The 288,358-nt window shown below is 38.8% G+C and overlaps 7 protein-coding genes across 14 annotated transcripts; 4 read left to right on the forward strand and 3 right to left on the reverse strand.

Annotated features, from left to right (window-relative positions):
* Window positions 1-232: 232 nt before the first annotated feature.
* Window positions 233-31,673, forward strand: washc2c (WASH complex subunit 2C). 4 transcript variants are annotated; one of them, XM_062996085.1, is made up of 31 exons: window positions 233-333; window positions 2,363-2,503; window positions 2,591-2,755; window positions 2,896-2,964; window positions 4,220-4,393; window positions 5,124-5,217; window positions 5,305-5,360; window positions 5,526-5,582; window positions 7,031-7,126; window positions 8,597-8,684; window positions 8,810-8,875; window positions 10,733-10,848; window positions 12,565-12,634; window positions 12,766-12,816; window positions 12,893-13,066; window positions 13,210-13,382; window positions 13,868-13,966; window positions 14,955-15,056; window positions 15,163-15,264; window positions 15,398-15,570; window positions 16,317-16,428; window positions 18,269-18,499; window positions 18,624-18,815; window positions 18,939-19,067; window positions 21,682-21,783; window positions 24,003-24,083; window positions 25,500-25,556; window positions 28,438-28,635; window positions 28,712-29,275; window positions 30,528-30,699; window positions 30,801-31,673. In XM_062996085.1, exons 2-31 carry the CDS (start codon window positions 2,375-2,377, stop codon window positions 30,944-30,946), a joined length of 4,038 nt encoding a protein of 1,345 aa, XP_062852155.1. In that variant the 5' UTR covers window positions 233-333; window positions 2,363-2,374; the 3' UTR covers window positions 30,947-31,673. The 4 variants fall into 4 exon arrangements, with proteins under 4 accessions (XP_062852155.1, XP_062852157.1, XP_062852156.1 ...); XM_062996087.1 differs by having other exon boundaries at window positions 5,529-5,582; XM_062996086.1 differs by having other exon boundaries at window positions 2,366-2,503.
* A 3,078-nt stretch (window positions 31,674-34,751) lies between these two features.
* On the forward strand, window positions 34,752-60,817 carry zfand4 (zinc finger, AN1-type domain 4). 2 transcript variants are annotated; one of them, XM_062996091.1, is made up of 11 exons: window positions 34,752-34,916; window positions 38,470-38,543; window positions 38,673-38,771; window positions 44,470-44,545; window positions 44,963-45,030; window positions 45,310-45,496; window positions 47,515-47,659; window positions 49,115-50,137; window positions 51,088-51,142; window positions 55,264-55,381; window positions 60,621-60,817. In XM_062996091.1, exons 2-11 carry the CDS (start codon window positions 38,483-38,485, stop codon window positions 60,754-60,756), a joined length of 1,968 nt encoding a protein of 655 aa, XP_062852161.1. In that variant the 5' UTR covers window positions 34,752-34,916; window positions 38,470-38,482; the 3' UTR covers window positions 60,757-60,817. The 2 variants fall into 2 exon arrangements, with proteins under 2 accessions (XP_062852161.1, XP_062852160.1); XM_062996090.1 differs by lacking the exon at window positions 34,752-34,916 and having other exon boundaries at window positions 38,486-38,771.
* An 11,199-nt stretch (window positions 60,818-72,016) lies between these two features.
* On the forward strand, window positions 72,017-233,165 carry marchf8 (membrane-associated ring finger (C3HC4) 8). Of its 2 annotated transcripts, XM_062995125.1 has the most exons (10): window positions 72,017-72,091; window positions 113,640-113,830; window positions 190,798-190,848; window positions 208,627-208,706; window positions 209,052-209,816; window positions 221,251-221,431; window positions 224,697-224,832; window positions 225,185-225,199; window positions 228,925-228,972; window positions 231,546-233,165. In XM_062995125.1, exons 2-10 carry the CDS (start codon window positions 113,726-113,728, stop codon window positions 231,848-231,850), a joined length of 1,686 nt encoding a protein of 561 aa, XP_062851195.1. In that variant the 5' UTR covers window positions 72,017-72,091; window positions 113,640-113,725; the 3' UTR covers window positions 231,851-233,165. The 2 variants fall into 2 exon arrangements, with proteins under 2 accessions (XP_062851195.1, XP_062851196.1); XM_062995126.1 differs by lacking the exons at window positions 209,052-209,816; window positions 225,185-225,199; window positions 228,925-228,972.
* A 6,468-nt stretch (window positions 233,166-239,633) lies between these two features.
* Window positions 239,634-252,750, forward strand: vdac2 (voltage-dependent anion channel 2). Its single transcript, XM_062996092.1, has 9 exons — window positions 239,634-239,758; window positions 242,635-242,706; window positions 242,793-242,842; window positions 244,819-244,971; window positions 245,077-245,129; window positions 246,557-246,784; window positions 250,929-251,079; window positions 251,297-251,354; window positions 251,896-252,750. Exons 2-9 carry the CDS (start codon window positions 242,640-242,642, stop codon window positions 251,985-251,987), a joined length of 852 nt encoding a protein of 283 aa, XP_062852162.1. The 5' UTR covers window positions 239,634-239,758; window positions 242,635-242,639; the 3' UTR covers window positions 251,988-252,750.
* A 5,653-nt stretch (window positions 252,751-258,403) lies between these two features.
* On the reverse strand, window positions 258,404-264,259 carry LOC134314516 (neurofilament medium polypeptide). The gene is made up of 3 exons (XM_062995127.1): window positions 263,321-264,259; window positions 261,387-261,511; window positions 258,404-261,281 (listed from the first exon to the last, which is right to left on the reverse strand). The coding sequence occupies exons 1-3, from the start codon at window positions 264,257-264,259 to the stop codon at window positions 258,899-258,901; spliced, it is 3,447 nt and encodes a 1,148-aa protein (XP_062851197.1). The 3' UTR covers window positions 258,404-258,898.
* A 5,480-nt stretch (window positions 264,260-269,739) lies between these two features.
* Window positions 269,740-271,020, reverse strand: ifit8 (interferon-induced protein with tetratricopeptide repeats 8). The gene has a single exon (XM_062996366.1). It carries the CDS (start codon window positions 271,018-271,020, stop codon window positions 269,740-269,742), a length of 1,281 nt encoding a protein of 426 aa, XP_062852436.1.
* Window positions 271,021-276,873: 5,853 nt separating this feature from the next.
* comtd1 (catechol-O-methyltransferase domain containing 1) lies at window positions 276,874-281,757 on the reverse strand. Of its 3 annotated transcripts, none has more exons than XM_062996094.1 (7): window positions 281,580-281,750; window positions 280,655-280,761; window positions 280,312-280,417; window positions 278,908-279,026; window positions 277,466-277,520; window positions 277,235-277,368; window positions 276,874-277,146 (listed from the first exon to the last, which is right to left on the reverse strand). In XM_062996094.1, the coding sequence occupies exons 1-7, from the start codon at window positions 281,644-281,646 to the stop codon at window positions 276,994-276,996; spliced, it is 741 nt and encodes a 246-aa protein (XP_062852164.1). In that variant the 5' UTR covers window positions 281,647-281,750; the 3' UTR covers window positions 276,874-276,993. The 3 variants fall into 3 exon arrangements, with proteins under 3 accessions (XP_062852164.1, XP_062852163.1, XP_062852165.1); XM_062996093.1 differs by having other exon boundaries at window positions 280,655-280,764; XM_062996095.1 differs by having other exon boundaries at window positions 276,917-277,162; window positions 280,655-280,764; window positions 281,580-281,757.
* Between the last annotated feature and the right edge of the window lie 6,601 nt (window positions 281,758-288,358).

Genomic DNA, 288,358 nt, shown 5'->3' on the forward strand with positions numbered 1-288,358 from the left:
TCGACAGTCGAATTTTGTACACTATGCTGCATAGTACTACGAACAATAGTATGTTGATTAATTGACGTTATTTCAAAGTTATTTACTGCAATGCGCAGTAAATAATGCTAAAACGTTTACAGCTTTAAGCACTGACTGGATTTGTCGGAATACGGGTAGGAAAAGAGGATTTTCACACAAGTCATGTGATAGAGTCAGCTGATTCTGTTCAGGCAGACAGGCATGGCCGATCAGATTGAATACTGATGAGGATACAGCTCACCACAGTCCGCCCTTTAGCCTCGTCTGGATCTGGATCTTCTACCGGAACAGCAACCTGGACTAAATACCAAGGTACAGATCCTTAATCTAGAATTTAGATGCTGTTGGATCAGATACAGCGTAGTCGGAAGCAGAAGAGTTTGGTAGCTAGCAATAGCTTAGCATTCAGGAAGGAGAACAGAAAATAATGGCTCTGGTTAGCTAACAGCAAGTAAAGGATTAAAGTGAGTCTTAGATTTTAAAGTCATGAAGGTTAGAAAAACATCGGTTTTAGGAGATCATCAGGCAAACAACAGGCGTACCTGCTAACTTGTTTTTGCAGAAGCTCACAAGTGGCCTTGATTTTTGTTTATTTATTTATTAGGACTTTAACGTCATGTTAACGACACGTTGGTTACATTTATGACAGTAGAAACAGTAGTTACTCGTTGCACATTTACATTTTCGGCATTTAGCAGACGCCTTTATCCAAAGCTAATTACAGTATAGCAACTGAGGGTTAAGGGCCTTGCTCAAGGACCCAACCGTGGTAACCTGGCAGTGGTGGGGTTTGAACCAGCAACCTTCTGCTTACTAGTCCAGTTCCTTAACCACAAGGCTACAACTTCCTTTGCACAAGTTTAATCAGTTCACAAGTTTTAATGTCAAACAGTCATGGACAATTTAGTGTCTCCAATTTACCTCACTTGCATGTCTTTGGACTGTGGGAAGAAACCAGAGCACCTGGAGGAAACCCACACAGACACAGGGAGAACATGCAAATTCACACAGAAATGACCTGGACCACCAGTAAAGATTATGGTGGAATAAAAAGGCTCTTGATATGTTAGTAGCATAGCAGGCAGGATCAATGTAAACAAACCAGCCCGACTGTGTGTTTTTCAGATGCTGTTTTTCGGCTGCTCTTGTATTTAAGGGACATGGCACAGTTTTTACGTCGGTACCCTTCCTGACACAACCCTTATTGTTTTATCCAGATCTGGGACCAGCATCTAGAGAATACTGCTAAATGCACCCTTAATGGCTAGGTTACTCATAAATTCTATTTATTCAAATTATCCTCCAGGCCACACAAGAAGGATGGGGGTCCCTGCTGAGTCTGGTTCCTCTCAAGGTTTCTTCCTGTATGTTTAGGCGGCACGGTGGCTAAATCGGTAGCACTGTCGCCTCACAGCAAGAAGGTCCTGGGTTTGATCCCCAGGTGGTGCGGTCCGGGTCCTTTCTGTGTGGAGTTCGCATGTTCTCCTTGTGTCCACGTGGGTTTCCTCCGGGTTTCCTCCGGGTGCTCCAAGTGAGGTGAATTGGAGATACAAAATTGTCCATGACTGTGTTTGATATAACCTTGTGAATTGATGAACCTTGTGTAAGGAGTAACTACCATTTCTGTCATGAATGTAACCAAAGTGTGTAAAACTTGATGTTAAAATCCTAATAAACAAACAATCCTTGCCAGTCGTGCTCGGCTTGCTCAACAAGGGTTTTTGTTTTGTTGGTCCTGGATTTTGTGAAGTTGCTTTGAGACAATGTCCACTGTAAAAAATGCTATACAAATAAATTTGACTTGACTTGATTTAGCTTCCCCACCCACTGCATTTGGACATTAGCCATTTTTTTCCCACCTCCATTCACATCTTGATTGCCTTGGCTTGTATGTGGCTTAATTCATTCATTCTTATTAGAGACAGATCTGCCTAATAACAGCCTCGTTGAACACCCAAGGTCATCAATGATCCTCCACATATATTGGTGTTGTGTCACTCTTTAGGTCTTTGTCAAATGGTCTAATGTGTAATGCCCAAATGTCACACACACAAAACCATACTCCAGTAATCTACAGTCCAATCCCTATGGTTTATTTGCAAACCTCAGCCTGGCTTTTCTTTGTTTCTTACTGATAAAGGGATTTTTTAAAATTTTTACACAACTTCATTTCCACCAATATGATTCTGTTTTAAAATGTGCTTTATGTATATAAATAAGGCTTTATAGTATAGAATCAATTAGAATAAAAAAATCAGCAGTTCTGAGATATAACTCTGATAAACTGCGGAGATTGATGATGTTATTCCAATTCACATTTACCTTAGAGCTTTTCTTGCAGCAGGTAAGCAGCATGGCTGAACCTGTGGAGAACGGCCCGAGTAATTACAACAACACGGCCGAGCACGTATGGGAGAGACCGTGGACACTGGATGAGATGCGAAACAACTGCTCCAACTGGTCTCTAGCTGCAGATTCTGGGGTAAGCTACAAACAGGAATGTTTAGAGAAAGAAGGTTACTTGTAATGATGACTGACTAGAAACATCTATGTTCTTTCTTCTTTGCAGCTTTATCTCTATCTGCAAGACTTCTCCCAATGGATGTTGTCAAAGACACAGGAGATTGAAAAGCAGTTGGATGGTCTTATTCGGGACACTAAAGCAACGGACAGCTGCCTACATACTGTCTTTAATGACTTTCTCATGCTTTCAAACATACAGTTCATAGAAAATGTATGTCTGGGGAATATATCTAGTTTTACTTACAGTGTGTGAATTATTCAACATGAATAGATTATAAATTTTACATTCTAAATGCTTTTCTAAAATACATTTAAGCAAATTTGACCTTTTAATTTCTTTATTTCATTTAGCGGGTGTATGATGAAGAAGTTGAGGAGTCCGTACCAAAGCCTGAAGCCCAGGAGAAACGCCCTGAACAGGTCTGTTTACTTCTTATTTATTCGTTAGAAGCTAAATATTTTATAAAACATGACTAACATTTCAGTTTAATGCTATTTTGGGGTGGCATGGTGGCTCAGTGGGTAGCACTGTTGCCTCATCAGCAAAAAGGTCCTTGGTTTGATCCCCAGGTGAAGCTGTCCAGGTCATTCCTGTGTGGAGTTTTTATGTGTTTTCCCCACGTCTGTGTGGATTTCCTCCGGGTGCTCTGGTTTCCTCCCACAGTCCAAAGACATGCAAGTGAGGTGAATTAGAGATACAAAATTGTCCATGACTGTGTTTGACATTAAAGACTTGAATTGATGAATCGTGCGTAACCAGTAATTACCTGTCCTTTCATAAATGTAACCAAAGTGTAAAACATGACATTTAAATCCTAATAAATAAATAATGCTGCTTTGTTTTCTGGCATGTTGAGTGCTTATGAAATGGAGTGGTGAGCTGTAAGCTGTAAAGCTATCATCCACATATTTCTTAGTCCACAATGATACAATAGCTGGGTAGATCTAATTGCTCTGAAAGAGCACAATCAACTATGCTGTCTTGGCAGAAGGGATGAGATTCGTGTCTACCCTATCGATCAGTTCTCACTAGCCATTATTAGAAGACAGTGAGCTCATGTATGCTGAATGACACAGTTAGCATCTTCATTTAAGCAAGGCGGCACAGTGGTTAAGTGGGTAGCAGTCACCTTACAGCAAGAAGGTCCTGGGTTCAATCCCCAGGTGGGGCAGTCTGGGTCCTTTCTGTGTGGAGTTTGCATGTTCTCCCCGTGTCCACGTGGGTTTCCTCCGGGTGCTCTGGTTTCCTCCCACAGTCCAAAGACATGCAAGTGAGGTGAATTGGAGACACTAAATTGTCTATGACTGTGTTTGATATTAAACTTGTAAACTGATGAACCTTGTGTAATGAGTAACTACCGTTCCTGTCATGAATGTAACCAAAGTGTAAAACATGACGTTAAAATCCTAATAAACAAACAAAAATAATCTGCTAAACCAGTTAACATGTTTAAAAAGTGGAGGAAGCATGTGCTAGCCCTCCCCCTTCCAGACTAGTAGCTGTCATGTGATGTGCAGCATGGTGGGGTTAATTGGCACAATTAAATCATGTACTGTATGTTGCTACTGGGCGGCAGAAGGAAAATTGCACGTCTACCAATACTCCACAACCTTTCCTCAGATCCAGCTGAATTATTAGTCATACTATGTCTTACTGACATTTCTTATTTCTCAGGAAAAGACAAAAGAACAGAAAGAATCTGAACTGATACCTAAAGTTCAGGAGGCAGTGAATTATGGACTGAAGGTTCTGGAATCTGCCTTTGAACAACTGGATGTTAAAGTAGGGAACTCTGACTCTGAAGATGAGGAGGCAGCTGATCGAGTGGAACCTATTCTAGAACCCAAGGTGAGGTTTTTTTTTTGGTTTTTTTTTAATTGAAAAAAGTAAATGAAATTTATGTAATTTATAATAAGAAGATGTGTTAGGTTTGGTTAATGTCAGTCATTAAGTGATTTTAACTTGGCACAGTTTTTAAGACGGAAGCCCTTCCTAACCCCCAAAATAGCCAGTTACGTCTGTCTAGACATCTGACCGACCAATAGCCACACTAAGATTCAAACCTAGGATTTCAGTGGTAGTGGGCTAGCCTCATTTAACACTGCTTCACTGAGTGCCCTTTCTGTATGTACACTTGATTCAGAAAGTATTCAGAACCCTTGATTTTTTTGCAAACGACAGGTGTAGAATAATTGTTAAAAATGGCAAGTTCAAATAAAATCTACAACATAAGAATCATTCAGATGAAGTGTAAACATCTGGGGTCTTTTTTTTTACCTCCTTTTTTTGTACCCTTCTGCCCAAATGCCCAATTTGGCTGGACGTCCAACTTTAGCAAGGTTCAAGATTGTCCAAGTTTTTTTTCTATTTCAAAATGATTGAGGCCACAGTGGTGCTCGGAACACCCAAAGCACTGGCACGACTGATCTATCTCGTGCCACAATTTGATCATGAACATCCACTGAGAGTTCTTGGACTTAAGTCATTATATTGTGCATTTACTGTGCATTAAAAATTGACAGTCCTTATTATTGATGGTTGCCCTTGTTTTAACTTGGTGTCCTCACTTTGTTTATAGGATCTGTATGTAGACAGGCCGTTGCCCTACTTGATCGGATCTCAAGCCTTTATGGAACAAGATGATGTTGGCCTGGGGGATTTGTCTAGTGACGGTACTATACTCTCAATATGTTTTGAATGAAACATTGTTCAGTTTTCTCTTCAATACCATTAAGCACATGTGTGTTTCTCTCCTACAGAAATGTCTATTGACAGCGATAGGGACATTGAAAGTGAAGAAGGAAAAGATGAGGAGGTAAAACTGAAACTAATTCTTATGAAGTACTCTTTTGTGTTAAATGTAGCTAAATTATAATGTTAAGGTTTTTTTTAGTTATTTATTGAAGATGAATAACGTAAAGAAGAAATATTTATGTACTAGTGCAAAAAAAGAATCATTTATATATTTGGTTTATATTAGCAGGACTCTGATGAAGAGTTTGAGCGGGAAGAGGAGGACCAGGCAAGCTTAAAGAAAGTAAGAAATGTCATAAGTAGGGCTGTCAAACGATTAAAATTTTTAATCGCGATTAATCTCAGAATTTCATATAGTTAATCGCGATTAATCGCATTAAAAAAAATCTGTGTAAATGTTATAGAAAACAAGGATTTTTATGTGAAATGTTACAATTAAAATGGTGAACACATTTTATGCTAAATGTACTGATGTTAAAAACTGCTGGGACAAGAGAAAACTGTAAGGGAGTTTTATTCACTCACATACTAGGCAGTAAATGTCAGATTGTAGTTTAGAATTTCTCCATCAGCAAACATTGTAGATCAGCGGTGCTTTAGGTGGGATAAGGCGTAGTTATTGTAACAGACTTTTCTGTGGTTGTATCGTGACAATGGTTTGATGGCCGTTTCTACACGAAGTGAGTGTGTTTTGACCCTTTGGGGCTTCCATAGTTCATGGACTAACGTGCTTGACTCAGCTTTCCGGTATTTGGTACCTTAACAGAATAAGTTAATAAAAGTGTTCTGCTCCCTACAACTTGTGAATATAGCGTGTATTTATTTCTTTATAAGTGCATCACTACAACGCTTGGTTACATTATGCTAACAAACCGCAAATGAAAAACGGTGGCAAGTCCGACATTAAAACGTTTGTTTTAACATAATGTTAACATAATGTAACCGAGCGTTGTAGTTCTACCAGTCAAGTCTCAACATTAACTAGAATTTGCGTTAACGGCACTATTATTTTTAATCGCGTTAAATTGAAATCGCGTTAATGCGTTATTATCGCGTTAACTTCGACAGCCCTAGTCATAAGTAAACACAAGTCTGCTGAAATCATGTTGGAAACAAAATATAGGTAGAATAAGAAATTTTGTTTGTTTGTTTCTTTTATTAGTCGCTTTAACCTGGTCAGTGTCCCTGCAGGTCCAGTTTCACTTTTCACAAAGCAGGAATACCCTGGACAGGGCTTCCGCTATCCTTTCTCCTCAGACGTAGCCAATCATGTCTGTGTAAACGTTTGGCCGATTTTACTGCTGAGATTTGAACCCAGATCTCAGCAGTGGTGGACTAGCATAACTGACTGCTGCACCACTCAAGTGCCTGACGTTAGGAATACAGTGCCAGTTCGTGTAATCTCCTATGTTCTAGAATGGAGAAGATCCTTGACGTCTGTCTTCCTTGAGTTGTTCGGGGTAAATTAAGATGAATCTTGTGGCTGAATGGGTACAAAGTATAGCATGAGGTTTGACAAGTGCTTTAAGTGTTTAGTGTTTTTGGCTTTCATAATGAGATAATCTGCCAGCTCACATGTGAGCTGAACAGTTACAATCACATCATTGTGTCTGGATAAGAACTAGTTTCTTGTTTCTACTTTGTAATAGGACTGTTTTCTAGTAAATATGCATATAGAAATGTATTTTGACTGTGGCTAATGCATATAAATGTTATTGATGTATCTTGCAGAAGTTGTCTGTAGTCAGTTATAATAATGATGAGGAAGAAAATGAAGATTCAGATTTATTTGGAGAATCCGACAAGGATGAAGATGATATCAGAGAGGTAAGCATTCATCATTGTTCTGTTATTTTAATATCAGTATTGACTTTACAATGTAAACTGTGTAAAATTGTGGCTTGGAAAACCAGTACGTTCATCTATCAGCCCCAAGTCATACACAACAACAGCGGTCCCCAACCTTTTTTGCAATACAGACTGGTTTCATATGAGATATAATTTCATGGACCGCCGGGGGCGGGAGGATTTAAAATAAAATTATATGATGAGCATAACAAAATACACAAAGTGCATAACAATACTACTCACCAGTGATGGAAAATCAGTGGAAACCCTGAGCTTTTTTCTGCTAACGAGATGCTCCCACCTAGGGGTGATAGGAGACGATAACACCCGAAGTGTGTTCCTTATGTCCAGTCTACGCTGTACTTTGTTTTGGTTGCCATCACTGCAGAAAATCTCGCTTCTTAAAGATAGGATGTTGGAAATGAAAGCAGTGTTTTCATTGCTTTTGTGGCGATCTCTATTTACTTATTTATTCTGTGCGGCCCGGTAATAAATGACTTGTGGTCTGGTCCATGGCCCGGTGGTTGGGGACCACTGCACTACAAGGCCAAAAGCAGCCATATGTGCTTGTGGACCACATCATTCCAGACCTAAGGGCATTAATATTTATCCACCCTTGTCTGCTATACATTTCTCCATGCTTATGGAAATAATTTAAAGAAAGACTGTAGATATGTAGATTCCCTACATCAAGTTACATGAACATTAGTGAGTTGGACCAGTTGGATACTAATAGAACTCCTTTATTTGTCATATATACATATATAGGTGTAGAGAACAATGAAATTCTTTCTTCGCATATCCCAGCTTGTTTGGAATCTGGAGTCAGAGTGCAGGGTCAACCATTGTACTGCGCCCCTGGAGCCGAGAGGGTTAAGGGCTTTGCTCAAGGGCCCAACAGTGGCTGCATTGCAGAGTTGGGATGCAAACTCTCAACCTTTCTGATAGTCAAAACTCTACTCACTAGGCTACCACTGTCCCAAATGTTAAACTATAAAGCCTGGCTCATAGTCAGTGTTTCAATTTAGCCAATTATTAGTAGAGTCTTTTAATAAAATCAGTACATAGATCTTGACTAGGGGTGTGTAAAGTTTTTGCATGTACAGATGCTAATTTATGGAAACCTAATTCATTAAGCTTCAAACCAACAGTCCTTGAGGAAATGTTGCTTTTAGAGGCACTCCAGTAAATTAAAAATAACAGATTATTTTTAGCACTTGGCAGCAGACTTGTGTTGCTACATGATGTTCTCACTTCATTACTTCAGACTATATGGCAGTATTTTTCATTTTATTTAAGTATTAGCAATGGCCACATAAAATAGCCAACACCACTAGAAACAGAAAGTGTTTTTACTTAGTATTACCCATGTAGTGTAGATATAATATATAATGCCATCATCAACAAATGTCTGAGCTGCCTCTTGGGCTCTGTTTGTTTTTATTTTAGGATGATGTGGGCCCAACATCATTTGCCGATGAGCTGGCTGCCAGAATCAAAGGAGATACACCAAGCAAACCAGACGCAGATCGTGCATGTAGGTCTATGGATTCTGAACCATTATTCCTCTACATACAGAGGTTTTCTCTTCATCATTTAACGTCATGGTTTATTTTGTTTCATTTTTATATATTTTTACATTTTTATGTTTGTATTTTAAAGCATTGGCATCAGGTCTGTCTGTTAGCAAGAAGAAGAGCAAAGGAAAGAAATTACCAAAGACACAGGGTACGAGTAACTGCATTCACATTCATCTAAGATTCTGGTCTACTTGATCAAAACATGCTTATGAAGTCAAAGCCTGAGAAAACCAATGATATTGTGTCTATATCAGACAGGGGGAAAACACCCTTATGTTACCTGCCTTTTCAGTGACAAATTGCTGTCATTATTTATGGAAGTTAGGTTTGTCCCTAACTGACACAAGCCCTCTCCGACATGTGCAGTACCGATTAGGGATGTCTCGATCCGATCTCAAAGATCGGGATCGGGGCCGATCAAGGCATTTTTTAATTGATCGGAATCGGCTTTACTAAACCCGATCTTAATCCCGATCTTTTGTGTTACGTCAGCATGTCCGCTGTGTGGAAATACTTTAAATTGAAAAGTAAAACAAGTCCAACAGTGAAGTGTAACGTCTGCAGTGTGAGCGTTTCACGAGGCGGTGGGAGCAGAGCTGCGTTCATGTGTGAGAGTGTGTGTGAGTTAAGGATCACACCGGTTTACAAAACAACGTAGTGATGCACTCGTTTAATAAAGAAATAAATACACAGTATATTCACATATTGTCGGGAGCAGAACACTTTATTAACTTCTTCTGTTACGGTACCGAATAGCCGACAGTTGAGTCAAGCACGCTATTTCATGTTCTATGGAAGGCCTAAAGGGTCAAAACACACTCACTTCGTGTACAAACGTCCATCAAACCACTGTCACAATACAAGCACTTTAAGAACTGGCTTTCCTTCATAACAAAAGAGCCTTTCCATTTTATTTTGGTATTCAGGTTTTACTGTAATGCTTTTAAGTAACTTTTTTTCTTATATTCAAGTTAAGCTGCTACACAGATTTCTGTTCATTTTAGTGTATCACTGCATTAAACAAATTTTTAATTTGAATGTAAAGTTTAAAGTAAAACTAATTATCTCACTCATTTTGATTGATTTTGTAAAAATACAAAAACATTAAGCAATAGTTTGGATGCAGCATTTTTCCCTTCAGCACTGCAGAGCTATTTAGTTGTTAAACATATACACTGGATTAATTTGAATAATTGTAATGTACTTGAAGTGTGCACTGTGTGAACAGTATTATCTAGTTCTTATCTAGACAATATCTAGAAAATACAAGTATCGGTTTGAGAATCGGTATCGGATCGGGATCAAAATTAATAATCGGGATCGGTATTGGGAACAAAAAAACCTGATCAGGACATCCCTAGTACCGATTGCATCTTTTTCACCGGCACGAGGCAAGTTCATATGCAGATCAGCCTTGTGCACAGAGAGCCATAACCCTGATTAGCATTATTTCTCAACAATCAGCCAGCAGAGGTCCTAGCTGCATCAGTTATGAGGAACCCTGGTCTGGCTTATCCCACCCTGTGAACAACAGCCAATCGTTGTTCATGTAGGCGCCCAGCCCAGCTGGATGGCAGAGCTGAGATTCAATACGATGTATTTGAAATCCCAGCTCTGTTGTGCTAGTAAGTTTTAACGCTGCGCCACCTGAACGCCAATTAGACCAATTTTAGTTAATCTTCAGTGCTAAAATATTATTACAAAACGTGTGTAAGGATTTTTATGTAAAAAGCCCTTCCCTGCATTTGTTTTATAGATGGTTTATTTACTTGATAGAGCAATGCATCTAATAGGACTTTTTGTTACATGACTTTTCTTTGTATTTTGTTTTTCATTTTCTGCCATATTTTTTACAAAGAAAAAAGTTACATATATTTTCTTTATTGTATTTGCCTTTTTTAACTTAATCCAATGAAATGCAAAGAAAACAGGTTAAACCGAAATAAGAATTAGGAATTACATTTAGTTTTTATGGCACAGATAATTCATATATGTTTTGTTACAGTGGAAGACGATGATGAAATGTTTAAGCCTCCTGAAATGGATGAGGATGAATTTTCTCCATTTGGAGGAAAGAAAGGCCTTTTCAGTGGTGGTACAAACCTGTTTGATGATGATGAGGTAAGTAAATATAAGCTGTGTTATTGGTTACAGTTAGGCTTGTTACGGTGTAAAAATAACTCAATCACAGTGTACAAGGGTTTTTTAAAAAGTTTCCGCACTTTTATATTTTGGTTGGAAATGGTGAGGGTGGGAGGAGTAGTAATTGGTTGTGTCTAAGAGACAGAGAGAGCTTTTAGTCCAGATTTAGCGCCATCTGATTTCCACCCTTTTGGACACTCGAAGAAGCTTTAAGGGGAAGAAGATTTTCATGTGATGATGATGTGATAGCTGTGGTGCATCAGTGGCTGCGTGCTCAACCAAAAACAATTTTTGCTGATGGCATTAGAAAGTTGGTACGATGCTGGGAAAAATGCATCGGAAGGTGACTATGTAGAAAAGTGAGGTAATTTGCTTTAGAAATTTTTAATAATTAGAGTTAAAAAAAAAAGTGTGAAAACTTGAAGAACTCGTAATTATTGCGACAGTTACCACATTGTTCAGATCTTTACATTTTATTCTACTACCATTAATCCATTCATCGTATTCATCGTTACTTCTCTTAACCCAGCATTTAGCAGACTCTTTTTATCCAAAGCGACTTACAGTACTGTGACAGTATATTGTCTAAGCAATTGAGGGTTAAGGGTCTTGCTTAAGGCCCCAACAGTAGCAACCTAGCAGTGATGGGGCTTGAACCAGTGACTAGTCCAGTACTTTAACCACTCGGCTACAACTGCCCTATATTACATAACAACATAAGTAATAAGAAGTGCTGTATTTTATTCTGAGAAAGAGAAAAGGCAAATTTTTTTTCATATTTAAATGATACCGTTACATTGCCACTGTACCTCAAATTACAGTAATTCAGTTGCAGACTGTTATGTTGTGAATACCAAACCCAAAATGTAAATACTGGACACAAAAAGCATTCACTTCAAGTTTTATTCAAAAACAAAATGGGTAATCTATAATAGCATGACATTCTTACCTTACTAGACTTGGAAAAGACTGGCTAACTGCTAACATGTCTGCATACCCCTACAAAACAGATCAGCTCTTACAGATCAGTATAAAATATAAAGGATCTACTTTCATGCCAAGTTTAATTAATCTTAAGCTATTTACTCCTTTTAAGCACCATATTAAGTGCTTAGTGCTTGTTTAAGCCAGCATTTCTTGATATATTTTTATAAATAATTAGCAAGTTCTTTAAATGTAACTCATCTCTGCATTGTTACTCGTCATTAAGCTCAGAAATATCACTATGCTTTTGTTTTAAATAGACTTTGCAATGATTAAAAAACAAACTTTCAAAAGAAAAAAGAGATTTTGAACTATTGTATTGTATTGAGATTTTGTGACATTGTAATGATGAAGACGATGATCAACGGTAATCATTGTGGTTTTGGAGACACAGAGTGTGTGTGCTCGACTGGCCTGCCTGCAGTCCAGATCTGTCCCCTATTTAAATGTATCGTGCAGCATGAAGAAAAGAATCAGACAAGGCAACTACGAACTCTTCAGCAGCTGTAGTCTTGTCTTAAGCAAGAATGGACAAAAAGTTCACTTGCGAAACTGCAACAATACTCAATACTAGTGTTCTCAGTTCCCAAACCATTAAAAAAAGTCTTATTAATAGGAAAGATGATGGAACACAGGGGTAAACACTCCTCTGTCCCAACCTATATATGTATATAAAGCCTTGAGTGTCCGTTTGGTGTTTTGTTTCTGCAGGGTGATCTATTCTCTGAGGCACCCAAAAAAGAAAAGACTGAAAAGGAGCAAACAGTGTATGAAACAACAGGTACCTTATCACAGGTCTATTAAAGATTAGTGTATTTTATTCATTCTGTTGACTAGTAAAACGTGTGTAAAAGTTTATTGTAACTCTTACTTTGCCTTGTGAATTAGTAGCCATTTTTTGTTCTTCTGCAGAGAGGGCCAAAACTAAGAAAATACCCGCTGGTGCCGTTTCCATTTTCCCAGGTAAATGCATTTCTAGTTTGTGTGCAAATTTGGTTACTTGTCATTGAAATAAATGTATATTTCTGTTTTCCTTCAGACAACAGTCTGTTTGGCTCACAAAATGGGCCTGCTTCTTTGGAGAGCAAAGAGAACGGAACCGCTGTTAAACCCAAAGTGCAGGCAGCTTCAGAACGGGCAGCACTAGGGGGCGGTCTCTTCGATGACAATGATGACTTTTTTAGTGGGACGACTCCTAAAAAGTCTTCTACTGGTGAGTCTGGAGAACTGAGAATGTTGAATCTGTATCTATACCCAACATTCTCACTGTAATTCACAAACTTTAAGTCTGTCTGTGCTTGTGAAAAACAGTAGATGATATTAGATGTAGTAAAATATGCACTTTTTTTTTATCAGCTGCACAGGAGAAACCCAAACCTAAAAAAACTGCAGACCTGTTTGGAGGTGATGAAAATGATGATGAGGATGGAGATATTTTTAATGCAAGTTCTCGTTCTGCTGCTGCTGCTGCTCAGCCCAGCAAGAAAGCTGTGGGGATGGAAAATGCAGTACATGCTTCTGAGAAAAAGGTAGAGATCATTTTTGAAGTCAACTTTAAGATAATTGGTGGTTGTTTCTTTTAAAAATACAGATGTTAGCAAAAGTTTGTGCACCTGGTCAAATAACAGTAATTTTCTTTATCTTTGCAGTGCAAATAAGTGATCATTTAATTAATAATACACTATATATAAATGTTGTACAATATGGCATGTACAAATGTAAAGTCTCTGAATTAAATGAAGGTGCTTACAGGTAGTAATGGACTCATTGGCAATTATTAGGAGTGGTCAGCTAATGATGATGATTTCAAAGCATAATAAATCAACTCTTCAAACCACTGAGAATCTAAAAAGGAAGCTAATTGATGGCACTGTACAAAATGCATGACTAGATAAAGGAATAATTTCCACTGTTATTATTATTGTTGTTATTTCTGTTGTATCATTATTTTTTGAATTTATTTGTATTTTAAATCTCTCTCTCTTTAATTTAAACACATTTTTATTGTTTTTAGAGTGTTCCATCTCCTGAAGTGGTCAAACCTTTTTCCGTCTCTAAAACAGCAGAAAAAGCCCAGAGCACGGGTCTTTTTTCTGATGATGAAGACTCACAAGTATGTTTACATCACATTTGTATTACAGGCTCTTAGCAGATCAAGCAGCAAAAAGGCCACATGCATAACAAAAGCAAAGTACCACATCCCACCAATGGACATCAAACCTATAATAAACTCATATATCAGGGACAAATGGCAAACCAAAATGGAAGACACAAATGGAGGGCAGTTGTAGCCTATTGGTTAAGATACTGTTAAGGTACAGGACAAGTAATCACTACTGGGCCCTTGAGCAAGGCCCTTAACCCTCAATTGCTTAGATAATATACTGTCACAGTACTGTAAGTTGCTTTGGATAAAAAGTCTGCTAAATGCTGAAAATGTAAACACACACAGTGTAATAAATTATACAAGGCAAATCCCATTATTCGGGGAAAAACCCCATCTAAAAAATGCTGGGATATACACAAGATGCCGCATTGGACTCACCAGATTAACGCACATGTATCTGATAAACAATGAAGCTGCCTCATACTGTGCAGCATGCCAAATTTAGCTTACAACAAAACATTTATTGCTAGAATGTGTCATTTATGACTGCAGAGACAACAGACCCTAACAGCAAAGACCTTAAAAGAACTGTTTAACACAAAAGCAGAGACATTCCTAAAATTGCTGCTAATAACAAAACTAAAGCAACGCATACTAAACATGCATAGACAACAAGCATAATTTTTACTTAATACAGACATCACAACCTTTCCTACCATGAACATGGCCCAGAAGCACACATGGCCTTAAAAACTAAACACTAAGTAACTATTACAAGCTGTTTGATTCTCAGTCCAGGAGACCCACTACCCTGAGTTTTATAGTGTCCTTGCCCCAAGCACACCTGATTTAGCTCCTGAGCTTATTATTGAACCCTTTAAAGGATAGATAAGATGAACCAGGCCTTCTGGATTGTATTGTTCATTAAAACATTATGCGGTGTTTTTAAGTAAAACAACATTTATGGGGTTTTTTTTCTTCCTTTTTGTTGAAGATATTCCCTGCTATGCCAAAAAGTCAGTCAAAGCCTGAAGGCCAAACTCAGATCAAACAAAGCAAGTCAGCACACTCTATATTTGATGACGATGATGAGGAGGTAAGTTTAAGCTTATTTGCAAAAATACCTGTGAAACAAGTGTGTGGAAAATTATCAGAGTTTTGCAGAAGGCTTTTTACTGTTAGTCTATCTGTGTGTCTTACAGGATCTGTTTTCTTCTGTGCCAAAATCTGAATCAAGTCGGATCAAACCAGCAGCAGTTCAACCCAAAAAAACTTTGTCAAGTTCTCTCTTTAGTGATGATGAGGTATAAAGCCTTAATAATGATTTTAAAGATGCCTGTTATGTGTTGGAATAACACAGTGTATAACCAGGTTGTCATAATTAGATTGGATATATATTTGTACTTAATTGTGTTAAATTACTCTATATAATTATAGGACCAGTGGATAAGCTCTCAGCCCAGTACAGTAAAGCCAGAGGTGAAGAGTGGTGGAATGAAGACCAGCACCAGTGCCCCCTCTAGGCTACCCGGTGCCAAAGCACCACAAAAGAATAGTCTGTTTAATGATGAGGATGAAGATGATTTGTTTGCAGCCACACAAGAGTCAAGGTTTCTGTTGAATCTATTTTTACACCAGAACCTTAAAACCAAAAGCTTTTTTTTTTAATCATATTTACTAGTTATTAGTCTTTTAAATAGTGTCCTTCTCCTAGCAGAGCCTATTTTGAAACTAGCCAAATGTTGCTGTTCATGAATACTACAGACTCAGATTTTACCCAAGGAATAGATGCTATCAGTATAATAACTGGGGTATTTTTAAATTTCTTTAGTGGCTAGTAGACACATCAAAACAGAAAGCCATACATCAGTTTTACGCAATGAACTTTCCTGGGCCGCAGCTCATCTCAGATGGACCGAAAGACAGTGGAAACGAGTATTGTGGTCAGATGAGTCCAAACATTTTTAGCCTGTTTAGCAGCCTGTTTACAGGAAAAATGGCTGAGTTTACCGTGCCAAAAGGTGCAAAAGCCAATGTTGGAAGGCTACTACTTCGACTATTTGCTGACACAGAGTGTGTGTGCTTGCCTGGCGTGTCTGTAGTCCAGATCTGTCTTTTATTGAAAATGTATGCCACATCATAAAGAGGAATTTTAGACAACATACCACAGGCTGCTGGGCAGCTCAAGTCTTGCATCAAGCAAGAATGGGCAAAAATTCCTCTTGCCAAACGGCAACAATTAATATCCTCAGTTCCCAAATGATTAAAATGTCTCATTAATAAGAAAGGTGATGTAACACAGTGATAAACATGACTCTGTCCCAACTACCTGTACTAACACTGTCTGTCTTTTCAGTCAGAAAAAGCCTCAGCGAATCGCCCTCTTATTTGAGGATGAAGATGATGCTGAAAAAGGGTCTCTGTTTGGTTTTAAACCACCTGCAGACAAAGGAAATCCTGAAGTCAAAGTAAGCTACAATACACAGCACAGCCTACATTAGTGGTTGAATGTAAACCTAGGCAAGGCTCCGTCTCAAATATGAAAATACTCATCCGTTTTCACACGCTCCCCTCTGCGTCCACAGAATTGGTTGGGAGTTTTCACACCTGAGATACCCGGGTCGTGTTTTTAGCTGCTTTACACTTCAACATCTTGGACATTTTGACTAACCGATTGCAAACTGAATTGCCGTTGGATTGTTTGTACCGCCTCATAGTGCAAATTAACTACTAAACGTGAGGCCCTTGAATGCAACGCTAATGAAAAATATTAAATTGCTAAACACAAACTCTATATTTTGAATTTCACAGCGAATTGCATATTACACAGGAAACGCCCTGTTTCATGGTCTGTGGCGCGATTTTGAATTAGGTACGGCCTTATGTAGGATTATATTCATAATGAGGTTTTCCTGTGCATTAACCTACTCTAAACGGTCTAAAGTATGTAAACACCCTTTCCAGCACAAGGGTCAGCTAGGTCAGCCAGACCTATTGCTACCAGCTGAATAAAATAAAGTATGCAGTCTCCATTGACAAACGTTGCCAACAGACTTAGTGACATTGTTATATTGTGGTATTGTAATTGTTATATGATTCCACCTGCCCAACAAATCAGTTTATCACATTTCTGCCTTGTTTGAGCTGCACTAGTCATGTTGACAGGCTTTCTTTTTGACAGTTCCAATGTGCAGAAGCATGATGTGTCACCTGAGTTCCAAACTACCCTGGATAATTAGAAACCAAAGCTCCCTACCAAACAGTTTTGGTACCCACCTCCAGCTGGTGTATCAGCAAGGACTGTGTTGGTAAACTTTAAACCTGAGGAAACATGTTCTCTCTACTATACTCATTCTGGTCTGTCAAATAAAACTGGGTTTTGCAAATAACATGAACAAATCTTGCCCAAAAGCAAACTGCCAGTTTTAAAATTTGGTAGTAATGCTTGTGTTGCCTTTAATGGTTTGGGCTGTCTCCAGTAAGTTCCAGTAAGAAGAAGTTTATGGTACAGCACACAGTGATGTAAATAATCATCTGGTGACAGTTTTTGGTGTCAGTGTCTTATCTGAAAAAACTAAGAACATAAAGCTAAAAACTCATGATTTGAAAGATGACAGATGATTTGAAAAATTAGCTAGGCGTAGGCCGCTCAGGTGGCGCAGCTGTTAAAACACACGCTAGCACACCGGAGCTGGGATCTGGAATACATCGTATCAAATCTCAGCTCTGCCATCCGGCTGGGCTGAGCGGCCACGTGACCAATGATTGGCCTGTTGTTCATATAGGGGCGGGACAATAAGCCGGATAGGGACTCTCTCATAACTGATGCAACTACGACCTCTGCTGGCTGGTTGATGGCGCCAGCACAGAGGTGGGGATAAGAGTGCGGATCAGGGTGTGTCTCTCCGTACACAGAGCTGATCCGCAGCTGATTTCGTCTAGTGTAGGTGAAAAGATGCATACGGCTGCTGCCCACGTGTCGGAGGGGACGTGGGTTAGCTTCGTTCTCCCCAAATCAGAGCCGGGGCCGGCATTAGTGGAGAGGAAGCATTACTCAATCGGGCAATTGGACACATCAAAAGTCAGGAGAAAAAGGGGAGAGAATGCGTAAACAAAAATAGCTAGTCCTCACTGCCTAACAAGTAAAGCTTCATTTTCTTGTGACTGAATGAAAATGAATCTTCAGTCACATTCCAAAGAGGAGTGGAGGCTGTTAGAGCAGTAAAAGGAGAACATGAGATAACACTAAATGTTCATCCAACTGATTAGCTGAGGAGAAATGTTAAATATAAGCATGTGTGTTTCTAGGTGCCTGCTGCTTCATCCCAGGCTCCCTCCTTGTTCGGTTCAGAGGAGAAGCAAGAAGTGACTTCTGCTCCAGTGCAGAAAAAGGTTACAGAGGAAAAGCCTTCGGGTAAGGAGACAGAGCCAACCACAACATCCCCTAACGAGAGCAACCTAAACAAGAAGAAGCCTGCTGGAGCTGTCAGCCTGTTTGGAGGGATTAATGTGCTTGGAGATGCTGCCAAAACCACCAAGGTGAGAATAGAAGCTACTCTGCCTGTTTTATAACAGAAGTTTCAGGTAGCAAACCATATCATGGTAAAATTATAACATTTAAGTAGTTCCTCAAATGGTGCACTGTTGCCTTTGTGTTCCACAGAACCAGGATCCACTGGATGACAGTGATGATCTCAACTGGAATAAGGAAGCCCCACCACCCATAGATAGCAAGAAGCCAAAGGCCAAGAAAAACACATTTAGCCTGTTTGATGATGATGAAGATAAGGAGGAACCTGATAATATAGCTCCTGTTTCTATATCAGCCAAACCAACAGAGAAAACCACATTAAAGGTTTGCTTTTCATCTAAAGCTACTGAAAATAGCTGCCGCTTTTTATAAAAGCAGTGTGTATAGAAGTGTGTATAGAAGTGTGTACAGACATGTGCATTGGTGTTAACATTGGTCGTGTTTCAGTCTCAGGAGCAGAAAACACACACAAAGAGCACAGGTGTGTTTCAGGACGAAGAGCTGCTGTTCAGCCAGACGCAGCTAAGAGATAATGACCCAGAGGTGGACCTCTTTTCCACCTCAGCTAAACCCTCAGTGAGTGTAAGCTACTGTAAATTATCTGTATATTTCCTTACCCTTGTACAGATGTGTTATGTATGGTGTGTGTAGGTAATACAGGAACCTCGATTTAACGGACCACCATTTAACAGATTTTGGATTGAACAGACAAAATCTGGACAAAACCAAATGTCCGGTCTGATTGTTTAAAATTCTTACGAGTAGCATACCAAGACCAATAGTCTCTCTGTTTACAGTAGTGTTCAAAAAAATAGCAGTGATTTAAAAAAAGTGAATAAAGCACAAAATCATTATAATAACTTTTATTTCCATAAATGCAAATGCACTGAAAATACTACACTTTCAATTCTAAATGAAAACATTAACAAAATTTAGCCAGTTTGTGTTAATCCTTTACAGAAAGTTAAGAAAAATGAATATTAGGCTGTTCAAAATAATAGCAGTGCCAGCATTTTCTTTAAAAACTTAAAAAATGTATGTATAAACTGAAAAAAATGTTTGAGGTTCCACTTTACTTTAAATTACTGAACTAATATTTAGTGGCAGAACAATTGTTTCCGAGATCTGTGTTGCATGGAGTCAACCAACTTCTGGCACCTCTGAACAGGTATTCCAGTCCAGGATGATTACACTACATTCCACAGTTCTTCTGCAATTTTGGGTTTTGCCTCAAAAGAACGCATTTCAGATGTCAGCCCACAAGTTCTCTATAGGATTGAAGTCAGGAGATTGGGCTGGCCACTCTATTACTCCAGTCTTGTTTGTCTGTAACCAAGATCTTTTGGGTCACTGTCATGTTGAAACACCCATTTTAAGGACATTTCTTCTTCGACATAGGGCAACATGATCTCCTTAAGTATTCTGATATATTTAAACTGATCCATGATCCCTCGTATGTGATTAATAGGTGTAACACCATGGTATGATACTGTCTATGGCCACTAGACCCAAAAAGAACAATTTTGCTTTCACCAGTCCACAAAATGTTGAGCCATTTCTCTTTGGACGAGTCAATGTGTTCCTTGGGAAATTGTAACCCATTCAGGACGTGTCTTTTTCTTAACAACGGGACTTTGCAAGGAGTTCCTGCTGGTAAATTGGCTTCACTTAATCATCTTCTGTACTCACTGGTAACTTCAGATGTTCCTTGATCTTTCTGAAGGTGATCATTGGCTAAGCCTTTGCCATTTTGGCTTTTCTTCGATCCTTTCGAACAGTAGTTCCACGCTTCCTTCCGTGTCTTTCAGGTTTTGGTTTTCACTTCAAAGCGTCTGAGATCATTTTAGCTGAGCAGGCTATAATTTGCTGCACTTCTCTGTATGTTTTTCCCTCTACAATCAACTTTTTAATCAAAGTACGCTGTTCATCAGAACAATGTCTGGAACAACCCATTTTACCCAGTATTTCAGAAGGAAATGTGCTTTGACCAACTTGTGCAACATTTGCCCCCCTCCTACCTAAGGGCCAAAATTGACACCCGTTCTTCTGCAGAATGAATGACTTCACCAATTGAACTCCTCACTGCTATTATTTTGAACAACCCCCTTTCAATTAATGCTCCGATTACTCAGAATGAGCGGCATGCATGTCCTAATTGTTGGGTTTGTTTTGTTTTCACTACTCTACTACACTTTCAAGTAAATTTTTTGCTATGTAGAAACAGCATTTCTACTAAAAACAGTGATTTATCAGGTTAATGGTGTTGTACTGCTATTTTTTTGAACACCACTGTACATGAGTGATTGGCTTTATTTTGTCGGGAGGCTTGCTTTGTTCTCGCTAAATTTTGCCAATTCTAGTGCTTAGTTGTGCACCAGCACTGCTCCAGTAGCCACCAGCAGTGCTTCAGACTCAGAAAAATAGATACTCTGGCCGCTCAGGTGGTGCAGCGTTAAAAACACAAGCTGGAACCAGAGCTGGGATCTCGAATACATCATATTGAGTCTCAGCTCTGCCTGCTGACTGGGCTGAGCAGCCACATGAACAACAATTGGCCTGTTGTTCAGATGGGTGGCATATTAAAAAAGCCGGATAGGGACTCTCTCATAACTAATGCAATTACATTCTCTGCTGGCTGATTGATGGCGCCTGCATTAAGATGGGAAAAGCGTGCTGTCAGGGTGTGTCTCTCCGTACACAGTGCTGATCCGCACTGCACTCGTGAAAGTGTAGGTGACAAGATGCATACGGCTGCTGCCCATGTGTCGGAGGAGGCGTGGGTTAGCTTCGTTCTCCTCAAGCAGAGCGGGGATCCCCACTATACGACCACGGCAAAAAAATATCTCCTCCACCACACAAGGTAAATAAAATTTCTCCACAGTAGTACAGTACAGCAATTCCAACATTAATTTGCAGATTTTACATTACATATTTACATATCTACGTATTTACATTGTTCATTTTACTGTTTATCATATGTGTATGTTTAGCACTTTTGTGGACCTTAGTGCTGTGTTTTTGTGTATTTTTGCACATCCTGGGAAAAAAACTCGCTGTTTGGGACAGTCGCATTTTACGGACCAGTGCTCTCGCATTTTAGTCAGTTTAAATCCAGGTTCCACTGTATATCCATACATAACTAATAGAATTTTAATAATTAGCTGGTGTCTGGTGTTTGATATGATTGCAGGCTCCTCAGCCAAGCTCAGTCAAGCCTTCTACCGCTCCTGCATTGTTTGCGGAGGATGACGATGATGACCTGTTCAGCTCTGCGAAACCAAAAGCTCCTCCGGTAATGTACTAGGATGTTGAGACTACTACATACTGTCTACTGCTTCAGTATACACCGATTAGGCATAACATTGTGACCACCTTTCTAATATTGTGTTGGTCCCGCTTTTGCTGCCAAAATAGCCCTGACCCATCGAGGCATGGACTCCACTAGACCACTGAAGGTGTGCTGTGGTATCTGGCACCAGGATGTTAACAGCAGATCCTTTAACTCCTGTGAGTTGTGAGGTGGGGCCTCCATGGATCGGACTTGTTTGTCCAGCACATCACACAGATGCTCGATTGGATTGAGATCTGGGGGAATTGGAGGCCAAGTCAACACCTCAAACTCGTTGTTGTGCTCCTCAAACCATTCCTGAACCATTTTTGCTTTGTGCCAGGGCGCATTATCCTGCTGAAAGAGGCCACAACCATCATGGAATATCGTTTCCATTAAAGAACCAGCGTTAACTTCTTCAGCAATTTGAGTTACCGTAGCTCGTCTGTTGGATCGGACCACACCGGCCAGCCTTCGCTCCCCACGTGTATCAGTGAGCCTTGGCCGCCCATGTTCTATCATCGGACCGCTTTTGATAGACACTGACCACTACAGACCGGGAACACCCCACAAGAGCTGTAGTTTTGGAGATGCTCTGACCCAGTCATCTAGCCATCACAATTTGGCCCTTGTAAAACTTTTCTCAAATCCTTACGCTTGCTCATTTTTCCTGCTTCTAACACATCAAATTTGAGGATAAAATGTTAACTTGCTGCCTAATATATCCCACTAACAGGTGCCGTGATGAAGAGATAATCAGTGTTATTCACTTCACCTGTCAGTGATCATAATGTTATGCCTCGTCAGTGTATACTACATAGTGCATCCATTTAGGTGTTTGAGTATATGTACTTTCTCAGTTAAAACAGATATTTTCTAACAAGAAAAAAATACAAAGTGATCAAAAAGTACATTAGGTAGTCTTTATCAAAAAAAGCTAAATGTACAGTATATTTTTGTGAAATTACTATATTTCCAGTTTGTTTTAATTAATTTTTAGCACATTGTTTAGTTTTTTTATTATTATTATTTTTGTAGAATAGTTTTAATTAGGGATGTCCCGATCACGTTTTTTTGTTCCCGAACTTTAATTTTGATCCCGATCCGATACCGATTCTCAAACCGATACTTGTATTTTCTAGATATTGTCTAGATAAGAACTAGATAATACTGTTCACATAGTGCACACTTCAAGTACATTACAGTTATTCAAATTAATCCAATGTACATGTTTAACAACTGAATAGCTCTGCAGTGCTGTCAAAAAAAATTGCCTGCATCCAAGCTATTGCTTAATGTTCTTTTACAAAATAAAAGTAAACAAACCTAGTGCAGCATTGTAGTAAAAATGAAGTGAGATAATTACAGTTTCACTTTGAACTTTACATTCAAAGAACATAATTCTGTTTAATGCAGTGATACACTATAAATGAACAAAAATCTCCACTCACAAGTGGTGTAGCAGCTTAACTTGAATATAAAAAAACAAATAAGTTACTTAACAGCATTACAGTAAAACCTGAATACCAAAATAAAATGGAAAGTCACTCTTGTTATGAAGGAAAGCCAGTTCTTAAAGTGCTTGTATTGTGACAATGGTTTGATGGACGGATCTACGCAAAGTGAGTGTGTTGATGGTTTGATTAGTGAATATACCCTGTATTTTATTTCTTTATTAAGCAAGTGCATCACTACGACGCTTGGTTACATAACTAAGCCAATCAGAGTGCTTGATACTGAGATGTCGTTCAGTCTTGTAACACGTAAACTCGTAAAAGCTGTATGTTATGGTCCTGAAGTTTTCATACTTGGATTAAAAGTTATTGTTTTGTAAACCGGAGTGATCCTCGACTCACACACCATATAAACAGTAAAATTCTACAGTAATGAACGCAGCTCTGCTCCCACAGCCTCGTGAAACGCTCGCATTGCAGACATTACACTTCGCTGTTGGACTCGTTTCACTTTCCAATTTAAAGTATTTCCACACAGCGGACATGCTGACGTAAAACAAAAGATCGGGTTATGATCGGCATTAGTAAAGCCGATTTCCGATCAGTTAAAAATGCCTTGATCGGCCCCGATCCCGATCTGTGAGATCGGATCGGGACATCCCTAGTTTTAATGTTATGAATTCTGATGAGATGTGTGAATAATTCATACAATTTATTTCTCATGTTCAGAAAGTACCAGTCAAGCCCAGTAAGCCTAAAAACGATGTTGCTGAAAAGGTTTTAAGTACAGCGCAGTCACCTGAGAATGAGGTATGTGACGTTTTTCACGTTAATTTATTAATCACTACATAAAAAAAAATATGTAAACAGATTTATCTGTACATGATATTATTCAGATATTTACTGGTAAAAGAAAAATAAATAGCTCTGGAAAAACTGAGAGACCACTGCAAAAGTATTGTTTTTCTGGTTTTGCTATTTATTTGTGTGTGTGTGTGTGTGTGTGTGTGTGTGTGTGTGTGTGTGTGTGTGTGTGTGTGTGTGTGTGTGTGTGTGTGTGTGTAAAATGAACATTTTATCCAAATTTATTTGCAGAAAATGACCAAGATGCAGGGTTTTCAGATCTGGAATAATGCTCACATTCATTTCAAAGAACACAATCCTAATGTTTCAGTATTTGGTTGAATAACCCCGATGCATTTATGCATGTTGGCATGCTTTCCACCAGTCTTTCACATGCTATTGGGTGACAAACAGCTCGCCATTGTTTGATAGCTTGTGACCATCCATCCTCCCCTTCATCACATTTCAGAGGTTCTCAAATAGGTTTAGATCTGGAGACTTGGCTGCCATGAGAGTGTCTTGACCACATCATTACTGATCCTCTGTCAAGTTTCACAGTGTAGACACTGTGGTTTTTACACCTCTTCAGGTCTCCGTGAGACCATGAGACAATCAGGTTTTTTGCAAACTTCAGCCTGGTTTGTCTTTGCTTCTTATTGAGGATTTGAAATGTTACCTCAGCTTCTATTTGTTATTTATTTTGTAGCCCACTTGATATCATCCTACGGACATTGAGTGACATTTGTTCTGGTCAGTGGAGGGTCATTGTTGCCCTCTTGTTAGTCTCTAGGTTTATTGTCTCCAATGTCTGCTGCCTAACCTTGTTATGAGCCATCGTCTTATAACAAATTTTAAGGATGGAAGCAGCCTGTTTTATTGTATTCCTCTGCAATAAAGTCTGAAAGTAAGGTCAATGTTGAACCATTATTTGTCTTTCTTATAATTTTTTTCCCCCACTTTTTTGGAATGGCAGTTTTTGTTATTTTCAGTTACTTTTTAGTTACTAGCACCATTTTTGCCACCCACTTGGCCCTACTGCCAGGAGTGATGACCACAGAAGTGGTTTTTATGCTGTTTATTATTAAATTACATTTAATTCAGATGATCATTTGTCAGTAGCCCATTAATTAGAAGTCTGCATGTGTTGGAATTTACACTGGGATGGAATGTCTGCCCTACATGTAGAAAATCTGATTTAAGAAAAAAATTGAGTGGTCTCAATGTTTTTCCAGAGCCATATATAGTTGTAATGTTATTGTTATTTTATATCATCCTGGACTTTAAAACACAAAAAAGTAGAATCTGTAGAAAAATCATAGCTTATGTTACTGATAAATAATGTGTTGAGTTATGAAGTTTGAGTTAATGTCATTAATTGCACAGAAGCCTGCGAGCACTGTAAAACCTAAAGAAACCACCTCCAGGATCGGAAAACTCCAAGTAATGTTTTATTAAGAATTCCCTCTTTCTGTTACTCTGTAAAAATTCCTTTCACTTTTTCCATGATGGCTTCGCTGCATAAAGTTGATTCAAACTCTCGAGTTTGAATCTTAGCTCTGCTATCGGCAGGCAGGGCTCCTATACGGACAATGATTGGCTCATTCGAAGGCTGGGAATATCTCATACTGGTTGCAATTACAAACTATGATGACTAATTGATGCCACCTGCATAGAGACGGGGGATAATGGAGATCAGTGTGTGACTCTCCGTGCAGGGTACGGATGTCCATATGAACTCGCCTAATGCAGGTGAAAAGAAGCGGTCAGCTGCTGCACACATGTCACTCGGTCAGGAGTGGAGGTCTGCAGCAGTAAAGGCAATAAAGGAAAAAATATGATTGGGTAATTGGGTACAACTAGATTGGGAGGACAATAAAAAAAAAAAAAAAAAAACATTAAAATAGCTTTTTATATTTGGGCTTGGGTTAACTTTACATGAAGCTACAATGCCACGCTCTTGATACCTGCTCACAATGATCACGTTCTTTAAACCTGCTCACAATGAGGACTAAATTCTGCATGCATCTTTACCTCACACGCCTTTGCTAACAGCTTCATTCCTCTTCATTTGATTTCTCAGTTAATAAAGCATGTATTAAAATATAATAAAAATCTAAAACTAAGCTGATTTGCTCTGTAGTTGACAGTCAGTAGAGCATTTGGATTTATCAAGTTCTTTTATTTCAGACATATTTTAAAGAATGAACTGTAAGTTGATGCTGCTGCAGAAGGAACGTTGGGATTTCGGTGCCAGATATTCAGTCATTAAACATTATTAATCTAATCAGTGTCACAGTGGGTCCATAGCCTAGAGCAGCACCACCAGCCAGAGTTGACTATATAAATTGACATGGTGTTTTATCGCTTGGGTGACATTTGTAGGAAAATCGCAATGGAATCGCATGGTCCCTCATGAACTTAAACTTGCAATCTTGTGGTTTAACCACAAGGCAATAGTGCACACAAATTTAAAACATGGGAAAGGCAGGCAAAGCAGACAGAACAGTGTGGGAAAAGAGATCAGGCTTTTTTATTTTCAATGTAATTAAAATGATTAATTTAGTTTATTTATTTATTTTTGGTTGTGGGTTGTTTTCTCTGTGAAATTCCAAATGCTCTATAGAATATTGATGTATTTTTCTTCACTATCACTGAAAGTCCCTGATATGTACAGTCAGCTCCAAATTAAGTGTCCCCCATGTTAACAGTGGGTTGAAAATAAAAAAAAAAACATCTAGTGGGTAATCGACCCAATCTTTTACTAAAGTAGCAGAGAAATCATACATTTAATACAGCTAAATATAAATTACTTATTTGCATTAACAACTTTATCTTGATAAGAGTTGAGGTAGTTCCTCTGCCACCCAGAAACACCCAGAAACAGAGTATCTTGACCTGGATTAGATGGATTAGCTGTCCGTAGCTCTGTCCAGGGTGCATTCCAGGTCCATTTTCTGCATTTTTGTGAAATGGAAAGGAATCAGAGTGATAGGCCTGCCTACAGTGAACAGTGACTGAAGGAAAGGACTGGACCTGGATCCTCAAGGCCCACTAAAAAGCTCCCTTTTAATAAGTTTATAACACAACCCCATTTGTCACAATAATTGGCACCCCTGCATTTAGTACTTAGGCCAAAATTCATGTAATAATTTTAGGAGTCTTGTGCTATAATACTATAATACAAGGAAATTAAAGAATTTATTCATTCATGTCCCTTGATTCTTTAGATCAAGGTTTTTCAAACCCTGGATTGCGATCCTCGGGTGGGCTACGAACCAAAAAATGGGTTGCAGAGAAAAATAATAATTATTAAATAAAGGAATTTTAAGAGGCGCATAAACACAAAATAAACTTGTAAACTACAGTGGAACCAGATTGCCACCATTTTTATTAATGAAGTATATTTTGTTTTGGGCTTAATTTTGAAGCATCGTTTGTGTTGCCTGGGTCGCGGTAAGAATCATGGACAAAATATGGGTCACTTGCTTTAGTTATCCGACATCTAGGTCCTCTTTTATTTCAGCCCATTTAATAGGCTTTAGGTTAGGGAAGTGTGAAGGCCATAGTCATAGATTGATTGTCAGCTCAATTTTCGAGTGGATTGGACATGCATTTTGGATCATTGTTCTGCTAGAGGATCCAGTTTCTGTTGTTCTTCTGGTGCTTTTGTATATGGTTAGATGTAGATAAATAGATGAAGACAGTTTTTTGGCATTAAAATGATTTAATTGTAGATTTGGAGACTCTAAAATACTACCCATGATGTGTCGGGATACACCTTCCTAGGCAGTTCTATTACAACTCTAATTGGTTAAAGTTGTGTATCACCCTGACAAAGAATATGGGCAGTTTTGGGCATCGCTATTTTGGCTATTTGTGAATTCTCTATGTTGATAAACAGCTAGGGGAATTTGGCCTCTGTGTTGGCTCATTTATTTCCCAGTTAATCAAAGTCATACGTCACTATTTATTAGTTCCTTAACATTAAAATTTTAAAAGTAAACAGGCTTCAGTTTATAGGAATTGCCAGATTGTTAGAAGGAGTACCAATAACTGTCACACATGGTTTTGTTAAAAATCTATATATTAGATTTTTTTAATTTTTAGATTAAATGTATTTTCATTATGGCTTTGATTTCTCTTACTTTCATTGTGAGATTCAGCTAATTGACAACTAACTTTTCCTGTGCTCTTTTTTCCTTCCCAACCTTTACTAGGGCTTCAAATAATTTTGGAGCTGACTTTAGCTTAGCGTTTGTGTGCACTTCATTTCATATAATTCCATATCCGAGTTTTAAGGCTTCTACTGCTGCTCTTTCAGGCTACTTTGTCTATCAACCCTGCCAGCCTGATGCCAGGAGCAGGGCCACGGATTCCAGGAGCTGTCAGCGTAATCCCCGGCCTGGCACACGCCCCTTCAATTGGAGCTGCAGGATCCATAGAGCCCCAGACTGCTCTGGGTGAAGGGGTGAGCTTTGACACGCCAGCTCAGGCCTCCACACTACAAAGTGCCAATAAGGTGAGTCTGGTGGTTTTGTGGCATGACGCAACTCCATGTGGTCTATATTTAACCCAGTGATGTTTTTACCGCGCAGGATCGTGTTAAGGGCTCAATGCGACGGCGGCCTCAGACACGAGCAGCGAGAGTCTTGGCGGCCCAGCGATCTGAAGATGCATATTCAGGCAGCCAGGAGGAGAACTCTAATCAGGCTGGTTCTGGAGCCAGCTTTAATCCTCCTTCTAGTTCAGTCAGGCCCTCCGCTCTTACCTTACCCATAAGCACCGGCAACACCTCAGCACCTGCTCTGACCCCTTCTGATGAGACAGTCAGACCCAAGATTCCCCCACCTGCTCAGGAAGATTTGTTTTCCTCAAAGGATCTATTTGCACCAGTCTCAGCCCCTAAACACACTCCTTCTCCACAACCTAAAACGACACCCTCCGACACGATTTCCAATAGTGCCTCCAAGGAAAAGGAGTCAGCGCCACCCATCTTGGATGATGACGAGGATCTTTTTGCCACAGTCAAGCCGAAGTCAGTTAAGAAAGCAAGTGCCATGCCTTTCCTTAATGATGATGACAATGATGACATATTTGGATCAGAGAAGAAGAAGGACTCGAAGACACTGGGCATTTCTAGTAAATCAGACATTTTCCAGGTGATTTATGTTCAGTACTTTTTTAGTACCTTTATTTAACCTAACTCTGATGTCTAGTTAAATTAATACCCTCCATACAGATGTACCCCCTCACAGAAAAGCAGCAATTCTAACTTAAATTGGGAAAACTTGTATACATTAATAGTGTGCATTAAAATCTGAAACAGAAAAACTATTAAACTTTTAAATCATATAAACAGTAAACAGGAAACAAACAAATTTAAATCCTCAGGTGCTTTAATGCATTTACACACCACTGTGGAAGGGGTTTCTTACTGCTGCCACTTTGATATTTACATTTTCAGCATTTAGCAGACGCTGTTATCCAAAGCAACTTACAGTACTGTGACAGTATACAATCTAAGCAATTGAGGGTTAAGGGCCTTGCTCAAGGGCCCAACAGCAACCTGGCAGTGGTGAGGTTTGAACCAGCAATGTTCTGATTACTGGACCAGAACCTTAACCACTAGGCTACAGCCCCCCTATGTAATCCCCATGACATGTATGGGTGCCTGTGAGAGTCGGGGGGGTGTGTGTGCCATATGGAGCTTAGCATGGCTCTCTTAACCCTTTCCACAGGTTCTGTTGCGCAAATTTAATTTTGAACCACCAAAATAATTTCCACCAAAAAATAAATAGGTTCTGAACCAGAAATGTTTGTTCCCAGCTGGAACCAAAGAAAGGTAGGGTTTTCAGCACAAACCATAAAGACATCAATAGGTGTAAAGTTGTAGACAAAAAAGAAGAGTCTTCTTATTACCAATAGTTGATCCATGTTTGCCTTTTGGATAAAAACAAGCTTCTGTAACAAATTTTCACAGGTAATCTATTCACTCTGCCAGCTTGTTACTACGGTTTACTTGCATTGTGCATTGTGCAGCGCCCTTTGTTGATAATGCATCCCTAGTTTTAATAAAAACTGGTTTTATTAAGCAGCTGGATTGTTCTCTAAATAGCACCAAGCTTTCAGTAAATCTGAATGAAACCCGTTTAGGATCCAGTTATTTTGGTCGAAAAGGGCTAGCAATCAGAGAGGGTGTGTTGCGATCCAGCTCTCCTTGATTAGATTGGGGTTTATGCAAGCGGTAGCAGATTCACATTAGCGAATTGGAAGTGACTAGGTTGGGAGATGAAGGGAAAATCTAGAAAAATGGAACCCGTTTAAGATCTAGTTATTTTGGTCAAAAAGGGATAGCAAAACTAGTCATTTCCAATATCCACTGCTGAGTGTCTATCTGAAATATTTTCACAGGATGAAAAAGAAACACAGTCCAAAGTTGTTAAATCTAAAGAAGCATCCTTGGATGTGAGTCTGTTTGATGATGATGTGGACATTTTTGCTGATTTGACCTCCACAACGAAGCCCAAGGAAAAGAAAGTAAAGAAAAAAGTGGAAACTAAATCAATATTTGATGATGACATGGGTGAGTTACTGGTGTTAGTAGTTACCGACACGTAAACCACATCTACATATGTGCAACCTCATACTTCATATGTCTTTACTGCTATTTCTGCTTTTTCACAGATGATATTTTTTCATCTGGAATCACAAAACCAGTAGTGGCCTCATCTTTAAAGAAACCTAAGAAGCCCACACAGGAAAGCAGCTCAGCAGAGGAATCGGGGATCAGTATTTTTGATGATCCCCTTAATGTGTTTGGTGGAAATTAAGTATCGGAGAAATGTTAGTGTTGTAATTGTGTAGAGATGTTTATTGAACGGACAGAGACTAAATTTTACTAAATTAATACTGTTAATAGAGACTTTATACATTTTGAAAAATCTGAAAACTTATAATGGCATCTAGCAACTCATTCTTAATCAGTAGCTTATAGCTTCATAAACTAGATTAATAGTAAACTCAAGTAACTTCTAACAGCATCTAGACTCATTTCTGATCAGTGGGATAAAGCTGAAGTGCTATTCAGAATAACTGTTGGTTTTATTTGTACTTTAAAGCACTTTTGAGATGAATGTATCATTTACATTTACATTTTCAGCATTTAGCAGACGCTTTTATCCAAAGCGACTTACACAGTGAGCGGAACACGGTGAGCAATTGAGGGTTAAGGGCCTTGCTCAGGGACCCAACAGTGGCAACTTGGTGGTGGCGGGGCTTGAACCGGCAACCTTCTGTTTACTAGTCCAGTACCTTAACCACTGAGCTATCACTGGCCCCACTGGTATCACTTGTAAATGCATTGTAAAATCAGATTGATTTGATTGTAACTGTGTACATTCCTCTCACACGTTATGGTTCATTTTTCTCTTGCATCAGTTTTTGGTGTATTAACTGTTAGGTCAGCATTAATTCTTGTTTAATGCTGTTTTTTAATGTTTTTGTGTTGCATGTTAAATCATTTTGTAAACTAAAGAAAATATATTTTATGAAAATTAAGTGGTGTTTTTGTATTAAATAGTTATTTATGCATATTTAGGGCAACAGTTTGGGAAAGGTCCTTTGCTCTTCTAGAATGACCCTTGTGTGCCCCTGTGTATAAAGATCCATAAAGACATGGGGCATGGTAGAACTCCAGTGGTGTTGGGGTGGGATGAATACAGTGTATGTAAACTATGGTGAGGTGCCAGAGAATGACTGGCAATGTGGCCAAAAACAGATATTACAAATGGGGTTTGTTACAGTAAAAAAGGAACTTGGGTGCTCAGGTGGGGCAGCGGTAAAACACGCTAGCACACCAGAGCTGACATTTCAAACTCGTCGGTTTGAAACTCACCTCTGCCATCCGGCAGGCTGGGTGCCTACATAAACAATGATTGGCTGTTGTTCAAGGGCAAGGGTGCCAGAAGGGATTCCTCATACCTGATGCAATTATGACCTCTACTAGCTGATTGATGGCGCCTGCACAGAGACGAGGGATAATGTGGACAGGGTGTGTCTCTCTGTACACAAAGCTGATCCACATATTAACTTGCCTCATGCAGATGAAAAGATGCACTCGGCTACTGCACACGTGTTGGAGGGGGCGTGTGTCACTCTCGGCTCTCCTCAACCAGGTTGATGAACATCAGTAGAGTGGAAGCGTAATGCAATACGATGATCAAATATGACTAGAATGGGGGAAAATGCAAAAAAAAAAAAAAGGAACTTTAATACTTCCATCACTTGTAAAGACTATGAGGTACCTGAACTCCTCCACTAGGAGCAGGTTTTGGCCCCTCACCTGGAAAGAATACCCCTCTCTTTTCCAAGGAAAAGCTTTTGCTGTTGTAAAAAAAGCGGGAATCATTGTATCGGTTTGTGGTGGTGATGCAGGAACTTAGTCATGGTCTGCAAAGAACTTACAAAGTATCAAAGAAATCTCATTGTTAAAAGATATCAGTAATAAAAAAGTTACAAAACATTTCCAGAGCATTACATATAACATGAAACACAGTGAAGACGTTCATAGATAGTTTAAAAAAATGGCACAGGAGTGACATTGGACATTCCTTCACAATTGATAAAAAGACAAGAAGAAAACTGGTCTGGGAGACTGCCAAGTGGCCTAATGCAACATTAAAGGAGCTGCAGGAATGTCTGGCAAGTACTGGTTGCATATTACATGGGACGACAATCTCCTGTATCATCCTGTATCATTTGTCTGGGCTGTGGGGTAAAGTGGCAAGATGGAAGCCTGTTTCTGCAAACATCCAAACTACATCAATTCTGCCAAATGCAGACATCCGAAGTCTCCCGGAAGTTCCGGGAGTCTCCCGCATATACATAGCGGCTCCCTGATGCTCGCAAGTCAGATAAAATCTCCCGGAATCTAGAACGAGCGGCCAAGAGCGACACAAACGCGCACGCAGGCGACACAGACTTTTTTCCCTATCGCGCTGTGGTAGCCTACCTTGTGGTAACGCGCTCCCCTCGTGTGCATATTCATGAAGCGCATGTAAAACAGGGAGGGTTCTGGTTGGGGTCCGGGGGTACCTCCCTGAAATGAGTTTTTGCAACTTGGGATGTCTGACAGTATAATGACGAGGTCAAACAATATGGGGCACTGCATTTGCCAAAAATGCTGGATACAGTACATGCATCACCATGCAGAAGAGCAGGGTGCAAAGCAAAAACATTTGTCAGATACACTAAATGTAACATGTTTTTGTGTATTTCAAAGACAAAAAACTGTTTCCTGTTATACCATGCGTGATGCTGTAAATGCTGTGTGATGTGATTTTTAGGTGACTATTTAAGTGAATGCAGTTTAAAGAAAAAAAGTTAGTGTTTTAGTGTTCAGATGATTTTCCTTTATTAAGGGGTGACACGGTGGCTTAGTGGGTAGCACTGTCGCCGCACTGCAAGAAGGTCCTGGGTTCGATCCCCAGGTGGGGCGGTCCGGGTCCTTTCTGTGGAGTTTGCATGTTCTCCTCGTGCCTGTGTGGGTTTCCTCCGGGTGCTCCTGTTTCCTCCCACAGTCCAAAAACCAGCAGGCTAATCGGAATCACTGAATTGTCCTATAGATACCTAGCAGCTAGATGCACAAATAGGGTCGCCACATTCATAGTCACAAAAAGGAGGACGTCATACCAGGAACAGGGGGACATGATACGGCAACACACAGAATGAAACCATTACCCATATAACAGAGTTTTTGACCAAGCTTTTTTTTAAGCTGAGATGTTCCTGAGCATGAGAGCTGACTAATTGACTCAAGTAGAGGTGTATGCAGAACAGAGCGAAATTCAACCACCCAATCACAATTTAGAGGGCGGACCTTCTGCGAATCGTGGCTCGCCCACCACTGGCCAATCGCTACTATAGGTCAATCTATAAGCAGTCAAAGGAGGCTGAAATACAAAAGCATTTGTTTTGACATGTACCTGAGCCAATGACAGATAATATTGATCAAAAATGTAACCAGTTCGCTCCAAAAGGAGGATTTTTAAGTGTCCGTCCTAGCGTTGCATGGGCGGAGGACTGGCAGCTGAAAAACCGGACTGTCCGACCTAAAGCCGGACGGCTGGCCACCCTATGCACAAACCAGTGCATTGTAGTGCCGGCCCCAAGCCCGGATGAATAGGGAGGGTTGTGTCAGGATGGGCATCCGGCGTTAAACTGTGCCAAATCCAGCCGGCGACCCCTAACGGGAAGAAGCCGGAAATGCCGACCGCGTAACCGAAAAACGGGACAAGGGCTGAGGAACAAGAAGAAGATGTGTTTCCTTTATCAAAATAAAAAATAAATCGTTACATTGCACCATCAGATTTTTTTTGATCAAACAAGACCTGATGTCCACTACAAGGGACAGATGATTAAAAAAAAAAAAAAAATTTTAATAAATAAATTACATTGTTGAAAAATTATGTTTTGTACTATGTTTCTTTTAACCACAATACTTAAATTATCAATAAAAAATCCTAAATATCAAAACCTTTTTTCTTCTGGGTCTCAGGAGGATATACGGTGCGATTTAATGTCACGTGTGTGTACGTTACTGTTACCGTAGAAACCATAGCTCCATTCCGGGGAGTCGGGAAAGAAAACCGCACAGTTGAGAACGGAATAGTCCCGCCTCTGCGTTGTTCTCATTGGACCGCAAACAGAGTTTCATAAACACTGCTTGATATTATTGGGTATTTGGGTTGTCAGTTAGACGTGTGAGAGCGGCAGGCTGCAAGATGCGCTTCTGCACTGATGGTATTTACTACCGTTTATTCTTATTTCTTTATAAACCGCGTTGTTTAACGTGCTAGCGAGTAAGCTAACACAGATAGCGTTAACTCTGCTTGTTATATTAACTACTGTAGCTGTTAGCTTGAAAAAACACAAGGTTTCATACAAACGATTAGCTAGCTAACCGCGCTAGTGCTTTGTGTTCCCTCTTACATTTCTTTGTTTGCTAAATAATTAGCATTAGGTGGATAATTTCCTGTACTTTAAAATGCACCGTTGCTGGTTAATTGTTAGCTAGCAACCGTTTTCTGATGCTAACCAGCTAGCTTCAGGGTTAGATGCATACCTGCACACAGAGTGATCCAATTAAAGGAATCTAACAGATCTGCTTCCATGTTTGATCTGGTCATCGTGACTCTTTGTGAAGCTCTGTGTGTATATGATTCCCAGGCTTGTTTATTATCATAATGCAATAATACCAATTCTTCTACACAATAAACAAATGAAGTCAAAAGTTTACATACACTTGTAAATGGCTGGTTTGTCAACTGTACAGTTCTGTGACTGAATGATTGAAACACGTCCAAAAAAGCAAACAAAAACCTCTAGTATGCGACACTGTCCACAGTCAAGCAGGCTTTGCATTGCCCTGAACTGAAGGCTGTCCTGCAACAAAGAGACTCTTTCTTTTTTATTCTTTCTTGACTGTAGACAGTGTTAACTGTGATCCAGTAGCTTTTTATTTAGCTTAGATTTGATTAGATTCAACTTTATTGTCATTGTGCAGAGCAAACAAGTACAAAGCCAACGAAATGCAGTAGCATCTAACCAGAAGTGCAAGATAGAGATGATTTACATATATTACAGTTAAAGTGCAGAAGTGACCGGATAGTGAAATGAGGAGACATATAAGAATATTAAACAGATAATGTTGATATTAAACAGATAATAATGATTGTACAGTAGGGCGGCACGGTGGCTTAGTGGGTAGCACTGTCGCCTCACAGCAAGAAGGTCCTGGGTTCGATCCCCAGGTGTGCGGAGTTTGCATGTTCTCCCCGTGTCCGTGTGGGTTTCCTCCGGGTGCTCCGGTTTCCTCCCACAGTCCAAAGACATGCCACCAGGCTAATTGGAAACACTGAATTGTCCTATAGATACCTAGCCGCTAGATGCACAGGCCAGTGCGTTGTAGTGCCGGTCCCAAGCCCGGATAAAATAGGGAGGGTTGTGTCAGGAAGGGCATCCGGCGTAAAAATTGTGCCAAATCAATGCGGATCATGATCTGCCGAGAGCCGACCCCGCAACCGAACGGGACAAAGGCAGAGGAAGAAGAAGAAGAATGATGATTGTACAGTGTATAGACTAATATGTATTTACAGAGTAATGAAAGGTGACTAAAGTGGCCAAATGAATGGGTAATGACTGATAATAGATAAAGTAAAGTATGTACGTATAGCAGATATGTACAGTAAATACATTACTGTTGTGCTGGTGTAAGTAGTGCAATAGGGCCATGTGCAAATTTGCTAAATACTGATGGTATATACAGGTGAGATGATACATTTGTAAAAAGTACAGAGTTTAATGTGGTACAAAGTGCAGTGATATTTTTACATTGGTGTGGTAGAGTTTAGCAGGGTTACAGCCTCAGGAAAAAAAACTCTTCCTGAGTCTGCTGGTACGAGAGCGGAGGCTCCAGTAACGCCTGCCAGATGGAAGCAAAGTAAAAAGTCCACGATTAGGATGAGAAACATCCTTGATAATGTTCCTCGCTCTGCCCACGCACCTTTTATGGTAAATGTCCTGTATGGTGGGTAGCTGGGTGCCAGTGATGCGTTGGGAGGTTTTAACCACCCGCTGAAGAGCTTTTGCGGTCAGCTGCGGAGCCGTACCACACACGGATGCAGTTTGTAAGAATGCTCTCAATGGTACAGCGGTAAAAGTCCACAAGTATTCTGGGACACAAGTAGGCTTTCTTGAGTCTCCTTAAGAAAGTAAAGGGCACATTTGGTCATTCAGCATTTTTGTGAGCATCCACACTTGACCATATGGACACTGTTTTGGTGATGTTCTTGATCTTGGCAAATGTTTTATCGTTTCATGTACTTTGTACTTACAGACGTTTGTTTGTACAGATGATCTTGAGACCTGCGATTGGTTAAAAATGGCTTCAGCTAACCAGCTTGTTACATTTATTGTGAGAGCTTTGACACATTTGACTAAATTTCATGACTTTCAGCTTTTTTCACCTGATCAGTTACTTTTGATGGTCTTTAATTAACTTGAGGCACAGCTCTTGTTGGATCTTTGACCACTTCACTTGTCAGAATTGGCCCAGTTTGTTGGTTTTCTGACACATACCTGACTTTTACAGGCCATCTGGACACATTTCTGTTTAGCATAATGGAGCAGTTTTTGTAATGTTCTTGATCTTTAAAGTACTTCATTTGACATTTGTTTGTACAGATGATCTTGAGGACGGAAGTCGCTTAGGAATGGCTTCAGCTAACCAGCTAAATTTCAATTTGTTGTAACACTTTGACTAATGACTTTTAGCTCTTTTAACCTAATCAGTCACAACAAGCTTAAGGCACAGCTTTTGTTGGATCTTTGACTTCACTTGTCAGAATTGGCCCAGTTTGTTGGTTTTCTGACACATAACTGACTTTTTTGTACAATTTGGATATTCTTCATAGGGCTAAGGTCAGGTCTTTGGGAAGGTTGAATGTGTTTTAGCTTGATTTAGTCATGTTCAGTCCTTTTGAAATCCCTAACTGCCTCTTAGATTGTTTAAGGTTGTGCTTTATGGCAGACCTGTTTTTGGTGGTTTTATTTAACAACAGTCCACCTAGACATCTTTTTCATGCATAGGGGCTTTTGAGTTGGCTTCCTGATCATCACAGAGACCACTGTTCCATGTACTTTATGCAGAGTAACTAACACATTTAAGGTTTATGGAGCTTCTTTAAACGAAGTCTTTTTTTTCCATATGTTTTTTGCACACAGGCTCATGCTACAACAGGGAAGGGCCTTTCTAAATTGTTAATAATAATAATAATATTAATAATAATAGTAATAATGTTATGATGATTTTCTACACCTGTTGGCAATTGTTGGGGCTGAAACACATGCATTCAGTAATTAGAATGGGTGTTCCAATACTTGTGTCCATATATTGTACTTTGTAAAGTGGATTTCTGATGTTGGTGCACTAACCTTAGTCAAGGCTGGAGAATTCTGCATTTTCCCTGTAAAGCCATTGGGAAATGTGTAGATTCCGAGGTGTGGTGACTAATTGTGGTTTGTTGGAGTCCTTGACTGCAGTAATTGTATCAGCTTTTGGATGCCCTGCTAAGGATGTGTGCTCTGTCCAGGGTGGATTCCTGCATTGTGCTTGTGTCACAGGCAAAACTGTTTAGGTATCCCAGAGCAGACCCTTGTGAGACCTAAAATGTAAATGTTATTACTGGATCTATTTCTGCTTGCATATCCATTTGTTTAGGGAAATTTAGTTATCACATGATGCATGGACAGTTTTCTGAAGCTGAAGTTTTTCTGTTGTTTCTCCACTCTACAGCATAGTTTTATCCATGATGCCTGTACACAGGGACGGTTGGAAGATCACTACCTTCACTCAACCAACTCGAGCAGGTACATTCTCTGCCCCCGTCTGAGCAGCTTGTCTTCACACAAACATGGCCGACAAGAGGGAGCCACCGTTTTTTAATGATTATAACTTGGGAAGTGTTCAATACAAGCTGCCCTTTTATGACACCATAGAGCTGCACATAGAGACTCTGACAGGGACTTGCTTTCAGCTGCGGGTCTCCACATTTGAGACGGTCCTTTCAGTCAAAGCCAAGATTCAGAGACTAGAAGGTACGTGTACTCTTATTGCTCACTTGGGAATGAAAAGATTGGGAGATAAAGGGGGAAAATTCAGAAAAAAAAGATTTCATGGGTGGAGATTGTCTTTGCAAGATTTGTCTATGAAATCTCTTTTAATGCGCTGGTGTTCTTTTTGCATTCATGAGTGACAGCACACTGCTGAGATTGAATACAAATCTTGGTGTTCATATTTTCTTGACAAAGATTGTCTGTTTCTTTATTTTATATTATATTCTGTTATCTGAACCAGGCCTTTTTATCCAACACTTTACCAGGCTTAAAGTGTAACGGATGCAAAGGGGGAGGCATCTCCATAATGATGCCTATTGTTATGAAATGGGATGTATAACAAGCACCAGATCAGATGTCTACAAACTTTTGGCCATGTAGTTAGTGTATGAAAATTAGGAATTTTTTTGAAGTTGAACACTTAGTGGTCTTCCATGAAATGGGATCCAAATAGTACATAGTTTGTAAGTAAATAGTAAGTAGGTTGAAACCACCTTAGAGAGAAATTCATTGAAAAAAAACTAAGGGAGCCAATATTTGCTTGCAGACACACACACACTCTCCATAGAATAAAAATACAGTGTAATATTTGCAGCATTTAGCAGACAATTTTATGAAAAGTGGCTTACAGTTATGACTAATGCAGTTTGAGCAATTGAGGTTTAAGGGCCTTGTTTTGGGGCCCAGCAGTGGCGACTCGGCAGTGGAGGGCCTTGAACTGGCAACCTTCTGATTACTAGTCCAGTACCTTAATCGCTAAGGTCATTAATAAACTGCATAATTATTATTATTATATATTTGTATATTCTGAAGATGAAAGTGTAGAGCTATTTGAGGCCGTGGGTAGAACTGTCGCCTCACAACAGGAAGGTCCTGGGTTCGATTCCTAGTTGGAGTGGTCCGGGTCCTTTCTTTGAGATACAAAATTGTCCATGACTGTGTTTGACATTAAACTTTAACTGATGAATCTTGTGTAACCAGTAATTACCGTTCCTGTCATGAATGTAACCAAAGTGTGTAAAACATGATGTTAAAATCCTAATAAATAAATAAATGTTTATTCCGAGGATGAAAGTGTAAAGCTGTTTCAGGTCATGACATTGTATTTTTGGCCATTTAAAATATTCTACATAGATTATTTTAATGGTTTGAATGTATCTGGGTACCTTAAAACCATACACATCATGCCCCACAATGCGAATCCTGCCAATTACCCATCACGATTAAACACATACTAACTAAGTGCCCTAAATACCAAAGAGAAAGACAAAAATTCTCCATAGCTGGAACATTGAAAGATATTTTTAACCTTGGAAAAACAGAAAAAACTTTTGAACTTCATTACAATCACTAAATTAGGAATACACATATAATATCAGACACTACCTAACGGATACAAAGCACCCACATCAACCTTTCCTGCCGTGAATGTACCTCACAAGAGTAAACACGGCATTAAAAGATAGATAGATAGACCATTTACATTTACATTTTCAGCATTTAGCAGACGCTTTTATCCAAAGCGACTTACACAATGAGCTGAACACAATGAGCAATTGAGGGTTAAGGGCCTCGCTCAGGGACCCAACAGTGGCAACTTGGTGGTGGCGGGTCTTGAACCGGCAACCTTGTGTTTACTAGTCCAGTACCTTAACCACTGAGCTATCACTGGACCATACACACAACTAATGAATACGAAAAAGACAAACAGTGCATGGGTTTGCGAATCATGGAGTAATGTGGTGGTTTCAAATATCACGCAGATCTACAAACAGGCCAGACCGTGTGTCCGTATGTCTTTGAATGGTGATTAGTTTTTAGGTCTGAGACAGAACAATGACTTACCTCCCATAGTGCTGCTAAGCTCCTTACACCAATTTGTCTGCTGTTCTGTGCTGTGCATGTTAGAACAGAATTACACCTGTGATCTAAAGAAAGCTTAGTTAGTTAATCGATTGCTTGAAATGAGTTAATTCAAGTCAAAATTAAACTCAACATCGGTGAAGATCTGTACTTAAATATGAGCTGTAATTGTATTATTATGCTTCATAAGTCTGTATGCAGTAGCTGAAGGAAATGATTAGACGTGTTTTAGAATATTAAGTGGACCAAAGCTCTGCACACTGTGCATCTTCTATAATATAAGCAGTGTGTCCGTCCAACACGCATTGTTTTTCACTTCATTAACTTTACAAAACATTATGTAAAGCTTTCTAAGAATTAATTAATGGACTGCAGTACTTTTAACAGGGGGCTCGGAACCATTAATTTACACCACCACAGTAGCGGCATGGTGGCTAAGCGGGTACCACTGTCGCCTCACAGCAAGAAGGTCCTGGGTTCAATCCCCAGGTGGGGCGGTCCGGGTCCTTTCTGTGTGGAGTTTGCATGTTCTCCTCGTGTCTGCATGGGTTTCCTCCTACAGTCCAAAGACATGCAAGTGAAGTGAATTGGAGACACTAAATTGTCCAAGGCTGTGTTTGATATAAACTTGTGAACTGATGAACATTGTGTAATGAGTAACTACCATTCCTGTCATAAATGTAACCAAGGTGTAAAACATGATGTTAAAATCCTAATAAACAAACAAACACCACCACAGTTATGTAGCATGTTTTCTTCTCATTAATTAAGTTTTTATTTCATTTTTATTAGCTTCATTATCATGGTCATTGTTGCAGCAATTCTGGTTCCACCGGGAAACACTGGACAAAAGGCAGGAATACACTGGACAGGGCAACAATTCATTGAAGGGCTTTCATTACCCTCCCGTCCCAACCAGACATAGCCAGTTATGTCTAAGATTTGAACCCCTGAGAGATCTCAGCAGTGGTGGGCTGGATTTTTGCACCACCTGAGAGCCCATTTATTTGTTATTTTTTATTGTTAATATATCTAAATAATGGTATTGTTTCTCACTAGGAAAAGCGTACCGTTATTCTTTTTCCCTCAGAATTGACTTTTGCCTGTATGAATGTCATACGTGTAATGAGCCATACCTGTCTTCAGTGTGAACAGACCGCTGCCCTAAAATGCCTCACATGCACAGATTTTTAACCACTAACACAGAGGTTGAATGGCTAACCATCAATCAATGCAGTAGCATTAATGTGACCTTCTTGTAGTATAAGCCCTTTTAAAAAGTATTTGCGCCAAAGTGAAAGCATGGCAGCACAGATGGAGGAGTGGGTGCTGCACAGCAACATAGGCCCTGGGGACCTGCATTTGATCATAATGTGTTTTGGCCTTTTCATTACCCTTTGTCATTTTCTACATCCTTATACACTTACAACCTCCAGTGCTCGACACCCACGCTGACAGAGAAGGCCTGTAGGCTAGCACGTGCATCCTCTGTTTCTTTTTCATCATTCTTGTTGCTTTACCACTAAAAAATTTGGCATCACTGTTACATTGGCATGGAGGGTAATTACAATCCAACCGTCCCTCATTTAGACACAGTTGTATCTGTAGAGATCCTGACCTTGCCAGTGGCACAGCTGATACTCTTGGCTGGCGCATTTGACCACTTTGCCGCTCAAGCCCCAGTTACTGTACAGTACATCAGAATTGAAACATACTCTTTTCTTTGAATAAAAAATGGGTACTTTGCTTCATAAAACAGAGCTCAAAACACTGATTAAATCAACTTGGCATACTATGTATTAAATTGTGTTTAGATTAGTACACTACCAATGATATTACAAACTGTTAATGTTATGCCATTTAGAACATAATCTTTTCTGACTGATAACATTTATGTTGTTACCATAGATTAAAAGCAGCAAGGCTAAAGAGTTGACACTAAATACCATAAAGCATTTAGCTGTTAAAACGTACAGAGAGTACTGTAGCTGTGAAAGACATCTCTGGACAGGTGGTAAAAGTAAATGATGAAAAAAGCTTTGGCTACATAATTTCCCTCAGGAAAAATAAAGTGTCTATCTATCCATCCATCCATCGTTGGAGTAAGTTTTGATCAGCTGACTTTAAAGCAGACAGTACTGTAGCTTTGAAAGAAATCTCTAGACAGGTGGTGAAAGTAAATGATGAATTATTAAATGAATTTGTGCACCAAACACACCACAAAAAAACTGTCCATCCATCCACAGTTGGAGTTGGTTTTGATTAGGGATGTAGATGTTGCCAGTTTATGTTAACTAATACCTAGCCGTCATTAGTCGAGGGTTAACCGATAACTGAAAGCTTATAGTGTCTTATCAAAACATAAAACAGATCGGCAAGTTTCATGTTAACAAGTCACACATGCTTTATTGATTTTAATACTGAAACAGTGAACATTGCAGTAATGTAGAACAGTATAATAAACATGCAGCAGAAGCAGTTTAACAGTCAGAATGAGGATTTTAAACATAGTCAGTACCAAACTAAACAAGTCCATTAAAAAGAGATGTAGTCAGTATATTAAATCTTTCTGAAACTTTATTATTATGCAAAATATCCACATTTTTGTTTTAAAAAATCCTCAGGGGTGCTAAGATCTTCACTGTTTGTGATTTTATTGCTCTGTATTTCTGTAGTTCATAATTTAATTATTTATGAATGCATAAAAAGGTCATGTTTGAGTTTGAAACTCCACATAGGGCTGTACACAGAGCAGACACATGCACAATGGTAGTGGGTCGGGCTGTGTTTCAAATCATTGTTCTTACTGGGTACAGACTGGAGCACCTCTGTCCATTGGAATCAAGCATCAGCTTTTGGAAATGAATTTAAATAATATTTGACATCCGTAGTTTTGACTGTATTGGTGGCAGTCTAGAGGGTAGAGCTGTGGGTTGCCAACTAGAAGGTGGTGGGTTCAAATTCTGGCTCTACCATGCAGTCACTGGGCCATTGACCTCTGGCTCTTAACTCTCTTGGCTACACAGGTGCCAGACAATGAATGACCCTGCACTCTGATATGGCAATAAAGAATTGTACTGCACACCTGTATATTATATGTACAGTACATATGACAAATAGGCATTCGATTTGGCATAGATTATCCTATATCTCTTTGCAGGTGAACAGTTTTCAGGGTGGGGGGAGGGAAAGTCTGGAGGCAAAAGGCTTTCGTTTATTTCGTTTGTTTCGTTTACCACAAACGTTTGAAAGAATGTTCTCCAGACAGCTTGCTTTTCTGTAAACAGATTATTTCTGTTGATCTAGGCTCTAAGATGTATGTTTACTGAACTAATTCTACAGAACCATTTTAATGCATGTGTTATAATAGCTGCATGCAAAACCCCAGGGTTTTATGTAATCCTGTTCACTCTGGTTTCTGCTCAGCCAGCACACTGATAAATTCTGAGTGTGCTGAGCTCTGTACAGAATTGGATTTGATAAATGCTTACAGCAGTGCATTTTTGGCTGGAAACGAAATGTTCTACATTGGAGGGCAGCACTGAGCCGTGTTTGTGCTTCAAGCATGTATAACACTAGGAATGTAATGAAAATGTGGACTTGTTGCAAATGTAATTACATTTTCAAAGAAATTTAGGAATTGCTGCTTGTGCATTGCTTTGTGCACTTAAAACAGAGAATACAATAGTGTTATGATTTTCTTTTTTGCTTACCTTTTAAAAGGCATGGGCACAAGGTAAAGAATCAAGCGTTTACTGTATTTCCATGACTGATTTAGCTTACCACATGCTCATTGTTAACGTTTTGTTTATTTAAGGCATTCCTGTCGCTCAGCAGCACTTGATCTGGAACAGTTTGGAACTTGACAATGAGTACTGCTTACATGACTACAGGTAATTATTTTCCCATCTACCCTGCCTAGCCTTTCAGTGAGAACTGGGTGGCACAGTGGCTCAGTGGGTAGTGCTCTCGCCTCACAGCAAGAAGGTCCTGGGTTTGTTCCCCAGGTGGGGTGGTCCAGGACCTTTCTGTGTGGAGTTTGCATGTTCTCCCCGTGTATGCATGGGTTTCCTCCGGGAGCTCCGGTTTTCTCCCACAGACCAATCTTGTGTAATGAGTAACTACCATTTCTGTCATTAATGTAACCAAAGAGTGTAAAACATGTACATTTTAGTGAGAACTTTATGCCCTGGAGTTTCTTCAGGTGAAATGAATGTTTCATACACTAATGGGGGCTTTTTTTGAATGAATGTTTAATTTCAAATAAAGTGTAATTGATAGACTTAAGCTGCTGCTGTTTGTCGTTTTAGCATCACGGAAGGCTGCACTCTCAAGCTGGTCCTTGCCATGAGGGGTGGGCCAATCAACACTAGACGAGGTATCTGATCAATACTAATACATCTTTTATTAGTGTTGCCTTTATTAGTGTATTGATACTGGAGGTGTCTAATCAAGTTTACCAGCATTAAGGTCAGTATTACATTACCAGCATAAACTAACCACATCAGCATAAAACAATATAAATAATCAGAAATTGATTAGGCTTAAGGCAACTATGCCTCATTATTCATTGTTTTTGGACTACGTAAGCAAGTTTTGTACTAAGTAAAAAATAAAATGAATATATCTAATATCTATTGTTTTTTCCCTTCCTTAGTGACCATGTGTGACTCAATAAAGGAAGCACCTGACAGTTTGGACTCAAAGAAGGATGAGCTGTGGGAAAAGTCTCTTACTAATAAAGAAGCCACGTTTCTTTTATACCAAAAGGGCGACCAGCTTAACATTTTCCGGGTGGTGGACCGTGGAGATGGAACCCTAACACCGGTGTCTAAGACACGGAGGTCTGTATAGAAGTTTGAAGCTATAAAAGCCACCGAACTTGGAGCATGTCTTCAGGGATTTACTTTTTTTTACTTACAAGTGAATTGTTGTGGTGGATCATTGATTGTTTGATCTCTAGTCACTGTCAAATGTGTTGGTGGGACTAAGATTAAGGCTCTGTGCAGGCCAGTCAGGTTCTACCATACCAAATTTCTCTGTATATATTAACCTGAAGGCACTGTCGTAACAGAGAACAGGTCTTTCCCAAAATGGTGTTGGGGAAAATCTACCAATATACCAGTTTTTCCTATTGGAATTAGAACTAATAGGCCAAACTATAGACAAATTCCCAGCCAATTATTCCTCCTTCACCAGACTTTACAGTTGGTACTGTGCATTTGGGCAGGAGCCATTCACTCAGTTTCATCTGCCAGACTGCTAGACTTTATTCATTATAATGTAGAAGAGTTAACAGACTGCTCCATTGAGAAATGGCAGTGTGCTTTATACCATGACAGTCAATGCATTGTTTAATGCTTTAATCCACCGCCTACCTTTGCACATAATAGTGCTATTGATTGGCTACCCATGTAAACCAATGTAAAAAAAATCCAATTTAAAACTATAAAGATTATTTGTTTTATCTTGTTAGATGAAAATGACATGACACAGCATGTAGCACTAAAATCAGCTTGTTATTTTATACAGTACTTGTTCCATTCGAACAGCTTTGTTTTTTATTGTTGGGAAGATTGTGAAATTTGGTCCTAATGTCTTATGCAAGGGAAATTAAATCATAAAACGTGTGCTTGCATGTTCTCTTTGCTAAGAAAGATAAACAAAGTGAGGACTGAAAGTGCTTCATTGACTTCCTGTTACAGTGTTGTAAAAAAAAAAAGTATTTACATCTTCTGAGTTCCTTTTTATTCTCATACAAACTGTTATATAACAATGCTTTTAAATGATCATCTTATTTATTGCAGGTAAAATGCTATGCTACCTTTATATCTCCATGTACGAAAGTAATTGCCACTTAACTAAATACCTGGTTGTACCACCTTTAACTACAACTGCAACCAGAGGCTTTCAGTTACTGAAGTTTACAGGAATTTTGGCTCACTCTTCTTTGCAGAAATACTTTAATCCACCCACAGTGGAGTTCCATTTGTGACTCATCAGTTTACTGGATATTACCTCAAAATGGCGTGGGGTCATCTAGGTGTTTTTCTTTTTTGGCAAACATAGAATGCCTTTATTTGTCATATATACATATACAGGTGACAAGTACAACAAAATTATTTTTCTGTGTATCCCAGCTTGTTTGGAAGCTGGGGTCAGAGCGTGGAGTAAGCCATTGTACAGTCCCCCCTGGAGCAGACACGGTTAAGGGCCTTGCTTCACGGTTCAACAGTGGCTGCATGGCAGAGCTGGGATTGAAACCCTCAACCTTTCAACTGCTAGCCCAAAGCTCTACCCACTAGACTACAACCTTTATGTTCTTCTTGAGTAGCAAAGCTCATGCCTTGCAACTGCAAGGTCTTTAAACTGCTTAGTCTTTTTCCAGTAGTGGAATTATAAACGCTGACCCTATCTTGGGTAAACAAGGCCTATGGTTTGTCTGGGTTTTAATGACTTTTTGATGATGCACTTTTGAAGGGCTGTCGGTCGGGTGGCCTTAGAAATGGTTTTGTGTAGAAATTCTCACAGACATTCCAAAATCTTGTAGAATTACTAAAGCTTTAATCACATTGCTGAAAAGGTTTTAGGTAATGATGTTATGCTTCAACAGTACTGGATGGCGTGTGTAGTTCGAACTCTGTCCAGTTCTAAATTAAAATCTCTTAATTTATTGACTAAGCATTATCCAGTACATCAACAGATCATTTAAAATCTGTGTATTGTGTTTATTTGGGTCTTCTTTGTCTTATATTTTGTTGGGGGAACTAAAATGCTTTGCTGTGTAAATGTCAAATACAGAAGCCTTTAGGTTGAGTCAAATACTTTTTTTACATCATTGTATGTTTATGTGCTTTGACAGTGGTTTTATTCACAACGTGTACACTGAGGAAGAAGAGGAAAGTGTTGTCATTTCCTCTGGTCAGCTGGCATTGGAGAATTCAATCACCATGAACAAGATGAAGCTGCTCAAAGCCAAGATGGAGAATATGAACCTCAGCAAAAAGGTACCAAAGAAATGATATTTTGAATCCGTACTAGGTTGTTTAAGTTCATACTGTCTTAAATCAGCACTGCAATGCTAAAAAGAGCCTAGTAGTGATCTGTGCAGTATCTGTCTAAACGTGTTGCATATGAATCAAAGCTTTGAATAAATCTGTGGTTTCAGCTGAATGCAGGAGTGTTTCCCAGTTCACCATTAGTAAAGCTTTTTCAGATCAATAACCACATGTTCAGCAGAGGAACTCAATTAACTCCCAGCTCTGCACAGTTGTTAGAAACATATTACCCAAAGCAATATGTACTCAATGCAACACTGACGAAGAAACAAAGCTATCCAAAGCTGATGTTGGAGTCAATAACAAAAATGGTATTCATGTGAGGATAGCAAAAGCAAAACCACAGTTAATCAAGAGAACTGTTAGTCCTTGTCTGAATAGGTTCAGGAATCATCCAGATGCTGTTTTTGGCAGATATTTTTGGCAGATATACATTTGGATAAGGATTTCAATATGTCTTGTGAAAAGCAAATACATAATTTTAGAGTAAGAACGGTGTGATTGGTAGTGTGTGGGTGCTCTTTTGTATCAGAATATTCATAAGGAAAATGTTAGGTTTTTTTGTCCATATGCTGGGTTATGAAACAGGCCAAGGAACCAAACACAAAAGCAAGTGCTAGCCTGAACTTAAGACAGAGTTTTCCTCTTTGCAGAACTTTTGTGAAAGGGTCTCAACAGCCATCCAAACTACTAATACAGTGGTACCTTGAAAGTCGACGTCAGTAAATTCTGGGAGTGGCATTGAGTTTACAAAAAATGTTGCGTTTCAAGGTATTTTTCCCCATAAGGATGTATGGGAAACCTGTTAATGCATTCAATGGTCCTGTGGAACTGCAGGTATTTAAGGCTTATGTAAAATAATGGGGTTGTTTTTGACACTTAAACACTGAAAATAACACAAATACAGTGTAAAAAAAAAAAACACAAATACAATTGCAAATCAGTTAAAAATCAATATACAATACAATAAAACCTGCACTTTACCTTTACTTCTTTAAATGCTTGGACGCTTTCGGAGTGAATTTGACGGTTATTTCACACAAATGCAGATTTCTCTCATAGTTGCATCTTGATGATGTTTTACCCCACCGCTCAAGCCAAGCGCTAAACAAAACGCGAAACGTCGTGTTTAAGGGAAATGTCAAATTTAAGGGTACGATTTCTCAACAAAGGGCGTCAAGTTTCAAAGATTTTGAGTTTAGGGGACATCGAGTTACAAGGTACCACGGTATCTAGTTGTAAAACTGTTTAGTTGCAGTCCTTATGGTTTACGAGGTGTGTTGTGTTCTTACTCAAGTTCTCTGTGTAAGATATTTTAATTAATGAACTAGACTTACTTTTTTACCACATTGTGAATGTAAATTAATGTGAATCAGTGTGACCAATTTTCTTTTCGTCTTCCAGCCCAAGAAGCCCGGCAAGTTGAAAGTCAGACCCCCAGTTGCCCCACGGCCCTGCAGTGGCTCACTCAGTTCTGCCCGGCACCACCGTACGTTTCGGGTCCTTCCTCAGATCAGCCATACCTCTGCGAACGCTTCAAAGCAGCAGCAGCCTGCTCCATCATCCTCAGTTACTGTCCCTCTTACGTCCTGCCTGAGTCCCATCTCTTGCACAGCTGTTCCCTCAGGGACAGCCTCTGGCATGTCCATGCTTCAGAAGGAGAAGCCATGCAGTAATCCCACTTCTAGGAATACAAAGTTGCCATTTGAAGTATCAAGAGTGGAAATGGATGGGTCTAAACTGAAAAGAGACTCTTTGTACTCATCGATCTCCGTTCTATCTGGATTAGGAACTGAAGACAAGGTGGAATTACAGAATGATCAAGTAGCAATGCTGGAGGATAAAGTTGTGATGGATTCCCCCAAACCCTTTCCGTTTAACAGCCTGCTTCCAGAGCCGCTTAGTCTGGATGTTTCTGCTCAGCAGGAGGCCAGCCTGGACACTTTAGGAGCTGTGGCCGAGCCCATGACTGTAGTTCCACTGCTGTCCCAAGCTGTCAGTTCAGACTCTATCAACACATGGTCTATAAGCACTAAAATACCCCAGCCTGACCTACAAACTCCTACACATGTGCCTCAGCCTTTCTCAGAGTTCACCGAAAAAATCTCTTGCCTTTTCCGCTCTAGGGAAGGACCTCCCATTCGTCCCCGCTCGCCCCTTCAGACACCCCCTTTCTTTGGCATCAGCGTAGACTCTTTAGGCAGGCAGCCAGGCGTCTCCAGGTGTGAGGCACAGGATGTTACCATGCCAGTCCGCAAGGCTTCCGATGAGCTATTGGGCTCCATGAGTAATACTGATACGTTGGCATCGCTAGCTGCTTCTGGAGGTCGGGAGAGACTGACTGGTCCATGCGGGTTGGGCAGTAATGCATCCAACATCCATCTACTGCAAAAATTAACTCCCCTGCAGAGAGCAGCTGTGTACACGGTGAGTGTGCAGCATCTGGACTACATATTTGCATTTTTAAAGAACTAACCCAAACGATAGAAAATTTCAGAATTTGAACACTTAAAATTGAATGTTCATTCTGATAACCAATAATATCATCAGGAAACAATTTAAGTAGTCAAAAATGAAACTGACACCCATAGGTATTTTTACCCAATCTACAGTAGTTGTCTCCAATTGCAACCTTGCTCACCCTTTCTGCTGCTCCAACATCTGACTAAGGAGGGCAGAAGGCTTACACTCACCCCCTCTGACACGCACTGCGACCAACTGCTTCTTTTCACCTTCAAGCGCCTCAATTAGCCAGCAAGAATTGCAGACGCTATGATAAACCCCTGCTCCCCCCACAGACACACAGATAATTGTGTATCTGTGAAGGCTGGACAATAGCACAGTTGAGATTGGAGCTCAGATCTCAGCGGTAGTGGGTCAGTACTGTGCACATTACACCGCTGTGTCCAGAGTCCACTAGTTTTAACCAGACAAAACTTTACTCATATGATTTCTAATTTTCCAAACCTAAATGGACAGTAACTCAGAGAAAACTGTGCACATATTATAGCATACTGTTAAATAACTTTGTAAAACTCTAAAAAGGACTTAACAGTTCTATCACTCATGCAATCTCTCTGTGGAAAAACTCTCGCATTCACGTGTCAAAGTGACATCTGTCTCGTACAGAATAAAGCAATTAGCACTTTAACATGTATTCAGCTGGTGCTAGCTTGCTGCACATTTTATGATGGAAGCACATGTTCGCCCTCAGTCTCACATAATTAGTCGATGTTTGTGATTGAGTCCACTAGCAACTGAATTTGTCTTAACTGTCATTACTTTATTATTATTTATTATTAAAGCTATTTTTGCAGCCCTGGCCATATCTGGAATTTTTTTTTACAAATGAACTAAATTGTGGTTTTTTTCTGCAGCCATCAGGGATCCTGGATTCATCGAGTGGACCTTCCAGTTCATTAAAGAGACTATGTGAGTCTAAATACTACACAACACACACACATACAGATTAAATGACAACATGCCTTAGGACAGAATACAGAAAGCATAACAAGATTCTCTGTACGTGACGGGGCTCTGTAAGAATCCACCAAAAATTATTGTTAAAAAAAAAAAAGGGTGTGGTGTGGCCAGCGAGGGTGTGCTACAAGTGACACGTTTCGCCATAGTGCATTAGAAAATGTATTCAAATTAGAGACAATGAAATTATTTAAGAAGACATCATTTAAAAGAAATCAGTTTACAGGTCCATCAGTGGTCTTGGGCTTTCCAGGCGAATTTGAAGTTGGAGTGCATTGTTGTTTTGCTTTAAAAGTTGCTTCAAATTTAAATCTCAGCCATGGTCACGTTGGCTTTGTTTTCCCCAGAATTACTGGGTACAAGGCAGTAACATTTACATTTTCAGCATTTAGCAGACATTTTTATCCAAGGCGACCTGCAGTACTATGACAGTATAAAGTCTAAGCAATTGTTGGTTAAGGGCCTTGCTCTAAGGCCCAACAGTGACAACCTGTCAGTAGTGGGGCTTAAACCAGCAGCCTTTTGATTACTAGTCCAGTATCTTAACCGTTAGGATACAACTGCCCCCCAACACACCCCAGGCAGGATGTCAGTCCATCCTGGGACCTTGGCCATTTCCCCTCCCCTTTTAAGTTTGCCAACTTTTATAGCATAGGTGGGGTGGCACGGTGGCTCAGTGGGTAGCACTCGCATCAAAAAGGTCCTGGGTTCGATTCCCAGGTGGAGCGGTCTGGGTCATTTCTGTGTGGAGTTTGCATGTTCTCCCCTTGTCTACATGGGATTCCTCCAGGAGCTCCGGTTTCCTCTCAAATGCCAAAGATATGCAAGTGAGGTAAATTGGAGATACAAAATTGTCCATGACTGTGTTTGACATAAAAAAAAAAACCCTGTAGTATAGATGAGTCGTCAGTATATTAAATAAAAGCCATGAAACGAAAGTTCTTTATCATTTTAATGATTTTATCTTTGTATGTGAAGTCATGCTTCATTTGTCCTTCTACTATTGTCATTCTATAGTCTGTCCCTTCCACACTGCTTCTTCTCTGTATCCTAGATAAATATTTAATAGCACAGTGCACATGTTGAGAGGAAAACCTTATCTCTTTGAGGGAGGCTGGGAGGCTGCATCTTAGACTATGGACAGACTAGACCTTGAAATGTTTTTTTAATCAGTGTGCTAGCTGTCTATTTTCTTTTGCTAGAATGTATTAAGTCTCTCATCCAACCTAGAAATTCTTTCACCCGAAAAATGCTTTGGAATTCATGTGGCAGTAAATAAGCTGTATGTACATGTTTTTTTAAAGGTTCAGTAAGATAGTAAGACTGTAGCCATGACCACGGGACAGAAAAGCGAGACTGCCCAGCTTCAAAACAGCTGATATGCATCTTGTATGACGTTATAGGCAATCAGTTATTAACCAGCACACCCAAAACATCTACTGTTGATGGTATCCAAGCAACAGGAAACACAAACCATAACCAACCCACACTCTTCCTATTTACAGATTCACTTACATGTTCAGGATCACATTAATGCATACTCTATAGCCACTAGACAACATTATAAGAGGCCCTAGCTGCTGCACTAATGCTTTAAAGATGCAAAAATATGAATGTCTTGAGGGATATGGGTGGGGGTGTGAAGGGAAAGCATTCTCTGGCAGCTGGTGTTAGTGATATTTCTGGGAAGACTTCAGAATATCACAGTCAGTGTCTGTGCACCATCCAACACACTGTTTGCTCTGAAATTGTGACTGCAGTGTTGTTTGAGATCCTGAATGCTACTTTAGATCTAAACTTGCCTTAGTGCGTGTAACATTGTTACTGTATCATATTCTGTAATTTCCTTGCTTCATATCTTCTTGACTTGTTGGCGTCAGCAATGAAAACATGTTCGTAGGTCTCAGTGGCCTGTCTGATTATAAAAAGTGGTGGATTTTTTTATACACATACAGGGGAGTGGATAAAGTATTGGAAAAACCACAGGGCTCAGTGGTTAAGGTACAGGACTAGTAATCATAAGGTTGCTGGTTCAAGCGACCATCATCTGCCAGCTTGCAGCTGTTCAGCCTTTAAGAAAGTCCCTTAACCCTCAATTGCTTGCAATGTATACAGCCTTAGTTGTAAGTCGCTTTGGATAAAGGCGTCTGCTAAATGCTGTAATGTAAATGTAACAATAGGGATTAGGTAACGCCCAACAAACTGTAAGACTGTAATAAGAAAACTATGGACATGGTGGAGATGACGTGCAGTGCACAGTGAAGTGTTGACTCAGTCGAACCTATTATCTCCTTATAACAGGATACTTGGGTGATTTCTTTCCCAGTTTGTCAGCATTTCAGTAGTTATTTAAGATGTTTCCTCTCTCATATAAAAATATACAGCTTTTATACAGAGGTTGCTATGGTTACATTTTTTAACACCAATATCGCTACTGCATTTCAGCTCTCTGTAGCAATAATATGTATTTTTATGTGGGAGGCATAGTGGGTAGCACTGTCCCCTCACAGCAAGAAGGTCCAGGGTTCCATTCCCTAGTGGAGCAGTCCGTGTCTTTTCTGTGTGGAGTTTGCATGTTCTCCCCGTGTCTGAGTAGGTTTCCTCCGGGAGCTCTGGTTTCCTCCCACAGTCCAAATACATGCAAGTGAGGTGAGCTAGTGATACAAAATTGTCCATGACTGTGTTTGACATTAAAAGTTGAACTGATGAACCTTGTGTAACCTTTAATTACTTGTTCTGTCATGAATGTAATGAAAGTGTGTAAAATATGATGTTAAAATCCTAATAAATAAATAAATGTATTTTTATGTGGAATTAATAATGTTCATTTGAACACACATTGTGTTATTACACTTATGGCAGACAGTTTAAGGCAAAATGTTGGACACTCCTGGTCACATCCAATGTTCTGTTGCAATTCCTATTAAATATACGTTACAGCCTTCTTTTCAGGTAGTAAACTTAAATATGCCATTTTAGTGCACAACTTCTATTTATTTGCTGGATTACATTTACATTTTCGGCGTTTAGCAGACGCTTTTATCTAAAGCGACGTACAGTACCATGACGGCATATTTTCTAGGCAATTGAGGGTTAAGGGTCTTGCTCAAGGGCCCAACAGTGGCAACCTGGCAGTGGAAGGCTTGAACCAGAGACCTTTTGATTACTAGTCCGGTACCTTAACCACTAGGCTACAGCTGCACTAAACATTTGGAACATTCATATTTATTTCCATTACGTTAAATTCAGCACATAAAGAGTAACCTTGCATTCAGATATGTAGAATCTGTTTGATCCCTGTGGGGGATGTTTTTTTTATTGTATGAGAAGTCTCATCCATGCTACATTACTAGATAGAAACGTTGTAGATTTTATGTTCTTGGTTAAAAGACTTAGGAAATGAAAATGAAAATTGTTTTTTAGGCCTAAAAATCCAATCAGTATGGGTGCTCGGGTGGCACAGTGGTAAAATATGCTTTAGCGCACCAAACTCGTCAGTTCAAAACCCAGCTCTGCCATATGGCTGTGCTGGCCGCCTACATGAACAATGATTGGCTGTTGTTCATATAGGATTAGAGCCAAATAGGGACCTCATAACTGATGCATTTACGACCTCTGCGGGATGTTTCATGGCGCCTGCACAGTCGTGAAACAATGCATTGATCAGGGTGTGGCTGTCTGTACACAAAACTGATCCGCATATGAACGCGCCCTGTGCAGGTGAAAAAGATGCAGTCAGTTACTGCACTTGTGTCAGTCTCGTTCTCCTCTATCAGGGTGGGGATTGGCATCAGTGGAAAGGAAGAATAATGCAATTGGGTAATTGGATGTGCTAAAAGTCGGGAGAAAAAGGGAAGAAAATGCATATACAAAAATATTTTTAAAAAATCCAACCAATACATAATAATGATGGCTGTAGGACATGTAACATTATGATTGTTTACTGTTTTGTGTTTTTTTTTTTTTTTTTTTTTTATTGGTATATTAATGCATCTTTATTGTACCTCAAGCATTGTTGTTGTTGTTGTTATATAAGATTTGTAATTATTTGCTGTGCTGTCTAAAATGTTTAGGCTCTCCAGCGTATCACCTCCCTCCTGTAAAGGCCCCTCTCTGCTCAAAGAAGAAGACTTCAAAGCACTGCTTCCTATGTGGAAAGAAGACCGGGCTAGCCACCAGCTACCAATGCAGGTATTTTCTTATTAACAGGTGGTTCTTTTTCCAAACAAAAACTTGTGTTGCTGGTGGCAGTGCTGATTATGGAACCGTCCAGAATTTACCACGTTTCCTTCTCACTTTCTTACTGACTTCTTTAATTTAGCCATTTTTTCCTATGTTCTTGAGGGTGTACTACTGGCTGTATCTGGGTTTACTTTCACACCAGTATCCTCAAAACAAAATAAGAGGGGAGCACTTTGTACAGCTATAAAATTTTTAGTAGTAACCAATTTGGCTCTACGTTTGTAAACTTTTGAGATTAAATCTCGACCTGGCCAGGCGTCCACACAGTTAAATATGTTTGAGGGTGTAAGGTCTGACAGTGTCTCTTCCTACTGCCTCAGCGATATGCGATCTCTGGTATTGATCCGAGCACTTGTCGGCTATTCCCTTTAATCACAACAATTTTAAAAGCCACTTCTGAGTAAATTCTCTACTATTATTTTTTTTATCTTAGTATGCATACACTATATCTCTGGGGGGTGGGGTCACATGAAACCTTGTGTGGCTGTTAGTACGCAATACAGCTCTGTGTCGGAAACCCAACACTGACAGCTGATAAGAAGTGGCTACAGACTGGACACATGTCAGAGGGGGGTTTGGTAATCCTGCTCTCCTTGATCAGATAGGGGTTTGTGCAAGCAACAGCGGATTCACAATCAAGACTGGATTGGGAGATAAATGGGGGGGAAACCCATAAACATGTGTCTCATTCTTCCCTTACCATGTTACTGCCAGAGAGCAACCATTTGCTGCTGTTTGTTAGTACCATCTCATAACTGGCGACAGCTGTGACTTCTTACATGGCCACAAATACACCCCTATGATTTTTTTTATAGATCTGCTCTTGTAAAAACGCTGGGTTTGTGTGAACCTTTACTGTTTATGTGAACTTGTTAGGGCAAACAGATGTGCTCTGACATATCCAACATACCTCTGTGTTTTGGTATTGTCAGGTAAATGTGGCTCGCCCCATTAGCTTTTCCACTCTCCATTACCGGTGCCCCAGATAGGAGAACCATGGGATTTAACTCTGGCCTGTTATTTTGAGAAGCATACTTTCACTGTATTCACTGCCAGAAGCATGTGGATACAAATAATTCCTTTAGGTCTATATGCATAATTAAGATGATTAAAAAGTACAAAATACAAGAGTTATTGGAACGCTTCATCTTTGATTACATAATACAGTACATGGCCAAAAGTTAGTGCATGTCTGAACATTTTTTATTGTGAGTGCTCCTGTATTTAGGGGTTGCTACATCAGATCTGGTTCACATACCAGACTTGGAACAGTTTTATCATGAATGCCCTTTTTTAATGCAACCCTCCTATTTGACAAGTTCACCTCCCAATGGCTAGACTGTTTCAACCCCCCGCTCCTGAATATTCACTGGAGCCCTGACTGGCCGATAGCACTGCAAATAGCACCCCAAATTCTTGGATCTTAGCGGTAGTGGGATAGCATACTGTACTGCTGCGCCACCTGAACATATAATCCCAAAACAATAGCCATGTAGTGTTAAAACCCTCTTTTCTTTTATACAACCTCCACTTGTTGGGAAGACGTTTTACTAGATTTGAACATTACTGGGGACTTGCTTACATTTATCTTTTATCAATAACATAGTCATCCATCATTCATGAGGTCTTATGAGGTCAGAGGGCAGTGGTTGTAGGGTAAAAAGCCTGTAATATTTTAGTGAATTCTGCATTGCATTGTGCATTTAGATTTGATGCATGTTAGGGCAGCTGTAGCCTAGCAGTTAAGGTACTGGACCAGTAATCAATAAATATACTTTTATTTTTAGGGCCCTACCTAATTTATGACTGTGAAAATCGCACCACGAACTGTGAAATGAGCCTTTTACCGTGTAATTTGCTATTTGTTGTGAAATTCAAAATGTAAGATTTTTGTTAAATCCTTAAAAGTTTTTCATTCACATATTCAAGTGGTAATTTGCAATATGAGGCGGTCCTTGCAATCCTAGGCAATTAAGTTAGCAATCGGTTAGTCAAAATGTTAGTGTAAAGCAGCTAAGAACACGACTTGGGTAACTGAGTTTGGGAAAACTCCCAACCAATTCTGTGGATGGGGGCGTGTCAAAATAAGGACAAGAATTTTCGTATTTGAGACGGAGCCTCGTACCGTTGCTGAATGTTCTAGGTTTATATTCAACTATTGAGGTGGGCTGTGCTGTGTATTGTAGCTTGCATTTATTCTATTATTCAGTTCATGAGTGTTATTTAATGATTTGACTGCCGTGAAATGTGGCACTTTACTTTAAAAATTCATGAAACCGAAGGCCGCTCAGGTGGTGCAGGGGTAAAACACACGCTAGCACACCGGAGCTGGGATCTCGAATACATCATATTGAATCTCAGCTCTGCCATCCGGCTGGGCTGAGCTGCCACATGAACAACGATTGGCCTGTTGTTCATATAGGGGTGGGGTAGTAGTAAGCCGGATAGGGTCTTCTCATAACAGATCTAACGACCTCTGCTAGCTGATTGATGGCACCTGCACAGGGGTGGGGAAGGAGTGTGTTGATCAGGGTGTGTCTCTCCTTACACAGGACTGATCCGCATTTGCACCCGCCAAGTGCAGGTGAAAAAATGCATACGGCTGCTGCCCATGTGTCGGAGGGGGCGTGGGTTAGCTTCATTCTCCTCAAATCAGGGCAGGGATCAGCATTAGTGGAGAGGAAGCATGATGTACTGGGCAATTGGACGTGCTAAAAGTCGGGAGAAAAAGGGGAGAAAATGCATAAACAAAATACAAAAAAAAAATTCGTGAAATCTGTCATTTAAAAAAAAATAAGGTCAGTGAAATTGAGCACTTTTCCCATGAATTTAGTCTGGGAATATTATTTTACATTCAGATAATCAGTTCGGATTATTTAACACGACTGTGTGTGTGTGTGTATGTGTGTGTGTATATATACAGTTAGGCCCAGAAATATTTGGACAGTGACACAATCTTCATGATTTGGGCTCTGCATGCCACCACATTGGATTTGAAATGAAACAACTGAGATGAAATTGAAGTGTAGCCTTTCAGGTTTAATTCAAGGGGTTGAACAAAAATATCCTATGAAACGTTTAGGAATTGCAACCGTTCTTCTACAAAGCCTCCTCATTTCAGGGGCTCAAAAGTAATTGGACAAATTATCTTTACCATAAATAAAATGTTCATTTTTAATACTTTGTTAAGAATCCTTTGCAGGCAATGACTGCCTGAAGTCTGGAACCCATGGACATCACCAAACGCTGGGTTTCCTCCTTGGTGATGCTTTGCCAGGCCTTTACTGCAGCTGTCTTCAGTTGTTGCTTGTTTGTCGGTCTTTCTGCCTTAAGTTTTGTCTTAAGCAAGTGAAATGCATGCTCGATCAGGTTGAGATCTGGTGATTGACTCAGCCATTGCAGAATATTCCACTTTTTTGCCTTTGAAAACTCCTGGGTTGCTTTCGCAGTATGCTTTGGGTCATTGTCCATCTGTACTGTGAAGCGCTGTCCAATCAACCTTGCTGCCTTTGGTTGAATCTGAGCAGAAAGTATATCCCTGTACACTTCAGAATTCATCCGACTGCTTCTGTCTTCTATCACATCATCAATAAACACTAGTGACCCAGTGCCATTGGAAGCCATGCATGCCCATGCCATCACACTGCCTCCACCATGTTTTACAGAGGATGTGGTGTGCTTTGGATCATGAGCCGTTCCAAGCCTTCTCCATACTTTATTCTTCCCATCATTCTGGTACAGGTTAATCTTAGTTTCATCTGTCTAAAGAATGCTGTTCCAGAACTGGGCTGGCTTCTTCAGATGTTTTTTAGCAAAGTCTAATCTGGCCTTTCTATTTTTGAGGCTGATTAATAGTTTGCACCTTGTGGTGAACCCTCTGTATTTGCTCTCATGAAGTCTTCTCTTTATGGTAGACTTAGATACTGATACACCTACCTCCTGGAGAGTGTTCTTCACTTGGGTGGATGTTGTAAAGGGGTTTTTCTTCACCATGGAAAGGATTCTGCGATCATCCACCACTGTTGTCTTCTGTGGACATCCAGGCCTTTTTGAATTCCTGAGCTCACCAGTGCGCTCTTTTTTCCCCAGAATGTACCAAACTGTTGATTTGGCCACTCCTAACATTTCCGCTATCTCTCTGATAAATTTCTTCTTTTTTTTCAGCCTAATGATGGTCTGTTTCACTTCCATTGAGAGCTCCTTTGACCGCATGTTGTGGGCTCACAGCAACGGCTTCCAAATGCAAATGCCACACCTGGAATCATTTCCAGACCTTTTACCTGCTTAATTGATGATGGATTAATGAGGGAATAGCCCATGCAGCCAATGAAATAGCTTTTGAGATAATTGTCCAATTACTTTTGGTCCCTTGAAATAGAGGCAGCTACATATTGAAGAGCTGTAATTCCTAAATCCCTCCTCCAATAGGATGTGAATACCCTCAAATTAAAGCTGAGAGTCTGCACTTCAAGCCCATATTGTTTATATAACTGTATCTTAAATATGTTTTGGTAAACAGCTAAAATGCCAAAACTTGTGTCACTGTCCAAATATTTCTGGGCCTAACTGTATATATATATATATATATATATATATATATATATATATATATATATACGGTATATGTATATGTATGTATGTACAGTATATATTTATGTATATACTAATATTTGTATATAGTTTATGCATTTTCTCCCCTTTTTCTCCCTTTTTAGCGCGTCCAATTGCCCGATTGCGTCACGCTTCCTCTCCACTAATGCTGATCCCTGCTCTGATTGAGGAGAGCGAAGCTAACCCATGTCCCCTCCGACACGTGGGCAGCATGCCGTATGCATCTGTTCACCTACACTTTTGACGAGTGCAGTGCTGTGTTGTGTACTGAGAGACACACCCTGAGAGCACTCTCTTCTCATCTCTGTGCAGGCGCCATCAATCAGCCAGCAGAAGTTGTAATTGCACCAGTCATGGAAGAGAGACCCTATCCGGCTTAGTCCCGCCCATATCTGAACAACAGGCCAATCGTTGTTCATGTGGCCGCTCAGCCTTAGCCAGCAGGCAGAGCTGAGATTCGATACGATGTGTGTTTTTACCGCTGCACCACCCGAGTGGCTTAACATGACTATTTTAACATGAATTTGCCTTTTTTCCTTATTCTCACATTTTCATTACGTTTATGTGTTTTCCTAAGGTGTGGCAACAACTTCTGCTCCATGCACCGCTATGCAGAGACCCACGACTGCACTTACGACTACAAAAGCGTAGGCCGCCGTTTCCTACAGAAGTCTAATCCCATCATCGGAGCACCAAAACTGCCCAAAATCTGAAGGCACTGTGTGGTCAGGACGAAATGAGAATAAAAGAGAAAATAAAAGAGCAAGTACTTGATCGGCAGTATGTGCTTTATCACAGCGTTCGTTAATTGTAAATACTCGTGTGTTTTGTTGAGAAAGGGAAAAATAACACATGCTTTTATTTTGCTGTGTCATTTTGCACAATGTGAATGGCAGGAAAAAAACAAATGACTGGTGTCTAACACTACAAAATTAATTATCTTTTAACATATATGTGTATACAGTATATATTTGTTTCTTTCTTTCTTTCTTTCTTTCTTTCTTTCTTTCTAATGATAGACAAGACTTTGAGAGATGCACTTTAGCAATAATGAATATTTTATTAGGAGACGGGGATCACCACATCTGAACTATGTCATGCCCTTGTGATTGTTGAGTTTGAGTCACCCAGTATTCCTGCGGTTGAGCTTTTTTACTGCACTGGTCCATTTATTGCCGACAGCTATTTACAGAAGACATCATAGCAGGTAATACAGGACAATATGTATCTAATATTAACTTTTACTTTTCATTTTCACTTAATTTGTAAGCTATAAACAGCACTATCCACCACAGCCACGTAGCATTTTGAGAACCTTTGGACAGGCTTGGTATGCTGAGATATGTAACCTGTGTGAGTTGCTGTCATAAAATTTTTCTGTCTGTTACTTTAATCATTTTACACCACCGTCAGCAGCTGTAAGTTTTTTTATTTATTTAATTGCTCAGTTAAATAAAATATTAAATAATTATCATCATTAGTTTAGTGTTTCTTCATGTATTCAGCTACTAAAAAGTTTTCATCAATTTTTGTCACAATTTTCCCCCCAATTTTCTCCCCTAATCTAGTCGTATCCAATTACTCTGATTGCGTAACGCTTCACCTCTACCGATACAACCCGCCACTGCTGACTGAGGAGCTTCGCAACTGACGCGTGTGTGCAGTACCGACTGCACCTTTTCACCTGCACGAGGCGAGTTCATATGCCGACCAGCCTTGTGCACGCAGAGCCACACCCTGATCAGCATTATTCCCCATCAATCAGCCAGCAGAGGTCATAATTGCACCAGTTATGAGGAACACTGGTCCGGCTTGTCCCACCCTGTGAACAACAGCCAATCGTTGTTCATGTAGTCGCCCCCAGCCGGAAGGCAGAGCTGAGAAATTATTGTCACTTTTAAATGTTTCTGATCTTCCAGCTAAATTTAATATGAGATGACGACAACACACGAAAGCACAAAATATTGCTTTTAAATGCCCATTCCATTTAGTATAGATTTATTCAAAATCTAAATCACTCATGTGTAATCACTCACTAAACCTAATAGCTGGTTCTTCCACCTATTTTTTTTATTTACATTTTTAGCAGACATTTTTATGCAAAGTGACAGTATACAGTCTAAGCAATTAAGGGGTAAGGGCCTTGCTCAAGGTAGTGCTAGGTTGTCCAACACCCAACAGTAGTAACCTAGCAGTGGTGGGGCTTGAACCACTAACCTTTCGATGACTAGTCCTGTACCTTAATTTCTAGGCCACAATTTCTGTGCAATAATTTTGGCCCACTCCTCCTAACAGTATTGTTTTAACTCTGCTACATTGGAGGGTTTTTGAGCAGAAACTGCCAAAGGTCTTGGCTCAGTGGGGTTCAAGTCAGGATTTTGACTCCAAAACCAAAAAGTATTAATGCACTGGTCCATGCACTGGTCCATTTATTGCCGACAGCTATTTACAGAAGACGTCAAAGCAGGTAATACACGACATTATGTAACTAATATTAACTTTTACTTTCATTTTCACTTTATTTGTAAGCTATAAACAGCGCACTACACCACAGCCACGTAGCATTTTGGAAACCTTTGGACAGGCTTTGTAATTATTATTAGATGACGACAACACAAGTAAGCACAAAATAAAGCTTTTAAATGACCATTCCATTAAGTATAGATTTATTCAAAACCTAAATCACTCATGTGCAATCGCCCGTTAAACCTAATAACTTGCAGTACTGTAACAGTATATTGTCTAAGCAATTGAGGGTTAGGTTGCTCAACACCCAACAGTAGCAACCTAGCAGTGGTAGGGATTGAACCAGTGACCTTTCAATTACTAGTCCTGTACCTTAACCTCTAGGCTACAACCTCTGTGCAATACTTTTGGCCCACTTCTCCTAACAGTATTGTTTTAACTCTGCTACATTGGAGGGTTTTTGAGCAGGAACTGCTGAAGGTCTTGGCACAGTATCTCCGTGGGATTCAAGTCAGGATTTTGACTCCAAAACCTTAACTTACTTTTTTCTGAGTCATTCAGAGGTGGAATTGCTTGTGTTTCGAATCATTGCCCTGCTTGATAACCCAACTCTGCTTGAGCTTTAGGTCAAGAACTGACAGGCAGACATTCTTCTTCAGGATTTTCTAATATAGAGCCATATACGTAGTCATGCAGGTCCATGCAGCTATTCATTTATTTATTTTTACCCAACACTGAGTCTGAAATCACCCTGAGATAAATATTTTAACAGTGGCCACAACCACTATGTTTTAAAAAACAAACATTTTAGAAGTCGAGTGTCTTCATTTATTGATTTTCTTACTTTCATTCAGGAACCATAAAGTATCTGTTTGTCTACCTATCAGCTATTCCCTTTACTCACAACAATTTTAAAAGCCAAGGTTGAGTAAATTATCTTTTACTTTCTTATCCTAGCATGCACCCTGTATATATGACAGATACTAAAGTCTGCCCAAAAGCAGTATGTAGTATGTGGTTTTTCAACAACATGGACATTTCCTAGATGCCAAATAACAAAATCAGATAATGTACTATTGTGGCCTAGTTTTTCAGTACACAGAGTATTCATTTTTACCATGATCTGGGTCTGGCTGACACCACTAGGAAACCAGGTGTGAATTGGATTTTATTTATTTACTCGCTCCTCTACACCAACCTTATTAAAGAAGGTCTTTTTGGACTTTATTTTGTGTACAGGAGAAGCCTTTGTGGGACAGGAAAGGTGCTTTGTTTGTACTTTGTTTTAGATCTTATTTTATTTATTTATTTATTTTATTGCCTACAGAAAAGCATCATACCCTGAGAAATTCCTTGCCTTTTGTCACATTATACCATTCAAATAAAAAATGGTGCCGCAGCGGTAAAATACGCTAGCACACCAGAGCTGGGATTTTGAATACCTCGTATTGAATCTTAGCACTGCCATCCGGCTGGGCTGGATGCCTACATGAACAACCATTGACTGTTGTTCACATGGTTGGTAACCCGGACCAGGGTCCCTCATAACTGGTGCAATTACGACCTCTGCTGGCTAATTAATGGTGCCTATGCAGAGTTGGGGAATAATGCCGATCAGGGTGTCGCCAAGACTGGTCGGCATATGAACTCGCCTCGTGCAGGTGAAAAGAGGCCGTCGGTACTGCGCACGTGTTGGAGGGGGTGTGTGTCAGTTGCAAAGCTCCTCAGTCAGAAGTGGATGGTTGTATTGGTAGAGGTGAAGTGTAACGCAAACAGGGTAATTGGATATGACTAGATTAGGGGAGAAAATTGGGGGAAAATTCGGAGAAAAAGAGGAAAAATAAAATAAAAAAGTGTAAATACAATTTATCACCCTCATCATGAAAGTAAACGAATGAAGTTACAAATCTGATAAATTATTATAATTAGTAAAATACCTGGGTTGGGTATGCCTTAGTAACCAGCCTTTTAGAGCTTCTCTTCAGCAACAACTGTTGATCAGGATTTAGGGGAAATTGATGCTGCCAAGTACATCTATATTCCGGAGGAAAACATGTTGCACTGTGCTAGACAGATGAAGGTGGGTAGGAGGTTCACCTCCCAGCATGAGAATGACCCTAAACACACCAGCAGAAAAGCAAGGCTGTGGCTTATGGATAGGAAGGTAAATGTCATTCAGTGGCCAGTGCAGAGTTCTGACCTAAATCCGATCTGTGAGTGGACTTGAAAAGAGTGGTGCATTGGCAGTCAACATGACATTTTACTGAACTTAAATAATTCTGCAAGGAAGAATTCTGGTCAGGACAAATACAGTACACTGATGACTGGAATCAAAGCAAAAGGTGACTCTACAAAGTAATACATCAGGGGACTAATCACTTTCTCATTGATTTTGAAATCGATTTCCTTTTTCCTAATTACATGAATGTTGTAAGCTGAAATGTGTCAATATGTTTGTTTATTAGAATTTTAATGTCATGTTTTACACTTTGGTTACATCCATAACAGGAACGGTAATTATTCATTACACAAGATTCATCAGTTCACACAAGGTTGTATCAAACAGTATCTCCAATTTACCTCACCTGCATGTCTTTGGACTGTGGGAGGAAACAGGAGCACCCAGAGAACATGCAAACTCCACACAGAAAGGACCCAGACCGCCCCACCTGGGTATCGAGCCAGAACCTTCTTGCTGTAAAGCGACAGTGCTACCCACCCTTTATTTCACACTGTGAGACTATAGGAACTGTTCATGTACAAATTACTGCTGTGGAGTGCTTACGTTACCTAAATAATTCAAAAATGTTATAAAGAAGTAAAGAACACATGGCTAACACACAGCCAATAACAGGATTCTTGTTACAGCAAAGACACAAGAAACTATGAGCTTGTTTTTTTCTCTCTCCCTCTCATCATAAAAATACAGACCAAAATACAAAACCTTGCTTGGTGGGGGGAAGGAAAACTGACGTTTTGAAATATTTCTTTTGCTCTCTCTAACAGATGTTATGCAGTGTGATTCACTGCGTTCTGGTCCAGGCTGCAGTAATATTTAAAGGTGGTAGACAGAGGCTTTAGTGAGATCTTGCAGTGCATAATTGGGTTTATTTTATGCAGAAACATTGCTGTATGAAATACGTTAAACCATAATCATTTACTAACACTAATAAGATATGAAACTCAAAGAAAGAAGTTCAGTTGTTCACTTTTTACCAGGACTCTTGTGCAACTTCTGAATCCTCAGTTACTGTTTTTTTTACATCAGATCTTTCTATATTTAAATTATAGTTTTGTCTCCATTGCTTATTTATAAGATAAGATAAGATTCCTTTATTATTCCACACTGCAAATGCCAGTTCATACCTAGTAAATACAGTATGTCTACAGAATCAATAGAACAAGAATAGCATGTTAATCCTTAAATGTGCAAACACTAATCATTCTGTGATCTCTGGCTGTGTTTACCATGTGAATCAAATTTCATCCATTTGCCATTCATGAACTACCAGTTTCCGACAAATGTTGTTTAATAATGAACCAACTCCTATGTCTTTCAAACCTCAGTGATATAACAAGCTTAATTGCATGACACACAATGCACTGAAGAGATTTTCTTTAGTAAAAATTTCTAATTATTTGAAGTGTTAGCTTGAAAGCTATTTTTTTTTTCCATTTATTATTTTCATTTACTAGAAGCTAATGTTTGCCTTTGTACATGCATGGGAGTCAGCCATGCTAGTGTTTGTACGCAGTAAATATGGTGGTGGTTTTAAAGGTTCCTAGGGAAATAACTTCATCTTTACTGGAAAAAGGATAGCAAACAAGCCAGCCCAGCCCTGTATTTTTTTCATTTGTGTTTGTAAGCATATGATAAAATTATATTGATCACATAGTGTCAACTAATATTTCACTGTAGTTTCTAAATTGTTCCTTTGAAAAATATAAACAACAGCAAAAAAGGTGTTACAATTGTTGAAGATGGGGTGAAACTATTCAGACCATTAGATCAGTGGTTCTCAACCAGGGGCTGAGGCCACCTATGGGACCATAGTGAGCCTAGAGGGGGCCCCTGTTGCATTTAATTAAAGGCAAAATAAGAGTAAAATAGAGTAATTACACATGATGGGACGGGAAACTAAATAGGCTTTTGTCATATGTGAGATTTCTTGTGATGTCATATTGCTCTATTTTAAGCTACCTATAGCTTACTCTGGGTCTTTGAGAACTGACACATTTAATTTGTCCATCACAAAAGTGCAACGGTCTAAGGATGGCGACTACGAAAATTCAGATTCAGTTGTGGATGCAGATCCCACTGAAGTAGGCCAAGGTGAGGCAACTCGCACCATCAGTTCACTAGAAGTAAACCTACTACATCGACCAAAATCAGAAAGTACCAAGATCATGGTTTATACCTTCATCATGGATCCACTACAGTTTCCATAAGCAAGAACACAATACCTTTTGTTATCCTTGCTGAAATCGTAAGAATAATATCATAACCCGAGTCAAGGGGGCCCCAGAATTTTTTTTAACACAGGTAGGGTCTAAGAAAAAAGGTTGAATTAGATGATCTGGTCGTCCACCGAGATGGTGGCACAGTAGCATGCAATGTTCAACAGTTTGGTGTGAATTGTTGTTGAAGCCCTACTTATTTCTCACATTTGCACTTAATTGCATATAGTATTAAATAGTTTTGTGTTGTTTCATGATGCATCATATTTTGGTTTCACCGTGTACTTGAATTTTGAACTTGAAGTTTTATTTGTCACATACAGGTCATACATGGTATAAATAGCAGTAAAATGCTTTACAACTGCCCGGACACAATTTAAGAAATAAAAACTTTAAGTAGAAATAAATTTAAAATTAAAGATGCAATGTAAGCCTTAACTCTTAAAGTGAATACAGTGTCCCTAAAGTGCAAACCAGTGTTGTATATATACACTGATCAGTCATAATATTAAAACCACCTCCTTGTTTCTACACTCACTGTCCATTTTATCAGCTCCACTTACCATATAGGAGCACTTTGTAGTTCTACAATTACTGACTGTAGTCCATCTGTTTTTCTGCATGCTTTGTTAGCCCCCTTTCATGCTGTTCTTCAATGGTCAGGACTCTCCCAGGACCACTACAGAGTAGGTATTATTTGGGTGGTGGATCATTCTCAGCACTGCAGTGACATTGACATGGTGGTGCTGTGTTAGTGTGTGTTGTGCTGGTATGAGTGGATAAGACACAGCAATGCTGATGGAGTTTTTAAACACCTCACTGTCATTACTGGACTGAGATTAGTCCACCAACCAAAAATATCCAGCCAACAGCGCCCTGTGGGCAGCATCCTGTGACCACTGATGAAGGTCTAGAAGATGACCAACTCAAACAGCAGCAATAGATGAACGATCTATTTTCTTTTGGAAAATAGATCGTTATTTTTTTGGAATAATGGCTGCTACTGGTGTCTATTCTGCCTTCGCAAACTTTTCCTGTATTGCCTATTCTACTGCTGAGTTGCGTCTCCTCCGCTTATCCTACCCTTTGGACACTTCTGTCTCCACCCTGTGCTACAACTATGGCATTCTACGACGTCATTATTTACATCGTGGTCGCAAAAAGGTTGCATCTTCTTCTCCAGCTTTGAACATTTCTATACCTACAATCTGGACACCTGTTCGCCGACCCAGACAATTCTTGAAGGCTCGCCGTGGTATAGACTCTTCTGTGCTTCGTGAAATTCCTCGTTCCAATTCATTACCCACTTCAAATCCTGCTCATCGTCATGCATCTACACTGGCCCTGTTTAACTGTCGTTCATTATCTGACAAGGCAGTCCTGATCAATGACTTAATTTTTCAACATCAGATTGACATACTCTGCTTGACTGAAACATGGCAACCCCCGGGCGATCATTTTTATTTAAATGCTGCCACCCCAACTGGCTTTAATTACCTTTCTCGCCCCAGGCTTACTGGTCGTGGGGGGGGTCTGGCTGTTTTCTTCAGTAATAACTTAAAAGTGTCTGAACTTGGTTTTAGTAATGCTGCTACTTTTGAATATATGGTGCTAAAAGTTCACTCAGACTGTCTGTTTATCATCCTGTTAGTTTATCGACCACCAAAGCATTCCATTCCAGATTTTCTTACTGAGTTCTCTGAAATACTCACATCTGTCAGTTCAATTTCATCTTTATTAATTGTTCTTGGTGATTTCAATATTCACATTGACACTCCATCTACCTCAACTGCTGATTTTCTCGCACTATTAAACTGTTTTGACTTGCTTCAGCATGTCACTTTTCCCACCCATAATCGTGGTCACACTTTGGATTTAATCTGTTCTACTCCCAATCTCATTAGTAATACCTTCACACCTTCTCTCACACCTATCTCTGATCATAAGCTCATTATCTCATCTCTTTCTCTTCCGGTCCCTAAGCCTATGTCTAAAACTTGCTTAACTTATCGCCGAACCTCATCTATTGACCCATCGTCTTTCTCTGCTTCCCTAGAAACATCTCTGCCTAGTCTGCTTGAGCTCCGTTCCCTTGATGAAATAGTTACTTCTTACCATAAAACTGTGTCTGTTACTCTTGACTCCTTTGCACCTATTATAAATGTAGTAGTCCCCTCTACCCATTCCTCTCCTTGGTTTACCCCTGAACTTCGTTCTTTAAAGACTGTTGGGAGGCGTCTTGAACGCCTCTATAGGAAAACGAGATTACATGTTCATTTTCTAGCTTATTCTGACCACATTTCTAAATACAAAGCCGCTCTTAACACTGCTCGTACTTATTACTTTTCCTCTCGCATTCAAGCCTCTGGTCAAAATCATCGTCAGCTTTTTAACACTGTAAACAAGCTCTTGCGTCCCCCCTCTAAACAGACCTCTGACTCTTCTGAACTCTGTGATTCTTTTCTTCAATTTTTCATGGACAAAGTGTCCACAATCTATCATGAACTTTCTCATTCTTCTACTTCCTCCACCACACTGCCATCTCCATCCATGCCTAAGACTCTCCCCACCTGTTGCTTCTCTACTTTTTCTGCTGTCAATGTCAAATACATTGCTAAAATTATTTCTGGTCTTTCATCATCTACCTCTTCTCTCGATCCTGCACCTTCCTCCCTCGTTAAGTCATGTGCTCCGGTCCTCTCTCCTGTTATTTGCCATGTTGTTAATATTTCTCTGTCTTCTGGTTATGTACCCCCTGCCCTAAAGCTTGCCTCTGTGACGCCTGTCCTCAAAAAACATGATCTTGACAATACTATTCTTAGTAATTTCCGCCCCATCTCCAATCTGCCATTTTTTTCCAAGATTCTTGAACGTGTCGTGGCCTCTCAGCTACTTGACTATCTTAATTTAAACAAGCTCTTAGAATCTTTCCAATCTGGTTTTCGCTCACAGCATAGCACTGAAACTGCACTTCTCTATGTTCTAAATGATCTTCTCACTGCTTCTGACCAGGGTCTTGCCTCTGCGCTTATTCTTCTTGATCTTTCTTCTGCTTTTGATACCATCAATCACAACGTTTTAATAACTCGTCTCTCTGAAATAGGTCTTTCTGGTTTAGTCTTAGCCTGGTTTAAATCATACTTAACTGATAGATTGCACTTTGTACGTATTGGTAAATCAACATCTGCCACTGCTAAAATTGAACATGGTGTCCCTCAGGGCTCTGTTCTTGGTCCACTCCTCTTTATCCTGTATATCTTACCACTTGGTTCTATCATACAACACTATGGACTCAGTTTTCATTTCTATGCTGATGACACTCAACTCTACCTAAATTACAAACCTTCCTCTTCTTTCCCCCCTGCTTCTCTTACTAGCTGTCTTCACCATATCAATTCTTGGCTGCATTCTAACTTTCTAAAGCTAAATCCCCACAAAACGGAATTCCTGCTCCTTGGCACTAAATCTGTGGTTTCCTCTCTTTCTCCCTCCTCTCTCTCTATTGCTGGTGTTTCTATTTCCCCATCCCTCACTGTGCGTAACCTTGGTGTGCTGTTTGATCCTTTATTGTCCTTTCTTCCCCAAATAAGATCAATCTCTAAGTCTGCCTTCTTTCACCTACGAAACATTGCTCGTCTGCGTCCCTTTCTTTCCTCTGTGGCTGCTGAAACCCTTGTTCATGCTTTTATTTCCTCCAGACTTGATTACTGTAACTCTCTGCTCTTTGGTCTTCCTGCTAAATCTATCCACCTTCTTCAATGTGTTCAAAATTCTGCTGCTAGGATGCTCACTCGCTCCAAAAAAACGGATCTCATTACACCTGTCCTTGCCCAACTTCACTGGTTACCCATCTCCAAACGTATTCAATACAAAGTCCTCATACTTACTTTCAAAGCACTTTATGGTCTTGGTCCAATATACTTACAAAACCTGATACATCGGTACACCCCCTCACGCTCTTTACGGTCTACTGATGCTGGTCTCCTGATTGTCCCCAGCTTCAGGCTCTCTACCATGGGTGGAAGATCCTTTTCTGTCTCTGCTCCCCTACTTTGGAATTCTCTCCCTCTTTCCCTGCGTTCTACTTCTTCTTTTACAGAATTCAAATCCCTACTCAAAACTCATCTATTTACCAAACATTTCTCTACTGTTTCATAAGCTTCATTAACTTATGTAAATCTACATTTATTATATTATTATTGTGTCCTATCATTTATGTATTCATGCGTCTCTCATGTGTCTGTCTCTAATATTGTATCTTGATGTATTTTTCTATTTTGTAAAGCGTCCTTGGGTATTGTGAAAGGCGCTATATAAGTCCAACTTATTATTATTATTATTATTATTATCTCTGACTTTACATCTACAAGGTGAACCAACTAGGTAGGAGTGTCTAATAGTGTGGACAGTGAGTGGACACGGTATTTAAAAATCCATCAGCATTGCTGTGTCTATCCACTCATACGAGCACAACACACACTAACACACCACCACCATGTCAGTGTCACTGCAGTGCTGAGAATCATCCACCACCTAAAAAATACCTGCTCTGTGGTGGTCCTGACCATTGAAGAACAGGATGAAAGCAGGCTAAAAAGGTGTCCTCTCTGACTTGTTGAATCAACAAAATGCAGATGTACTATGAACCTGAGAAAAAAGCATCTGAACATAAACACAAAGCCAGTGTTGACTAGTTTACTTCCTTCCTTCTAGTCACTTTCAGACATTCCCAAGAGCCCTTTACTTCAATACAGTCATTGCTCACAAACACAAAGTCTCAGACTCCCGTGCTAAATAGCAAGTGTCTTATAAAATGGGTTGCAGACAAAAACAGTGCCTGCTGCAGTTCCCTTTAAACTTTAAACTTCAGTGTGGTTAAATGTTTACTGTGTGCTGCTTTAATGCAGTTCTTTCAGTTTCTTGATGAGACATGTGAGGGCACCGCAACCACAAAATATGTAGCAGTGCTGCTGGGTGACTGCCTGCGTGTGTTGTGCGCATGCGCGGGTTCGGCTGCGTCTGGCTGCGCTTCTTGCAGTGAGGCGGAAGTCTCGGAACATGACGCATGTAGTCAGATGGAGTCTCACAAATAAACAAACAGCGCGCTTGTAGCTGGAGCAAGAGGTGAGTAACGAGCATTTATTAACAACTAAATATGCATTCAAGTCTGGTTTGTTCTATACATGTGGTCAAAATTGTCATGCAACATTTGCGGCGGTTAAATGCGGACAGCGGTTTCTAGTTTCAGAGCGTTTCATTGTGAATTGTGTAGCTTGGATCAGTTTTGTTATAATAAACCCTTATTCGCTTTTTATTCTTCTTTTTATCTTTTGTTTATTATTAATAGCCTCTGTGTGGTTGTTTTAACTAGACTCGAGCTTTGCAAGTCCTGCCACATCGCGTTAAACTAATGTTTCACGTATTTGTCACAATTACTCGTTTTTCGCACTACGAAAGTCGAACAGCAGCCGCCTGAATCGATTCATCTCTGCGCTCGACGACATTCCTGCCAGTCTTTTCATTTCATAACGTTGATATCATCCAGTTTGTTGTTTTGTAGCGTCAGAAAACATTAATTCTCTTTTTTACACCTTATTATAGCTAAGTACGACTGTCTATTGTATGTGCTGTTTAAAAATCCCACCAAACATGACTAACTAACCGAGCGACACATAGGAGTCGAATCAGTACAGCTGCAGAATCTTCACGCTTGTGTATTCCTCGCTTTGTACTGGGAGTAGACGAAGATAGACTTAATAAAACACCTAGCAATATTACATGTTCTCAAAGAAAAACTTCAACTTCTTAAACTTAGAAAAAAGTTAGATAAATATTACATTATATAGGCAGTTGTAGTCTAGTAGTCAAGGTACTGGACTAGTAATCAAAAGGTTGCTGGTTCAAGCCACACCACTGCCAGGTTGTCACTTTTGGGCCCCTAAGCAAGGCCCTTAACCCTTAATTGCTTAGAAAATATGCTGTCACAGTACTGTAAGTCGCTTTGGATTGAAGTGTCTGCTAAATACTCCCTATAACAGCACACACAACATACCTGCTCACACTTACGGACTTTCTAAACACATTTATTTATTAAGATTTAAAAACTGACATCATGCTGCTACTCTTCTATTATATTCTGTGCATTAACTCAAGTGTTTAACACCAAGCATTTTATTTATTTATTACACCGGTATCTCACCACTGCAAATTATGTGCAATATTTCTTACTTAATGTGTATATATATTTTTACTTTACTTAACATGTATTTTATGTCTGTCTACAATGTCTGTGCAGTATTTTTACTTAATGTATATCTTTTTTAAAACCTAATGTATATTTTGTCTTGTATATGCTCTTTTTTTCATATTCTGCACATTGGAGCTTGAGAAACGCAATCTCGTTCAGCTGTGCACTCCTAGCTGCATAGTCTGAATGACAATAAAGTTCACTCTGACTTGACTTTGATGTAAATGTGAACCATCTACTCTCAAGCACTCCCTATAAATGGTTAATATGGTGTATAAATCTGGTGCTTGGGAAGCCATGGAATCTTCTCGTCTTGATGTAAACCAAACCACTCTTGAATGATTTTAGCAGGAAATATAGAGGCATTGTCGTTCTAGAACTTTAGCGTATCCAATTTCTACCCGTCAATCATCTTCTCACTAATGCTGGTCCCTGCTCCTGATTGGGGAGGACCGCAGTGCTCCACGCCCCCTCCGAAACGTGCACAGCAATCGAACATCTTATCACCTACACTTGACGAGTGCAGTGCAGTACAGCGCTGTGTACGGAGAGCCACACCCTCTACTGCACTCCTTTCCCGTCTCCGTGCAGGCGCCACCAACCAGCCAGCAGAGGTCGTAATCGCACCAGTCTGAGAGAGAGTCTCCATCCGGCTTAACCCGCCCCTATCTGAACAGCAGGCCAATCGTTGTTCATGTGGTCGCTCAGCCTCAGCCGGTAGGCAGAGCCGAGATTTTTTTTTTTTTTTATCGCTGCGCCACCTGAGCGGCCTATGCCGACTATTATTGACATTGTGGTTCAAAGGCATACTTTGGCTTTCTTCAATTATAAATTGAATGATGTAAGATGTAAGAAATATGATGAAGGTTTGTACTATTGAAGGTTAATACACATCTTTTTCAATGGCAACCCTGTCATGAAGTCCTTGTTGGTGGTGCTTGTCTTGTTATGGTGTGTTGAAGCATGGTTCAAATTATGAGGGGGGGTTGTTCTGACTCTAATATATAAGATTGACCCCCCCCCCCCCCCATTTTTTGCCTTTTTTGTGGATGGTGTTCTAGAGCATTTTGCTAATTTACTCTTTCCCCTATCAGTAAGATTTGACTTGTGACCACTGTTCCACTTTGCTGATGCTGTTTGTCCATGCTATAAATACACTGCTGTGACTAATAAAATATTAAATAATGATCATTCAGTTTGGACTTGCACTACTCTGGCTGCATAGAACTCTTTTAATTTGCCTTATGTTGCTTTGAACTTTCAAATATCAAAGTGCAAATTAGCAATCAGCCTAATAAATCACACATGTCCTGCTGTGCTTGTTATTGTTTCAGGTACTTTAAAGTCAAGCTCTTTTTTCATGTGATGTTTTTATTATTGTGTTCACAATTTGCTGATTGAAGTGCACCTACATCTGGGTGCTGACACGTATCAGGTATAATTAATGTTCATGCTCATCTTGATGCAATAGATTTTTTTAAATAACATGTAATTAAAGCTTTTGAAGTAAAGCTTTTTCTGGCATAAAATATTCAGTTTAAAAACAAGGGCATACAACAAGTCACCCTAAAAAGTCTTAAAATATCAAGCTACATACACTATATGGACAAAAGTATTGGGACACCTACACATTACATCTACTGGAATTTTTATGACAGCCAATTTTAAATCCATAGGTATTAATTAGGGCTGGCTCGATACCACTGTTTTATGTCCGATACCGATACTGCAAATTGAGTATCTGCCGATACCGATACCAATCCGATACCGTCATTTCTCCTCTCAAACAACTAAGCAGTAATAATACATGTCTCAATGCACCATGGTTAAACTAGCTATCTAAATAACAATGCTCAGACTGTGAAACAAGTATTCTAAAGGAATAAATACAGAACCTACAACATCACACTTATGCAAAACTGCATTTGAACTTTTACACACAGAACATTAAGCAACATTTTTGGTTTTACTTATGTTTGAGCTGTTGTTCACGTGACACATCTCGCTTCATGGCGTCTCGTCCAAAGTGTCTACAACTGGAAGATGTGGATGTCAATCAAACGCGATGGACCAATTAAAATTGATGCAGTTTTTGGTTGAGATTTTCCGCTTAAGTTAGATGATTGAAAACCAAAGTGCGCTTATTAAAAAACCTTGCTGGATTTTGAAGAGGACATCTGTGGCTAAACGGGAAACAGTGTAGTTTGTTTTATTTCATAACACTAATGGATTAATCGTTGAGGATGTGAGCCGGGACAGGATAGGTTTTCTTTATCTCAGGTGAGCGATTTATCATTTATAAATCAATTTTTTTGTGTTTAAACAGTGTTTTCAGATGTGGCTGTAGTAGATGATTTTTTTAAATGCTGAAAGTTTAAGTAGATCAATGTGTTTTAATTTCTGAATGGCCTTATTTACATTAAGTGTTATTTACATTAAGCAACAGTAAGGATCGGATTACACGTTTTTTTCCTTCCGATGTCCGATCCAGTGATTTGGGCCAATATCGAACCGATACTAATACAGATTATCGGATCAGTGCACCCCTAGCATTAATATAGAGTTTATCCCCCTTTACAGTAACATGTTCCACTCTTCTGGGAAAGCTTTCTACAGGATTTTGGATTGTGTCTGTGGCAGTGGCGATTTCTCTAAGACTGCAAGGGAAGCTCAGCTTCCCCTAAAATGTCAAAAATTTAATGGTCAAATATGTACAGATGTGTTAACATTTCATTGACTACAAATGCATTAGAACACATTCATCTTGAAGACGAGTTCGTTCAGAATCAGCTACTTATCACAAATCGACTGACTCGATTTTGTTAACTTCTCATACATTCCCGGAGGGTCAATGCATTTGCCCGTAGAAGCTGAGCGTCTATTCACTTCTATGGAACTGCATGGAACGTTTTTTTTCATTGCTTCGAAACTCGCCGGTCATTGGATAAATGCCACGATTTTGTCCCGCCCCCAGACGCTGAGCGTCTCTGTGGGTGAAAGGAGCTGTGGGCGGGTCTGGACGCTGAGCTTCTGCAAGATGATTGGAGGATCAGTCGAAAGGCTGAATCCCGTTTTGATTGACAGCTATTTTGAGATCTACACCATCACTTAGAGCTTCAGTCCCATCGCGGATTTTGCGAGTGAAGTCGAAAGACAAACTGTAACCCATTTCAGGCCATTTTCTTGAAAAGGAACAGAGGGCAGAATTTATATATAAATAAATTGACAAATTTTATGATGTAAGCCGACAATGAGCTTCCCCTCTTTGAAAGACCAGCAGCCGCCACTGGTCTGTGGGAATATTTACCCAATCATTCAGGTGAACAACTGATGTTGGACCAAAGGACCTGGCTTGCAATATCTGTTGTTCATCACAAAGGTGTTAGATGGGGTTGAGATCAGGGCTCTGTGGGGGGGCAGTCAAGTTCTTCCACACCAAACTTACCCAACTTTGCCTTTATGGATCTGAATTGGGCTTTTCTCCTTCTGTTTTTACAAAGTTTGAGGTACACAATTTTCCGAAATGTCTTGGTATGCTGAAGAATTTTCCGTTACTGGTTTAGACCAATACCTGATAAACAACCCCATAGCATTTATTCCTCCTTAAATATAATTAACCTTGTAATAGTACCAAGTTTTGCTGGTTTGCGGGTAGATTTTTTCTCTATTCTATCTTGATACGAGACTGCTCAACAGTCTGTGGACACCGTTGTTTATTCTACTCCTCATGATGTCCCATACATCTTTAAAAGGATACAGAGCTGGACTCCAGACAGGCCACTAAAGCACACGCGTCCGGTGCTTATAAAGCCACACTGTTGTAGTGACTGCAGAATGAGGCCTGGTATTGTCTTGCTGAAATAATTATGGAGTTCCCTGAAAAAGACGTTGCCTTGATGGCAGCATGTGTCTCTCTAAAATTCTAATATGCACCACTGCGCTCTGTGTCAGTGTGGGCAATGATGCACCCCCGTACCATGACAGATGTTCACTGTTGCATCTTTTGCTGCTGACAGTTTGAATGGTCCTCATCTTTGGCACAGAAGACTTGATGTTCATTTTTTTTCATCCTGAAAATAAGCTAAAATGTGGACTTATCCGACCACAACACACATTTCCACTGCCTTTTGATCCATCTGAGATGAGAGTAAGCCTAGAGAACCTGGCAGCGTTTTTATATAGAATTGATGTATGCTTTCTCTTTGTGTAATAGTGTGCAGTGGCAGACTGTGTTAAGTGACAAGTGTTATCTGAAGTCCTTTAAGCCTATTTGGCTATATTTATTACAATAGGATGACATTTTCTTATGCAGTACCATCTAAGGGCTTAAAGATCATGCCTGTTCAACAGTAATTTCTGGCCTTGAATTTCATATACTGAGATCTCTCCAGATTTTGTGAATTATTTTACAATATTATGTACAGTAGATGGTTAAAGACTGAATTGTTATCTTACACTGGGAAATGTTCTTGATTGATTTTCTTTGACCCATGGTTGCTTGCAGAGACTTTGGTTGACCTTACTTTTTTTTTCTATTTTATTTATGCATTTCTCCCATTTTCTCTCAATTTAGTGTAGTCAGTTTGTCTTCTGCTGCTGGGGGATCCCTGATTGCAGTCGAGGTGGATATATTGCTGCTCACGCCTCCTCCGACCCACGCACAGCCCTTAGCAGAACCCTTTTTCACCTATGCACTCTGCACAGGCGCCTCTCTATCTGCTAATCAGGGTCCCACATAGTCCGGTCATCCTGCCCTAGCAGGACCGTGTCTGCTGCAGGCACTGCCAATTATGCCCGCTAGATGGCGCCCAGCCGACCGGTGACAACATCGAGTTTCGAACTGAGGAGTTCATAATCTCGGCGCTGGTGTGCTAGCCACCTGGGCGCCTTTTGAGCCTATTTGGCTGTATTTATTACAGAAGGATGACGTTTTCTTATTCAGTACCAGTGATTTCTGACTTTTGCATTACATGTACTGAGATCCCTCCAGATTTTGTGAATTCTTTCACAATGTTATGTACGGTAGATGGTGAAGGACATTATTTGAATCTCCTTTTTGGAGTGTGTTGCAGGCATCAACGTCTAAATGTGTTTATATTTCCAAAATGTAAAAAACTTAATCAGTGAAAACTATGGAAATCTTTTTACTTTTGTTAGTGAAATAAAGATTCAAGAAAATGAACAAAGCACAGATTCTCCATTTTGCATTTTACAAAATGTCTCACGTTTTTGAAAATGTAGTTTGTATTTGTAGCCCATCCTTTTTGTAAAAGACTGTTCCTTTTACTTTCATTTTATGATGCTTTGTGCTGTACTGCAGGTGTCTCTCAGTTTCAGAGTGTGTAATGCTGAAGGGCTTATTAGAAAAATGTCATTGTCATTTACAAGATGTCCTTGTCTTTATGCCGTGTTCTTATTATTTAACAGTGTTCATTTCCTTTATGTGATGTCCTGTTGCTCTCTCTTACTGATAAATGTGCTTAAATACATTTGCCAAATGTGTAGAGAAGAATTTAAGGCGGTATGAAATTGGATTTGGAAACCGTGTGGAATCTTGTGTAGATTCTTCAGCACTTTGTTTACTTGAAATAAATGAGTGATTGTGCTGAGATGATGTAAGCAAGCTTGTGTGTTAGTTCAAATTGAGGACACGTTCCAAACACTGGTCAAAACACTAAAGCACTGTTAGATTATGCACACATTTCTGATTATTTGCTAATGGCATTGATACCGTTGTGAAGCTAATGGGCAGATTTAGATGAAGCAGAATTGTAATATCTAGGAAATGACAGGAAGCTGCAGGAGTTTTCGTTATGAAATTTTGCCAGAAGGGAAACAGCATTACAAGGAAGAGGGTTGAAGTATTGCATTAGGTTGTAATTACCCAATACCGTAAAATCCTGGACACATTATTATCAGCACTTCCTTGTTTAAGATCAGAATGGGGAGTTCTGGGCTCTGCAGGGAGCATGCAGAGGTTATATTTTGCTGTGTTAGCATGGTCATGTCTGGCAGTGATCAGCAGTGCTGTCCTAAATACGTGTTTGCTTTTGACACTGAGGTTCTAGCTGTTGTAAACCAGTGCTCTACAGTTTTGTTAACTGGGCTGCATCAGTAAAGAAAAGCTGGTCATAGAAACATACACCAATCAGCCATTACATTAAAACCACCTCCTTGTTTCTACACTCACTGTCCATTTTATCAGCTCCACTTACCATATAGAAGCACTTTGTAGTTCTACAATTACTGACTGTAGTCCATCTGTTTCTCTGCATGCTTTGTTAGCCCCCTTTCATGCTGTTCTTCAATGGTCAGGACCCCCACAGGACCACCACAGAGCAGGTATTATTTAGGTGGTGGATGATTCTCAGCACTGCAGTGACACTGACATGGTGGTGGCGTGTTAGTATGTGTTGTGCTCGTATGAGTGGATTAGACACAGCAGTGCTGCTGGAGCTTTTAAATACCGTGTCCACTCACTGTCCACTCTATTAGACACTCCTACCTAGTTGGTCCACCTTGTAGATGTAAAGTCAGAGACGGTCACTCATCTATTGCTGCTGTTTGAGTTGGTCATCTTCAAGACCTTGATCAGTGGTCACAGGACGCTGCTCACACGGCGCTGTTGGCTGGATATTTTTTTTAGGTGGTGGACTATTCTCAGTCTAGTAGTGACAGTAAGGTGTTTAAAAACTCCAGCAGCGCTGCTGTGTCTTATCCACTCATACCAGCACAACACACACTAACACACCACCACCATGTCAATGTCACTGCAGTGCTGAGAATGACCCACCACCCAAATAATACCTGCTCTGTAGTGGTCCTGTGGGGGTCCTGACCATTGAAGGAGAGCATGAAAGGGGGCTAACAAAGCATGCAGAGAAACAGATGGACTACAGTCAGTAATTGTAGAACTACATAGTGCTTCTATATGGTAAGTGGAGCTGATAAAATGGATAGTGAGTGTGAAAACAAGGAGGTGGTTTTAATGTTATGGCTGATCGGTATAATTTATTTAATTTACTTAAGTTTTTTTTTTTAAATTCTTTTCATTTGTTTCCAATCTAGTAATCTTCAATTCCCTCATTTTGAAATCATTTCACAAGCTAACGCAAACTCCCAGTTGCCCCCCAGATGGCACCCCGTTGATTGATAGCTGGTTAAATTCCAGCGGTGGTGGCCAGCGGATCTGACCACTGCGCCACTTGAGCGCATTTCTTCCCTCTTTTTAACAGAAGATTGATTTAGTTTGTAACTGTGCCAGTGGCTGTTTTTTTCTGGTCATGTTTCTGGTCATTTTAGAGAACAGGTCAGTTGTGCCTGTTTGGATGCCCAAGTCAATCCCAAGTCAGTAGCACCACCTGAAATATACTTGCCAATTTAATATTTTATTGCCAGTAAACACACACACACACACACACACACACACACACACACACACACACACACACACACACACACACACACACAGCATTATAATTTATTTTAATTTCACACTACATTAAGCATACACCAGAATTTGATTACTTTTGTTTTTGTTATTTAATGTACTTAATCTTAATGTCTTTTTACTTATAAACAAAACTTATGTACTTAAAAGCATGCACATAAATATGATTAAAAACAGCTCATTAAAAGGTTAATTATCTGGAAAAGGATTTAGTCTCTAAATGATGTGAATGTATAATTGTGAAGATTACATAAAAATAAATGAAAATAAACTTTTTATTGCTTTAAGTAGTTTATTGTAGCAGCACTTGAGAACAGGAGGATGAACATAAACACTGAGCAAAACTAGTTCAGCGTTCAAAATGTACATTTGTTCCAAGGTCAGTAACTAATATTTCATTGCATGCACTAACTAAACATGTTAATCAATAAATAAAGATGCAGTCTGTATATTAAAGCTTTTTCTAACACATTAGTGTAGTTATTATTAGATGATAAGCAAAGTTCTAGCTTTATCCTGGGACTTGATGCAAAAACATATGACACATATTTACATGTGCAGAGATCACCATGCAATGAGAATCCATAGTAATGCAAACTGGCTTTATAGATGTTTTATAGTGATTTTGATGCGTAATAGTTTTATCATTTATTACTTAAACAGGGTGACACGGTGGCTCAGTGGGTAGCACTGTCGCCTCACAGCAAGAAGGTCCTGGGTTTGATCCCCAAGTGGGGCGGTCCATGTCCTTTCTGTGTGGAGTTTGCATGTTCTCCTCGTGTCTGCATGGGTTTCCTCCGAAAGCTCCGGTTTCCTCCCACAATCCAAAGACATGCAGTTAGGTTAATTGGAGTTTGTTTGTTTATTAGGATTTTAACGTTATGTTTTCCACTTTGGTTACATTCATGACACAAGCTTCATCAGTTCACATGGTTATATCAAACACAGTCATGGACAATTTTGTATCTCCAATTCACCTCACTTGTATGCCTTTGGACTGTGGGAGGAAACCGGAGCACCCGGAGTAAACCCACGCGGACACGGGGAGAACATCCATCCATCCATCCATCCATCCATCCATCATGCAAACTCCACACAGAAAGGACCTGGACCGCCCCACCTGGGGAGCGAACCCGGACCTTCTTGCTGTGAGGCAACAGTGCTGCCCCAGGTTAATTGGAGATACTAAATTGTCCTTGTTTTTGATATTGATATTGAACTTGTGAACTGATGAATCTTGTGTAACAAGTAACTACTGTTTCTTTCATAAATGTAACCAAAGTGTGTAAAACATGACATTAAAATTCTAATAAATAAATAAATATATAAATATTACAATCAATATTTTTTATTAAAAGACTTCATAGCTCACAATTAATTGATGGATAGGTGTGCTTAATGTGCACACCATTAGGATACACGTGATTATGTGTCCTGAATTTTAATATAAAGATTTTTTTAATATAAAATAAGTGTGTGTGAGTGAGAATTCCCTTATTGGTGCATCAGAGGGTCCCTCATAACCATGTAATCATATTCAGTAGATAAACAAGTGGACACATTTTATCTTTCGGGCGGCCCGGTGGCTAAGTGTGTAGCACTGTCGCCTCACAGCAAGAAGGTCCTGGGTTCGATCCCCAGGTGGGCCGGTCCGGGTCCTTTCTGTGTGGAGTTTGCATGTTCTCCCCGTGTCTGTGTGGGTTTACTCTGGGTGCTCCGGTTTCCTCCCACAGTCCAAAGACATGCAGGTGAGGTGGATTGGAGATACAAAATTGTCCATGACTGTGTTTGAAATAACCTTGTGTGAACTGATGAACCTTGTGTAATGAGTAACTACCGTTCCTGTCATGAATGTAACCAAAGTGTCAAACATGACGTTAAAATCCTAATAAACAAACAAACATTGTCAATCTTCCACACTGCAGGCACAGCAACCCAGTCATGCCTAACCATTAATCTCCTCCACAATACAATAACTGCGTCATCACATACCAGCTTTAATTAGCAGCCAAACCCATGATGATCCAATGCTGATAATTACATTTTCATTGATCAGTAGATGATACAGATATTATTCCAATATTATTATGCATTTTTACTTTTGTTTCTTTTTTATAAAATAGTCAAATAGGTTGCAGTTTGTGTTTACATTCGAAGTGGATATTTGTTCTTAAAAATATTAGAACAATACTGGTTATTAATGCCATCGAATGCCCGATTAGCCAATGTCCACAGTACTCTTACATGTTTTAAAATTAGTGTCTTGATTTAGATATACACAGTGGATTCTGAAAGTATGTAGACCCTTGAACTTTTACGCACAGGATTTCCTTTTGTTGTGATTTGATTTTCTGTTGGCATTTATTATCATCAATCTACGTCATCCATAGTAAGATTTTTATGATTTTTATTATCTGCAATGGTGGTATAGTGGTGATCATAGCTGTCTTCCAAGGGTTCGATTCCCAGCCAACACAAATCCTTTCAATAATTTCCCTCAGGATAAATAAAGTATCTGTCCGTCCGTCCGTCCGTCCATCCATCTCAAATTGTGTACAGGTGTGTCTAGTTTGCATTGAAACATGCCTTGAACTTTCGATTGGACTTAAATTGATTCAACACACACTCATGGGTCTATAAATGGCTACAATTGGCAGTTTGCATTTTGAGGACAAAAAACAAGCAATAAAGTCCAAAGAACTGTCTGTGGATTCCTGCAATCCAAGTGTGGCAAGACCTAGGTCAGGACAAGGATATAAAACAATATCTGAAGCTTTTAAGTGTTTCCAGGTCCACAGTGGCCTCAATATTTTTCCATTTTTAAATAGAAGAAGCTTTTGCACAGCCTTGAATCTGAGTTGGGCATCCAACATCACCTAACATTTACTGTAAAAAAGCTCCAGTAGTGCTGTGCAGGGATTGGAGTACCTGATGGATGGACCATTCTCTATAAATCTGGCCTTAATGCAGAATGGTAAGACAGAAAACTGTTGAGTGGAAGACAAATGCCTGGGGTTTTCTAAACAGCATGTAAAGGCCCCTTATAACATAATGGAAAATATTCCCTGGTCTAAGGATTCTAAGGATAAAATTACAAGTATATAAGATGTAAACCAGGTACTGCACATCTCCTGGCTAATACTACCTCTATACTCTAAAACGTTTTTACTTCATGATGGGTGATTAAATCTAGATTGAGAATACCTTTCTTTTATTTTATTAAATTTTATTAGAATTTTTATGTCATGTTTTACACACTTTGGTTACATTCATGACAGGACAGGTAATTACTGGTTACACAAGTTCAAGTTTTTTTGTCACAGTCATGGACAATTTTACATTTTCGACATTTGGCAGACGCTTTTATCCAAAGCGACTTACAATCTAAGCAATTGAGAGTTAAGGTTCCAACAATGGCAACCTGGAATTGGTGGGGCTTGAACCGGCAACCTTCTGATTACTGGTCCAGTAACTTAACCACTAGGCTACAACTGCCCATTTTTGTATCTCCAATTCACCTCACCTGCAAGTCTTTGGACTGTGGTAGGAAACCGGAGCTCCTGGAGGAAACCCATACAGACACGAGGAGAACATGCAAACTTCACACAGAAAGGACCCAGACCGCTCCACCTGGGAATCGAACCCAGGACCTTTTTGTTGTGAGGTGACAGTGCTACCCACCGAGCCACCATGCCAGGAATGACAATCTAAAACAATACCAAAGACCATAACAAAAATCTTTAACTAAGCCAATATAAAAACATTTTTCTTAAGAAAAAAAGAGCATTTAAAGAACAACACACACCGATGAGGCAGAACATTATAACCACCTTCTTAATATTGTGTTGGTCCCCCTTCTGCTGCCAAAACAGCCCTGCAACTGTATATTCTGACTCCTTTCTATCAGAACCAGCATTAACTTCTTCAGTAATTTGAGCTACAGTAGCTCGTCTGTTGAATCGGACCACACGGGCCGGCCTTCGCTCCCCACATCAGTGAGCCTTGGTCGCCCATGACCCTGTCGCCGGTTTACCACTGTTCATTCCTTGGACAACTTTTTATAGCTATTGACCACTGCAGACCGGAAACACCCCACAGTAGCTGCAGTTTTGGAGATGCTCTGACCCAGTTGTCTAGCCATCACAATTTGGCCCTTGTCAAACTCGCTCAAATCCTTACGCTTGCCCATTTTTCCTGCTTCTAACACATCAACTTTGAGGATAAAATGTTCACTTGCTGCCTAATATATCCCACCTACTAACAGGTGCCGTGATGAAGAGATAATCAGTGTTATTCACTACACCTGTCAGTGGTCATAATGTTATGCCTGGTTGGTGTATTAGAACAGCACTTGACAAGGATAATAGACTGATATGAGAATTATCTACCCTTACTGCCGTGAATATAACCATGGTGTAAGGTTGACGTAAAACAACTAAATAAATAATAAGTCTAGGTTGATGTGTGTGTGATTTCTTTGCTATTAAACGTGTTTTCTTTTGTAGTCTTCAGTATATTTAGCTTCTCTATTGTTAAACATCACCATTTCTTGGATGCCATGAACAGAGTACAGTGATTAGGATGTTCAGACACAGCTTGTGTTAATAGTTCCAGTCATATTCAACTGAATAATAAGGCAGACACATTAAGAGTGGAGTATGACCACATTACGTCTTGCTTTGCACGGCGCCATTTCATCTTTAGACATCCAGCCCAGAGTTTAAACGCTTACTGTATTTTCCCAGTGAAACCATTTAAAGCAATGAAAGTACTATAACTGGCTTTCGTTCTGCCCGAAAGCTTAAGCTCATCTCTTTTGCTGTTCATGGACAGACTGCAGACTGGATGCATTATCATTGCTTAAAAATATTCCAGCTTGTCATAGTCAAGTGTAAGCTGTGCAGATCTTCCAAATTGACAGGTTGCTTGATGGCAGTTATAATTTAACAATGGCAGATCAAAAGAAAAAAATATTGAATTCAACTCCACACGAGGAGTGAAATTGAAATGGAAACAATAGACCAGTCAAAGCTTTTGATTGCTGTTGCCCCATATAATTTAGCTGTAAAAGGATTGAAGGCTGCCAGAAAACCAAACGCAAGCTGTGCTTCTGTTGGTAAAATTGCTAATCATTACTTACACTTGTTGACATGCATTTTATGGAGCACTTATTGTCGAAAGAATTTTAAAGCATTTAAATGAATTCTTTTTATCCTACCTATTTAGACTGTTCTGACACCCATACGTTACTGAATCTACATATAGTTTCCTCTTTTATCTTGTAGGACTTTAACTGGCAATTAAAATGTATTCTCTTTGAGAAAGTTAGCTGTCAGAGTGGCAGAATAATGGATATGTAGTCCATCTGATTTATTTGGAGATGTGGCATTATGTCTGTGAGTTCAGAATTGTCTGTGTGTCAAGAAATCTGATGTTTATAACTTATCTCTTGGCGTTGTTTCTCTTACACTGCTAAATTCAGACAAGTATAAACAATTAAGTAGGTTTATTTATTCTTATGCAAAGTACTATTTAGTTAGGTAATGTTAATAATGTCTGAAATGACTGTGTGTAGATGGAATAAGAGATCTACATTAAGCCAGGCATTCACTGTTAACCCCTTTTGACCAGCATGGAATGGGCTCTGTTCTGGTTCGCGGACGTAATTTTAAACTGTTTTTTTTTTTAAACCGGCATGTTTCCACCAAAAAAAGGTTCAGAACTGGAAATGCTTGTTTGCAGCTGGAACCAAAGAATACTAGAGTTTTTTAGCATATACCTTAGCCTCATCTGTGGGCATGTCAAGTTGTAGAGGATAAAGAAAGCATCAATGGCTGTAAAGTTTACAATATAAAATATATATAGTTTTAAAATACACTGATCAGCCATAACATTAAAACCACCTCCTTGTTTCTACACTCACTGTCCATTTTATCAGCTCCACTTACCATATAGAAGCACTTTGTAGTTCTACAATTACTGACTGTAGTCCATCTATTTCTCTACATACTTTTTAGCCTGCTTTCACCCTGTTCTTCAATGGTCAGGACCACCACAGAGCAGGTATTATTTATTACTAATACTTAAAAACATATATATATTTTTCTTCTTTTTAAGATGTAAAGTGTAATCTCTCTTGTAACCCACTCTGTCACTTATGTTTATGTTTAATATGTATATATAAATATATATATTTTTTTTTAAATAGAGGTTTTAGCACTGCTGTTAGCACAGTTCATTTTATTAATGGCAATGTGCTTAATCATTTATACCTTTTTATATGAAATCCCTTAAAAGTATTTGACCAGTCAAATAAAAAGGTAAACATAATTATAACAAATAATTTATACAGTAGATTTTTAAATATTTTAATTACTAATTCTAATCACAGAATGATTATTGATGACATGGTAAGCAAGTTGTCTTAAATGTTTTGGTATAAAAATAGTTTATCTGTAGTATTTAATCTATTCCAAACAGAATCCACATCCTCACTATTCAGCAGTGTAAAATATTTGTCTCTGTTTGTTTGTTAAGTTGGTTATTTAGAAATGGCAGATGACTTTGCAGCTTACAGTGGGGTCAAAAAGTATTTAGTCAGCCACTGATTGTGCAGGTTCTCCTACTTAAAAAGATGAGAGAGGTCTGTAATTTTCATCATAGGTACACTTCAACTATGAGAGACAAAATGAGAAAAAAAAATCCAGGAAATCACATTGTAGGATTTTTAAAGAATTTATTTGTAAATTATGGTGGAAAATAAGTATTTGGTCAATAACAAAAGTTCAACTCAATACTTTGTAACATAACCTTTGTTGGCAATGACAATGAGGTGAAACGTTTCCTGTAAGTCTTCACCAGGTTTGCACACACTGTAGCTGGTATTTTGGCCCATTCCTCCATGCAGATCTCCTCTAGAGCAGTGATGTTTTGGGGCAACACGGACTCCACAAATTTTCTATGGGGTTGAGGTCTGGAGACTGGCTAGGCCACTCCAGGACCTTGAAATGCTTTTTACAGAGCCACTCCTTCGTTGCCCGAGCGGTGTGTTTGGGATCATTGTCATGCTGGAAGACCCAGCCACGTTCCATCTTCAATGCTCTCACTGATGGAAGGAGGTTTTGGCTTAAAATCTCACGATACATGGCCACGTTCATTCTTCCCTTAACACGGATCAGTCGTCCTGTCCCCTTTGCAGAAAAACAGCCCCAAAGCATGATGTTTCCACCCCCATGCTTCACAGTAGGTATGGTGTTCTTGGGTTCTTCTTCTTCCTCCAAACACGATGAGTTGAGTTTTTACCAAAAAGTTCCATTTTGGTTTCATCTGACCACATGATATTCTCCCAATCCTCTTCTGGATCATCCATATGCTCTCTGGCAAACATCAGACAGGCCTGGACATGTACTGGCTTAAGCAGGGGGACACGCCTGGCACTGCAGGATTTGAGTCCCTCTCGGCGTAGTGTGTTACTGATGGTAGCCTTTGTTACTTTGGTCCCAGCTCTCTGCAGGTCATTCATCAGGTCCCTCCGTGTAGTTCTGGCATTTTTGCTCACCGTTCTCATGATCATTTTGACCCCACGGGATCGAGGGAGATTATCAATGGTCTTGTATGTCTTCCATTTTCTTACAATTGCTCCCACAGTTGATTTATTCACACCAACCTGCTAGCCTATTGTAGATTCACTCTTCCCAGCCTGGAGCAGGTCAACAGTTTTCTTCCTGGTGTCCTTCGACAGCTCTTTGGTCTTGGCCATGGTTAACTGTTTGAGGCTGTGGACAGGTGTCTTTTATACAGATAACGAGGTCAAACAGGTGCCATTAATACAGGTAACGAGTGGAGGACAGAAGAGCTTTTTAAAGAAGAAGTTACAGGTCTGTGAGAGCCAGAAATCTTGCTTGTTTGTTATTGACCAAATACTTATTTTCCACCATAATTTACAAATAAATTCTTTAAAAATCCTACAATGTGATTTCCTGGATTTTTTCCCCCCTCATTTTGTCTCTCATAGTTGAAGTGTACCTATGATGAAAATTACAGACCTTTCTCATCTTTCTAAGTAGGAGAACTTGCACAATCAGTGGCTGACTAAATACTTTTTGCCCCCACTGTGTTTAATTTAATTTATTCTTCATTTATTCTGGTTAAAAAGGAGTAATAGTAAAAGCAGACCAAATGTGTATTTGGGAGAGATTTATCATTTAAAATATGTAAAAGAATATTGAAGACCCACTAACGATATATCATGTACCTCTGTGTGGGTTGGTAAAGAATACGTAATGTGTACTGTGTATGAATATGTAATGTGTAGCTGATGTGTCTGTGTATGCGAGTTCCTGCATAGCCACACTAAATTTGACCCTTGTGGTACAGGGGTGGCTTAGTGGGTAGCACTGTCGCCTCACAGCTAGAAGGTCCTGGGTTTGATTCCTAGGTGGAGCGATCTGGGTCCTTTCTGTGTGGAGTTCGCATGTTCTCATGTGGGTTTCCTCCAGGAACTCCGGTTTTCTCCTACAGTCCGAAGACATGGAGTCAGGTTAATTGGAGCTACAAAATTGCCCTAGAAGTGTTTGTGTTCGTGAGCGTGTTTGCCCTGTGATGGGCTGGCGTGTCCAGGGTTTTTTCTACCTTTCTCCCAGTGAATTGCACCAACAGTGACCCTGACCAGGATAAAGCGGTGGTAAAACAGACAATGAATGAACTTAAAAGTGGGCATTGTCTTGCACACCAGCACCGAGTTTCTGAACTCCCCGTTTAGAAATTCGGTGTTGCCACCTTTCGGCTGGGCATCTAGTGGGCATAATTGGCAGTGCCTGCATCAGATACTAATTGGCCACCGTATCTGCAGGGTGGGGCCGGTCTATGTGTGTGTGGGTGGTTCTTCATGTGCTGTGTAAGGTCCCTGATTGGCAGAAGAGACATCTGTCCAGATTGCATGGGGGAGAAGAGGAGGACTGTACACGTGCCGAAAGAGGCGTGTACAGCGACGTTCTCTCCTCGGATGCAATCTGGCATCTCTCAGCAGCGAAGACAAAATTGAGTGCGCTAAATCGGGAGGTAAATGAGGAGAAAATGCATTAAAAAAAGTGGGCATTGTCTTAAATTTCATATTTTAGTAGTAGGTAACAATGATAATCTCTTTTTAGACATGACAATGCAGAGTCTATAGTAACTCTTGACATACCATAACCAATCAGGACTAAACATTAAATACTCTTTTCCATATAAAACAAATTCTCTCTGAAGAGGTTTAAGACAGAGATGAATTTGTTTTTGTTCTTTGCTTTGTCATATAGGGGAAAACACAGATGCGCTACAGATCAGCTCGAATGGTTGCTCTTACCATAAAACTCGCTTTAGATTCATTCCTACAGCTTCCTGTTCATAATTTAATCTGTTTAAATAATCCTTTGTTTGGATGACTGTTATTAATTGCTCAAGGGATTCTGATCTTCCACATGACACTAGACATTTTCTGTGTCATAAAGAAAGTTCCCATGTTGTGGGAGGCACTCAACCCCTTAATGATGCTAAATGATGGAAAGCAGGTAAACCAGCTGCTGTGTTCTCCAGGTAACAAACAGTGAGAGTGTGCTGCTTTCATTCATTCATTCATTCATTGTCTGTTTTACTTTTTACCATAAAAGTGTGCTGTTTTTATTCATTCATTTATTCATTGTCTGTTTTACCACCTCTTTATTATATTCAGGGTCGCTGGTGGTACGATTCACTGGGTGAATGATAGGAAACACCCTAGACAGGTTAAAGTTCTAAATCTAGCTAGATTGGGATTGGGTTTAATATTTTCTAAATCCTGCTATTAAAATACGCTATAAACAAAGAAGACGATTTACCCTAAATTCCATTATCCTGATGCTTGTGATGTTTTGCGTAACTTGGCTACAGAAGCTGTCAGTAAGTGGGGTTGGTTACATGTAGAATGTCCGTATCGGGTATCCGCTTATGTTCAGGAGCTTTGGTATCATGTTCAACGTGAATATTAGCATCCAGACTTCAGACTCACATGACTGTTTATCATCATGATCAGTATTCACCGTTTTTTACACGTTGGTTATATTTGGGTGCCCAATTTAACATTTCTCCCACATTTTATTTATTACTTCATTCTGTGGAAGCAAACATTGTCAAGTATTTTGGAGTGATGGCACTTTGAAATATCTGGAGAATTTCACAAGTGAAGAGTGTCATTGTGTCAAAGTCAAGTTCCATATTCAGATGCTCAATAAATATGCTCATGGTATTTTATAAAGATACAGTCTGTATATTAAAGCTCTTCCTGACAACTTGTGTTTTTATAATAAAGTAGTAAGCAGAATCTGCAAAGCAGACGTGATGCTAAATAAATGCAGTTCATGCAAAATCCAAATCATTTCTGTAAAAAAATAATGTTACACAGAAACCACATGCAGTTTAAAACATCTTAGTTATTACCTGGATGAGTTACTGCTCTTGTAGACATTTCAGCAGGAAAGACACCTCTAGGTAGATTCACTACAAGTTCTTCAAATTTGGAGATAATAGCTCACATTCAGCTCGCAGTTTATTTTTAACTATTGCAAGTTTGGAAAAAGACCGCTCCCCGCTGGCATTTGTGACTGGCAGAGTGGAGTATAACGCGCTAGCTCTAACGTTCACGTTGCTTAACTAAAACCATCGATCAGAACTACAGAAGCTCGTTAGAGTTCATCTGCCCAATCAACAGTCAGAAATATGAATAATGTGTAAATGATTTACAAAATCATTGGTTTGTAAGCTTCCCCATTCCTATTAACCAAAATAACTAACAAAATAAATAAAACAGCCAATCCGGGCCCTCAATTATTCGGGGCCCCTGGGCTGAAGCCCAGGTAAGCCCATGCATTAAATTGCCCCTGCTTATAAGATCCACAAAGTTGAATCAGTTCATCTGGACGCAAAGTTTGGTGTCTAGATGCACTGATTCAACTTTGTGGATTTGTGTACCTGAGCATGCATCAAGATGTTTTAACTACGATCACAGAGATTCTTTCAAATGTCTGTAGTGGCAGACTGAATTGCTAGGTGCTTGATTTTATATACCAGCGTCAATGGCACTCAATAAAACACCTGAATTCAATGATTAAGAGGTGTGTCTCAATATTTTTGTGCAGGAAACAAAAGATAGGGAACATTAGGGCTGGATCCAAAATTGCATACTTAAACAGTACGTACTAACTTGGAGGCAGTGTGCACTGCTCGGCCGGTAAAGCAGTACACTCTTTCAGTACACAAGTGTATTCACTCAACCTCAGACGTACTACGTCCGCCGTCTTACCAACGTCGCGTGACGCATGACGTCACATCGCCACGGTTATAACAATTTTAAAATCAGACTAAACTAATTCTGTTGTTCTCCACAAAGCTGCAGGGTTGTACTTAGGGTGGCCAGATTCATACTAACAAAAAGGAGGACATTACACCCCAAAATGCCGGACATTACACCCAAAAGACGGACCTCATATTAGGAACAGGGGGACATGATACTGCAACACACAGAATGAATCCAGAACCCATATAACAGAGTTTTTGACCAAATTAAGCAAGAATTCTATAACAAATTATTGTTTTACTCACTAAATGTTGTGTCTACTTTTCATATTTAAGTCCGTTCCTCGCTGCCTCTAAAAGTTTACTTTTTGGCATTTTCACAGCGTTCCTGAGCATGAGAGCTGAGTGATTGACTCAGGTAGCGGTGTATACAGACCAGAGCGAGCGGGCGAAATTCAACCACCCAATCACAGACTAGCATTTAGAGGGCGGACCTTCTGCGATTGGCCAGTGGTAGCACTGGTGAAAGGAGGCTGTTAAACCAATGAAATACAAAGCATTTGTTCTGACATGTACCTGAGCCAATGACAGATAATATTAATAAAAAATGAAACCAGTTTACTCCAAAAGGAGGATTTTTAAGTGTCCGTCCTAGCGTTGCGTGAATGGAGGACTGGCAGCTGAAAAGCCGGACTAAAACCGGACGTCTGGCCACCCTAGTTGTACTTAATCATATAATTTTTAATGTTTGTCTTACTCCGCTTTACACCATCTTTCTTCTTCTCTACGGATGCCTTTGCAGCTCCAGTTGAATTAAGTGTGCATTGCAGTCCATGCAGTCCATGCAGTCGGTCATCCGGGTACTTTTCGCGTGCTGTTTAATGAATACTACGTATTCGGACACACTACCTCCTCTTGCAAACTGCTTTCGTGTACTGTTCAGTATGGAATTATGCGATTTCGGACACAGTCTATGAGTCGGGGAGGATGAAACGGCGTACCCATGCCATCGAACAGCATAGCTCGCACCCAGCGTGGTTTTGTAATGTGGGACCTGCTCCTTAAAAGGGATGTCATGCCGCCTGTGGGTCAGCTCGCTCATCGAAAGCCAATTCCATCATGACACTCACAAAATGCCACGACACCAGCTGAGTTTTCTGAAAATAGATAGAAAGCTGGACCAGGCTGAGGCCAGCATTACGGTTTCAGTGAAATGCAGGTTTGCCGTATACGTAAATACAAATTCATGCTAATGAGCCACAGATGGCCGTCAATTGTAAGGACCTGATACACCTTTCATCTGCACCTCAGTGCTCTCCCCGCTGGCCAGAAATGGCAATGAAGCAGCTGAGCCGTGTTGCATATACATTTATGGCACAGTGATGAATATAGCTAATGTTATCTTCACAGCCTGCATAATGGAAAATGACTTTGCAGGACTGTTAAACACAGCACTTTATAGCTAATGCTTATTGATCGTGTCTTATCTGGGGTGATGTCATACTTTGTGTCTTAGTAATTATAAGAAAACATGGCCTTGCTGATGCAGTGGATATGAGAACTTGAGGGGATTTGACCAATTAGCATTAAGCTAACTAACACTGTGCTGTCAGCAGTGTTATTGACCTGGTTAGAGAGAATGAATTATTTGTTATATTATTTATTTTTTTATTATTCAGCTTTATTCTGGTCAGGGTCAAAATGAGTCCATAGCTTGTCCTGGAAACACTAGGGTTAACAATACAAAAGTATTAATCTTTACTCTCTCCATTTGAATATCTGGTAATTGGTGTGGGGGGGGGGGTGGTTCTGGGTTCTTGCCATTTTAAAACATTCCTGCCATTTTAAAACATTCCTGCCATACAAAGAGTTGATGGGAAAACTGACAGATCCTAACATTACCAAAAGCTAGTGAGTGGAGTATTGTTATTTAGAATTTTTTCCCATCATTTTATGGTTTTAATCAGCCATAACATTAAAACCACCTCCTTGTTTCTACAGTCACTGTCTATTTTATCAGCTCCACTTACCATATAGAAGCACTTTGTAGTTCTACAATTACTGACTGTAGTCCACCAGTTTCTCTGCATGCTTTGTTAGCCCCCTTTCATGCTGTTCTTCAATGGTCAGGACTCTCCCATGACCCCCACAGAGCAGGTATTATTTAGGTGATGGATGATTCTCAGTACTGCAGTGACAATGACATGGTGGTGGTGTGTTAGTGTGTGTTGTGCTGGTATGAGTGGATCAGACACAGCAGCGCTGCTGGAGTTTTTAAATACCGTGTCCACTCACTGTCCACTCTATTAGACACTCCTACCTAGTTGGTTCACCTTGTAGATGTAAAGTCAAGAGACGATCGCTCATCTATTGCTGCTGTTTGAGTTGGTCATCTTCTAGACCATAGGTCACTAACAGGCGGACCGCGGTCCGGGTCCGGACCCAGAAGCTGTCCCATACGGACCCGGACCTACAGCCAAAACAGAAAGTTATGATTTGAAACCTGACGGAGCGCTTCTATTTTAACCGGCGCAGCTTCTGTACCATTTACGGTAGCGGTTTAGTGGATGAGAAAACGCACAGACACCAGAGATCACGTGACACCACTCAGCCAATCAAGTCTGTGCATTCCAGCCGGTAAACACTGCGACTCTACAGTGCAGACAGATGAGAGAGTAAGAGGCGAGTTACATGTGGAAAGACGGTGGAAAGAAAAAGAAAGATAGCGAACGTAGAAAAAACGAAGGGAGAGATACAGACGACCGTGCCGGAGAAAGTTGAGAAAAAGACGAGTGAGACAGGAGACAAATGACGCTCTCCAAAAAAGAAACGTGTACAGCGAAATTACAGCATTTAATCCGTGATGGAGAGACTCATTTCTGTTCTTACTTCCCACTGGAGCACAATTTATTTTTATTTTCTCCTAATTTGATAAGAGAAAGGTTTGATAAGGTGGGGTGGTCCGGGTCCTCTCTGTGTGGAGTTTGCATGTTCTCCCCGTGTCTGCATGGGTTTACTTCGGTGCTCCGGTTTCCTCCCACAGTACAAAGACGTGCAAGTGAGGTGAATTGGAGACACTAAATTGTCCATGACTGTGTTGGATATAAACTTGTGACCTGATGAGTCTTGTGTAATGAATAACTACCGTTCCTGTCATGAATGTAACCAAAGTGTAAAACATGACGTTATAATCCTAATAAATAAACAGACATTTGATTTGACTGTCAGTTATTGATTACATGCAGATGTTGATACAAACATACTAGGCTACTTATATATAATATATATCAATATATATATTATATGTTATGCAGTGATAGCTCAGTGGTTAAGGTACTGGACTAATAAACAGAAGGTTGCCACTGTTGGGTCCCTGAGTAAGGCCCTTAACCCTCAGTTGCTCATTGTGTAAGTCGCTTTGGATAAAAGTGTCCGCTAAATGCTATATATACACTGTATATATATATATATATATATATATATATATATACACTGTATATATAGTTAAACATTCCGGACCTTTGCTTCAAGAAATTTTCTCTAACTGGACCTCTTCAAATTTTAGTTGAATACCCCTGTTCTAGACCCTCATCAGTGGTCACAGGACTCTGCCCACGGGGCGCTGTCGGCTACATATTTTTGGTTGGTGGACTTTTCTCAGTCCTGCAGTGACAGTGAGGTGTTTAAATACCTCAGCAGCGCTGCTGTGTCTTATCCACTCATACCAGCACAACACACACTAACACACCACCACCATGTCAGTGTCACTGCAGTGCTGAGAATTATCCACCACCTAAATAATACCTGCTCTGTAGTGGTCCTGTGGGGGTTCTGACCATTGAAGAAGAGCATGAAAGGGGGCTAACAAAGCATGCAGAGAAACAGATGGACTACAGTCAGTAATTGTAGAACTACAAAGTGCTTCTATATGGTAAGTGGAGCTGATAAAATGGACAGTGAGTGTGAAAACAAGGAGGTGGTTTTAATGTTATGGCTGATCGGTGTATATTGTGATTACAGCCTTGATGCAAATACTTCCATCTCACATATACATCCCTAAAGAGGGAAAACACAAAAATGCTTTACATTTCTACACTGTCACTCATTTTTATTGTGCTGCTATTCATGAGTAGCTGAGTGTTTGTATCCATTGCTGATGTCAAATAGAAATAGTTCTATATTTCGTGCTGGATGCCAGATTTAGCTTTCAGGTTTGACACTTTTTGCAGTTTTCGCTCTATGAATATGGACCCGAGGCGTAGCTGAATGATGCTCGCTTCCCTTTCCTGACAGAACTCACATATTTTTTACCCAGTGCCATCCAGCCAGCTACCTTTCAGCAGTATTTCCTAGAAACTGAGACACTCTGTTTCACTGTGAAGGATATATGAGGACATTCCAGCTTAACTGGCTCTGCATGTCCTTGTCTGTGCTGCTGACTATAGCAGATTATTCTCTCTACATAGTCTAGCAGATATTAAATTCACCTAATCATTATATTTTTAAGTTGATGTCCTGGAGATACAGTTTCAAGTTCACATTTAACGAGGTTTATAAGCAGAATGCAAGACAAGGGTTATATCTCAAACCTTTAATGCTGGGAGTGGACAAAATAACAGAAACCTGTAACACTGTATTAAGATCAGCATTATAATTAAAATCATTTGGATATTAAAATAATGTAATTTTTACAAACCATTAGTCCTTAAATTCTGATTTTCTTAATTGCCATGTAGCATAATTGAATTGAATGCTTTGAGAAAAATGTGTCAATGTTATTAACTCCAACAACAGATGTGGGGCAGTGGCAGAACTCTCAACTATTTTACATTAATATCTATTAAAATGGTTTTGTCTTAGTCAGGGTTGGGTTTGTTTAGTTTACATTGTAATATGGGATGATTTAACCAATAAACCAACAAAGAACTAATAATTTATTGATAATCAATGCCGTCAATTACAAAAAAAAGTTAAATGAATTTCCAACAGTTTACAGCTGCTATTTAAATAAAGAGAAAATGTTCAAAGATCACACACAGGTATAAGATGGTTAAACACGCTAGCACAACAAAGCTGAAATTTCGAACTCGTCAGTTTGAAACTCAGCTCTGCCATCCGGAAGGCTGGGCACCTACATGGACAATGATTGGCTGTTGTTTATACAGGGTGGAAGCCAGACTGGAATTCCTCATAGCTGATGCAATTACGCCCTCTGCTGGCTGATTGATGCCGCCTGCACAGAGTCGATGGATAATGCGTTCACAATGCTGATCCGCATATGAACTCGCCTCATACAGGTGAAAAGATGCAGTCGGTTACTGCACACGTGTCAGAGGGGGTGTGTGTCAGTTTCGGCTCTCCTCAACCAGGGCGGGGATCAGCATCAGTAGAGAGGAAGCATAATTCAATTGGGTAAATGGATACGCTAAAAAGGCGGGAGAAAATGCATTAACAAAAATATCTAAAAAGAAAAATAATAAAAGATGTTTCAGTGCTATATAGAGAAAACCAGTGTTGTGCTAAAATCAGACTCGTTTTGACTCCCTGACTCACAGCATGTAAAATGTTATGGCAAATTCTGCAACCCTACCTTCAGAACAGAAGTGTGATATTCCAAAAGTGGAGGCAAATGGGGAAAATACTTGACATTTTAATTACCTTCTCAAACCCCATTTCCGAAAAATAAATATTCTATTTAAATATTACTCTTTTGTTGTTCTATTTTTCTATTTTTAAAGTAGAAAATATAAAAAATTTTGATGTTTAGAAAATAGTCAAGTTGGTGAGTGAAAACATCAAAAGTCTTTGCACTTTTTTCAGTTAAATAAACGTTTAACAGAATGAACAAATCACAGATTGTTGTTTTTATTGCATTTTATAAAATGCCTCAATTTTTTTGAAATGAGGTCTGTAAATCATAATCAAATCAAACTAAGACACTTAAAAGCAAATTTAAATAATAAACATAAATATCAGTCTATTTATGACATTATTGGCTCGGTGGGTAGCACTGTTGCCTCACAGCAAGAAGGTCCTGGGTTCGATCCCCAGGTGGGGAGGTCTGGGTTCTTTCTGTGTGGAGTTTGCATGTTCTCCCCGTGTCTGTGTGGGTGTTTCCTCCCACAGTCCAAAGACATGCAAGTGAGATGAATTGGAGATACTAAATTGTCCATGACTGTGTTTGATATTAAACTTGTGAACTGATGAATCTTGTGTAACGAGTAACTACCATTTCTGTCACGAATGTAACCAAAGTGTGTAAAACATCACGTGAAAATCCCAATAAATAAATAAATAAATACATTTATGACATTATTAATAAACAGTTAATTATGCATCAGTATGGAATAGTAGTCGGACATCGTGTTGTATATTAAACCCTTCAGATGTTATTCCTCAATTAACCACTTCACTGAACAAGTATTAAATATTGTTTTTAGGTGTAGCTTTATCTCATTTAGCGTATCTATTTTATTTAATTAACATATTAAGTCTTAAAATAGGATGCTAGCTGCAATTAAATTTAATAAACCATTAAATTTACATTTTTATTTTTCATTCAATAGTAATTATTTAGTTATTAATTTTTACTAAATGCCTGATCCTGATCCCGATCCAGCATTTTTGCTTAATAGTTTGGCAAAGTTTGCATCTCTAGTATAAGTACAGACTGATATGATGCTATGCTGTACATAGTGCCAGTGTATAAAGACCTTGAGAAGCACAACGTGTCTCGTTGCTGTGGTAGAATAATGACCCATGGTTATTACGCTGTTCACATTTTCATGATTTAGCTTGTGTTTTATGCCTTTCCACATCCTCCACCCCACAGTGTTACACTGCTGATGAATACTTTAGATTTATAAACAGGAAAATGTACTGCCTGTTAAATGCCAAACAGCTCTATGACTGACTGCTGAACACTGCTTCTCATAAATTAGCCTGTAGCATAGCGACCAGGAGCTTTATATAAGGGTGAGAAACTGGCCGCCATGGCAAGATCAATTTTAATTATCTGGATTATTATAGAGTTATATAATAACTGGATTATTATATACACTTGTAAGGGATGTGTATGTCATTGGACTGAATGATTGGCTTGTGGGTTATGATTAGATTGTGGGCAGCACGGTGGCTTGGTGGGTAGCACTGGTGCCCCTCAGCAAGAAGGTCCTGGGTTTTATTCCCAGGTGGGGTGGTCCGGGTCCTTTCTGTGTGGTGTTTGCATGCTCTCCCTGATTGTTGTGGTCTAGAGCTCTGTATTGTCATTTAACATTGTGGCATGGCTTTCAAATTTGTAACTGCTGATGATGCTGGGCTTGGGACCGGCACTAAGAGCGCATTGCCAAGTGCATGTCCTAATGCCCCTCCCCAAGAACATTAGCCAATCATGTCCCAAATGCATTGCTTGAAGTACTGCCCAGCTACAGGTGCTCAATCAGACATCATAGGAGATGGCCCAACCCAGACAATTCAGCCTATAACCTGGCAGAGCATATTCATGCTGTATGGACAGTGGTAGCTCACTGGTTAAAGTACTGGACTAGTAATCAGAAAGTTGCTGGTTCAAGCCCCACCACTGCCAGGTTGCCACTGTTGGGCCCCTGAGCAAGGCCCTTAACCCTCAATTGCTCAGAATCGTGTTGTCATAACTGTAAGGTGCTTTGGATAAAAGTGTCTGCTAAATTTACATTTTACATTTACAATGCAAGCAATTGAGGGTTAAGGGTCTTGCTCAAGAACCCAACAAGGATGTGGGGCTTGAACTAGCGACCTTACGATTACTAGTCCTGTACCTTAACTGTTGAGCTACCACTATCAAAGTGACTTACAATTATGACTGAATACAATTGGAGCAACTAAGGGTTAAGAGCCTCGCTCAGGGGCCCAACAGTGGCAACCTGGTGATTTTGGGGTTTGAACCGGCAACCTTCTGTATACTAGTCCAATACCTTAACCGCTGCCCTACCACTGATGTGTGATACATTTTCAATAGGAGACAGATCTGGACTGTAGGCAGGCCAGTCAAGCACATGCACTCCATGTCTACAAATTCATGCTGTTGGAACTCAGGCAGGTATAACATGCAACAGCCATAAATAATGTTTGTTTTGTGTACAAATAGAGAAGTGTAACCATCTCTATTGCTTCCTTTTTTTTACTTGAACAGTCAATGTCTCTGCTATTAGATTTCAAGAAGTATTTTACTCTTCAATCACAAAATGTAATCAGCAACTGTGGATTGTTTTTCTCGCACTGTGAGTGAAGTATTGTGTGCAGATAAGGTATGACAGTCACGAGCTGATGAGACAAGTAGGTACAGCATTCCCAGACAAAACGGAACTTAATTTAGGAAGATGTGTACATTTGTCCTCGGGTGATGGAAGTGTGCTGTTTACTGGTTTTATCTCTTCAAGCCATTTACATTTTCGGCATTTGGCAGACACATTTATCCAGAGTGAATTACAGAAGTGCTTCCACAGTAAACATTTCCCTACTCTAGTTTAAGCAAACAACAGCCCAAGGACAAAAATGTACTGAAACCCTGTTAGAACAATTTATTTTTTATTTTTTAGGGAATAAGAAATGAATAAGAGTGTTAGTAAGTACATGTCAGTTCTCAGCTTAAGTGCTTAGTAAAGAGGTGGGTTTTTAATCGTCTTTTGAAGACATTGAGAGACTCGGATGTTTGGACAGGCAGAGGAAGTTTGTTCCACCACTTGGGTGCCAGTACAGAGAAGACCCTTGATGCCTGTCTTCCCCAAGTTCTGGGTGGAGGACTAGTGGCTTGGAGCCTGTGGAGAATCAGAATCTTTCTTTATTAAAAGCACTGCAACAGCTGCACTGTATGGTCAAAATCCTATGGCATTCCACCTACAGGGCCTTCCAAATCCACAGTCAGTAATATACAGCTTCAACTCTTCTGGGAAAGCTTTCTACAAGATTTTGGAGCATATATGTGGGAAGGTTTGCCCATTTTCCAGAAGTGCATTTGTGATATCAGTCATTGATGTTGTACACGAGGGCCTTGACTTGCGATCTCAGTTCTAGTTCATCCCAAAAATGTGTATTGGGGTTGAAGTCAGTGCTCTGTGCAGGCCAATCAAGTTCTTCTACACCAAACTCAACCAACCTCACATTTATAGACCTTGCTTTGTGCACTGGTGTGAGTGAAGTCATTCCTTTGTAGAAAGGGCCTTCCCCAGATTGCTCCCTTACCATTAGAAGCATACAACTGTCCAAAATGTCTTGCTATGCTAAAGCATTATTTCCCTTCAATGAAAAAAGTCAAGGCCAACCCCTGAAAAACAACCCCATAGCAATATCCCTCCACCAAACTTTACAGCTGGCACAATGCAGTTAGTCAGGTGATGCTCCATACCCAGACTCATCTATTGAACTGGCAGACTAGGCACCAACTTGCCTCCTCTGTGGAGGAAGAACCTTTATTAACACATTTTCTGCATATGCCAAAAGATTACTAGAATTAACTAGAACAAAATTTTACAGTACAAACAACTACTACCCCCCCCCCCCCCCCCCCACGCTTAAATTCTTAGAAGCAATAGGACTTAAAAATGCCATGTAAGATATGACAAAAAATCTATTAAACCAAACCTTCTCACAGTTACTCAAACAACACTCTAATCCATATAAGGTATTTCTATAAATTCCTATAATGGAATGCCTTTATTTCTTTCTTCGTTCATCGCTTGTTTGGAAGCTGGGGTCAGAGCCCAGGGTCAGACGTTGGACAGCGCCCCTAGAGCAGAGTGGGTTAAGGGCCTTGCTCAAGGACCCAACAGTGGCAGCATGGCTGAGCCAGGATTCGAACTCTCAACTTTTCGACTGATAGCCCAATGCTCTACCCACTAGGCTACCACTGTCCCTAATTATATAGAAACATATCAACCCCCACTTTGATTTTTAAAGATAGAACCTTTTATTCAGCCATGATAATAGCCACAGCAGCTGACATGGTGTTAAACAAACAATTTGTCAGACAGAGAAGAATGATTAGCACATTTCTACTGCTCCAGAGTCCAGTGGCAGCGTGCTTTACACCACTCCTTCTGACGCTTGGTGGCATTGGGTTTGGTGATGTAGGGCTTGCATGGAAGTCAGCAGAGAGTGTGTCTCAGTGCCCCGCATTGTACATTTTCATTATCTTTAACTTCACAGATGAGTTGTATCAGTTCCTAAACACTTCCACTTTTTTGATAAAAAGTGTGTACGTGTGTGTTGGAGAGGATGCGATTGGGAGGAAAATAGAATGTCCAACAAGCACACATGGATATGCAGTTTGGGCTTCCACATCATTGTAAACACTCCCATTATTTTTATAAAGTAAATGTTATTTAGTTTGTGATTTGATTTACAAGCGTGGAACAGAACTAATTGACATATGTGATGGAAGTGCCCGCTTCTGCCAGTGCTGCAGAACGCAGGGTCATTTAGAATAAATTTAAAAGTACAATGTGTTCACAAACCATCGTAATAGTGGAAATTTATTCTCATCCTCTTCCTTTTTTCAAAATGTAAAACTAATTTAACAGCGTGGCTCAGCATTGGTGTGCACATATTGACTAGAGTCTGGGCAGAATGATAAATAAATGGCTTTTAGATATGGGTGAATGTAGCCATTTAACTACAGTCAAATAAGCAGAGAGTAATTTATACTGTATTATAATACTAAGCTCGTTTAAAACACATTATTCATTATGTGTAAATATCAAATATGCCTATGCAAGTATGTCTGATTTGAATAATAGTGTTTACAAAAATGTAGTCCTTGTGTTTTATGATAATTTTTAGGGCAGCACAGTTGCTCAGTGGGTAGCACTGTTGCCTCACAGAAAGAAGGTCCTGGGTTCGATTCCCAGGTGGAGCGGCCCAGGTCTTTTCTGTGTGGAGTTTGCATGTTCTCCCGTGTCTGTATGGGTTTCCTCCAGGGGCTCCGGTTTCTTTCCACAGTCCAAAGACATGCAAGTGAGGTGAATTGGAGATACAAAATTGTCCATGACTGTGTTTGACATTAAAAACTTGATGAATGTGTGAATTGAAAAATATTCCTGTCCTGTCATGAATGTAACCAAATTGAGTAAAACATGACGTTAAAATCCTAATAAATAAATAAATACTATGCTAATTTTACTCTTTTAAATATGAATAAAAATTTGCAGCGCTGTCTGTTATTAGACTGTTTAAAGTTTTAGTTTTCGCTCTGTAGTCTAGACACAGCAGCTCTGCTGGAGTTTTTTTTAATACCATATCCACTCACTGTCCACCCTATTAGACACTCCTACCTAGTTGGTCCACCTGGTAGATGTAAAGTCAGAGACGATCGCTCATCTATTGCTGCTTTTTGAGTTGGTCATCTTTTAGACCCTAATCAGTGCGTAAAATGCGGTCTATGTAGAGAGATCACTAGGTTTTTGAACACACCCATGGATATGCAATTTGGGCAAAAAAGAAATTGTTTGGCTTTGCCGATGTCTAATTGGCTAGATATTCGAGCCAGAAAAATGAACTGGTTTCATTGGCTTTTGCCATCAGGGGTCATTGGTTGTTGCCAGTTATTTGAGAAATGATATTAGAGAAAAAGTCATAGGCTAATGGGATCATGTCAGTGAATCGTGCTTGCTTTAGTTACAAAGGTAATTTATAATAACACACAGCAGATAACAGTTCATATCTGAACCTAGAGCAGAGCTGTAAATATCACCTTAGCACCAAAACGTGTGTGTGCATTATTTTCAGTGTTTTCAGACATGCGATTACGAATACCAAACTGCTAGTTCGCTCTTGGCTATAATACCTCTCATGTTGCTCATTTTGGTTTTGAAAATACAGCAAAGCATGCACCTCTCTTTCTGTCTCTCTCTCTCTCTCTCTCTCTCTCTCTCTCTCTCTCTCTCTCTCTCTCTCTGTCTGTCTGTCTGTCTGTCTCTCTCTCTCTCTGTCTGTCTGTCTCTCTCTATTTTTCTCTCTATAGTTTTCAACTCTCAGTTCTCATAAGTGTAAAAAACCCGAAACCCATCACCCGCATTGTTTTTTTCTAAATTGAACCTACAGCTCTCGCCTGGCATGTGTTGCACACACACACACACACACACACACACTCTACAGCACTGCAGTATGGTATGTGCTTTTATTCTAAGGTCAGTGCTTAGAGATGTGGGCATTAGAATGTGTGGATGTGGCGTATAACTAGGACCCTACCTAATTCACTGGAAAATGTGTTTCATTTTACGGACCTGGTTTTTCAAAAATCACCGATTTCACAGATCTTTAAAGAAAAGTGCCACATTTCACGACAGTCATTAAGTTTGTTCGTTTATTAGGATTTTAACGTCATGTTTTTACACTTTTGGTTCCATTCATACAGGAAACGGTAGTTACTCATTACACAAGATTCATCAGCCCACGAGGTTACATCGAACACTGTCATGGACAATTTAGTATCTTCAATTCACCTCACTTGCATGTCTTTGGACTGTGGGAGGAAACCGGAGCACCCGGAGTAAACCCACGCAGACACGGGGAGAACATGTAAACTGTACACAGAAAGGACCCGGACCGCCCCACTTAGGGATCGAACCCAGGACCTTTTTGTTGTGAGGCGACAGTGCTACCCACTTAGCCACCGTGCGGCCCAGTCATTAAATAACACTCATAAATTGAATGATGGAATCAGTAGAAGGTACAATACACAGCACAGCCTACCTTAATAGCTCCCTCTTAAAGACCAAAATACTAGTCCATGTTTTGACATCCCCCCCTCCCTGTGTCCACATAATTGTTTGGGAGTTTTGCTAACTCAGTTACATGAGTAATGTGTTTAGCTGCTTTAGACTTCGACATCTTGGACATTTTGTCTAATCGATTGTTAATGTAACTGAGCGTCTTTAGAGTTTGCTGAGTTTATAAAGAAATAAATAAACTATACATAGACAAATTATCGGGAGCGTAATACTTTACTGGATACAGAGAGATGATCACGTGTGTAGAGAAGCACACTTTTACATTGATCATGGAATGCACTCAATACGTAAACACATACATCAAACATTGTCAGCACACTACACCACAGAAAAGTCTGTTAAAGCGGCACGGTGGCTAAGTGGGTAGCACTGTCGCCTCACTGCAAGAAGTTTCTGGGTTTGATCCCCAGGTGGGGCGGTCCGGGTCCTTTCTGTGTGGAGTTTGCATGTTCTCCCCCCCCCCGTGTCTGCGTGGGTTTACTCCGGGAGCTCCGGTTTCCTTCCACAGTCCAAAGACATGCAAGTGAGGTGAATTGGAGATACAAAATTGTCCATGACTGTGTTCAATATAACCTTGTGAACTGATGAATCTTGTGTAATGAGTAACTACTGTTCCTGTCATGAATGTAACAAAAGTGTAAAACATGACGTTAAAATCCTAATAAACAAACAAACAGAAAAGTCTGTTACACTAACTTAATTATGATGCTGTATGATTGCTAGGATCACCTTATATTGCATATTGCACCTCATCTCTTATACACTAAGCGAATGAAAAATGTTAAATCACTAAACATAAACCTTACATTTTGAATTATACAGCAAATTGCATATTTCATGGGAGATAGATTTTTCATGGTCCATGACGCGATTTTCACAGCCATGAATTAGGTAGGGCCTTATGTATAATACTATAATAAAAATTTGAGCAAATTGTACTGGACAGATGAGAGATCAGCTTATCAGAGACTCTGAAAGTAAAGGCAGGGGTTTAAGAACCATAGTAGGGTGTCCAAACTTTTGCACATGCTATAATAACTATAGGTTTCTGCTATTTTTAAGTGCATTACATGTAAAGTAGATGTACATTTATGGTTGTTTGAAGGCTGTGTTTAATTCTTTCCACTATGAAATGTATCACTTGGTCAGGGATGCTCAAACGTCTGCGTATGACTGGATGTCAAGTTTGACTCATTAATGATTCATAGGGTCAAGTGAAAACTTGTCCTAGTACTAATAAAAGACTTTCCAAAAGATTTTGCCGTGGGTCTTTGGAAATGTGTGTCCATTTAGTCAGGAGGACATTTGTAAAATTGACACTGATGTTGGATGAGAAGGTCTGGCATTTAAATGGCATTCTAACAAATCCTAAATATGTTGAGTGAGGTTAAAGTGTGAAATGTGTTAAGGCCACTAAAGTTTCTTCACATCAAACTAATTGACCCATGTTAGAGCTGGGCAGTAAGACAGTACATCTCTCGTATGGTATGGATTTTTCATATACCACCATACCGTAGCACAGTTAATACAACAGCTGTAGCTTCAATAGGCAGCAGATCATGTAATATTGTTTGCCGCTAAAAGCGCTATGGAGCGCCGTGCAGATTAGATACAGCTCACTTGTTAACCAGTTCTTTACATAGACAGCATTTTACGTCATCCTACGCTGTTCAAATTCTTAGATGCCTTAACATGCTGCCTAGTGAGGTACCTTAAATTTTAATGGTATTTCGACTGAATAACGAGGCAGCGTCCGATGCTTCCCTAGCGGTGAAGGTAATCCCAGCATTTAGTGCGGCACAAGTTTTCTCACAAAAAATTACAAATTCAAACGGAGTTCTTTTGAAATTTTTTTTAAACGTGTAAAAGTGTCACTTATTCGCAAATTTAGGCTTGTCAGTGACAATTTAACCGTTTTTAGTACACAGAGGGAGATGGTAGTTGACATGCTAGCGTGCTGTGCAACCTCATGCCATTGGTTTGAATGGCCTGAAGCTAGCTTAGTAATACCTAGTTCACACTACACGATTTTTGCTCTGATTTTCGCTCAGAGACTGGTCGGTGCTAGATTTGCCGGCTCGGGAGCAACTCTGCGTTCGCTCGGCGATCAAAACTCGGCTCTCAATCGCTGTGTGTGAACTACTCAACAACTTGATCCGAGCGGCATGCTAGAAATATATCTAGCATTTCAAATATCTAGATCTGAGTTGCCCGACTGGCAATGAGTGCTATGTCGAACAGCCAATGAGGACGCAAGATACGGTGTGAGGGGAAACGCAGGGGAGGAGTGTAAAAAGGTGGGACAGGGGCATAATATAGTTTATATCAGAATACACCGGCACACACTCAAGTCTTACAGTATTTCTGACCTTATTGACCTTATACACTGACGTTGCATTGCAAAAAATATTTATTAACCTCCAACTCACTATAGAACAATTCATGCTGATCGCGTAGCCAAATCCACTCAGATTCATTATTTTTTTTCTGCTTGATTTTACTCTGCACATCAGCGCACAAACTTTGATGCTCGCTGCTTGTTGATGTGCATTTTTGGACGCCTCGTCACTTCTCACGTTTGTTTTCCTGACAAAACGTAGTTTGGGAGACCAGAGAAGCTCGCCTGCGATTCCAGTTGATGATAGATCATGTAGTGTGAAAGCCACACCGACTTACAAGACTTTCGATTACAAGAGATCCAGTCGTGTAGTGTGAACTGTACAGTGACCTGACGACTTGAAAAGTTGTGTAGTGTGAACTTTGCATAAGCGAATACTGATGTAATCACTGTAATTGCTAAGTAGCACATCCGAATAATGTGACTTATAAGTCGATTACTTATTACAATCCAATCTACTTAGGCAGCTGCCCTCACTGTTTCCATGAAAATATAAAAGTGCGGACTCTTTTTGAAGATCCCTCGTAGTTTTGTGCACAGATGCACAGTCATGCTGGTGTAAAACAGAGTTTGCCACGAAGTTAGAATCATATTTATTTAATATAGGTAATGTACGTAGGAGTGGCAAATAACCCCCAATAAATAGCAGAGGGCTAGAGCGGAAGTGTTGATATATTCTTACACTTTGCACCCTTTCATGCTCCCTTAATGCATTATACTCCCTTACACTAATACCTGGTATTTTAGCAGTGCCATTTGTCTTCGTCATACAGCTGGTCTTCATTTGTGTTTTAGTTCTTTCTGACTAAAATCACACACTAAGTTTCTTTTGGGCCTGTGCAGACCAACCAGATGTTATATTTTTACAGCACCACTTGATGAGCTTCAGCTTAGAAAGTGTTTCAGTGGGCTGATCTCATGCCAGATGCTGCATGGTTTGATGTGGAGGAAGCAGTGCGAGTTTTTGGAAGGGATGTGTCTGTACTGTGATGAAAAACCTCCAGCGAAAGCCGTGCCTGTCTGAACTGACCAGCTGTTCCACTGAAGAATGATTAACTGAATCATTTTCCTTTGCTGTTGCAGATGGAACAGAATTCATTGTTCAACTTGTTTATCCACTTTTTTGGTATGCAGATTGACTTAAATGCAAATTCAATTGCAACAGGCAGTGTTTACATGCACACTAACAATGTGACTAGAATCAGATTGTGGTTGTCGTGTGAATTAGTGATAATGTGAACGGGATACTTCTGATAATTAGACTAAAGAGTAAATCTAATAAAACCATCAGAATTTCAGCCCAGTAACTGGGTTATTAAGCCAGTTGACTCAGTGGGTAGCACTGTCGCTTCACTGCAAGAAGATCCTGAGTTTAATTCCCAGGTGGTGCAGTCCAGGTCCCTTCAGTGTGGAGTTGTGCATGTTCTCCACGTGTCTGTGTGGGTTTCCTCCGGGAGCGCCGGTTTCCTCCCAGTCCAAAGACATGCAAGTGAGGTGAATTGGAGATACAAAATTGTCCATGACTGTGTTTGACTTAAACTGCTGAATCTTGTGTAACCAGTAACTACCTGTCCTGTCATGAATGTAACCAAAGTGTGTAAAACATGACGTTAAGATCCTAATAAATGCCGCTCAGGTGGTGCTGCGGTAAAACACGCTAGCACACCAGAGCTGAGATTTCGAACACATCATTTAGAACCTCAGCTCTTCCATTCGGCTGGACTGGGCTACATGAACAATGATTGGCTGTTGTTCATACAGGGTGGGAAATCCGGACCAGGGTTCCTCATAACTAATGCAGCTATGAGCTCAGTTAACTGATTGATGGCGCCTGCACAGAGTCGAGGAATAATGTGGAGCAGGGTGTGGCTCTCCATACACAAAGCTGGTTTGCATATGAACTCATCTTGTGCAGGTGAAAAGATGCAGTCGGTACTGCACATGTGTGTCAGTTGCGGCGCTCCTCAGTCAGCAGTGGAGGGTTGTATCGGTACAGAGGGCTTAATGCAATCAGGGTAATTGGATACGACTAGATTAGGAAAAAACATTGGGGGAAAAATTGCAAAAAAAAAAAAATCCTAATAACTAAATAAATTAAATAATTTAAGCCAGTATCTTTTTGCTGTGATCAGTCTTACCATGGTGTTTTACCTGTGACATTAAACACATTCCACAACCTCACCTTTGTAACAGTGTTTGGCTGTTCCTCACCCAGTTTTAAGCCTCGCACACAGCTGTTCCTGTTTCGGTTATTTACATATGAACATTATAATTATCACCTGTTTGCTATGATTGGTCAATCACACACCTGACTATAATCCTACAAAATCCCAGACTTTGTCCAAGTGTACCTAGATGAATTGATGATGTTTTGAAGGCAAAGGGTGGTTCTATTTTGTTCGTTCATTTTGCATTTAGTGACTATTAACACTTCCATTTTTGAAAGCATTTTCACTTTGTAGCATTGATTTTTCCCACACCTACTTGCACTTTCCAATAAAGATCGGCCAAAGATTGGCTAGTCAAGATGTGCCATGCTGATAGACTCCTACCAAGAAGATCGAACACTGTCATTAATTCATAAGGGATGGAAAGGGACAGTGGTCGCCTAGTGGAGAAAGCTTTGGGCTATCAACCGGAAGATTGGGGGTTCAAATATGCAGCCACTGTTGGGTCCTTGAGCAAGGCCCTTAACCCTGTCTGCTCCAGGGGCGCTGTACGATGGCTGACCCTGCGCTATGACCCCAGCTTCCAAACAAGCTGGGATATGCGAAGAAGGAATTGCATTGTACTGTACAACTGTATATGTATATATGACAAATAAAGTATATCTTCTTCTTCTTCTATAATGCTTTAACAAAGTATTTTATAATTCTCTTTACCGTTTAACAGGTAAACGTAAAAGATGTTTGACCACATGAGACTGGCCATTGTCCTGCACCTGTTGGAACCCAGGGCTCACTTCACCAGCGTAAGGTCTGACAATGGCTTGTCAGGGTCAGCAGTCAGGGTTATGTTGGCTATCATGTGGAGGTTTGTGTGAACCTTCGAAGACACACCTCCCCACCATCAAACTGGTCATGCTCGATGATGTTGAAGGCAGCATATCATTCTCCACAACATCACCAGACTCTTTCACGTCTGTCACATGCTCAGTGTGAACCTGCTCTCTGTAAAGACAACGGGGCACCAATGGCGGACTTGCCAATTTTGGTGTCCTCAGGCGAATGCCTATTAAGCTGCATGGTGCTTGGTGCTGGGCTGTGAGCGCAGGTCTTACTAGAGGATGTAGGGCTGTCATGCCACCCTTATGAAGTCTGTTTCTGACAGTTTGGTCAGGAACATGCACACCAGTAGCCTGCTGGAGGTCCCTCTGTAGAGCTTTGGAAGTGCTCCACCTGTTCCTCTCACGATTGAGTAGATACCGGTCCTGCTTCTGGGTTGATGTCCTTCTACGGCCCTGTCTGCAAACCCTCTTGTGAGGGCACATATGGAGGACCTAGATTACCTGTGCAGCCTGAATGGGCTGCAGGTGCCACCTCATGCTACGGGTAGTGACAAGGACACTAGCAATACACAAATCTAGAGAAAAATGAGTGAGGAAGGATGAGGAGAGAGTAATTGTGGTCACCTCCTGTAAAATAATTCCCTTGCTGTTGTTTCTCCACTACTTTCATTTGTTTTAAAGCAGGTGAAACTGATGTATAGTTGCTTATGGACAGATTGCTATCACACACATGCACACACATATAAACATACTGTATGTTCATAAGCTTAACAGCTATGGTGGTTTTAAAATAGATGGGCAGGACAGGTAGTTCATTTTAAAAAGTAGCTAATAGCTAACTACAGGAAACTTCACGTCTTGACTTACACAAACCTAATAGTTTCTAATTATTCCATTACCAGGTATTACATTTTACAGATGACTGGCAAAGTGCACACTGATGTAATGCTCAGAAATTACCACCTTCTCCTTAGTGCGAGTACACTGAGAGGAAAGATGTATTTGGTAAGGTAATTTGCACTTACAGTGAGGGTAGGTACAGTAAGAGCTTTTTTACTGTGTGACTGATCATAACGGTTACATTTGGTCTCCAGTAAACATAGCTAGCTCTACACCACTCTGCTGTTCTGTATGCTGTTATCTAACAGGTCGAGAGCTTTGGCAGCTTTGGCCATGCAGTGAAAGCATATGGTTGGCACAGCCACTAAAGGAAAAATCTTTAATTGCTGTTAAAGGAGCAACAGATGCTCACAAATGAGAGGAAAGATGCTGACTGTTAATTAGCGATCATATATGATTTCCCAGAACAGGAAAATCACATACTTTTTCGACTAGGCATAACATTGTGACCACTGACTGGTGAAGTGAATAACACTGATTATCTCTTCATCACGGCACCTGTTAGTAGGTGGGATATATTAGCCAGCAAGTGAACATTTTATCCTCAAAGTTGATGTGTTAGAAGCAGGAAAAATGAGCAAGCGTAAGGATTTGAGCGAGTTTGACCAGGGCCAAATTGTGATGGCTAGATGTGATGGCTAGATCAGAGCATCTCCAAAACTGCAGCTCTTGTGGGGTGTTCCTGGTTCGGTGGTCAGTATCTATCAAAAGTGGTCCAAGGAAGGAACAGTGGTAAACCGGTGACAGGGTCATGGGTGGCCTGACAGACGAGCTACTGTAGCTCAAATTGCTGAAGAAGTTAATGCTGGTTCTGATAGAAAGGTGTCAGAATACACAGTGCATCGCAGTTTGTTGCCAGTGAGGGTGCCCATGCTGACCCCTGTCCACCACCGAAAGCGCCAACAATGGACATGTGAGCATCGTTATTGGACTATGGAGCAATGGAAGAAGGTGGCCTGGTCTAATGAATCACGCTTTCTTTTACATCACGTGGATGGCCGGGTGCGCGTGCGTACACATGGCACCAGGATGCACTGTGGGAAGAAGGCAAGCCGGCGAAGGCAGTGTGATGCTCTAGGCAATATTCTGCTGGGAAACCTTGGGTCCTGCCATCCATGTGGATGTTACTTTGACATGTACCACCTACCTAAGCATGGTTGCAGACCATGTACACCCTTTCATGGAAATGGTATTCCCTGATGGCTGTGGCCTCTTTCAGCAGGATAATGCACCCTAAGGGGGACCAACACAATATTAGGAAGGTGGTCATAATGTTATGCCTGATCGGGGTATATGTATATGTAATACACACGCACACATATGTGTGTATATATAATATCACATTTTCGGTATTTACCAGATGCTCTTATCCAGAGTGACTTACAGAAGTGCTTCCACAGTAAACGTTTTTTACTCTAGTACAAATCTGCTGAAACTTATAAATAAGATGCTATAGAAGATTACGTAAATGCATGTTGGTTCTCAGACTAGGTGCTTAGTAAAGAGATGGGTCTTTAATCGTCTTTTGAAACTAGTGAGAGGCTCATATGTCTGAACGGACAGGGGAAGTTTGCTCCCAGACTTGAGTGCTAGTACAGATTAGAACCTTGATGCATGTTTTCCTTGAGTTCTGGGTGGAGGATCAAGACAAGCAAGACTCGTGGCTAGGGGTTGTGTGGTACAGTGCGGGGTTTTATGAGTTCTGTATATATAAAATGTATTATATTTATATTCCAGTTTATTTTCAATTGGTTGTTTCCAATTGCCCGCATAGTAGAACCGGTTACACTTGCACCACCACCGTTCTGGCCCAGTAGAGCCGCAGACCACATACACGTCGTCACAGGCTCCCTCTTATAACCCGACAGTAAAGTGGTCCACACAAAGCTGTACTGCCCCTCAATTGCACAGGCACCCAAACCAGCCCACATATCACAGCGTCATTGCTGAATCCCTTGTGTTAGTTGGAAGCCCGGCCAAGTTGCTGCTCAGTAGTTGGTGTTATTAATTTATTTAAATGCTTTCAAATTGTGGTACTGATTCAACTTTGTAAAATTATTACTTTAGCAAAACATCATTATTAATTATTAACGTACCTAAATGACAAGGTGATACTTTTTACATCCTCATTCCTTTATTTTTGTAATACAAGGATAGTGTGTGTGTGTGTGTGTGTGTGTGTGTGTGTGTGCAGGTGATTTCCACCATAATAATAAAAGATTAGATAAGATAAGCTTTTATTGATCCCCTTAGGGAAATGAACTAATAAAAATAAAGGTTAATTTTACCCTGTGGGGATAGGATAGTTTGCTGGTAAATAATTTTATTAATTTTACACAAGTCAAAAGACTTGAAAGTATTGTGTTAGATCACAATAGTCTTGTGTTCTATGGGTTTGGTGTGAAGTTTTGGTTATTTACTGTAATACAGAAGTCAGTGGAGTTGCATTGAAAAAAAAAAGTGACACAGTGTCTTATCGACTGTGACGGCTTTTAAAACGTGTTTTTTCAAGGTTTTTTTCTTTCTTCGTATTTCTGACCTGTATTACGCCCTATTTCATCTCTCTCTTCTCTTTCTGACCCTCCCCCTTCCCCAGGTCGTGATTAATGGTTCTCTCCATCATGCTGGTGCTGGAGGGCTGGTTTCAGTTTACATGTATGTGAGCTCCACTGGCCTGCTGGGATGAACATGCCACTGCATCAGATCTCTGTCATCCCCCGGGATGTCACTTCTTCCAGGGGGTGTGGCAGCAGTGGGAAGGCCAAGGACAAGGACCGCGACAAACAGGTAAGTCTTAAATGTACTTTTAAGTATTATCCTACTGTTCCACTTTCTTGTCATGTTTGTCCACCGCTGGTTCCTGTGATGGTCAGTGCGGTTAGAATCTAGCTTCTGCAGGTCATAATCATTGTTGTTTGCTGGTGTGTATTGCATTGTTGCTGATTGTTTTGGGTTTTCATGTTTAGGTGCTGGTGGAATTGTGGTCGACTCGCTTCATTAGGGTCTCTATTTTGTGATCTCTATTTTGTGACTTCCTTTAGCTCATATACTTCCCTTAATCTGAATAAAGAGGTGCAAACACACAGCTGTCTTCCAGTAAGAGAAGTGAAGCAGCATGACTGAGCAAAAACACTCTATGTAAGGGAAGTAAAAATGAAAGTAGCCATTCCAGTACAGTGCTCGTCCAGTAATTTGAGATATAATTGTTGTTCAGAGGCACACTAAAGCAAAAGCCGGAGACACTTTTTTCTACCAACGTGCCTTTGTTGTTTTGGTAAACTAGCAAATTCTTTCATAAACTGTTTCTTATTTCTTTTTTTTTCTATATATATTTATGCATTTTCTCCCTTTTTCTCGTCATTTAGTGTAGTCAGTTTGTCTTCTGCTGTTGTTCATCCCTGATTGCATTCAGGGAGTATATATTGCTGCTCACATGCCCTCCACCGAGTCGAGTCATTTCCCCACCCAGCAGACACGGTGGCCAATTTGTGTCTGCTGCAATTTCTGCACGTTAGATGGCACCCAGCCGACCGGTAGCAGAACCGATATTCGAACCGGGGTGTTTAGAATCCCGGCGCTAGTGTGCTAGCGGAATATCCCGCTGCGCCACCTGGGAATTTTCTCCCTTTTTCTTCCGATTTAGCATAGCCAATTAGTCCTCCGCTGGTGGGAATCTCGATCTTCTTTTGCGCCCGTGCCTCAGTGGATTTGCACACAAGTCTCCTCCTGCACAGGTGCCTCAGTCTGCTAACCAGGGTCCTTGCACAGTGTTTGAAGACCCCACCCACCTAGTCCGGTTTGGACTTGATGGCCAATTTTGTCTCCTGCAGGCACTGCCAGTTGTGCCTGCTAGATGATGCCCAGCCGTGTTTAGAATCTCATCGCTGGTGTGCTAGAGCAGCAGTCCTCAACCTTTTTTGCACCATGGACCGGTTTCATATAAGATATAATTTCACGGACCGGCGGGGGCGGCAGGATTTAAAATAAAATTATACAATAAGCATAATAAAAAACACAAAGTGCATAACAATACTACTCACCAGTGATGGAAAACCAGTGGGAACCCTGAGCTTTTTTTGCTGCAACGGGACGCTCCCACCTAGGGGTGATAGGAGACGATAACACCCAAAGTGTGTTCCTTATGTCCAGTCTACTCCGTCACTGCAGAAAATCTAGCTTCACAAAGATAGGATGTTGGAAATAAAAGCAGTTTTCATTGCTTTTGTAGCGATATCTAATTATTTATTCTTTCTGTAAGTACCTTGCTCAAGGGCCCAACAGCAGGAACCTGGCAGAGGTGTGGCTTGAACCAGCGACCTTCTGATTACTAGTCCAGTACCTTAACCTTAAGCTATGCTACAGCTACTCATTCAGTCTGACCTACTGTAACCATTCGATCTACTGGCTTATCTGGTAGGAAACCAGAGTACTCAGTGGAAACCAATGCATATGTAAAGAGGACATGCAAAACTTTATAGAAACAGTAACTGGTTCAACAATAATAAGCAACTTTACCTCTTTTAGCTTTTTTGGAGTGTGTTGCAGGAATCAAATCTTAAATGTGAATTTACAAACTACAAGTTTTTTTTTTCCTTCTACATTTGTCAGTTCAGTAAAGCTTTAAAAGAATTAACAAATCTAAGATTCTTCTTATTATGTTTTACAAAACGTCCCAACTTTTCTGGAAATGGGGTTTGTCATTTTAAAAAAAATATAAAAGTTTTATTTTTCAAAGTGGGCAATACCAGAACTGATCAACAAATTGTGAGTTAACACTATTAATAATATACAATAATAACACATTAGTCAAAATAAAAAGAACGCACACAGTGGTTTCTGTCTTTGCTGATTCAGATCGTGCATCTGTAATGTTATGCACCATATTTTTAACCAACCCCAAGACCTTGTCAGATGGAGGAGGCCATGAGAACCTCAATGCAGGCACCCGAATCGTCCTTCTGCTGTTTGAGTTGTCATGTGGAATTTTTCAGGTTTTGTTTGTCTCCACAGTGCAGGTTTCATTTTATTTTACTGTCTCTGTTACCTCACACAGTTCTCCCTTTGTGTATTTGGGCTTAATATTTACCCTTTTCTACTTCCTGATGTTGGAAAGGCTAAAATCCCCTGGCTCTGCCTCTGTACTCAATCCACAGATTGAGGAAGGTGACTGGAAGATGACACCAATAAATGTGTTGTCGGAAGCCAGCTCGAGCTGCCAGCACTTGTCATGCGCTGAGTAGCAGATGGGGCTTTTCTTTTTTTTACCTCTCTCTTTTTTTTTAAACAGACCTCAGTAGCTGTGCTTCATTTTCAGTCAGTGTTGCTGGAACTTTTCCAGTGCTCTATACATCACAGAATTGAATAAACATTAGATTAAGAAGCAAAATGTTCAGCAGATTATTTTGTTGGAATTTGGCTTCATAAAAAAACTATTTATATGCATTTATCATTTGCTGTGGCCACAGTGTTGATATAAATGACTTTTTAAATATTGGCTTGGCTTGTTAGTGATATTAGCCAGCTGTGGTACAGACAGCATGGTCATTTGGAATACAGGTGGAAAATGACAACAGAACATCTCAACAGAAAGGATATACAGTATTTAACAATACATTGTGACAATACATCATTGAGCTAAAATGTAATAAAATGCATTGTGGAGGTTATGAATATCATTTATAGCTACATATACATTAGTGCTTCTAGTGAAATGTACTTGTTGTACTGTGTTAATACCAAACCACTTTCAAAATCAAACATCTACCTGAGCACTAGTATTAAACACTGCATAAGGTCTGTGTTACTGTATTCACTTCTTCTGTGCAAAGCTTCAGTTACATAATCAGTGCTTTTATTTACTAATCTTGGGTTTGATTCCCAGGTCGAGCGTTCTGGGTCATTTCTGTGTGGAGTTGCAAGTGAGGTGAATTGGAGATACAAAATTGTCCATGACTGTGTTTGACATTAAAAAGACTTGAACTGATGAAACCTGTGTAACCAGTAACTACCGTTTCCTGTCATGAATGTAACCAAAGTGTGTAAAACATGACGTTAAAATCCAAATAAATAAATAAATACATTTACTAATTTTGACACTTGCTTTATCTTAATCAGAAAGGCAAGAATACACCCTGCACAGGCAGGCATCATTTATACACTCTTTTACTTACTCTTTGACTTACTTTTTGACACCTAGGGGCAGTTTAGAGCAGCCAGTCTACCTTCAGTGAACTAGTTAAACATGTGAATTTGTGACAAAGCCTGGTTACCAGGACTCATGTTGCTGTATGGCACCCACTGGGTTTGCTTTAGTATTATATTATGAAATAAAATAAAATAGAAATAATGATTTTGTTGTACATTAAACTGATTTTTTTGCACTTTATATAATATATAATGAAATTGATTTAAATTAACATACTATATTTTGTATTGTTAAAATGCATAATGTTGTTTATGCTTCACAAATAACCTTTTTTTTTTTTTTTTTTTTAACCTCAGTTCATTTTTCATATCATGAGAAAGTCAAATACAAACCATGAGTGTATTGTTACTTCCCTAAAACACAGGGATACACAGATTTTCTAACTGTGATTACAAAAATAAGATCACCAGACAAGAATAAGACAGCCTTTGTATTTAAGGCCACCGATACTACGGTTCATTTAATCTCGGATGATTTAACGTGTGCTACATTGACCACATTGTGTTGCTTTTGTTTGAGATAATGCTCTCTCTGCGACTTTCATAAGCTGTTGTCCAAGTGGTCAAACACAAAAGACATGCTAAGACAATGTGCTGCCCAGGCAGTGCCACTCGTACTTACATACAATAGAACTGTAGCCTGAATTACTGCAGGCTAATCAGACCAGGTGCTTCTGAGTGGTCTGTCACATTAGCAGCGTGATGAATCAGCTCTGATAGAACTGTAGTTTAAGTTTACACGGTTCTGTCAGTTCTGACTCATTACATTTGCCTTTTTTGGCTTCAAGGCAGTTACAGCGAGGGTGGAATTTACTCCTGATAGTAATCTATCAGGAGTGGTTGCAGGTTGGGATTTTGTGTTTGGGCATAATCTATCAAATCTTAGAAAACCATTTAAAATGAAAACTTGATTCTTTAGCTTTACATTGCTCAGTCTGTGATTAACTGTTTATTTTTGTTACTGCAACTATGAAAAACGAGTATCAGACACGTATTATGATTACATTATTTTAATTTATAATATTATCATTTTAACCAATTAGTTTAATCATGAATATTTAATAAGGTTTGTGGTGGAAAAACCCTTAATAAAATACCTCAAAGACTGGAGTGTGAGTATCAAAGTTTTATTCTTCTGCAGAGAAGGATCACACTAACCGAGTCTCACATAGAGGCTCTGTGGATGTGATAACTATAATAATAACATCTTTTTATACTTGTTGGTGACCTTGTAGGACAGTGGAAGATTTCACTGTTAAAAGAGATGTCTTAGCTAGAACATAAGAACTGGTCTAAACCAGCTAGAACAGGGTTTTGGAGGTCATACAAAGCAATTGACGCACTTTTTTTTTTATCACATACACCATGTTAACATTCTGTTGTAGCAGTATTATTGGAATATGGCTACTGGCAAAAATGCCCTAAGCATATCTACATTTTCTAAGTAGTAATTGATTATGTATTAATACTTCTAGTGTAAATTAACATTTTGTCTGTAACAGGTATTTTTTACATGGACTTAAATATCTGCCTAGAGTTTGACCAGATTGGGTATGAAGCTTTTACATCCAGTCTGCATAGACCTCCCAGCATACCTTGCACTTGTTCTATGTAATGCTTTACATTAACCATATTGTTGTAATGCTTACACAATAAGTTATCTGTAGTTAGAAATATTCATTATTCTAGAACAATCAGAATATGCAGGAAGGTTAGGCAGTGCCACTTTGATTTGTAGAGTAGATAGATATCTACATCTGTCTTACCCAGAGAACGGGGTTTTTAATGCAGTTTTTGACTTATGAGACAGAAAGATACTGGAAATATAAAATACTGAAAAAAATAGCAATTTTTGCAAATCATTTCCTCAGTCAAATGTGGAGCCCAAATGCTTGTGTTCTAAATAGTAGTAAAGCTGTTACTAGCTTTATGTACCATCATTTTAATCAACTTTATCATCATTATTATCAGCACTTTTATTTATAAGGTACCTCCCCCATGCTCGGGGCGGCACGGTGGCTCGGTGGGTAGCACTGTCGCCTCACAGCAAGAAGGTCCTGGGTTCGATCCCCAGGTGGGGTGGTCCGGGTCCTTTCTGTGTGGAGTTTGCATGTTCTCCCCGTGTCTGCGTGGGTTTACTCTGGGTGCTCCGGTTTCCTCCCACAGTCCAAAGACATGCAAGTGAGGTGAATTGGAGATACAAATTGTCCAAGACTGTGTTCAATATAACCTTGTGAACTGAAGAACCTTGAGTAACTACCGTTCCTGTCATGAATGTTACCAAAGTGTAAAACATGATGTTAAAATCCCAATCAACAAACGAACAAACAAACCTCCCCCATGCTCAAGATGCTTTACAACTAAAAAACATAAGTAAAATTAAATAAAAATACAACAAAGGACATTACAGGTATGACATTCAGATACAATCGAAACCATAAAAACAAAGAAAACAAATAAATTTTTAACAGAGATTTAAAGAAAGAGGGGCATCATAGACTTAAAGACTATTACACAGTTTGGGAGCTACCACACTAAACAATCAACCACCCATAGTGATGCAGAAGCTCAACATAGTGAGGAGTCAGACTGTGCAGAGCCTTGTATGTAACAAGAAGAGCCTTGTACTGAATATAAAATGTAATAGTTAACCAGTGAAGACTCTGTAAAGGACGGGAATGGTGTGGTCAGTCTTCTTAGAGTAAGTGAGAATCTCAGCAGTGGCATTTTATACATACTGTAACCTACTGGGTGCTTTACCAGGGAGGCCAGACAGAGGGATACTGGTTCTAGACAGGAACTGTAATGTCACCAATAAGGTTGCAGAAGTGTTTCTATATCCGCCAGGCTGAGAAAGGACCAAAGTCGAACAATATTACTGTCCTAACTGTGGAATTGATTACAGATTTTGGGAGAACATATTAACAAAATCCCATCAATATTGATGCCAAGGACACATGAACAAGATATCAGTTCTTCTGAACAAATTAAAGCAACTCACTATAGTGTTCAGTTTTAAAAAGTTCTTATTTATCTGTGACTGTATATTAGATAATTATTAGATAAAGCAAGTGGTGGCAATTTTTGAGCAGGGCTGATGCTGACATAGATCTGAGTGTTGTATGTACTGTATAACAGTGAAAGTTTAAACCATGATGGTGTATTATGTGACCAAGAGGCAACATATTTAGGGTGAAGAGTAGTGGACTTCAACCTAAACCTTGAGGATCACCCTTAGTAACTCAATACAGGATTTCTGGTTCAGAATAGCTACATACTGCTGTATACCTTTAAGATCAGTACTACTCACACTAAGAACTCCTGAATTAGCTGCACATAAGAGATCATACTAACTGGTAACTGGGGTGTGGTCTGTGTACAATGCGAGAGGTGAAATCCAGATTTAAAATCCCTTGTAAATGGGATATTAGAGATTGGCCGGTAGCTATTTAATTAATTAGAGTCAACACCTGGCTTTTTAAGAACTGGATAAAGACAGAAATATAGCAGGTTGCAAAATATCTGTTAATAAGGTGTAAGATAGGCATCACTATATCTGTCACAGTCCTTAATAAGCAAGGTAGGAGAGGGATCTAACTGGCAATATGTTCAGTCAGTGAAGGAGTGAGGAATGTAAGTGACTAGGCGATGTCGGAAGTAAATGATGGAGGATAGAAAATTGAGTTTGTTTATGCAGAAAAAGCAAAGTCATGGCATAATTTAACTGAACGATAAGAAGCTATTACTGGTGACTGGATTTGTTAATAGTGTCAAATACACAAAGGAAAGACAACAAGTACACATGACTAAAACCAGAAAGTAAATTCTTACACAAGACAACACAAATACAGTTTTAACATTAAGGGCAAGTCGTAGCCTAGTGGTTAGGGTACTGGACTAGTAATCAAAATGTCACTGGTTCAAGCCTCACCACTGCCAGGTTGCTGCTTTTGGGCCCTTGAGCAAGGCCCATAACCCTCAATTGCATTGTAAATCACTTTGGATAAAGGCGTCTGCTAAATGCTAAAAAAGTAAATGTAAATGTAACTTATGTTGCCGCCATGAAAAAAATGAAAATATAAAATGGACCCATACTCAAACATAATATCGTGCCATAAAATAACACAAATGGTGTTAAAATCCAAACAAACAAACCAACTGCTGGCTTGTCTCTGTGTGCAATACACATCTTTATATGAACTCTCCTTGTGTAGCTGAAGAGCAGCAGTCGGCTACCGCACACGTGTTGGAGAGGGCATGTGTTAGTCATGGCTCTCTCGGACAGGAGTGGAGGTCAGCAGCAGAGAGAGCAGAACAGAGAAATGCATTAAAAAAAGAAAACTAGTGTGCCTAGGAGGATGGTAAGCTAGCATAGCAAATAATTGAATATTCAACATTTTTTTAAGATTTAGGTCGGTTGGTAAAACCAGGTGAAGCAAATGAGTTCAGGTGCAAAAATACTTTGGGTATCTGACATGTTTCAGTAAGAAATAACACGTCTAGGTTATTCTCCAGCATTTTTTTCTGACGGAGAGGCAAATTGCCTGATAGTGAGCGGCAGTTTAGTAAGGCCATGCAACTTATATCCTCGTGATTTGTTCCCATTTCCTGACTGTGGTCGACTTTGCACAATGTTTATAGAACTGTCGGATGTGTGGGGTCATGGCGTCTATGCTGTGTAATGTGTATGAATATATCGACAGGATGGCCGATGCTGCTGGAGCGTTGAAGTGGATTGTCTGGTTGATGCTTCCAGATTACATAATCAAGGGTACCTAGCTATTAATTGTAAATCTCCAGTTTGAGGCGTTGTTAATAACGATCTCTGGAATTTAGCCTGAATGTCATGCTATTAAGGGTTGTGTCTGCTATCTACCTTTGTAAGCCCTAAACTACACAGTGCCATAATAAGATGCCAGATCAGTTGTCGTTGAGGACGCTTTTTAAATCCAGATAGGGACAGCTTAAAGATGGATGGGACTGTCTGTAATCAAAATCGACCTTCTGTCTGAAAAAAAACCCAAACCCTTCTTTCTGCTTTAGATTTACCTTCATCACCACCGAGCACTCTGATAACCAGTGTCCCAAATGACATACACTGGGGGAATGCTCCATTTATTCTGTTGCTTTTTGACTGGATTGTAGTTTATATCCTGTGAAGAAAAGGCTGAAACAGTCAAGACAGGCTTTTTTGTCTTTATTTAACAGTGCATGGTAGGACTTATATAAAATGGTTTCTGAAATTATTATTGACAGTGTTTATTGTAGATTGGACTATGTGGCGCTTAGCTGGAACTGAACAGAATTCCCCAGGTGGGTGCAAAAAGCATGGTGTGTTCCAGTTCAGCAAGGCAGTTCTAGAAAATCCAGTTTTAGTTGTTGGTATCCAGAGCCAGCACACACCCTCATGCTTGGATAAAGATCAGAGTTCAGATCACATGTATAATGAGATCTCCACCCTCGAATAAAGTAGAAAATAGAACATCGTGTCCCTAGAGCTTTACTCTGTACTGTGTGTCTAATGGAGGCATTTTAATTTTGCCTGTACATATATGAGGTTCTAGATGTAATGTATTTCAATTTAACACCTGGTGATTCACCTAATCAGAGCTAATCAAAGCTCCTTTATACATGTGATTCACCCATTATTAACCAGCAGGTCAGAGCCAGAATTCATGGTAAACCAACATTTGCCAGGTCACAACCTTGTACAATTGCCTGGCAAATACCACATCACCTGGTTTAAACAATAGTTGATACATAAGGTGAATTATTTGAAAATCACTATGTTTATGGAACCTCAAATAATTATAAGCCTAAATAATTATGATTAATCTTACAAAATAATTTGTAAAAAATGAAATTGGCATGTTGAATGCGCCTGCACAATGAGACAGAGGATGATGGAGATCAGGTGTAAGTCTGTGTGCAATACAGATGATGCTAGGGAAGCGTTGTAGTGCTTAATCCTTCCAGAGCAATGTACGTAGCAATGGACCTAGATGTTCCAAGCAGTAATCGTTAATCTCCAGTTTGAGCCGTTGTGGATAATGGTTTGTCAAATTTAGCCTGAATATCATGTTATTAAGGGTTGTGTCTGTAATCTACTCTTTTACCAGCATGCCCAGATCGAGAAGAAAAACGTGCCTCAGTAAGCCCAGATCAGAACAGCCTAAAGATGGACAGGTTTGTCTGTAATAAAAATTGACCTAATCAGAAAAAAATCTGAAGTCTTATATCTTCATGTGCTGCAAATGTCGTTAAGACAACTTTTGTATCAAGAAAACATACTTGTGTAAATAGGGTTTTGCTGGATACTTAGAAGCGTAGGTGCAGGGTATCTTGTGAGGAAGGGTATTAAACACAATGCAGAAAGCCCGAATGGTGTCAAAGTGGCACATCTGGTAGAGTGGGTAACAGCACCACAGTACACACTATCTGTGATAATTTTGCTCATGTCTCCACTAGGGCTGGACGGTATATAGAAAAATATCGATATATTCGATATTACTTTTTACACAGTGTTGAAAATGACCATATCGTTATATCGAGTATGCCTATGATACACAGGTTACCATGCTCTCTTTCGCGCATGAGCGGGTGGGCGCTTGCCCACCTCTGCTAAACATGAAGAGTGTATGTGGGCCCAATAAACTTTCCTATTATAAGGATATGATGTATGATACCATGACATAAAGTACTGTTTACCATATTCGTTTTTTAATTAATTATAATTTATGAAATAATTTTTTTTGCATTTATTCCCCCAGTTTTCCTCCCAATCTAGTCATATCCAATCACACTATGGCATTACGCTTCCTCTCTACTGATGCTGATTTCCACCCTGGTTGAGGAGAGCCGTGACTAACACCCCCCCCCCCTCTGACACGTGTGCAGTAGCCAACTGTATCTTTTCACCTGCACTAGGCAAGTTCATATGTGGATTAGCTTTGTGTACACAGAGACACACCCTGATCCTCATTATCCCTCGTCTCTGTGCGGGCTCCACAAATCAGCCGGTAGAGGTCGGAATTGCATCAGTTATGAGGAATCCTCTTCGGCACCCTTATTGAACAACAGCTAATTGTTGTTCACGTAGGCGCTCAGGCTGCCGGGTGGCATAGCTAAGTTTCGAACCGACAAGTTCGAAATGTCAGCTCTGGTGTGCCAGCGTGTTTTACCGCTGCGCCACCTGAGCGCCTTAATAATTATTTTTATTAAAGACAGTTCTTAATTAACCTTGCTTATAGCATGGTCACTTGCCAAATTTTAATATTATTTTGTTTCTCTTATGTTTTTGTTCTAGCCTGTATGGTTATATTCATGCTGGTTTTTAATGCAGGGCCATATGATGGATCCAAGATCACAGTCATATAATGCACAGAGATTTCACCAGATTCTCTGAATCTTTTAATAATGATATGGACTGTAGATAGAAAAGTGTGCAGGACTACTTACTTGCACAGTTTTATCCAAAGTTGATCACTTTAACCCATTCCTGCATGTAAACAAGTGAGCCAGCCTTTTGTTTATGCCTCTTTAATACCCCATCATGACAACATCACATCAAAATGTGTTGCAGGCATCAATTCGGAATTCTTGTGTATTTATGAAAATGGAAATTGATGAGGTAAAATAATAAGTACCTGAGAGTAAAAAGTACCTCTATAAGACTGTTGTCTGTTTCTTTTTGCATTTGTGCGCATTTACATGAGAAGCGGCAAAACCGTGAGCTTCCGTGCGAATCCACCGCTTTGCTCAGCGTTTGGCTTGAGCGGTGTAGTAAAACATCATCGTGCACCACAACATGAATCTGCATTTGTTTGAAATTACTGTCAAATCCACTCTTTAAGCATCCATATACATCTATGTTTAGCTGTATTTTTCTCACTGTTTCACTTTTAAACTTGTATTATAACTGAAGATGCTGAGAAATTGTAAGAATCAGCTTTTCCAAGAGAGTTTAAAACACTTATTGTTAAAAAAAGCTTAATGTGGTTTAATGTATTAAAAGAACGACATAGGGACCAAATTTTCTTAATTATTACAGCTCATAAGTTCTCTCCACTAATAAAATTCATTGCTTATCAAACAGTTTGTCTAATTGGAGGAGCTTTAAAAAGGTCAGTGGCAAACTGGGTCAAAGCTCAATATGGTGAACTTTGAGTGGCGCAGCCAGCGCAAAAAATCGTGGCAAAATAACGTGGTGTGTGTCACTTGAAGAAGCACAGCGGCAAGCTAAACGTTTTGCCGCTTCTCATGTAAATGCGTCCTTACTGCTTTTTGGAACTGGGTTTGTATAATGGCAGGAAAAACGTGGTCCTAATTTCTCTTCATTGTTAAATGAATAAAATCTGACAGACCAGTGCATCCCTACTGTGAAAGTTAGTGTTGTACTGTCCAAATCTCTTCTCTACATATTGTGTCTTGGTTTTAAAACTCCTAAATGTGTTGCTATGCATAGATAACAATAAAGCTCATCAGCCCTGCAACTCGATAAAAGTGTGTGTAAAGCTTGGTGATGTTTATAATGCAGTGACAGGGATTTAACGTCTGAGCTACTTTCTACTGGCACTTTCAAGCTTCAGCAACAATCTAATTGCTCGGAGAGAAGCAAAGGTTCCGTTTTATTTTTGGCATTCCGTTTAAGCCACTGCAGCTTAGTCACTATTTACCAGCCAGGGTATTTATAAGTAAATAATACAGTTGTGAGAGTGTTATTTGTGTACGTAGCTGACATGATGGCAGCTGTATTTGGTTTGAATGAAGACACCTGGGCTGAACATTTTTAGACTGGTTTGTCAGAATTGTAAGTTAAGTTTGCAACGTTTGACCAAATGATCAGAATCTTCAAGCTAAATGTAGCTTTGGAAACCTGCAGGTGTTCTGGCTGTCTGACTCAGTGGCTTGATTGAGCAGAAAAAGTCGGCTTTTCCAGAAGTAATAAAATGTCATTTGTTACACGCATGAATCTGCACTGCCAAGATTTAAGTCAGGCTATTTTTCTGGGGCATTTCAATTCACAATGGACACTTAAATCATAAAAAACGCTTTTTTACCCAGAGCCAAAACACTCTTTACTACTCTCAAGGTAAATTTCAAAATTTCAAAATTTGCAAGTTCGAGTCTCAGCTCTGCTACCGACAGGGTTCCTACATGATCAATGATCGGCTTGTCTGTAAAGGAATGCCAGAGGAGATTCTTCATAATTGCTGCAATTACAACCTCTGCTGGCCTGTCAAATGCACCTGCAGAATGAGACAGGGGATAATGGAGATCAGTGTATAAGTGTGTGTAATATAAATGGCGCTGGGGAAGTGTTGTAATGTTTAATCCTTCCAGAGCGATGTATGAAGTAAAGGGGCTTAGGCAATTTAAGTCAGACTGTTTTTCAGGGACATTTTAATTCACAATGGACACTTAAACTATAAAAGTCAGCTTTTTTACCCACAGCCTAAACACACCTTACTACTCAAGATTTGGATCTCTCCCCACTTAGCTTGACATCAGTGTCTTGCCATTTACAAGATATTTTTTATCAATGAACAGACTGACTGCTTTTTATATTCACCCACTACTAGTTTAATAATAATAATAATTACTGCTAAATTGCTAAATTTGCAAGTTTGAATCTCAGCTCTGCTACTGATATGTCAGGCTCCTATACTATCAATGATCGGCTCGTCTGTAAAAGAATTTCAGACGGGATTTTTCAAAATCGCTGCAATTACAACTTCTGCTGGCCTGTCAAATGCACCTGCAGAATGAGACGGGGGATAATGGAGATCAGTGTGTATGTCTGTGTGCAATATGGATGGTGCTGGGGAAGTTTTGTAGTGGTTAATCCTTCCAGAGCAATGTATGTAGCAAAGGGGCTTAGGCAATTTAAGTCAGACTGTTTTTCAGGGGCATTTCAATTCACAATGGACACTTAAACTATAAAAGTCAGCTTTTTTACCCACAGCCAAAACAGTCTTTACTACTCCCAAGGTTGGGATCTCTCCCCACTTAACTTGACATCAGTGTCTTGCCATCTACAAGATATTTTTTATCAATGAACAGACTGACTGCTTTTTTTTTATTCGCCCACTGCTAGTTTTATACTAATAATTATTGCTAAATTGCAAAATTTCTTAACTTGCGAGCTTGAATCTCAGCTCTGCTACTAATGGGTCAGGAGCCTGCACGATCAATGATCGGCTCGTCTGTAAAAGAATTCCAGACGGGATTTTTAAGAATTGCTGCAATTACAACCTCTGCTGGCCTGTCAAATGCACCTGCAGAATGAGACGGGGGATAATGGAGATCAGTGTATAAGTGTGTGTAATATAAATGGCGCTGGGGAAGTGTTGTAGTGGTTAATCCTTCCAGAGCGATGTATGAAGTAAAGGGGCTTAGGCAATTTAAGTCAGACTGTTTTTCAGGAACATTGTAATTCACAATGGACACTTAAACTACAGTATAAAAGTTTACTACTCTCAAGGATTGGATCTCTCCCTGCTTAGCTTGACAGTGGCATCTACAATAGGGCTGGGCGATATATCGCAAATACTTTTTGAACAATACTGAACATGACCATATTTGTTATATCGGGTATGCCTAGGTTACACAGGTTACCATTTGAGAACGTTTAAAACGGAGCACAAAAGTGCTGTGCTGCACGCTTTCTTTCGTGCATGAATGATAAAAACAAGTCAGAGAACGACTCTTTACAAACGAATTATTCAATTATACATCAGGGAGCTGTGCTCTTATCTATGGTAAAGATTAATTCATTTTGCTCACTCGTTTTCATTATGGTGTCGTGCGTGAATCGGTGCGTGAATCGGTGCGTGAATCGGTGCGTGAATCGGTGCGTGAATCAATGTGCGTGAAACTCCATGAATCAGTGCGCATGTGTTTCAGTGAATTAGTCATTGTTCAGGCCTTGAAAAACAGCTGTTATACCAGCTTTTGAATTCAGATTTTGGGTGAAATTTCAGTTGTTTCCCTATTCCAAAGCAATATATGCTATTATTTTTTTTGCATTCCTCCAATGTGCGTCATTTGGGTGAGCTGGCAACAAAAAAACTCTCTTTTTATTAGTTGTAGAGGTATAAGTGTCAGTTTAGTGAACAAATTACCAGTTTCAGCTTTTTACCGCAAAAGCCGAGAGAATAAATTATCCATTGGATATGGATATATATTCTGGAAATATTCTGGAAACATAAAGGAAAACATTTACAAATAATATATTAATATATTCTTAATGGAACAACACACGGGTATAGATTTGTCTCAATTTGAAGAAGTGAAGCTCAGGTAAGCAGCGGTTATGATTTTATACCGCTGAGTGGTTGATCTGGGTCGCGGTGCTGCTGTCAGGATTTTTTTCACAGAGACAAGTGGCCTGCCATTGTACTTTAAGTTTACATTAAATCGTATTGTATATCGCTATTTCTCAAAAGCATATCGAGATAGGAGTTTTTTAGTCATATCGGCCAGCACAAATCTACAATATATTTTTTTTATCAATGAACATACTGACTGTTTTTTTTATATTCGTCCACTACTAGTGTTATAATAATTATTATTCCTAAATTGACAATACCTGATCTACACTTTCCTTCTTTTGTTTATGCAGGATGTCTGTTTTCAGGTTGCCAGCATAGACAGTTACTGAACCTCTGCACTGTAATATTTAAACAGGCATTATTCACAGTGCTGCAGGGCTTCCTCAGGGCTTATGCCAAGCCTTGAGCATATCTTTACTGTATTTATTTGAAATGCTGACACTGTAACCTGGAGGGACAACTCTGCACTGCACAGCCATGACAGTGTTAGATTTTATTTCACACTGCATTCTCAAAATTTGTGGTTTAAAACTTCGACATTCAAATTTGTAATCCTTAAGTATCTTTTACTGCTTGACTACACAGGCAGTGGGAGTAGTCTCTCTGTAATGTTGATTTACAGCTTCTAAAGAGCTGGTTGATGGACTTACCTGTTTTGTAGGAAGGACATACTGGACATACCTGTCTAAACCGATTGTGGCTATGTGAAATAGTTGACTCTGGGGATTGGCAGTGTCTAAATTGAGCACAATATACACTGTGTGCACATTTATTAGGCAAGTTGTATTTTTGAGGATTAATTTTATTATTAAACAACTACAGTGCTTTGGGTCAATCCAAAATGTTAATAAACCTCAAACCTGAATATTTATTTATTCATTTTCTTTAATGCATTTTCTCCCCATTTTCCTCCCGCACTCAATTTTGTCTTCCGCTGCTACCAGAGATACCAGATTGCATCCGAGGAGAGCACTTCGCTGTACACGTGCACAGCCCTCCTCTTCTCGCCCCTGCATTCTGCACATGGCGTCTTTTCCGCCAATCAGGGTCCTTACACAGCGTATGAAGACCCACCCACCCACACATAGTCCGGCCCCCACCCTGCAGATACGGTGGCCAATTAGCATCTGCTTCAGACACTGCCAATTATGCCCGCTAGATGGCGCCCAGCCGACCAGAGGCAACACCGAGTTTCGAACCTAGGAGTTCAGAAACTCGGTGCTAGTGTGCAAGCGGAATATCCCGCTGCACCACCTGGGCGCCTGAACCTGAATATTTAATAAAGTGAAAGTAAGGTTTTGACTTTTCTAGAAGAATATCTTTGTGTGCATAATTATTGGGCAACTATTAGTGTGCAAAATTATTATGCAACTAAATAAAAAATTTAATTTTGCCATCTCAGTTGTTGATTTTCATCTGTTAACGTGAGAATAATAAACAAACAACTCAAAATTTACAAATAAACATTTCTGACATTTCAAAAAAAAAAAAACAATCAGTGACCAATGTACCCACCCTTCTTTTCAATAACAGTCATAAGCCTTCCATTCATTGAGTCTGTCAGTTCTTGATCTGTTGACGATCACCTTTTTGTGCAGCAGAAACCACAGCCTCCCAGATACTGTTCAGAGAAGTGTACTGTTTTCCTTCACCGGTAATCTCCCATTTAAGAATGGCCCACAAGTTCTCAATAGGGTTTAGATCAGGTGAGGAAGGGGGCCATGTCATTATTCTTTCATCTTTAAGGCCTTTACTGGCTAGCCACACAGTGGAGTGCTTCAAAACATGCAATGGAGCATTGTCCTGCATAAAAATCATGGTCCTCTTAAAAAAATGCCACTGTACCACTGCTTGAAGAAGGTGTCTTATAAAAACTGGCACTAGGTTTGGGAGTTGATTTTAAGTCCATCTTCAACCCGAAAAGCTCCAACTAGCTCATCTTTAATAATACCAGCCCATAGCAGTACCCCACCTTCACCTTGCTGGCATCTGAGTCGAAGTGGAGCTATGTGCCCGTTACTGATCCAGCCATGGGCCAATCCATCTGGTCTGTCAAGTGTCACTCTCATCTCATCAGTCCATAAAACCTTCAGATCTTCAGATACTTCTTGGCCCAGTTTTGACGTTTCAACTTATGTGTCTTGTTCAGTGGTGGTCGAATTTCAGCCTTCCTTACCTTGGCCATGTCTCTGAGCACTGAGCACTGTACTTCTGGGCACTTCAGGTAGGTTGCAGTTCTGGAATATGACAGCACTGGAGGATAATATGTTCCTGGTAGCTTCATGTTTAATTCTTCTCAAATCTTTGGCAGTTTTTTTCTCAACACGTTTCTTTTTACCCTGTTGACTATATGCAACAAAACATTTGATGGTTCTGTGATCACGCCCCAATATCTTAGCAATTTCAAGTGTGCTGCATCCCTCTGAAATACATTTTACAATTTTTGTCTTTTCAGAGTCACTTAAATCTCTTTTTTGGCCCATTTTGCCTGAGGAAAAGAAGCTGCCTAATAATTATGCACACCTTGATAAAGGGTGTTGATCTCCTTAGACCACACCCTCCCTCATTACACAAATACACATCACCTGATATGCTTAAATCCACCAAGCATTCAAGTTTATACAGCTTGGAGTTGGAAAATTTGCATAACAATTATGATATGGTCAAAATACTCACTTGCCTAATAATTGTGCACACAGTGTAGAGTCTTAATATTATTGTGTGCAACATTTAGTTCTAACCTCCTCTGGAGGCAGTGTGAGCTCAAGAACTGTTTACTGTTGGACTAATTGGCAGTTCAAATGCTTTTTCTGAAGTAATGATTTACTATCTGGGTTTGACAGTTTCAAGAAGTTCCTGCCCAAAACTATAAAGATGTGTATAGAAGGAATAATGTTCTGGGTTTGTTTTTAGTAATTTGGATGTTTGAATATTGCTTGTAGTATATTAAAATGAAAACACAGAAAAATGCTATGTTTTTAATTATATAAAAGATTTTATAAATAAATCAGGATAGAAATGCAGCAAGCTGTGCTCTATGTCTGGATTTGCCCCCCTCACTATAACATATGCCATATGTAGCATTAGATGATAACTGTCCTCACACAGCTTATCTCTGCTTTAGATCTGTTTAAAATTCCAGGTTATTATTTAAAGCCAGATGACCAGAGTAAATGTTTCTCGAAGCTCCCGGTAGATCAGACATGACCACTCGTGAGCTGTTCTGAAAAACGTGATTGCATTTGGAGTTGAGGACACGATGCTCCAGGTTGTACAACCGAGCTGAAAAACTCATTTTAAATGCATGTTTTTGCATAAAAAATGTATCAGGCCGGCCTTGTGGTTCTACTTTTACTTCATGTTAAATAGGTGAAAATGTGTAGTGCTTTAAATCAAAGACTTTTAATGAGAAAGAAGTAAAAATGGGTCAAAAGTTCATTGTCTGCATATACATCTTTTTGAATTTTATAGTGACCCCTGTTCACTTTTGCCATTACACAGTTATCCAGTCATTGTGAAAAGGACTGCATTAAATCATACATGCATTGGTTAAGTGGTCAAGAGCTTGAATTAATTTTTAAATCAAATGTGTAATTAAAATGTCAAACATAAAAATGGCCACAGTGGGTCGATTTGACGGAAAGTCTACAGGATCGCACTTAACTGCTTTTCACAGTCCTAGATTGTACAACCCTGACATGAATAGAGCTCATCGGCAGAAAACTACACAGGGTTCCACTCATATCACTAAAAAAACAGAAACAGCAAGCACAGACTCATTAACACTGGACAGTTTAAGATTGGAAGAATATTGAACGCCATGTTAAATGTTCATTTCTGCTGTGACATGTAAAAAGTATGGTCAGAATTTACCATAAACAGCATTAATTGGTGGAAACAGTTCAGGCTGGGGTTTTATGGTGGTGTAATGGTGTATGGAATGTTTTTGGCACACATTTGGCCCTCTAATATCAGTTGAACATAGTAGCTTTTATGAGTATTGTTTCTGACCATGGGCATCCCCTAATGACCACAATTTAACCATTACAACATCTCAAATTGTTTCCATGAATATGACGGTGGTCCTAAATGTCCTTCACATTTAGCTAATTCGAACCCAATAGAGCACCTTTGACGTTCCAAAGTAACAGATGTGCCTGGTGTTTTTTAATAATTTAAATGTATTTGTGAACTAAAATTCAGAGTGACTTAGATTTCAGCTGAGATCAGTGGTCCTCAACCCCCGGGCCACGGACTGGTACCGGCCCGTGGGTCGTTTATTACCGGGCCGCACAGGAAAAATAAATAATTAGAGATCGCTATAAGAGCAATTAAATTTCCAATACTCTTCGGGTGTTTTGGTCCCCAGTCACCACTAGGTCGGAGCAGAGTCTTGTTGTAGTGAAAAAAGCTCAGGATTCACACTGATTTTCCATTCTATTGTTATTCTATTTTAAATCCCCCTTCCCCCGGTCCGTAAAATTATAGCTTATATGAAACCAATCCGTGGTGCAAAGAAGGTTGGGGACCGCTGTCCTAGATGTTCAGTTAGTCGGTCAATACAAAGATGCTGAAAACTCATATAATCAATCATACTCTATTTACAGGATTAGGCATGCTATAAAAAGCATGCTGTGAAAAAAGCATTGTTGCCAGTATCAATCACACACGTTCATCAGTCCATATGTACAGCTACATTGCATTTCTCTCTTCTCTCTCTCTCTCTCTCTCTCTCTCTCTCTCTCTCTCTCTCTCTCTCTCAATTCAAATCAATAAGCTTTATTAGCATAACCATATTCAATTACAAAGCCTTATTAACAATGAATACACATGAAAATAGAACAAAATACAGTGGTACCTTGAAACTCGACATCAGTTGGTTCTGGGAGGGGTGTCGAGTTTAAAAGGTGTTGAGTTTCAAGTTATTTTTTCCCATTAGGATGTATGGGGAAAGCTGGTAATGCATTCCATGGTCCCGTGGAACTGCATGTATTTTAGGCTTATGTAAAATGAGGTTGTTTTTGACATTTATACACTGAAAATAACACAAATATAATGTACAAAAAACAGTTAAATACAATAAAACCTGCTCTTAACCTTTACTTCTTTAATGTTTCCTTATGCTTCTTAATCATGGAGATGCTTGATCTTGGAATACCGTATTCCTTAGTGAGTTCAGTAGAGGCACATTCACATAAGAAGTGGCACAATCGCTTTTACGCTGGCTGTGCTGTTATTTCCTATGGAGTGTGCTGGTGCACAAAGCTTAATGTGACTTATTGTACTAAAACAATGAGCGAGGAATTTTATTAATGGAGAGAATTTAAGAGCAGTAATAATTAAGAGAGGTTTTTAGTGTTTCTATGTCTTTTTTTAATACATTAAGTCACATTAAGGTTTTTTTTTTATGATAAGCGTTTTAGACTCTCACGGAAAAGCTGATTCTTACAATTTCTCAGCACCCCGAGCTATAACACAAGTTTAAAAGTGAAACAGGAGGAAAATCCAACTGAACACAGATACATGTGGAGCTTTCAGAGTGAATTTGATGGTTATTCCACACATATGCAAATTCGTCTTTGCACTTTGATGATGTTTTACTGCACCACTCAAGCCAAGCGCTGAACAAAGTGGCAACTGCACACACGTTAAGTTTGAAGGAACAAATTTCTTGATGAAGGGCATCGAGTTTTAAAGATTTCAAGTTTAGGGGACATCAAGTTACAAGGTACCATTCAAGAACATTCTAGTAAAAACATTTACATACAAGGCATTTTTTCCTCAGAAGAGTTACGCTAGAGTGTACGTTTTTAGGGCTAGATAGCAGCGTGTTTTGCTTTGTGCTTGTGTCTGAATGTTCCATTGGCTGATGTAGTATTGTTTTTGAAGTGTTATCCTTTGGTCTGGTCTGATTGTTTGTATTGCAGACTGGTCCTGACATCTAATTGTGTTAGTGTGTGTTAGTGAATTCAGTGTCACAACCAGCTGTGTCAGGGACCTCTTCTCCTTGCTCAGCTTTTGGAATCGTAAGGCTTTGTAGTTATAGGAGTGGGGGTCACTGTATTTTACATGCAGTCGATATTTAATTGTTCTCTTTTGAATTTTGAGTAGGAGTGGGAACTGGCCTAATTCAGCTCTGTGGGTGTTATTTGTTGTTTTTCTGTGAACTTTCAGAATACTTTTATGAAATCTGTGTGCATAATTTTTGTTAGGTGTCTGTCCCATTAGTTGGAATTTTGATTTGTAAATGTCTGCCATAGCTTATTGCCATACAGAAGAACCGATTCTGTAACTGGCACACTGATTGTAATCGGAGGCTGAGATGGAACCATGGTAAATCTCCACACATACTTCACTCTGCACTGCTAAGCCTGCTTGCAGTATAGTGACACACTAATAAAGCAACCTGCTATTGGCAAAAATATATTTTACTTTGCTCTGGGCCGGCCGGCCAGCCTACCATTAACTTGTGACGAATGAGAGTTGGAACCATTGCCAGCAGTGCTGCCTCCCTTGCCCTGGCAGAGCTGAGGGTTGGAGATAAGCCTCAGCCGCCTCTTCTTCTCTGGAAGAGCTACAGAAGATCTCGGGCTGGGCTCCAGCATGGCTTTGAGATGGGTTTCTTTTCCATTCTGAGCCTCGCTGCTTTCACGGATGTCTCCGAGCGGCGTCTAATTAATGGTGACTTGTTGATTGTGGTTCTTAGACACCCACAGCCCAGATGATTCATTCGGCTGGAAATCCACTGCTGTGCTCCAAAATCGGTGAAGACTGTGAAGCTTTCAGCACTGTGGTGCTTCTCCTTGATCTTGAAACACTTGTGTGGAAACCAAGTGAGCATTCGCTAAATTCTCTGGTCCGTTATGTTCTCTGTGTATAGCTGCCATGAGCCTGTCTAAGTGAGATTAGATTTTTTAAGGAACCTCAAGTAGTAAATGTTCCAGCTAGTAATGACAGGTTCTTCTGGATACTTAGCCTGTTGTCACAGAAGGACAGTTTTCTAGTTAAGCTACATACTGTGTAAAGTAACAGCTAAAGAATGTGAACTGACATTTCCTTCTTTCTGGAATAAATTACCATACATGCTAACATTGTGTATTATATCTGCCATTTAGAAGGCAATGCTTAGCATTTGACTGAACCATTCTGTTTATTGCTGCCCACTCACGTTTCAGCAATGGTGGCCAATGGCTGTACAGCCATGAACAGAAACAAGTGATTTGCTGAAACGTGAGTGGGCAGCGATAAACAGAATTGTTCAGTCGAATGCTAATCACAGACACAATGAAGCTTGTCCAGATCAGTGTTAATTTCGTTGATGAATGATTTTCATCATAGTTTTCGTCAACGAACCTTTTTTTCATGACGAAAACGAGACGATAACTAAATAAAAACTACAAAAAAGGATAAAAACTATGACTAAATGAATCGACACTTTCGTCAACGAATAAAAACGAGACGAAAATGTTTGGCAGGGACGACATCCAATCAGAACTGATTTAGTTTTGTGGAAGGTAGGGACAAGTTAGAAAGAGATCCAATCAGAACTACTTTAGCGTATGTGGAGGGGCGGGACAAGCCGGGTAGCCATCCAATCAGTACTAATCTTTTGCAGTACCGCAAAGTCAAAAGACTATGACTAAAACTAAATCAAAATTTGCTGTCAAAATTAACACGGGTCCAGATTCAGTAAGCTGTGGGCCATATTTTGAGATCTAAGTTTACTGAACTTCTGATATTGAAATCCTGCCAGGGAACAACATATGGAAGTTCTAAAGAACAATCAAAATCAGCTTCTTATTTTTGATGTCAGCCCTCAGGAGTTTCTTTTTTTTACCTCAGGCTACATTATTATGGATCTTTACAAAGTGTGGTTTTTATAATTAAATTAAAAAGGTCATTAAGTCAGAAGAGCGCTAATTAAATTTACTACTGAGACTTTTAAATTGACTGAGTTGCAGAAGTGAATACGATAAATGTGATGTGAATATATTAACCATTTGCAAAAGGCTAAACCAAAAAGATTTTTAATAAAGCATAAAAATGCCATTGCTGATTGCAAAAGCATGACATGACTTGGAAGACTAATAAAGTATCAATAAGTCTTGCAGTCTCGACAGTGGAACATTTTGGCCTATTTTGTCTTTAAATGTCATTCATGGCATAAATTACCACAATCAGCCAGGTAACAAAACTGTATCTGTAAAATATGACAGTGATAACATTATATTTTTAGCAATAGGTCAGTACTATTTATATACACGGATCAGGCAACATTATGACCACCTTCCTAATATTGTGTTGGTCCCCCTTTTGCTGCCAAAACAGCCCTGACCCATTGAGGCATGGACACCACTAGACCCCTGAAGGTGTGCTGTGGTATGTGGCACCAAGATGTTAGCAACAGATCCTCTCCCCACGTGCATCAACGAGCCTTGGCTGCCCTTGACCCTGTCGCCGGATTACCACTGTTTCTTCCTTGGACCACTTTTGATAAATACTGACCACTGCAGACCGGGAACACCCCACAAGAGCTGCAGTTATTGTGATGCTCTGACCCCAGTCGTCTAGCCATCACAATTTGGCCCTTGTCAAACTGGCTCAAATACTTACGCTTCCCCATTTTTCTAGCTTCTAACACATCAACTTTGAGAATAAAATGTTTACTTGCTGTCTAATATATCCCACCCACTAACAGGTGCCGTGATGAAGAGATAATCAGTGTTATTGACTTCACCTATCAGTGATCATAATGTTATGCAATATAACATAATGTTATCTGTTTTTAGCAGGTCTTTCAGATCAACACTAGAATGAACATTTGGACCTTAAATATTGCTGCGGTACCTAGTGGATCCACTTTAAACCTGAAAAAAGCATTGTAAGCATGTAAATCTGTAGACAAGGTAGCCAGATAAAAAACTACTTATTAGAAACAGAGATGATTTATTTTAAAGATGAAATGCTACTATTTGGATTATTTGCTTTAAAAAACAAAACAAAAAACAGTTTATTAACATACTGTAGTTGCTTTGGTCAAATTAAATTTTTTTTTTTTTTGCATTTATTACTACGAGTTTGCCTGCCACCTGAGCGCCTGTTTTTTTTAATTATTTTTTTTTATTTTATTTTTTGTATTTTTGGGTAAATTTTTAACAGTATGAACTACTCTATAAGTCTACAAGTTAATAGACACCTCACTATGAGCTTGTTGGGCATTACATTTTAAAACCATGGGTATTAACATGGAGTTATGTATCATTATTATTATTTTTTTTTTTTTTTTGTGACCAATTGCTCGATTGTGTCATGCTCCCTCTCCACCAATGCCAATCCCCGCTCTGATTGAGGAGAACGAAGCTAACCCATGCCCCCTCCGACATGTAGGCAGCAGCCGTATGCATTTTGTCACCTACACAGGCACCATCAATCAGCCAGCAGAGGTCGTAATTGCATTAGTTATGAGAGAATCCCTATTCTGCTTTTAATATCCCACCCCTATCTGAACAACAGGCCAATCATTGATCACGTGGTAGCTCAGCCCAGCCGGCAGGCAGAGCCAAGACTCGATACTGGTTCCAGTGTGTGTTTTTACCACTGCGCCACCTTAGCGGCCTGTTATATATCATTATTAAACTAACAACCCAGCCTGTAGATTTAAAGCCGTACTAACAGAGAAAATGCAATTTTATGTCTTCAGACCTAGGAGATGTGCCTGATTGTTGCTGGGGTAACCATTTCCCAACAGATAACAGTTTGGTCTAACTAAGGGGTTGAATTAAGGGGTTGAAATTCCTGACTATGTTATTGTAGTGTTCAGTCACCTTGTTTAAACCGCAGTGCTAAGGATTCATATTTCTAGCTTCAGTGTTCAGCTGTAAGTAAGGTGATGGAGTGCATAGCATTAGGTTTCCACAGGAATGCTCTTATGCACTTCTGTTGCTCTCTGATAGACTTTGCAAGTATAAAAGCGAGATTGCAGAGTTTGTTTTTTGCTTTTTAAATGAAAATGCAGTAAATAAGAATCCCCATGATCATGAGAGTCTCTTAAAGGACTGGTTCAAGTAAATTGGGCAGCTCATGAGTCCTTGCCTTTGTGTGCATCGCGTCTCAAGGTCTCCTTGGAGAAAATAGCATCAGTCTGTGGTATAGTCAAAAGGATTTATATACTCCATTTTTTTAAATGTAGTGGTCTATGCCTCTTTTTGTATGTCTGCACTAACACAGTAATGGCACGATTTGCTACACTAAGATATGCAGCGCCATCTACAATTTTATCTAGAAATGTCTGTGATTATCTTTTGCTCTGGAGCTGGTAGATGAGGTGCATGGATTATGGATGTTAATGATATACTGGGCAACCAATAACTGACACAGAAGTCATTGTTCTTCCATACGGTCAGTTAAAATGTTCTTTAAATTTATTTCCAGCAGTGGATGTTTGATGTGAACTGAGAGCTACAGACTGCTGATTCAAGATGTGCCATATTTGTGTAAACTCATTTATAAATTAATTAATAATTAATTAATTAATCTTTTATATTATTTACTATTTATAATATACAACAACACTTTAACATATTAAAATTACAAAGAGAAAAGTTGTTTTGCATTACGATGGAGTCTGACTGCATTTTAAACTCTGCACATGTGGAGGTCTGAGTAATGTTACAGTTTTTTTTAAATAATTTGCATATTTTGCTTCATGTCCTGCTATAAAGGTTAAAAAAAAAAACACTTATGGGCCTAAAATAACTACAGTATTGTTGTCAGGAAAAGCTTTAATATACATTCAGCATCTCTGTTAATTAGAATTAGCATGTTTAGTTAGCAAGATGCTTGGGTGGCTCAGTAAGTCTGTCACGCTAGCACACTACTGCTTAGATCCTGGTTTGAATCACAGTGATGCTATCGACTGTCGAGCATCTAAACAGACATGATTGATTATGTGTAAAAGGCTTGGGGTGGCTTTAGCCCCGTGATGGATTAGCACCCTGTCCAGGGTATTTTCTACCTTGTGTCCAGTGTTTTCCTGTCGAACTGGAACTGCTGTGAACCCTGACCAGTATAAAGAAGTTGATAAAAAAAATAAAATGGAAAAAAATTGTGAATAGCTGTTTGGGTCTGACTGCTGTTTAAGATCTGCATTCTGATTGCTGAACTAGTTCTGCTTAGTCTGCTCATGTTCTTCTTACTGTTCTACATCACTGTCACATTTACTGTTATGCTGCTTTTCATCAAATGAACCATACTTGCTGATATGGAACTTGATGTGGTTTATATTTTAATGGGACACTATATGCTTGCTGACTAATGAAGGTGGGTTATAGATTAAAAGAAATGGGCAAAATTTGCATCCCTTGCAAGGGTAGCAGGAATAGTAATGAATAAAGTTGTCTAAATCATCCATCTAAGACAGATTCGTACATAACTGCTTATGCAGCAGCTTAGTCAGGTGCATGTTTAGGTCAATAGCTTTGCTTTGTACATGCTTTTTTAAAGACCTCTACCATCGTGTTATCAGGAAATGTTAATTTTTTAAAGCTGTGCAACATTTAGTTCTAAGTCAGACACCTTTTAAAAAATAGACTGCATCCCAAACTACATGCTATGTGCTGAATATTAAGCTATGCTAGGTATGTCTTAGCAGAAAAAGGCTTCTGCACCCAGCACACTTTTATTGGCCGGTCATTGTCGTAATGGGCGGTGATTTTGAGCAGTGATTTTGAGAGTGGTAGCTCAGGTACAAGAGTATTTGACTATTGATCGGAAGGTCACTGGTGTAGCCCAAACACCATCAAGTTGCCACTGTTGGGCCCCTGAGCAAGACCCTTAATCTTAATTGTTTGCATTGTATTCATGTCTACAAATGTATTCTACGATCAACTTTGTCCCACCCTTCCAAAGCACCCATCTGCCCATTCTACGGCTTTGTAAGTATGTACATATAGAAGCATAAACCTGGACTGACCCAAAGCCAATTGCACAGCACAGATTACCTGCATGTTCATTCTGTGCGGCACGGTGGCTTGGTGGGTAGCACTGTCGCCTCACAGCAAAAAGGTCCTTGGTTCAAATCTCGGTTTGGGTCCTATCTGTGTGGAGTTCTCCCCGTGTCTGTGTGGGTTTCCTCCGGTAGCTCCGGTTTCCTCCCACAGTCCAAAGACATGCAAGTGAGGTGAATTGGAGATACTAAAATGTATTGACTGTTTGACATTAAATACTTGAACTGATACATTTTGTTTAACAAATAACTATGTCATGTCATGAATGTAACTAAAGTGTGTAAACATGACATTAAAATAATAATATAATAAAGTAAATACATATCTCCTAAGAGAGAGCATTTATTGCAACATGGGCAGAATTAATTAGATCTGGAAAACAGCCAGTTGTTAAAAATAACCTTATGATGCCTACCTGTTTATGCTGAGTGTAAGGGTATGTGACACATATGGGAAAATCTGCCATTCTGTATGGCTGGCATAGCACCAAACAGGAATGACCTAAGAGTCATTACGCAGGTCAGTTATTTCCTGCTAAACTGTAGCTAGGGTTAGACTCAAGCAGATGATGAGCATGATGCTCTCTCTTTATTAATGGCTCCAGTTCAGAACACAATTCCAAGAAAATGGCACTAACAATTGTAAGCCAACTTTCATCATCCAATTTAAATCCTCCTTCGAGTACAACTTTATTAAATGCTTTAAATAATAAATAGGAAAACTAGATATTCATTTCTTGTGTTTTTCATTATTATGTACACCAATTAGGCATAACATTATGACCACCTCCTTGTTTCTACACTCACTGTCCATTTTATCAGCTCCACTTACCATATAGAAGCACTTTTGTAGTTCTACAATTACTGACTGTAGTCCATCTGTTTCTCTACAGTGTGTGTAGAAAGCAGGAGGTGGTTTTAATGTTATGGCTGATTGGTGTATATGTATAACATGTTTAACAGTACTGTATAACATGCATATGTAATTTTCACCATCATATAAATAGAAACCACCTACATGCTGTGCTTGGTCTGTGGGGGAAAGGAAATGCTCCTCTAGTGTGACACAACATTGCTCTTTTTTTTTTTTAACTATTTAAAACTAAAAACATGTTTTCATTTCATCATTATGGATGATTATGTGTAGATTGATGGGTAAAGTGACAATTACATTCACAATCAATGGTTCTAAACAATTTCTCACAGTTTAGAGTAGCAACTTAGTCTTCCGCTGCTGGGGACCCCAGTCACGCCCAATGAGGGTTTATTTGCCTTTATTGAGTTCTTAGTTATGTATGGGACTAAACATATTTTTAATCATGTACTAAATTTAGATTCCGTCTTTAATTCCACTTGTAGGGCGGCAGGTAGCTCAGTGGGTAGCACTGTTATCTCACAGCAAGAAGGTCCTGGGTTCGATCACCAGGTGGGGCGGTCTGGGTCCTTTCTGCGTGGAGTTTGCATGTTCTCCCCGTGTCTGTGTGGGTTTCCTCCAGGAGCTCTGGTTTCCTCCCACTATCCAAAGACATGCACGTGAGGTGAATTGGAGATACTAAATTGTCCATGACTGTGTTTGACATTAAACTTGTGAACTGATGAATCTTGTGTGATGAGTAACTACTGTTTTTGTCATGAATGTAACCAAAGTGTAAAACATGACGTTAAAATCCTAATAAATAAACAAATAAATAAATTCCACTTGTGTTTAATGCTCAGTAACAGATTTCTAAGCATATACACACTTGCTATATGAATCTTACTGCATTTTTGTCTGTCTGATCTAATCAGCTTGACATGTTGCAGCAAACCAAGCTGCCATATTTCTGAGTAAAATAAAAGTAGGTTTCTGATTCAGAGCTATTTTTCTGTGTATAGGATCATAGAGTACCAGCTCCTTTGTTTCCCAAATCTTGCTCCATTTAACACACTTAGATCTGCTCAAATAGATTTCACTCTGTTCTCTTGTTAAAATGAAATCTTATCTAACAGCATAAAAAGCTCAGAGAACGTTTAGACACAGTGGACTGGCAGAGTTGTCATGTTATGGCTTTCAGGTTTTGTGCAGAAGCTTCTTTGGAAGCTGACACACTGGTTTTATGATTGCTATAGTTAATAGACATGGAATTGCCAGAGGTGCTGGAGCAGTGGAAAGGCCGCAAACTGACATTTAGCTTTTAACATGTTTGTTTTTTAATGACTAGTTTTTGAGCCTTGATTTGTAGTTGTTGTTAAGCTCTTTTTTCATTTCTCATTTTTCCTTGGCAGTATATAAATTTACAGTTCATGTCAATGAGAAGCTGGCATGTAATGCCAGTTAAGTAACTTTGTTGTCTTGTTCTTTTATAACATTATTGAAGACTTTGTTTTAAGATTTGACTTGTCAACTGTCAACTGTCACCGTTGTCTAGATTATTTATGTTTGAGTTTTGTGAGGTGCTAATTTCATCTGGTCAAGGTACTGGTCGGGGCAGCTGTAGCCTAGTGATTAAGGTACTGGACTAGTATTCGAAAGGTCAATAGTTCAAACCCCACCACTACCTGGATGCTACTGTTGGGCCCTTGTGCAAGGCACTTAACCCTCAATTGCTTAGACAGTATACTGTCACAGTACTGTAAGTCGCTTTGGATAAAATGTAAATGTCTGGTCGAGGTACTAGGTTTAAATTATTCCTACTTAGTGTTTGTTATTATGTAGTCAAACATTTATATGACATCTTTGCTGTAGTTTCTGTAGTTAGCTGTAATTATTATTTTTTGTTGCTTATTGGCTGTTTGGCATTATATAAAATGTTTTAAGTATTATGTGAAATATTCTGTATTAAGTGAAGTTATGTTATTCTGTATATATTAGTATATATAATGTATTATATAATACAGTAGTGATAAATAATGCTGTGGACAGACAGCCACTTGCAACCAGTGTTTCCAAGGAGCACTAGACTCTCTGTAACCATGACCAGGCTAAAGTGGGAGCACTAGATTACTAAAAATTTTCCTGTTTTCTGCAGACAGTGAGCTTTCTGTGTCTCTTATGAATCACGTCAGAGACAGCAATGCCTTTTGAATCAGACAAACCAGGACAGCTGTTTGAAAATGGCAACCAGACACCAATCTGTCAACAGTGAGTGAGTGAGTGAGTGAGTGAGTGAGTGAGTGAGTGAGTGAGTGAGTGAGTGAGTGAGTGAGTGAGTGAGTGAGTGTGTGTGTGTGTGTGTGTGTGTGTGTGTGTGTGTGTGTGTGTGTGTGTGTGTGTGTGTGTGTGTGTGTGTGTGTGTGTGTGTGTGTGTGAGAGAGAGAGAGAGAGAGAGAGAGAGAGAGAGAGAGAGAGAGAGAGAGAGAGAGAGAGAGAGAGAGAGAGAGAGAGAGAGAGAGAGAGATAGATAGATAGATAGATAGATAGATAGATAGATAGATAGATAGATAGATAGATAGATAGATAGATAGATAGATAGATAGATAGATAGATAGATAGATAGATAGATAGAGAAAGAAAGAAAGAGAGAGGTTCAGATATAAAGTCAGTGGGGGTCTTTTGAACCCTCTACTTAGTCAGAACCTTATGGTCATTTATCAAAGCTTTTGAACCTAAAGAATAAACAGACCTGGTTTGATTTAAGCACATAACTAAACATTCATTAGATGTATAATCTGTGAATAAGAAGTAGTTTTGCTTCATAAAAAAAAAAGAAAACGTAATGCAGTGGGTTTCTTTGAGTGGTAATCAGACTTTTTTCAGTTTTAAGGAAGTTAAATGGTAAATCTGTTGCCTGTTGAATGTTCAGTTACTGCATTGTTTTCATTTCCTCTGTTTATATGCATATTTGTAACACCAAATGGTTTGAGACTTTTAATATAAAATGTAATGTAGTGGTACCTTGAAACTCAACGTCAGTTGGTTCTGGGAGTGGTGTTGAGTTTGAAAGGCGTTGAGTTTCAAGGTATTTTTTCCCATAAGGATGTATGGAAACCTTGTTGGCATGTTCTATGGTCCTGTGGAACTGCATAAATTTTAGGCTTATGTAAAATAATGGGGTTCTTTTTAACACTTATACACTGAAAATAACACAAATATAATACACGTCGAGTGTAAGGTAAAAGTTAAGTTTAAGGGTACAAATTTCTCAACGAAAGGCATCAAGTTTAGGGGTTGTTGAGTTACAAGATACAATTCAAATATGATTAGCCTATTCAAATACATTTATCATCTCTAGTGCAAACAAAATATGCCAACTAGTAGGTCTGGCAAAAGGATGAGATGTTCTGTCTGATGGTTGAGAAGTGTCTCCAGGTAGACTGGCTGACTTACTTACTATGCAGTAGCAATCTAAAATATTCAGGCTATTTGAAAAATGTTATCTAAAATTGACCAGAAAGACTACCTTATACACTGTGCAGAGATAAGAAAGCATGACAGACTGGACCAAGGCTTCATAATCAGAGCTTTTCCAACAACCTGTTAACAATGTACAAGACTAGGACTCAAAATATCTTTGATGATTCACCAAAGAGCTTTTCTATGCCTAGTCAAAGATGCCTCACACCGTGCCTGATTCATCAGCGTTGGATATTAACATGTAAATACAGTATATATTTTAATTAGCATTTTAACATCATGTTTTACACTTTGGTTAAATTCATGACAGGACAGGTAGTTACTGATTACACAAGATTCATCAATTCAAGTTTAATGTCAAACACATTCACGGACAATTTTGTATCTCCAGTTCATCTCACTTGCATGTCTTTGGACTGTGGGAGGAAACCGGAGGAAACCCACACAGACACGGGGAGAACATGCAAATTCCACACAAAAATGAACCGGGCTGCTCCATCTGGGACTCAAACCCCGGAGCCACCGTGCCGCCCAGTATTAACATGTAGTAGTGGGTAATATATGTGGGCGATGTTACTAGAGTAATATATTAAATCATGTTATTAGCTATTAAGGTAAAGTTATATAAATCATTTTATGTATAAATTATCGTTTGGTGCCCCGGGAGCCAAGAAGGTTAAGGCCTTTGCTCAAAGGTCCAGCAGTGGCTGCATGGCAGAGCTGGGATTCTACCCATTATGCTACCACAGTTAATTTAATTAAGGCTATATCACCAATCCAAATCCACTAAACCCCTCCCCTCCAAGATACTGACATATTTTAGTTTGGCGGCAAACACAGCTATAAGGGTTTGTTTTGTCTGTGTGGTTTTTAGGTTAGATTTTTAATCTAAAGCTATTGCACTTAGTCCTAAAAGTAGAACAAATGCTTATCAGCAACCAGTGCTCAGGACTGTACAATAGTTATATATACACATTAATCACTTGACAGGTTTTTCTTTACTCCTGCTTTTATCTAATTTAAAAATGTGATTTCAAAATCTGAACATCTGGAAACATCATTAAAAAGTCATTAATTGTACCGTCTCTCCTTTGGGGTAAGCTATTAGAGGAGCAGACTAGAGAGATGAGCATTGTCACTGGAATTATGCAAAGTAGCATTAAAATCTTTTGTCATAACTCCTGAAGCCCAGACTTGCTTTGTACATCAAAACCTTCCAGAAATGTTTGCTGATTAATCATAACCTTCAGCATTGGAAGCAAAATACTGGAACACATTAATGTAAATTACACAAAGCAGTGCTGTGTACTACCTGCTTTACAATTTTGAAGTACTTAATGGTGGAGGTACTAGTGTGTGAATACATGTGCAGTCTGCATTTACAGTGTATCACAAAAGTGAGTACACCCCTCACATTTCTGCAGATATTTAAGTATATCTTTTCATGGGACAACACTGACAAAATGACACTTTGACACAATGAAAAGTAGTCTGTGTGCAGCTTATATAACAGTGTAACTTTATTCTTCCCTCAAAATAACTCAATATACAGCCATTAATGTCTAAACCACCGGCAACAAAAGTGAGTACACCCCTTAGTGAAAGTTCCTGAAGTGTCAATATTTTGTGTGGCCACCATTATTTCCCAGAACTGCCTTAACTCTCCTGGGCATGGAGTTTACCAGAGCTTCACAGGTTGCCACTGGAATGCTTTTCCACTCCTCCATGACGACATCACGGAGCTGGCGGATATTCGAGACTTTACGCTCCTCCACCTTCCGCTTGAGGATGCCCCAAAGATGTTCTATTGGGTTTAGGTCTGGAGACATGCTTGGCCAGTCCATCACCTTTACCCTCAGCCTCTTCAATAAAGCAGTGGTCGTCTTAGAGGTGTGTTTGGGGTCATTATCATGCTGGAACACTGCCCTGCGACCCAGTTTCCGGAGGGAGGGGATCATGCTCTGCTTCAGTATTTCACAGTACATATTGGAGTTCATGTGTCTTTCAATGAAATGTAACTCCCCAACACCTGCTGCACTCATGCAGCCCCAGACCATGGCATTCCCACCACCATGCTTGACTGTAGGCATGACACACTTATCTTTGTACTCCTCACCTGATTGCCGCCACACATGCTTGAGACCATCTGAACCAAACAAATTAATCTTGGTCTCATCAGACCATAGGACATGGTTCCAGTAATCCATGTCCTTTGTTGACATGTCTTCAGCAAACTGTTTGCGGGCTTTCTTGTGTAGAGACTTCAGAAGAGGCTTCCTTCTGGGGTGACAGCCATGCAGACCAATTTGATGTAGTGTGCGGCGTATGGTCTGAGCACTGACAGGCTGACCCCCCACCTTTTCAATCTCTGCAGCAATGCTGACAGCACTCCTGCACCTATCTTTCAAAGACAACAGTTGGATGTGACGCTGAGCACGTGCACTCAGCTTCTTTGGACGACCAACGCGAGGTCTGTTCTGAGTGGACCCTGCTCTTTTAAAACGCTGGATGATCTTGGCCACTGTGCTGCAGCTCAGTTTCAGGGTGTTGGCAATCTTCTTGTAGCCTTGGCCATCTTCATGTAGCGCAACAATTCGTCTTTTAAGATCCTCAGAGAGTTCTTTGCCATGAGGTGCCATGTTGGAACTTTCAGTGACCAGTATGAGAGAGTGTGAGAGCTGTACTACTAAATTGAACACACCTGCTCCCTATGCACACCTGAGACCTAGTAACACTAACAAATCACATGACATTTTGGAGGGAAAATGGCAAGCAGTGCTCAATTTGAACATTTCGGGGTGTAGTCTCTTAGGGGTGTACTCACTTTTGTTGCCGGTGGTTTAGACATTAATGGCTGTATATTGAGTTATTTTGAGGGAAGAATAAATTTACACTGTTATATAAGCTGCACACAGACTACTTTTCATTGTGTCAAAGTGTCATTTTGTCAGTGTTGTCCCATGAAAAGATATACTTAAATATCTGCAGAAATGTGAGGGGTGTACTCACTTTTGTGATACACTGTATATGATGAAGTCTTACACCCCTGTGTGTTAATCCATGTGACTGCTGCAATTTGTTGTGGTCCAGCTGATAAAAAATGGAGAACTATTGATGACTGTTCAATTTTGTGAAAAAAAATCAAACATAAAAAAGAGCTTTCTGGATAATCAGCACAAAGACAGAGTGCACTGCTTCATCCATTTAAATACAGTGGTACCTTGAAACTTAACGTCAGTTGGCTCTGGGAGTAGTGATGAGTTTAAAAGCTGCTGAGTTAAAGGTTATTTTTCTCATAAGGATGTATGGGAAACTTGTTAATGCGTTCTATGTTCCTGTGGAACTGCATATATTTTAGGCTCATGTAAAATAATGGGGTTGTTTTGACACTTATACACTGCAAATAACACACATATAATATAAAACACTGAGATACAACTGGAAACAGTTTAAAAAAATAATAAAAATACTATAAAACCTGCACTTTTACCTTTACTTCTTTATTGTTTCCTTACGCTTGTTAATCGTGGAGATGCTAAATCTTGGAATACCACATTCTGTTCAGTAAAGTGACATTTACATGAGAAGTGACAAAATAGTTTTTGCACTGGCTGTTCTGTTATTTTCTATATGTATTTCCTGTGTTCTGGTGTACAAAGCTTAACGTGACTTATTGTACTAAAACAACGAGCGAGGAATTTCATTAGTGGAGAGAACTTATAAGCAGTATTAACTTAAGAATAAGAAGTTTAGTGTTCCTGTGTCGTTCTTTTAATACATTAGGTCACATTAAGCTTTTTTTATGATTAGCATTTTAGATTCTTGGAAAAGCTGATTCTTACTATTTCTCAGAACTCCGAGCTATAACACGAGTTCAAAAGTGAAACAGGAGAAAAATACAGCTAAACACAGATACATGTAGAGCTTTCAGAGTGGATTTGACAGTTATTCCACACAAATGGAGATTCGTCTCATGTTCGCACTTTGATAATGTTTTACCGCACCGCTCAAGCCAAGCTCTGAACAAAGCGGCAGTCGCACACACGTCGAGTTTAAGGGGAACGTTGAGTTTAAGGGTACAAATTTCTTGATGAAGGGCGAAGGGAGTTTCAAAGATTTTGAGTTTAGGGGAGGCTGAGTTACAATGTACCACTGTACATGGTTTTTGTCCCTCATACTTGATTTAGCTTTGTGAGTGTTTTGTTGTCCTGTAGCTGACCACAGTGAACCCCACCCTGTCCCTTAATAATCAGCAACAACAACACGGTCAAGTTATTTTGTCTGTTGTTACCAGACAGTAAATTAAGGTGAAAAACATTTACTTTAATTGTACATTCATCCTATGGTTTTACTAACAACTGAATTTACCCATGTTTAGCGGTAAATACGGCCAAACCTGATGCCCAAACGGTTGCTGTGTTTGTCCTGCATGATCAAATTAAATAGCTAATATTAGCTAGCCTGTTTACACAAATATGGTTCTTTGTTCAGACTTTTGTCTGCACAAATTCAGCAATTAAATTCAGCTGTTTAACTCTGAAAGAACATAAAGCATTTAGCACTGTTCCAACTGTGGGACCAAAACTGTGATGCTAATGGCTAGTGACAGCTTTGACAACTATATCATTGTAGCTTTTGTTTTAAGTAAAGGCTATTTCTTCTTGTATGATTTAAATGCATATAATTTGATAGTAATTCTGCTTTGAATAATCTTCCTACTTCCTACTGAACTTTCTACCTTGCAACATTAAAATGCTAATAGATGCACTTTCTGTTTAGCAGCAGGCTTTGAAATGAATGGCTTTAAAATGCAAATGTATGTGCTCTCCTCCTGATAATATATTTCTGGCAAAGTAAATGAGAAATGACATATTCATTACCACACTGCTAATTTATAGAAGCTGGTGGTGAGCTGGGCAGCCTGAGATTCTAGTCTGGTCCAGGTGTGCTTGCCCTGCTCTCATTAGCTCACCCTGACACTGGTGCCAAGCTGCTTCAGTCAGCAGCACACACCAATTCTGCAAATAATATACTGTGAACTCAGATTTAATGTGGCCAGAGAAGTCCTGTGCTACAGTCTGATGGGCAAAACATTTCCTACACGGTCACAATTTAATCTTTCTGAAGGTGTCCAATGTGCAGCTTTAATTAGCTGAAGTAAACATTGATAATTAGAATTGAAAAATACTATCCAGCCTTTGACACCAGTACAGACACAAATAAAAATAATAGTAATAATAATGTTTGTTCTGTTGAAGATGGAAGTGGTTATTTTATGGCTTTTAAAAGTGGAAATGATAAACTGAATTACCTTGTGTTTTCTGTTTCTGGAAAAGTTTATGCTGCAGAGTTTAACTAAAAGATAAATGTTAACATCAAATTTATAGCTATACTTTCAATTATCACAAATGCAGCTTTTTCTAATCTTATATCTTATAATCTTATATTTATTTATTGATATATCACATAATACTATTTTGTTTTGTAGTGTGGATAATAAAGTGATTCTGAAAGAAGCTTCCATTAAAAATATATATATACTTATCATGCAGGCTAGTATGCACATAATCTACATTAGGGGTGCCCACACTTTTGTGGCTTGAGGTGTACTTTTTCAGTCGACAGGTCATCGCGATCTACTTTTTAAAAAGGCTCGCCTTATCATTTTTCAACAAAGCTTTGTAGTTTTTTTTTTTTTTTAATGCGCTTCAGTTGCCTATATTGATATTCAGCAGTACAGGGCAAGCGACTGAAAATCACACTAATCTTATTCTGATGATTTGCACTGAATGCTGTCAGCCAGGTTTATGTAGACAATAGCTGCCAATGCCAATTCTCAAGCAGGCTTTCAAGTGTTCATCAATAAGAGTGGACCGTATGAACGAAACAGCCGTCTTTGCAGTTGTCTTGCCCGAATAGAAATGTTTTTGGTTTCTTTGTGCTTGGTTGCGCACTTATCGTCACAAAGTGTAGGTTACAAAAGGAAAAATGCAAAAATGAGACCGACTGATTTGCAGTGCTTTGGGCGGGTTGAGGTGTAGCTATGGTAACAAACCGCAAATTAAAGAAACAGTGGCCACATTTTATGTCAATCTCGTAGACCTGTTTAAATGAGGCGCGATCTACCAGTGTGCACTGTGCGATCAACTGGTCGAATGCGATTGACGTGTTGGGCACCCCTGATTTACATCCACAGTTTCGATAAATGATGTTTAACCTTTGCTGTTACTTGTTGCTGCATTATAAGTTTGGAACATTTGAACAATACTGTCAATGATGTCTTTAAAAATCTTCTTCTACTGCTTCTTCTACCATTTGCTTTTTGCTTATCTCTTTTCTCAAATTTTGTAACAGCTCCATAGTTTTTGCCATGATTAACTCACTTGAGCACTTCTCTGGATGGTGTTTGTATCACTTAGTTGAAAGAAATTAGGGATTGTTATTATTATTATTCCAATGCTTTAATCATGTTGTAACCCAACTTTAGATCATACAGACTAGCAGTAGGTTTTAAGATCAGCAGTATTATTTAGGGTTGAATAATTGTGACATGACAGTATTAACAAAATATTTTGCTACTCTACGTCCTACTAAATCATTATTTTTTCTGTATTTGCTGCATCATTCAAAAAGACTTGAAATGTTGCTCAGCAGAAAAGCTTACAGTTAAAAATTCTTATTTCCGATAGCAACTGTATATGTTAAGCTTTGAACCACTTCATTTATTGAAGGTAAAAATTGATTTAAAATATGTTTGTATAGTCACATTCAGTGGCGACACATTTATCCTTGAACACGGGTTTGTGCACTGTGTATTGCTTAGCAGCTCAGTTTTTTTCTCACATGCCATTAAGCAACGTTTAAAATCATTAGCCACACTCTTGTAATGTGCACTAATTAATAACTAACAATTATAAATTCAACAAATATAAATTACTAATGATGGAGCAAGAAAATTTACAGCCAGTTTATAAAAAAATCATAAAAAGAATAAGGAGCGCATCACAGGGTCTATGTAGTGTTTTAGCAAGGAACATTTAGGTATGTCCAAAACTTTGATCTGATACAGCAAGGTTAAGACTTTATACCCAAATACTTTATCACGGTTATTCAGTTATTTGTACACCCTGTAAAATGTATTTATACTGACAGTTTTTATTAGCGGGCGGCTCAGTGGGTAGCACTGTTGCCTCACAGCAAGAAGGTCCTGGGTGTTCAATCCCTAGGCGGGGCGGTCCAGGTCCTTTCTGTGCGGAGTTTGCATGTTCTTCCTATGTCTGCATGGGTTTCCTCCAGGATCTCCGGTTTCCTCCCACAGTCCAAAAACATTCAGTCAGGTTAATTGGAGATGCTGAATTGCCCTAAAGGAGAATGTGTGTGTGTATGTGTGTCTGCCCAGTGATGGACCGTCCAGGGTGTTACTGTATTCCTTGCGCCCATTGAAAAAAGCTGGGATAGGCTGGGATAGGGTCCAGCACCCCCCCCCCCCCCCCCCCCCCCCCCACGACCCTAATTGGATAAGCGGTTAAGAAAGTGATTTCATGAGCAGTCTGCCCTGCTCTCTGCATTACATATTTTGCACAGTTTAAAAGGTACATAAGGAGTTTGTACATTGATTTTGAGGGATTTTGTTTTAAATCACATAATGTGCACTACGCTTATCTGACGCTCTTTACAGATATTTGTATTTGCATGTTGTATTTTGCTTACCTGTGGTAAGAAAGTGCAGAAATGTAGCTCCACACTTTGCCTTAACTTCATTAAATGCTGCATTAAATTCCTGCCACAAATAGTAAACTACTTATGCCAATTCTGACCCTAATTAAATACAGCATATTATTTAAATCTAGTGCATATAAAATATCAAATTACTTTTCTAATGGACCATGGAATTTTTTTAAATCTTAAAATACTATTTAAAAGTCCATAGGTCTCTGGGTCACAGTAATAAAACGCACCGGTTGCTTATCTGAACAATATTTTTTCTGGTGTGTACATGCAGAGAACTTCAATTTAATGGAACCAGGTTTTTAAAAGACTTTTAGTATCACATCTGTGTGCTAAGAGTGAAAACGGCTGTATTCCAGGAACTAGCTACTGCTTTTAACTTGAAGGTCAGAGTGATAATGAAATCGTATTACGGTCAGTTTTACTCAGAACATTTCCCTGCAGTTGATTATAACTATAGCAAGTATTTTAATTTAATATTTCTTTAGGAGAAATATGGCTTTATGGATTTTCCAGTTTTTTAATTATCTGTTAACAACATTATCTTTATATATATGTATTTCATTTTCAGCTTGCAGCTCTAGGATAATGGACCTCTTTATAGGATAATAAACTTATAATAGCTTTAACAGAAAACAAAACTGTTTAGTCTTTTTTATGCATTTTCTCCCCCTTTCTCCCGATTTTTAGCAAATCCAATTTTTTACCCAATTGCGTTATGCTTCCTCTCCACTGGTGCTGACCCCTGCCCCTATTAAGCAGAGCGAGGCATGCCCCCTCCGACACGTGTGCAGTACCGACTGCATCTTTTCACCTGCACGAGGCGAGTTCATATGTGGATCAGCTTTGTGTATGCGAAGACACACTGATCACACATTATCCCTCAACTCTGTGCAAACGTCATCAATCCGCCTGCAGAAGTCGTAATTGCATCAGTTATGAAGTCCCTATCCGGCTTTTCCCACCCTGTATGAACAACAAGCCAAGCAGAGGTCGTAATTCGCTCAGTTATTAGGTCCCTATCCAACTTTCCACCCTGTATGAACAACAAGCCAATCGTTGTTCATGTAGCCACCCAGTCAGCCGGATGGCAGAGCTGAGTATTGAACCGACATGTTTGAAATGTCAGCTCTGGTGTGCTATCGTGTTTTACCGCTGCGCCACCTGAGCGGCAACTGTTTAGTTTTTGCAGATCTTTTGTTTTTATTGACAATAGCATGTAGCTTACCACTCTGTTTATTTTGTATCACATGATACATGGATCCACCTTACCATAAAAACATATTGCGCTCAATACTTCCAAAAAACGATGGGAACAAATTATGCCGCATAGGATGCACCAAATTCACCCATACCTACCCACTCTGAGGATCAAGAACCCCAAAAAACTGCTTAAATTCTTGGAAGCACTAGCACTTAATAAGTTGTAAAAAAAAAACAAAAAAAAAAACAACTATACTCTACACCCTCACAATCATACAAACACTAACCACTAATCAATGCTACATGAGTAATTTCATTAGCAAATAGAAATTATTTGTTTACATTTTTATGTAGTATATATTATAAGTAAGTCGACTCTTGGCTGTAAGCTTGTTGTATGTCCTATTCCTAAACCATATGAATTAATATGAACCCCCATTTTCTCATCATTATAAAACTAGACTAAAAACTGTACGGAGGGCAAACAGGTCTCTGTTTCTCATTATTTTAAGTGTTGAAACCAAAATAGTGTGAAGGAGTTACTTTACTATACTATCAAATGATGTTAGAAACTTTTTTTTCAAGTGTGTCCATGTTTGACCACAGCCAAAGTCAGATAAGCGTCACTACTGCACTGAACTTTTAATTCCTTTGCATTTGTGTTTCATATTTTTTGTTCTTTTATAAATCCACTGAAAGCACTTTGTCTGGACTATTGTTAATGGTGATGGTGTGAGCTATTTTCCTTCTAGCAGTATTACACCAGACAAATACACTTTTTTTCCTAAACCATAGTCAACAGCAACTAATACCAGTCAGTGTAATTCTATCCTGAGCAGAGATGAGAAAACACAGGCTCTCTCTTAAACGTCACTGGGAATATTTTACTGTGGCAGTAATACTGCAGACACAATAACCTCTTTGTTTTTGAGACGCATTGCTTTTGCTGTATGGAAGAACTATTTGAGATGTGTGTAATTGTGGCTTAAAGGGATTGTTTAAACAGCTCATTTTAACAGTAATCATTTTAATTTCCTGGTAACAAGAGAAGCAAATTGAAATCCTGTGGGCTTTTGTTTCTCTTTAACCTTGTGGAAGGCAAAAAGATGGAAACTTGGAGTAAAACATTTGATACCCAGGGCCATTTGTAATATTTTAATTGCAGTTTGATTGAACAGTAGCTAGTGCTTTTAGTTCATGACATGACTAGCATGCAAAAGCTTCATTAGAAGTTGGATTAGAACATTTTGGAAGATGCGGTGGTGAAAAACACACTGATCATGTGACTGTGATAAACTGTTAAATTTTGACAATATTGTGAAGCGATCTTACCCATTGTAAATAACAGTATTGTTCTCTGAACGTCCTTTTCGTTTTTTTTTGCTCTGTATCCTGTGTGAACTAAGCCAGTGAATCTACTGTTATATTTGTCATAGAGAATGGGTTCACTTGGTGAAGCAGCCCTTTTGCTACAGGCCTGCTGAATAAATTATTCACAATGACTCACAAAGATTATAAAGGGGTTTCAGATGACAGCATGGTAAAAATTCTTTTTCATGTTTCACTGTGGGTCATTCATTGTCACTCTCAAGCGTTAATATCTGTGCAGCTAATTTTGGACCAGCATTGGTGAATAGCTCATATTGTTCTGTAGACCGTGTTCGTTTGGAGCACTGGGCGGCTTTTACATGATGAGCGTTTTGTGCTTCGTTCACCACGATGCTGGGCGCATATCATTGCTTACAGCTCTGTTTATTCCAGACTTATTATTTTCCAAACTCAGTTACTGAGTAATGTTTTTAACTGCTTTAGACTTTGTCAATAATCAATTGCAAGTGTAACCGAGCGTCTTTAGAGTTTGCTGAGTTTATAATGTAAGAAATAAACTGTACGGCGCCCAGGTGGCCTAGCGGGATATTCCGCTTGCACACCAGTACCAGCACGGTGTTGCCTCCGGTCGGCTGGGCGCCATCTAGACGGCATAATTGGCAGTGCCTGCAGCAGATACTAATTGGCCACTGTATCTGCAGGGTGGGGCCGGACTATGTGTGGGTGGGTGGGTGGGTGGGTCTTCATACGCTGTGTAAGGACCCTGATTGGCAGTAGAGACGCCTGTGCAGAAAGCAGGGGCAAGAAGAGGAGGGCTGTGGACGTGTCGGAAGAGGCGTGTACAGCAACATGCTCTCCTCGGATGCAATCTGGTTTCTCTGGTAGCAGCGGAAGACAAAATTGAGTGCGCTAAATCGGGAGGAAAATAGGGAGAAAATGCATGAAAAAATAAACTGTACATAGACAAACTATTGGGAGGAAAATACTTTACTGGCTTGTTCTTTTGAGGCGCAGCACAGATTGCAGAGAAATGATCACATGTGTAGAGAAGCACACATTTCACTCGATTATGGAATCCCCAAAGGGACAAAATGCACTCAGTACATAAACACATACATCAAACATTTTCAGCACTACACCACACCACACTACATCTGTTAGACTAACTTAATTGCCGTATGATTGCTAGGACCGCCTCATATTGCATATTGCGCCTCATATTTAATACGCTACACAGATTAAAAATGTTAAATCGTTAAACACAAACCTTATATTTTGAATTTCACAGCAAATTGCATATTTCATGGGAAACGGCTCATTCCATGATTAGTGTTGCGATTTTCACAGCTGTAAATTGGGTAAGGCCTTACACATGATACATAGCAAAACCGCTTTGCTTGGCTAAAGTCTAGTATCACTATTCTGATTAAGATATACTTACACTGTAGTTATGGAAGTACTGCAGGAAACACAACAGGCTTTACAGTCTTGGAATTTTACATTTTCAGCATTTAGCAGACGCTTTCATTCAAAGCAACTTACAGTACTGTGGCAGTATACTGTCTAAGCAATTGAGGGTTATGGGCCTTGCTGTAGGGCCCAACAGTGGCAACCTGTCAGTCTTGGGGCTTGAACCAGTGACCTTTCAATTACTAGTCCAGTATATTACCTGCTAGGCTACAACCGAATTGTGTGTTTTCTTATGATGACATGAATATGCACAATCTAAGGAAACTTTTCCACCACTAAATGCTCTAGTTTAGAAAAGAAACTCTGTGTTGTGGTGGTGGGGATGAGCAAGCACTTTAAACTCATTTCTGTGCATGTTGATGAATTAGGGCATTTAATCAGGACTGTGTATGGCTGGCAGTTTGCTGCTTTTAAAAGATAGTAACTTTTTAAATGGTTTAAAATGCCAAGCAGTGGGAATAGAAATGAGAGCGGATGTTATAAATGTACTGCACTCACAGACAGGTACTTAGAAGTCCCCTCACTCCTACAGATGGGGAATGTTAAATAGACGCAGGAGTGCTGAAGGACTGAAATAAGAATAAAACTGTACAGTGTTTATACTGATGTATTTGCATTGCATCCCCCGGCTCTGTCTTCAGTACAGTCCTAATGGTGAGAAAGAGAGACAGAGAAAGAGAGAGAGTTCTCTAGAGAACACAGTGCCTCTGGTTCCTATCACTATGTATGATTTAAGTGTAGGATTTTCGAATGAGGGTCAAATTAATTACTACAGCAACGTGTCATACCCTGGGGGTTGTATAATGTCTTTATTAGCAAATCTAGCACAGCACTGCTGCCTGCTGCTTCTATCTTCTTTGCTTTTCTTACTTATGATTCTTGTCATTTTTCTCTCTGTGTTGCTTCAAATTACTTTCATTCCCAGTGAGAAAACGACTCTTAGTTAAAGTTATGCGAGAAGATTTTTTTTTCTTCCTTATTTTATCTGTGTGTTTTCTCCCTTTTCTCCCAATTTAGCGCAGTCAATTAGTCTTCTGCTGCTGGGGACCTCAATCGTATCTGAGAAGGGTATATTTGCCTGACATACGCTCCCTCCGATGCATGCACAGTCCAGTGACCCCTTCTTATTTGCCCAAACTTTGATGAATTTATGCGTGAGGCCAGTTTCATGCATGGAGAATCACGCTCTGAGAGTCCTTACACAGCAAGGAAGACCCCACCCCCGTTTTAGTCCTGTCTTTTCCCACCCAGCAGACCAATTTTGTCTGCTGCAGTTATCGTCTGTTGTGCCTTCTGTGGGGTGCCCAGCCGACAGAGCTGAGATTCTAACACGGAGAGTTAAAAATCCCAGCGCTGGTGTGCTAGTGGAATAAATTTTCGATTGCCTCCATTATAGCTGTTATTTGTCAAACTGACAGGTTTCAGATCATTAAACATAAAGCGTAATACACAAAGGAATGAGTTTACAACCCATTTTACAGTGCATTTTATTTAGGGAACATGACTTTAAAAAACCCCCACATAATTACATGGTTACAGTATTTATGAGTTTACCAAATTAGGCACAGTCATAATAAATTACACTTATCTTTAACTTTACCTTCAAAATCAAGCAGTTACATTAAGTGTCTACAGGAACATTATGATACGATCAGAGCTGAGAAAAAGTATGTGAAATATGCCAGGAAATGGTTACCAAGTCATTTCTAAGGCTCTGAATTAAAGCTTAAAATGAAGGAAACACTGTGAATCGGTGGGGGAAAATCTGCAAGACAACTTATCCAGGAAGTCACAAATGATGCCAGGGGAAAAACATCGAAACAACTGCAGATGTTTGTAGCTTCAACCAAGGTCTGTGATTAATATGATATAATGGAAAAACAGGATTCATTGGAGGAATACAAGGACAAAAACGTGTGGTTGTCCAACGCATGCAGACAGGCACTTAAATAATCTCCACATGTTTTGAGATAATGTTCTGTAAACACAAATGAAGTGCGGTTAAAAGCAAATACAGTAAATGTCATTATACCTATATCAGCAGTCAAACATGATGATGGTTATAGTGTGATGTTTTGGGGGTGATTTGCTGCATCAGGATCTGGACAACATACCTTATTAAGGAATAGAAGAAGCTGAGGTGTAATTGTGTTATCTGGATAATAGAAAAAGAATACATTAATTTATTATATATATTTATTATTTTTTATATTACAATTTCATTTTATTAGGATTTTAATGTCATGTTTGGTTACATTCATAGTTACTGGTTTCACAAGATTCATCAGTTCAAATCTTTAATGCCAAACACAGTCATGGACAATTTTATATCTCCAATTCACCGCACTTGCGTATCTTTGTACTGTGGGAGGAAACCGGATCTTCTGGAGGAAACCCACAGAGACACAGGGAGAACATGCAAACTCCACACAGAAAGGACCCAGACAGCTCCACCTGGGAATCGAACTCAGGACCTCCTTGCTGTGAGGCAACAGTGCTACCCAATGAGCCACCGTGTCGCCCATTTGTCATATATACAGTGTATCACAAAAGTGAGTACACCCCTCACATTTCTGCAAATATTTCATTATATCTTTTCATGGGACAACACTATAGACATGAAACTTGGATATAACTTAGAGTAGTCAGTGTACAACTTGTATAGCAGTGTAGATTTACTGTCTTCTGAAAATAACTCAACACACAGCCATTAATGTCTAAATGGCTGGCAACATAAGTGAGTACACCCCACAGTGAACATGTCCAAATTGTGCCCAAAGTGTCAATATTTTGTGTGAACACCATTATTATCACTGCCTTAACCCTCCTGGGCATGGAATTCACCAGAGCTGCACAGGTTGCTACTGGAATCCTCTTCCACTCCTCCATGATGACATCACGGAGCTGGTGGATGTTAGACACCTTGAACTCCTCCACCTTCCACTTGAGGATGCGCCACAGGTGCTCAATTGGGTTTAGTCCATCACCTTTACCTTCAGCTTCCTCAGCAAGGCAGTTGTCATCTTGGAGGTTGTGTTTGGGGTCGTTATCCTGTTGGAAAACTGCCATGAGGCCCAGTTTTCGAAGGGAGGGGATCATGCTCTGTTTCAGAATGTCACAGTACATGTTGGAATTCATGTTTCCCTCAATGAACTGCAGCTCCCCAGTGCCAGCAACACTCATGCAGCCCAAGACCATGATGCTACCACCACCATGCTTGACTGTAGGCAAGATACAGTTATCTTGGTACTTTTCACCAGGGCGCCGCCACACATGCTGGACACCATCTGAGCCAAACAAGTTTATCTTGGTCTCGTCAGACCACAGGGCATTCCAGTAATCCATGTTCTTGGACTGCTTGTCTTCAGCAAACTGTTTGCGGGCTTTCTTGTGCGTCAGCTTCCTTCTGGGATGACGACCATGCAGACCGAGTTGATGCAGTGTGCGGCGTATGGTCTGAGCACTGACAGGCTGACCTCCCACGTCTTCAACCTCTGCAGCAATGCTGGCAGCACTCATGTGTCTATTTTTTAAAGCCAACCTCTGGATATGACGCCGAACACGTGGACTCAACTTCTTTGGTCGACCCTGGCGAAGCCTGTTCCGAGTGGAACCTGTCCTGGAAAACCGCTGTATGACCTTGGCCACCATGCTGTAGCTCAGTTTCAGGGTGTTAGCAATCTTCTTATAGCCCAGGCCATCTTTGTGGAGAGCAACAATTCTATTTCTCACATCCTCAGAGAGTTCTTTGCCATGAGGTGCCATGTTGAATATCCAGTGGCCAGTATGAGAGAATTGTACCCAAAACACCAAATTTAACAGCCCTGCTCCCCATTTACACCTGGGACCTTGACACATGACACCAGGGAGGGACAACGACACATTTGGGCACAATTTGGACATGTTCACTGTGGGGTGTACTCACTTATGTTGCCAGCTATTTAGACATTAATGGCTGTGTGTTGAGTTATTTTCAGAAGACAGTAAATCTACACTGCTATACAAGCTGTACACTGACTACTCTAAGTTATATCCAAGTTTTATTTCTATAGTGTTGTCCCATGAAAAGATATAATGAAATATTTGCAGAAATGTGAGGGGTGTACTCACTTTTGTGATACACTGTACATATACACATGTACAGTACAGTGAAATCTTTTTCCACAAATCCCAGCTGGGGTCAGAGCGCATGGTCAGCAAAGTTAAGGGCCTTGCTCAAGGGCCCAACAGTGGCAGCATAGCAGGGCCTGGATGTATTATTTTTGTTTATGCATTTTCTCCTGACTTTATTGTATCCAATTACCCAATTGCATTATGCTTCCTCTCTACTAATGTTGATCTCCACCTTGGTATAAACAACAGGCAATCGTTGTTCATGTAGGCACCCAGGCTGCCAGATAGCAGAGCTGAGATTCAAAACGACGAGTTCGAAATGTCATGTCTGGTGTGCTGGCATATTTTACTGCTGTGCCACCTGAGGGCCCCCAGAGCCTGATTTAAACCCACAATCTTCCTATTGATAGCCCAAAGCTCTACCCACCAGGCTACACTGTCCCATATATCAAGTTTTCAGATCAGATAATATTTTAAATCACAAAAACAGAAATTAAGGTTTGGAGTGGCCTTTAAAAGCCTGATATAAACCCAACATAGATGCTTCAGAGCAGTTCAAACTCAAGAACTAATCAGAGTGTCTGAATTAAAGCACTTCTGCAAAATGAATGTAAGGAACTTTTTAATTAGTGATCTGAAACTATTTAGTGTGACAAATATGTAACAACCAAAGCAGGAAGGGGGCGTTACTTTGATAAGCGGTTGTATTAAAGACATGGGAAATGGATTGTGGTTAAATAAATGTTTTAATCACAAATTTCACTCTTGGTTATTAAATTCAATTTACAAAACAAGAAATGGAATTTAAAGCCTTGAAATTGTCACCAATTGTTTTATTTAATAATGGTGGTTTCTCTTTTGTTTTAGTTAATTGCTTATTCTCACACTTTTAATACATGAGAATGAAGAAATGTTGTTATAACTTGAAGCTTCTTGGACTCCTTTTCCACTTCTTGTGGAAAGTTGTGCTACAACCAGCATGGGCAGCATGGAAAATGCAAATAATAAAAAAACACAGAGTTTCTTACATTTACTTTGACTTTTATTTGATTGCAGACAGTATAAACCTGAGATATTTCATGTTTTGTCTGCTTAACTTTATTTCATTTATTAATAAACATCCATTCCAGCATTTCAGGCCTGCAACACATTCCTAAAAAAGTTGGGACAGTAAAGCATGTAGCACTTTGTAATGTTGCCATTTCTTTTCACCACACCTAAAATACGTTTTGGCACTGAGGATACCAAGTGATTTAGTGTTTCAGCTTCAGGGTCGTCGTTGCGTTTTTCCTTTCAAAATTCTCTACTGGGGACAGGTCAGGAATGCAGGCAGGCCAGTCCAGTACCCGTACCCTCTTCTTACGCAACCATGCCTTTGTAATGTGTGCCTTGTTGAGAAATGCATGAACGTCCCTGGAAAAGATGACGTCTTGAAGGCAGCATACTTTTCTGCATTAATGCTGCCATCACAGAAGTGTAAATTACCTTTGCCAAGGGCACTGACTCAGCCCCATACCATGACAGACCCTGGCTTTTGGAATTGTTGCTGATAACAGTCTGGATGGTCCTTTTCGTCTTTGATCCAGCGCACACGGTGTCCATTTTTTCCAAAAAAAGACCTAGAATGCTGATTTAACTGACCACATTACACGTTTCCACTGTGTGATGGCTCACCAGCGATTGCATTTATTACGCCGATTGAGGAGGGCCCATCTCAGTCCACCCATCCTCACTACTTTCTACAGAGGCACAATAGAGAGTGTTTTAACCAGCAGCATCTCCCTCTGGTATGAGAGTTGTAACATCTCAGAAAAAAAGGCCCTCAGGAGAGTGGTTAGGACAGCAGAAAAGACCATAGGGGCCAGACTTCCACCTATTGAGGATCTGGCTCAAAAGCACCTCTTGTCAAAAGCCAGGAGCATCATTAGTGACTCCACTCACCCCTGTCACAGACTGTTCACCCTTCTGCCCTCGGGTAAAAGGTACAGTAGTCTACGCTGCAACACGACTTCTGAACAGAACAAATTAACCCAAATCTGATAAATATTTTCATCTATAGATATAACATGTGCAATATCCTTAAATCTTAACAAGCAGTAACAAAATGTGCAATAACAAAATGTGCAATAATTATCATTATATATAACCACTGTGAATTTTTCTGCATGTGAAATACTTTAACTACAATGTGCAATTTTCGTAATGTCAGTATTATTATTAGTAGTATTATTTAATTTTACTATTCTATTACTATTCTATATATATTTCTTATTTTTTAAACCTGTGGTGTTTTTAACGTGAACCAATGCACGTAATCTCGTTTTTTCTGTACACTTTGGTGTACAGTAAAATGACAATAAAGTAAATCTTGAATCTTGAATCTTGAATCCTAGATTCCTCCGAGCCCAGAGAAGTCGACGCTGCTTCTGGACATAGTTAACATAAGGCTTCTGTTTTGCAAAGTTTTAAGTAGTATTTGTGCATATAACTCTGTATTGTAGTGCTTGACAAAGGTTTGCCAAGGTAATCTTTTGCCCATGTGGTTATATCAGCTATTGTTGAGTGGCGGTTCTTGATGCAGTGCCGTCTGAGGGATCGAAGATCACGGGCGTTCAGCTTAAGCTTGCGCCCTTGGATGTGAAGAGAAGTGTGAACATAAGGAACACTGTAATTTTATTTTTTTTGCATTTTCCATACTGTCCCAACCTTTTCTGATTTGGAGTTGTATTTGTGAATTTTAAAAAATGCATAAATAAGCATCTATTGTGTAATTCTGTGGTGTTGATTACAGAGAACCGTTGCTACATTTCTTTCAGGCTAATGCTCATGTTTACTGAGCCAAGTCCATTAGGGAAGCTTCTAATAGCGATGAGAGACGCACACAGTGAGTGTTTGGTTCATTACTCTGCATTATGGCTTTTAAGCTGCAGTGTTCTTAAATAATAACACACAGGTACAGCCATATCAGCCTCCCGCTACACACACACACACACACACTCACTTTTTACAGTGCACAGAAGAGCATCTCTTCTACATAAGTCGACACCTAACAGAATGCCAGTGTATCGAGGGCAACACACACTCACAAACACTCACTTACTGATTTACACCTGAGGGCAATTTAAAGCAGCCAGTTCACAGTCTGTGAGAGGAACCCTGAGTACCCAAAGGAAACCCACTCAGACATGGAAAAACATGGAATAGTAATTAGAGGTCAGGATCAAACCCAGAGCCTCTGGACCCAGGTTGCTGTGCAGCACCCAATCGTATATGCTTCACCATAGTGCTGCCCCAAAAAAAAAAAAAAAAAAAACCACAACAGAGTTTAATTACTCTAGCCCACTACCGCTGGGATCCAGGGTTTGAATCCTCACCGGTGCTAATGGTCAGTCAGGCGTCGACATAAAGACATGATTGGCTATGTCTCTGCATTGGCGGCCTTGCATTAAATTGATGTCTCGTCCAGGGTGTGTTAATGCAATGTGTCCAGTGATTCTAGGGCAGCAGGACCCACATTTACTACGAGCAGGATAAAGCAGTGGTAGAATGTTAAACATTATGTAAAGTTTAATGTTTAAATATATATAATTGTTTGTCTGTCATGTTTGACTGTTGTTAATATGTAGTTTGCTAAGTTTCTCTTAATTTATTTTTTTATTCTTTATTAAATGTATTAAATTCATACTAGCACTGATTGTAACAGTGGTAGCCTAGTGGGTAGCTTTGGGCTGTCTATTGCTGCCATTCAGCCACTGTTGGGCCCTTAAGCAAGGCCCTTAACCCTCTCTGCCCCAGGGCCACTGTACTATGGCTGACTCCTGTACTCTGACCTCAGCTTTCAAACCAGCTGGGATGTGCAGAAAAAGAATTACGTTGTTCTGTTTCTTCTTCTATTCTATTTTTTATTGGTTTTTGCTGCTCTACCAGAGAGATTTTCGCCTAGAGTCTTTCACACTGTGAAGTCATGAACACCAGCCTGAGCTGAGACCTGAGACGTCTGCAGTTTTTAAGATATTTATCTTAGGCTCTCTTGTGACACACTAGATGAGTTCGACTGGCCCTTGAGGAAATTTTAGGAAGTCGGCCACTCCTGAGTGGATCCACTTAGTCTAAGATCGTTAGAAACCTTTCCACATTGGTTTTACATATTTTCTGAGTCCTTTTAAATGTTTATCTTGGTTTGTGGTATTATGTTCCTGTAGAAACTTTAGGGATTACTTTTAGATAAGTGAGATCTACATTCTACATGGCTGCCTAAAGCAAGCCTGGTTTTATATGATTAGCTAAACTGACTTACTGTTTATGTTTGGTAACTTTGTTTACAAATTTAAAAAGAGGGCATTTTTGCACATTATAACTTTAAATGATAATTGTGCATTAAACAATTAAAATTATGTTTAAATAATGTGCTGTGCATTAAATGCAATAAACATTAAATATGAAGTAAACTCTGGTTTATTATTTAGTTTTGTGTTTGTATATAACTGAAATTATTTCATTTAACATTTATACAATAACAAAGGCAATAAAAACGTGCCAAATTTTTCACAGCACTGTAGATATGATTGCTTTTTTCCTGTGTAACTGTGAGTGATGAATTCCCTCTAGCCACCTTTAGTGCTTTCGGCAGTTAATATAAGACATTACATTTATTTATGTGGCGTTTTATAGAACACTTAAAGCGCTATATTTTTGCACTTTATCAACTTGATTCCAACCAATATGTGATACCATTAACTCTTGTAATTGCCAGATCATTGCAATAAATGAAGAAGCACATGTTTGTTATCTGATTAGTGAGCACTGTGGCCTTAAGACCAATCCTGGTTTTATGCCAAATGCAGACGGTACAGATCTGTTAAGGAAGCGGATTTGTGTGCTGAGTGGACTTAAATGTGTGGTTCACGTCCAACCCTGTCTTATATACAGTTCACTATCAAATGTGATAGCATTAAACCTGTCATTCAGACTTGCTTGCAACATTGCTGTACATCTTACGTCAGTTTAAAGACGCACAGCAGTTTAAAGCATGTTTAAATACTGCCCAATAATCTGTTAATAATGCGACTGATATACAATGAACAAGAGGGGCAACTGTAGTCTTGTCTGGAGTCTCTGCATGTGTGTGTCTCAGGCTCGTAGTGAAGGGACTGTGATTTAAACCACACCTACTAATAGCTTTCTTATTTATATGAGTTTATTTACTTTAGCTCAGCTAAGGTTAATAAATCTGAACCCACGTTTGCTGAAGGTTTTGCACACGTACCAAACAGTTTATTATTTAGCATCCTGTAATGTTTTACTGTGACATATGTATAGCACATTTATTTATTTATTTTATTTATTAGGATTTTGATATAATGTTTTACACACCTTAGTTACACTCATGACAGAACAGGAAATTACAGGTTACACAAGATTCATCAGTTCAAGTTTTTTATGCATTTTCTCCCCATTTTCCTCCCGATTTAGTGCACTAAATTTGTTTTCCACTGCTGAGGGATACCGATTGCATCCGAGGAGAGCATGTCGCTGTACACGCCTCTTCTGACACGTGCACAGCCCTCCTCTTCTCGCCCCTGCATTCTGCAAAGGCGTCTCTTTCGCCAATCAGGGTCCTTACCCACCCACACATAGTCCAGCCCCCACCCTGCAGATACGGTGGCCAGTTAGTATCTGCACAGACCACAGGCCAGTTAGTATCTTCTGCAGGCACTGCCACTTATGCCTGCCAGATGCCGAGTTTTGAACCGAGGAGTTCAGAATCTTGGTGCTCGCCGCCACCACTTGGGCAGTTCAAGTTTTTAATGTCAAACACATACATGGAGAATTTTGTATCTTCAAATCACTGCACTTGCACGTCTTTAAACTGTGAGAGGAAACACGCAGACAAAGGGAGAACATGCAAATTCCACACAGAAAGGACCCGGACCGCTCCACCTGGGGAATCGAACCCAGGACCTTCATGCTGTGAGGCGACAGTGGTACCCACCGAGCCACCATGCCACCCTGTGTAGCACATAACAGTCACAAAAAGTATATCATACTTATAGACTATATAGTAAAACGCAGAAATTTAAAGTGCATGTATAGTTATTATTTATTTATTTATTAGTATTATTATGGTGTTAATGAATTGCCAAAAACCAACCAAAGGAAATCATTGATTGTTATTGATTGATAGTGCTGTATCAATACTTCATTTCACTTAATTTTAAACAGCTGACGATCTCACAGAAATAAACAATACAGAGTGGGAGTGCAGAGTGAGCGGTGCTGAAATCTGACTCCCAATTCTTTTCACTACCTCCGTCTCATGCAGTGTGGTGCAGTTCTTACTTAAACAGGCAGTCTTTTATGTGTTTGTATATGTTAGAATTTAATCTGCGGGACTATTGCACATTAAAATTATAAAGGCAACACTAGTAATTACTTTCATCATTTGAACCATAAACAATGAAGCTGTTTTGTGTCAGTATAGAGTCTGACTGCTTGTTAAACTCTACATTTAAATTGCTGAACTACTTCTGTGTATGGGGTTTGTTTCTGTTCTGTATTACCGTTTTGTTCGCTACATAGGCTGTTTTTGTTCCGAGAAGCAAAAAGACTTGTTCAGTGGGTGTGAAATGGGTAGGAAACACTATTGTGGCAGCTTGCCTTGCATGTACAGTTTTACTTATTACTTATAATTTTTAATAGGCAATAATAATTAAAATAGATTTAAATACATTTGTCATACTGTGTGTGGGTTAGACTGGTGGAAAGTGGTTTGCTCTTTGTTTAGCAGTAGTGCTCAGTGGCTCGATTAATGCTGTGTAAATATAGGCAAGAGCAGAGTAGCCTTCGTTTCAGCCATGGTAATTTTTCTAACAAATTAGATTCGTCCCCGATGCGCTCTCTCTTATCTCCTCACTGATTTTCCTATATTCTCTCTCTCTCTCTCTCTCTTTTATTTTTCTTTCTTCCTGTCTTCACAGTCACTGCATTGTATTGTGTTGATGCCTCTTTTTGTTTGTGACTGCCATGTTATAGCTACAGCGCTCTTTAGCTTCTCTCTGTCAGAACCAGACACGCTCGTCTTTATTTGGAAGCCTGAAAGTGCATTAAGGACTCTGTTAGCTAGATAGAGTGAAGAGCGGCCCTTTATATTTTTTCCTGCTCAGCATCAAACATTGAAGACAGAGGCGGTCTCTGGGTGGAGAGGATGATTTCCCTGCTCCACCTGCTCATGAATAATTCATCAGATGGTCTCTGGTGATTGGACTCAGCTGGAGAGAGCAGTTTGTAGGTGGGCCTGAGAAATTGTACATGCCCTGACAAGTACTGGCCAGGGGAAGTATATACTGTGAATGTACAAGGGGAAGGTGAATGTAGGCCAGCCGGCTGCTGTGGCTGGGTGTAAATTTGAGTGTTCCTTTATTGGGGCCTGTGTTTGGCTTCTGCTGTGCCACTTCTGCCTTCCGATGCGCCTCATCCCCCACTGGATTTACACAGGGGACATGTAACCTTTCCAACAAGGCTTTGTGTGTGCCTGACAGAGAGATACAGGAAAGAAAAGGGAGGTAACAGCCTCCCTGAGACAGGATCTGCAGATGCATTCCTGTTGGAAAATGAAGCTTCAGGTAAACGTAAAATTATTCCTGGTCTGGTTTATATTTATATAACGGTGCTTTGTGTATTTCGGTGAAAATGTGTGTTGGTGTAGTCAGAAGCCGGCAGTGAGGATGCAGCTAGGCTTAAGTGTTAAGAGCACTGTTTCTATGGTTGTCTCTATGGTAGGGCCTGTTTTAGTAAGATGAAGCTCTTTGTGTTATAGAGGACATTTAGTGCAGTTAACTCATGTTTATGCATATTAGGTTTCCTCTTTGATATTGTGATAAAATAGTCACAGTTGTTTTAGTCTCTCTGGGTTTGCTCATTACAAGCACACCACACTTCCCCAGTTTTCATCACAGCAGGGATCCACAACATGTCTAATAAAATAATCTTGACTATTTTACTCAGTGTTGAAATCACACTTGTTTACCAGTATAATTCAGAGCATTTAGAAACACAATCATTTCATTACTTTTTTGTGGCTGTTGGGTCCAGCTTACTTTATTAAGTTTATCTTCTGGTTTATAAAGTGGTTACTTTTTTATTAAATCATTTAAGCTGGCATGCAAGTGAAACCAAATCAAATTGGCTGTAGTGTTATTAGTTTGCCTGTCATTTACATTTACATTTACATTTTCAGCATTTACATTTCATAATTAATACATTCTGCCATGTTAACTTTATGCCACTTGTATGTTTTATTACTGTATTATACCACACATGCATTTCAACAACAAACATTTACAAACAGTTTATATTGTAAATTACATGTCAGACTATTATAATTAAAATATGATGCCACAGTGATTTGATTACATTCAATGAATGATTATGAACCATTTGCTTGTGCATAAATTGTAGCATTGTAGGACCAAACAATTAATTGCTGACACACTTTACAATTCCTTCATCATAATCACAACTTGTGCAGATTATTGATACGCCTTCTAATAATAATTATTAACAATATGTTGGTGCATGTATGTAACACGTTTGTTGATGATTAACAAGACAGACTGGTTAAACACTAGCACAAGACCAATTTAAACTTCATAATCAAACCAAGACAAATGTCATGATGACTGTTGATCATTGTTATTGTAACCTTAAACCCGAATGTGCTGATTTACTGATTTATCCTCATGAGAAATGTCACCAGTTGTTGGTAACTTGTGGAGATTTAGATAGTTGGTTTCTGTTTGACTAAGAACCTGTCTAAAACCTGATTTTAAGGAACACATTCTATTAATTGCATTTTTTGGCCTCCTGGAGTTTGTGAAGCATATGTTTTAGCTAATTTAACTACAAACCTTAAAATAAAGCATGCCCTAGTCATGTCATTCGTCTTATTGTTGCTTTTTTTAACACTGAGCACCAGTATGATGAAATCAGGATTGTGAATTTTGGGGATCTGGATGATCTGGCACAGATACTTGCTAATATTATTCGGGTGAAATAATGGGCTTTGTGTTAAAATAGCTACATCATTGCTTTGCCGTCAAAAATGTGAATGATTCATAAAGACTAGACAGTTTTAAAAAGTGCCTTTGTCTAGACTGTCAGTGTCTTTGCTAAGGAGAGAATGGATAATTTCCAAATCTGAGCTGTAATTGATCAGATGTATTAAGCATGAATGAACAGGAAGTGTGTAATTTAATCACCAGAGTCAATTAAAACAATACCAGCTTTTTAACTTTTTTACCTAACAGTATTACAGTCCATTTTCTAACCTGTTAAAGCCAGAAACGTATATCATGCTTAAAATAGATTGGAAGATCCCCATGTCAAGGTTTTTCTAAGTGTTATACATCCTTTTAAATGATCAGTGATTGCCATTTTTAGTGTCCTTTTGGAAGTAAATTTATATTTTTTTAATTCTAGACAGAACATTCTTTGATAGGTAGTGTAAACCAAACGGAGACTAGTTTTTGTCTTTGTGTAAGCCTAAGCTGGCAGCTGTTAGAAATTCCATGGGTCATGTTTCAGCTCCTCTATCCTAATAACAATAATGTCTCAGATTCATCATAGTGTAGAACTTCATGGGGACTTTAACATAATGTGTATTTAAAGAAATCTGAAAAGTTGATGGTTGCTGTTGGAGAGCACTACTACTTACTAGGGATGTAACGATGCACCACAAGGCAGTTAATAACCGATTCAAAAATTCCACAATTCAAATCAATTTGACATGTAAAATGAATCGATATTCACTTTAAACAGCAGATGGCACTGGTGCTATTCACCTCGCCTGGCTGACGTCACTGGCGCTATACACCTGGTTGCCAGATTTGAAGGTTTTCTGCCTAATTGGGCTTAATTCAAAATTGTTTTGCATAGTTTTAACCTACCTCAGAAATAAAAGGGCATTCATTATTTAGATAAATAAAAGATAATTGCAAATACAGTAGTTTATTTTCTTTTTTAAGAGAAATAATTAAAGGAAACTTTGTCATAATTTGTCTTCAATTTCAGTTTAAAAAATCAGGGAAAAATCATATCGTGAACACAGTATCGTGAATTGCATCGCATCGTGGGTAGAGTGTATCGTTACATCCCCACTACTTACTACTGTCTCTTACTTTAATTTTACCATCTCTGATCTAGTAGTAAATCAGTCTTATTTGATTTTATTTTGGCCAAACTTTACATTTTCTATGTCTATAATTATTGTCATTTTTACTTTAAACTTACTGTCCATCTTTATTTTGTATCTGGTTGGTTCAGGGGAATCGGTCATGCTATGCCAGTGGGTGTAATTGTAAATCCTGGATTAAGATGAAGCTCTATGTCTTATAACTCTATATGTGGTTTATAACACAGATGTGTGTGTGTTTATCTCTAATGTTCTGAGATGTGTTATCATCCTGAGCCATCACTGCTGCTTTTGATATTTCTGCATTTATTAATCAAACATACAAGCTCCTCACAAAATGCTGTTTACTTTCATTCTGACTGATTAACAGACATTCCAATATGTCAACATGAAGCACTTCTCACTGTTAGCCACTAGCCTGACATTCACTTTAATTCTGCTGCACTGTTCTGTTAAAAGTTCCCTCTGAATTAAAGTTCTAGACTCTCGATGACAAGCTGATCCGATATTTTCCTGGATCTTTAGCGATTAGCAAATCTCATCACTGATGGCATACCAAATAGGAGGCTTTGTGTGAAAATCCCTTGGCAGTAGCTGGGATGAGGGGGAGGGGAAGGGAAAGATTAGTGGTCACATGAGCATTTGGAGTTAATACAGCAGGATGGAGAGAGACAGACAGGACAAGGAACATTAACAGCTATCCTTTACCACGGTGTTCAGTGCTTAACTCTGTACATAGCACTGGCGTTTAATTACACTTAAGGACTTCAACTAATAATTATTTTAGTTATTGATATATCATGTTTTTCTTTTATTAATAAATTAATATTGTTGTTTAAATATTATCAGATGTAAAATATATTAAATGCCAATCCACTAATACAAAATTCTACTAAAGTTTGCATGGAATTACCATAAATAGCTCAGCTCAGTGGTGGTAGAACTTCATACATTTCTTGTGTCATTACATTTGATATAAATGAAAAATGATTTTGAATGTAAAGGAGGCATTAAACACACACACACACACACACACACACACACACACACACACACACACACACACACACACACAATCTACGATTTACACAAATTAGGGTACAGTAGTCACATGCTTCCCAAAACTGGACAGATGAACATCCAAAAGCAATTAAATACATCATGACTTTTGTACATCCAGTGTTTCCAGGCTGGGCTGGACTCACCGTGACCCTGATCAGCACAAAGCAATTATATACTATATGGAAAACACTACTATAAATAATGATCATGGTCATGTTTGAATATCCACCAGTGCCGGGATTCTGAACTCCTTGGTTTGAAACTCGGTGTTGCCACCAGTCGACTGGCAGCCGTCTAGCGGGCATAATTGGCAGTGCCTGCAGCAGAATCGTTTCTGCTAGGGCGGGATGACATGCTTCCCAAAACTGGACAGATGAACATCCAAAGGCAGTAAAATATATCATGACTTTTGCACATCCAGTGTTTCCAGGCTGGGTTGAACCCACCGTGACCCTGACCAGCACAAAGCAATTAGTGAAAATTAATGAATGAATAAAAAGCTTGTTAATAAGGGAAGCTTTTGTCATTGTTGTAGCTTTTCCACATAAACATCTGTTTTTTTTTCTTCTGTTTTTGATTGTGTACCACAGTTAAATCGTTCAATCATCAGTAAACACTATTGCTCAGGTTTTGTTGGGAACAGGTTCATTTGGTAGTAGAACTAGAATTTTTGGTTTTGGACCAGGTGACTAATCTCAAAAGCACAGCTCCAGTGTCAATGACTAAATGTCCCAGCACAGTTTTTGTAGGACAGAAAAGCACACAATAAGATAATTTGATGACGCAGAGCAACGAGAAACCTTTATCATTCTAAATATAAACATACTGATATCAGAACCTTGCTATGACTAATGCAGAGTCCTTGAGTTATTATCAGTGTATTTATATGATCGATAAGAGCTAAATACGGTACAGCTGCTTCTTCTGCTTTCTGTAGAAGTGAAGGACTGCCCCTCTGCCAGAAATACAAAGCTCCCAGTGTGAAAGTTCTAATTAGAATTCATAGGTCTAAGCTAGTTAGAAGAAGATCGGGATCAACTTGTTATAAATGGAACAAGAGCTGCACTGATCCTTATGCTAGTATTTTGGAAAATTGGTGTTGGAGTAAAATGCTTTCTGGATGCTACATGCTGGAAATTTGTGGTGGTTATACTTTTAAGTAAATTAAAAAGATAGTACTCAACTCACCTCCCACCACACACACTTACAGACGCTTAAACACACACACGTGTGTTCACTGACAGTAGAGAATTCTTCACTCTCTGTCTACCACATCTTTAGTGTGGGTGTGAATGCCATAAACAATCATTTCTTTATATTTCACTTTATCTACAAAGGAAAAAGCTAGAAATTTGGTGTTTATTTTAACTGATATGTGATTGTTATTAGTTGACAATCTTTCTGACAATATTAGTGTAGGTATTATGAAACGATAAGCAGAGTTCTATGTTTATACTGACTCTAAATATCCACATCATTTTTGTCAAAACAGAACGACACACACAGATCCACATGTGACCAATTTACCATGAAGTCTAAATCCATAATAACACCAAACAGCTTCTGTTTGTTATTGTAATGAGTAAAGGTTCCGTCAATCATGATCTAAATAATGCTGTGGTGTCGGTGAACGTTTCTGCTTTTTTACTGTGTGCAGTTGCTCTCGTGTGAATTACAAGGGCATGAAAAAGAGACCAGATCTGATATACAGCAGATGCCTCCCACTATGCTTGAACAAGCAAACAGAACAGAATGATCACTAAACACAATTAGCGAAAATGGTAACATAAAATTTACTATGCACAACATTATGTTAAACACATCTCAATGAGCATAAATGCTTCTATAACATTTTGACTATTCGGCTGTGGGCGCACTGCGTTGTGGGATATCGTGCTCCCACGGCAGGGGGGGGGCGTCCCTTGCTCCTCTATGATGGAAGGCGGCTGCTTGCCACAATACATACAAACAAGCTTGTAAAATCAAAGCTTTTTTAGGTTTGGGTCAGAACTACAGCACTCGCTCACTGGCAACTGGTCTCCAAAACTGTTGACACATGGCTGAATGTCCAAACCTGTCCACCTGACCAAACAGTACATGATTAAGGCTGCTCTATTAAGGTGCACAGAGGACTATGTAGTGTTTGCGATCAAAGATGTAAAACTTCTCTTCTTTAAAACTATCACTCCCCTTTTTTGTCAATATGGTTGTTTTCAGTTGTTTGTTTGTTTATTAGGATTTTAACGTCATGTTTTACACTTATGACAGTGTTACATCATGACAGGAACGGTAGTTACTCGTTACACAAGGTTCATCAGTTTATAAGGTTATATCAAACACAGTCATGGACAATTTTCCAGTTCACCACACTTGCATGTCTTTGGACTGTGGGTGGAAACCGGTGCACCCGGAGGAAACCCACATGGACACGGGGAGAACATGCAAACTCCACACAGAAAGGACCCGCACCGCCCCACCTGGGGATCGAACCCAGGACCTTCTTGCTGTGAGGCGACAGTGCTACCCATTTAGCCACCATGCCTCCCCTGTTTTCAGGTTTCTGTTGTAATTTCTCTGCCGTTTGCACTACCCCTGATATGCCCTCCACATATGTGTAGTTGTCGGCCGCTTCTTTTCACCAGTCAGCAGTGGGTTAATACACTGAGCTGTATAATGTATGAAGAATGCTTTTTGTGAACATTGATTTCACACCTATCGCAGTGTTTAGCTGGTGGCACTGAGTACCTGGGTTTTGTTCTTTCCTTCAGTAAATATCTTGACATGTTGTCTACATGTCTGTGGGCTTTTACTTCAAGTAGTTTCTTCAACCCTTCAAAACATGCAGTATGTAGATTGGCTACTTTTTGCCCCTACAGTAAGTTAGCGATCTTTTCACCAGTCAGCAGTGGGTTAATACATTGAGCTCTATCACATATGGAGAGTCAGAATATGCTTTGAGATCTCGAATACATCGTATCGAATCTCGAATCTTGGCTCTGCCTGCCGACTGAGGCTGAGCGGCCACATGAACAACGATTGGCCTGTTGTTCAGATAGGGATGGGATTAAGCCGGATGGGGACTCTCTCTCAGACTAGTGCGATTACGATCTCTGCTGGCTGGTTGGTGGCGCCTGCACGGAGATGGGAAAGGAGTGCAGTAGAGGGTGTGGCTCTCCGTACACAGTGCTGTACTGCACTGCACTCGTCAAGTGTAGGTGATAAGATGTTCGATTGCTGTGCATGTGTCGGAGGGGGCGTGGAGCAGCCTCGTCCTCCCCAAACAGGAACAGGACCAGCATTAGTGAGAGGATGATTGACAGGCAGAAATTGGATGCGCTAAAGTGGGAGAAAAAAAAAAAGAATATGCTCTACTGCCCCCCTTAATCAGTCTCAGGGAATGCATATTGTAGTGGCAGCAAAGAAAAACCCCATTCAAACCTTCCTCCCTTAGACACAGTCAATCCAATTGTGCTTGTGGAATGCCCAGCCAGGTTGATAGCACTGCTGCGATTCAAATTTGCAAGCTTGAAAACTTTGCACTGGTCTAGCTTAATAGATATCTGTGCCACTTGGGCACCCTGCTTTAATTTGTATTTATTGCACATTTGTCTTTCCATACAGCAAATTGTGAATTATATACAATACAATACAATAAAATTGCATTATTAACGTTACTACTGTAGATAGGCTGAAAAGCATTGTGGTATTTCTGTGCCAATGTCTTTTAAGATGAAATACATGGAATTCCCCCAAACCGAAACTCACAGATATCTTATTACATTATGGCCTAAGTGAGCGGCTGATAAGGGTTCAGTTTGGCTACCCTGCAGGACTGAAAGAGTGCATATGACTAGAGCAGCTCATGGCCCATGGGAACCTGCTGTTCTCCTCTGCTTCCTGCTCTCACACTGTTCTTACGTCAGGGTTGTGGAAGACAAAGGTGAGGATAGAATCAGTGTTTTTGCTGTTGGAATGAGATCCATTTCCTGATGCTCAGTGTAAAGGAAAGTTCTGTTGTGGAAAGCAGACCTGTAGTTAGTTGAGGAATAGTAATCATACTGTTCACACCACGCTGGCTTCCTGGCTGTGGAGTTCCTTTTACATGGAATTATGTTTAAATCACAGTAATGCCACTGACATCTCTTTAGAAGTATGAATTGGGCCCAAATAGGGTGCTGTTTTTGTAATTTGAAGCAAATCTGAGTGTGGAACAGGAAAGAACATAGACATTTTTCCTGTTTAATAAATGTGCATTCCAGCAACCATCTGTTTGTTTAGCCTTTTTCACAGACTAAACACTGATCGTATGACCTGCTTGCATTGTAAGCACCAATAATAATAAAGACAGTGGGCTTGTATGGTTCCTGACATTGTGTAGGTCTCTGAATTCAACAGTAGTTCACCTTAGGAGTGCTAGTAAGTATTGTACTCTGAATGGCCCTGAGGTGTGGTCTTACAAACTGTAAATGCACTGACATAAATGCCGTTTTGTTAACATTGAATTCACAATGACCTATTACAGTATTTAGCTGGTGGCACTGAGGACCTGGATTTTAATCTTTCCTTTAGTAACTATCTTGGCATGTTGTCTACATGTCTGTGGACTTTTACTTTAAGTATTTTCCTTAACCCCTTAAAACATGCATTGCCCCTACAGTAAGTTAGTGATAGGGATGTCAATGATTGACCAGGTAGCTGATAAAGAAGTCATTGTTGATTGATGCTGTTGGTATTTACTTGTGGCCTGTAAAAAACTTACTGGGATGCTTAACTAATCTCATACTCCAAAATACATGGTTAGTAAAGATCAGTAAAATAATATTTATTAATTCAGAAATGAATTATTTAATGATATTTTAATTGAAACAAATCTACCATCTCTGTACAGGTCTAAAATGTACCTGAAGTAAGACTACTACTACTACTCTTTAGTCTGTATTGGGGTGGCACAGTGGCTTGGTGGGTAGCACTGTTGCCTCACAGCAAGAAGGTCCTTGGTTCGATCCCCAGGTGGGGCGGTCCAGGTCCTTTCTGTGTGGAGTTTGCATGTTCTCCCCGTGTCTGTGTGGGTTTTGTCCGGGAGCTCCGGTTTCCTCCCACAGTCCAAAAACATGCAAGTGAGGTGAATTGGAGATACAAAATTGTCCATGGCTGTGTTTTACATTAAACTTGAACTGATGAATCTTGTGTAATGAGTAACTACCGCTTCTGTCATGAATGTAACGATCGTGTGTAAAACATGACGTTAAAATCCTAATAAATAAATAAATTCTTTAGTAAAAACCTTACTCAAGATTGATTTTACAAATAAATGAAAAAAGCTTTTTTTTCATCAAACCTGCTTAAACAATTACAGTTTATTTAAAAATAGTGCCTTAGTAATTGTAGTAAATGTGGGGTGCTGCTGCCCACCACATGGAAAAAAATATTTTAGTTTGAATATTTTTGACATTGTTTTCAGTTCTGTATCCATGTATTTATTAGGATTTTAATGTCATGTTTTACACACTTTGGTTACATTTATGACAGAACAGGTAGGTGGTTACACAAGATTCATCAGTTCGTAAGTTTAATGTCAATGGACACAGTCATGGACAATTTTGTATCTCCAATTCACCTGACTTGCATGTCTTTGGACTGTGGGAGGAAACCAGAGCTCCTGGAGGAAACCCACACAGACACGGGGAGAACATGCTGTGAGGCGACAGTGCTACCCACTGAGCTGTTAAAGCTGCTCATTGTAAACCTTTAGATTGTATTTAAACCAGTATGAATTATTAAATACTTAAATAATTTTTGGATAACACAGCGAATGTTTAATGGCAGAAATACTTTTTATTTGTAATATAAGCGTGTGCACAGTTATGACAATCAGACTTAAACAAGTAAATTAAATGACATTGTTAAATCTCCAATATTAAAGTATCTGCCAGCAAACAAAGACTTTTACAGTGACACTTTGACAGAGTTATGGTTCAGTGCTTTTAGGATGGTTTCACTCTTGATCAGACTTGAATCTGCACTCTGTATTGATTTTGGACTCATGTAGAGGAAAGCATAATCATAGCAGGTTTGTTTTAACACACACAAATGCCTTCTGTGCTCTGGATCAAATGTGCAGTGCAGTGAGCCTGTCCGTCTGTGCACAGTTTTGACAAACCACATTCTCTGTTTGGCAGTCTCAGATATATCCACGCTTGCTAATCTGGGAATTTAGAAGTGGCAGATTACTTCATTCACATTTAAGCATTAACAAATATAAAGGACACATTACCTGGGCTTTCTGGACCCCACTTTGAGAACCACTTGTCAGTAAGCTTCTGTCAAATATAGTGATCAATAAACAATCATCATTAATAAACACTTGAATGAAAAAGCTACATATTAAATACCTTAAACAGCTTTTATCAGTAGACTTGGCAAGTGGAAGGTCAGTGGAACCACATGTTGGTCCCGGAGAGGTGTACCATGTGCTCTCAGATTAATGACAGCGATGGCATCAAAGAAACAGCTTTCACTCAAAAAGAAGCTAAAACATCTGAAACAGCAGCTACAACAGTTATGCAGTAATGAACTTGGTCAGGAACAACAGTTCATATTCAAAAGTTGTGTATTGTAGGTTAATATTTGATGCATTCACAGAACAAACCGTGTAAGTGATTTAAAAATGAAAATATGTTAATTTAGCCTGTTTTTTTTTATTTTTTTTTTTATAAATTCTTAATACAACACAATGCAATCAAGCTTTTGCTAATTGTACCAATAATTCATCTGTCTTTGTTTCATTAAAAAAGCCTAACTTGTCATCACTATTAAAATATGATTGATTATACAGCCTTAATTAGACTGCTGATTTGTGGTACTAGCAGAATTTGCATCTCAAATTAGTGTTGTCATTTTATTGACTGGAACTGTATAATGTGCAGCTCTGAAAACCTACTCTGCTGTATAAAAGGATGGTTTGGTTGTGCTAGTTAAGTGTCTGAAATGAAATAATAACACTCAGTACTATGGCAGTCTGAGAGCCTTTCAGACAGCACTTTAAACACGCTGCCTAAACACACTCTCAGCCACACAAACAGTCCTTTTCATGTTTGTATGCCAAAACGTCTTGAAATGAGATAATTATTTCTGGCATAATATCAATGATTAAACTGCAGTTATACCAAGAATTTTTAAGACCATGTTCGTGAGCAACACTGAAATTCTAGAAAGGTATACCTCTTGGTGCTGTTACTGTGGGTTTTGAGGTGCAGTAGGATGAATAGGTATCAGATGTACCTTCAGTGTTTGAAGACTTAAGGTTTTTAATAAAACCGAATAGGATTTTATTATTTGTTAGCTACATAAGTCTTGTAGCTAATGTACACGATCTCAGTTTGAGATAAATGTGGTATATATGTTTTCAGGCATGTTTGAAAGTTGTTTGTTAGTAAACGTCTTTTCTATTATTGACCTGGTTGATGTCATCTACGTATTTCTGTATTGCCAATCAAATCACTATCGTCAATTCAAATGAACAGACATTTTTTTCAACTCTCCAAGAATTGGAGGTCATTTATTTAACAAAAAAAATTCTATTATATTTTATGCATTTTCTACCATTTTCTCTCAATTTAGCGTAGTCCATTTGTCTTCCACTGCTGGGGGATCCCTGATTGCAGTTGAGGTGGGTATATTGCTGCTCACGCCTCCTCTGACCTGCGCACGCAGCCCTTAAAGGAACCCTTTTTCACTCATGCATTCTTCACAGGCACATCTTTATCTGCTAATCAGGGTCCTTACTCAGCGTTTGAAGACCCCACCCACATAGTCCGGTCATCCCACCCTGCAGGCACTGCCAATTACGCCTGCTAGATGGCACATAGCCGACCGGTGGCAACGCCGAGTTTCGAACCGAGGAGTTCAGAATCTCAGCGCTGGTGTGCTAGCAGGATATCCCACTGCTGGTGGTCATTTATTTAACAGTAACTGCGATATTTTTTGACATTGCATAATTTGTTCTTGGCTGTCAGCATACTATTAATGTTTCTGTATTCAGTTTATTAAAAGCTTTCGTATTGCCATTTGGCAGGCTCGGCGCCTACACAAACAACTATTAGCTGTTGTTCAAAAGGGGTCCCGGAGGGAATTCCTCATAACTGATGCAATTGCGACCTCTGCTGGCTGTTTGATGGTGCCTGCACGGGGACAAGGGATAATGGGATCAAGGTGTGTCTCTTTGTACACAAAGCTGGTCCACATATAAACTCACCTCATGCAGGTGAAAAGATGCAATGGGCTTCTGCACACGTGTCAGAGGGGGCGTGTGTCAGTCTCGGCTATCCTCAACCAGGGTGGAGATCAACATCAGTAGAGTGGAAGCGTAATGCAATCGGGTAATTGGATACAACTAAATTGGGAAGAAAATTGGGGAAAAGCTTTTGTATTATATGGTCCCTGTGCTCTGAAAGCATGCTCTGCTTCAGCATATTTTTCTTTAACTACCCAACCCTATTTGCTGTTATGACTTCAACTCTGCCAGTGCAAAACCAAGATAACCAAGGTGTCTGAACATGGGTTTTTTCCTGTCTGGCACAAGACGGCTCTTTCCACCTTTCCTCTTTTGTTCACTTTTATCAGAAAGCTTTGAATTGAGCTGTGATTTTGTTTGTGCATGCAAATTATGGTGAAGTGAAAGAGAAATGCTTATAGCAGTGCAGTCTGCAGGGTTCAGGCCTTCCAGCTGGTAACTGAAAAATGGCACAATAATTGAGCAAGCTAGACAGTGGACTAGAAGGCAAATGATTTGCTCTTATACAATCCAAGTTCTTCAGTCATGACCGTTCAGGTTTTATATAAGGCACTGACAACACAATTTTTCTCTGGCTAGATGCCCTACATAAAACAGAAAGGAAACCTTAGAGGTCTGCTGACTATATTCTAAAATGTAGAATATAAACTGGCTGCATTATGAAATGCTTTAATATGTTTGTAATTTTTAAATAGATGTTGTAATCACACAAAAAAAAAAATCAGCCATTTTTTTAAAACATACTATTTACTTTAACCTACTGTTCTAAAATGTTCTATTCTTTAATCAGCCAGTCGTGTTTGGCACCTCCTGATTTTAAATTAGTAAGTACAATACCTTCCATAACTGTGCAAAATCACTGAATGTTTACAGCTACCTCATAAAGCATTACTGTAGCTTCAAACTGTTTTTTTATTTTTTAACTATTTATTAAGAATTTCAAAAACAAATTACATCACTTTTCTACATGGTCACCTTCCAATTCATTTTCCCAACGTCGTACCAACTTTTTAATGCCATCAGCAAAACATTTTTTAGGTGGCGCAGTGGAATAACATGCTAGCAAACCAGAGCTGGGATTTCGAATACATCATATCGAATCTCAGCTCTGCCATCCGGCTGGGCTGGGCAGCTGCATGAACAATGATTGACTGTTGTTCCTAGGGTAGGATGAGCCGGACCGGGGTTCCTCGTAACTGAGTGAATTATGACCTCTGCTGGCTGGTTGATGGCGTCAGCACAGAGTGGAGGAATAATGCTGATCAGGGTGTGGCTCTTCGTGCACAGAGCTGATCGGCATATAAACTTGCTTCGTGCAGGTGAAAAAATGCAATCGGCAGTCTCGCTCCGCTCAATCTGGGCAGGGGTCAGCGCCAGTAGAGAGAAAGCATAACGCAATTGGGTAAAAATTGGACACGCTAAAATTCGTGAGAAAAAGGGAATAAATGCATTTAATAATAATAATGCATTGTTTTTGGGTGAGCGCGTAGCCACTGATGCAGCGCTGCTTTCATATCATCATCACATGAAAATCTTCTTCCCCTTAAAGCTTCTTTAAGCGTCCAAAAAGGTGGAAATCAAATGGCGCTAAATCCGGACTATAAGCTCTTTCAGTCTCTCAGACACAACCAGTTACTACTCCTCCTACCCTAACCTTTTATATATATACATATATATACATATATAATAAATGAATCCCACAGACTCTATGTAGCTTTTAGGTTACACAGCTGTTTCTACACTCGCTACACTGGTTTCCTACTCTCTAACAACTAGATAGGGTGCAACATAATAGCTTTTACATCTTAGTCAGTATGAACTCATTCAGGATGGTGGGTGGGTTTGTTGAACTATGTAGAACTAATTAGATACAGTCAAGATGTAAATTATGTGTATATTAGTCAGCATGCTTAGTTTAAATACTCTTAAATACTTTTTATATTGCGAGGATCTACATCTGCTTATTACACTCATTACTAATACTTCAATTGAGGGCTTGTATATACTGCTATACCATCTGTGTTTATACAACAAAACCTCATTTCTTTCATTACTAGAGATAATTCTCTGCAGGCTTCTGTTACCAAGCTGCCTGTAAAAGGTTTGCTTTTAGACCTCTGTTTACTTTGATGATGCTTTTAATTAGCATACAGTTGAATAAACTGTTCGTGGCTTATGTCAGTCTGACTGAAGAAAATAACATCTAGCACAATATTAGCAGTCCAGGCTGATATCACACCTAGTTTTAATTATGTAATAGTAGCACAAATACAATAATGATTTGTACTATGTTCGACTTGTTGCTTCCTGAGAGAGTGCCAACACATGCACTCTGTGTCACACTTGAAGTCAGCCAAATACCTTTTTTCAATTTGCAATCATACACACATCATACACACGATGAGAACACTAGGTGAGTGCTTGTAGTTGCCATCTCTGCCACCTATAAAGCAAAGCCAATAATATTCCCCTGGCTAAAGCATGACTCGTGATTACCTGATGGTTGTATTAATATTAAAGAGATTTTATCCTTGCACATGCATTTGGTTAGGAAAAGAATTTGAATGGCACAGGGTACTTCCGATGTTGTTCTGCTCCTCTTTGTTCTGCACTTCTCTAATCATCCCTTGCTGATTATATTTAAGGACTGCCGATGCGTTTGCTCTCTCATTATACTGGCCGAGCACTCATGGCAACCTTGAAGCTCTTCTTGTTACTCTGTTTTGGGCTACTGTTTAGCAGGACACAAAGAGTAGTTCAGCCTTTTAATAATATTTAACCACATTATCAATACTCCTGTAACATTTAACATGGACACTATTTAGGTACAGAGGGGTAACAAAAAACGTAGTTGTCTTATTATGGTGGTGGAACAACCAAGACACTAAAAAAGCTTTTGTTCACAGGCATAGGAGAAGCTTATTATTTTAAAATACACTAAAACTGATTTATTGATTTACAGTGACACTGACCTCTAAGGTCGGAAATAGATTTAAATTATGCTAAATCACATGTGTCAAACTCAAGGCCCTCGGGCCAAGTCCGGCCTGCCACGTCATTTTATGTGGCCCGCGAGAGCTTAAAAGACGTATGATTGTCTTAAATACACTGTTAAATCGTACATAAACTGCATCTCCTACAATGCATGCCGATTTTGTGACCCGCAAAGTGACCACATCCTGCCACTAGATGGCAGTGTTTCCAAATCAGCGTTTAACTGAAACTATTTTCCAACAAGTGATGTTGAGAAATATTTACAAATAATCCCAAAATATACAAGAAGAGAAAATTGAAGCAGAAGGAAGGAAATGTAATGAAAGATGAATACAAGTTTGTGCTTCAAAATGAAAAACTGGTATGTCTCTTGTGTTATGAGGCCGTGTCTGTGGTAAAGGAGTACAATATAAATGTAGATATACATTATAAATATACAGTATATATTTGGCATTTTGACACCAAACACAGAATTTAGCCTCCAAGAAAAACTAAAAAATTTCCAAGACTTAAAAGGCAGACTGCAATCACAGTCAGCCTTTTGAGGGCCACCATAATGCAGATGTGGCCCTTGGTGAAAATGAGTTTGACACCCCTGTGCTAAATGTTCCACACAGCATCTGCACTTAGTTTCGCCATTCGTTTATTCAGGTTTTTCTGTTAATTTGGTGCCCATCTGTACCACGATGAGAAAATATTTTTTGGTAAACATAGACAATTTCTTTGCAGCTATAACTGTAATGCAGCTGAGCTTGATGTACAACTCAAATCAGAAAACAGCGGGACATGAGGTTAATGCAAATAAAAAGAAAATGCAGTGTTTATTACATTTACTTTGACTTTGACGTCATTGCAGACAGTTTGAACCCAAATATTTCATGTTAATATTCATCTATTCATGCATTTCAGGCAGGAATAAAAAAAAATTAAATAAAACATTTCAGACCAAATATAGTACATTTACATTTTCGGCATTTAGCAGACACTTTTATTCAAAGCGACCTTCAGTTATGGCAGTATACAGTATAAGGAATTGAGGGTTAAGGGCCTTGCTCAAGGGCCCAACAGTGACGAGGCTTGAACTGGCAACCTTCTGATTACTGGACCAGTACCTTAACCACTAGGCTACAGCTGCCCTACAAAAATAGTAGATATTTAAAGTGTTGTTATGCAAGGCATGTCCACATTTTTAGGTTTAAGATAAGTTTGGATGCCAGTTATAGCTAGTACTGATAAAAAATAATCTTTAAGACAAATGTAGCTGGTGTATCTTGGCATGCAAGTTTGGGTAACATTATTTATGCTGTATAATACTGCCAGTTGACCTTTAGTGTGCAGTCATCATTTGGCTAGACATTTTCTACAGTTGTACATTGCATACTAAGTTAAAGCTAAAAATCACCAGCCATTATGTCACATGTTGGAATAAAATAATAACGAAACATATGTTTTCAGACTTTATTTGTTTTAAACTGTTGAAAAAAGTAATGAACAATAATGTATGTAAGATTAAAAGCTTTTTTGATTATACAAATTAATATACACTGATCAGCCATAACATTAAAACCACCTTCTTATTTCTACAATTACTGTCCATTTTATCTGCTCCACGTACCATATAGAAGCACTTTGTAGTTCTACAATTACTGACTGTAGTCCATCTTTTTATGAGTCAGATTTTTCCACACCAGAATTCATTGGAAAGTTGTGCTAAAGTTTTTACCTCACTATTGGCTGCTTTTAAGGTCAGTTCAATGAATATTCTTCATGCCTTTAGAATACTGTGGACATGAAACGACAGACCGAACCCAGTGGCTCTGCTTGCCTACTCTCACTTCCTCTTATCACCGTGCAGTGTGGACTGAAAGCAACATGCTGTTTCTGTATCCAAGCTGATATAGCTCTTCTGCTCACACACACACACACACACACACACAGACTCCAAAAGCATGTTAGAGCTAATGGAAGAAAAAGATGTGGAGGAATTGGAAAAAGTTTTTCCTATTTTTTCCCTAATGTTGCCATTGCTAAAGCTAAAGTTATTATTTTGAAAGAGCAGGGTTAGCATTGAGAGCAGCTGCTTTGGTACATCATTAATTCAGTTACCTTTGTATAATTCTTGGTTTCAGGAAGAATGCAGAAGCTCTTAACTGCAGTGTAGTGTGTAGCACACTTCTTAATTCAGCTTGTTTTGTGTCTGTTGCACAACATTGTTAGAATAGATGTACTGTGTTAAAGCTCATTACACCAAGGATGTCCTTCTGTTTTTTTATGATTGCAAAACAAGAGCTCCTGGGCATGGTTCGAATTACAGGGGAGGGTTTGTTGGTTAGCTAAACTGTAACTTCAGGCAAAACTTAGAAACTAGCTGATGTTAGCATTTTAATTATACTTTTTAATCATTTGGGAATTGAGGCTACTAATTATTAGAGTTTTGCAAATGGAATTGTTGCCTATTCCTGCTGTATACAAGCCACTCAACAGTCCAAGATCGCTGTTGTCTGAGTCTCCTCTTCATGATGCGCCATACATTTCCAATAGGAGACAGATCTGGAATGCAGGCAGGCCAAAGCAGCACGTGCACTCTGTGTGTACAAAGCCACGCTGTTGTAACTTGTGCAGAATGTGGCCTGGTATTGTCCTGCTGAAATAGAGAGTTTCTTGGAAAACATGTCTTCATGACGGCATCATATGTCTCCCCAAAATACCAATTTGTTATTTTTGTACAACCTTTTCCACTAATTTACTTCTTAAGGTACTTTTTATAGCAATTAGAAAATAGTCATTACACTTATTCACAACATGTTAAAGCAAAATAAAGTGACTGATACTCATTATCAATAGGATAATGGAGTTATCACACCCCTACTGTGTAGTAAAGGGAACAGGAAGAGCAACACAATTAGAAGCTAAAGGATCATAAAGACAAGTGAAACTTGTAAATGCGCAGACTAATGGGTTAACAGGATTGCTTATTTCTTTGTGTTTAACACATTTAACACTTGAATGAGTTTACAGAAGTGAGATTAGAGCACATCATGAGGATGTCAGAGAGTCAATGTGTGTGTAGTCTTGCTGTCTGCTGTGGCTAAAATTATTCTTTATGCTGAACACAGACCAGCAATGATTTAACATCCAGTCCTCCATCACTGGCATCACCATGGTAACATGTAAGGGCAGGAGCTGCGAGTAAGATGACGGAGTAATTAACAATAAAGAATGTGTTCTTCTCTTTCCACACTGCACCACCGTACAGCCTGTATTACTTAACAGACCTCAGCACTGTCTCTAACTAATGCAGTTTTATACAATATACAAATCAGCTCTGGTATTCACAACACTTGTGAAAGTAAGTAAGTAATTAAGTGTGTGTGTGCGTGCGTGCGTGTGTGCGTGCGTGTGTGCTTGTGTGCGTCTGTGTGTCTGTGTGTGTTGTTTTTGAGTCACTGTTCACTCAGGCCCTGATGGGTGTGAAATTAGATTTTCTATTAGACAAAACTGCTCAGTGTGTCATATGTTAATCACAATCAGGACACTGACCTCTACAATATGATAATTGTAAAAGGCTGTAATTAGCACACTGCATGTAATAGTACACCTGGTGCAGCCAAATCAAGCAGCACAAATTCTGATTGCACTGTGAACAAATGGGCACTCAAAAAAAAATGCTTTCCATATGCTGTGGGAATACAGACCACAAACTTAAAACGTTCAAGCTTGTTTGTGTAGCATTACTGTTATCTAACCATATGCAGATAGGATTATCTGTACATTTTGGTACTTTTGCTTGTTGTTACTTTACTTTTATGTTTAAATGTTACTAAACAATTAACGATTTTTAGTATTTAGTTTTAAGGTAGTTGTTAATGTGAATGCAGGATCAGAATAAGCACGTTTATATTATTATTTTGGCTGCTTTGTATGATTGCTTAAGTCAGGGTTTTTCAAACCCTGGGTTACGACCCTTGGGTGGGTTTCAAGCCAAAAAAGGGTGGAAAGACAAATAATAAAAATTAAATAAATTAAATTTAACAGGCACATAAAGACAAACTGAACTTGTACATGAACACTCCTTGTTGGTGCTTTACGTTATATCTTGTATACCACAGTGGGACCAGATTGCCATATTTTCTTTTTGTTGTTTATGCATTTTCTCCCTTTTTCTCCCGATTCGTCAGTTTGTCTTCCGCTGCTGAGGATCCCTGATTGCGTTCGAGGAGGGTATATTGCTGCAACGTGCCCTCCGACGTGTGCGCAGTCCTAGTGGACCCCTTCTTTACGCCCATGTTTCTGCATAGGCGCATAGGTTAACCAGGTTCCTTGCACAGTGTTTGAAGACCCCACCCATCTGGTTCGGTCATTTCATCACTCAGCAGACACGGTGGCCAATTTGTGTCTGCTGCAGGCACTGCCAATTGTGCCCACTAGATGGCGTCCAGCCGACCGGTAGCAGAGCCGAGATTTGATTTGCTATTGGAGAAAAATAAAGAAAAATAAAAAATTCAGCCATTTGGTCAAAAGAGGTCAGGCACAAATATTATGCTAGAAATATGTTCACTGCGGTTGAGGTCAGGCTTTTTAGACGTTTGTGAAAAGTGGCACAGCCATATTTCAGCAGATTAGAGCATTTGGTTGCCACAAAATTAAAAACATGTATTTTATTTCATATAACTGATTGCAGCACAGTGTGGCTGAAACACAAGAACAGAATCACGTGTGTTCACACACTTTTGGCTAAATAGTGTATTTCTAACCTGGGATTGTTGTTGTGTGTAGTCACATGTTTTAATGTGTTTTATTTAATACACAGTTTGATTTTATGATTTATTTACATTAAAACTGGCAGCACAGTAGTACAACAGGTAGTCTGGGTGCTACAAGATGACAGGATTTAGAGACCTAGTTACCTAGGGCAGGGTTTTTCAGCCAACTTTCAATGACCAACATTTTGTTTATGATTTTTACCACAACCCTGGAGGCACTGTGGTTCAGTGGGTAGCACTGTAGCCTCACAGCAGAAAGGTCCTGGGTTCGATCCCCAGGTGGAGCGGGCTGGGTCCTTTCTGTGTGGAGTTTGCATGTTCTCCCTGTGTCTGTGTGGGTTTCCTCCAGAAGCGCCGGTTTCCTCCCACAGTCCAAAGACAATGCAAGATACTAAACTGTCCATGATTGTGTTTGACATTACACTTGTGAACTGATGAATCTTGTGTAACGAGTAACTACGGTTTCTGTCATGAATTTAAACAAAATGTGTAAAACATGACATTAAAATCCTAATAAATAAATTAATTACCTCGACCCAGGCAACACCAACAATGCATCAAAACGAACACAATATGAAATATTCGTATTGTGCTCCCACAGTAGTTTACAAAATGTAACATAAGCCTCCACAAGGGGCGTTCCTGTTCAAGTTGATTTTGTGTTTCTGTGCTATTAAAATCCATTTTTTAAATTATTTTTTTCTCTGTGACCCTTTTTTGGCTTGCGACCCACCCAGGGGTCAGGACTAGGGATGTCCCGATCACATTTTTTTGTTCCCGATCATTAATTCTTGATCCCGATCCGATACCGAGTCTCAAACCGATACTTGTATTTTCTAGATAAGAACTAGATAATACTGTTCACACAGTGCACACTTCAAGTACATTACAGTTATTCAAATTAATTCAATGTATATGTTTAACAACTAAATAGCTCTGCAGTGCTGTAGGAAAAAAATTGCCTGCATCCAAGCTATTGCTTAATGTTCTTTTATTTTGACAAAATAAAAGTAAACAAACTTAGTGCAGCTTTGTAGTAGTAAAACTCGAACACTCCTCTTTTCATCATATAATAATAAACTCGCTGTATACGACTGAGTGTTTATTTTTTAGGTGGCGTATCAAATTGGTAGTAATTGTAGATCATTGGGTTAAATGATATCTGGTTTGTTTCTTATGAGCCACCGTACCTGTAGGCGTGTTGTAACTGTAACAAACTTTTCTGTGGTTGTATTGTGACAATGGTTTGATGGACGTTTCTGTGCGAAGTGAGTGTGTTTTGACCCTTTGGGGCTTCCATAGTGCATGGAATAGCATGCTTGGCTAACACAATGACTCTAGTTTTCCGCTATTCGGTACAGTAACAGAAGAAGTTAATAAAGTGTTTTGCTCTCGACAATTTGTGAATATACCGTGTATTTATTTCTTTATTAAGCAAGCGCATCACTACGTTGTTTTGTAAACCGGAGTGATCCTTGACTCACACACCATATAAATAGTAAAATTCTACAGTAATGAACGCAGCTCTGCTCCTACCGCCTCGTGAAATGCTCGCATTGCAGACATTACACTTCGCTGTTGGACTTGTTTTACTTTCCAATTTAAAGTATTTCCACACAGCGGACATGCTGACGTAACACAAAGGATCGGCTTAGGATCGGCTTTAGTAAAGCAGATAAAAAATGCCTTGTTAAAAAATGCCTTGTTAAAAAATGCCTTGATCGGCCCCGATTTCGATCTTTGAGATCAGATCGGGACATCCCTAGTCAGGACCCAGGGTACTGGTACTAAAACCTTTGGCACTTGGCTGATGGATAATGGAAAAGGCAAAGTTCTGGTTTAGTACTACGTAGTAAAAAAAAGTCTTTGGGTATCTATTTTAATAGCTTCTTTTACGTCCAAGCTTATTATTCCTTAAAATTTTCCTTGTTTTATTAAATGATGATTTCCATAATGACTGAACTGTTAGGCTTATTTTTCTTATAAGCACTTTGTTATTGTTTATGTTGCATTTTAAGATTGACCTTTTAGTCAAGGACAATACACAGTTTAAAAGTAGTATAATTATGACTGAAATCTGGCAGATGTTAAAAAAAATGAAGATGCAGACAGCACATTAGGGAGGTTTGACTGAAAAGGTTATCTTTCCATAAATTGCTCCTCAGTGCCACTGAGACAGGGCAGGAAAAACATTCAGAAGAAATTTTGCTCGAGAGGTTTTTGCCACCCGCTGATGGATGCTCGGTTTTAATGACAATGTTTCTTCCTGGGGATTTAGTTCAGGCAGCTGAAAGTGATTTCAGCCCAAACCACAGACATTCAGCTGTTAGTTTGCTAGCTAATGAGGGTCACAAATCCCTGCTGCAAATCAATCCCCTCTCTCAGTCTGTCTTCACACCCATCTATTTCCACACTTTAAATAGATTAGTTAAACCTGTTCGCCCTTCTATTTATTTTTGACACAATGATGAATAAACATGAGTCTTTCGTTGCTCTAACGCTGAATCGAGCAGTTGCCGAATATTGATAAGTTAAACAATCATGCTACAATTAGCAGCTTGCAATCTTTTCTTAAAAGTATCGACCGCATGAAATGAACTATTTTAAAATGTTTAATAAAAGAAATTCATCAAACAAAATTGAAGTTCTAATGAGGTTGTCAATTCCTGAGCATTCTGTCTGCATAAAAAAAAAATTATTTTAGTGCTAACATGGTGTCTTTCCTATTCTCTACAGAATGAGAAGCCACTTGGTCATTCTGCAAGCAGGTCCAGCAACATTTCAAAGGTATGTTAATATGTTTCTCTATTCCACACCCACAAAGTGTTTGTTTGTGTGTGTGTGTGTGTGTGTGTGTGTGTGTGTGTGTGTGTTTTTGTGTGTTTGTGTAACAGATGAGCATTCCAATGGGTCTGCACCTGCAAATCCCACTCTCATGTTCTACTTCATTTCTTATTTCTACTCTGAGCAGCGCTGAGATGCTTTAAACCAAATGTTTATTTAAGATGCCAGGCTTAAGAGATTTAGAGCCTGAGAAGTCTGTGTAATTCAAATACTGGGAAATAAAAAGATCGACCTTATGCTTATGCAGACACATAACATGCATTTATCTTACGTCCAATTAATATTAAATGCATCACAAAAGCATTGCGTTGCTTAGAAATTAAAAATCTATCCAGACCAGACACTGATGTTTTGTATTCAATACTTAAAATGCGCACAATGAAGAACCAAAACCTTTGTCTACAGTGTTGATGCTAATTTGGAATGGTTGGTCCAGTTTTAATAATTAATCTAATAAAAGATTTACATTTGTTTCCCTGTCTTTAGGTAATACAACTACAATTCCATACAAATACAGATTTTGTTTTTAAATAATGATCAGTAAATGTTTAGTTGTATAATTTAAATGGATTTCGAATCCTACCTACGGCCATGGCTCTGTCCTTCTATGTACACCGATCAGCCATAACATTATAACCACCTCCTTGTTTCTAGAGTCACTGTCCATTTTATCAGCTCTACTTACCATATAGAAGCACTTTGTAGTTCTACAATTACTGACTGTAGTCCATCTGTTTCTCTGCATGCTTTGTTCTTTCATGCTCTTCTTCAATGGTCAGGACTCTCCCTGGACCACTAAAGAGCAGGTATTACTTAGGTGGTGGATCATTCTCAGCACTGCAGTGACACTGACATGGTGGTGGTGTGTTAGTGTGTGTTGGTTTGGTATGAGTGTATCAGACACAGCAGTGCCGAAAGAGTTTTTAAACACCTCACTGTCACTGCTGGACTGAGAATAGTCCACCAACCAAAAATATTCAGCCAACAGCATTGAAGATGACCAACTCAAACAGCAGCAATAGATGAGCGATCGTCTCTGACTTTACATCAACAAGGTGGACCAACCAGGTAGGACTGTCTTATAGAGTGGACAGTGAGTGGACACGGTATTTAAAAACTCTGCTGTGTCTGATCCACTTATACCAGCACAACACACACTAACATACCACCACCATGTCAGTGTCACTGCAGTGTTGAGAATGATCCACCACCTAAATAATACCTACTTTGTGATAGTCCTGTGGTGGTCCTGACCATTGAAGAACAAGGTGAAAGCAGGCTAAAAAGTTATGTAGAGAAACAGATGGACTACAGTCAGTAATTGTAGAACTACTGTATGCGCATTTTTTGACAAAGTAAAGTCACCAGCAGCCACATCTCTATGCAGCCCAGCAGCAGATTTTCACAAAGATCCTCAGCACACATGAAGGACCAAACTACTCATTTAATATTACTTAGCTGCTCGTGCAAGTGCCTCGACCAGACAGTAGGAGTAGCTTTTGAAGTGGCAGATCAGTGCTTTAGGTTATTTTTATGCATTAATGATCAGAAGGTTGCTGGTTTAAGCCCCAACACTGCCAAGCTGCCACTGTTGGGTCCCTAACCAAGGTCATTAACCCTCAATTGCTTGCATTGCGTGTGGTTACTTTGCACTGGTCCGGCATCCCCTTCCTTTAACATGATCATTTGTGTCTGTTGAGTTCTCAGTCAGACTATTTGTGGCATATTGGAATATTTGTGCTTTTAGCCCTTTTTTATAAACATTTGCTTAAAACCAAATACGGCAAATTACACATGTGCATCGAAGGCATAAAGTTATCATTATCTAGTCCGAATCCCCAATGTTTTTTTCATTGTGTACTTTGCCCTACATGACGTACAGTAAAAATGTCGTTTACACACTGTTCTGCACTAAAGTGATTAAATCAAGTCATTCAAGATACATCCTGCCTATCAGTATTGCAAACAAGTTCCAAAGAAGCTCCTGCATAACCACACTACTTCCATTTCCTTTATTTTTAATGTCTACATCATGCAGCAGCTTGAATAAGTTTATTTACTCAGAAAGAATCTTGTGTGCCATAACAGCCTTAATTTAATTAATATCTATTAAACAGACGATAGCCGCCACTCAGGTGGCACAGCGGTAAAATACGCTAGCACACCAGAGCTGGGATTTTGAATACATTGTATCGAATCTCAGCAGGGCTGGGCGGCTATATGTTTGGCTGTTGTTCATACAGGGTGAGGGAGCCGGATCGGGACCTCATAACTGATGCAATTACGACCAGCATTATTACGAGAGTAATAATGCTGATCAGGGTGTGGCTTTCTGTGCACAGGGCTGATTCACAAATGAACTCGGCTGGTGCAGTTGAAAAAATGCAGTCGACTACTGCTTGCGTATCGGAGGGGACATGTGTCAGTTCGTTCTCCTCAATCAGGGGCGGGGGTCAGCACCAGTAAAGAGGAAGCATAACGCAATTGGGTAGAAACTTGACGTGCTAAAAATCGGGAGAAAAAGGGAGAAAATGCATTAAAAAAAAAAAAAAAAAACCCAGACGATAGCCAAAATCGAATTGAAATTGAATGTATCTATGTCTTAAAGCTGGCTGTGTTTTTGTTATTCTTTTCTCGTGGGATTTAGCTGCTGTTTATTAAAAAAAAAAAACACCCTTGTGATTGCTTTGAGCCAAGAAATTGTTCTCACACGTGTTTTTTTATTCATGCTGTACAAATAGGCTCTCAGACATATGGTCACTCATTTCACCATTTACATGCACCAGAGCACAGCCACACAGCCGTTACAGCTAATATATGAGCGGTGGGATTATCAGTATCAGACCTGGCATCCGATTTTACATTTACATGTTATTTTCTCTTAGTGCTTAATTGCTATTCCATGTGGTAATAGATTGGTAGGTTGGTTCATTTGTGTGGTGTGGTGTGGTGACTGCTGGGTCTAACTTCTGTAAATCCAACACCTCTCATCTAACAAGACTAGCATGTTTAGGACTTACTGAGTGATGCTAGCACATGTTAGACTGACACTGCAACACCCACGTCTCCCATTTGGTTGCCATTTGTCAGGCTGTTTCTTGCATATATGTTTAGCTTTTCTGCACAGTACATTGCTATTTAATAGTTTAAATGCAGTCAGTGTTAGACCTCTGTAGGATATCATTCCAGAGCAGGTTTATCAGCATTAATATAACATTTACATTTTCGGCATTTAGCAGACGCCTTTATCCAAAGTGGCCTACATTACAGTTACAGTATACAGTCTGAGTCTATACTTATTTGCTAAGTTTAACATACTGAAAAAACATAAATTGACATTATGCTGTCAATTCTTCTTAAATAATTGCTTTGAGCAGTCAACGTTAGTCTTCCATTATGCTTGCTATCAGTTTAGACATTAACTGCCAGAAACAAATCCACCTCATCACAAGCAAACCTCCAATACTGTTCACACGTATGCACTGCACTAACATATGCTGTCTGCTAAAAGCAGCATTGTGCTATTTATTTCTGTCAGCTGTGATATGGCATTGTACTTTCTTTTCCTCCCATTATTTCATTTGTAGTTTACTATTGATTGCTGTCAGTTCAGCTCTTGTACTCAACCATCAGTTTAGTTTGAGAAGAATTGTTCACACTGTCAGCCTACTGTCAAGTGCTGTTTTTCAGCATGTTAAACTTAACAAATGAGTAGAAATAGCTAATCAACATGTGCAGAAAAATAATGTAAATGTAAAGTTTGTACCCTGTACTCTAGATGACAGTTAATTTTCCGGTCATTTTCAGGCATAGTTAGTACTTGGAATAAACAGTTGGCACCAATCAGTAGTTGACAGAATGCTTCCTTCTCCACTCCCTTCCTCCTTTTTTGCTCATGCAAGTCTTTAACATTTTACAATTATTAACCTTCCGGAGAAAAACTCCAATTAAACCCTGAGAGGTAGATCACTGGCAATGGGATTAATGTGACCGTGTGAGCAGTTAAGTATGTCTGTAGGATATATAAATCAGTAAGCACCCAGCAGGGGGTCATCACCGTAGATGGAAATATGACCATTAATGAATGCGGTGTTTAGTATTTCATTTTGCTAAAGGCTGCTGGCAGCTGTCCACTGCTAGGTTTCAGTTAGAGTTTCTATTATCCTGTGTCCAATTTAGGGTGCATACTGGGTCATGCTGTTAATAGTGGTTTTGTGAAACAGATAATCCTGGTCCAGACTAATGCTAATGTTTTATGTAAGTATATGAGGGGAAAGGCAGCTGTTCATGATTTACTGACCCATTAAATAGTGCAGGATTAGGAATTTGCTCAAAGTCACACTGGCTCTGAAACTTGGACTGAAAACAGTTGGGATGCTAGTTGGGAATGATCTCCTTGGAAAATACTCAGCCAATAAATTTTGTCAATTCTAGGGTAAATTAAAAAGAGCTAATCTGTCTAGTGGTATGTTTTTAAAATGTACTAAGAAACCACAGAGAACAAGTTAAATTCAGAGAAACAATAACCAGAGGCAGAGATCAAATCCTTATTGCTGCACCACTGTGCACACAGTTCACTGTGTATAGAAAACGGCAGTGTGTGGTTTGATTAGATCTCTATTGAGTTTATGTATTTTTCACACGTTCAGCAAAAAGGTGAGTGCATTTTTTGATGGACACATGGCATTTCTCTTACAGAGGTAGTCTGAATTAAAGCTTTTATTTCAGTGGGGTTTTTAGCTTGCAGCCTGAAATGCATTGAGGTCCAGCACATTACTGTACCATTGCCCAGCGTTTAGAAAGAATTAGAGCTAATACATTTCTAGAAAAACCATTCATGTACTACTCAGTGGGCATTAAACCACTATATATTTTTTCAAAACTATTTGATATTGATATTTAACCATAATTCTTATAAAACATTTTGACATTGTAAGTACCCTAATAATCCTTTTGTTTGTCACATGAAGTCTGGTCTGGTAATTCACCTGTAAATGATATCATGGTACAGATTTGTCTCGGCACAAATGGCCAAAAGCTACTTATTTTCCATCTTTACCCCTTTCTTCTTCTTTTTCCAACTTTAGGCACTCCTGCACTATCTGTTTACTGTGCTAATGATTTTTATCGCCCGCCTGAAACATGATCAGGGACTTTTCCAGACATGTATTGACTTTCCTCACCCATGAGCAATTCCGGTAATTTCCTGCAATTGCACTAGGTCTTGTCCTGATCAATTGTCGTGTCACTCACCCTGGATTTTAACTGAGTTGCTCTTGCACTTCCCATTAATCCCATTAATTACAGTTAAATAATCTCAGAATATTGAATTTAAGGTCCACAATTTCTTCCTTTTCTCAACTGATTTTTTTCTTGTGAATTAGATTTTCTTAAGCTTTGTTGTGTTTGCTTAGAACATTGTTTAATAGAAAATTAAAACATGGGATGTTGTGACCCAATATTGAAAAGTGTTACTGGTGCCACCAGTGTCATGGTACACTGGATTGGTATTAAATGGGATTGGCCATATTTTTACTATTATGAGGATTAAATTACACCACCATCTATGTAAACGTTAAAGACAGAATTTCTTAGAGCATGTCAGGATTACAAAAATGAGAATTTGCATAGAAGTCTGATCTTTCTGTTTAGCCTTGGTATCAAGTATTAGCTAACTTTTGATATAGGTATAGAGGTTGCCAAAGTTCTGTTTTAATGTAAAGAACTGTGTTGGGTTGGCTGTGCTAAACAGAATGTGGTGGATTTTGATAATCGAATAATAAAAGTGTGTAAGTACAAGGCAAACTGGTTTCATCCACAGAATGTTTTGATGGACAGAAGACGAAATTGGATTTTTCTTGTGGAGTGTATTTAGAGACACTACTTATTACTGCTGGGCTTTTAGCTTCTACTGTTTCTGTTCTCAGTAAGTGCCAATTCAAGTATAATAACTGTAATGTCTGTATTTACTGTGTGTGTGTGCACAGTTTCAGGGTTCTGATAAATGTCATAGATTGTGTCAGGTTTGAACACAGTCTGATTGCCTACCTGGGGACCACTGGAGCTGCTGGAAGTCGTAGTAACTGAAAACAAACACCCACGCAATATTTTACAATTAACAGTCTTGTAGTTTAAACTTTAAAGAACGGCTTAAAGAGTGGCATACCAGGTTGAATGGGTGCTGCACAACAACATGGAAGGATGGAACAATTTGTTTGAATATTAGTTTATTTAAACATGCCCATCCCTAATTAATATACATACAATTTTGCTCATTTCTGTCATCCTATCATATAGGTTTCTGTTCTGTCTCTGTTTTGTCCGTGTTTTTCTATTGCACATCTATGGATATTTAATGCACTGGACACGTTTGCTTTAATACTTACTTAATATTTCTAACGTACCTTGAGCCTTTACTTACTTAATAATTTTTCTAATGTACCTTGAGTCTTCTACTCACTTAATAATTTTTCTAATGTACCTTGAGTCTTCTACTCACTTGTCCTTTCATTTTTTCCCAACCTTTTGTCACTCTCATTGGTCTCTCTGCTGGACCTACTAACAGTTCAGTTTAACACTGTATACATTTAAAGAATTGACGGTTCATGTCATATAAAGGTCCTTCTTTAGGGTGAAGCTTAGATTTGACTGATTTCTTTATTCTGATTTGATCTGCCCGATTTACACTTGTTAATGTTTGAATCTTCAGGCTGAAAAAGAAACGATTTCATTGGTAGTTGCAATACATCAGATAGGAGGTACATCCATCTATAGATGGATGGATGGATGGACGGATGGATGGATGGATGGATAGATAGATCACTTTATTAATCCCAAAGGGAAAGTCAAGTATTACAACAGCTCAAGGTACATCAGAAAAAAAAATTATTACGTGAGTAGAAGACTCAAGGTACATTAGAAAAATTATTAAGTGAGTAAAAGACTCAAGGTACATTAGGAAAATTATTAAGTGAGTAGAAGACTCAAGGTCCATTAGGAAAATGATTAAGTGAGTAGAAGACTTAAGGTACATTAGAAAAATTATTTAGTGAGTAGAAGACTCAAGGTACATTTAGAAAAATTATTTAGTGAGTAGAAGACTCAAGGTACATTTAGAAAAATTATTAAGTGAGTAAAAGACTCAAGGTACATTAGGAAAATTATTAAGTGAGTAGAAGACTCAAGGTCCATTAGGAAAATTATTAAGTGAGTAGAAGACTTAAGGTACATTAGGAAAATTATTAAGTGAGTAGAAGACTCAAGGTCCATTAGGAAAATTATTTAGTGAGTAGAAGACTTAAGGTACATTAGGAAAATTATTAAGTGAGTAGAAGACTCAAGGTACATTAGGAAAATTATTAAGTGAGTAGAAGACTTAAGGTACATTAGAAAAATTATTTAGTGAGTAGAAGACTTAAGGTACATTTAGAAAAATTATTAAGTGAGTAGAAGACTTAAGGTACATTAGAAAAATTATTAAGTGAGTAGAAGACTTAAGGTACATTAGAAAAATTATTAAGTGAGTAGAAGACTCAAGGTACATTTAGAAAAATTATTAAGTGAGTAGAAGACTTAAGGTACATTAGGAAAATTATTAAGTGAGTAGAAGACTCAAGGTACATTAGGAAAATTATTAAGTGAGTAGAAGACTTAAGGTACATTAGAAAAATTATTTAGTGAGTAGAAGACTTAAGGTACATTTAGAAAAATTATTAAGTGAGTAGAAGACTTAAGGTACATTAGAAAAATTATTAAGTGAGTAGAAGACTTAAGGTACATTAGAAAAATTATTTAGTGAGTAGAAGACTTAAGGTACATTAGAAAAATTATTTAGTGAGTAGAAGACTTAAGGTACATTAGAAAAATTATTTAGTGAGTAGAAGACTTAAGGTACATTTAGAAAAATTATTAAGTGAGTAGAAGACTTAAGGTACATTAGAAAAATTATTTAGTGAGTAGAAGACTCAAGGTACATTAGAAAAATTATTAAGTAAGTAAAGGCTCAAGGTACGTTAGAAATATTAAGTAAGTATTAAGTGTCCTGTGCATTAAATATCCATAAATGTGCAATGTAGGTTCCATAAACAGAGTGACAGATCATGCTTTATGAGTCTGTCCTGATAGTCCTGGTATTGATTCAGTGTGCTATGATGTCCTGACACAGTGGAGATGACTTACACAGTGAGATTGCTGTTGGTACAAACGATTTTTCGTTCTATGCTAACCTAAATAATTTTATGTAAAACTCTAAAATGTTGGGTGTTAATTAGGGCTGTCGCGGTGAAAGAATTTCCCCTTGCGATATTCAACCTGTCTCAATATCGCGGTACGCGGTAATATCGCCATTTTTTTTGTTTTTGAAAATTACTTAATTAATCTGCATTTTAGAGCTATATAAACAAGCTTTATTGTTAGGCTATGATTCGGTATATTATTGCTTTATAATGACAAAGATGAGACAGCTTTAAGACCAATGAAATGCGTGTTTAATGTTAAATACAGAACAGAGCAGGGATGCGCGTCTTTTCTCTATTAAAAAAAGGTTTAAATTTAGCTCCTAGGCTAGATATACAGTGTGAAACGAAAAAAAAAAGTGTTTAGGCTAAATATTGTAAATACACATCTAATCAAAATATGGTAAAAAAGAAATATAATAAAGTCTGTAAGAGTTTAAACCTGCGTTATTATGCGCGCTAGAAGAACCAACACGTTCATCTGATGTGGTTTAGAGAGAATCTGAGTGGGGTAGCGATGTTCCCCTCGGTACTAAAACTCTCTCTGATGGGGCTCGTTACACTAATACACGTGTACTGTACCTGCATGCGACTTTACAATGCGACAAACTATCTATTTAGTAGGTATAATTAACATAACAATATATACTACATTTCAAGTTATTATTCGTTTCAATACATTTTTATTCAACGAAAAAATACATTTAAATCATTCCAGCAAGACCAGAAAGAGAATATTTGCAGGCTGCAATGCCATATTAACCGTCATTAAGTGTTTTAGTTCACCAAGGCTGTTTGAATATAGTCTAAATTACAAGTATTTATTGAGTGTGAACTCAATTTGATCATTAATAAACTTGCCTATAATTCCTGTTGCGATTGTTTACATTTTAAAACACAAAGCCTGACACTCAGCAGCAACGCATGAGAACAGGTTGCGGGAAAATGACGCTCCTAGCTCATTTTCATTATGAATTCATTTAACATTTATTACGCCCGAATGTAAGCGTAAAACAAGATGGACCCTGCAACAATATAAACAAAAAAAAATAGAAGAAAGAAAGAAAAAACGTGAACACCGCGGTGTTGCGGTTGCTTGGCATGCCCTGCGGTTGGCTGGTCTATACCGCGATATTTCAAAATTGCGGTTAGCGCGACAGCATAGTGTTAATTACATTTTGTATGCAGTGCAGTTAGTCAGTGGTCAAAGTACTGGACTAGTAATCTGAAGGTAACTAATTTTGCTTCAGTACCTCTAGGTTGCCACTGTGAGACATTGAGCCAGTCCTTTAACCCAAAATTATTTGGACAAAATGCAGTCTGTTCATAAGAAATCTTTCTGCTGTGTAAATAAATTGAGATATTTATTTTCAGCTGATAAACACTTATGAAAGACAAAAATTACTCCAGAAATCTTGTTGTACACTGTGCATGAGTAAACTTTCACATTATATTACATATTATTCGCCTTTCACCTGGTAGAGATGTGGACCTTCTAGAAAGGTTAATTGGTTCTCTGAACAATACCAGCACTTGCTTCTTATCAGTGGAACAGGTGTTACAGTAAATAGGTGTCTTAGGTCATGTCTTTTCATTGCCAAAACTATTTTTGAAAGCATAATTTGAGAATACTTTTGTTAAAGTTGGTGTCCAGTTCTTTCACATTGTATTGATTATTCTCAGGATTCAGGCCACAAGGTGTTCAATGTTCTGAGTAAATCGATATGTAATTAATTCAGATTGAATTAGTGAATAGAGCATTGCCTGTGTTCCGCATATACTGTATATATTCATATCAGAGGTGGAAAGAGCACTAAAATATTGTACTCAAGTAAAAGTACTGTTACTTTAATGAATTTTTACTTAAGTACGGGTAAAGTTACTAGTCTAAAAATCTACTCAAGTAAAAAGTAACTCATTTAAAATGTACTCAGAGTAAACGTTACTTAGTTACGTTTTTTTTAACAGGAGAGGGGGGGGTGTCTCGCCTGTGTAATGCAAACAGGACCAGTGGATATAAATCTCACAATAGTTGTTTTTTATTCAAATATAGTAAAAAAAACATGTTGATACAACATTTAAAACATTTAGGGATGTGTAATGTGTCATTTTAGTACAGACCATCCCATAAAACTTTTTCAAACTGTATAACCACTAGTGATGGGTTGTTCGTGAACGATCCGATTCTATTGAACGGCTCTTTAAGATGAACGAAAGGAACCGAGTCGTATGTATATATACAGGTCCTTCTCAAAAAATTAGCATATTGTGATAAAGTTCATTATTTTCCATAATGTAATGATAAAAATTAAACTTTCATATATTTTAGATTCATTGCACACCAACTGAAATATTTCAGGTCTTTTATTGTTTTAATACTGATGATTTTGGCATACAGCTCATGAAAACCCAAAATTCCTATCTCAAAAAATTAGCATATTTCATCCGACCAATAAAAGAAAAGTGTTTTTAATACAAAAAAAGTCAACCTTCAAATAATTATGTTCAGTTATGCACTCAATACTTGGTCGGGAATCCTTTTGCAGAAATGACTGCTTCAATGCGGCGTGGCATGGAGGCAATCAGCCTGTGGCACTGCTGAGGTGTTATGGAGGCCCAGGATGCTTCGATAGCGGCCTTAAGCTCATCCAGAGTGTTGGGTCTTGTGTCTCTCAACTTTCTCTTCACAATATCCCACAGATTCTCTATGGGGTTCAGGTCAGGAGAGTTGGCAGGCCAATTGAGCACAGTAATACCATGGTCAGTAAACCATTCACCAGTGGTTTTGGCACTGTGAGCAGGTGCCAGGTCGTGCTGAAAAATGAAATCTTCATCTCCATAAAGCTTTTCAGCAGATGGAAGCATGAAGTGCTCCAAAATCTCCTGATAGCTAGCTGCATTGACCCTGCCCTTGATAAAACACAGTGGACCAACACCAGCAGCTGACATGGCACCCCAGACCATCACTGACTGTGGGTACTTGACACTGGACTTCAGGCATTTTGGCATTTCCTTCTCCCCAGTCTTCCTCCAGACTCTGGCACCTTGATTTCCGAATGACATGCAAAATTTGCTTTCATCCGAAAACAGTACTTTGGACCACTGAGCAACAGTCCAGTGCTGCTGTTTCTGGTTCAAAAGTGGCTTGACCTGGGGAATGCGGCACCTGTAGCCCATTTCCTGCACACGCCTGTGCACGGTGGCTCTGGATGTTTCTACTCCAGACTCAGTCCACTGCTTCCGCAGGTCCCCCAAGGTCTGGAATCGGCCCTTCTCCACAATCTTCCTCAGGGTCCGGTCACCTCTTCTCGTTGTGCAGCGTTTTCTGCCACACTTTTTCCTTCCCACAGACTTCCCACTGAGGTGCCTTGATACAGCACTCTGGGAACAGCCTATTCGTTCAGAAATTTCTTTCTGTGTCTTACCCTCTTGCTTGAGGGTGTCAATGATGGCCTTCTGGACAGCAGTCAGGTCGGCAGTCTTACCCATGATTGCAGTTTTGAGTAATGAACCAGGCTGGGAGTTTTTAAAAGCCTCAGGAATCTTTTGCAGGTGTTTAGAGTTAATTCGTTGATTCAGATTATTAGGTTATTAGCTCGTTTAGAGAACCTTTTCATGATATGCTAATTTTTTGAGATATGTATGCCAAAATCATCAGTATTAAAACAATAAAAGACCTGAAATATTTCAGTTGGTGTGCAATGAATCTAAAATATATGAAAGTTAAATTTTTATCATTACATTATGGAAAATAATGAACTTTATCACAATATGCTAATTTTTTTAGAAGGACCTTTATATATATTAGGGCTGTTAAAATTTTTTATCTAACTATTTTTATTTGGCTGTTTGTACCACATACATATGTGTCTCTGTGGTAATTAACTGTATTAACTGTATTTCAGATGAATTAGAATGTAAAGCTCATGAACTGTACACGGAACTTTACAAACACTGCTGTTAAATGGATCACAATATACTGTATAAAGCAGGCAGGTCCACGATCGGGTTGTATACGTCTTCTGTCTTAAATTGTTCAAACAGAAAAAGTCAATTATCGTCGCTGTCTGATGAAAAACTACTTTTAGCGGTTTTCACTTTTTTTACGTGTTGATGAAAAGATGAATGAAATCACGCAATCTTTGTAACGAGTATTTCCATTGGCTGCTAGACCTGTCCATCAAAACCGCGTAGCTCCGCCTCCTCCCCCTCCGGTCTCTACAGTTTATTCAGGTTATTCTATCACATGGTTATGTTATGTACATGATTTATATTTGTGATGTTTGTAGTTTTTTAAAAACACATTTGTATCTGATATTTATATGGACTAAGTGTTTACATGGACTGTATTAATTAACACTTTTTATAGCTACAGTCAATAACTTATACAGTATATAATGTCTGGTAACTTGATTGTTTTAGGTATTTATAGGTGTTTAAATGGTAATTTAGAACAGTATTTCCCAGTCTTGTTTCTGCACAAACACAGTATTAAAAGGTTTTCTTAATAGATCTATGAAATAATCATATCTGTGTTTTGATGCTTTATTGATGCATAATGTTAGATTAAAATATTTCAAAAAGTATTGTTTAATATGAATTTCTTTTTTCTCTTTTATCTTATGGTTCTGTATGCCAGGAAATACTCCAAAGGTAGCCATGCATATTTTATTGTTTAAAATAATGTCATCAGGGACTGCTGGCCCTCAGGCACTTTCACATTATCAAATCTGGCCCTCCTCGAGAAAAGTTTGGACACCACTGGTATAAACGCTTTAACACAGTTAACGATGTGGGTCTACATGACGTTATACGAGATGCACAGGGACGTAACTGATGGTTGGTGCACCTGTTTTCAGTGTCAGGGTTATGAACAGAAAAAGATCCTCATTTTTGTCAGATAATGTGCTTTCTAAAATGAATTTAGATTTAATAGTTTTATCATATTTTATGAATGTTTTTATTGGTAAACATGTTCCTGCAATAAAAATGTGCATAACTGTTAAAATTTTGCTTAATTATTAGTTTGCGATTAATTGAGATTAATCACGCTTAATTTTGTTCTTTAATCGCGATTAAAAAATTTAATCGCATGACAGCCCTAATATACAGTGTATATATATATATTAGGGTTGGGCGATGTTGCCGATTTTCATACCGTCATACCGTCTTCAGAAAATACCCCGGTATACGGTATTACCTAACTGTTATCTTAGCAAGCAAAACCCGATGGAATCGCTGTCTAAGTAGCGTGTTTGAATAACCTGCCTTATAATAAGTCATCTCTACTGAGGCAGCTGCCTATGTAGGCAGTAAGACAGCAAGGCAGCTCACTAGGTGTTTGAACACACCCTATGTAGAGAGCTCCCTAGCTTTTGTGTTATCACCTCAAACAGTGAGCACCCCCACAACCAATCAGTGAGCTCCAACCGCCTACCACTCCCACCACTCCCTTACTGTGAATGCGCGAAGGTCTTAAAGTCTCCGTTTTCAAGGTAGACCTGAAGCAGAAATTTGGCATTTCACATTTTTAAAATACCGTCACCATTTTTAAATACCGTCAACATTTTGAAATACCGCGGTACACTGCCATACCGTCATACCACCCAACCCTAATATACAGTGTATCACAAAAGTGAGTACACCCCTCACATTTCTGCAGATATTTAAGTATATCTTTTCATAAGACAACACTGACAAAATGACACTTTGACACAATGAAAAGTAGTCTGTGTGCAGCTTATATAACAATGTAAATTTATTCTTCCCTCAAAATAACTCAATATACAGCCATTAATGTCTAAACCACTGGCAACAAAAGTGAGTACACCCCTTAGTGAAAGTTCCTGAAGTGTCAATATTTTGTGTGGCCACCATTATTTCCCAGAACTGCCTTAACTCTCCTGGGCATGGAGTTTACCAGAGCTTCACAGGTTGCCACTGGAATGCTTTTCCACTCCTCCATGACGACATCACGGAGCTGGCGGATATTCGAGACTTTGCGCTCCTCCACCTTCCGCTTGAGGATGCCCCAAAGATGTTCTATTGGGTTTAGGTCTGGAGACATGCTTGGCCAGTCCATCACCTTTACCCTCAGCCTCTTCAATAAAGCAGTGGTAGTCTTAGAGGTGTGTTTGGGGTCATTATCATGCTGGAACACTGCCCTGCGACCCAGTTTCCGGAGGGAGGGGATCATGCTCTGCTTCAGTATTTCACAATACATATTGGAGTTCATGTGTCCCTCAATCAAATGTAACTCCCCAACACCTGCTGCACTCATGCAGCCCCAGACCATGGCATTCCCACCACCATGCTTGACTGTAGGCATGACACACTTATCTTTGTACTCCTCACCTGATTGCCGCCACACATGCTTGAGACCATCTGAACCAAACAAATTAATCTTGGTCTCATCAGACCATAGGACATGGTTCCAGTAATCCATGTCCTTTGTTGACATGTCTTCAGCAAACTGTTTGTGGGCTTTCTTGTGTAGAGACTTCAGAAGAGGCTTCCTTCTGGGGTGACAGCCATGCGGACCAATTTGATGTAGTGTGCGGCGTATGGTCTGAGCACTGACAGGCTGACCCCCCACCTTTTCAATCTCTGCAGCAATGCTGACAGCACTCCTGCGCCTATCTTTCAAAGACAGCAGTTGGCTGTGACGCTGAGCACGTGCACTCAGCTTCTTTGGACGACCAACGCGAGGTCTGTTCTGAGTGGACCCTGCTCTTTTAAAACGCTGGATGATCTTGGCCACTGTGCTGCAGCTCAGTTTCAGGGTGTTGGCAATCTTCTTGTAGCCTTGGCCATCTTCATGTAGCGCAACAATTCGTCTTTTAAGATCCTCAGAGAGTTCTTTGCCATGAGGTGCCATGTTGGAACTTTCAGTGACCAGTATGAGAGAGTGTGAGAGCTGTACTACTAAATTGAACACACCTGCTCCCTATGCACACCTGAGACCTAGTAACACTAACGAGTCACATGACATTTTGGAGGGAAAATGACAAGCAGTGCTCAATTTGGACATTTAGGGGTGTAGTCTCTTAGGGGTGTACTCACTTTTGTTGCCGGTGGTTTAGACATTAATGGCTGTATATTGAGTTATTTTGAGGGAAGAATAAATTTACACTGTTATATAAGCTGCACACAGACTACTTTTCATTGTGTCAAAGTGTCATTTTGTCAGTGTTGTCCCATGAAAAGATATACCTAAATATCTGCAGAAATGTGAGGGGTGTACTCACTTTTGTGATACACTGTATATATATATATATTTTTTTTTTTTGTATTTGTGCGCACTTCTTATCGGCAGTAATCCACCCATTCCGCTTAGCAGAAACAAACACAGAAACATCTCTGCACAAGAGTGGATTTTTCTGAAACTAAGTGCAATGCAACCACAGTATGTCTCTTCCCTGTAATGAAATGAAATGTAAGCCCAGTTTGGCTACAAGTTATACAACAGATGATTTATTGCAATTATTTTAAACTATTTTTGTTATTAAAATATATTTGTTGTCAATTTGTATACTTTTGACAACAATCTTTTTTTCTCATTTAAGTGTTGTTTGAATTAGATGATTGTTGATCATTGATATTAATATCAGGGCTGTATTATAGTTACAGTAGCGCCTCTCGCTGCCTGAACAAAAGAATGAAGACATTTTTTTGAACTCCTTTTTTGGCTCTTTAAAAGGAACCGACCCAAAAGATCCAACTCCCCATCGCATAATTTACTGCAGCAGTTTCTCAGACCCGATTTTTTTTAGCATTTATTTTACTCAGTAACGGATGTTATTTAAAATGTAGCGAATTACAATTCCTAATACAAAACATACTTAAGTAAAAGTAAAATTACTGGTTGTAAAATGTACTTAAAAAAGTACAAGTACACAAAAAAAAAACTACTCAATTACAGTAACGCGAGTAAATTTTGCTTTCCACCTCTGATTGATATAGACCGAGTAGGCATAACATTATGACCACTGACAGGAGAAGTGAATAATACTGACTATCTCTTCATCACGGCACCTGTTAGTGGGTGGGATATATTAGGCAGCAAGTGAACATTTTATTATCAAAGTTGATGTGTTAGAAGCAGGAAAAATGGGCAAGCACAAGGATTTGAGCGAGTTAGACAAGGGCCACGACATGAACTCAACCACTCACCTTACTGTTCCCCCCCCTGCACTCGCCAGGTCGTTATTTTTATATTACAATATTTTTGTTAAGTAAAATTAAAATAACTAAAACTGTGCATGGAAGGCAGGAATTTGGACTTTAATAATTTAGATTTAATAATTTTATCATAATTTTATAAATTTTTTATTGGTAAACATTTTCTTGCAATAAAAATGTGTATAACTGTTCAAATTGTGCTTAGTTATTAGTTAGCGATTAATTGTGATTCATTTGGTTCTTTAATCGTGATTAATCTCTTTCCACTCTACAAGATTTTAGGGTGTTCCTGTGGGATTTTGTGATTATTTACATAAAAGAGCATTAGTGAGGTCAGGCACCAATGTTTGGCAGTAAGGCATGGCTTGAAATCAACTTTCCGATTTATTCCAGAGATGCTTAGAAAGGTTAAAGTCAGGACTCTGTGAGGCCAAAGCAAACTTGTCAAAGCAAAAGAAAACCTTTATTGACCCTGCTTTGTGCACAAGGGCATAGTCATGGTGGAGCAGAAAAGAGGTCTTTCCCAAAACACTGTCACAAAATTGGAATCATATCTTTTAATTGTAGTGTCCATTAGACATTGCCGTTTTCATGTTACAGGTTCTACTATTTAAGTACATATATAGTCATGTGAAAAAGTTAGGACACCCCATGAAAACCTTTGTCTTTTGAACATATTTAAACATATGAACATTTGAGCTTTGTTTGAACAAAAGGTAGAAATGTCATGGTTTGGGGCTGCTTTGCAGCAGCAGCAGGGCCTGGCAAGCTCTCCATTATAGAACCCACAATGAATTCTTCACTGTATCAGAGGGTGCTTGAGGAAAATGTAAGACCATCTGTCCAAAAACTGAAGCTGAAGTGGACCATGCAGAATGACAACAACCTGAAAGATTTCAGTAAATCCACCGGAGAGTTCTGGAATGGCCAAGTCAAAGCCCGGATCTTAATCCTATTGAGATGCTGTGGGGTGATTTGAAACGGGCTGTGCATGCCAGAAACTTCTCAAACCTCACACAGCTGAAGAAATTCTGACTGAAGAAATAACTGTATATGCCTAATACTTAAGACCTAAGGCTTAAAAACTGCTTGGGGTTTTTCACTGATGGCTTCTGAGTGAAAAGACTTTATTATGTACTTTAAGTACTTTAATGCTGCTGAACTGTGAAATACAGTAACTTGAGTGGCTAATGTAAATGTAAACCTGGGGATAAATTTTTTCTTATCAGGTTTACATTTTGTGAAATGAGAACACACTCCATGTCACATCTCTTGTGTAAAGTCAGATATTTTTTTCTCCCAACAGGCAGGAAGCCCGACCTCTGTAAATGCCCCGTGCAGGTTCTCACGGACATCTGTGACTCCTTCAAACCAGGACATCTGCAGGTACCACTTTTCCTTTCTACATTATTAATAATTGCTTTCACAGGTGACACAGTGTGCTGTGTTGTCCTCAATAGCAGGCTGTCCTCTGCAGCAGATATCTAAAATATAAAACAAGAAAAGGGTAAAATCTTCATCAATGACTGTTAGTGTGACTCATATTACTTCAGAGAATCCTCTCATATTTCTTGTCTGCCTTTATCCTTTTATCTGTGTGACTTTTCATGCCATTGTTTTTCGGTCCAGTCTGTTTTCATGTTGTTTACTGCACGTTGCATGCTTCTGTTACATTATTATTTCTGCTTGTCTCTTGTTCTGCTTCTGTGTCCATTTCCTCCTATTGTACAGTTTTAATGGTGGTGCTCCTGCCCAAGAGCAGGTTTCTCAGGAACCTAAGCAGACTGCTGTGGTGCTTCTCAACTCCAATAATAAACCCTCAGCATCGCAGAGCTTCACTATGACAACTTTTTGTGTGGAGTCGCCTACCAAACCCAAAAATAAATCTGTTTTTGGATCGGAGTGGCTATCTCTACTTAAGCCCTCGGTCAACCTTAAGCCTGACACTGGCACACTCAAGTTCTCCAAGTCTCTGAATGACGTGGGCCGGAAGATGGATGGGCTGTCTGATTTCGCCGAACGCACATGCTCTGATGGTGATCTGCGCTCTGAGGCGAATGAGGACACTGATTGTGGGCAGAGCACCAAAGCTCTCGCTGTCAAACTGACTCACTTGCCTCTTCTCTGCCACCATCCCTCCCAGCAGCCATCTTTCTCTAAATGCTGTGGTTATGGAAGTATCCACCCCGCAGATATGCAGAAGAGCTCCAATCTGTTGCACTTCTTCTTTCCTTTCCCACGCTCCCCTACAGCAGGCAGCATTCCACTGGCCAAGCCATCCGGCGCCTTGCTGGAGGCAAGTGAGGCCTGCAGCGAGGACATAGGTGATGATGATGTATTTGAGGAAGACTTCTCCGTCTGGAGGTCCAAAAACGAGGAGCAGCGTGCACCTCTCTGCTCCATGGATGAGGACGGAGACCTGGACCACTGCTCATCACCTGTGATGCAGAAAACAGCTCCGCTCTCACCATACTCTCAGACGGGGGACTGCTGCAGGTTGGTGGGGCTTCTGATGTCTGAATTAGCCCCTCATTATCCACATGCCCTGTCTGTAGAGGTGCTCCATTTAAGTCAAGTCCCATCCCACCTGCTCTTCCAACTATCCCTGCTGCTTCAGTCTGTTTAAAACCCACTAGGTTGTACAAATATTAGTAATATTAGTATCTTGTATAATCCTCCATCTGCTAATTAATGCCAGTTAACACATAAAATCAATGAGTGATCATTTGCAGCGTTCTGCATGTGAAATATTATACACAGTTCATTTATTTATTAGGATTTTAAAGTCATGTTTTACACACTTGTTACATTCATGACAAGTTTAATGTCAAACACATTTTGTGTCTCCAATTCACGTCACTTGCATGTCTTTAGACTGTGGGAGGAAACCGGATCTCCCGGAGGAAACCCACAAAGACGCGGGGAGAACATGCAAACTCCACACAGAAAGGACCCAGATCGCCCCAGCTGGGGATCGAACCCAGGACCTTTCTTTTTTTCTTTAGATTTTTTGCACGTACAATTTTTACCCAACTGCATAATGCTTCCTCTCTACTGGTGCTGACCCCCACCCCTGATTGAGGAGAGCAAACTGACACACGTCCCTCCGATACATGAGCAGTAGCCGACAGCATTTTTTTCATATGCAAATCAGCCCTGTGCACAGAGAACCACACCCTTATCAGCATTATTCCTCTACTCTGTGCAGACACCATCAACCAGCCAGCAGAGGTCGTAATTGCATCAGTTATGAGGTCCCTATCCGGCTCCCACCCTGTATGAACAACAGCCAGCCGCCCAGCCGGATGGCAGAGCTGAGATTCGATACTATGTATTTAAAACCCCAGCTCTGGTGTGCTAGCATGTTTTTACCACTGTGCCACCTGAGCGGCCGGACCCAGGACCTTCTTGCTGTGAGCCGACAGTGCTACCCACCGAGCCCATTTACAGTTTAATATTTGTGTATAATATGCATAATTACACAAAACTACAAATGTATTGGTTTGCTGTGGAGATTCAGAGTAAGCATGCATCCAGAAAGGCCAGTCAGTATAAAACTCTACATTTGGTTACCTGGCACTTCATTATTTTTTAAAATGCTGCCAAGTTTTATGAGAGAAATTCTAGAAGAAGATCTGATTAGAACCCAGGTCACAGTTGAAAAACACAGGCTACCAAAGCAAAACAAGATTAATGCATTTGCTTATTTTTGAAGCTTTCCTAAATGCACTGTGGGTTAATTTATGAGCTTTATAATTGGCTTGGAGCCATGATTTACCACCAGGATGCAGTTGGAATCTGTTTTGTTATTCTTGTATGCCTATGTGAGTATGCTTATTGCGTGAAAATATTCTGATTTAAATTATTTAGCAAAATAATGAAAGGCAAATGAATTTTTCTGTTGAAGTGATTTAGTGCATTTCCCGTTGAGGTATTAGGCTTTGATGTGCAGGCAGTTTGTCTCAGCTTCTGTTTCAGTTGTGTTTCATTCAGTTTTGTGAGGCACAATATTACTATTTGGGTCGTTCAGAATTTAGGAACTTTGCTAAAACCCTGTTATCATTTTCTTCCTGTGACATGGACTGTTATGCCCTTTTTTTCCTTCTTTATTTTCAAATGCTTGCAGAACACCTCACGGTCTGAAAAAAATAGCAAGAGAAGATGGTTCAGTGGCCCTGCTCCTAAGGGGTTTGTGTATACTGGTGTGTGAATGTTTTGTACTGAGTGTGTGTATGTTGCAAATAAGGATGTATATGTATATACACCGACTAGGCATAAAATTATGACCACTGACAGGTGGACAACACTAATTATCTCTTTATCACGGCACCTGTTACTGGGTGGGATATATTAGGCAGCAAGTGAACATTTTATCCTTAAAGTTGATGTGTTAGAAGCAGGAAAAATGGGCAAGCGTAAGGATTTGAGCGACTGCAGCTCTTGTGAGGTGTTCCTGGTCTCCAGTGGTCAGTATCTATCAAAAGTGGTCCAAGGAAGGAACAGTGGTAAACCGCAACAGGGTCATTGATGCACGTGGGGAGCGAAGGCTGGCCCGTGTGGTCCGATCCAACAGACGAGCTGCTGTAGCTCAGATTGCTGAAGAAGTTAATGCTGGTTCTGATAGAAAGGTGTCACAATACACAGTGCATCGTAGTTTGTTGCGTATGGGGCTGCATAGTTGCAGACCAGTCAGGGTGCCCATTCTGACCCCTGTCCACTGCCAAAAGCGCTAACAATGGGCACATGAGCATCGGAACTGGACCACGGAGCAATGGAAGAAGGTGGCCTGGTCTGATGAATCACACTTTCTTTTACATCACATGGATGGTCGGGTGCGTGTGCGTCGCTTACCCGGGGAACACATGGCACCAGGATGCACTATGGGAAGATGTCAAGCCGATCCATGGAGGCCCCACCTCACAACTTACAGGAGTTAATGCCTCGACGGGTCAGGGCTGTTTTGGCAGCAAAAGGGGGACCAACACAGTATTAGGAAGGTGGTCATAATGGTATGCCTGATTGGTGTATGTGCATGTCTTCAGTCCGAAAATACTAAAAGGTCAAACAATAAATGACTTTCGTAAGCCCCAGAAACCCAAGTAAATACTGGATTACCTTTAACGATACAGCCTTGTCTTATTCACACATCCAGTTTCACGGGGGTTTTTTACCCAGTAGCATTTTTTATTGACTTGTCTGGCCTTTTTAGCAATTCCACCTACTACAGATCTTTACATAATGAATCATTACCAGATGGTTTATTCATGATTCACTCTTAAATGATTCCTCCATAATACAGATTATTTTATGAACTGCGCACTGTGTGTCTGTAAGGATTACTCCTCCAGCATATTTTTACCTTTAATTAAACAAGCTCTCTGTGCACTTGTGGCGCAGAAGTAAAATTATGCTAGTCCACTAGATCCAGGGTTCAAATCCCTAGCGTTGTTCTCGGCTGGTCAGGCGTCTGCTTACAGACATCATTAACTATGTCTGGGGCAGGGGGTGTCCGAGGCCCTGCCATGGATAGGTGTCCTGTAGGGGGTATGTATTGCACCCAGGGATGACGGAGAAACCAGACCCACTATGACCCTGACCAGGATAAAACATAAAAATGAAATGAAGTAGAAAAAAACTAATAAACAAGCTGTTAAAATAATGACAGGTAATACAAAACATGATAGAACTGACATATCATACACTGATTAGACATAACATTAAAACCACCTCCTTGTTTCTACACACATTGGCTTCACTTACCATATAGAAGCACTTTGTAGTTCTACAAATAACTGACTGTAGTCCATCTGTTTCTCTGCTTTCATGCTGTTCTTCAATGGTCAGGACTCTCCCAGGACCACCGCAGAGCAGGTATTATTTGGGTGGTGGATCATTCTCAGCACTGCAGTGACACTGACATGGTGGTGGTGTGTTAGTGTGTGTTGTGCTGGTATGAGTGGTTAAGACAGAGCAATGCTGATGGAGTTTTTAAGCACCTCACTGTCACTGCTGGACTGAGAATTGTCCACCAACCAAAAATATTCAGCCAACAGCACCCTGTGGGCAGTGTCCTGTGACCACTGATGAAGGTCTAGAAAATGACCAACTCAAACAGCAGCAATAGATGAGCGACATAGATGAGCGACATCTACAAGGTGGACCAACTAGGTAGGAGTGTCTAATAGAGTAAATAGTGAGTGGACACGGTATTTAAAAATTCCAGCAGCGCTGCTGTGTCTGATCCACTTATACCAGCACAACACACACTAACACACCACCACCATGTCAGTGTCACTGCAGTGCTGGGAATCATCCACCACCTAAATAATATCTGCTCTGTGGTGGTCCTGTGGGGGTCCTGATTATTGAAGAACAGGGTAAAAGCAGGCTAAAAAAGTATGTAGAGAAATAGATGGACTACAGTCAGTAATTGTAGAACTACAAAGCTGATAAAATGACAGTAATTGTAGAAACAAGGAGGTGGGTTTAATGTTATGGCTGATCAGTGTATAAAAGGTAGTTCTGTGTATAAGGAAAGTTCATGACTCGGGACTGTTTGTAACTTCTCTACACAAATAAATCCTGGCCAAAGCTAAAAGGAGAAATAATAAGGAATAATAATAAAAATTTAAAAAGGGACAGAATTGTAATAAAAGCGTATTAAAGGGATGGATACTGTTAGTTTGCGTCTGCATTTTAGTGCAGCATAATAAGCATTATATAAGCTAAGCGTTCTCTAGGAACATTAAAGATATGCAGAACAAACACATCTCTGAAATGTTTATTCCCACTACAGTATTGTATCTGTTGACCTGGTAAATTGTTTTGAAGTGATGTCACACATAATGTAAGGGGCTTCAGTGGGTTACAAAGTCTGGTGTCAAAAACAAAGTAAAAGAATAAGCTGAGATTGAAAAGAGATTCATAGAGCTTGTTGCCGGAAGCAGGAATGACGAACTGCTTCCGAGGTGTGTAATGTTGTGCTAAAAGCACTTCAGTGCATCAGCGCTGCCTCACTTTCAGAGAATATCAATATTATGACTTACCGCTTATTGTTTCTACAAAATCACAGTTCTATAAAAAGAACCAAACCTCATATAACTTAGTAATAAAAGTTTAAAAATGATTATATGAGAATATACAGCATTAGTGTGTGAATAAGTATGTTTAAGCAATATGACTCTCCCTCTCCAAACAATGACTTTATATGATGTATAGTCATGTCCAGAAATATTGGCACCCCTGCTTTTCTCCCAGAAAATTGTAGACATTAAAACATTTATGTCTATTTCTTTTGTTTTATAGTAAAGCTGAGTAAAAAGTCAAATCTAATATTATCACTTACTCACTTTCTTAACTGCTTATCCAATCAGGGTCGCAGGGGGTGCTGGAGCCTATCCCAGCTTTTCAGTGGTCGCAAGGCACACAGTAACACCCTGGACAGGACGCCAGCCATCGCAGGGCAGACACACATACACACACACATTCACCTATAGGGCAATGCAGTGTCTCCAATTAACCTGACTGCATGTCTTTGGACACAGACACAGGGAGAACATGCAAACTCCACACAGAAAGGACCCAGACTGCCCCATCTGGGGATCGAACCCAGGACCTTCTTGCTGTGAGTCGACAGTGCTACCCACCGAGCCACTGTGCCACCCAAATCGAATATTATTATACACAGAACTCTGGAAATGGAATTGACAATAAATGTCTATCTACAGTATATGTCTATCTAAATGTCTATAATGTTTATCTCTTTACTGGCATTTAGAGCCACTCTCGTTGTGCCTGCTGCTTTAGGTCTTGCTCTTCCAGCTGATGTTTTGAGATCTCTCCAAAGGTGTTCAATGGTATTTAGATTTGAACTCATTGCTGGCCACTTCAGTGATCTCCAGCGCTTTGTTCAATACATTTGGGTGTTTTGGAAGTACGATTTGAGTCTTTGACTGCTGGACGACCCATGACCTCTGATGGAGACGTGACTCCAATGTTTTGACACTGGGCTCTACATTGTGCTCTAAAATTCTTTGGTAGTCTTCATGATGCCATCCAGTCAAGGCATTCACGGTCAGAAGCATCAAGGCAACCATAAAACATCTGTAAAGCTCCACCATGTTTGACCATATGGGACAATGTCCTTGTTTTTAAGGGCCCAGCTATATTTTCTGTCAATGGTACAATGATGTCCTTTACCAAAAGCTCTATTTTGGTCTCATCTGTTAACAGGATCTTCTCCCAGAATGATTGTGGCTTTCTTAGGTTCTGGCAAAATCCAGTCTTTTTCTTTATTTTATAATAGTGAGTCATCCTGGACCTGTAGCGCGAGCTGACACACTTGTGCCTTGTGTCTGCAGGTCAGCTTGAATCTATGGAGGTTGATTGAAATTCTTTATCCACCATCAGAATAATCTTTTTTTGCAATTCTTCATTACATTTTCTCTCCTGACCATCTCCAGGGAGGTCAGATACAGTGCCATTGGCTGTGAATGTGTTAATGACATTGTTCACAGTGGACACAGGAACACTCAGTGTCCTGGAGATGGAATTGTAACCTTAAGATTGTCCATCGTTTTGCATAATTATGATTCTTACATCCTCTGACAATTATTTAGTCTTCTTTTTCTCCCTGCTCATTGTGGTACGTACAGACATAAAGATCAATTTTCCTCCATTTAATCTGGTTGCCAGTATGATTTCTATTATTACTAGAAGAACTGGTGCATTTTCTTAATAAAGAAGTGAAATATTTCAGAAATACTTTTGGCCATAATTGTATTTAGTGTTTTGTGCTCCGTGAAATGATCTGTGCTTTAGGCTGGTACTGTTGGAATGAAACAGGTGTTCAATTAAGCTATAATACCATTTTTGGCAAAGTAGTCACATATTGTGGAGTAAATATCAGCATCCAAGAGCTTTTACCTGAGCTTCTGAAGATAAGAAAGAAAGAGGAATAGTACTGTGTGATAATTGGATTGAGATGCTGATTGAGAGTCTGTGTAATGGGTTTATGTTCTGATGTAAGACTGAAGCGCAGAATGGTGACTCTGATGTCTTATTATCTTTATGCCAGGAGTTATAAAGCTAAATTTAGCATAATGCTTTTAAGAAAACATATTCTTTATGGACCTTACATGTGGGAGATAATGGAATTTGGAATCATAGTGTTAGCAGCCTTTGCTTTTGTTTAGTCTCTGCTGATTATAGGTATCTGATTTATTTCATTCGCCATAGATAAAACAGTGTCTGTTGGAAGATGGATCACTTATGCTTTGCTGTAAACTGTAACTAAATAGTGCTGCTTATGCCTAGTTCACACTACATGATTTGTGCCCTGATTTTCGCTCACCAACTGGTCGTCACTAGATATGGCAGCTCGGAAGCAAGTCAGCGTTTGCTCTGGGTTCAAAACTCGGCTCTCGATCGCTATGTGTGAACTGTTCAATGACTCGATCCAAGCACTCGCCAACTGAAGAAAATTATCTAGCATGTTAAATATCTGAACAGGTCGGCAACTCATCATGTAGTGTGAAAGGCATTGCAAGTAGGTTGCGAGTGGCAGCGGATGCTATGTGGAACTACAGCCAGTGAAAACGCAGGATAATGGGTGAGGGGAAACCCAGGGGAACCCACGTTTTTAACATGGGACAGGGGCATAATATAGTTTATATCAAAATACATCGGTACACACACAAGCTTTACAGTATTTTTGATGTTATCGTCCACGCCAAACCATAATACCAACAATGCATTGCAAAAATATTTATTTACCTCCAACTAACTACAGAACAGACAATCCCTGCTGGTTACGTAGCCCAATCCACTCAGATTCATTTATTTTTCCTACTTGCTTTAAGGGCTGCACATCGACGCACAAACAACTTCAATCACTCGCTTATTGTTGACGTGCACTTTTGGACATAGTATTGTCACTTCTCACGTGTGTTTTCGTGACAAAACGTAGTTTGGGAGACCAGACTGATTCGTCTGTGATTCCTCCTGATGGTAGATTGTGAATTGTGTGACCCCCTATCGTCGATCAATTGTGTAGTGTAAAATCCAGAACGACTTAGGACACTCCCGATTACAAGAGATCCAGTTGTGTAGTGTGAACTGTACAGCAATATGAACAACTGGAAAGTCGTGTAGTGTGAACTTTGTCATTACTTTGTCTTTTTACAGTTTCTATGCTAGAAAAAAACAAAAAACATTTTAAACAAGTGAGAATATAGTTACAAACACATTTTTACCCATGTGAACACCCACCAGCAGTTTGACACTAAAAGTCGTCCCACTTTTGTCTGGTGGAAATGGGTCAGTTTATAGTCTTGGGTAACAAGAAGAAAAATACAAGTGTCTTCTTCACCTTAAATCAATCTGCTCAGCAAAGATGCAGTTCAGTCTGAGGTGTGGTTGTTTTAAGATTAAATCTAAAATTAGTAGTCTGCTAGCATGGTAAAAAGCAAGTATGGTGTGTGTGTGTGTGTGTGTGCATGGACATGACTACAGACCTAATATTTTATAAGCCAAAAGATACCCTGAATGTGGAGTAAATTAGAATTGTTGACTCTCAAAAATAAGACAAAGGAATCTCTTCAGGAGAATGTGGTGGAGACTTTTGCTGGAGATTGGATTGCTTTTTGTGACCAAAAATCTAAGTAGATGAAAAGATGAAAAGGCATGTTTAAACCCTGCACTGTGTGTAACACCAGTGCAACATTTAAGACCTGCACAGTATTGCACTGGACACAACTACACACCTGTCCATAACCCAACTACATTCACTACCTTATGTTATGTAACCAACCACATCATCAAGGGTTTGGCATGTTTTCCCCATTTTTTAGAATAGTTCTCTGATTACCTTCCAGCTCCCAAGAGGATGGATTGGCTAATCTGTCTTGTGCTTTGGGAAATGATCTGTGGTTTAGGCCAGTACTGTCAAAAAGAAACAGGTGTTCAGTAAACTGCCGTCTTTGAGCAAAGTAGCAACAGGTTGTGGAGTAAATACCAGCATTCAGGAACTTTTTACCTAAGCTACTCAAGACATGGTACTCTGTGATAATTGGATTGAGATGCTGATTAAGAGTCTGTGTGATGGGTTTATGTTCTGACTAATGTAATACTGACTACAAGTCCACTGTTCTTTATTTTATAGCAGGTATAAAACCTATTGACACTTTCTTTTTTATTATATTATTGAAAATTATTTTGAAGTTGTTAGAATGATCTGACTGTTAACACATCAAAACAAACTGTGCTGGATCTGAGCCTGTAATTCCTGTTGAGCATAGCAGGTGGTGAGCTGTATTTGTAAAGCAGGTCTTCTGAGCAGTGCACACTTATCAGCTTTCAAAATTGGCAAGCAAAAGGAATTGTCGTCTCTTATCAGAATACAAGATCCTATTAGCAAACACAGCTGCTTAGGTAATCAAACTTATTTAACTGAGCCCTCATCTGTTTTAATTCACCACCTCCAACAAAGATGCCAGTTGTCTATCTATCTGTCTGTCTATCTATCTGTCTGTCTGTCTGTCTATCTATCTATCTATAGCTGCATATGTTATAGAGATACTTTAACCCAGTCATATTAAACTCACGAAGTCTTTATGCTGCCCATATTTGCTGCATTCAACATGTAAACTACAAGTAACTATCACCGCCCTATCATTAATATATCCCTGACTATAACGTGCAAATTGTTATCAAACAGGTGTTTATATTTCCATTTTTTTGAACAGGTTGTTTATTTGCCTCACATTTGTTGGGGGTTATACAACCATGTAAACCAATTCCTGATCATTTTCACAAGATTGCTGCACATGTTATTATAGATATCACTGCACTTAACAGTTAGTAGCCAACATTGTGGGTTTTGGCATTTGCTGTCCTTCCCAAACATAAATCTGTATGGTTATTGGAATTATGGTAAAGTTGACTCATTAGACCAAATAACTCACTGACCAAGAAGTCACTTATGGTCTAGTTTTTGTGTTTTTACTGAAAGTTGTATATTGGTACAAACTAAATATATTTAAAATAAGAGACAAAATAGATATGTACAGTTAATACAATACTCAAGTTTCAAAGTTTAAAAACTGGAAATTGGTAACAGGAGAGGATTGCTTGATTGAGTGTAAAAGGACGACCTACCAAAGGATCAGTCTTTGCGATCAAAGATGAGCTGTGACTCACCACTCACTTTTTATGATAGAACTGTCAATCAACATCAAGAACATTTCTCAACACAAGGTTGCAAATAATTTGAAACAAGCAACAAGTCTGAAACAAGTCTTTCATCTACAGTACATCAGTGAAGATCAAGACCAGAACTGCTCACTTTTAAAATATATATTTTTTTAGAATATCTTAGGCCTATCTCTAATATTCCCCTCTGGTAAATATTATTATGTCAATACAGTTGGCACAGTCAGTGGTTGTTTTTTAGTTCTGTACTGCTGTGATGACTTACAAGCTACTTTTACAAACCTATAAACAGCAGTGTTGCGTAAGCCCTGTAATGCCTTCTTTATTTGAGGACAGATTGATAATCCACCCCATGTTACAGCTAAAATCTTTTGTAAGTGGTGTGTGTCCCTCGCAGGGCTTCTGGCAGTTTTGTAGTCTATTTAAAGTTCATCAATTTGACTCAGACTGCTTTGAGATTTACTTTGACTTGGTGCTTTTCTCAGTCGAACAAGGCCATTGCCAGCTTTACAAAAATACTAATATCTTTGCTTACCTTTGGGCATTTGCACTTGGGGCTTTGCACTGTTATTGGACAATTATACAGTTAAGCCAGAAAGTCTGCACACCCCTTTCACCTTCTCCACGTTTTTATTATATTACAGACTCATTCTATAATAGATTAAGTTCTTTTTTGCCTCAAACATCTACACACAATCACCAATAATTACGAAGTGAAAACAGGGTTTAGAAAGTATGCAATTTTATTTTACAGACAAAAATAATCGTACTAGTGGTGTCATTGGTAATGAGACACAATGCTTATTAATTTGATCTCTCAGCAGCCATTTGTTTTATTACACGTTCTTTATTAGCTGCAGTTAAAATTACAGTTCTTGTTTATTTTTGATTCAGTGGTATTTTTGTGATGTATTGTGTGGATGCTTTGTAATTAGAAACCCTCAACCATGATTGATCTGCTATTATCACAGGAGGAGTTATTAGTAATTGAATTGTGTAGTGTGAGAGCTGCAGTGATTTATAGATATTAAAACAATATGTGTATTAGTCTTTACTCATTTTTGCAGTAGAAAACTTCACCTTCATTTGTCTATTCAGCAGAAACAAATGTCTGCCTAGCCTTCATGTGGTAATGGCTTTCTCTGGTTTAATTTGCAGGCAGTGGGGAGGATCTGGTGCCAGTTCTATTGATCGTTATCAGAGATGGGTTATTTCAAAAGGAAAGGGAGACATACGATTGGGTAGTTAGATTGAAAGTAATCACATTGCCAAGATTATTCCCCATGTGGCACCTTTTTCACAATAAAAAACTGTGTTCAGTCTGTTGGATACAGATTTATCTAAAGTGTCTTCAGTAGTGACAGTGTGTGGGCCAAGAACTGACTGAATTCCAAAACAAATGTCATAGTGGGCTTTTTTTGTTTTTCACAATACCTTTTGTTCTCTTTTGTAATTAAATATGTATCGCTACGGTACCTGTAGACAATCAAAAATTTGTGAAAAATAACATCAACCAGGTAGACTTTTCACATCATTGCATGCCAACGGTGCTGAACTGACCACAGAAGTGCTGTAGACTGAAATCTTCCATGTTTGGCTTACATGGAACTGCTGCAGCTTAGCTTTAAAGCAAACCTTGTATACATGTTGTATGCATCATATGCGTGTTTGGAGGCTTTGGTATGTGTGTGAACCCTCCACTTTGTGTGTTTGTATGCAGGATCTGTCATTGCGAGGGGGATGAGGACAGCCAACTGATCACGCCATGCCACTGCACAGGCAGCCTGTGCTTTGTGCACCAGAATTGTCTGCAGCAGTGGATCAAGAGCTCTGACACCCGCTGCTGTGAACTCTGCAAGTTCGAATTCATCATGGAAACCAAAGTAAAGCCTTTGCGCAAGGTAAACCTAAACACAAAAAATACTATAAAGTAGTGCTGCTCATTTTATCAACTACTGAGAGCTTTAATTAGGGTTCTACTAAATTCATGGGACAATGTACTTAATTTCACACATTTTTAAAGAAAAGTGCCACATTTCACGGCAGTTATTAAATTACACTCATAAATCAAATGATAGAATAAATGGAAGCTGCAGTACACAGCACAGCCACCTATCTTAAGAGGTACGTAAATGCTTGTCTGTGTTTTGAGCTGTGTCCACATAATCGGTTGGGAGCTTTAAGAACATTGTTTATGTATGGAATTAACAAGGCACACTTAAAGAATTATTTAATTGTAAAGAATAAAATTTTGTTTATTGTTTTAATTGTGTGGAGTTTCTAGGATGTAAAATAAGCCATGTTTTTATGACTGTTAAACAAATTTTAATTAGTGGTTGCTATAGTTAGCAATAGTTAGTAGGACTGATGTTTACTGGTCTGCCACCTGAGAATGAATACCAAATAAACCAGTCAACTGACATATAACCTTTCTCTCTCCTGTATATCCAGTGTTGCTGCTTGTCTTAAACAAGTAGATTAGATCATTTGTCATTTGTCCTTGAGTTCATTTTCACAGGGCTTTAACAATTACACAAGTTGTAATTAATTTTTAAACACCAGTTTCTTATAAATAACGTTTGCAGTGTGTTGTGTCCAGAGCATTTGTCAGTCATTCTGTTGGTGGTCTTTGTATCTCTGTGTGCTTTCAGCTGTAACAGGCTGCATTTGAACATGTCAAGGTCAGGTGTCTGTCACTTCTTCAACATAAAAGCATGTTTATATTATCAGATGAAGGTGTAATCCTCTCTCACAGTGAATGTATTATCCTCTATTCTGCTGTGTGGATGTTATGTCAAGCAATTTGGTCTTTTCATCTTGAGCATATAAGTGTGGTTATAAAGGATATTCATAGGCAATTCAGTATGTGAAACAGTTAAAGTTTAAGATTAACACACTTGTGAGGTGGTTAATTAGACACAACGGGTCATATCTGAAGGAGTAAAGACCAGATTGAAAGTCAATTGCTTGGTGTTGCAACTGCAATGCCTACTGTCTGGTCATAGCAGTGAAGATATACAGAGAGCTTAGCATGTTCTTCCATATGTTCTTAAGCTTCTTTAGGAACCTGTCGCTGTGTGATGCTATTGTGTGAGGAAAATAGCTGGTGGCGCCACCCTGGTGAGGCTTGGTTTTATGCATGGATTCATGCGCAGAGATTTTGAGCACGATAGGGAATTAATTGTGTTTAAGTATTGGAGGAAAAAGGGAGAAAATTGCCAAAGGAGTTAGAAAGAAGGCTAAAACAATAAAATATTCTCAACAGTTTCAAATTAACATGTGAATTTTGCACACCCATGTTTATATCTAAAATTCATGTAATATAATTTAATGTTGCTTAAAAAAAGAGTAGTGAGCAATGTTTTTCTGCATTTCTTGAATGGCTCAAGTGCAGCCTGGCCTTCTTCTTTAGAAGATATGACCTGACCTTGTTTTAAAGATACTCAAAACACAAATACATAAGAGTTGCCAGTTCAAGGATGTAGAGTGCTTGATATTTACTGGATTTGTAGCAGACCTTTAGATAGTAAAATGGCCCTGGTTTCCAGCAAACAAAATTTGGTCAAGATTGTAAACCATAGATTTCTTAATCAAGTGTTTTGTGTGACAGTTTTCAGACTTGTTTAGGCTGGGAGTATGTTTAAATATTTTAAGGCCTTGTGTAGTTTTACTTAACGACAGGTCGTGAAACTGCTCGTGGATCACACAGACATTAAATTTTTATGGTGGTGTTGAAGAGGAAAGGTTAGGTGTTAAAGCTTGATGTACTGTCTCTCTGTAAACTGGAATTCAATAAAGCAGTAAACACTAGTGATATGATATTAAGTAATTTTGTATTTAGGAAGACAGTAAAAATGTATAACTATTAATATTTAACCTGCCCTATTTAACATTCTTTTATTTTGTAGCTTTTGTAACTAAACTACTTTTAAAAATATTTTATAATATTTATTATATTTATAATATATTATTATGTATTTCTGAGCAAACTATGCATCATACATTATATGATCATATACATACAAGTGATAACAAAGGAAAAACCTAGACAGTGATGACTCTCCAAAGTGGTATGGTGGTGTTGCTGTCTATGTTGTGTTTATTTGCTCTTAAAGTTATGATTGATTACCTGGTCAGTATGATAAAAATGCTTTACACTGATGCTAGCTGTCTCTACTGGTATGGCAATGCTTGATGAATCACTAAATAGTTCGATCAGTATGAAACTGATTAATCATATGCTGTAGTCATCAGATCATTAGCAGTCATCAGATATAAATAAAACACATATGAATGTTGTTTCACCCTTTTGCTTTACCAAATTTGGGTATACACTTTAATTACCTCTTTTAGCAGCACAGTCGTTTGAGAAGGACCCCAGGGTAGCATATGGCTTTTCCAGCATGTGTAAAGCCAGCAGTCTCATTGCTCATGCTGGACTCATGCTGGTCTGTTCATGCTGGTCATCCATGCATTGACCAGACATAGAAGGTTTCTGCTGTTGAGGCAAGGAGATGATTCCCTATCAGACAACCATCCCTGAAACTCAGGTCTCGGCAGTGTGCAACCCGAATTTTTGCCTGTTAGTTCCTTGCAGCTCTATTAAAACACCAAGTAAGGTCTGTGGCACCACAAAGAGTAACAGTAATATAAAAAAATATGTATTAGCCAGAAACTACTGCTAATTGGTTACATTTAGCACAGCTAGTTTAGTTTGTGCTATTATAATTTTTTATCTTGCTATTAAGGTAACAGTTTCACAAATTGGCAATGTCACAAGGTAATTTACATATGCTAGTGAGCACAGTTAATTGTTTCCTTTTTTTTATACAGTAGCTTCCTAGAGGGGATATGTGCCGAACTCTTTAGAGAAAAAGCTGCTGTGAATAAAATAAGTTTTAATCCAGACATGACACACATGCAGAATTACAGCCTTGCCCATATTTTTGGTGGTTTAATATCATCTGACTAATCTGTACTGAAATCCAGATTATTTAATGTAGGTTCTGACCATTGGATTTACAACAATCCTGTAAGGTAAACTAGTTAGACCACCTCACTCATGTACAACATCAGTAAATAGCATCTGCTCTGGTTCACAGGTCCATATGGGTGTTCTATTTGTCTGAGCTCATCCACTTGTCCTATTTTTTTCTGTTTATATAGTGGGAGAAGCTGCAGATGACTGCCAGTGAAAGGAGGAAGATCATGTGCTCTGTCACTTTTCATGTCATTGCCATCACATGCGTGGTCTGGTCACTGTATGTCCTAATCGACCGCACTGCAGAGGAGATCAAACAAGGTCAGGAATCCCTTTACTAACCAACCTTTTTTATTTAAACCACTTTGTCAAGATTTTGCTGTTTTGCTCTCTTTGAAGAAGGTTTTATTACCTCTCTACTGTTGTGTGTCTGTGTTAATAAAGAGTAATTAGGCATGGTAATGATGCCAGTTTTTTTGCAGCTGTCTTGTTCTAAAATCAGATTAAATTCCATAGAAATGTTGACTCCCAGATGAAAACCTTTTATCAGTATTCTTTAATATGTGCACAGATTATGTAGGTTGTTGGCAGTAATGATTTCACTACTCCTGCATTTATTTTAATGTAATTTTACATGTGGCAAAATAGTAATAAACTCTTTTTAACCATGCAGCCGGGAGAATTCCAGGTAAAAGCTTTCTCCTTTCACGTCTTTGTCTTTTATCTCTGGCTCTGGCTGTTCCTTTATATATCCAAATGTGTATTCTTCCCTTTTCTTTTCTTCTCTGATGTCTAACTTCCTCCTAACTTTTTATCTGCACCAATATCTTATTTACCCTGCACTCACCTTCTTTTATTTTAATTCTAATATTTAAGCCTTACATGCTTATTGTGTATTAGACTTTTGTTTAATACACATCACTTTAGCTTTTGTGCTGACAGGGTATCTGCCTTACAGTTTTATTCAGAAATACAGTGGTACCTTGAAACTCAACATCAGTTGGTTCTGGGACTGCATTGAGTTTAAAAGGCATTGAGTTTCAAGGTATTTTTTCCCATAAGGATGTATGGGAAACCTGTTAATGCGTTCAATGGTCCCGTGGAACTGCATATATTTTAGGCTTATGTTTATGTGTATGTATTATTTTGACACTTATTCAGAAAAAACACTGAAATAAAAAGCTGATTCTTACAATTTCTCAGAACAGTGAGAAAAATCCAGCTGAACACAGATACATGTGGAGCTTTCAAAGTGAATCTGACAGTTATTCCACACAAATGCAGGTTCGTCTCATAGTCGCATTTTGATTATGTATTACCGCACCGTTCAAGCCAAGTGCTAAACAAAGTGGCTGCTTCTTGTTAATTTGAAATTAAATAAATAAATTTTTCAAAAACAAACTAAACACGTTGAGTTTAAGAGAAATGTTGAGTTTAAGGCTACAAATTTCTCGACAAAGGGTGCTGAGTTTCAAAGAGTTTAGGGGACGTTGAGTTACAAGGTACCACTGTACGACGATTAAAGGCAATTATAATGTTAAAAGCAAGACCACATAATGTCCTTGTTTTTGATTGGCATACAGATATAAATTGCTTTTATATAAGGACACCTACACAGTAGATCTGGCCAGATGTAATCAGTTTTAGGTTAATGCACAGAACGTAAGCATAAAATTCAGTCTATTCTGTACATACAGTGTATGATCTGCACTGCTAAATATAAAAATATAAAATCATTAACAGCAGTTTTATCTATTTAATGTCTGCGGAGATTACAAAAGTGAAGGAATGAAAGGCAGCAGGTCAGGAGTAATGATTTAACAGGAATAAGTCTAAAGAAGATGCTATACTTCTAAATGTCACAGCTACACCTAACGGTGAATACAGTGGCAGACTTTTTGTTCTTTAATTTAATTAATTATTTTTCATCTAATTTAGTTGTGAGGAAGACACAAAAGCATGCCTGTATGCAAAATGTACAACGTGATTGATTTTACACAGGTAAATAAGTTAATCATTGATAAGTGTCTGTGATATATACAGTGCTGCAAAAGTGCCCATTTATAATGTATTTGTCCCACTAAATAAAGGAATCTGTAAATAATGAATTATTAAAAACATTACACAAAAGGGAAATTATGAACAGCATGTAGTTGCAGTCATTGCCTCTCAAGGTGATCACCAGTTAACTTATGGGGGCACTTCCTTGTTTTTTACATGGGTTATGTGTGATAGATAAATAAGTTGCTTACATAAATGAAGTTATGTTTACAAAAAAGGATGTTTTCCATTTGCTCTAAAACCATTTGGTCTGACAATTATGTAATGCAAAATGCAACTTAATAATCTGGTTAGAGTGTAATAGTGTTTTATCATGATGGTAAAATAACCATGTTATAAGCAAAAAAACAAAACAGTGGAGTGGAGGAAACACCACTGTTGGGTTGATAAAGAATAAGGACAGTACGTATTGCCATCATAGATACACACAGGCGTACAGTATTTTGAAATTACAAAGCTGAATATTTTAGCTTTTTGGAAGCTGGGGTCAGATCATGGTAGTGATACAGCCCAAGTGTTGCAGTTTGATGGAGCTGAGGTATGAACCCTAAATGTTCTCAGCACTGCTTCATTCAATAGCTTCTTATAACAAGTCAAGTTTACTGCGTAGTCACTTATTCTTATTTTAATGTTTTTATTTTTAAACACCTTAGTGTTGAAATGCTGGCAGATTATTAGTGCACCAACCAGAATATAATGTGAATGGTGCCTGTGATTCAGTTTTCACTGATAAAAGACTACAGGAATATTAACATACATTTTACAAAGTATAATTGCTCTAGTCCAGTGGTTCTCAAACTTTTTAGACCGAGTACCACCCATTGTCAAATCAAAACTTCCAAGTACCACCTATGTCTCTCATCACAGAACCACATATAGCACACATTAATTAGGTGTGTGTGTGTGTATGTATATGTATATATATATATATATATATATATATATATATATATACAGGCAGTGATGGGAATTATGGCTTCTTGACAGGAGCCGGATATTTTGGCTTGGTTCCTTTTAAAGAGCCATTCAAAAAGTGAATCTTCGCGCTGCTAGGTAAACTATAAGACATCCCCGATATTAACATCAAATTTGCATTAAATGTAGGCCTAATTCAAACATAATTTAAATAAGAACGATTAATTTCAAAAGGCAAAAAACTACAGGGAAGAGACAGACTGTGGTTGCATTTCATTAAGTTTTAGAAAAATCCTTTCTTGTACAAAGATGTGACTGAGTTTGATTCTGCTTTAAAACATAAGCACAATAAAATAATCAGATTTAACCTAATTAAACAAGTTTATAGTTTATTTCTGAATTATTTGTCATTATACTACTAGCTCTCTCTCTGTGTGTGTGTGTGTGTGTGTGTGTGTGTGTGTGTGTGTGTGTGTGTGCGTGCATGTGTGTGTGTGTGTCGCTCGCTCATTCTCCGCGATACTGAAAGTGTTTTCGGATTTGAGTGAGTGCGCGTGTTTAGCGGAGCAGCCTGGTGATGTCAGGAACGAGATCAGTGAGATTCAAACACAGATCTGCTCTGACAAAAGCGAGAGAGCTACTGATAACGTTACTGATAACTTTACTGATCACTTTACTGATAACTTTACTAATAACGTTTCGGAAATTTCGAGATGGAAACTGCGAACGTGAAGTATAGACTTAATGAAGTACGGTGTCTGCGTAGCCCCGAATATTTTTTAAAAACACATTAGTTTAAATACAACTTGTTTTAATTAAACTGATTTTATTAAAACAGAATTATAAGAACTTTGAATTAGATTTTATTAGTAATTTACACATTTTGTTTCATATTATTTTTTATTTATAATTATTAAATGATTTATTTTTTCGGTACATGTAATTACTTTTCCGAGATTATCTGGCGTACCACCTCATGCTGCTTCACGTACCACCAGTGGTACGCGTACCACAGTTTGAGAACCACTGCTCTAGTCTATTTTCTTATAACAGGACACTTTTACTGCATTCTAGCCACTCATTCTTATTGTAATGTTTTGATGTTTTGCATATTATTATCAGTTTTTATATCCAGTATGCATGAAAGCCGGTAGCTTACAAACTATGGTTGACAACATTCTATACTAATTACAAGACACATTTGCACAACACCATTATTGACCATTTAAACTGCTATAAATTATGTGGTATGGGATTTGTGATGCTAGTTTCTCAGTGATGTAGAAACACACCAGCAATACACATTAATATATTCACTGACTCATGTCATGAATGTTCAGGTCAACACAACTGTACGCTTTGGCATGTTGTGCTTTTTTGTTAGAAAGAATGTGTCATATTTCCAGCACTAATGCTTTATTTTCTTTATCTTGTCAGAAACAATAAAGCTGTACTTTGGTTTAACTTTCAGAGCCTTCAAAAGCAGTGCAGTATTTTATTTCTTGTTCAGGACTTATGTGTATATAAAGTATTGCTTAATCACATTGTGATCCCTTCCCAATCTGATTACCAACTGAGGTATAATTAGCTTTATAGAGATTATATTCTCTACAAAGCTGATTTGAATGATTTTCTGTGAATGGCACATTGAAAACTCAAATCATTTTCTGCTTTCGCAATTTTATGATTGTCCTCAGCTGCTTCTACAGGGGAAATTGGCTGAAACAGAGAAGAGAAAACTTTTTATAACATTTTATTTAAGAGACTCCTGCTGGAAAGAATGCTAATGACTTCTTTCTAGTAGAGCTTAATCATAATGCTAAAAGTTATGGGTAGTGACTTAATTTTTAATTTACAGTAGGGATAGGCAATATAATATATAGTGTGACTAATAGCAATGTATCTTGATAGAGATGTGGATTAATTGTTTAATATGCAGTACAGATAATTATAGCTGTGTAAAAAAAATTTGCTGCTTATCTCTAATGAGCTGAACTTTTAGATCATAGATTTAAGAGAACGGAGGATGCAGAAGATAGTTAATTAAATTTCTGTGGGCCTCCAGTTAAGCACATTCAATAATGAGTTGAAAATCATCAAGTTTGTAATTAACAGACGCACCAGCTCTGGTATGATTTAGATTGTTTGGTTTGATGGTTTAGATTTTAACTTATTGGCATTTTAAACTATGTTGTGATAATTTATATATATATATATATATATATATATATATATATATATATAATTACGATTTTGTTTACCTTCCATCAATACTTACTGAGCACTTTATTTTCTACACCTAAACAGTACCTGCACTTATTGATTTTTCTTAGAAGCTACGCTTTCCATAAATGTGAACTTGTGGTTAAAAATGGATTAACTGTAGCCCATCTGTTGCTCTGCACACTTTGTCACTCCTCCGTACCTTATTTATCCAATAGGGACCACCATGAGACCCCTACTGACCAGATGTTTTTCAGGTGGTGAGCCATTCATAGCACTGCAGTGACACTGACATGATTCTAGTGGTTGTTATGAGAGTATCAGGTGTAGCAGTGGTGTTGTGATTTTTAAACACCTTAGTGTTAAAACGCTGGGAGATGAATAGTGCACCAACCAAAAAACTATGTAAACGGAGCCTGTGATTAAATATTCACTGATATAAGACTACATGAATATTAACGTACATTGTGCAAAAGGAAAATTGCTCTAGTCTCGAACAAATTCTTGTAAAGAGCACTGTATGTTTAAATAGTGTTTAGAAATTCCAACAACACTGCTGCACCTGATACACTCATACCAGTACAACATACTCTACCGTGCCTTACAGTGGGGTCGTTTTGAATGATAATTGGGGTACAGGGGATGTACAAAGCATACAGAGCAACAAATGGGATACATGCCATACACTGATCAGCCGTAACATGTCCTTGTTTCTAAACTCACTGTCCATTTTATCAGCTCCACTTACCATATAGAAGCACTTTGTAGTACTACAATTACTGACTGTAGTCCATCTGTTTCTCTGCATGCTTTGTACTGCAGTGACACTGACATGGTGGTGGTGTGTTAGTGTCTGTTGTGCTGGTGAGTGGATAAGACACAGCAGCACTGATGGAATTTTTAAACACCTTACTGTCACTGCTGTAAAAGGGTGAACCAACTAGGTAGGAGTGGACAGTGAGTGGACACGGTATTTACTCTCACACCAGCACAACACGCACTAACACACCACCACCATGTCAGTGTCACTGCATTGCTGAGAATGATCCACCACCTAAATAATACCTGCTCTGTAGTGGTCCTGTGGGGGTCCTGACTATTGAAGAACAGGGTGAGAGCAGGCTTAAAAAGTATGCAGAGAAACAGATAGACTACATTCAGTAATTATAGAACTACAAAGTGCTTCTATATGGTAAGTGGAGCTGATAAAATGGACAGTGATATTAGTGCTATTTAAATCTAAATAAGAAGTACAATACTTAGGAAATTAGGATTTCTTATTGAATACATGGATGAATTCCATTGTTCTCCCAATTTAGTTATTACCACTACATTTGTTCTGCCACATACACTCACTGGGATGGTTTTTTTATGTTTTATTATTTTTTTTTTTTACATAATGCTGGACTATCATTAACAAGCAATAACAAACCAAAACACTTTCATTCTTGGTATATCTCTACAGTGCTCGGAGCTGATCAGTTTCAAGTAACATCTATCAGCTTAAAACGACAGAACTAAAATGATGTAAATAAAACTCCTTGTTGGCTTTTTTATTTGAACACTGTCAGATTTCCTTTTAATGGGAGGTTTATATTTCCTATTGTGCTTTTGAATTTTATGTGCTTCTATATACGAAAATAATGAACTGGCTACTCAATAGTAATAAAAGTATTGTTATTAATAAAAAAATAAAATAAATACAATGTTTGCTGTTAAAACCCTCATTTGTTGGTGACTCTGTGTATTGTTTTATAGTTTTTGTAACAGAAACCTTATTGACAATAAGATTTAGATACTAATAATAATTTAGAGTCTTTTTCTGTTTCGTGTAGGGATTCTGGAATGGCCGTTTTGGACCAAGCTTGTAGTGGTGGCCATCGGCTTTACTGGAGGACTGGTTTTTATGTATGTGCAATGTAAAGTCTATATCCAGCTGTGGAAGAAACTGAAAGCCTACAACAGAGAGATATTTGTGCAAAATCGACCAGAGACATGTAAAAAAACAATTTTCGATAAGCCTGCACTTATGGAGCCTAACATGGAAAATAAGGAGCTGTTTGGACCAGCGCTGTCAGACACAAACTCTTCACAGTACACAGAGACTGAGGATTACAGCATGGAGATACTACACGTGTGAACAGCGTATTACAGTCCAGTTTCATGGGACCAGAGGATGCTTTGCTTCCTGTCAGTTGACAGGAGGGCATCACAGAGCACTGATAGAGACAGAACTTCTTCTGTTGTTTAGGTGTTCTTTGTTTGGACTTTGTTTCTGTTCCTGTAAGTTGTTGGCTAGCCATTACAAGTCGGTGTGCACCAGATCCAACTACTGCCATTGTATTGCTCATGTATGAGATGTAAACCACACCACTTAAGCTGTGTGATTTGCACTCACCATCTGTGTGAGTATGCGTCTGTGCTGGGTCAAACTGAGACCTTTACAATGCATTTAAGCACTTTTAGATCCTGCTTCGAAGACTTTCCTCTTTTAATACCCACAGACTTCTTAATACTATCAGGAATAAGGTTAAAAACTAAAAACAAGCTTGAAATTTACTCACTCTTTATATGGTCTTTGTACTCCCATACAACCTTTGGATGAACGAAATGGAAGTTTGTGAAGTTATGAGGGAAATCATTAGTTACCATACCTTGCTAAAAAGATTTTAGTGTTTGATCATTTTGGTGATTTTATAGATTTTTGACATGTTTTGTTTAATATGTAATTTATTTGAAATAAATGGATGTTCGATTGTCAAGGGCTAGATTCACTTAAGCCTTTGCACAGTCTTAGCTCTAGCATGCTCATTAACTCACTGTAACTTGTGACAGGTCCATATAAAATACACTGACCTGGCATTAGCCATGCTGCTGGTTTTGTCAAGCCCACAGAGTCTAGGAAATAAAAGCAATTCTTTATTCTTTAATACATTATTTATGCATTTTCCCTTTTCTCCCAATATAGTTGTCTAGAGCAGTGGTACCTCAGCGGGTAATGTACTGGACTAGTAATCATGAGGTTGCCCGTTTAATCCCCACCATCACCACTGTTGTTCCCCTGAGCAAGACCCTTAACCCTCAATTTCTTCAATTGTATTCAGTGATAACTGTAAGTCGCGTTGAATAAAAACATTTGCTAAATGCCACAAATGTAAACAAAGTTTCCTCCTTATCTGCAGACACCTACTCTGACCAAGGAGAGTCAAGGAAGGTCCCAACTGCTTTTTTCACCTGCCAGACACTGGTCCAAACAAGAAGCAGTATCAAGTATAAAGGGTCACTCACTGTTTCCCATCTCTGAGCAGGTGCCTTCCAACAGCCAATAGACACCGCAGTTGCAGCATTAACAAGGATTTCTGTCCATTGTCCTGACAGACATAGCCAATGGTGTCTGTGTAGGAGCCTGGCCGATTTGATCTCTGATCTCAAGAGTAGTGGGACAGTGCATTGGACTGCTGCACCACCCGAGCGCCCTTTTTTAAAATTATGTAATTAATTACAAATAATCAATACACTATCGGTCTGAGTAATAATAAACCAATTATAGATTAAGGCATCAGCCTGTGTGACAAGTCATAGTTTAAAAACCACTAGTCTAGGCTAAGGGCTTTAGTAAATCAGTTCTTAAATGTACTGTCTGAGGGCTTTGGAATGTAGACCTTATCCTTTACCTGCTAAAAGGTTATTCTGGAATGAGGAAATTCCTGGTAGCAGAACCCATTGTTTTATAAAACCTCATGCTTCATTTGCTTATATTTAGAGTTTCTTTTAAGCAATGTCTTTAACAGTGAAAAACTTCGGGGAAAAACCTTTCTAACGGAATAGTGATGTGTTTACATTAACAAACAAACTCAGTCATTTTAATTCGATCCGTCCTTCATTTCCATGTTCAAATTATCCTGCCACTTTTTTATAAACCAGTGTGTTTTGTTTCTGGTATAGTCAGTGATTTTAAAGCAAATTAGCTAAAGCTCTATTGCTTTACGGTGTCAGACATGCTTTAGGATACACCACCAGAATAAATGTCGAAGGGAAGCTTTCTGGATTGACAGTGAAAAAATTAAGCATGTAGAGATGCCTGGTTCTCCTGATTGGTTGGTGGTCCACGGTTCTGAAATAATTCCTGTGTGAACCTGCACTGTTTCTGCTTTTCTAGATCCATGTTTTGTTGACCCAGATACATAATTAACTAGACTTACAAAGGTAGCATAACTTAATCCAAATGCATTACCTGACATTGTCTAATGTAGTAGTCTTATACGATACATGTAATTCCATACAATGTTTTACAATTACACATACGTAATCTGATTAGGTCACTGATAAGTACATTTATATAACCCATCAATAACTGGGGATATAAAAATGTGGTGATTATAGTGTGTTGTTTTCATTTTTGCCTATTTAAGTACATCAATTACCCTTTAATACAGAACAACAAAATTAGGTTATTTTTTATATTTTTGGCAATAACCTTCGGTCTAATTAAGATGGCACTGTTAACAGAAACTCATTAAAGAACCAAAGATATATTAAACAGGAAAAGTAAAGTTAAATACCCTTGGCAGGCATTAATGTATTATTTTTTGTAGAGGCTCTGTCCCAAACAGTGCAGTAAATTCCGTTTTAGTGCAATAATATGGTTATTTTTAATAAGTAAAAATTAGCAAAATTTAAACATAATATACTTAAGAATTTAAAAAATACCATTTTAAACAAATGTTTCAAATAATTCTGTACAACATTTGGGCTAAACAAGAACGCGGGCATAACATTTATCATTCAGCATGTGTAGGATGTCAGATAGGTGTTGGTCTGTTAGGCTGGCGCGTCTTCAACTTTATGACAGCTCGTAACAATACGTCTGTTAATAGTTAAATGTAAAAGTGAAAAAGCTCAGCATTCTCTCGACAGTCTGTGGTATGGAAGTGCAGTTGTGCGTAAGTGTTGTGAGCAACTGTAAATGTATTTAGGAGAACCTGCAGGCCCATTTAAATCTGTCCACAGTCTGTCCCTAAAGCTTTGTCCTGGGTACCAGGGTTATTCTTTGTCCTACTATGTTTTGAGCATCCCAGGAATCCTGACTGCACCTTTAACTTGTTGACTAGGCTTATTTATGGGTTATTCATAGCAGTTTTATTCCTTAAGCCTTCTCTATGTTGTTGTATGGATTGTACATTTATAAAACTGGGATTTTTTTATTTGTTAATTCAACATTCTACAGTTTGCTCACGTTTCTGACAATTATCTTTTCCTGAGACATATCAGGGTTTTAAACATTAAGGGTCAGATCAGATTGCACTCCTGCCATCTTGTGGCTATAGATAGATGTGTATTTTGTGTTTCGATGTGACGTGAATCTTCTATTGAACTTGACTAAATGTGTAATTATGTTAATAACAGGATCAGTTCTGCATTTCCCAGATTTTACAAGGAAATTTGGGTGTATTGACTAAGTAACCCAACTCAGTTCGAATTTTATACAATAACACTACATGATCACAGGTTTGATATAATCTTTACTTAAGCATTTTAAAAAGAAGAAATGCAGTTGTGTTGGGCAGACAGGGTCTTCCCCTTCACTTCATTGCTATGAGATAAATGTGTGACTTGCTTTCCAAGCTTGCACCCCAGTGAGCACAGTTTTAAGCAACTCCAGTCTGGTGTCTTTTCAGGTTTTAACAGATTTTTCTTTGCAGTTTGGAGATCAGTGTTTGGATTTTTGTTTATATTACAGATAAGTAGGAGCTGGCTCCTTCAGTTTTTTTGTTTTTTTTTGGTAATGTGGGACCTCTGTGAAAAGACATTTTAACCATTTGAAACGTTCCTGGCTTTGCTGAATTGCTGTGCTGTGTCTTTTCGTTCAGTTTAGCTCTGTTGTAGTAATAGTACTCTTTGTCTGTGTGTCTTCACTGCTACCATTCTTCAGTAGTTTAGCTCTGATTATAGCATTATTTTATTAACACACCCAGATGACTCTGATGTGCTTAAAAATTATTTCTTACACACAATTACAGTTTATAACTACTGAAATGACTTGAACATGGTCACCAAAATGACATGACTGTTCTGGCCCTTCATTTTATTTCTTTTTTGTGATTTTCATTAATTTAGCAAATTTATTTGATTTTCATTAAAATGTTTTGTTGTGTTTTTCATTTCCATATTTAAGTATTTTGATTGGAAAGCAACCAAATAAATGAAGTAATTCTATACATTCTTAAATAATATGACTATTGTTGTTTTTGCTACATTACAGCTGTTAAAAGCAGTGGATTTTAATGTGTTATTGCCCAAAGATCAAAACTGTCACTATTATTTTCTGGAATATAAATTTCTCCATTTTTCTTACAGCCACAACACGATCATCAAGGTCTTTCATAAGCACTGTGTCAAACTAGAAAAGCAGTGGATGTGAATGAGCATTTCACATTGCCGTGGCTTTCTCACTAGCTAAATATGGTTCTGTGAAAATAAAAAGACTGTAATTTACATGTATAGTTTTGTATTTTATGTATCTGTAAAGTTTTTTCTCAGTATTATTACATTTTTAAAAGTTTGACTACGTTTCATGACTCAGTTGTGACTATGTTGTGTTGTGTTTTCAAAGGGGGATAAAGCAAGGGGGATAGAGCAATAAAATAAAACCTTAATAAAAACAGCTAGTGCCTGCGTGAGTTGCTCCAGAACTACTACTACTGAACTTAAAGTATTGTATTCATATTGGAGAGCAAATTAAATTTTTCAAAAGTTACAAAAATTGACAATTGACAATAAACTTATGAACTGATGCATCTTGTTTAACGAGTAACTACCTGTTCTCACATGGTTTAACATGCCAAAATTTTCACAGACAGTAACTTGAGGCAAATGATAGATCCACAGAACACTTAGGCTTTATGGTATGCATTGTACCTGCTGTACCATTTTTCTATTATACACTGTTTTATTGTTTTATTTTAATTGTCTCAGGTAAACACATTGTGTAGGATTTACCAGCATTTTTTTACCAAAACAAGTGTGAAATTTTTTTTTTATTTATAATAGGTCTGAGTTTGAGGTTGTATAAACCATTACATTAAATCTATGAAGCGAACCAGTTACACTGGTTTATCAGAAGATGTCCTGGGTCATTTCTACAATTCGGTGCCTTTTGTGCCCCCAGTACTGATCATTGTATTTATTAAGTAAATTTTAAACAATACAATTTCTAAACAGCTTACTGAAATAATTAACACTTTCAAATACTAAACAATGTTTTCTACCCCCCCCCCCCCAAATAAAATGACTGTATACGTACTGTTTTTATCTCTTAGACACCAGAGGTTTTCCCTCATTTTATTGCTGATTATAAGGGTTTTTCACACGTCCCTCAAGTTGCTGTCCACCCTGTTATTTCTTACTACTGTCTCTTAAAATGAAGAGCTGTTTTACATACTGACATCATTTCCTGGCGCTCACATGATCTTTTTGGAGGGAAAACAGCTGTGCAAGATGAGTGGCTAACTCCTCATTTTAATGTTGTTTTCCACTCATGTCCACCCTGTTATGGGATATATGACAAAAAGCAGTATGATTTGATAATTTTAAAAATTATCATACTAAAAAGCAGAGAATTCTTTGTCTGAATTCACTTTTATGCTAGCATGGTTTTGCTCACTCACTAGCTAATGGCTAATTTTATGTCAGAATGTCCATCCTGTTATGGTCCACCCTGTTACAACCTAATATATAACAGGGTGGACGTCACAGTGTATACGAGGTGCACGTGTAATTTAGCTTGACCAGTATTGGTTAGGAAAAGTATAACATGTCCTTTTTATAATAAAACATGAAAAACGAATTAAAACAGTGTTTCATTTTCAAAAAGTTTTAAGGTCCAAAAGGCACCCAATTCCAGGAATGACCCTCCTCACACCAGTAAACGTAAATTGTGACATCTGTCAGTGAAGCAGTGTAATTGCATATCCTCCCTAAGGTTTGCCCATATCCATTTCTAGAGGTCCACTGCATTGCAGGTCAACAGAACTAGAGATCTGAATATCTTCATGTTTTCCAATTGTAATATAATTTAAAATAAGAAGGGTTGTGTCAGGAAGGGTACCCTGCGTAAAAATGGTGCCAAATCAGGTATGTGGACCAGAATTATGCGGTGTGGTCAAAACAGGTAAAGGAATCATGATTAGGTATCCACCAAAGTCTCAGTCTTTGCAAGCAAAAATTGAACGTGAATCACACCTTTGTGCCAAAATTAGTCAGATAAATTGAACAATTCTTAAAGCAAAATTGCAAATGACTTTGTTGTTTTGCAATGTACCATACATAATACTGTAAAATGATTCAGGGAATCTGGAGAAATCTCGGTCTATGTGGGACAAGTCTGGAAATAACCGTTGAATATGTGTGACAGATATTTGGACATTCAACGTTTGGAAATCAAATGACTAAATTGTAACCTAACAGATAGTGACCTCTAGTGGAAAAACAAGAGAACAAAAAAACCTTCGTCTCCAGTTAGTCTCTGAGGAATGTCTCCTTCGAATGGTACAGTTTTCTCACACCTCCCAAAAACCTGCAGTGGGTGGATTTGCTGTTCTAAATTGCTCATATGTGTGAGTAAGTGATGGCTTATCTAGACAGCATAAACAGAGTGTATACCTGCCTGGCATATAGAGTTTCTTGGTGGTGCCAGACATAAAGCAGACCCTGACCAGAATAAAATAATTTTCAAATAATTTCAGAGGTGCTTAGAAAAATGCTCGTAGTGTCACATAATGCTAGAAAAAGGTCACACAGTGTCACTAATGTGAAGCACCAGTGCCACTTCAGTTCCAATAGTTCTCTGTGACAAAGTGATTAAGTGCAATAGAGTCCAGATTCTGTTTTTAGTCTGTTTATATTACCATTATATTGTTCATTCATTCATTGTCTGTTTTAACATTGCATTATTCTATTTAGGGTTGCTGTGGGTACAGTTCACTGGGGAAAAAGGCAGGAAACTGTGGGAGAAAACCACACAGACACTGGAAGGACATGCAAGCTCCACACAGAAAGGACCAAGACTGTTCCATCTGTGAAGCAAACCCAGAACCTTCTGGCTATGAGGCAACAGTGCTACCCATCGAGTCACCATGCCAGCACCAGTCTAATACTATTTTGATTATTATTAATGGTTTTTCAACATTTTTTGGGAACAGTGGCACAGCTGATTAATCAGCTGGTACTGAGTAATCTAGCATGTTCTTGCTGTGTCCAAGGGTTTTTTGGTTTTCTTCCACCTTATAAAACACGTGCAAAGAGGATTGGCTGCTATTTATGCCCTTTAATTTGAATAGGTGAGTTAATTTGAGTTGGTACAGTGGTAGCCTAGTGGGTAGAGCTTTGGGCAACTGGAAGATTGGCGGTTCAAATCCAGGCTCTGCTATTCAGCCACTGTTGGGTCCTTGAGCAAGGCCCTTAACCCTGTCTGCTTCAGGGGCGCCGTACGATGGCTGACCCTGTGCTTTGACCCCAGCTTCCAAACAAGCTGGGATATGCGAAGAAAGAATTTCGTTGTACTTTACAACTGTATATGTATATATGACAAATGAGGTATATCTTTATCTTAAATGGGGCGGATGGATTGGTGTTTTATCCAGGAACTACTCATTCATTGCACCCTGAGTTTCCTGGTAAAGCCAGGACCACCCCATTCCCGACCAGTGTAAAGGTGTCAGGTAAGTTTGGAGGAAAACTAGCAAAGCTACTAAACAAAGAGCCGTTTGGTACCAGAAAGAACCGACTTTTGGCGGAACCAGTAGAATATTTCTACTATGACTCACTGAACACGAGTCCTGCGGCCTGTCTCTACTGTTCATGCGCAAAGGCTTGGCGCATGCGCAATGGAAATCAGGCAGGGGCGTCCGTTGAGACAGGGACGGATATCTTTGATGCACAGTCTCCTTCAGTTCGCCCTCCAATCCGAGCTGTTTACCGCGGCCCTTCAGCGCTGGGGTTAAGTTTATTACATTTATACAAACAAATCCCTACCTCCAGATACTAGCAGGTAAGTTGTATGAGTGTGGTTACATTGCATATCTGTATAAAATGTTAGGTTTTGGAGCTTGGGTTATCTGGTTTTATACTTTCGTTAGCACGTTTAGCCGCTAGCTAGCAGGCTAGGTTAGCTTATGCTAATGACAGTCTGTCACCTTTGCTTGCTGGAGAGCTCATGTTGTGAAAATTGCGTTGCGAATTGTTCAAGGTTAATAAGAAGTAAAGACGGATTAGTCTGTCAGAGCTCGCTATTATCTATCAGTGCGATCGTAGGGATAAATCTGAGAGACCGGCTCATGGCCGGTCAATGACAGCATGCTGCTTGCTAACGTGACCGAATTAAAAAAAAAAATCAGTGGCTGCACCACAAGTCTTGTTGTACCGTACTAACCGGCATGTGTAATATGTATACTCGCAGTGATGTTTCTACTATTTTGTTACAGTTTCTGGTTCATTTAAGTTACTATGCAGATACGAATGTGATCACTGAATTCACTCAGCATAAAGGTGGCGTTCTGAACAGGATCCTGATTCTCGGCTGCAGAGGAATCATGGAACTACATGCAAAACATTTTAAAGCTAGTTTCGTTTTTCCAAAATCTGCATATTCTTAATTCTGGTTGTTTTCTAACTAATCTAGCTTTCTAATAATAGGTACTAAGCGGTTAGTAAGCTAGTTACTATTCAGTGTCACGTTACTCTTCCAATCCAGTGTGGATGCGAACCGGCTTAACCGTAAAATTGACGTTAAGATTGTGATTTGATTAGCATTAAAGGTTGTAAACTTTAGAAACATCATTGTAAATCAAACCAGTTCAATGACTCCCTTGTATTGCAATATCAGCCTGTAAGAAATAGCATGATCAGAGGCAGTTGCATCATGCCAACGTGAGCAGTCTTTGCTGTTTGACCAAGATGGCTTCCAGGTTTAACCTTGTCGCCATTCTTATCTTGCTGTTTCGTTTTTGTCTTTTACTTTTGTAATGTATTGTATCTGATGTTGGCACAAATAACATGAACTTTCAGATGTATGTGAACATGAACCTGGAAAACACCCCATTCATTAAAAAAAATAAACAGGTTAATGTAGGCTGCAACCTAATAATGGTGTTGGGGATATTTTTGCATATTTGTCACTACATCCTACACAATGTAATACAAGACAGGGCTGACATAATGAAACAGAAGCTTTGAAGTAGTTTATTTATTAAAGGTAGGTTATGCAATACATTTATTACCCATGTAATTTAGAATTATGTTGGCTTTATGCCAGGAGCAATAGGATCTGCGTCCTAAAAAGGTTTCACTTTTGACAACTTCAGACAACGGACAAGATGAGCCTTGATGTTCCTCTTGGTTAGCAGTGGTTTCCCATTCCCAGTGCCACAGAGAAAGGCCTAACCTCTTATTTCTTTCGACTGTGGTATAGTAAGCTGCCTGTTGAGATGTTTTAGCGTACTGCATGTTGCTTACAATATCTCATTAATGTGCATATTGAAAGCACCTGTCACAAAGCCTTTTTTAGTCCAATTAAACCTACTTTAGAATTCCAAATTCAGAATTTCTCAAATTTCTTAACTGATGTTTTGTGGTGCAAAGTATTCACCCCTACCCTTAATTACTTAAAGGGTCAGTTACTAGATAAGTTTTTCCTCATCAGTGAATAAAGTGGACTTTTTGCATTGTAATTAGTTTTTATTTAGGCTGTCATTGTCTTATATACAGTTTTGTTTAAAGCTCTGAACCAATTAGTTTTAAACAGAAAAAACAGCCGAAGACAAATACTTTCTACAGTACTGTATAGGTGTTTAAAGATAGGAAATTGTTCCTGTGTAAGCATGATGGACAAGGACAGGATGGATCATGTTGGCTCCATGCCCACGAATAGTCTGGTGGAGACTTTTTTTAGTTTCAGCTAGTAAGCATAGTTTCTACCTTACTGTTAAAAGAAGTGTGTTTTCTACCTTATGGTTTGCATCTTAGTTATTATTATTCACCCCTCTAATACTGCATATTGAAACCTGCACTATTTTACTAATACTTAGTGATATTGGAGGAAAACTCATCATAATGGCTTATATAAAAGTTACAACATAAAATGTTTGGTCTGCCTTTATAATTATTTGAATTGCTTTTAGTAATTTCTTAATACAGTTAGTGCCGTCATGTTGAATACAACTTCTTTAGTGGTTTTATTACTGCGTTTTGTTCAGCAGAATAAGAGTTGAAATTGCAAAATATATATTTGCACAAGCACAGAATCTTGCAGTTTGTGCAATAGTAAGTTAACATGGCACCATTCATTCCTCAGGAGAATGGCAGCCTCATTTGAGCAAAGTCATATGGTCACTCATCGGTAGGTAGATTAAGGTGTTTGTAATTAAAGTAATGGCACTTAAATCAATCAAGTTCCAACCTTACTTAACTCACCACCTAATTAGGCTGTTGGTATTAATAGTATTTGTATGTAAGGAAAATTAAACCAATACATTAAGCTGTGCAAAAAACACAATTTTATTATAGTAAGTTTGACTTTTTACATGTGCAGTGTGGCTATTGTAAACCATGCCCAGCCATCATGGAGTGCTAGTAGTTTGTTCAAACACTCCTTGCATTCAGTGAGTCAGAAAGGTGTGGTCATCTGTCAGGTCAGATTAGCTCATCCAGCTAAATGAAACCTAGAGAGGCAGTTACGCTGATAGGAGTGAGCCTATAAGAGAGACACAGGAGTTAGAGCAGAACAAACATTTAGCCATGCCCATTTTGTTTGAATTTGTGCCAGTATTCAGTTAAAATGCTTTAGTTCTTTGCTGCCTGGGTATGGTTGCTTAGAGCTGTGTAAGGCTAATGTTTACTTGAACACTGTTGTTGTGTGTTTTTTTGCAGACAGAATGGCAGTCCCCCCAGCATACGCCGATCTTGGAAAATCTGCCAAGGACATCTTCAACAAGGGATATGGTAATGTCTGCTTGAAGATGCATGTTGGCTGTGATTTTGTGACTGGGTTCCTTGTTATAATTTGTAATTGCTGTGTTTTTAAACAGGCTTTGGGCTGGTCAAGCTGGATGTCAAGACCAAATCAGCCAGTGGAGTGGTAAGTGAAGTTGAATCCATCTGGTTGTAGTAACATGTTATGATGATGTTTTCTGAAAGTTGACTCTTAAGTATATTCCTATTATTAGGATATATTCTAGAACAGTGGTCCCCAACCACTGGGCCGCGGACTGGTACTGGGCTGCACAGAAAGAATAATTAATTAGAGATTGTTTTCAATGCTTATATTTTGGGTGTTATTGTTTCGTATCACCCCTAGGTGGAAGCACCGTCTCATTGCAGCGATTAAAAGCTCATTTTACTTAATTTGTGAGCAGTATAATTAAAGCCGCCCTCCCCCGCCGGTCCGTGAAATTATATCTTATATGAAACCGGTACGTGGTGCAAAAAAGGTTGGGGACTGCTGTTCTAGAAGGATGTTTTAGGCATTTTAGCCTTATACTGGCTATACTGGCCTTATACTGTCATTTTACACACATCCACATGTGCAAAGATTAACATGCACTCAGACTCCATACAAGCTCGCTTTTTTATTGAAATGTGTAGTAGTTTCACTGTTCATAATGTTAACGCTGAAAGTTTTCCTTAAAAGATTAAATGATTGCATCTGTAAGCAGAACTGGCACATGCATCCGGGTCGATTCAAATTGGCGCTCTTTCTCTGTGGAGCTTCTGCACTATTAATTGGAATCAAGCATCAGCTCTATTTTAACCGATGTCATTATTTAAACACTGATTTCTTTGTCAGTAATAGGTCAACTGGTTCATTGTAGACATTTCTTGCATTTTTCTTTGTGCACCAGTGTAAGGCTTGGTCTCTGCAGTCTGTTATTAACTAATGTTGGGAATAGTGTTTCTAAACAAACATCATCACTTATTTATCTAGTGTGTTTCATTTCTCTCATTTTGTGCTAAATAAATTCTAAATTAGAATTCCAAATTCAGTATTTTTCAAATTTCTTAACTGATATTTTGTGGGGGAAAGTATTCGCCTCTATCCATAATTACTTAAAGGGTCAGTTACTAGATAACCTCTTTTTTCCCATCAGTGAATAAACTGGACTTTTACCATTGTAATTTGCTTTTATTTAGGCTGTCATTGTCTTATATACAGTCTTGTTTAAAGCTCTAAAACAATTAGTTTTAACAACAACAAAAAAGAAACAGAACTGACAGCCTGAGATAAATGCTATTGTCAGTTAAGTCAACCGGTTCATTGTTTACATTCCTAGCATTCTTCTTTGTGCACCAGTGTAAGGCAGACTGTTATTAACTAATGTGAAAATAGTGTTTCTAAACAAATTGCATCACTTATTTATTTAGCATGTTTCATTTTCACCCAATTTGTGCTTAATACTGACTTTTGAAAATGTACCAAGTGCTATCTATTAGGGATGTAACGATGCATGTGCCACGATTTGAATCGGTTATTCATTTAAGATGAATCGATATTCACTTTAAACAGCAGAGGGCGCTGGCGCTATATATATTTTTTTTTACACAATAAGGGAAATCTGCAGCATTTTTTTTTGCATAGTTTGCACCTATCTCAGAAATAAAAGGGCATTCATTATTTAGATACATTTAAATATAAGCACAAATACAGTATTTTATTTTAGATAGAAGTAATAAAAGGAAACGTCATCATTTGTCTTCAATTTCGTTTTGTTTAAAAAATCGGAAAAAAATCATATCGTGACCCCAGTATTGTGAATCGTATCGCATCGTGGGTAGAGTGTATCGTTACATCCCTACTATCTATACTAGCTCAGTTCATGTAACTGCTTTTCACTGTACATTGTTATTTTTCCATCTAGTATATATACCAAATACATAAAACTTACTGTTTGATATTTTAATAGGTTGACATAGCTTGTATATTAACCATTGTCAAATAATGGTTGTTTATTAGTTTATGATTGGCATCACCAATTGGCTAGTATTGTTGGCAATCTGACTGTTCAACTAAAATTATTATGGTGTTTACAATTCCTCTTTTTTGTGTTACCTCTGCAGGAGTTCAAGACTTCAGGTTCATCCAACACTGACACCAGCAAAGTGGTGGGCAGCCTGGAAACCAAATACAAGAGGTCAGAGTATGGCTTGACCTTTACGGAGAAGTGGAACACTGACAACACTTTGGGCACCGAGATCACCATTGAAGATCAGGTATGATTTACAGATTAAATTGAGTGTTTGTGATTTGAAGTGTTTTTTATTAAAGTAAAAAGTAAATTGATGTTTTAATATCATGTTTTCTTTATCTCTATGTAGATTGCAAAGGGGCTAAAGTTGACTTTTGATACAACTTTTTCACCAAACACTGGGTAAGTTTCTTGACCAGTTAGAACTTTGACCATATTTATAAAAGAACTAGAAAGTAATTTATTTACACAACAGTGTTGAGCTCATAGATCCCTGGCTCACATGCATTGATGAATGTCAGTGCCTCTTTGGGGTAGCTTCATTGTTGCATGAAAATATAGATCATGTCTAATCCCTAAATGTCTGTTTAGTAAGGTCTGCTTGGGTCAGCTAATGATAGTCTGTGGTCTCATTCATAATGCCATTTATGCCAAAATTCCAGTCTTTAATATATTACCATGGCCTGATGCATTTCATTATGTCTGGTTTATGCTGGTTAATAAAATAGATTTCACATAAAAAGAGTTTGTATAGATTTTGTTAATCTGAAGAATTATAATAATAATAATAATTCATAAATAATAGTAATTGAGAAAAAAAACTGCCTTTAATTGAATTATGTTGTAGAACTAGTATTTTATCCACAATACCATTCAGCTATAATCCAGCATAGTTGGTTGCTGTCCAGACCCACTTCAATCAGCTAAACTGTCCTGTATAGCTTTTTCTGCATTCTGGAACCCAATTTTGACTGTGTCTCCTAAATTGGTGCATTCCAGTATTTTTCAGTTATTGCTAATTTATCTCTCGGAGGATGCAAGGCAGGTGAACAAACATAATTTAATGCATTCCCATTGATTCGTACTGTCAAAGTTATTAAAAGAAAGGTGAGGAATAAAAGAGGCAGTGTGAGTACTATGATGGAGCATTTATCAGACTTTTTGTTTGCATGATGCTGCACATTGTCAAAAATTCAGATACCAAGCAAAGCCTGAACATTGTCTCTTAATTTAGATCATTGATATTTTTCCTCTAGGTGATTACCATAGAGTAAATACAGAATTGCATGTCTCATTAACACCACAAACATTATCATCAATATTTCACTGCAGTTCAGTAACACTGTTTTAGCCTAGACATTTCCAAGACTAAGCTTTGAGGGATTGCCTTTTAAAAATGTGGAAAAATAAGATTTAATCTAAAAAATACAGCTACAGCATTTTCTCAAAGTTCGGGCTAAATTCATTGGTCTGCTAAAATAGCAGGCATTTTGCTGACCACAGGCAAATGTAAGGCATGATTTATGGTGCACCGTGAAAGAGATCCATTGTTCTGTCCACCAACATGATCAAACATTCTTTTCAGCGTTCCTCCTGATTATTAATAAGTGTGTTGAAATCTCGTTTGTAGGTTATAATACAATCGGGTCAGGGAGTTCAGGGCACTTTCTCTGTTTCAGCGGTAATGCGCTGTTTCCTTTCTGACCTGCTTTGGCTTTTCTTGTGCCTTGATATTTTTTTTTTTTGTTCACTTATCTTGGGTAATGAGAAATATTAGAAAATTAATGATAAATGTTAATCCAACATGCAATGCTGTTTTGTTCCAATAGCAAGAAAAGTGGAAAAGTCAAGACTGCCTACAAAAGGGAATATGTCAACTTGGGCTGTGACGTTGACTTTGACTTTGCTGGCCCAACCATCCATGCTGCTGGAGTGGTTGGTTATGAGGGATGGCTCGCTGGATACCAGATGTCTTTTGACACAGCCAAATCCAAGATGACCCAGAACAACTTTGCAGTGGGCTACAAGACCGGTGACTTCCAGCTGCACACCAATGTGTAAGTTTACAGCTCAGAGTTTAGATTAGCATTTCATTAAGTACTGTCTGGTAAGCATAGCTGTGTGAGTCTATTTTAATGATTATAATAATAACAAACACATCATAGGTCTGCAGCAAATACTAGATTCAAAAAGACAGAGTGTCAAGCACTGTACATATTTGCTGCTTTGACGCTTGGTTTTTACTCCTTGCCACTAAACCAGCGTTTCTCAAAGTGTGTGGCGCACCCCCCAGGGGGGCGCAGAGGCATGACAAGGGGAGCACATCTAACTGGCGGAGAAATGAAGCGCAGAACCAATGTTTTTTTTATATATATATATTTTACATTTTTACCCCTTTTTCTCCCCTTTTAGCGCATCCAATTGTTCAATTAGCATCGTGCTTCCTCTCTGTCTATGCCGAACCCTGCCCTGACGGAGGTGATTGAAGCTAACCCATATCCCCTCCGAAACACGAGCAGCAGCCAGATGCATCTTTGCCACCCACACATTGACGAGTTTGGCGCCACCCAGCGTTGCATGCGGAGAGACACACCCTAAGGGCACCCTCTCCCATCTCTGTGTAAGCGCCTCCAATCAGCCGGCAGAGAACGCAATCGCATTCTGACAGAGAGAGACCCACATCCGGTTCTTTGTCCCAACCCCCATATGAGCAACCGGCCAATCGTTGCTCATATAGCCACTCAGCTTCGAACTGGTAAAGCAAGGCTGGATTCGATGGTTGCAGCGCGTCTCTTTTTACCGCTGCGCCACCTGAGCGGCCAGAACCAATGTTTTAACGTCGGAATCTTTTCACGGTGGACAATAAACAAACCGTGCTTTCAGGTTAGCAGTATTCATTCTGACAGAGTCTAGATCAGCTGTGCCCAATACTTCGATCGCACAGTACACGCTGGTAGATCGCGCCTCATTCAAACAGGTCAGCGTGACTGACATGAAATGTGGCCACTGTTTGTTTAATTTGTGGTTTGTTACCATAACTACGCCTCAGCTTTTTTGGATCAACCTACTTGTGTGAATCAGCCTTTTCCCACATGAAAAGAATTAAGTCTAAATATGGGTCCACTCTTACTGATGAACACTTGAAAAACTTCTTAAGAAATGGTATCAGCAGCTACTGTCCAGACTACATAAACCTGACTGATACCATTTAGAGCAAATAATCAGAATAAGGTCACTGTGATACCCTGTAAAGCTGAATATCAATATAGGAACTAAAGCGCATTTAAAAAAGCTTCAAAGCTGTTTAGAAAAATAATGAGGCCAACCTTAAAAAGTAGATGGTGATGACTTGTAGACTGAAATAGTAGATCTCAGGACATGAAAGTGTGGACACCCCTGGTCTAGATTTACAGAATAGAGAGGTATTTGACAGGGATAAAAAGAAAAACAGCTACTAGTACATTGATAAGACTTGAACCCTTACAAATTACTTTTTTTGCACAGATTCAACTTTGTTATCTTTGTTTGCAAATTTTATTTCATTTTTTTATTTTTGAAATAGACTGATTGAAGGAGCAGTTTAGTGATATGTCAAAAAGTGGTTTGCTAAAGTCAAGTACAACAGAAATTACTGAAGTAAAGGTGAAAGAAACATTCATGATCTTGATGGGCCTATTTTTGTCAGCATCTTGTTGGAACGGGGGCATGAAAATTTTTCATCTTCCAAAGGGGGCATGACAGAAAAAGTTTGAGAACCACTGCACTAAACCCAAGTTCAATTGGATCTGTTTGATTTTTGACCCTGTTTGCTGCAGATCCTTTTAACGCATTGCCTGAGAGACAAACTGTTAACATAATGTAGACAGAGGCAAAGCACAGACATGGAGAGAAACTGATTCTCACAATTTCACAAAACCCTGAACAGTTTAATTCAGTCTATCGTGACACTTTGATGGCATGACTGCTAGTAACTTGTGGAATGGGGAAACAGGGTTGCATTTTAAATATCAAGTGTATTTCTGGGATCGCTTGCCATGGTTTTATAGCTCTTCAGGATGATGTCTTCGCCCCAAGATTAACAAGACAAAGTTTAATGAACTTACTTTATTCTTTTGTTGGGTTTTCATCTCACAAGAATGTTCTTGTTTTTAACTAAAATACATTTCTTAACCAAACTAAATGTAAATAAACTATCAGTACTGTCAGTCGATATTGCATTTACTGTTTTTTCAAGCATTCCTTCTCAGTGGCACAGCCAGCAGAAAGCAGTTTCGCTGAACATCTGGAAAGGCTTAAATGTTGTGGTAGGCAGTAATATTCACCCAGCCTTGCCATAAACAAGGCACAGAATGCTTGTAGTGTAAAAGCCTCCTAATGCTGACTTGATACATAAACATATTTTTTGGTAGAAAATGGATATGCACAGGTTTTGTAGAATTGCTAGACATCAATTTATGGATGTTTATTTTTCTGGATTTTGTCTTCTATGATAAGCAGATTTTGTTAGTGAATAATGGTTTCTGTAGAAGTTTTTCAACACTGTCGGCACTTGGAGAAGGAACCATGATCCTCTGGGTGCAATTTGGGACAAAGCACCTGCACTTTTAAGTTACTGAGTGGTATAGAAACTATTGGGTTTAGTTATAAGGTTCTAAGCACCATAGGCTTTACTGATGTGTGTACTGTGATCTTAAACTCGGCTGCATTTTACAGCCCTCGAGTGTAAAATAAAACCCTAAGCACTGCTCAGGAATTCCAGTGCTCGCTCATTGTCGGGGCATTATAAATATTGGAACAAAGTTTAAGTATGTTGTGTTCAAAACAGATCGTTGGCATTCCAAAATAGTTATTAGGTTTGTGTTCAGCCGAATTTTTCTTCCATCAGTCAAGTTGGTTAATTAGAAATCTAAAATCTTTTGTTTCTTGGGCTTGTGTGTTCCTGGATTTGTTTTTACTGGTTTCCAGCTGTAATCTTTCTCAGTATATGCTGCACATTAATACATACTCTGGCTTTACCAAGAGAATGTCCTTAAATATATCATGCTTGGGAAACCAAATGTATTCTATTTAAACATGTATACAGTGCTTGAAAAAGTATTTGCTTGTTTTTGCTTGTGTCACACTTATGTTTCAAATAAATTACTTAAACAGAAAAACTTCAATATTAGACAGATTTAACACAATGTTTTTGACTTAATAGTATTTGGTTCCTTGGCTACTTAATCAACCAGTTAACAAAATTTACTTGACATGATTACTGCCATACCTGTTAAATCTATGTGAAGCTGGCTAAAATGTCTCAAAAAACAGAAAAGTATGCCATTCTGAAGAGGTTTAAATACAGATGGAAAGAGTTACAAAGCCATTGCTTAGGCTCTGGGACTCCAGTAAACCACAGTGAGCGCCTTATCCACAAATGGAGAAAACTTGCAACAATGGTGGACCTTCCCAGGAGTGGCCGGCCTACCCAAAATTTACTTTCAACGCATCAATGATCCATCCAGGAGAAAACAGAAAAAATATCTAGAGAACAGCAGGCCCCCCGTGCCTCAGTTGAGGTCAATGTCCAGGATTCTTTAATATAGACTCTGGGCAAAAATTGCATTCATGGGGGGAGTTGCAAGGTGCAAATTGCTGCTGACGAAAAAGACACAAAGGCTTGTCTTGCATTTGCCAAAAAACATCTAAATGACCCCCATCTAGTGTTTTTAAGACAGGCTGGTCTTAACTTTTAAGGTTCTACACCTCAAAACGGCCGGCACGATGGCTCAGTGGGTAGCACTGTTGCCTCACAGCAAGAAGGTCCGGGGTTCGATCCCCAGGTGGGGCGGTCCGGGTCCTTTCTGTGTGGAGTTTGCATGTTCTCCCCATTTCTATGTGGGTTTCCTCTGTGAGCTCCGGTTGTCTCCCACAGTCCAAAGACATGCAGTTAGGTGAATTGGAGATACAAAATTGTCCATGACTGTGTTTGACATTAACTTGTAACTGATGAATCTTGTGTAACGAGTAACTACCTGTTCTGTCATGGGTGTAACCAAGGTGTGTAAAACATGACGTTAAAATCCTTATAAATAAATAAAAAGAAGAAAACGATGTTTTATGGAAAAGCTTAAATTTATTATATGAATAATAAAAGCTTGTTGCAAAGTAGTTTATTCATTTTCTCTCCTTTAAATTAGCTTTTTTTTAACCTTTTTATAGTAACGATGGCACAGAGTTTGGTGGCTCTATATACCAAAAAGTGAGTGATAAGCTTGAGACGGCAGTTAACCTGGCCTGGACTGCAGGCAACAACAGCACACGCTTCGGCATTGCAGCCAAGTACCAGCTGGACAAGGATGCCTCCATTAGTGTGAGTAGAAAAGCTTTTAACTCCGAGTTACTCAAAGTAATTAAGTGACCTTAAATAGAGATCCACTTTTATTAATAACCATAATGTATCGTCTCTTAATGAAAACAATGTATAATGTGTGTGCGTATATATAAGAACATACTGGTTTATGTGTAACCATTATATTATTTAAAGATATTTCTGAATTGAATAAATTGTTCATTGTTCTTTCTTGCAGGCCAAAGTGAACAATACCAGTCTTGTTGGTGTTGGATACACACAGACTCTGAGACCAGGTATAGTAGAGTTGTTATTCAGCAATATGTAAGACTGTTTAATCATTACTTAAATATTCTGCACCAGGCATGATGAACGGAACCTGAAAAATCATTTCACACCTCCAAAAGAGCACTTGGAGATTACTATTTTATTTAGAAACAATGTATTGACATGTAGCTGCTTCTTATGGTGGGACAGTCACACCACTTGATTTTTTTTACATTAAAATACAAAGATACTGTACTTAAAAGAGAGTTTATACCTGATGCTTTATTCTGATATTGATGGTTAAGGTGGTAAATTCTATTTGTATGCTATTTTATAGCAGTACATTTCAACATGCTGGCTAAAGAAATTACCACATTAATAACTACCTTAAATTACAGTTTAGGTTAGAGATTCATTCTGTCCAAACAGTCTTTCTACGTTTTATCATAGGCTGTTTATTACAGAGACCATTTCTATAATCAGTGTGTAAAACAGTTTTGATAAACCTGATTCTTAACTCCTCAGATCTATTGCTGTGTATTAAAATGCTACTCTAATCATTTTGTGCAGGTGTTAAGCTGACTCTGTCTGCCCTGGTTGATGGAAAGAGCATCAATGCTGGTGGCCATAAGCTGGGGCTGGGACTGGAGCTGGAGGCCTAAAGTCCTGTTCATGTTCACATCAGGGATGAGGGAATATCAGAGGAATCTGGCCTTAAATCTTAACCAGCAGGGGAATTCTGGATGGGAAGGGATGTGTTCAAAGACCACAAGAAAAACAACCATTTTTAGTAACCATTGCAATGGTGTCCCCCCTTCTTCCTTGATGCCTGTTTTTCATTCATCTTTGTTTTGCTGCAGTTTGCTTTGTTTCTGAATCAAGCACTTCCATGCAAATAAATGAAATTGTCCTCCACTTGCTGCAGTGGGCTTTTAAGCCTGCATGTTGCATTTCTTCTTTAGTAGGACATTTGTGTGGGTTGAGAGTGAGACATACTTCTGATTTTACCCTTTTATATTATGTTATTCTTAGTCGTCTGAACACTACTGCAGTCATTTAACTCCATTTGAAAACTTCTACCTGCTTATATTTAAGTATGTATTAAATGCACAACCTATTTTGATGTCAGGCAGATAGGTTTGAAAAATGGTTGTACTTGAAACCTGCCCTTAAACTAAGCAGTTTTTGGGTGGCCTCAATTGGTGAAAGGCTGAATGTAATGGAACTTGTGTAGAAGTTTTCGGCTGGCATTTTGTTTTCTGCACAGATGACTAGGAAAACTTATGATAATGCCAAAATGGTTGTGTTTTGAGTTCAGTACCTAAAGCTTTCAGTTTCTCCATCCTGACCATGACTTGCTAAGGTTCTTTTAAAAAACCTTAGAGGTCTTCATGTGTATGTTTTCAATAAAGTCTTTGAACTCCACTTACTTGTTTAATCATTCTAAAGCAAACATTTGAATTACTATTAATCAGATCTGTTATCACCTGTTAATGCATTCATAGCCATTTATATCGGCAATTCCCTAACACAACCTAGTTCCCAAAGTCTGGTAAATTCTAAAAATGAATGCAAATGTCCACTCATTTTCTTGACCTGATTTTTTTTTTTTTTTTTTCATTCAGGAGTCTGTTGGCTGGCACAACACACATCTTTCACATAATCACCCAGTTCAAATTATGTTACATCAATTATTATTCCTGTGAATTTTCTGCATCACCTTACTCCAGAGAGTTAACGACTCAGGATATCTTTGAGTACTGACCAATACTTAAAAGCTTATAAAAGTGGTTTCCAAATTTAACTGAGCCAGGTCACCCTGTCAATATATTTGTCCACATTAAGCCAAAATTGGCTCATGGCTTTATAGGTTTTTGTGTTTTAGGAACACTTAAGCATTGTAAATTCATCATTATGGGCAGCAGGTGCATAAAATAATGCACCTTTGGATCAAATATCCACAATTGGCCACCAAATATTAATCAAGGATTGTTCAGATGCCACAACTTATGTGAGTATTGTTGCTGACTGTGCATCTCTTTACAAACACAATTTGCACATCATACAATGGCTACTTGCAACATGTTAATGCACCATATCACAAAGCTTAAGTTACCTTAAATTGGTAAAACTGGCCTCATCAGTCATTTGATTCAAATTTAACACAGTTTTTCTGTGCTTGAAGCCTGCTAGGAGATGCATGCTACAAGGAAATGTTGTGTAGTACATAAAATAGTCAATAACCATAAATGAACATAAACAAATATGTAAGCTATTAAAATACACAGATGGTACACAAAACAAAGAAATAGTGTTTCAAGAGCAGTGGTAGCTTGGGGGTTAAGGCACTGGACTAGTGATCAGAAGGTTGCTGGTTCAGGCCCTGCCACTGCCAAAGTGCCTCTAAACAAGGCTCTTTACTCTTATTTGCATACATTGTATTCAGTCACAATTCCAGATGGGAAATGCTGTAAATGTTCTCTACCCTGGCATAAAATGCAGTCATCTTAACACTATAGTACAGTGTTGCTTCTAGGTAAAATACCAATTATTGGCTATTTACACTCACAATACACCATAATGGAAAAATGGATCGCAGAGAAAATAATGATAATTAAATAAACTTATACACGAATGCCCCCTTGTGGAGGCTTTATGTTACATTATATAAATTAAAGAGAGCGTAAGATACATTGCTTGTGTTGCCTGAGTCGCAAAAAAAAATCAGACATAATCACACATTTTAATTCAAGCAACCCTGATTTAGGATACATTATTTAGGAAACAGTAACAGTGTATTTGCCACTTTTGTGGCCTTTATCACATGGTTCACCTTCATCTCTCTCAAAACATTGACCTGTAAACATCTTTTTCGGTCATTTTACAATCTGCAAAAATGATTCACAATAATAGGATTTTTATGTACTTTATTTGATAATAAAGTAGTGGAAGTTGTTGGCTTGGAGTAACATCATACCTTTATGAATACCACTGTGATTTAAAGGTTTATATACTTTTTAAAAGCATAGCAGTCATAATCTCTACAAATTAACCTAGACAGGTTTGATAGTGTTGGTTGTAATAAAGTTCAGAATGTTACTACAAAAAGGGTTTGGAAGAGGGTTATGATAGTTTCCTTAGATAGATTGTTGATATAATGTTTGCTGAAACATGCTTACACTATGACACGTTTTACAATAGTACAGTTATCTGAGGGTAACATTTAGACCAAAAACTTGTAAAAAGAGTTTATTATTTCAGTTTTAAATGGCAGGAATTTTAAAATAGGCGACTGAATATCAGTATGTACTACTGTATAATAAATTTTATTCGAATTTTAAACAATTATGATTGCCATTAGGATATTGTGTTACTTTAAGGTAACACACTCTACAAGAGTACCCCATATATATATCAGTGGCGGCTGCTGGTCTTTCAAAGAGGGGAAGCTCATTGTCGGCTTACATCATAACATTTGTCAATTTATTTACACATAAATTCTGCCCTCTGTTCCTTTTACAAGAAAATGGCCTGAAATGGGTTGCAGTTTGTCTTTCGACTTCACTCGCAGAATCCGCGATGGGACTGAAGCTCCCAGTGATTAAGTGACTAATGAAGTGTATTGCTTTGGCAATACGAATGTCCCTATTTGTCATGCCAATAAAGCTTCTTTTGAGTTTGAGTTTGAGAAGTGACGGTGTAGTGCTCAAACTAGCTGTCAATCAAAACGTGATTCAGCCTTTCCACTGATCCTCCAATCATCTTGCAGAAGCTCAGCGTCCAGACCCGCCCACAGCTCCATTCACCCCCAGAGATGCTCAGCGTCCGGGGGGCGGGACAAAATCGAGGCATTTATCCAATGACTGGCGAGTTTCGGAGCATAAAAAAAACCTCAACGCAGTCCCATAGAAATGAAGAGACGCTCAGCTTCTGCGGGCAAATGCAATGACGCTACGGGAATGTATGAGTTAAGTTAAGAAAATCGAGTCGATTTGTGATAAGTAGCTGATTCTGAACGTCTTCGAGATATACGTGTTCTAACGCATTTGTAGTCAATGAAATGTTAACACAACTGTACATATTTGACCATTTAGTTTTGGACATTTTAGGGGAAGCTGAGCTTCCCTTGCAGTCTTAGAGAAATCGCCACTGATATATACGTATATACAGTATATATATATATATTAGGGCTGTCGAAGTTAACGCGATAATAACGCATTAACACAATCTCAATTTAACGCGATTAAAAAAAATAGTGCCGTTAACTCAAATTCTAGTTCATGTTGAGACTTGACTGGTAGAACCAACGTTTTAATGTCGGACTTGCCACCGTTGTTCATTTGCGGTTTGTTAAAATAATATAACTGAGCGTCGTAGGGATGCACTTGCATAATAAAGAAATAAATACACGCTATATTCACAAGTTGTCGGGAGCAAAACACTTTATTAACTTAATCTGTTACGGCACTGAATACCGGAGTCAAGCACGCTAGTCCATGAACTATGGAAGCCCCAAAAGGGTCAAAACACACTCACTTCGTGTAGAAACGTCCACTTTTCACATTTCACTTAAAAAACCTTGTTTTCTATAACATTTACACAGATTTTATTTAATGCGATTAATCGCGATTAACTATATGAAATTCTGAGATTAATCGCGATTCAAATTTTTAATCGTTTGACAGCCCTAATATATATATATATATATATATACAGTGTATCACAAAAGTGAGTACACCCCTCACATTTCTGCAAATATTTTATTATATCTTTTCATGGGACGACACTATAGAAATGAAACTTGGATATAACTTAGAGTAGTCAGTGTACAACTTGTATAGCAGTGTAGATTTACTGTCTTCTGAAAATAACTCAACACACAGCCATTAATGTCTAAATGGCTGGCAACATAAGTGAGTACACCCCACAGTGAATATGTCCAAATTGTGCCCAAAGTGTCAATATTTTGTGTGACCACCATTATTATCCAGCACTGCCTTAACCCTCCTGGGCATGGAATTCACCAGAGCTGCACAGGTTGCTACTGGAATCCTCTTCCACTCCTCCATGATGACATCACGGAGCTGGTGGATGTTAGACACCTTGAACTCCTCCACCTTCCACTTGAGGATGCGCCACAGGTGCTCAATTGGGTTTAGTCCATCACCTTTACCTTCAGCTTCCTCAGCAAGGCAGTTGTCATCTTGGAGGTTGATGACTACAAAGCAGACATCCCAAGTTGCAAAAACTCATTTCAGGGAGGTAAGAACAAGAAGAAGAAGAAAGCAAGAACCTCCGAAGGGAAAAAAATAAATAAAAAAACCTCTCGCACACACCAAAGGATATGGATGAAAACAGAACTACTAGGAGCTGCTAACTGGCTTAACTAACTGTTCGCATTACAAACACATTAATGTTCCCTAAATAGTGCACTAGATTGTGTATCAGATCATGGATATATGTTCCCTACATAGTGCACTAGATAGTGAATTAGACAATTGGTTATGTTCCCTACACAGTGCGCTAGATTGTATATCAGATAACGGATTTAAAACGCGATCGGGGAAAAAAAGGCTGTGTTGCCTGCGTGTGCGTTTGTGTGCATGAAGCTTGTCGTTAATGGCAACGCGTCAGCGGAGTAATACCATTGTGGTGTGAAAAGACCGTGCTGTTATCACGAATATCAGCACGTTTAGAACGCTTCTCAACCAATCAGATTGTAAGGTCGGAACTACCTGTTGTATAAATAATCTTATTTCGTTCAAAACAGCAACACTAAAAGTGAAAGATTCACTACCCATAATAATAAACATGAACATTATGTCTGTGAAACTGTTAAAGACATTTAACGATTTATGGGGTTTAAAAAGGAAAAACTAAAGAAAACGTGGCGTGTAAGTCTGTCTTTGTGTTGGTTATAGGACGCGTGAAACGTTTCCATGAACTAACGTTTCCATGAACTAAGCCAGTCAGAATGAAAGTGACACGATAACAGACTGCCAAACCTTGTCGCTACAGTTAGCACACGTTTACAATACACACAGCAAAGCAAAAGCCTGGCAACAAAATCGTGTTTTGAACGATGAACACAAATGTAAGCAGTGGAACACTAGTTTAATAAACCTGATAAAGGTAACAGGGAGATAAGAGCAGGTGTGCAGCAGGGTGAGTCATCAGAAGTCGCAAATTACAACCACAAAATGCTAACAATTTTCCATAAGTTATCCTTCAGAATTAAATTTAATGTTAACTGTAACGCTAGCCTGTGCAAAAAACAATCCGGTTTTGCTTCATGTTGGTGCAACTTGCAGAAAAATGATAAAGACTTCAGTAACAAATTGAATTGTGTGCCACTTTTGTTGCTATAATACCAGTGCACATTATATACCCACTACTTTTTTACTTTGTTACAGTGCTTGATGCCAGGAGGATGAGAGCTGCTTTGGTCTGACATGAAACACATTATTTATTTTAGTTAACTCCATTCATCTAGAAAATGTTCTTTTTTAAAACAATAAAGAAATATTGCATTTTGAGAGCAGTGGTAGCTTGGTGGTTAAGGCACTGGACTAGTGATCAGAAGGTTCAGGCCCTGCCACTGCCAAAGTGCCTCTAAACAAGGCTCTTTACTCTTATTTGCATACATTGTACGTATTCAGTCATAATTCCAGATGGGAAATGCTGTAAATGTTCTCTACCCTGGCATACAATTTAGTCATCTTAACCCTTTATAGTACAGTGTTGCTTCTAAGTAAAATAAAAATTTTTGGCCTTTTACACTCACAAAATACCCCATCATTTAGGACCGGAAAAAAATGGGTCGCAGAGTAAAATAATATTAATTAAATAAACTTTACAACTCAAACAGGCTTTGGAAATGAGCACAGGCAAAACACCAAAGGTAACAATGCCGTTTAAAACACTACACGTTAGTGGGTATAAATAAAATATTTTTTTTATATGTGCTCTAGTGTAATCTTTATTTAATGTAGCGTTCTGCAACACAGACTTTACATGCTAGGTTTGGACAGGAAAATGAAGACACACAAGAACAACTGATAAGCTGAAATAGCATTTATTGTGATAATATATAGCATTCTGATGATATACACATTTAAATAAGCATCTGTGGTATCATAGCAAAATATTTTATTTAAATAAACAGTAAACATTCTACCTTTTATGATTTATTTATCAGCATGGCTTTTTACCTAGATATTAGTGCACATGCATATACTGTTTTATTTGTGATCAAAGCTCCTAAGCTGCATTTAGGTTATTACTAAACCTCAGTCTAACAATAGTTCCCTGTGCCACTCAATTTTCAATTCTGCTAGTTGTATTGTGTTAATGATCACATTAAGGACTGATTGCAATGATGCGAAATGCTTTACCATTCTCTGCTTTGACTTGAGGTGTAGGTTATATTTAAACTAATGACTTTAAAATTTTTTTACTGACAGTAATGTGTCATGAAAGTGTTGCCTGCTATATGAAGCGTTAAAGCATTTGTGCCACGTTCATCTCAGTTATTGAGTGATTGTGTGCTTATGGGAAGGTCTCAGAACTTCTTTTATGCTTTTACTCCATTCTCAGTCACAGCTGACACATCTTTGGCCTTCTGGTCTGTGCCAGCTTTAATGTTGCTAATGGTTGCTTTCTCCGCTTTGCTTTCTTTTTCCTCTGTTGAATCTTCCTGTTTCCCTTTAGACTCTGCAGTTTGGTCAGGCTTTTTGGAGTCTTTTAGTAGTGTAGGATCCTCTTCAGGTTGTTTAGGTTTTGTGCTGTCCACCTTGGGACTGACTTCCTTTACCTTGCTTGTATCAGGTTTGTCTGATTTCTCATCTTTTGTGTTTGTCTCATTTAAGGCTTTGTCTTTTTGTGTCTGGTCTATGCTTTGTTCTTTTTCAGATGAAGTCTTGGGAACTTCTTTAGATGGTGTTCTATCCAACTCTTCATCCTTAGTTTCAATTTCTTTTGTGTAGCCAGACGTTTCCAGTTTGGGGTCTTGGGGATCTTTTTTCTCCATATCTTGTTTAGGTGTTTCCTTTTTAACAGATTCTAAAGTTTTGTCTTGAATTTCCTTTTTCTGCTGTACAGAAATCTTGGTTGTTTCCTCTTCATTGGTTTTAACATGCTCTTTAGTGCCAACTGCAGTTTTCTCAGATTGCTCTTGGGATTTTTTCTCCATTACTTCAGTTTTTGGTTTGTTTTGCATTTGATCATGCTCTTTTTCTCCTTCTTTTGATTTTGCACTTTCTTCATTGTTTGCTTGTTCTTGCACTTTTGTTTCATTTTCATTTATTTTGGATTCCTTTGCTTCTGTTTCATTAACTGCCAATTTGTTTTCATCCGCTTGTATTTTTTGCTCTTCTTTTGACTGGGCACTTTTTTCTTTTTCTGTTTGTACAGTCTCTGTATCAACTTCCAATTTGCTCTCCATGTTCTTCACTGACTGTTCTTCAAGTTTAGTTTTCTTTTCTTTGCTTTCTAATGGTATTTCTTTTTTTATTTCTTCTGTAGGTGTTTTTGCCTCAAGCTTCTTTTCGTCCTTCGACAGCTTTTTTTGCACCTCCTCTGCATTATTCTTTATGCTCTCTGCTTGAGAATCAGGCACATCAGTTTTTGAGGCATTCTCCTTTGTTTCTGCTTTTTCTTGCACTTTTGTTTCATTTTCATTTATTTTGGATTCTTTTGCTTCTGTTCCATTACCTGCCAATTTGTTTTCATCCGCTTGTATTTTTTGCTCTTCTTTTGACTGGGCACTTTTTTCTTTTTCTGTTTGTACAGTCTCTGTATCAACTTCCAATTTGCTCTCCGTGTTTTTCTCTGACTGCTCTTCAAGTTTAGTTTTCTTTTCTTTGCCTTCTAAAGGTAATTCTTTTTTTATTTCTTCTGTAGGTGTTTTTGCCTCAAGCTTCTTTTCGTCCTTCGACAGCTTTTTTTGCACCTCCTCTGCATCATTCTTTATGCTCTCCGCTTGAGAATCATGCACATCAGCTTTCGAGGCATTCTCTTTTGTTTCTGCTTTGCTGGCCTTTTCAGAAGGAGTCTCCTGCTCTGCATCAGCTTTTTCAGATTCTGGCTGTGAGTCAGCATTGGGTGCTTCTACCTCCAATAATTTCACCTCACTAGCCTCCATGTTTTTCTTAGTTGTTTTAGCTGAAGCATCTTTAGACTCAACTGCTAGTTCTTCTACCTTTTTGTCCTCTGATTTTTGAGAGCTCTTTTCTGTGAGTTTTTCTTGTGGAGCAGAGTCTTGTTGCAAAGACGTATCCGAATCAGTTAACACTGTTATAGGCTCTGTTTTTTGCTCTGTTGACTTTGGCTGTTTGATCTTTTCAAGACTCTCATTTGCTGAGTCTTGTTTTTCTTTTACAGCTACCTCTGCATCATTGGTTATATCTGCTTGTGGTTTTGTTTCTGTATCAGGCTCTTGAGCTTTGGAGCTTGTGTCATCAATTTTGGTGTTATCATCTTCATCCTTCTCTTCAGTGTGTTCGGATTCAGTTAATTGGCTCTGTGCTTCTTTAGTATCCATATCAGCTTTCTTACATTCCATAGAGGCTTCTACTGATTCATTTTCTTTTTCCAGTTGTTCTGCACTGGGACTGGCTGTCTGATTCTCAGTGGCTGCTTTGTGGGTCTCCTCTTTTTCAGACTGCTCTACACTTTCTGCTGCTGTATCTGTAATCTCGTCACTGCACACTTTGTCACATTCGTGTGCATCTTCAGCATCATCAGACCCTGTGTCCAGTATTTCTATGTCTTCCCTGGTAGTCTCAGTTATGATCTCCTCAACGAACTTGTACTGCGGCTCTGCTTTCCTGTTTGGTTCTCCAATCCTTGTAACGCTAGGTAGGGTATAAATAGGTGATTGCCTATAAACATAAGGTGCTGATAACTGTGCTTCAGATAAAGTAGAGTACCTTGACTCTTCGCCCTCCAACAATTTTCTGTAAAAGAAAGTATAAACATAGCACCATGTAATAAAACTACTTGATAAAGTGTGGAATGTGTTCTATGTTTAAACCATGGTGGCATCAGGTTGTGATTTTTACCTGTATGAATAGATTTCAGCGTCTAAGGCCATTTTCACATTGAGCAGATTCTGGTACTCCTGCACATGGCTTGTCATATCATACTTTGTGTTTTTCAGCTCATTTTCCAGCTGTCTGATGGTGTCCTGTAAACAGACATAAAAGAAAAATTCTAAGATTGAGTTTTTTGTGTGTGTGTCAATACAGCAAACAAATAGAACATTTATACTGCATGGTCTGGGCTTTGACGATGGATTTTATAGTTCAGGTATGGGTTTGTCAGCCGCTTCTCTCCACTTGCTCAACATTTTTGAGTAATTTACACTAAAACATTTTCTTTTTGGCATGAATGCATCATCGTTCCATGACTGATTTGCTTCCCTTGTGTTGTCTTTATATTGTGTTAATGTTTTAAACGTCCCACCTTAAAGGTGTTGCTGTGGCTTGGTAACTTAAATGCTTTCCTAATAATTTTGCAAAGAGAGAGTGATTTGTACTAGGTCTCGGCCTAATACATTTCTGATGGACTTCATTCTACCCAAGATTTTGACTCTGGCTTGTACTGGCTTGTACATTATGCTATGGCGACAAAGGCTACTAAATGCACGGTTACCAACACAAACAGTGTAATATGAGCACAGCTTCTTTATATCTGTAATTTCATTGGCCATGAAGGGAAAGGGTTATTGGCAAACTTAGTTTAATATGAAATTTGGTGTAAACAGCATGAATCCATTGACACATTTTGCTTTGTCTCAGCAGTTCTGGGTAGTAGTGGTAATTGGCAAATACTTAGCCCCCTTAATATCAATTGTTTGAGCATTGTTTAAATGTCACAGTCTATCTCAGTATTTTTACTCAAATTATTACTCAAATTTTTACTCTCAGTATTTTATTAAATTTTTTGTGAATAGATAAAATTTTTTAAGTATAGGTTTTAAGTATTAAATTCAAATTATATTCTTTTTGTTTTAGGTAATATTTTCCATGTTTGTCTTCATTAAAAAGATTACAAAACCTATTGACAAGAAATCATTTTTATTTGTAACATTGCAGTCCTATTATCTAGTCAGCATAAACACATTAATTGATCTGTAGTGTTCTTGAGCTACAGCTGTATTTAAAATGAATTGTAAATAATAATAAATTAAGGGCAGTGGTAGCTTAGCAGTCAAAATACTGGACTAGTAATTGGAAGGTGGTTGGTTTATGCCCCATCACCACCAAGTTGGCACTGTTGGGCAAGGCTCTTAACCCTTAATTGTGTGAATAGTACTGAAATTGAATAAAAGCATCTGCTATAAATATATAAATATATATTATATAAATATAATATACTTTTGGACAACTTCATATTATCTGCAGTTAACTTCTGTTCAAGTTTACAGATATTAATTTCATGCTTTAAATGCGATTTATTACTGATAAAAAGCTAATTCACCATACTTAAAATATTGTGTTGCATCAGTGAAATTTTACCAGCAGTTGGCATCACTTAAAATGCTTAATGCAAAAAGTTGTTTCAATTGTTTGTTGAGACAATGCTTTATCTTTTTTTTTTTTTTTTTAATATCTTAAACAGTTTAGAGACTGTGACTGGAGGCGAGAAACAAACCCAGGTTCTCAGAACCCACTGCGTTGTGTGGCACCCAGTTTACCAGCCTTGGCACCATGGATAATAACTCCATCTTCTGTACTGAATCAAGTGTTAATTTAAATGCACTAAATTTAAATGGAAAGACCATTTACATAAACGAAATATGTTCCATCCCCACTGCTGTAAAAATGAGTTTATGGGGGAATGGCGTGTAGGCTATCCATAAATACTAAATACATTATATATTACTAAATACTTTGGCATTTTACCTTATTTACCTTATTTACTATTTAAGTAAGACCTTTATAGACTGAACTGAGGTTGTCACCTCTGTACACACAATTTTTGTAGATCTCACCTGGTAGTGATGGATTTCGGCGGTGTGTCTTTGCTCCAGATCATACAGCTGTCTCTCCAGTGCTTCTCTCACCCCTCTGGCTGACTCCAGCTCCACATTCTTCTCCTGTAGCTGTCTCCTGAACCGACCGATTTCATCTTTGCTGGCTATCAGAACACCCCTGTCGCTCTCGGCAGCTTTAGTGAGTTTTGCCAGCTGTGAGCTGAAGCGCTGTTCAGCCTGAGAGACGCTACAGATAGCGCGACCTTCCAGCTGTGTCCTGATGTCCCTCAGAGATGCCGTGAGCTCACCTCTGCCGAAACCGCTCACCCCTGCTGAAACCCTCGTCTCCTGCATGTGGGCTAACATCTCAGAGACTTCAGCTTCATGGTTTTTCTTCAAGAACTCGATCTCACCTGCCAGGACGTTCGCTTTCCTGTCCATCTCTTGTTTGGTTTGGTATGCGTGCTCGATGTATTTTTTAAGGGCAGAAATACTCTCCTCAGCTTCAGTTCTGCCGCGGTTATCTGCTTCACATTTTTCTCTCAGTGTGTTAAACTCGTCCGCTAAATGCTGATGCTCCAGCTCGATGCGATGCTTCTGCACGGACATGGAATGCACCTGCTTCCTCAGCTCCTGCAACTCCGGTTCATAGCGCTCATGCAGATATGAGGACGATTTGGCTTTTTCTCTGATGTCCTCTATTTCTTTTTCCAGCGCTCGGTTCTGGCTTTCCAAATAATGCACTTTCTGGATAAACCCGGCGAAGCGCTCGTTTAGGCCGCGCAGTACGTCTTTCTCATTCGGCATCCCTGCCGGCAGGTCAGGTGAGAAGTGGCGCGGTGGGTTGGAGCTGCCGAGTGAGCTTGTTGTCCTTGAGATCAGAAGCTGTGAGGACGAGGGCTGCATATAGCGCTGATCTTCCTTCCTCCAGGTTGACGCATTCAGCAGACGCTTCATAGTGAGAGCAGTGCGTATGTTCGCTGTACAGTGCAGACAGGCTTTATATACAGCACTGCATGTGTCAGGCTTGCAGAATCCAACTGCTCAAAGTGCGGACACATGCGCCGTATCAGCAGCACCGGGAGCGCGCACTCATCCTGACGTCATCATTGCCCCCACATGCGGGTCAACGTGCAAGCATAATGGCAATTAAAGCCCAGCATAACAGATTCCTCATAATTTGCTTATAATCATTTCCTCCCTTTGTTTTTCATTTATTCATGTTAAATCAATGCTTTAGCCTTGTCAGGGTCGTGATGCGTCTGGCATTAACCAGAACACTGGGTAAAATGCAGGGCAACACACACATTTACTTACTCAGATGCTGCAGCTACCAGTTTACAGAACTGTTTTTGGGAGGTGAAAGACAATTAGAGAAAAAAATTTCAGAGGCTGTTATCAGACATCAGAGGCTTGATTCAAACCAAGGTTACCCGAGTCATGTTTCTGTGCAGCTGTGCTACTATTAACACTGTGGCCTAATGGGTAGCACTGTCACCTCACAGCGAGAAGGTCCTGGGTTCGATCCCAAGGTCTGGGTCCTTTCTGTGTGGAGTTTGCATGTTCTCCCCATGTCTGTGTGGGTTTCCTCCAGGAGCTCCGATTTCCTCCCACAGTCCAAAGACATGCGAGTGAATTGGAGATATATCCATGACTGTTGTAGGAGCCTAAGTGTACTTTCATAATAGTTGCTTATTTTATGATTATTTTTATTTCTAAATTTAGCATTATATGATGATTTGTGGTATTATTGATTATCTTAATTGGTGACATGATTATTTGCATAAATTTAGTTGTTTTATGATTTACATATAATTATTGTCTTTTGCTCATAAGTTAAATAATAATCATTATTGATGATCTTTGATTAATATTCTTTTCTTTCTCGGTGGGATGGAGGTCTGGTGTGGTGCACCATGGGAGTGCGGAACTGGAGTGGAGTCGCACAGTTTTTTGACCTTGCTGTGCTCTTATGTATTACATGTGATACCTTTTGTATGTTTTTGTGCCCTGAAGTACTCAGTAAAAGAGTTTTTAAATGCAAGTCATCACTCTCCGTGGATTTATTCATTTTTGGACATGGTATTAGAACTTTGATAAGGGTACGTAATGCATCAAGCTGACTTCACTAGCCTTTGGAACTTACAGCTGTGTTTGCTATTGAACTTGAGAACTGATGAATCTTGTGGTAATGAGTAACTACTATTTCTGTCATGAATGTAACCAAAGTGTGTAAAACATGACATTAAAACCCTAATAAATAAATAAATAAACTATGCCATTAGAATCCAATTTGAAATCATCTTACATTATAACATGTTAACCTGCAAAAAGCTTACTTACCTTTCTTCTTTTACAATTCCTTTAAACATATACTATAGTTAGCTGACAAATTTCAGTTTATAGAGTTTTTTTTACAGATGTTATCACCATTTCATGCCCTGCTATTTCATGCCCTGCCTTTTTGTGCAGGTACTCAAACTTTCCCATGCAGGGCTGGATTGTGCCAATTAGGTGTCCTAGGCAAAGCTATCCATGCCACCCCTACGTATAACAGCAGCATCATAAAGCAACAGAGGCATGCACATTGTGCAGCCAATATCACCAATAAAATAGGTTAAAAAAAGCTCACCTTACATATAAATATCAGTTTTGCAAAGTGGGCAAAATGTGATCCTGAATTATTCCAGTCTATTTGACATTGTCGATTGAAAGATCTAAATATTTCTCAGCTGTAAAAAGTGCATTTGTTTGAAGGCAGCCATCAGTAGAGATCCAGTATGTTTTTGTATATATTTAACAGGAAGGTTGTAGCCCTACATTAAATTTACACCCTGTCCAGGGTATCCCTGCCTTGTGCCCGGTGTTTTTTCTTTTTTAGTTGGAACCGGACACACCGCAACCCTGACCAGAATAAAGTGGTTGATAAAAATAAAATGCAAAAATGCAAATGTTTTTAATTTAATAATTCTAATGTATGCAGTGAAAAGGTAAAAGGGTAAAAGTTTTACCACTCTGTTCTCTCTTTTCTGTCTCTCCTTTTCTCATTTTACCATTTCGTTCCTCTGTCATGGCTTTTTATGCTACTTTTAAAGCAGGCATGCCTACATAAAATAAACATATTTCTTCATACTTTATTAAAGGAATAGAATAATGTTAAATTAAATAATAACTGTAGCCACTGCATTCTGTGTCTGCAATGACTACAGTTGCTTAATATGTCAAAGCAGCATCCAGATTATGTATTTTTTTAAGGCTTTAATGATTTTGTAAAAACATGTTGAAGTACTTTAAACACTTTTGTACCTATAGACATTTTTAAAAAATTCTCTAAATTTTAGTATTAGCAAAGTTCAGGGACTTTAGCATGCTTTATAGATTTATTTCAGCATAATGAACAATAAAATAACTACTGAAAGGAGAAATATAGTTGTAAATTGCATTCTGTTGGTTTTCTGATGTGTTAGTTTTTCAAACCTACTGACCTCATCATCACACATGATCCAGCTAATGAAAGGCGTAATAATTAGCTTGTCAGTTGAATCAAGTGTCAGCAATTGGAAAAATGTCAGACTCTGTAGGACTAGAGCTTTAGGCTTTTTATTTGTATTTTGTATCATGCAGATACATCAGAAAAGAAGTGATCAGATTTGCAGTTTCAGTCATGTGGAACATTCACAGAGTAAGAAGTCGGGTTGCACCTAAAAGCATGCACACACACACATGCGCACACATCAGTAAGTCATCTACAATTCAAACAGTGCTATGCAAAGCAGTTTTTTAAAATATAATATTTAATATTTTACTTAATAATATACTTTCAGGTTTGTATTTTAGCTTAAATAGCTATCAATGAAGTATAACAGACTATTGGCATTTTCATAATATTGTATAGTTTTGCATGTGTTTAGCAGTTTCAAATACATATTGCTATTGGTAGGTAATACAATGTCAAAGGAAAACACTGAGTAAATAAGTAGAGGAAAAGTAAGTGCAGTTGCTTTAGACAGGAGGGATATTAAAAAATAAACATCCTACCATGCACTCTGACAGGTATTTTAATAGGTCCAGTTAACCTAGAGTTAGAATTAAGATTAGTTTTTTGAGGGAATAACCCACAGGCACTGGTTTTTAGACAAAATGATAAGTCAGTTGACTGTACATCCTGTACCACATGCAAAGAGGGACTCTGACAGCACCTGCAATCTATATTTTTTTTACACAGCATTTAAGACCCGGCTCCCACTTGCCCTCTCTTTGGATCGAGAACCTTTGTCAAACACAACCTCTATGCTTGCCAAAAGATGAACAACACCAGAACAAAATTCTTTAATGCAAAAACTACAGACCACAAGGAAATCTTCACCTCAGTTAGAAGTAGTAGGACTTAAAAATGCCATATTTTATATAAAAAATCAAATAAACTATACACCCTCAGAGTCATGCAAACAACACAGAGACTATAGTCTCTTAATTAATTCCTATGAAGAAATTAATTAAAACCCACTTTGACTTTTTAAAGATGGAACCTATTATTCAGCCATGATAATAGCCATAGCAGTTGACATGGTGTTAAGAATTAAACAAACAAACAAACAAACAAACATTGGGGCAAAAATTAGAGGCTCTGTTCTACAAAAGTCATCATATGACATGTCATTCTTTACCATATTCTTAATAAGGCTGTGTTATGCTCTGGGGTGCATTTTGCTGGCATGGATTCTCTTGGAGCAGTGGTTCTCAAACTGTGGTACGCGTACCACTGGTGGTACGTGAAGCAGCACGAGGTGGTACGCCAGATAATCTTGGAAAAGTAATTACATGCACCGAAAAAATAAATAATTGAATAATTATGGAAAAAAAATGAAACAAAGTTCTTATGATTCTGTTTTAATAAAATCAGTTTAATTAAAATGAAGGTGTTTTTAGAAATATTCGGGGCTATGCAGACACCGTACTTTATTACGTCTATACTTCACGATTGCGGTTTCCATCTCTAAATTTCCGAAACGTTATCAGTAAAGTTATTAGTAAAGTTATCAGTAGCTCTCTCACTTTTGTCAGAGCCAGATCTGCGTTTGAATCTCACTGATCTCGTTCCTGATCTCGCACCCCTCTCACTCACATGCTCAGTGCTAACTGCATATATACTAGTGATGGGTCGCTCGCGAATGATCCGATTCTATTGAACGCATCTTTGAAATGAACAAAAGGAACCGAGTCTTTTATTTCTGCACAGTTCTTATTGGCTGTAATCAACCCATTAAGCTTCGCATCAGTAGAGGGAATTAATCGTAACTCGTAATAAAAGCTGTTTATTGTCGATATTCAAATCTGAAAACACTTTCAGTATCACGGAGAGTGAGCAACACACACACACACACACACACACACACACACTCACACACAAACTTACATTCACATACACTAACACCACATACATAAACACACACTCGCACTCATGCATACTCATACACACACACACAGAGCTAGTAGTATAATGATAAATAATTGAGAAATAAACTATACACTTGTTTAATTGTGTTAAATCTGGTTATTTCATTGTGCTTATGTTTTAAAGCAGAAACAAACACAGTCACAGTATTTTTCTGAAACTTAATGCAATGCAACCACAGTGTGTCTCTTCCCTGTAGTTTTTTTTCCTTTTAAAAATAAATCTTTTTTTTCTCGTTTAAGTGTTGTTTGAATTAGGAATACATTTAAGGCAAGGTAGCAAAATTTGATATTAATATCGGGGGTGTCTTATAGTTTACCTAGTAGCGCCTCTCAAAGAACGGAGAGCCGTTTTTTTGAACGCCTCTTTAAAAGGAACCGAGCCAAAAGATCCCTTCAAGAAGCCATAATTCCCATCACTAATATATACACATACACACCTAAATAATGTGTGCCATATGTGGTTCTGTGATGAGAAACATAGGTGGTACTTGGAACTTTTGGTTTGATAATGGGTGGTACTCGGTCTAAAAAGTTTGAGAACCACTGTCTTAGAGGAAAGGGTTGATGCAGATCAATGCAGAAATCAAATGTTATTCTAAACGATCACCTAATGACTATTATAAAACAAATTTTCATATGGTGGTCTCATGATGGCGATGATGGTGACATCTACACAGATCCCTAAATTGTTTGATTGTATAAAAATTGTCAATTGCATGCTGTGGCCATTGCAGAGACCAGACCTCCGACTTGTGAAAGATGTTGGACAATGTTAGAACAACTTTGAACTTTTGATGTTTCTTTGCTTCAGTACAGTTCTAGAGACTTGTAGAATCTATGGTGGGTACATGAAAGTTGTCTAGGAGACACTTGTTTTCCCCTAATCTGTTATCCATCTGTAGTTGACAGTTCAGTCATGATTGGTAAAGTCTTGAGCATGTATTGTGTGGAGACTAAAAACATGACTGCTTCTCTGTTCTTCAATATCTCCTGTCCTCTAAAGAAGTTATAAACTCTTGAATGTCGTATACATCCTTTTTGGAATTGTGAAGGACTTTGAAGAGTCTGTTTTTGCAGGTCCTCCATTCAGTGGATACTCTTTTCATTGCCATGCCCTCTTTGTAATGCTTGACCGCTGTTGCCTCTGAGCCCAGGTGGTACATGTTGAAGTCTCCATAATAGCGATGCCAGGCCTGAAGATCAGCTGGTGTCAGGTTTGGACGAGCAAACAGCTCCTCAAACTTCTGCTTTGCTGGAGCATATTTCTTAACTTCAGCATATCTAAGCGCTAACTCAATCTGTGGGTAGATAAAATATGGATTCAGACGGCCTCCCTCCTCTAGATGGTGGATGCAAAGACTCAGAAGCTTTGGGTTGTGTGTGTCTTTTATCTGCCAGGCTTTCCATCTGTAATTGTTGGCAATTTCATGATGCAAGCGTGATGAGTCTGGTGCTTTATCTAGCATTGTTTGCAGCACTTTCAATGCCATGTCATAACACTGTTCCTTCTTCATAAACTTAGCCACATGCAAAACAACACTCAAGTCAAATGGAGCCATATCCAGTGCTTTCCGCATGTGCAGCCAGGCTTCAGAATTTCTCTTGTTCCTGTAGCACTTGAGGCCCAGGTAGACACAGATCATGGCATTGTCTGGCTCCAGTTTCAAGGCTTTCTTTAGCTGGCTTACTGAAAGGGACTCTTCAAATGGCACACGCTTGTCCTCTCTGATCTCCTGGCCTTCCAGATGAAAAAGAGAGAAGGCATAGCCAGTGTTCCATTCCTTGTCATACGGCTCTTTCTGAAGAGCCTCGAGAAAGCTTTCTTTGGCTCGGTCATAGTACTTTTTTGAAAACCATAGAAGAGACCAAGACTTTTCACTTTGGACCTCTCGGAGCCACTTAATTTCTGAAGTGGGTAATGATTCTAAAATTTCTGCCAGTTTTTCCTCGTAAACTTTGACCAGGGAATCATCAGCCATATGATGGTGCAACCAAGCTAAATTTCCATATGTGACTACACAGGTGGCGCAATCACTGTGTTCCTGCTTTGCTTTTTCCAAACACTCAAGAGCTTTGTCAGTAAAGCCCTGCAGATGTTTAATGTAGGCCAAAAAATTTAATTCTCTCTGTCTGATATTGCCTTCACGTTCAGTTTGAACTGTCAGATGCTCAGTGAATTTGATGTCCAGGTAATTAAGATCAGCATCCTCCTTCTTTAGGTCCCAAGTGAAGTGGCACTTGAATGTATTAAGTTTCTCCATATGCTTTTTCTCCCAGGTTTTAAAGCTAATAAGAAAAAAAAAATATTTAAACACATGAATTGATATGTAAGTCAATTAAAAAGTAATTGCCCTAATACTGGTTCTCTCTGCATAAATTTTCAGGTCATTAAACAAAACATGATACAAAGAAAACAAGACACAATTTGTAAAACATTTATTTAAGGAAAAAACCTTCCTGTTCTATCCAACACTCATATCAGCCTTGTGAAAAGAAGTTGCCTTCTTGATTACTTAATCAAACAGTTTGTCAAATGTCATTACTAAGTCAGTTAAGCCATATAAACCCAACAAGAATTGTTTTTTTTTTGCCAGCACTGAAGAATACACATCAAACTCAATCTCATCTTACTCATCAAAGTCAAGTAACCATCAACCAGTTCAACACACAGGACTAGACATGCACTGTACATAGGTTGTAAAGACAAGATATTCTAGATATAACTGTAAAGTGGACTTTGAACACAATTTAAAACTCAGCCAAAAGAAAAAAAAGTGCAGTCCTTATAAGAATTATAATTATTATAAGATTATTTTTGTTACGGTTAAATGTAGTAAATAATAATCCATGTAAAAAACTATGTCATAAAGTAAATGTAGCACATGACTAAAACAACAACAACAGCAACATCTTGACATTTGATAGATTATAAATATTAATGAACCATCCCTAGACTTTTATTACAATTTGTGGAAATTTTGTATCAAATCGTTAGGACACTATTCACATAATGTTTCACATACTCTATGAAATGCACCAATTTTTATAAAATGTATATATATATAAAGATGTGAACTATAAAAGCACTTACCTACTGATGCACTGTGGGGAACTGCCGTACTGTTCTCAATGTTTGTGCAAATCAGTTGCGTTTCAGAGGCAGAACCACTGGCTAATTATGTTAAACTAAGTTTCACTTTCTGTTTCTGCAAATGATGATAAAATGAAACTTAGCGGTGTTATTTTAATCCATGGCTGGTTGTGATCATGAGAAAAGTATTTAGTCCTTTAGAAGTATGAAGGTTTACCTAGTATACCCCAGCGTCTTCTGATGTAACAAGTATGTGCAGAAAAGTAATGTTTCGATGCCCCAGGACATTATATGTATAAATGTATATGGAAATTAACTTTAAAATGCATTTTTTGTTTGAGCAAAATGTCCTGCACATTGATCTAATTGCAAATTTAGGATATATTATTTAAAACGTTAAAAAACTCTCTAACACTTAAAAAGTAGTATTTTTCATGTCCCCACTTTCTAACACTAAACTTTACAATAAAACATCTAAATAAAATCTTTCTGAAATCCTTTTTTTGCATTGTTTGGTGAGTCCATATCCCATTTATATTTTTAATATTTATTTTCCATAAGACATTTATAATAATGTGTTTAAAATACATGTTAATTAATATCCCAGGTTTTCACTCAGTCATGTTATCTTTATATATTCATACGTCTGAAAAATGGAAATATTCTACAAGTCACATTTTCAACAAAAGTTTACATTATCTGTATCTACTGAAGGCCATGAAAAGATCAAAAGTAAGTTCTTTCTTCCCCCCCCCTGTATGTTAGATAATATTGTAACTCTAACTGAGAAGATTAATCTCAACTAACATTCCTGTTAGCTAGATTTTTTTTTTGTTATTTATTGATAAATAAATATTTTTTTTGATTAATCACCACACTTTGCCCAGTGTTCTCATACTTTAAGCATGAACGCCATGCTGCATATTTCATGTATTTACTAATTTTGTGTTAAACTCAGTCCTGTTTCCTTCAGTCCTGTCACTCCTATACAGCCATCTTCCACTTAGAAACCTTGTAAAAAATTAAACAAGGTGCCTGAGATTGACCAATACACATTTTAAGTAGTTAAGTATGTGTGTTACTGCAGCGGTCCCCAACCTTTTTTTGCACCAGGGACCGGTTTCATTTAAAATATAATTTCACGGACCGGCGGGGACGGGAGGATTGAAAATAAAATAACTACACTGCTCACAAATGAGCTTTATTCGCTGCAACGAGACGCTGCTTCCACCTGGGGGTGATATGAGACGATAAACACCCTTGTGTTGGAAATGGAAGCAGTGATTTCCTTGCCGATGTATCTGTATCAGGTGTGGGCAATTAAATTTTCCAAGGGGCCACATAAGAAACTGTTACTGTTGTGAAGGGCCAGACCAATAGGGTAAACTTCATTCTGCTCAATATTAATAAGATTTATTTTTATTGCCTACATTTTACAGTTCTGATAAGCTGTTACTGCTAAGAGTAGATGTTACAATCAGAAAATGAAAAGCAGGCAGAGTAAAAACATCAACATGATTTCATTATTTATTCAACTTTCTTGGAAACAAATGTGAACAAAATGTGCATTAACTTTACACAAAGTGCTGTTACCATTTGGATAGCACAAAGCTGATCCTAACTGCTCCAGTCCTGGATGTGTAAAACTTTCTAAAAAGTCTGAGTTGGTTTGCAGTTCAGTTAGCGAAGCTTCAGATGTGACGCTCCGCATCGTTCAAGTTCTTGTATTTCTCTGTGTTTAGTACCGTAACGGCGATATAAACCCTAGATTAAATTGTGATCCTTAAACAGCTTTACACCTGACTTTTGAAGTTCATGTCTTGTTCAAAACTTTATCGTCTCTGCTCAGTTCTGTTCGCCGACACATTACGGTGAAACTGGATACACTCGCATACACGTAAATCCAAACTTGGGGAAATGTAAAGAAATAGCACTCCTGTCAAAATAAACGCAATTCTGTTATATGGCATGTGTGATGTACATTTATTTACGTCTGATTTTTAATTGCCACTGACCTCATGCGGGCCGGTTGGGGATATGGCTCCGGCCCGCGGGCTGTACAATGCAGGTCTGCTCATATTATTTATTTTTTCTGTGCGGCCCGGTAATAAATGACCCACGGCGGTCCGGTGGTTGGGGACCACTGCATTACTGGATTAAGTGCTAAATAACGTTTAATTTCATCAAGTTACTACACGCAAATGGCACCCATTTGGTAGAATGGTCCAGTATCATTTAGTACCCACTTTAAGGTAAAAGAGCGCTGGCGTCATCTAGTGGTTATAATCTCCCATTACACCTCTCAAATGTTTCTGTTCAAATATGACTAATTTTCTGTTTCATGCATTACGCTGTGCCGCCCAACAACAACAACTTCCAGTCTGGGGTTTAATTTTCGTCTTGGGTCAAGTTTTGTGAGAAGTTTCTTGTGTTCTCCCTGTTTTTATGTTCATGTGATGTATGCTTATGTGGTTGCGGTAAGCTAAAACATTCATTTTATTACAATTCAGTTTCACTAAAGCTTTTTTTTTCATGGTCCTCCCTGGTCTTTTGTACACAAATGGTACCATGATGTGGGATGATGTGCATTTTCTTTACTCAGCTTGTCTCCACCCTTTTTTGGAAATGTCAGATCCGACTGATGTCCAAGCAAGTGTGGTGATACAAAGCCTTAAACAGGTAGGCCTACTTGTCTCCCACAGCTTTTTCCCCCCACAAATCTAACTGTCACTGACAATTATAAGACACTGTTTTTGGTAAAAGCCAAAACAGAAAGAACACTATATTTACCTATAGTAATTTACACATGTTTAAGTATTTACCCAGCTTTTGCTCTTGCTTTTCCCTTCTATGGCAGCTATTACAGCCTTCTACGATGCATCTAAATAGATTTTATACAATGTAATGAAGCAATTTTAGCCACTTACATGAATAACACTTTCTTAAAGTTAGTAGGGAATTGGTAGGGTCTTCATCTTGTTTGTGTAGCAAGGTAATGTCATAATTGTCCCCTGTTTTAAACCACTTTAGCGATGCTTTGGAGGTGCTCTTGGTTCTCATATAATCATAAGACTTTTGACACCTCTTTGGAGTAATGTTTTTTTACCCAGTAAGGCCCGAGTACCTTGGAACTTTTCCATAAAGGCCCTTTACGTGTAACATTTTGAACATGGTTTATCCATGAAAACCCCCTCAAAGAATAATGTGATTATGATTTCATTTATTGCAGGAAAAATATTCTTCAGCCCTACCTGACCCTATGTACAAAAGTAACTGCCCCCTTAGCTACTGAATCAACTACTTAATTAAATGTAATTAACATTTGGGTTCAATTTTACTAGCCACACCCAGGCATGATTACTGTCAGACCCATGGAATCTAAAAATCATCTGTCTAAATAGAACATATTATAGAACATATAACAATTCTGCAAAATAGGTTAAAAATTCCTCTATGGTGATGTAAGTTATCGCAGGTTATTGCAAGTTATTGCAAACGTTTAATTGCAAACGTTTAGGACACACTTTTTTTTTTTTAGGTTACTTTTTCATATGGGTGATTAGTGCTGGACAATAATTCGATATCGATATATATCGCGATAGAAAATGTTTCAATAACGGTGATATGATTTTTAAACAAATTTGATCGATATGCATTACGTCAGTGCGCTTTGCAGGTGTTACTTTTTTGCGGAAGCATTTCTGTACGCAGGTTCCCACAGGGACGCAATTCAACAGCGCACCTCAAGCGAGTAGTTCTCCATCAAAACAGTGCAGTTACACACTCAACATAAATGTCAACCACCAACACAATTACAGAAAAAGTACTAGTACTGAGTACTAATACCAGTTATTAATATTACTTCTTATTAGTTGTGGCGCGCTACGAATAAAGGCACCAACGGGATATTCGCGTTCCACTGTTGCCAGATTGGGCGGTTTTCCTCTTAATTGGCCGTTTTTTTTTTTCAAAAACAATTTAATAGCATTTAAATAACACTTCTATTGAAAAGAGAATATTCAGTTTTAAGAAGCCCCGGCATTGTTGAAGGCTATTAAAAGTAAAGTCAATTTTCAATGCTGATTTGGCTTAATAGTGTTGGTCAGAATGTATCATATTCTTGAAAGAAAATTAAAATTTATTTTCCATGCATTCACACTGGCATGTTCTGGGGTTCAGATGAGTCTCATCAGTACACACAAGTTTGCAGTCAAATGATCAAGTAATGCAAAGGAATATCTTTGAAATTCTGTTATGGTTATGGGCTATATTTTAGTTTTTCACAGGGAAAACGAGAAAAAATAAAAAGCTTATTATGCTAGGGTTGATGTAATTCTACATGGTACTCACTGCCTGTATAGGTAAACGAGTGAGTGACCAAAACACTACTAGATCAACAGCTACTAGCCACATACAAAAATAAGGTATCAGACAGTTTCTGTGCCACCCCTGTGTGAGCAATGGTCTCAGTCTGGCCACCCCTATGGAAATTGTCTGGCTTTGCCACTGTCCACAGTTGAAAAAGAAGCAGACGAAATAGCTGATAAGAGATGAAGGACTAATTCAGTGGTGTATTCAGCTTGTATTTCTTGCCAGAAACCAGAAAAGAGGTTTGCAGGTACAGCCATCCAATTTTGGTGTTTTTGGCAGTTTTTCTGACATTTGTGTTATTCATATCGATATCGGAATTATATCGTATCGACCGAAATTAGGAGTTATATCGTGATATAAATTTTAGCCATATCGTCCAGCCCTATGGGTGATGTAGGTTTTGAATAAATCTTTATCTTCAGTAAATGGGATAATTAAAAGTTTACTGGTGTTGTCTTTATCATATTATAAAATTGTATTTAGTTGGACATCTAAAACATGTACATGTGAAAAATAAATACTTTTTCACAACACTGTATATATTATTATAAGCATATTTGTAGATTCTACAGATGTATTATGCTTGATTTTGTAAACTTGTAAAAAAGCCATCTGACTGTTCTGATTTATAGTGAAGAAAAACAAAGCTGGGTTGTTAAATGAAGTCTTTAATAAAGAGTCACATGATGTAATAATTATAGAAATGATGACTAGTTTTTATTATTAAACCTTAACAATCTACAGTTTATGTGGCCTTTTTGGTACCAAAACACTATAATTTAATAGCCAGGGTTAGGCCATCACCAATGGTGAGCATGCTTAGATCCACTCGCTGGTCTGTGTGTAGTTTTTTGTTCAGCTGGTCAATTGTCTGGGAGGTGATGTCGTCTTTGTCAGGGTTTACCACTTTTCCTCCCCAAAGGACCTAATGAATCAAGGGTCTTAGTGAGAAGCACATAATTTTGACTTTCTTTGTGTATATGATCATAGTTATTAATTTATATCATACTCACATTATCAATAGCTATGATGCCACCTTTACGAATCAGCTGGAGGGATTTCTCGTAGTATTTGTCATAGTTTTTCTTGTCTGCATCAATAAAAACGAAGTCATATGTTTCAGCTTCACCAGCCTCAAGGAGTTCATCTGAAAGGGAGTTGGAACATTGTCAGGTTGTCAGTGTGTATAAACTTCAGTGAAAATAATGATCATGTGATGCTGAAATACTGTACATTAACATTACCCAAGGTTTTAAGTGCAATTTGATGGCGAATGTCAATTTTCTTTTCCACTCCAGCCTAAAAAATATTACAGCAGTCATTAATACATTTGTTCAAATTAATGTGGTGCAACAGCTGCAAGTCTGTTCTGCTGTTGGCCTCTAAAAAGCACAGATACAGCAAAGACCAGTAATGCTTGGCTTTGCATGCTTTATAGACCCTGACACAGAGACTGATGTAGACATCTACTTCAGTCAGCTCTCTCTGCTGTCTGACAGACATTTCTGCATCACCTGAAGGTATTCGCCTGCACCAGGCAATTAGGCTTCATACTGTCCACCCACCAGAGCCCAGTTCAGATCAACGGTTTAAATGTAGATTCTTACCTTGCAATTCTGTCTTTAATAGAGCATGAAGGCCATGAATATTTGACTGAGAAAAGTGATGTTCTGGTCATTCTGCCTTTGTTACACTCTATGGCCTGAAGTTTGTGAATACCTGACATCTAAACATCATTTATCTGAGCATTCCAGTAGAGTTTGGAGCATAACTTTTGGGATTGGGTTCTGTTTAGCCTAAAATGTATTATCCTGGGTGTAGCATTAGAAGTTTGAAGTAGCTCGGTGTTCTTTGACACAATCCCTAATATGTCATTATAACTTCTCTATGTCTGGCAATAAAATGATAATGATTTAATATAATCATTTGTATGATTTTCATTTCTTTTGGTCCACTAGGTGGCGTTATGCATTGGCAGAAGGCGAATCAATCAAAGAGAAACAATAGCGCCAAGCACAAAGTAGGGCAAACAGCCTAGCCATTGGAAGGTCCACTTGTCTGTGCGCACTTAGTGCTGGTCCCAAGACCGGATAAAATAAGGGTTACATCAGAAAGTGTATCTTGCATAAAAACTGTGCCAAATCAGTTATCTGGACCAGACTGATCTGCTTTGGTGACCCCTGAAACACTTAAGCAGCCAAAAAAGAATGTATGCTTCCACTTTTGGAATCTAGCAGGATTGTGCCCTTGTATGCAAAGTGAGGTCCATAAAATGATTGTTTGGCAAGAGGAGGGAATCTAGAAGCCTGAAATTGGGTTGAATTGGAACAATGAGCTATTGCTGTTCCTAGATTATTCCACTTCACAATAACAGCACTTGCTTTTGACTAGAGCAGTTGTAGCACAGGACAGTAGTTAGGCTATAACAGTGCTAGTTTTAAAGTCACTTTTTTCAGTACAACTTCTTTACAATATCGTCCTGTAGGGCTGTGAACATGATGTTTTTTAACCTGTTAGAAATGGGTGATGCTAAAATAGGTTGATCCATTAGTTTCAAAGAGTTTTACATACTTTTGGTCATGTAGTATCTATGTCATAGATCCTTGGAGATTGTGCAGGCTTCATTTAACATTAGCAAACTGTTATTTAAAATAGTTGCTGGTTGTTCAAAGTTTGACATACTTACCTCTTTAAAGAACTGCTTGCCTATTTCCACATAATCGTTATCGATTTCACATGCAATCACTTTGCCGTCTTCAGGAATGTTCAGAGCCATACTCAGAGCATTGTATCCTGTGTACATACCTGAGATAATCACAAAAATAACTTTCAAATCTCTTACAGCAGTTATTATTGAGAGTTTTGTATGAGTGTATTCTTTATGATCAGGCCTTTAGATTTTTTTCTAGAATAAAAATGAAATAAAATGAAACAAGGGATAGCCGCTCAGGTGGCGCAGCGGTAAAATAATCTAGCACACCAGAGCTGGGATTTCGAATACATCGTATCGAATCTCATCTCTGCCATCCGGCTGGGCTGGGCAGCTATATGAACAATGTTTGGCTGTTGTTCATCCAGGAGGGAGTCAGATAGGGACCTCATAACTGATGCAGTTACGACCTCTGCTGGCTGGTTGATGGTGTCTGCATAGAGTAGAGAAATAATGTGATCAGGGTGTGGCTCTCCGTGCACAGGGCTGGTCTGCATATGAATTCGCCTCGTGCAGGTGAAAAGATGCAGTCGGCTACTGCACACATGTCAGAGGGGGCGTGTCAGTTCGTTTTCCACAATCAGGGTGAGGTCAGCACCAGTAGAGAGGAAGCATAATGCAAAAACCGGGAGAAAAAGAAAGAAAAAAAGAAACTAGGCTCAATATTACACTATAAGTTATACAGGGCTTAAATCCCCAGTGGTGCTATCAGCCTGCCATGTGTCTACATCAGACTTGATTGGCTATGTCTGGGATGGGGAATGGAGGGTCAAGAGCTGGAATACCAAGTAAAAACAATGTCCAAAGTGTGCCCGTTAGTATGAGTTGAAAAATGTACATGCTGAGTAAATTCAAAGCACTGGAAAAAATTAAAAACGTCAGCAGTAAAAGCAGAGTTAATGGTGTCAACATGAATATTAAAATCTCCCAGGAACAGTATGGCAGAATACATGAAACACAAAGAAGTGAGTGGCTCAGATAGCTCATTGACAAAAACAGGTGATGAATAAACCAAAGCAACCAACAAAGCGTAGGTCCACTGATTTTTAGTGCAAGACATTTAATGAGGGTTACATGAACAGTTGGTATAATTTTAGATGGAGCAAGAAAGAACAGCAAGCCCACCACCACAACCAGAGATAAATTGACGTCCTGTTCAGGGTGTGTTATTGCATTGCATCAGTGATTCTGGTGACCCAGACTGGGATAAAGTGGTGGTAAAACCCTACAAAACTAACTTCAAATCAAAATGTAAGTTATATGAAAAGATAATATAAATCTGAAACGAATAAAAAAAAAAATTAAACCATAACAATGTCTCAAAATGTACATATGTGATTGATTGGGATGGATGTTATAATTCAAGCTGCTGTTTCTCACCTATTTCAATGGTTTTGTTAGCTTGTATGAGTTTTATCAGATTAGCCATAAACTGAGCTTGCTCTGCTGCCACCATCATCATCTTCCAAGGATCCTCCATCGTTCTCTAAAAAATACAAACACCCAACAATGATGGGGGAAGCCTTAGACAAGCATTATGCTTTGATATGCTGTGTTTAGCTTCTATAATTCCTTTATAGTTTACCTCTAGTGAGTGTAACATTAAACCTCCTCCCTGTTCTATTCTATAATACTGTTTTGTCAGTTTTATTATTTTGTTGTATTTCTGAGAGAGAAATGTGTATAGAGTATAAACTGGTTTATTATAAATGACCACACATACCAGGCGCAGTTTAGTCAGCACTGGATGTTCCCTCAAAGAATTCTTCACCACATATTCCAAGAGAGGGTTGTCTCCTTTGTGACTCTTGCTGATAAGACTTGTTCCAGCTTCTTAAAACAACAGAGTCAATGTTATTGTGACTAGTAAAATTAAAAAGATCTGTATAACAGCGGTGAAAAACCCGACACAGGGTAGTTAATATCTGATGTGAAATTGGCATGGTATCATTTAGAGGAGTGAGCTAACCACTACTGAGATCTGGGTTTGAATCAAAAGGTGCTGTTGACTGGCAAGGCATCTACACAGACATGACTGGCTGTGTAGATGCCTTGCCAGGGTTGGGGATCGGGGAGTCAGAAGTCCTGCCTTGTTACCAGAGTTTCTAGAGTTTCAAAGAAACTAAGTGCTCTCTGCCCCCCAACAATTACAACATAAAAATTCTATAAATTGTTAACTGTGACATTATTTTTCTATATGGTGTGTGATAAGATGAACTTATTATGATAATTGCAAAGTTAAAATTTACAGTAAATACACTATGCACATTTGAATCAATAGATAGATAGATAGATAGATAGATAGATAGATAGATAGATATGTAAATAATCTGTTACAAAACACAATCTACTGCTAACACCTCTACAAATTTAAATGTACACTTTTTTTTAGACTAAAGTCTATGATAATTTGTAACACCAACTAACAAATGATACATTATTATAAAATATTACATTGCTATATGAACATGGTACAGTTTTATTTTAACCTCTACAAATAAAATTTTTATTTCCCAAAATGAATTGCACTAATATAGCATGCACCAATTAGCAGTTACATTTATCATACAGTTTATTATCTACTATTTAGAAAGTAAAGCATAACTATTATGCCTGTTTTAGTCTTCTTAGGTAATAATAAACTTTACCTGACAATTGTAGGAAAAGCAAAACAATAAAAATCATCCTGGAAAGCATCTTTCCGCTCCTTTTCATGCTTCTATATTTCAGTTTGATGTAAGAGTCCTGTATGGCTACATTTGTCAGGGCATGTATTTATATTCCAGGCAGGAGAGAAGGTCCAGTCCATGTTTGTTTGGTCTTCTCAGAATAAATGGGCTCTCGTGATTTTGCAATGTTTACTTTGTAAAAAGCCCTCAAATTTAATGTTGCAATGAGTGTTATGGAGAGGAATATGGAAACTGAAAGTTCGTCAAACACAAGCTAGTGTACAACTATGAAATGGTTCACATGTACAAGTTGCACAATGGTTTACAATAACTTGTTATTTACTATATTGTAACTTTTTTTGCAGGAACATCATGTACAATCTTGTTTCATCAGAGTAGACATTCCAGGACTGAGACCCTGTCATACCCTGTCATCAAAGAGTGAGTAAATTTCACTGTGGTATTGACTACATCATTATTTTAAATAAACTTTAATCAGTCATTTTGACTAAATAGCAGTTTATTCCAGTACATCTTTCACCATGACCAGGTATGGATTTTAAATGGAATGAAAGTAAGGAGTGTTGATCTGTTCAATTAAAAAAATACTGAAGCCTTGTTATACCTCCCATATCTAAAGCTTATTAAAGACATTCAGACATCATTTTTTAAAGACATCATTTTTCCTGTACTTAAGAGAGCTGAAACCTGTTCACTTCAAACACATATATATCATGGAAGCATATAAGTATATGGCATTTACACTTGCTATTGTTAAGCACATTTCCACAGAACTGATTAGACAACAGAATAAAATTTAATAGATTTTTGTTCATTTTATTTTCATGTACTACCACCACTTTATCCTGGTCAGCTCAGTGATTAAAGTACTGGACTAGTGATCAGAAGGTTGCTGGTATAAGCCCAACCACTGCCAGTGGCCCAATGATGCCCAGTGATGGGCCACTGAGCAAGGCCCATACCTCCTGTGAATGTAACCACTGTGCAAACACAATGTTAAACCACTTAACAAATAACTTAACCTTCAATCGCTTGCATTGCATTTAGTAGCAACTGTAAGTGGCTTTGGATAAATGTCACAGTGGGTCTGGCTTCCCCGGAATTAGTGGGTGCAATGCACTAAGATGCCAGTTCATTGTGGCGCCTCTGCTATCCCCCTCAGACAGCCAATTGTGTCTGTTCGTAAACGCCCATCCAGTCAATATCACAACTGGGGATTCAAACCCTGGATCCCACTGACAATGAAGCAGTGTCATTTACCACTTTACCACCTTTTTGTCTTTGTTGAACATAACTTAAATACACATCTTTTATATTTAAAAATATATGCCATTATCTTTAACATAATGTAAACTAGGTGTGCTTACTGGCCCACTAAGGCCTACTGTCTTCTTCTGAAGGCCCTTTTCATGTGTACTTGTGGTCTGTATCAACAAACGTAGTTTTCACGTCACAGTTTGTAACCAGAGTGCAACTGAAAATGAATAATGGACTAGATTACATTCTGCTGCCCTCTAGTGGACCATACTGATCACCACACTGTTTTAAATATGAAACCTAATAAAGATAGCTGTCATTTTTGTGCCACACAATTACATAACAATTAATCTGTGTACATATTTAATCACAATGCTACTGGCTTGCTGAAGTGTTTGAAATTCATGTTATTTATTGAAATACAGTAATACGGTCCCCAAAAATCTGGAACACTCTCTGTGCCTCCCACATGTAGCAGTGAAGTTCTTGCTGTCAGTCTCAGAAGTATGTGTGCTTCCATGAAAACTTGTTTACCCCATCTCATTACTTCCAAAACAAGCTAAGTCTGTGTGCGCCTCAGAGTTTGCCTGAGTGTGAGACTGTGTGCGAAAGCAAGAGTGGGATGTCAGAAAGATATTCCCAGTGTTGAAGGTGGGATGGTGGGGCACTCTCAGAGGAGCGGCACACTTCCTCCATAGCCTCTCTAATTAGGTATGCGCGGATGCAAACAAATCCCCCTACCCACACGTAGGCATCAGTGAAATGAGCCGTGACTGCTGCTGTCTGAGACTTGCCCATGATGCCTATAAAGAAGGGGGGTGGGAGTTGCCAGTGTTTGTGTGTCATTCACGTCCGTTCGGTGAAAATAAGATGCTGTGTTCCCACTTCCTCTGTCCCCCCATACTGCTGCTCCAGGCTGCTTACATGACGCTAATTGTTTCTGCTACTTGTTCCAAGTTACTCCTGTTCTGTGGCACATTCTATAGACAGGGCTTGGTCCTATTGCTCCTTTATGGACGTGTTTAAGGCCTGGAGAGATGATCCCGCCATCTGTGGAGAGTACTTTTGTTCATATTAACTAACCACGTGTGCTTGGCCTTGCTTGTAGCTTTTCAAAGGATTATGCTAAAACGGGCTCATAAATCCTGCAAGTTTTAGCTGAAGTGGACTAAGGACGCCTTTATTCTTTAAAAACAAGCATGCAAAAATTCAAACTATTATTTCTCCCTTTAAACTCTTTAAACTATGTGTCCAATATAATCTATATAGGGGAAAAAATGAGATCAAACTGATACAGACAAATTGTGCATGAAATAAAAGTAGAATCACTTAGACCAGTATTTTGTGGTAAAAATATTAAGGGACTTGGCTTCTGTATCATTTACTATTCTATTGTTCTACAAACAGTCTTTAAGGATTTCAAGATGATACTTTAATGATTAGACTGTATTTTACAATTTTTCAAGCATTTCTGTCAAAGGTTTTCACACATTTACAACTTTTAGTTTGTTAACCTTGTGGTTGGGTTAAACCAGAGGAACCCAGTAACACAGCTTGTGTATTATATATAATTAAAATATTATATACAGTATTATTTGTATATAATTAAGCAATTTATGATGTTCAGATTATATATTTATTAATTCATTAATACAATATATTTTTTATTCTATTAAATGTTTGTTTCATCACCACTTTATCTTGGACAGAGTCACAGTGGGTCTGATTTATTGGGTGAAAAGTAGGAAACACCCCGGACAGGACGCCAGTCACATACACACACCTTTACATGGCAAACACACTTTTATACACACACTCACACTTGTATTAGCTTTAGTTGACCTGGCTGCATGATTTTAGACTTGTGGAAGAAAACTGGAGTGCCTGGAGGAAACACAGCCACAGGGAGAACATGCACACTACACAGAAAGGACCCTGACAGCACAGCATGGGAACCGAAACCAAGCCAATATTGCTGTGAGCCAATTATTAATACATACAGTATATTTATCAAAACAATAATAGCAATAAAATATGCAAAGAAATACCTAGTTACCTCTAGTGATTCTAAGTATACACGTCTGTATACCCTATTAGCATTGGTAATTAAGAATTTTGTTCATGTGTGTACCCTAAAAAATGCTTTAAAAAAAGTTCTATTTACAACACAGTTGCTGGGTTCAGCTCTTTGCCTCAGGTAAACCAGTTCGACACAACCCGATTTGTATTAATGACTAGTAACTTATATATAACAGTACTTTGGATGTGTACCAGAAAAGAAACAGGTGCTGTTTAAAACTTTTCCCCTAGTGTTATAAAAAGCATTCAACTTAAAATAAATACTTACCCGGTCTAATCAAATTTAGTTTTACCTGTATATTTTTAAAACCTTGTTGTTGTCATGGCTGTACATATTCTTGTACTTTTTCTGTTTATTTTCATTTTCATTAAGCACTTTATCATGCTCAGGGTTGCGCTGGGTCCGGTTTCAACAGGAACACCCTGGGCAGGGCACCAACCCATCGTAGGGCTTCTGCCATTTGCTTCCTCTGACCAGGCCAATTATGTCTGTGTAGACAACCAACTGGCCAACAGCACTGCTGAGATTTGAACCCAGATTTCAGCGGTGGTGGGCTTGCGTAATAGACCACTTCACCACCTGAGCACTTATTCTCTTACTGTTTGATCTTCTTATTCATAATGGCTAATAATATTATAGTAAAATTGGTAGAGATCTTTAGTTTATTGCACACACACAGTCCCAGAGAGGCAATTTAATTTGTTACATGATGACTAAAAATCTTGATTAAAATGCCAACCCATTTTTATGTCCTTAGCCGAGCAGTGTTGTATTTTATGTGGGGTTAAAATAACTGGGTTACTAACTCCAGCAAACTTTACAGTATAATTATGCTTGTTTAGAAAACAAATTAACATTTTGACAGTATGTACACATTTACTGTAATGTGTTTTTTATGATCTGATTATGTCAAGAATGTGGTAGAGTTTTACCAAAAGAGTTAGATTATGTTAAAATATGTGCAATATCAGATAAAGAGCATTGTAACAAAGTTTTAAAGAACATTTTGGCAATAATATAATGTAGAGATTAAGCACAGATTATTAAAAAGGCCTAACTGTAGTAACCCGAAGTAAGCACAAATATCCTACTACAGTGATATTGGGGAAGAACACAATAGATTTTCAGCTACGTCTTTTAAATTAAAAGTAAAGCAATCTCCATGTTAAAACTAAAAAAAAAAATACTATAAATATTTCAAGTACTTTGCATTTTAAAAACATATTTTTATAATATTTTATTCATACATTAGTTTAACGTACAGCAAATAGTTAACACAACTGAGCTTTATGTATTAGAAAAAAAAAATCAACTACTGTGCAAAAATGGCACATTTGTGGCACAGTGGTTGCTTGGTTTATGTTATTATGAGTAGGTACCTTCAGGCAGTGTAAAGACATTTACCAGATGGGTGGTGGGCACTCTTTCCAAGATATTGCAAAACATTATTTATAATTAATGTATTACTAAAATATCAGCTTTATGATGTACCTAGGTGGCAAACAGATACATTGCACATTGATAAACCAGCAAGTTAACAAAGTGTTGACAATTTAAAAGATACTTCTAAGCACTGACAGACACAATGTAAATTACATACAACCCCAAATCAGAAAAAAGTTGGGACAGTATGGAAAATGGAAATAAGACCAGATGAACCTGAGATATTTAATGTTTTGTCTGCTGAACTTCATTTTATTTGTTAATTTATCTCCAATCCGGCATTTCAGGTCTGCAACACATTCCAAAAAGAGTTGGAACGGGGGCAATTAAGGGCTAGGTGCATTAAGAACCACCACTCAACAATAGCTGATATAACCACATGGGCAAGGGATTACTTTGGCAAACCTTTGTCAAGCACTACAATATGGAGTTACATGCACAAATGCCACTTTACTGCGGAAGAAGAGGGTACGGGTACTGGACTGGCCTGCCTGCAGTCCTGACCTGTCCCCAGTAGAGAATGTGTGGAGAATTTTAAAACGAAAAATGAGACAACGACGACCCCGTACTAATGAACATCTTAAGACATGTTTGCAGGAAGAATGGGACAAAATAAAACCAAAAACACTAAATCACTTGGTCTCCTCGGTGCCAAAACATTTGGTGAAAAGGAATGGCAACATTACAAAGTGGTAAATGCTTTACCATCCCAACTTTTTTTGGAATGTTTTGCAGGCCTGAAATGCAGGAATGGATGTTTATTAATAAATGAAATTAAATTGACCAGACAAAACATGAAACATCTCATGTTTATCCTCTTTGCAATGAAATAAAAGTCAAAGTAAATGTAAGAAACTCTTTGTTTTTATTATTATTATTATTATTTGCATTTTCAATGCTGTCCCAACTATTTCTGATTTGGGGTTGTAGTTCGTTTTAATGTTAATAATAGATAAAATGGTTTAGATAAAGAAATAAAACACAGCATATGCTACCTGGTTTGGGTTGGGTTGACAAAGACTACTCCATCTTTCTGTGTTCTTTCTTGAAATAATATACAGTGCTTACACTTTTACTTTATGAATCCTTGATGAAATGTTAACTAAATCCTAACTGGCGTTCAGATCTGGGATGTGAAAAATATTCTGTTTACAGCCAGCTGGTAAAATGTGTTACTTACTGTTTTTCACCAAGTGGCAGTGTTGTCTGCATAATATTCAAGCTTGGCCTGCTGTGCTTCAATCCAGTTACTTAGAGATGTAAGATTTTTATTTTGGCAAAGCCTCCCATCTGATAAACATTTATTTATACGATGATTCCTTGTAAATGTTCTGCCTAACAATACAAATTATAAGCACATAAAACAATATGTACATTTGTAAGGAACTGTTTAAGAAACCTTCTAATTCTTTTCTTTCTAACATGCAGAATTAGAAGTTCACAAATGTAGATAGATAGATTCAACTGTATTGTCATTGCTCAGTACAGGTACCAGGCAACGAAATGTAGTTAGCATTTAAATTATGTGTATGATAAATGTGATGTGTAAACATTTCAAAGTTACAAAAAATCATATATAAATATACCTGACACAGTAAATGTTGAATGGATGTAGGATAAAAATAGAATGGAATGCATTAATGCTTGTTTATTGGTGGTTTACTGGTCGTATTCTGCATTGTTCTGTGTTTTCTATTGTACTTTATAAATTTTTAACTGGCAGGTGCACTAGAGCATCACTTCTTATTAATTTTGCATGAAAATAAATACAGATTTCAATTTCTGTGCAGTTGCACAAGAAAACGACACTCCTCAAAATATCAAACGAGGTGCTTGGGGGCAATCACGCCATTGTAAACCCTCTAATCTGAGAGGCACCGACACCTGAAGCAAGGTGCAAAAAAGACAAATGTCATTTTTTTCAGAAACAATTAGGGAGGGAGGCTTCCACTGCCGC

The sequence above is a fragment of the Trichomycterus rosablanca genome, chromosome 5 (genome assembly GCF_030014385.1).
Source record: "Trichomycterus rosablanca isolate fTriRos1 chromosome 5, fTriRos1.hap1, whole genome shotgun sequence".
NCBI lineage: Eukaryota > Metazoa > Chordata > Actinopteri > Siluriformes > Trichomycteridae > Trichomycterus > Trichomycterus rosablanca.

What these genes read in the sequence shown, in the direction of transcription:
- washc2c (XM_062996085.1), top strand. Translation starts at nt 2,375, where the DNA reads ATGGCTGAACCTGTGGAGAACGGCCCGAGTAATTACAACAACACGGCC. An exon ending in TGCCGTTTCCATTTTCCCAG is followed by an intron (nt 12,817 to 12,892) that starts GTAAATGCATTT and finishes GTTTTCCTTCAG; the next exon opens with ACAACAGTCTGTTTGGCTCA. An exon ending in TCCTAAAAAGTCTTCTACTG is followed by an intron (nt 13,067 to 13,209) that starts GTGAGTCTGGAG and finishes TTTTTTTATCAG; the next exon opens with CTGCACAGGAGAAACCCAAA.
- zfand4 (XM_062996090.1), top strand. Translation starts at nt 38,588, where the DNA reads ATGGCCGACAAGAGGGAGCCACCGTTTTTTAATGATTATAACTTGGGA. An exon ending in CAAGATTCAGAGACTAGAAG is followed by an intron (nt 38,772 to 44,469) that starts GTACGTGTACTC and finishes TGTTTATTTAAG; the next exon opens with GCATTCCTGTCGCTCAGCAG. An exon ending in AGAGAGCAGCTGTGTACACG is followed by an intron (nt 50,138 to 51,087) that starts GTGAGTGTGCAG and finishes TTTTTTCTGCAG; the next exon opens with CCATCAGGGATCCTGGATTC.
- marchf8 (XM_062995125.1), top strand. Translation starts at nt 113,726, where the DNA reads ATGAACATGCCACTGCATCAGATCTCTGTCATCCCCCGGGATGTCACT. An exon ending in ACAAGGACCGCGACAAACAG is followed by an intron (nt 113,831 to 190,797) that starts GTAAGTCTTAAA and finishes TATTCTCTACAG; the next exon opens with AATGAGAAGCCACTTGGTCA. An exon ending in AAGTAAAGCCTTTGCGCAAG is followed by an intron (nt 221,432 to 224,696) that starts GTAAACCTAAAC and finishes CTGTTTATATAG; the next exon opens with TGGGAGAAGCTGCAGATGAC.
- vdac2 (XM_062996092.1), top strand. Translation starts at nt 242,640, where the DNA reads ATGGCAGTCCCCCCAGCATACGCCGATCTTGGAAAATCTGCCAAGGAC. An exon ending in CCAAATCAGCCAGTGGAGTG is followed by an intron (nt 242,843 to 244,818) that starts GTAAGTGAAGTT and finishes TTACCTCTGCAG; the next exon opens with GAGTTCAAGACTTCAGGTTC. An exon ending in TTCCAGCTGCACACCAATGT is followed by an intron (nt 246,785 to 250,928) that starts GTAAGTTTACAG and finishes ACCTTTTTATAG; the next exon opens with TAACGATGGCACAGAGTTTG.
- LOC134314516 (XM_062995127.1), bottom strand. Translation starts at nt 264,259, where the DNA reads ATGAAGCGTCTGCTGAATGCGTCAACCTGGAGGAAGGAAGATCAGCGC. An exon ending in CCGAAATCCATCACTACCAG is followed by an intron (nt 261,512 to 263,320) that starts GTGAGATCTACA and finishes GTCTGTTTACAG; the next exon opens with GACACCATCAGACAGCTGGA. An exon ending in GCTGAAATCTATTCATACAG is followed by an intron (nt 261,282 to 261,386) that starts GTAAAAATCACA and finishes TTTCTTTTACAG; the next exon opens with AAAATTGTTGGAGGGCGAAG.
- ifit8 (XM_062996366.1), bottom strand. Translation starts at nt 271,020, where the DNA reads ATGGAGAAACTTAATACATTCAAGTGCCACTTCACTTGGGACCTAAAG.
- comtd1 (XM_062996093.1), bottom strand. Translation starts at nt 281,646, where the DNA reads ATGAAAAGGAGCGGAAAGATGCTTTCCAGGATGATTTTTATTGTTTTG. An exon ending in GCAAGCAGTTCTTTAAAGAG is followed by an intron (nt 277,521 to 278,907) that starts GTAAGTATGTCA and finishes AATATTTTTTAG; the next exon opens with GCTGGAGTGGAAAAGAAAAT. An exon ending in AATTGCACTTAAAACCTTGG is followed by an intron (nt 277,369 to 277,465) that starts GTAATGTTAATG and finishes ACTCCCTTTCAG; the next exon opens with ATGAACTCCTTGAGGCTGGT.